Source organism: Pipistrellus hanaki (genome assembly GCF_964339955.1).
Source record: "Pipistrellus hanaki genome assembly, chromosome: 14".
Classification (NCBI taxonomy): domain Eukaryota; kingdom Metazoa; phylum Chordata; class Mammalia; order Chiroptera; family Vespertilionidae; genus Pipistrellus; species Pipistrellus hanaki.
Genome location: NC_140516.1, coordinates 13473083 through 13754956, shown reverse-complemented (window position 1 = coordinate 13754956; position 281874 = coordinate 13473083). Strand labels below are relative to the sequence as shown.

At 44.0% G+C, this 281874-nt stretch overlaps 3 protein-coding genes across 14 annotated transcripts in view; 1 reads left to right on the top strand and 2 right to left on the bottom strand.

Moving 5' to 3' along the window:
• The first annotated feature begins 38602 nt into the window (after positions 1-38602).
• On the top strand, positions 38603-214948 carry KAT6B (lysine acetyltransferase 6B). Of its 7 annotated transcripts, none has more exons than XM_084904835.1 (18): positions 38603-38881; positions 50149-50220; positions 53628-54506; positions 148772-148880; positions 157689-157804; positions 158039-158120; positions 160492-160624; positions 163440-164371; positions 165354-165475; positions 167014-167129; positions 169083-169224; positions 172383-172544; positions 175751-175844; positions 203743-203974; positions 204530-204689; positions 205283-205615; positions 207683-207974; positions 210746-214948. In XM_084904835.1, exons 3-18 carry the CDS (start codon positions 53886-53888, stop codon positions 213304-213306), a joined length of 6207 nt encoding a protein of 2068 aa, XP_084760961.1. In that variant the 5' UTR covers positions 38603-38881; positions 50149-50220; positions 53628-53885; the 3' UTR covers positions 213307-214948. The 7 variants fall into 7 exon arrangements, with proteins under 7 accessions (XP_084760961.1, XP_084760960.1, XP_084760963.1 ...); XM_084904834.1 differs by lacking the exon at positions 38603-38881 and adding an exon at positions 39041-39219; XM_084904833.1 differs by lacking the exon at positions 38603-38881 and adding an exon at positions 40088-40382.
• Positions 214949-218300: 3352 nt separating this feature from the next.
• DUSP29 (dual specificity phosphatase 29) lies at positions 218301-258017 on the bottom strand. The gene is made up of 4 exons (XM_084904896.1): positions 257771-258017; positions 242140-242368; positions 229489-229709; positions 218301-220024 (listed from the first exon to the last, which is right to left on the bottom strand). The coding sequence occupies exons 2-4, from the start codon at positions 242334-242336 to the stop codon at positions 219777-219779; spliced, it is 666 nt and encodes a 221-aa protein (XP_084761022.1). The 5' UTR covers positions 242337-242368; positions 257771-258017; the 3' UTR covers positions 218301-219776.
• Positions 258018-274085: 16068 nt separating this feature from the next.
• The window catches only part of LOC311632556 (dual specificity protein phosphatase 13B), a 14883-nt gene continuing 7094 nt past the window's right edge, over positions 274086-281874 (bottom strand). For 2 of the 6 annotated variants that reach the window (XM_084904210.1, XM_084904212.1), the window contains exons 4-7: positions 281859-281874; positions 277946-278119; positions 275605-275825; positions 274086-274533 (exon numbers count right to left, since the gene is read on the bottom strand). The exon at positions 281859-281874 is cut by the window's right edge and continues 85 nt beyond it. In XM_084904210.1, coding sequence (XP_084760336.1) covers positions 274331-274533; positions 275605-275825; positions 277946-278119; positions 281859-281874 — 614 coding nt within the window. In that variant the 3' untranslated portion in view covers positions 274086-274330. Of the gene's footprint in view, positions 274534-275604; positions 275826-277945; positions 278120-278880; positions 279715-281854 lie in introns of those variants that run through there. The other 4 variants (XM_084904213.1, XM_084904214.1, XR_014796803.1 and 1 more) reach the window with 4 other exon arrangements.

Here is a 281874-nt window from a genome sequence, read left to right as displayed (position 1 = left end):
TTTGTTCTACAAATGAAGTTGGATGAATAGAACAAGATGGTATATCCAGAAACCAGTGAAGGATGAAGCTAAGGGTTCAAATGGGGGAAATATAGACAATAAGGAAGCAAAGGTAGATTCCATTTGCTTTTTTTCAATAAATAATGTGCTCGACCCTGCTGGGGAGTTTGGGTGGGGAGGGGGAGGGAAAGATACAGATCGTCAAATGTCAAAGGTCCTGTTTTCAAGACGCGCCAGGCCACAGGCCACACCTACCCCTCACATCACAGAGCGAGGAAGGTTCTAGAAGAAATGCACAAGTGCTGTGGGAGCTTGAAGCAGGGAGACACGGACAAGCCGCCTGGACGGGATGACATGGTGAGACTGGCTGTCCAGGTAGCAGGAGAAGCAGTGACAAAAGCGCGGCCTCTCCAGCACAGCACGTGGGCAGCTGAGGTGAGACGGGAATCACTGGTGCATTAGCAAGCCAGAGCGGCTTCTTCGTGGAAATCGCTCTGTGCGGACTCGGAAATGAGCGCACGGGGGGTGACTCAGACCGAGAGCAGAGCCTCGGTGTCCTCTGTGTGGTCGCCGAGCTGCCGTCGCCGGGGAACAGAGATACTCAGGACAAACTGAAACAGGAGGTGTCGAGAGGCACCTTCCCCGTCACACCCACCGAGGGGACCCACCCAGGGCGGCAGAAACCACCTCGTCCTGGACTGCTCTGCAGCCTGGAAAGAAAAGCTCTTTTGGCTGATGTTCTTCCCGAGTCTGGATGGGATTTGCAGACTTTCTATTTCAACATGTGTGACTATGACTTCTGGGCCACGGTCACTCGTCAGTGTAAGACAATGGCAACATAACCAGCCGCACAGATGAGCCAGAGGACCTGTCCCTTCCATCAGGACCTTTACAGTTCTTCTACCCGAAGTGCAGGGGGCGAGGACCAAGGATGCTGACACTCAGGGCTACTTCGTGCCAGCGCTGAGCTGTGGTGCCCACAGCCCGGGAGCAGGGCCGAGCCAGGCAGGAGCTTGGGGGCCTCAGAGAGCACAGGACAGTGGGCGCCCAGCTCTGTCACCTGCTGTTCTCAGCGTCCCAGGAGAGCGGCCTCCAGTTCCAGCAATTCTCCCCTCCCCATGTGAACGAAGGCAAACGCTCCAGTCTCTTCTTGTAAAACAGCTTTCTGTAGCTGTGCGAAGTGGCAGGACCAAAAAGCGTCTGTACCCTCTCCAAAAGCAGACCGAAATCCCTCCTCGATCTAAATAAAGTGCTTTAGCAAGTTTTCACTTAATTTAGAGAGCGGATTTGCATCCAATTCAACCAGCTACCTGCCAAAAAGGCGCTTTATGGAACTAAAGCAGAGTTAGGAAACCTCTCGGCAAACTTGTTTATGATGGCAATCGCAAATCAGCAGCCATGAGACAATTATGAAGGATATTTTCTAAGGAAGAAAATCCTCCTAGCATGTTTAGAGGCACTTTACGTTCCATCACATAAAACACAAGTCCTGGGCTAACGGAAGACAACAGCATGGTGTGGAATAATGAATAAAGACATGCGTCTTTTTCCTGGTGGGTCTAAGTACCCGCCTGGACCTTCTCCTGTTCTCTCTGGATAACCAGATTAACAAATCATAAAACTCCAATGCCTGTGCTCAGGGGCAGTCATGCAGGCCTCCCCCAAGGTGGGCACCAAAGGAAGGCAAGAAAACAAGAACACGCAAGGACCACGCCCATGGGCAGCAGAGTCACACCTGGCATCAAAGCCTGATGGGCCCTGCCGGAGCATCCCTCGTTAATCCTGAGTAAATTCAAAGTAAGTGAAACCAGAGAAACCATTGCTTCCTCAATTGCCTTCCAGAGGATCTCCGCTGTGTCCTCTGGAAGGGAAGGGACAGGGGGAAATTAGAAATTCCCATACGTCAAGTAAATGACCAGGATATTATGTGGGGAAAGTGCTGAATGAAAAGTAGTTTCCTACCCGGCTGGTGTGCTCAGTGGTTAGACTATCAGCCTGACCACCAAAGGGTTGTGGGTCTGATTCCTGGTCAGGGCGCGTACCTGGGTTGCAGGTTTGATCCGCAGCACCAATCTGGGTGTGTGCAGGAAGAAACCAAGCGATGTGTTTCTCTCACATAGATGTTTCTCTCTCTCTCTCTCTCCCTCTCTCTCTCTCTCTTTTCTTTCTCTCTCCCACCCTTCTTCCCTCTCTCCCTTCTATTCTCTCTAAAAATAAATAGCCTCAGATAAGGATTAACAAAACAATAAAGCAGTTTCCCAAAGTATGGTACCCAAGATCACTTAAGGGAATATGCAAAGGAATCTTTTTTAAATTTGGGACATTAATATGTATATGTTAATGATATAATGATATAATAATAAATAACCAGTATCATTTTCCTATTTATGATATTGATATAAAATCGCCCTTTGACTATGCTTCAGTAAAACAGCAAGTTCATGTAAATAAAACTTTTAATAAATAATAGCACAGTCTGCCCTCAGGTAATGGTAAACATGATCCTGATACCTCATTGTGTGGTTAGGGAAACACTGAGTGGAGAAGGTGTCCCAGGCCTGTTGGACACTTCTTTCTGCCCCACAATGGGACATTCCTTCCTTCCTTTGACCTTCAGCAAATGCCCAAGGCCCTGGTATCCCACGGTGAATGAGACATGGCATTGACCTTGAGGAGCTACACATTATCAGGGAAACAGACCACTAAAGAGACAGGGACTGTATGCCACGGTAAGTAAATCTTAAACGTTCTGTTCACAAGAAAAAATAATTCTGTACCAATGGATGGTAATGTATGTTAACTAGACTTACTGTGGTGGTTATTTTGTTACTAATGGAAATATCAAATCAGATTGCATACCTGAAACTAATATGACTCAATTTTTAAAAAAATTTTCATCTTGAAAAAAAGAAATGAGAAAAAGAGCAAACTCAAGCAGAAGAAAATAAAAATTAGAGCAGAAATAAATAAAATAAAGAATAGAAAAATAATAGAGAAAGTTAACAACCCAATAGTTGGTTTTTTTAAAAATAAATCAACAAAGTTGACTAATATTTAGCTAGACCAATCTAGAAAAAAAGAAATTATCTCAAATTATTAAAACCAGAAATGAAAGATAGGATATCATTATTAATTGTACAAAAAAGAGTGTTCTGTGAACAGCTGCATACCAACAAATCAGGCAACCTAGATGAACTCAACAAATTGCTAGGAAGAATAAATTACTGAATCTGATTCAAGAAGAAATAGAAAATCTGAATAGTCATAACAAATAAAGAGATGTAATCAGTCATCAAAAACCTTCTAACAAAGAAAAGCCCAAGACCAAATGATTTCACGGGTGAAATCTACCAGTCCTTCCCGAGCTCTTCCAAAAAACCGAAGAGGAGGGATTACTTCCCAACTCATTCCATGAGATTTACCCTCTACCAAAACCAGACATAAAAGCAACTACAGATCAAAATATCCCTTAAAAACAAATGCAAAAATCCTCCACAAAATATTAGTGAATCAAATTTAGTGGCATATCCAAAGGATTATACTCCACAACTAAGCAGAGTTTTTCGAGGAATCTAATGTTGGTTTTAGACATATTTATGGATTAAAGGACAAAAAACAAGTGATAATCTCAATAGATGCAGAAAAAGCATTTGACAATATCTGCCATCCTTCATGATACAAATACTCACCGAACTAGGAACTTTCTCAACCTGACAAAGAGCACCTACCTCTGACAGTGGTCGGCAAACTCATTAGTCAACAGAGCCAAATATCAATAGTACATCAATTGAAATTTCTTTTGAGACCCAAATTTTTTAAACTTAAACTTCTTTTAACGCCACTTCATCAAAATAGACTTGCCCAGATCGTGGTATTTTGTGGAAGAGCCACACTCAAGGGGCCAAAGAGCCGCATGTGGCTTGCAAGCCACAGTTTGCCAACCACGAACCTATGAGGATGTCAGAGCTAACATCATGCTTGGTAGTAAAAGACTGAAAGCTTTCCCTTTTACATCAGGAATAAGACAAAGATGTACGCTCTTGCCACTTGCATGCAATACTGTACTGGAGGACAATTAAGCAATAAAAGAAATAGGAGGCATCCAGATTTGGAAAGGAAGAAGTAAAACTACTTTTCACAGATGACATGATCTTATATATTGAAAATCCTATGAAATTTTTCAAAACACAATTAGAACTAATAAACCAGTTCAATATAAAGTTTCAGGATACTAAAATCAATGGTATTTCTAGAGCTGGCATTGACTGATCCAAAAGTGAACTTCAGGAAACAACTAAATTTACCACTTACAATTTTATTCAATACATTAAAAACTACAAAATACTGTTGACTTAGTGAAAATATAAATAACCTAATTAAAAATGAGCAAAGTAGCCCTGGCTGGTTTTGCTCAATGGGTAGGGTCCTGGGTTCAATTCCAATCAAAGGCACATGCCCAGGTTGTGGACTCGATCCCCAGTAGGGAGTATGAAGGAAGCAGCCAATCCATGATTCTCTCTTATCATTGATGTTTCTATATCTCTCCCTTCCTCTTTGAAACCAATAAAATATATATATATATTTTTTTAAGTAAAAAAAAAAAAAAAAAAAAAAAAAAGAGCAAAGTATCTAAATAGACATTTCTCCAAAGAAGATATATAAATATCAAATAAGCACATTTAGCACATTAGCCATCGTGGAAATGTGAATCAAAACCAGAGTGAGGTACCCCTTTATACTTACTAGATGGCTATAATTAAAAAAAAAAAAAAAAAAAAAAAGGCAGATAATAACAAACATTAATAACAAATGTTGGCAGAATGTGGAGCCGGCCGGCTAGCTCAGTTGGTTGAGTGTAGTCCCGTCCTCCAAAAAGGTCGTGGATTCAATCCCCGGTCCGGGAGCATACCGGAAGCGACCAATCAATGTTTCTTTTTTTTTCTCTCTCTCAAATCAATAAACATATCCCCAGGTGAAGATTTTTTTTAAAGAAGAAGAATGTGGAGGTATTGGAACGCTTCAACATGGTTGATGGAAATGGAAATGACACGGACACTTTAGAAAACCGTTACCATATAACACAGCCACTCGTGGCAGATATCGAGAAAATAAGAACATACATTCACGTAAAAAACTTGCATATGAACTTATAACAGCATTCTTCATTATAGCCTACAGCCAGTTAATGTATTCAGTGTACAAAACAGTGTCCTTTCGGTGAGTGTTTCATTAGCACTGCCTATAGACTAAGTCCGTAAGCCCATAAATGCTGGTACCATGTCCAATTTTGCTCATTATTTTGCGTCCTACACGAAGCAGAGGGCTCGACATAGGGGAGATAGTCAATAAATAATTGTTGGATTAATGAATGAATAATATGCAAAGAAAATAATGCCCAAATAATATGGCTGTCTCTTAAGAAACTTAATCCTATTTGGAGAGTTGATTGGTGGAATAGGAACAAGGGGAGTTAGTTATATGAGTCAGATATATAATACTACTGAAAATTTTTAAAGTGACATATGACGTATATACAGGATTCCCCTTGACAGAGTGTAAACTAAAGTTGGAATAAGACAGAGATTAGCATCCTCCCTGTTAAACTCATGGGACATACATACCGGGTACCAGAACATATAAATGTAAAATGTATCTCGATGGATTGTCACAAAGCGAACATAACCTTGGAATCCAACACCCCTGCTTCCAAGAAGCTCCCCACCACGACCCCTCCCAACGACTCCCTCTCCACCCAACCAAACCCTTTCATGGCTTCTAACACAGATTTAGTGTGCTGGGTTTTAAATGCATTTAAATGAAGTCATGCAGTAATTTTTTTTAGTGTCTGGCTTTTTTGGTTCAGCATTTATCTGTGATGTTGAGTGGAGCTGTTAATTTCTTTTCATTGCCACATAGCACTCCAACATGAATGCACTGCAGTGTATGTATCTGTTCTTCTCTCGATGGACATTGGGGTTATTTCCAGTTTGGAGCTATTATGAATAATGCTGCTATGAACATTCTTGTCCATGGCGTTTGAGGATTTTCATATGCGTTTCTGTTAGTTCTGTCCCTGAGCGTGGAACTGCTGCATTGCAGGAGACGTTGTGTTCAGGTTGAATAATACTGACAGCCAGTTTCTCAGCCTGGATGGGAATGCCAATTTTTTAGTAGCTGATGTCTCCCTTTCAGAAAAAGAGGGTCTTACCTACAGGAATGGCAATGGTTTCCTGCTGGGACAGCTCCTCTCCAGCACTCATCTCTGTATAGCTCAGCATAGTCAACCTAACTTTTTTGGGTTCATTTCTTTCTTTCTTCTGATTTCCAAGACTACACAAAGAACAGAAAATAATAGAATTGATGCCATATCTCACCTCTTACATTTGTCAAGTCTCAAGATTTTGTCATTTGTTTCAGATCAATTTTTAAAAACAAAACATTACAAAACAATTGCAATCATCCCTTCACCCCCAAACCAGATGTAATTACTGTCCTAAATTTATCTTTTAGTTGTTATAATTTTACTATATATGTATGTATATATAAACAATATATATTGATAGTATTGTTTTCCATGTCTTAAAACTTTATAGATGTGGTTAGAGCATCAGCCCATACACCAAAATGTCATACTTTAATTCCTGGTCAAGGGCACATTCCTGGGTTGTTGGGTGCATGTGGGAGGTGACCAGTCCATGTGACTTTCTCACATCAATGTTTCTCTCTCTCTCCTCCCCTCCCTTTCTCCCTTCTACTCTCCCTGAAAAGGAATGGAAAAATATCCTCAGATAAGGATTAAGAAAAAAACTTTATAGATGATATCATCCCATAAATGTCCTTCTGCATCATGATGTTATTAGTTAATGTGATTTTGAGATTTGGCCATGTTTACTCATTCTTGGTGTTTGGGATATATTAGTAAACAACGCTTACAAAATCTCTGCTCTCATGAGACTTATATTCTAGCAGGGACATAAGTCTCATGACAGTAAACATGAAATATATGTGAATTATATCGTATGTTTGAAGGGAGATCATGCTAGAGAGAAAAGCAGAGCAGGGCAGCTGGGCTCAGGAGCATCAAGGGGAGAAGCACTTATGGTTGTAATTTGTAAACTGATTGCTTGAGGAAGGCCTTGTATTGAAGGTGATACCTGAGCCTAGACTTTTATTATTATTACTAGGGGCCCAGTGCACGAATCTGTGCACCTTGAAGGGAACTGTAGGCCGTGAGGCTGCAGTGGACACAGGGATGGGTCTCGGCCCATCCTCTGTGCCCCTGCCTGGTCCCTCCTGCTGCTGCCCCTGGTCCCCTGTCTGCCAGCAGCCCTGCTCCTGCCATCACCTCTCCCACACGCTGATGGTGCCAGCCCCACTCGCACCCGCTGATGGCACAGAGCAATTGGCACAGTAACAGGTGTGAGTGGGAGGACGAGGAGGAGGAGGAGGAGGAGGAGGAGGAGGAGGAGGAGGAGGAGGAGGAGGAGGAGAGAGAAAGAGAAACATCAATTGGTTGCCTCCTGCAAGGGGCTGGGAAACTTGCAACTGACTTATGTGCCCTTGTTGGGGAATTGAACTCTCCACCCTTTGGTCCACAGGCCAACACTCTCATCACTGAGAAAAAAGTGGCTAGGGCTAAGCCTAGACTTAATGAAGGCAAAGGAGAGAGCCACAGAGAGCACTCCAGGTAATGTCAGAAAAATAACAGGTGTCATGGAGGAAGCCAATAATGGATGAACTTAGAGTCCATCGTAAGGACTTTGTCTTCATTGGAATGAAATGGGAGCCATTAAAGATTTGCTTAATTTTTAAATGTTGCTACATGTACTCTGCTTCATTTTTAGACTTTGGCATAGTGTTCTATTGTATGATCACACATTTATTTATTTACTCTCCTACTAGTAGACATTTAAGTGGTCTTCATTTTTATTATATGCAATGCTGCAGTGGACATTCTTGTATTTGTCCCTTGGAGCACATGTGGGAGAGTTTTTCTAGGAGGAGAATTACTGGATTGTGAGGCATTTTCCTCTTAAATGTTATTAGCTATGGCCAAATTACTCTGCAAAGAGTATGTTCCATTTATACTGAGAAGTTTCATTTGCTGCACAGCCTCACCAGTCCTTGAAATATCTCTTTGTGGTTTTAAATCTTTAAATTAATTTTAGAGAGAGAGGGCAGTGGAGGGGAGAGAAAGATAAAGCATCGATTTTTGTTGTCCCACCTATTCATGCATTCATTGGTTGACTCTTGTATGCACCCTGACCAGGGATGGAGCCAACTGTTTGTGCTACCTGGCCAGGGCTCTCTTTGTGGTTTTAATGAGCATTTCCCTGTTCCTGGGAAGGTTGAACACCTTTTCATATGTTTATTTGCGGTTTGGGTTTTTCTTCTAATTGCTTATTCATGCCCTTTGATCATTATCCAATGGAGACAGTTCTTATTTTAAATTAATTCTAGATACTGATCTAGATTCTGATCTAGATACTTTGTTCTAGATACTGATCTGTTGTTTGTTTATATTATATAATGCAAATATCTTCTGTGGCTTGTCTTCACTTTTAAAAAAGGGCATCTTTTGTTATACAGAAGTTTTAAATTTTTATATAGTTGAATATTGGAATCCTTTTAAGGCTTGTGCTTTTTGCATCTTATTTAAAAAATGCTCCTCCATGTCAAGGTCATAATATTTTCTTCTATTCATTCTTCTTTTATATTTGCTAATACAATCAGTTTGGTTAGTGTTAAGAGGAAAGGGGAAAACGGATCTGTCCCTTTAATGGTGGCATATCTTGTCTGTATTCTTTAATATTTTTAAATTCTTTAATGCTGATTTCATGGTTTAACTCCCGTAGGCATGTGTATTTTCCTTATTTCCAGGTTCCAGAGAAAGCTTTACTAAAACTTCCAAATCCTAAGCAGATAGTCATTTAATGGGACTAATGGGACCGGGGTGGCCAGGAATCTGCATTTTGATACGAAACTCAGGTGATTTTGATGCAAGAAGTCGCCTTCTAGACTACTAGGTAGTGTTTAATTCCCCTTCCAGGTGCCTGCCCGCTTGCGAATAAACCCACGTTTGCTAGGTGATGACTTAGTTCAGTGGTCGGCAAACTCATTAGTCAGCAGAGCCAAATATCAACAGTACAACCATTGAAATTTCTTTTGAGAGCCGAGAACCGACTTCTGCGCGTGGGCCACAAAGTTTCAATTGCACTGTACGTGCGTGTCTGCACGTGGTATTTTGTGGAAGAGCCACACTCAAGGGGCCAAAGAGCCGCATGTGGCTCTGCCAACCACTGATTTAGTTGCAATCTGCCTCTGGTTGCTCTTTGATGGAAGTCCCTCCTGGAAGAGTCCTCCCCCCCCCCCCCCCCCAGCAGTGGTGAGGTCCATGGTGAGTCCCCAGTATAAAGGCTTTGCCCAGGCCTGCCATGTGGTAGGACTCTGAATGGAGGATGTTCATTAACTCCGAAGCTCTCAGCTCTGGCTGAGCCGGCCAGCCTCCCTCCTGGACTCATTTCCTGCCATGTCCCCCTCCTTAGAAAGTCATTAATTCCTCAGCGCCTTGATTTCATCCTCTGTAAACTGTATTAATACTCTCTGCTTTACAAGGTGGTTGTAAGGATTGGAAATGGCGTACGGCTCAGGACAGTGCCGGCATGAGGTCCTGTGGCAGGGTATGTGCGAGCTGAGCAGCTACGTTTTTCATTCTGGGGGAGCTGAAACTTGAACTTCAGAGTCCGTTCTCACTGGGGAGCACCGAGGTTAGTCTCCTTGTTCTCTCCCAGTGAGAACAACCCTGGACCAACAGGCTTTCGGGGAAGGTTTGATAAATTAATGTTTCTTCCAGTGTAATACACAATTCTTACATTTCATGATCATCTCAACAAAGCCACAAAACTGGAAGACATTTTATTATTATTTCTCTTAACAGGGTCTTATACAGAGCTTACAATATGTTCTGAGTGCTGCATAGTAATGAACTCATTTAATCTTCTAACAGCCCTATGAGGTAGATACTATTATTAGTCTCATTTTATAGATGGGGAACTGACCTAAGGAGCAGCCCTGTACAGAGTGAGCAGAGCCCTCTGAGTGTGCTGCATTCAGTATCCAGGGACTAGATACATAAAAAAAGTAACTCAACTCTGTCTTTCCTGAAGTGTCTGCCTCCGATTGCAGTGGTTTAGTATGGGGCAAAGAGCCCTTTAAATTGAAAATCATGTATCCTTGAGCAATATTAATTGTATATACATTTTATATTTTAAAACCCGTCCTACCACTTCACATCCTTTAAGATGGCTACTATAAAAACAAAACAACAAACAACAAAGTGTTGTCAAGGATGTGGAGAAATTGGAACCACTGTGATATGCTGTTGGTGAAAGTAAAATAGTGCAGTCAGTATGAAAAGCAGTATGGCAGCCCTGACTGGTTTGGCTCAGTGGATAGGGCATTGGCCTACAGACTCAAGGGTCCCAGGTTCGATTCCGCTCAAGGGCATGCACCTTGGTTGCGGGGACATCCCCAGTAGGCAGTGTGCAGGAGGTGGCTGATCAATGTTTCTTTCTCATTGATGTTTCTAACTCTCTATCCCTCTCCCTTCCTCTCTGTAAAAAGATCAATAAAATATATATTTTTAAAAAACCAAAACTTTATACATGTTAAAGAAGAAGAAGAAGAAGAAGAAGAAGAAGAAGAAGAAGAAGAAGAAGAAGAAGAAGAAGAAGAAGAAGAAGAAGGAAAAGAAGAAAAAGAAGAAGAAGGAGAAGGAGGAGGAGGAGGAGGAGGAGGAGGAGGAGGAGGAGGAGGAGGAGGAGAAGAAGAAGAAAGAAAAACAGTGTGGTGGTTCCTCAAAATATTAAAAATAGAATTACCTTATGATCCAGCAACCCCGTTTCTGGGTATGTACCCAAAGATTTGAAAGCAGGGATTCAAAGAATATTTGTACACCCCTGTTCATAGCAGCATTACTACAAGAGCCAAAAGATAGAAGCAACCCAAGAAAATATGGTACATACAGTTGATCCTTGAACTACACTGCCCCCGACACACACAGGCACAGTTGAAAATCTGCATATAACTTTTAATTCCCTAAAACTTTACTAATAGCCGACTATTGACTGGAAGCCTTATTGATAACATAAATGATTTTGTTATTCGCAATATGTACTATATACTTACAATAAAGTAAGCTAGAGAAAAAAAAAATGTTATTAAGAAAACCATGCCCTGGCCGGGGTGGCTCAGTTGGTTGGGCATCAACCCATGTACCAAAAGGTTGGTGGTTCCATTCCTGGTCAGGGCACATGCCTGAGTTGTGAACTCAATCCCTGGTTTAGGGCATGCAGGAGGCAGCCAATCCATGTTTAGCTCCCACATCAATATTTCTCTCACTCTCCCTTCTCAAAATCAATTTTAAAAATCTTTGAAAAGAAAGTCATAAGGAAGAGAAAATACATCTACAGTACTGTATGTATTTATTGAAAAAATCCACATATCAGTGGGCCCATTCAGTTCAAACCTGTGTTGCTCAAGGGTCAACTATACATACAATGGAATATTAGCTCTGCCTTAAAGAGGAAGGAAATTCTGACACATGTCACAACATGGATGAATCTTGAGGACAATATGCTAAGTGAAATGAGCCAGGCACAAAAAGACAAATACTGTGTGACTCCACTTACATTAGATATCGAGGGTAATCAAATTTAAAGACAGAATGAATAGTGGTTGCCAGGGGCTGGGAAAGGGGTAGAACAGGAAGGTACTATTTCATAGGTACAGTTTCAGTCTCACAAGATGCAAATGTGATCATTTCCACAAAACTGTACACTTAAAAATGGTTAGGAGGATAAATTTTGTTCTATGTATTCTGCCACAATGAAAATATATGTTTAAAGGAGGAAACAAAAAACAGACAAACACATAGTTATTTATATGATGGTGGAAGAATGAACTATAGATAGGCTTTAGGAAACCAGTCATCTGTCTATTCTATTAATTACTGTGTGTACTCAAACAATGCCCGGGCTTGTTGTTGGCACTTGAAGATATTGGATGAGTAAGCGAACATACGGGTAAGTTAAAAATCCTCCTGCTAACTCCTGTGGCCAAATAGAGATTCCTACAAGAAATGGGAAATGGTGTTGGGAGGAAGAGAGAAAAAGAGGTGGAAGTCATTGTCCAAGCCCACTTGGCTAGGCAAAAGCCAGCGAAAAGGAAGTCTGAGGGGGAAGCCATTGGAAGGTGGCGCAGCTCAGAAATCTTGATCTCTGCTCAGGAATCCTCATCTGTCTGGGCTGTGAGCAGCTACACCAGCCGCCCTGGTCCTCTGAAGAAGGACCAGATGTTATCTGGGACTCCTCTCTCACCTCCCGACTCCCCAACTGTTGCCACGACTTGCATGAGACTTCCATCCCACCTCTCACTGACCCCTGCTCCCTACCTAACTGCTATTGACCTTCGGAGGAGGGTTTCCAGTCAGTCTCACCTCTGGTAATAAACCCAAAAGGCACTGGAGCAAGGATCAGTTTGCAAACCAAGCAGACATAAGCTTGGACAGAAGCCTAAAGTGTATTTGGCCAAGACAAAGACAAGGTCACCTTTTAGAGTTCCCATTTTGGCTGGTTTCATATGAATGAGGTTTCTAAATTGGTCTAAATCGTGCAGTTCTGATTGGTCAGTATAGATGCAAACAAGGATATAATTTGCGTAGTTCTGATTAGACAGTCCATGTCTCAGTCCATTAGTCAAAAGACAAAACCAGGACTTCCCTATAGTGGTTGACTCAGACAGCATCAACCAGCAGGACACAGTGCAGGAAGCAGAGTTCAGTCTGAGCTCCTTCCTGGTATACAGAGTACGGGAGGGGCCCCTTCCCGCAAATGGCCATGAGGCTCTTATGCATAAAATTTGGTGAGTCCTCCTCAGCAGATAAATTCCTGCTCGAGGTTCACATCAAATGAATCTTCTTGGGATCCACATTCTACTTCTCTCTTCCAACCCAAATTATACAAAGTAATCTTTCTAAAAATCTGTTTTTAGATTTATCTTTCTAAAAATCTGTTTTTACTTGTAAAAAGTCAATAGTAAGCCTCATTATCTACCTACTACAACCTATACTTAGATGTTTAAAGAACTCCAAAGAGTTCTATCCTCTCACAATTGACATACAGACTGTGCTTGCTCTTCCCCTACATGTCCTAGGTTTATTATACTTTGTATTTTTGTTTTTACATATTATTATGAAATAATATATACAAAGGTAGAAAATACAAGGAATGTACACTTTCCATAGCTGAGAGAGAGAGAAACATCGATGTTAGAGAGAGACACACTGATTTGTTGCCTCCTGGCACACGCCCTGACCAGAGTCAGGTATAAACCTGCAACCTAGGTATGTGCCCTTGACCGGGAATTGAACCATGACCCTTTGGTGCACATGCTGATGCTCTAACCACTTAAAAACACTGGCCAGGATAACATATGGTTGATTTTTAAAAAATATATTTTTGCCCTGGCCACAAACTACTAGTAAAAGGTCCCAGGTCCTATTCAGGTCAGTGACACATCCCCATGTTGTCGGTTCGATCCCCAGTGGAGGATTTGGAAGAGGCAGCTGATCAATTATTTTCTCTCATCATGGATGTTTCTATCTCTCTCCCTCTCCCTTCCTCTCTGAAATCAATAAAAAGAAAATCAACAAAATATATATATTTAAATATTTTTATTGATAATATAGAAATATCCATAATGAGAGAGAATCATTAATCAGCTGCCTCCCTCAAGTCTCCCACTGGGGATCGAGCCCACAACTCGGGCATGTGACCTTCACCGGAATAGAACCTGGGGCCTTTTAGTTTGCAGTCTGATGCTCTATCCATTGAGCTAAACCAGCTAGGGCTCATATGGTCGATCTTGATGCACCTGGACACCCACAAACTCCCTGATCCCACACATACTATTTTTTAAATTATGTTAGCCACTAGATCCATTCATTGAGTCAGCCACTGTTTCCTGAAGGTTTCCTGAGGATTACCAGGGAGTGTTGCAAGAAACAGAGATACTGCCGAAACCAGTTTGGCTCAATGGATAGAGTGTTGGCTTGGGAACTGAAGGGTCCCAGGTTTGATTCCCGTCAGGGTCATGTACCTTGGTTGTGGGTATATCCCCAGTAGGGGGTGTGCAAGAGGCAGCTGATCGATGACTCTCTCTCATCGATGTTTCTAACTCTCTATCGCTCTCCCTTCCTCTCTGTACAAAATCAATAAAATATATTTTTTAAAAAAAAAAAGAAAAAAAAAAGAAACAGAGATACAGAGGTGAACAAGAGAGACTTGGTCTGGGGAAAAACACATTTTTATTTCAAAATAAACTGTTAATATCCAAATATTATTAACAGAATCAAAAGAACAGACCTGGACTAGCGACGGAGTCTCCCTGATTTGTGTTCAAAAGAATAAACACTAAATGCAAAAAAATTATTTTACCATGTTTAAAAATTACCAAAGACGATAGTATTAGAAAGTAGCTGCAAAAGAATGTGAACTAATGAAAAAAATCTGTTTCAAAATGTGACTCATTTGATCATTTAATTATAATACACAAGAATCCTGAGCAATTCAAAGTACTTTTAACAAAAATGCATAATCTGAATCTAATCATGAGGAAACATCAGACAAACCCAAACTGAAGAAATTCTACAAAACAACCGGCCTGTAATCTTTAAAAACATCAAGTCACAAAGGCCAGAATGAGAGAGGGCCCAGAGCCGGATCCCAGACCTCCACCTTTCCCTTCCCTTTCTCTTCCCCGACTCTCTCCTCTCAGGAGCCTTATCATGAGCTTCCTCATTCTCAAGCTCCAAGGGCCCTTCTTTACCTCTCTAGTTTGTTTCCTAAGCCCATTTCTTCTATGAATTTCAGTTTGGGTCTTGGCTCTGAATTCTTTTCTACTCAGAACTCAAGTACTGAAGTTGCTGAATCCAGGTCCAGACTGACCCCTCGGTTCTAACACCCATTGCAATGCCTCGACTCAGATTGTTTCATCACTGGCTACTAACCCTACTCGCACTCATCCATACCATCTCTAGACACCATTGCCACCTCCTTCTTTGCCTGGGCCTCAACAGCCCTCAGGCAGAGAGCAAGGATCTCTTCTTGACCCTAAAGAAAAACATCACCCCTCTTTAGTAGGAAACAGCTACAGAAGAGACCTGTACCCCATTTCTCTGCAAAAATTCAGAGCCAAGATCCTTGAGGGGGGATGTGCTAGGCAGTTAGACATGAGCAGAGCAAAGTTGATGGGCCAGGTACAGAAGGTCACCAGGGTGGAAAGCCTCAGGAGCCTAGCAACGGACAACTATAGGATGGGACCTCGCCCCAGGGAGACCTATCCTCCCCTACCAATGTCACTGGTGATGCAGTTTGGGCCTCCTGACCTTTCCTACCTAGAGATAATATCTAGGCCTCAGATGTATTTCCGCTCCAAGCCCAGAAAAGCAAAAAAAAAACAAAAACCAGACCAGTGAGGCTTGTCCTCTGGACCAGCTGCATTGAATAATGACCCTCTTCCCTGGCGCTGATCAATCTATCAGTGGAGACCAAGACCCTGAAAGGGCACACCTAGAAAACTGCGGAATCTTCCCCTGGGACCTCCCCTAAAATCTCCCCCCTTAAAACTTAGGACAGAGGACCCAGAGCACTCTTCCTCCCAGAAGCACCCCAGACTCTCTCTTTCCCTCCCTCACCCCCCTGCCCCTAGGTGGGTTACGTTTAGCTTCTTCACTCCCAAGCTCCAGGGGCCCTTCCTTTACCTAGAACTTGTTTCCTAAGCCCATTTCTTCTAGGAATTGTTTATTCTAACCCTGCGATTTACCAAATGTTCTCTTACAAAAAAAAAAAAAAAAAAAAAAAAAAAAGATTGAGAAACTCTATCAGATGAAAGGAAATTAAAAAGACAAAACACTTAATGGTTAGATCCTGGTCGGGGAAAGAAAGTTTATAAAGGGATTTATTGAGGTAATTAGTGAGATTTGCTTTTGAACTATAAATTAGATAACAATCATTTAATAATATTAAATTTTCTGAATTTTATCATTTTTTTATTATATTTTAAGAGGATGTCTTTAATGTTAGCAGCAAAAATGGGAAATATTTGGGGGTAAAAGTCTACAATTTGATCTCAAATAGTTCATTAAAAAGGTAATAGGCGAGCATACAATGGAATCAAGATGTCTCTTCAATAAAAGGTGTTGAGAAAATTGGACAGATATATGCAAAAAAATTAAACTAGACCACCAACTTACACCATACACAAAAATAAACTTAAATGGATAAAAGACTTAAACATAAGATGGGAAACCATAAAAATATTAGAAGAATCCATAGGCAGCAAAATATCAGACATAGCAATATCTTTTTTTTTCTTTTCTTGACTATCCAGACTTTTTCCCCCCTTTATTTTATTATTTTTTTTAAATTTAATAAATCTTTATTGTTCAGATTATTACAATTGTTCCTTTTTTCCCTCCATAGCTTCCCTCCACCAGGTTCTTACCCCACCCTCTGCCCTTTCCCCACCCCCCCCCCCACTGTCCTCATCCATAGGTGTACGATTTTTGTTTAGTCTCTTCCTGCAACCCCCACTGCCCTTTTTCCTAAGAATCATCAATCCACTCCCTTTCTATACCCCTGATTCTATTATATTCACCAGTTAATACTGTTTATCAGATTTTTTATTCCCTTGGTTTTTAGATTCACTTGTTGATAGTTATGTATTTGTTGTTCATAAATTTTATCTATCTTCTTCTTCCTCTTCTTAAAGAATACCTTTCAGCATTTCATATAATTCTGGTTTGGCGTTGATGAACTCCTTTAGTTTTTTGTTGTTGTTGTTGTTGTTGTTGTTTTGTTTGTTTGTTTGTTTGTTTTTTGTGAAGCTTTTTACCTGGCCTTTAATTCTGAATGATAGCTTTGCTGGGTAGAGTAATCTTGGTTGTAGGTTCTTGCGATTTATCACTTTGAATATTTCTTGCCATTCCTGCCTAGCCTGCATAGTTTCTGTTGAGAAATCAGCTGAGAATCGTATGGATGCTCCCTTATAGGTAACTAACTGCTTTTCTCTTGCTGCTTTTAATATTCTCTCTTTGTCTTTCGCTCTTGGAATTTTAATTATGATGTGTCTTGGTGTGGTCCTCTTTGGATTCCTTTTGTTTGGAGTTCTGTGTGCTTCCTGGACTTGTAAGTCTATTTCTTTCACCAGGTGGGGGAAGTTTTCTGTCACTATTTCTTCAAATAGGTTTTCAGTATCTTGCACTCTCTCTTCTTCTGGGATCCCCATAATTCTGATGTTGGTATGCTTGAAGTTGTCCCAGAGGCTTCTTACACTATTTTCAACTTTTTGTATTCTATTTGCTTTTTGCTGTTCTGATGGAGTGCTTTTTGCTTCTTGGTATTCCAAATCTTTTACTTGATTCTTGCGATCTTCTAGTCTGCTTTTAGGTCTCTGTATAACATTTTTTATTTCAGTCAGTGTATGTTTAATTTCTAGTTGATCATATCCTCAAGGGTCTTGTTTAATTTATCAGCCTTTTCTAGAAAATTCTTGAAAAACCTTATAACTGTGGTTTTGAACTCTATATCCAGTCTTTTGCTTTCCTCCATTTCCTTCAATTGAGGCCTGCCTCTTTGTCTCCACATTTTAGCTGCTTCCCTGAGTTGATAGAGTTGCTTTGTGTGCTAGGTGGCCTAGCAGGGCCCAGTAGCTCAGCCTCCCCAGTTACCTGAGGTGGACACTCTTGGTGCAGCCCTTTGTGGGCTGTATGTGCAGTCTTGTAGTTAAGCCTTGCTTGTTGTTGGTATCACTTGGGAGAGTTGATCACCAAGCCAATTGGCTGTGAGGATCAGCAGTATCTCAGCTAGGAAGGTTTCTGTGCTCAGCATGGATGGGATGGAGTCTCAGGGTAGTGCAGACAAGTTTTGGTTTCCCGTCAGACCCTCCCTAAGAGGGTCCTGTTTGTCGAGTCCCACTGGGATGGCTGCTGGCCACATGCACCTCTGAAAGAAGGCTGCTCTCGAGTTTTGTCCGCTTCCTGACAATCCAATTTCTACCTGACCAGAGCTGGCTATCAGTGCAATAGGGAGGTTTTGTTTTCCTCTCCAATAAGAAAGCTAGCCGTGCGTTAGCTGCCCGCCCTCTCCGCATGCTCCGCGAGTAAGCCAGCAGAGTATTCAGCTGCCTGCTCTTTCCGTGCTCACGGATCTCCGCACCTCCACCGCTCCTGAGGCTCAGCGTCCTTTCTCTTTTTTTCTAGTTGGTAGAGCTTCCACTCAGCCAGCTTTCTGGGGTTCTGGATGATGTCCGCTCTGTTTTCCAGTTGTAATTTTAAAATTGTTGTGCTAGGCTACATTTAGGTGTTTACCTTATGCCCCCATCTTGGTTTCCTCATAGCAATATCTTTACCGATACAGCTCCTCGGGCAATGGAAACTGAGGAGAAGATGAATGAATGTGATTACATCTAAATAAAAAGCTTCTGTACAGCACAAGAAACCATCAACAAAACAACCAGAGAGCCCACTGCATGGGAGAACATATTTGCCAATGTTACATCCAGCAAGGGTTTAATCTCCAAAACTTACAGGGAACTCATACGAAAGGAAGATGAATAATCCAATAAAAAATGGCCAAAGGACCTAAATAGACACTTTCCAAAAGCCAATATACAAAAGGCCAAGAGACATATGAAAAAATGCTCAAAGTCACTAATCAATCGAGAGATGCAAATCAAAATGACAATGAGGTACCATCTCACACCTGTCAGAATGGCTATCATCAACCAATCAACAAATGACAAATGCTGGAGAGGATGTGGAGAAAAAGGAACCCTCAAACACTGCTGGTGGGAATGCAGACCGGTGCAGCTACTGTGGAAAACAGTATGGAGTTTCCTTAAAAAATTAAAAATGGAACTCCCATTTGACCCAAGTAATTCCATTTGTAGAAATATATCACAAAAAATCAGAAACACCAATCAGAAAGTATGTATACACCCCTATGTTCCTAGCAGCCTAATTTACAATATACTGGAAACAGCCAAAGTGCCCATCAGCAGATAAGTGGATTAAAAAAACTGTGGTGCATCTACACAATGGAATACTACACTATTGAGAAAAATAAATAACACTTACCATTTGTAACAGCATAGATGGACCTGGAGAGCATTATACTAAGCAAAATAAGCCAGTCAGAGAAAGATAAATATCACATGACCTCGCTCATTTATGGAATATAATGACAAACATAAACTGATGAACAAAAATACAATAGATCAGAGACACAGAAACATCCAAGAGACCTTCAAACCTCAGAGGGAAGGCAGGGAAGGGTGGGAGGATAGTTAAGAGATCAACCAAAGGAGCATGGCCAATGGACACAGACAGTAGGAGGGTAAGGGAATGTGCTGGAGGGTAGGGGCAGGAGGGGAGAGGTCAATGGTGTGTGTGTGTGTGGGGGGGAGAGACTTATGTAATACTTTCAACAATAAAGAATTAAAAAAAAAAAAAAAAAAAGGTAATAGACCTGGCCAGTGTAGCTTAGTTTGTTGGAGTGTCATCCAGTGAACCAAAAGGTCATGGGTTCAATTACGGTCAGTACACATACCCAGGTTATGAGTTCGATCACAGAAGGTGACTGGTCAAAGTTTATCTCTCTTTCTCTCTCTCTCTCAAATCAATTTTTAAAAAACACACAAAAAATATCCTCAGGTGAGGATTTTTTAAAAAAAGGATATTAGCAGCAGGGAGGGTAGGGAGATCTGCGGGAGATAATAGATCAACTGAAGGACTTGTATACATGCATATAAGTACAACCAATAGACACAAAACTCTGGGGAGGGAGGGCATGTATGGGAGCGGGGGAAATGTTAAAATATGTACACAGATAATAATTTAATAATAAATAAATAAATAAATAAATAAAAGATATTAGTATATATTGTATACTGTATTAAACCAAATATAGCAAAACAACAACAAGAACCACACACACACACACACACACACACACAGGACATTCTGACCTAACTGGGAGTTGTATGCCCCAGGGCCCTGGGAGTCAACCTCAGACCTGGGAGTCAACCTTGGAATGTCTTCCATTCTCCTGGAAAAATTAGCACCCTTGTCCAAACAATGGAGTCCTACAATAGCCTCCAGCCTCCTACTTCCAGCGCCTATAATCCAATTTCCTGTGTAATCTTTGTCCTGCCCTATATAAGCAGTGGCTTATGGGGGGGGAGCGACGGCAGAGCAGATTTTGTGGATGACCTGCTGCTCTCCCTTACTGCCGGCAATATTGGAATCAACAGTCCTTTTCTGAACCTCCCAGGTGCGTATGGTTTCTCGCCTCCCTCTGACCTTATTTCTGCTATAACACCACAAGTAAATTGTTTTGTTTTGTTTTTTGCCATTTTCTGTAAATTTGATGTTTTTCAACATGAACAGTTAGAAATAAAAATTAAAAAAAGCCTTGAAGATATGTAAAAATATAGGCTGTCGACCAAAGAACACCCAGCCTAGGAAAAACCTAATGAGTTTATTTGAACCAAACTGACAATTGTGAGAAGCAAAATCTCAACAGATGGAGAAAACGCTCTGGAGAATGGCAGTTTTGCAATTTATCTTATACGGTATAATCAGAGGAGAGGAACGTAAGAGGGGTGGGGGGATGGGCGTTACATGAACTTCACTGGCAGTAGACTAGGAAGGTGGGATAAAGCGAAGTGGGGGGAAATGGCTGAGATTGGGTAAAAATGAAAACAGAGACACACACTTCCTTTACATAGATGGCTATAAGATAGTTAACATTTACAGAAAAAAAGAGATTACACTGTATGTGGGCAACAAGTCACCAGTACAGTCTCCTGAAGATGGTGGTGGTGCCTTTGGCAGGTGACCAGACTTCCCGCGTTTGGCGGGACAGTCCCGATTTTTAACTATTTGTCCCGCCATCCCGCAGCGTTTTTAAAACAGTCCCGAGTTTTGGCAAGAAAAAATTTTCTTTTGGAAAGAAAAGTCGGGACTGTTTTAAAACGCCGAGGGACAAATTGTTAAAAATAGGGACTGTCCCCCAAAAGCGGGACGTCTGGTCATCTTACTTTAAGAGGTCTGGAAAAGAAAGTTACTCTGATTTCAAAGGCATGCTATCTTATTATATGCATAAAGACAATAGACAATTTCAAAGGTAAAGGTTTGCCTTTGTCAAGGAAGGCCCGGGTCAAGGGCGTGACTTTCACCATGACCCGCTTTTAGTTAGGGATTTTTCCTTTCAGACCACCCTTTGTGGTTATTTTGGTCTGTATGGACCACTGAGCTTGTCAGGGTTACTATGTGGCCCCTTCTTCATCCACACTATCTCTGCTGTCTGGTGTGGCTGGAGTCGTTGTCCCGAGTGGCTCTATCACGCTTTCTGGGAAAGTAGAGCAGTACTGGATGCTGAATACAGCCCTCCTAATGTCATGGCACGTGGCTATTAGGAAAGATTTACCAAGCTCCAAAATGAAATCAGCTCTAGGGACAAGGTTTAACTTTGTATTACCACCCAATTTTGGCCCTGAACAGCAAGCAACATGTGAGATCCTGATAACAATAGCTATACTGGCCCATCTCGCTAAAGGATGGAAGTTGTTCTGTACGCTCCTTTTTTTTTTCCCCCTTTTTTAAATTTGAATTTTCTTGCCTCTTCCTGGTGAGCTAGGAATGCTCTGAAGTTGCCATCCATTAGAGTTGATCATTTGCATGACACAATCTGGGCCACCCTAAACCTTGCTGTTAGAAATAAACTTTTCATTTCCTTTCAGGCCCCTGAGAAGTCAAGGTTCCCTCACCCTGTGGATGAGAGTTTGCCCGTCGGCCTGCTGAACGGGGAGCCAGAGAACAGTGAGTTTATGAGGGGCCGAGAGGGTGTGTCAGACGTGGGGCTGGATGGGGGCTAGGCGGGTGGGAAGCTGGATGGAGGTGGTTTTCTTGACCCTGACATGCCCTTGAATATTGAGACTACTGACTTCTGAGGCTTGGATAATCCCTTGAAATTCACTACATTTTTGTCACAGTTGAACGTGACTGTTTTGTGGCAGAAGTTGACAGAACTCAAAAATGTTTTTTCCTTGTTTACTATGCACATTTACCTGCTAGGCCACAGGTTTTGGGCACTCACTCTCAGGGTGGAGCTACAGTCACTGGACTATTGAGTCCTGGGGGTTCAAGTAGGGAACTAGATAGTCAAGGTCCCTGCCCTCAAGGATCTGAGAGCAATATAACTAGTGTGTCTCAACACTCTAAGAGCAGTTGCCTAAAACCTAGACAATAGGTTTGTTTTGTTTTTTAAGTTGAATGGCAAAACCACCAAAAAAGTTAAAAGATGAGTGGTAAATTGGAGGGGGAAAATTTTGCATGTGTATCAACGGAAAGGCTAAATCAATGCAAACAAGACAAAACAAAACAAAAAACCCTACCACACAATAGAAACAGAGGCCAGAGGGACTTGAGCAGACAATTCAGTGTAAAGGAAACACAAATGGCTCTTAAGCATATGAAAAGGTGCTCACCTCCCTCACAATACGAGAAATGCAAAATGAAATTTCAATGGGTACCACTTCAATTTGGCCGAGAACAAGAGGTTGATAGCACTGTTATGGAGAGCTGGGGAAACAGACTCTCCTGCATTAGAATGATGTCCCTGTGGGATAAGTTGGCCTTAGCTGTAAATATTTAAAATGCATATCCTGTGACCCCACAATCCCAATGCTGGGCACTGATCCTGCAGACACACTTAACACTTGCAAAATGGCATCCTGTTAAGTGAAAAGAGCAAGGCACAGAACAGTGCATACTGTAGGCTATCAATTGGGCTTAAATACTATAAAATATGTGGCAGTACAATAATTTTCTTAACTTTCCCTCTGATGGCTTTGTTGTTTCCCTGTTTTTAAGATTAGAAGTAATGTTAGATAGACATCTTTTGTGCATGAATCTTTGTCCATAAATCAGATGATTTCCTTGTGACAGTCCAGATTGCTAGGTCAAGAGACTATGGTAGCAATCACTGCAGCAACTCTCACCATTTGTTAAGCAGACTACTACCGTGTTTCCCCGAAAATAATATATCCTCCGAAAATAAGACCCCCCTAGGCTAAACATGAGAGATTTGGTCCACTGATTCTGAAAGAAATGGAGTCACAAGAAATTCACCAGGAAATTCAGGAATTGGATTGTTATGATGATGTTCCAGAAGATGATGACATGATTGTCATTGAATAGATGAGTAAATTCTTGATACTGTAGGATTCACAGTTTGTCTGGTTTGTGTTGAAAACTACCGTACTACCGTACCGTATACAGGTAATAAATTTCCTTTATTTTCACTTAACAATAAATGTGTACCGTATTCTTCTTCGTGGAAAAATAAGACATCCCCTGAAAATAAGACCTAGCGCATCTTTGGGAGCAAAAAGTAATATAAGACACTGTCTTATTTTCGGGGAAACAGGGTGGTATTTTTTTCTCTTCATCCTCACAACAGCTCTGTGAGGTGGAAGGAAGGCCCCCACTCTCCTCGTACTTGGAGTGGGGCACACAGCTGGGTGGTGGGGGTCAGAACTCACATCTGCTTGGCTCCGGAGCCCCTGTTTTAGAGCCCACTCATCTGCATGGGGCATTTTTAAGGCTCTTGTCAAATTACTTTTGTGTATGAAAAAAAGGCGGTCTGTGGAGAGTAACCTCACAGGGTGATCTGATCATAAATTCCTAACTGGGCAGGTCATGGTGGGCAGTCATGCCCAAGCATATACCTTTTTTTTTTTTTTTTTTTTTTTTTTTGAGAGAGAGAGAGAGAGAGAGAGAGAGAGAGAGAGAAAGGGAGGGAGAGAGCTGAGAGCTGAGAGAGGCAGAGACAGAGAAACATCGATCAGTTGCCTCCACAGGCACCCTGACAGGGATTGAACCTGCAACCCCCGTATGTGCCCTGAATGGGAACCAAACCCCTCAGCTCTAGCTGCATGGAGCGACGTTCCAACCAACTGAGCCACAGGAGCCAGGGCAAGCATATAACTTTTTAGTAAAAGGTTTATCTTTGCTCTAAGCAAGCCCTGTACGTTGTTTCTGTACATCCTCCTGCACACCCCCTACTGGGGATGTGCCCGCAACCTTTGGAAAATGTCCCCTTTTATTTTTTTTAAATTTTAAAAAATATATTTTATTGATTTTTTTACAGAGAGGAAGGGAGAGAGATAGAGAGCTAGAAACGTCCATGAGAGAGAAACATTGACCAGTTGCCTCTTGCACACCCCCTACCGGGGATGTGCCCACAACCAAGGTACGTGCCCTTGACCAGAATCGAATCCTGGACCCTTCAGTCCACAAGCTGACGCTCTATCCACTGAGCCAAACCGGTTTCGGCAAAATGTCCCCTTTTAGACTCCTCCTTTTTCACCTGATCACCCTTTCAGCCGTCTCCTTCCAAAAAGCCTGAATCTACTGTTCTGTGACCCAATCGTTGCCTTGCTTTCCCTACCTTCATGTTATCTTCCTCACAGTCCCTCCTTAATCTCAAATGCAGGAAAGAAACTGCATAACTGTTATTTGCTGGAGCATTTACGATCTTTTTTAAAAATATATATATTTTATTGATTTTTTATAGAGAGGAAGGGAGAGAGATAGAGAGCTAGAAACGTCGATGAGAGAGAAACATCGACCAGCTACCTCTTGCACACCCCCTACTGGGGATGTGCCCGCAACCAATGTACATGCCCCTGACCGGAATCAAACCTGGGACCTTTCAGTCCGCAGACCTATGCTCTACCACTGAGCCAAACCGGTTTTGGCGCATTTATGATCTTGCTCCCCAAAATATGTCATCAGTTTGGCTCAAATAAACCTATAAGACTTCTCTACAGTTTTAGACATTTCTTACATCGACCCTTTCCAGACCCTCCCCCACAAAAGTGCCAAACATGACCCCTCTGGGGGAATTCCATATTTTCATCTTCCTTATTTGGAAGGGAAAATATAGCAACTTACGACCTGCCCATAACTAGTGAATCTGAACATTTTTCATATGTTTATCAGCTGTTCTGTACTTTTCTTCTTTTGCTAAGTGTTTATCATGGGCTGTATATATATTTAAATATAGAACACTTTCTTTTAAAGAAAACAAACAAATATACAAATTTAAAAAACTTCCTTAAAAATGTATCACGTCACCCTGGCTGGTGGCTCAGCTGGTTGGAGCGTGGACCCACACACCGAAAGGCTGCGATTTCGATCCCCCGTCAGGGCACATGGTTCCAGTCTGGGGCACTTAGAGAGGAAACCAATTGATATATGTCTCTCCCATCCATGTCTTCCTCTTTCCCTTACTCCCTCTCTGGAATCAAACATTTTTATTTATTTATTTTTTTAATGTCAATTCTTACCTAGTTTCAGTGAAGCCACTGGCTCATGTGGACAAAAGCAGCAGCCCAGGCAACCGGAGGCGGGAGACCCCGGCCAGGTCCAGCCAGCTGGGGCAGGAGCTGCTGGAAATGCAGAAATTCAGGCCACACCCTGACTTCCCGAGCCAGAGCACAGATCCCCAGGTGAGGGTATGCCTACACACAACGCACAGGAAGGTGTATTGCTCTGTGCTAGAGAACACACGTCCGGGCCCTCCTCACTGGAGCGGCCCCTTCCTTCTGCGGGGCTGGTGACCTCGGGCTGCTGGCTGGGGCATCTCCAGTGCCCGCCAGGCTCCTGGGAGCGGGCCTGTCATTTCCAGGTTCTTCTGCCTGGTTCTGGCTTCCTTCCTCTGGGGCCGAGGGTGTGGAGCCCGGACAAGAGGAGCGAGGCTGGCAGCAGAGCGCCGAGGCCGCAAGGGCCCGCTGGCTGGCAGCTGGAGCAGCCGGGGGCCAGGGTTCTGGGGGGCAGGCCCGGGAGAACCTGGCGGGGAGGGTGAGCAGGAGGCCGCTGTCAGTTCTGGGCTCCGGCGGCAGCCCTTCAGCAAGGTGAATGGTATCAGAAAGGGTCGCATTCACATGCTGCCAAGAGTCCACGACCTAGTCTTGAATTCACAAAAATTAAGAGCGGAACAGCAGCCCGGCTAATTTAGCTGCTTGCGGGATGCAGCTGGTGCTCCTTTGCGAGCAGAACCGCCGGGCCCTCCGCCCCCGCCCCCGCCCAGGCCCCGGCCTGCCAGGTCTCCTCGGAGTCATTCCGTACCCTGCAGCTCCAGGCCTGATGGTGACAGCTGAGTGACTTAGCTGGCACCGGGGGATGTGGGATGACAAAGGCGCGGAGCATAGCCGGGTGGCAGGGGATGGCGAGCGCTGGCGGGGGTGGGGGTAGGGGTTGGAGAGGGAAGGAGGGGGGACGCTGGGGTGCCAGGTTTGCCTGCTCCACAGCTGCCTGGGGGAGCTATTATGTCCCCCCTCCATCCCTCTCTATAAAATATTCTTGTAGCAATTAAGGGAGAGGCTTAGCAAGCCAAATAGTGGTTCTTCCCGTGTCCCCGCAGCCTCGGAGTGGTGGGGCCTCAGTGGTCTCCAAGCCTGTCACTTCCCCGGGGGTCGCTTTGCCCGCCCTAGGCTGCCTTCCTGGTTTCCAGTCCTGGGTGGCGGCACCTCCTCTGGGGCCAGGGTGCTGGGTGGGGTCCTGGGCGCTTTGGGGTTGCTTCTGGCCTGCAGACACCATCTGGGCAAGGGTGAGGATGGCAGGACTGGACTCCTAAACAGCCCAGGGGCCACCGTCAAGGAGCAGTGGCCTTAGGCCTGGGCATCGAGTTCAGATCTCACTGAGGGGCAGATAAAGGGTGATGATGAAGTTGGGTGGAAATTCTGACCTGTGGCCAATGGCCCAACACTTCAGGGCCCCAGTTTCCTTGTCAGGAAAATGGGGGATAATAACAGCCTTTACTAGTAGAAGGATTTTTGTGAGAATCAAATGAGCCAATTAAGGGAAATCACTTGGCATTGTAAGTACTACATAAGTGGAAGCTATTATTAATAATGCTGCTACACCAGCACTCCAAAGCCACGTTCGGCAAACATGCTCCCTCAGTCCACTTCAACATCCTGACTTCCCACACTATTTATTCTTAGAGGTTCTGAGTGGAGCCACAGAATTACACAACACACACAACATGAGTCCCCTAGTCCTTTGATTGACAAGAATAAAACACTTCTCCTAGCCACCTTGCAGATCAGCGCCTAGGTCATTTGTCATTTCTTAGAGCTCCATGACGAGGCTGAGGAGCTGCTAAGAGGACACTTGAATGCCTGGAGCAGAATTCCTTAATTCCTTCCTTCCTTCCTTCCTTCCTTCCTTCCTTCCTTCCTTCCTTCCTTCCTTCCTTCCTCCCTCCCTCCCTCCCTCCCTCCCTCCCTCTCTTCCTCCCTCCCTCCCTCCCTCCCTCCCTCCCTCCCTCCCTCCCTCCCTCCTTCCTTCCTTTTTAAACATATACTTATTGATTTTAAGTGAGGAAGGAGAGAGAGACAGAAACACCAATGATGAGAATCATTGATCGGCTGCATCCTGAACATTTCACACTGGGGATCGAGCCCAAAACCCGGGTATGTACCCTGACCAGAATGGAACGGTGACCTCCTGGTTCATAGGTAAATGCTCAACCACTGAGCCACGCCGGCTGGGCCAGAATATCTTTCTTTTAAGAAGCAGTCATATTTTCAAGAATCACCCATTAATTCCAAAATATAATATCTTTTTTAAAAATATATATTTTTATTGATTTTCTTACAGAGAGGAAAGGAGAGGGATAGAGAGCTAGAAACATCAATGAAAGAGAATCATCGACCAGCTGCCTCTTGCACACCCCCAATGGGGATGTGCCCGCAACCAAAGTACATGCCCTTGACTAGAATCGAAAATGGGACCTTTCAGTCCGTAGGCTGATCCTCTACCACTGAGCCAAACCAGTTTCGGCCAAAATATAATATTCTTGTAGCAATTACAAGAGAGGGAGAAAGTTAATGATTTGGAAGCCAACAAAGTCATGATGAAGTACTACAGTGATTCTGACTTGTTTTTCTCCCCCTTCAGGGCAAAGGACAGTAGATTCTAGGTTGGGAGTGACACTGTTGCCCCAGGCTTTCACAACTTTTCTTCACTTGGAGAAACTGATTCACTTTTCATCCTCTCCATCCCACCAGCAGCTTTACTAAGGTTCTACAGGGCAAGTTCCAACACAGCATGCTATGCTGATAGATCCATGGCAGCCGTGACCAACTGGGTGGTCAGCCAGGCAGCTTGGAGAAAAGGGTTAGTGGGGAGGGAAGTGCTTCCACCTCAATGACAGCCACTGAGATTTTAAAAAGTATTTAGGAAATATATTAATTTAGGTTATGTAGCACTACTATCTACTGTGGTAGATAAATTTCAACATCTCTTGGGCTTAACACGACATAAGTTAGTTCTCCTATTATATGTCAAAGCAAGTGGCAGGTGGGAGGAGTCTGCTCCATTCAGTCGCTCAGGGGTCCAGTCTGGTAGTGGCTCTGCCACTGTAGTTCCTCATCTGGAACACATGGCTTCTGAGAAGCTTTGGAAAAGCAAGGGATGGAGAATGATCACCTTATTTTTTTACTTCCTTAAATCAGAAGTATGACATACTTTTTCTGATCATTGTCTGTTGGCTGAAACTAGCCACATGGTTCTATTGAGAGGAAGGCTATGAAATGTAGGGGAGGTGAACACTAATCTTCCTGCCACACCAGGCCCGGAGCAGCAGCTGCCTGGCTGGGAGCAGCCAGGCCCGGAGCAGCTGGGTCTGGTGTGGCCAGGCCCGGAGCAGCCGGGTCTGGTGCGGCCAGGCCCGGAGCAGCGACTGCCAGGCTGGGAGCGGCCAGGCCCGGAGCAGCCGGGTCTGGTGCGGCCAGGCCCGGAGCAGCGGCTGCCAGGCTGGGAGCGGCCAGGCCCGGAGCAGCGGCTGCCAGGCTGGGAGCGGCCAGGCCCGGAGCAGCCGGGTCTGGTGCGGCCAGGCCAGGAGCAGCGGCTGCCAGGCTGGGAGCAGCCAGGCCCGGAGCAGCAGCTGCCAGGCTGGGAGCGTCCAGGCCCGGAGCAGTCGGGTCTGGTGCGGCCAGGCCTGGAGCAGTGGCTGCCAGGCTGGGAGCGGCCAGGCCCGGAGCAGCAGCTGCCGGGCTGGGAGCGGCCAGGCCTGGAGCAGCCGGGTTGGGTGCGGCCAGGCCTGGAGCAGCGGCTGCCAGGCTAGGAGCGGCCAGGCCTGGAGCAGCGGCTGCCAGGCTGGGAGCGGCCAGGCCCGGAGCAGCCGGGTCTGGTGCGGCCAGGCCCGGAGCAGCGGCTGACAGGCTGGGAGCGGCCAGGCCCGGAGCAGCGGCTGCCAGGCTGGGAGCGGCCAGGCCCGGAGCAGCGGCTGCCAGGCTGGGAGCGGCCAGGCCCGGAGCAGCCGGGTCTGGTGCGGCCAGGCCAGGAGCAGCGGCTGCCAGGCTGGGAGCAGCCAGGCCCGGAGCAGCAGCTGCCAGGCTGGGAGCGTCCAGGCCCGGAGCAGTCGGGTCTGGTGCGGCCAGGCCTGGAGCAGTGGCTGCCAGGCTGGGAGCGGCCAGGCCCGGAGCAGCAGCTGCCGGGCTGGGAGCGGCCAGGCCTGGAGCAGCCGGGTTGGGTGCGGCCAGGCCTGGAGCAGCGGCTGCCAGGCTAGGAGCGGCCAGGCCTGGAGCAGCGGCTGCCAGGCTGGGAGCGGCCAGGCCCGGAGCAGCCGGGTCTGGTGCGGCCAGGCCCGGAGCAGCGGCTGACAGGCTGGGAGCGGCCAGGCCCGGAGCGGCCAGGACCGGAGCAACCGGGCCCAGAGCAGCCGGGTCGGGTGCGGCCAGGCCTGTAGCAGCAACAGCCAAGTCCAGAGCAACTAGGTCGGGAGCGGCAGTGACCAGACCCGGAGCAGCTGGTTGTGGAACGAACCAGAGCAACAGAGGCCAGGCCCGGAGCAGCCAGGCCCGAAACAGCTCGCTCCTCGCCTGTCCCTGCCCACGGCTGCCTCTCAGACATGGCTGGAAACTTTTGCGGGAACTTGAGGGTCTGCTGAATCAAGTGATGAAGGCTTAGATCTGGATGTGTTGAGTTAGTATAGCGCTGGGGTGTTGATCTGTGAGTGCCTTGGGTGGGGCCTGGATGAGGCTGGTTGACCTATTTGGAAATGTCTTTTGTGTGAAGTGTATCATTGGGCATGTGGAGGTATTATTGATATGAGAAAATGCTAAGTAACAGATTTTCTATCTGAAAAGGGATTTACTATCGGGGAAAGGGAGGGAGGAAGAGACTGAACATAAACTGTGCACCTATGGATGAGGACAATGAGGGATGGGGAGGGGGCAGAGGGTGGGGTGGGAACCTGGTGGAGGGGGGAAGAAATGAGGAACCTTTGTAATAATATGAACAATAAAGATTGATTTAAAAAAAAAAAAAATCTTCCTGCCACAGACTGAGATACTACGATAAACCGAACTTGGAGCTGTTATTTTAGTTTATCAATTACGGTTCAGGAAACAAAGTCTAGGAGCCATTATAGAGTTAAAAAAAAAATTATTGATTCATTGATTTGAGAGAGACAGAGAGAGAGAGAAACATCAATTTGTTGTTCTATTTACTTATGCATTTATTGGTTGATTCTTGTATGTGCCCTGACTGGGCTTTGAACTATAACCTTGGTGTATGGGACAATGGTCTAACCAATTGAGTTAGCCAGCCAGGGCTATACACTATTTACTAAAGGTTATCACTTGATGTGTAGCATTGCAATAGAAAGAAAACAGCCTTGGCTGGAGTGGCTCAGTTGGTTGGAGCATTGTCCCGTGCACTGAAAGGGCACAGGTTCAATCCCTGGTCAGGGCAGCACATGCCTAGGTTGTGGGTTTGATTCTTGGTAGAGGTAAGGGCTTGAAGCAATGGATCGACCTTTCTCTCTCACATTGATATTTCTCTCACCTTCTCCCTCTCTTTCTAAAATCAATAAAATCATATATAATAAATAATGATATAAAAAAAAGAAAGAAAACAGAACACCTCAGTACCAGCTAGAATATATGCCAAGTCATATCAGCCACTGAAGTGCGGCACATGGAGCAAATTAATAGGCCACAAACTCCAAAGGGGCAGCTAAAGCAGTTGTGGGAGGAGAGAGGAGCTCCTCAAAGAAGTCTGGTACTCTTGATCTTTCATAGAAAAACAGACGGGAGTGGTTCCAAGTGTATCTATATACATATATACACAGTAGGAAAAAAATAACAAATGAATATAATAAATAAAAGACCCCCTTTGGGCAAATGCTAAAATGTTAAATGTTTTAAAGACACTCCCCAACAAACATACATAGTTTAGAAAAGTGATTTTAGAATGGATAACAGGAAGTACCATGTTATAGTGGTTAGGAAATGTATTTATCATGTTTTCATCATATTTCATGAATGCCTCTGATATATAAGACACTATATAAGAAATGTTTAAGCTATGAGGTTTACAGTCTCATTTATGAATTTTAAAAGATAGGCTTTAGATAAGTAGATAGTTAATCTTTTATTTTACTCAATGGCATTTATTGCTACCACGTTCAAGGCAATTTGCAGAACATAAAAATGAACCAAACCTAATTCCAACCCTAAGGAGATTTTGGACAAGGCTGTTATGATCAAGCTCAACCTTGTTGTCCCACCAGCCACCTTTACTTACTAAAACCAGGAAAGCTATCAAGCTGGTAAAATGGCTCACCAGGCTGGTCCTTTGGCCTTATTTGGGTTGTTTATTTAGACTTGCTAATTTGAATGATGGGTTGTTGATGGCATTGAGCATCTCATAGCTGGAAAGATGAATTGAGGCCCTCTTTCTGCAATTCTGTTGAAAAATTGAAATATTTTCAGAAATGGAATAATTATGATACACGCAAACTTTCTAAGTTGTAGTGTTATTTTTTTAGATTCTAGCTTCCTTAGCTAAAAGTTTTATCTCAACCTTCAGTCGCAATAGACATATTGAGTGATGTTAAAAAACAAAGTTGATGAAGATTAAAAAAAAACACCAAAAAACAAAGTTGATTGAAGAATACAGTATGTGCCAAAGTATTACCTACTTTTCAGTGTCAGGACCTACAGCTAATTTTTCTCCTCCCCACCCTTTTTCTTTATTACCCACACTACCTATGACAAATATAATTAAAGAATGCATTAGGGAAAAATAAGTTTATTCAGAAGTTTCTCTTTTTCATCAATTTTTAAACTACTATTTATAGGCAAGAATAATGATGTTTTTGGGTGAACCACAGAGAGATTTGTAGTTTACTATTTAAATAAACTGTAGGATTTGGAGATTGGCTAAGACTTTATGGATGATGTAAAATAACTCCCTGGATTTATTTAATCTATTCATTGATTTAACAAATATTGACTGAGCATCTACTACCCTGTTTCCCCAAAAATAAGACAGTGTCTTATATTAATTTTTGCTCCCAAAGATGCGCTAGGTCTTATTTTCAGGGGATGTCTTATTTTTCCATGAAGAAGAATACGGTACACATTTATTGTTAAATGAAAATAAAGGAGAATTATTACCAATATACGGTACGGTAGTACGGTAGTTGTCAACACAAACCAGACAAACTGTGAATCCTATAGTATCAAGAATTTATTCAATGACAATCATGTCATCATCTTCTGGAACATCATCATAACAATCCAATTCCTGAATTTCCTGGTGAATTTCTTGTGACTCCATTTCTTTCAGAATCAGTGGACCAAATCTCTCATGTTTAGCAACAGCATTCTGAGACAGAGCCTAGGGGGAGCCTTATTTTCGGGGGGATGCCTTATATTTCACTCAGAAGGAAACCTGTAAGTAGGTCTTATTTTCGGAGGATGTCTTATATTTGGGGAAACACGGTATGTATCAGGCTCTTTGGACCTAGCTGCCTATGTGGGCTTACTGTCTCATAGAAAATCCAAGTTTTGAGACATGCCAGTCTGTGACTTGCCCAGGGATACACGTTAGTTGGTAGCAAAGATGTATGAAAATCTGATGTCCTACTTTTTTTTTTTTTTTTAAGGCATCACCATGTGAGAGGTTTTTGTTTTGTTTTCTGAATGTTTTCTTTTAATATGTTTTTATTGATTTCAGAGAGGAAGAGAGGGATAGAAGCATCAATGATGAGAGAGACTCATTGATCAGCTGCCTCCTGCACACCCCCTACTGGGTATCGAGCCTGCAACCTGGGCATGTGCCCTGACCGGGAATCAAACCACTTAGTCACACAGGCCAGACTGGTGTCCTACTTTTAATTTGGGCTCTCTTCAATATTTATTTGCCACTGACCTTCTTAGCTATATATTACCTTTCTGTAGTGAAGATAAAATAAGAGAAAGCCATCTTTGATTAGTTGAGCACCTGAGGGAATATTGGAGAAATTTTTAGTGGTTAGATGGAATATAATCTATATTTCCTTAATCCTGGAAAAATATAAAATAGTTCAGTGGTTCCTAAATGTACACTCATCAGGTAGCCAGACTTAAAGTTTCACTGTCTGCATTAAAATTTAAAAAAAGAGCCGGCACCGGTTTGGCTCAGTGGATAGAGCGTTGGCCTGAGGACTGAAAGGTCCCGGGTTCGATTCCAGTCAAGGGCATGTACCTTGGTGGTGGGCATATCCCCAGTAGGGGGTGTGCAAGAGGCAGCTGGTTGATGACTCTCTCTCATCGATGTTTCTAACTCTGATCCCTCTCTCTTCCTCTCTGTGAAAAATCAATAAAATATATTTTAAAAATTAAAAAAAGAGGGATAATGTACAAGTTAATGTAAAGTCTCCCACTTTCCTTTTGTGGGAGGGGCCATCTTTATGCAGAGAGTATATTCTTACTATTATGGGTGTTAAAATGTCCTTTCTTCTTGAAATAATTCAGATAGTGGGTGACAGTTAGTTCTTTTTTAAAATGTCCTTATCATAAAAATTTGAAGTTGACATCTCTGTCAGTTTCTCCCAAATTTGAAAATCCAAATGACTGTGAATCACTAAATTAACTATTGGGGTAGTTCACATTTTCTTTGGGATAGCCTGCTGCTAAACACTGACGCTTAATATTCAATGACAATTAGTGAAAGGCCACCGCACCTTTGAGTCTCAAAACAAAAACAAAAAGATCTCTAAGAACTCTGATCTCTCAGCAACATTTTTGCTAGTTTTATGATCTTTTACTACCTTCCTTTGTTCAGGATTTTTCACTTGATGCTAGGCATCCTCTTGATTTATATAAATCAATGGCTTCTCTATCCTGCACAGGGTACTTTAAAAAGTACTGATGAGTGGGCCCTGCTCCCAGATATTCTTATTTAAGTGGCTTCAGGTGGGAATTAAGCACTAGGATGGTTCAAAAGTTCCTTTGGTGATTTTATTTAGTATTTAAAAAAATGTTTTTGTTGATTTCAGAGAGGAAGGGTGAGGAAGAGAGAGATAGAAACATCAATGATGAGAATCATTGATCAGCCACCTCCTGCATGACCCCTAACTGGAGATCGAGACCACAACCCGGGCATGTGCCCTTGACCGGAATCCAACCTGGAACCCTTCAGTCTGCAGTCCGACGCTCTATCCACTGAGCCAAACCAGCTAGGGCTCCTTTGGTGATTTTAAGTGTGGCCTGGTAGGGATGGTGTTCCTTTATTAAATAGCTTCTATGTGTCAGGCACTGGGACAGTTACACAGATGAACACGCAGGTCTATGCAGTAGAAAAGCTAATTAGGAAAACAGACAGGCAAAATGTGACAACGCAGTATGGTGAGTGCTTTCATTTATTCTGTAATTCAACAAATATTAACCAATGCCATGGTGGAGTAAAGGTGTGCCCAAATCCTGTGGGCTCGCTGCAAAGACCAAGGGAACTTCACCGAGAAGGCAGCAGACAGGCAAGGATTTGGAGGAATCCTTCTTCCAAGCCTTCATCAGGTAAGGTACAAAGGGCGGGCAGGGCTGCTGTGGGAACAGTGTGTGCCAGGCATGGAGGAGTGGTGGGCTGGCAGAAGCTAGAGATGAGATACTGGTTGGGTACCGATGTGCACAGCCTTATAGGTAGACTGAGGAGTTTGCATTGAAAAATACATTAAAGGTTTTTCAGCGGGAAAGCACATGTAGGTGCAGAATACCTGCACTTAAGATAATACTGGCTGTCCACACACAAAGCGAACGCTTGGATTTGCTACTCTGTTTAAAATGAATGGTTTGGCCGAAGCCGGTTTGGCTCAGTGGATAGAGAGCCTGCAGACTGAAGGTTCCCAAGTTCAATTCCAGTCAAGGGCATATGCTGGGGGGGGGGGGGGGTCCCCCAGGAGGGGGCATGCAGGAAGCTTGGTCCCCAGGAAGGGGCGGGCAGGAAGCAGCTGGTCAATGATTCTCTCTCATCATTAATGTTTCTATTTCTCTCTCCCTCTTCCTCTCTGAAGTTAAAAATATATATATTAAAAAAATATAATAAAACAAATAGTTTGGCTGATAATCTCCACCTCCTCTGCCATTGACTGATGCACCACACACTGTAACCTTGTGAGGATAATTTCCAGTCAACGAAGAGAGAGGATTCCATGTGGCAGTTGGAAAGGGGGGAGGGTAGGAAGGAGAGGGAGGTGTAGACGGATGTTTCTTAAGTGACTCATTGTACATAACATAACTTACCGAGGACTGGGGCCTGAACAAATCACGTCAGGGCTCCTATTTGCTGCCTCCCTACTGAAATTGTTCTTCAGAAGGACTTGTTAGCAAATCTGTGGACGTGATACCCCTTATCAGGCTGTTCTTGATTTGCTTCAGAGCAAGTGAAAAAACCCCAAAAGATCAAACCCTCCAGGTTCCTTCAGCTCCTAAGGCTACTCTGGTTCACAGGTCAACCACTGAGCCACGCCCGACGGGCTGCATTCTTTTTTTTCCTCACTCAGAACTGAGGACTAATAGGTCAGCCCATGGAATCATCCCAGTGCCAGAGACGAAAACCTTCTGGCTAAAACACTCACAGAAGAAACATTCCTTTCCCCTTGTGGAAGAAGAGGATTCAGCCCAGCCCAGCGCTTCTCAAATTCAGTGACAGTAAGTTCCAAGTAAAATCATGGACTAAAAAATATGTAGATCTGGGAGCCCCAGTCCAGACCTACTGAATCAGAATCTCTAGGGGTTAGGCCGAAGGAACGGTTTTAAGCAGGCATTCCCAGATCGTTCTGATGCCAGGAATCTGTGAACCACCCCGAGCAGTGTAACTGCTGTTGTCAGTAGTTCTGGCCAGTGGTGGACATTGGCACATGTTTTTTTGGGGGGGAGGGAGCGGGACTGGTCAGATGAGTCCCTGGACTCATAATCCTTCAGCACAGACAGCTTTGCAAATTATGCATGATGCTTGGTTTTTCAATTCAAGTTATTTCTAGGTTAACTTCTTAATTGAGCTGTTTGGCTCAGCGGAGGACTTTCGATACCTCAGATAAGAGCGGGGTTTAGGAGTAAGCATTAAGTATCTCTGGCTGTGTCTCTGTTATCTTTTCCAGTCCCACTTATCTGAAGAGCCGGGATTTCTCAAAGGACCAGCAACCTTAGAGGGGAGTCTCTATGGGAAAGCAGCACTCTGCCTTTCCTTGCCATGCCCGTTAGGGAACTTTATTTATTAAGAAAAGAATCTCAGAAAAACACTTCCAGATATTAGATAAAGATATCTCTGTCTTCTGGGTTGGCTAGGTCCCGAGGTCACGGGGAGCACAAGTTCAGGCAGATGAGCCCCATTTCTCTCCAAGGTGTCTCTTCACTTCATGCGCTGGAAATCCATGTGGCTAACTCATTAGTGATAACGAGTATTAGATGCTCATAAATCTCCCACAATTCATTGGCTGAAGACATCTTAAATGTGGACTTTTTCGTTTTTATTGTCTCTGGTTGCTTCTTTAGCATGCTTTCGTTGTAGTGTCCAGATTGGAGGTTTTGAAACTTGTTTTTAATTAAGACATGGCTTATTTTCATTGCTTGAGATAAAATGCAGTCTGGGGGACTCAAACCTGAGTTACAAAATGAAGAGCATCTGGGCAGACCTCGGGAGCAGGGGAGGGACGAACATAAAGGCTAAATAAAGTGTCTGCCAGGATTCTTATGTTTACTTAGTAACTTCTTGGAAAATAAAAATTCCAGCACCTGCATTATAAAAAAAGCACACCTTATAAATGTCCTTCTCTTTGAAACATCTAAATGAACTAGAATGAGTTATGAACTAATGGCTTGTAAAAATTCACCTTGAGCCAGCTACCGAAGACACTACATAAAAGAGGTAGTGGAGAGAGAGAGAGAGACTGAGGAAACCCAACCTGCTGTTTGTTTGTTTTATCAGTAATGTAACTCAAAAGTAGCCAAGCCCACTCGGGAGGGGGAATCTTTCCCCGTGTTTTGTTTCCCTGCACCGAGCCTGTGAATGCCAAGATCTAATCTGAAGAGGTTTGTGTTTTAAAAACTAACAACCAAGTAATAAAACACCTATAAAGGGGTTTATAATGGGACCAGGGACAGCGTTCAGTGTACTATTACCCCTCTAGCCTTCCATCCAACTCCCTGCCCTTTGTCTTGGCTCCTTTCTCACCTTGCTGCCAAGAAGCGAAGGAGTAGGGCAGCTCCAGCCTCAGAGGCGCAGACCATCTTTAAAAAGTGATGTGTGTGATTGTGGGCTGCATCCGCGCACAGGACCCGGCTGTGCAGCTGGTTTTGTGTGTCTGAGGTAACTAGTCCTGACAAAGTACCCACCTGGTTTGCACAGTGGTTCCTGATGGAGAACCTTAGATGCCAGGGCTGCAGGGGCAGTGGCATCAGGATTCAAGATGCCAACCAGGGCAGGAAGCCAGGGGCCCCCTCTCCCTGGCACCGGGCATCGCCCTGCCAAGGCTCAGGATGTCCTTGAACTCCGGGCACGGACTTGGGTCAACAGGTGGTTTTCCACCCAGGCAGGCCACCATGCCTGCAACTTGGTGCTTTTTTATAAAGCCACCCTTCTCCTCCTCCTCTCAAAGAAATGGCGCCTGGGAAGGGAAACTTCGTCCTCAAAACTCTAAGGGCCATGTCTTGAGTCTACTTTGCCTGTTTTCTTGAAGTCCCCCCTGCCAGCATCCCTACCCATCTCTGGGCAGGAAGTCCTCGGAGTTTGCAGGGCGCCGGGAGGCATGTGGGCAGCCGGAGTGGCCCTGCCTGGGCGGCCAGGGGCGCCCCAGCCCCCCTCCTGCGGGCCTCAGGAACTCGGGGGGGCCCAGGGGAAGTCTGGAAAACCCAACTTCGCCATCAGCCTTCCTCCCAGCGCTGGCTGCAGGAGCGGGGGGAGGGGGGAGGGCCCCCCGCGGTACCCTCCCTGCCCCCTCCCCCCAGCACCCCTGCCATCCCTCCGGCGCACACCGCCCTGGAGAGCACTCGGAGCGCAGCCCAGCGCTCCTGCTCCCCGCAGGCCGGGAGGGAGCATCCCGGGGGGCAGTGTCCCCCCCAGCCCGCCGCTGACATCCCCGCTCCCGCCCGGGGATGCCGCCGCCGTGCCCTGTCCGCGGCCGCTGAATGTCACTGCTCCCTCTGCCTCCCGATCCGGGCAGACACGGCTCCCGAAGCATCCCCCGCCCCAAAACTGCCGCGACCGCCCGAGGGTGCGAGGCCTAGGCGGGAGGACCAAGTTTGGGGCCCACGGCCGCGGGAGGGGGGCGGACTGGCGAGGACCGCACCTCTCCGTCTGTCCCGGTCCGGCCGCGCACACTCCCCGCCCCAAACGGGCCGGGCGTCCCCATCCTCCCGCGGACACCGACATCCCTGCCCTCCCCCCGAGGGCGGCGAGCGGAGCCCCCCAGGGCGGAGGCAGGTACCCCCGGGGCGGGGACTGGGGCCGGGGCGGGCGGGGTCCGGGCTGCGCCCCCGGCCGGGCCGGGCGGGCGGGCGGGCGAGCTGGCTGGCGGCGCGGGGGGAGCGGGGCTGGGCGGCGCTGCTGCCTCGGGCTCTGTGCGCTGCAGCCCGGAGCCGAGGAGGAGGAGGCGGAGGAGGAGAAGGAGGCGGCGGCGGCGGCGGGTCCCGGGCGGGGGGAGCGCGGCGCTGCGGACCCGGGCGGCTGGCAAAGGACGAGGCGGAGGCTGAGCAAGGCAGCGGGGAGACCCGGGCTGCAGCAACAAAGAGCAGCGAGCGACCGGCCGGGCTGCGGGCGAGGTTAGTGGGGGACCCGGGCGGCTGGAGGCAGCGGCGAACGGTACACGTGCTTGCAGACACGGGCGAGTGTGCAGCCGGGGGGTGGGTGCACGCCCGGCGGGGTAGGTGCTTGCCTGCTCCCCCTCGGCATGGGATGGGATGGGATGGGAAGGAGGCTTGCAGTGACATCGTTCCGCCTGCACTCGGCCTGGGACTCGCAGGTGAGGGGGTGTGTGGGGGGTAAGGATGCGAGCCAGGGGGCGGGCGAGGAGTCGCCCGGGACGGGACGGGACGGGGTAGGGGTGGAGGAGGGGGGCGGGATGGAACGCTCCGGGCGGCGCGCCCGCCCGTCCGCGCGCCCCGCCGCGGGGGTTGGCGACGGAGAACCTCGAATTTTAACTTCGCGTGCCCGCCCGCGCGCGCCCGCCCGCGCCCACCCCGAAATCCTGCGGCCGCCGCCAGCGATCAGCTCTCACACAAACTTTAGCTGCGGGGCTAGGGGGTTTGTGGGGCTGGGTGGGGGAGGGGAGAGGGAAAAAGGCCCCTCTGATTGGCGTCGCTTGCAGCCAATAAGGCCGAGCGCCCGGCCAACGAGGGGACCCAATCCATTTCCAGAGGCGGAGGGGGCGGGGAGGGGGAAGTAGAGGTGGCGCGGCGTCTGGGGGAGAGAGGAAAGGGCTGGACCAATAGGTGCTCGGAAGAGGCGGGCCCAGAGGTCTGTCGATTGGTACTGGCAGTGAACCCTCCCCCGGGGTGGCGCCGGAGTGTGTGTGGTGGGGGGGGATGCTGGGTCGAGGGGTGTGTTTATGCGGAGCCGAGATGACCGGCAGGAACCTGCCCCAATGGGCTGCCGCGTGGTTAGTGTGTGGGTGACGGACAGGTCTGTGGGCCAACGAGGGGCCCTAGGCGTCCGCGGCCCTGTCCAATGGGGCAGCGCCGGGGCGGGGCCGCGGCTCGGGTTTAATGAGACTTCATTGGGCTGTAATCAGTGTCATGTCGGATTCATGTCAACGACAACAACAGGGGGACACAAAATGGCGGCGGCTTAGCTCCTACCCCTGGCGGCGGCGGCAGCGGTGGCGGCGGCGGCGGCACCTCCTCCAGGCGGCGGCCGCGGCTTCTTTCTCGGGCAGCGCCGGCGCCCAAAGGCAGGCGCTGTGGCGGCGGCGGTGGCGCGCGGCCAGGTCTGTCACCCACCCCGCGCGCTCCCAGGGGGTGGAGACTGGGCGGGAGGGGGGCGGAAGGGGGACGGGGGCTTGTTAGGCCCCTCCCACAGGCCTCTGCGCGAGGGTCACCGCGGGGCCGCTTGGGGTCGGGCTGCCCCTGAGCGTGACGGTAGGGGGCGGGGAAACGGGAGGAAGGACAGTCCCCGCCCCTCAGCGGGGCCTCCAGGGTAAGGGGCGGGACTAGGGGGCGCAGGGGCGGGGCCACGCGGGAGTGGGCGGGGCTCGGGCTTTCGGGAGGCGGGGGCTCGGAGGGGTTTTCAGGGTGGGCGGGACTTGGCGGGACTGGAGTGGTGGGGGGCGCTGGTGTCCGTGGAGGACTGGTGAGGACTGGCGAGGGCGTGGATGGGAGGGAGAATGAGGTGTGCACACCGGTGCAGGAGAGAGAGAAGGAAGAGATGCAATAATGGGAGATGGGAAGGGGGACGGAGAGGGATGCGAGGGCAGGTGAAATGCTGCAGATGGGTGACATGCTGCAGGGGGGTGAGGTTGCAGTTATCCGGGGCAGAGTGGGTTTGGGTTTGGGTGTGGTGGATGTGGGGTAGAGTCGAGAAAGCCGTGCAGAGTAGATGTTGGATTGGGGGAGGGGGGGAGTACTAGGGGAATGTGAAGAGCAGGCACAGTTGTGGGAATGGAAGTATGGGAATGACTAGGAAGGTTTGTTATAAGTTAGGGAGTCTATGAAGCATTAAACATGGAAGGATGGTATGGCTATGCTTGGGAGAGCCTCAGAAAGATGGTAAGATGGTGACATAAATGTGAAGGGAGGATACTTAGAACTTGTAAAATAGACCTATGGCAGAAAAATCTCATGGGGGGTTCAGGAGGGTGGACAGACAGGTGTGGGTGGGCTGGGCACTAGGGCTGGGGGTATGTGATTGAGTGGACCGCCTGAGGAGTTAGGATGGGGCAAAGAAAGGCGTTGGCTTGGGAGACAGGCCAGGCTGGATTTGAATGTGGGGTAGGAGAAGGAACAAGGTGTCTATCTAAGGAAGACGGCTATGGGCAGAGTTCAAGGAGTTGTGGCAGACTAGGGACAAGGCAGAAGAGCGACTACAAATCTTCTATGAAGGCGTTTGAACCCTGCAGTTGGGAGAGGGTGTTGGGACATGCTAAAGAAGCCAGTGAACCAAGTATGTTTGGGGTGGAGGTACCAGAAAATTCAAGGTAAAAAGTATATGAACACTCTTTCATATGGACAGGAGATCGAAGTATAGCATATGGGAATTAGTTATGGTGTGATAGAGTTCTGTGGTTCTAAAAAAAAAAAAAAATGGTGTGTGTGTGGTTTGTTTGTTTTTGATATGACTATGAGTAAAGTACATTCTACCAGTTTTACTTGTGTACCCTAGATTTTCTGGGATAGCCCTGAAATAAAACTCTATTATTTTGATATTCATAAATTCTTCACACATGTATCAAAGTGGATTGGGACAATCCTTTTATGTTTTTGAAAAGGCGAGATTGCATGTTTCCGTAAAGGATAAGATTCTTACCTGAGATCTGTCTTACTTAGGGTTGGAAGTTGAGGAGGCAAAATGATGGTTTAAAAAAAAAAAGAAAAAAATAGAAGCAGAAGGAGGTTTTAACGTTAAAAGCGGAACTTAGGGGAATGACTGGCTGGTAGTAATGACAAATTTTGCCTACTAGCCATACCCAGGCCTCTGAGTAGCATGGGTGTTGTGTCATTGCCATTATACCAAATGTTTCTCTCATGCACTACTTGTGAAGATAAGGTGGGAACTGTCGGATAGAATGCATAACATGAAGGAAAGCAAAATAGGGTGAGGTAGTTGAGGAAGTTTGATCATTTTAATGTACTTCAGAAACTTTCATATACCAGTTAGAAGATTTAATTTAACTAACTGATCTAGTTTTGTTAAATGCCAGGATTCCTAACAGGCAACTTTTTAGTCTCTTAGTTCCCTGCAAAATACCTTCAGTTTTTCTATACGTAGGTGCCTGTATTTGCACAAAGTGAGAGAAAAGGAAATTGTCTTATGAAAGTAGGGATGTGTGAGCTGTAGCGATCATTTCTTTGCTTGCAGAAAAAGAAATGATACATGGATGGGAGAAGTATGAGTAAGGGCTATTTCTTCCCTATAATGCTTTTTAAAAAATTTTTATTTTATTTTTTAATCCTCACCTGAGGATATTTTCCCATTTATTTTTAGAGAGAGTAGAAGAGAGAGGGAAAGACAGAGAGAAATATCAATGTGAGAGATACACATCGATTGATTGCCTCCTGTACGAGCCCTGACCAGGGCCCAGGCCGAGGAGGAACCTGCAACTGAGATATGTGCCCTTGACCAGAATCCAACCTGGGACCCTTTGGTTTCCAGGCTGACGCTCTATCCACTGAGCCAAACTGTCTAGAGTGCTTTCCTATAATGTTTTAATTCTCATTTCCAAAGTACCTTTAAGGACCTTTATGTATAGGACTCCCACAGTCCTCCACAACTTTTGTATTATCCTTTCCACCTTGCAAGATGTTTCTGGTCTGGGGAAATTGTGAACAAAGCTTTACCTACCCATCATCTGGTGCACATGTGTCCATGTTTCTCTAAGGTGTACACCTAGGAATGGAATTGCTTGTTCATAGGTGACCATTTATCATGCCATATGCCTGTTGTCCCACTGTAATCAGTAAAACACTCTTATTTCTCAGAAATGTCTGGATTTGGAAGATGAGTTGTACAGTCTTCCTAGTCATGGGGTTATGCTTGTCTTCAGCTTGACTAGGTGCCAGTCAAACTTTCCCAAAGTGTTATATCAGGTTACACTCCTTCCACAGATATATGAGAGTTCCCATTCCTCTCCAGCTCTGTCTTGTTAGCTTTTCAAGTTAGCCAATCTGGTAAACTTTGCCTTTACCTGCTATTAATCAGGTTGAACAGCTTTTTGTTGGCTAGGTGGATTTCTTCATGTATAAGGTTCCTGTTCAAGTCTGTTCCCTATTTTTTTTTTTTTTTTTTTTTTTTTAATATTTACTCTGGAATCAAAGTCTTTTCATGTGTATGTTGCAAAATGCTTTCTTCCATTCTGTGGTTTGCCTTTTCACTCTCTTTATGGTGTCTTTAAATGAACCAAAGTTCTTAATTTTAATGGAGTCAAATTTATTGGTCTTTTCTTTATGATTAGTGCTTTTTGTGTCTTGTTTTAAGACTCTTTTTCCTACCCTTAGGTCAAGTAGATATTCTATTTAGTATTATCTTCTAACAGCTTTGTTGACCTTAAAAGATGTGTGATTATAAGTAAAATACAATCTTCTTGATCCTATCCTCACCTTTATAAATCTGTTTTTTATTTTTCCTCTTTTTCTTCTGTTTTCTGTCTTGACTTTTTACTTTTCTGCAACTATAACTAAGATCCAGGTGCTGACTTCTCCTGTCTCTTAGGAGAAAGTGGTCATATAGACAAGTTCAGCCAGATTCGATTTTACAGGTCTCCAGCTGACTGTATTGCCCTTTTTTCCTTTTATGAGCTAGCATTTTAGTGTGTTCCTGCTATATGTCTGTCACTATCCTTGGTTCTTTCATATTTGTCATCTCAAGTATTCCTCTTTACAGTTCTACAAAAAAGAGACGAGAAAACTTGAGACTTACACTGATTAAATAACATGTCCAGTATCCCATAGCGTAGGTAGCTAGCAAAGTGAGGACTTGATTCCTGAGCTCTCTAGATACATCCCATGATAGCACACCTTACTGAACAAGATTCCAGAAGCCTATTTGGTAATATCTCAAAATGATGAGAATAACATTACTTTTAACATCATCATCCTAACTAAAGCATCCAGTTATTATGAAACTGGATAAAATTATTGACTTCTGTGTATAAAAAATAAAATTTAGAATAGGTAAAGTCAGAGTAGACAGTGGACCTTAGGGGTCCTTCGATGGGCAGTAGAGGTCTGAAAGCCCTTGAAATTGTATGCAAATGTCTGTATGTACAAGTATTCATTTAAAAAAAAAATTTTAATTTTTCTTGAGATTCTCAGAGGGGAACCCTATTTATTTCCAGGCTATACTGGATATCCTGTTTGAAGACATCAAGTGATAAAGTTAAGTGGTCTGTGTTTTCAAGATAATCTTTTACAAATTTAGATGTCAGATTTTTTTTTTTTCCTTGTCATTAAAATACGATGAAGCTAATTTGTAATCAGGAAGAAATCTAGAGTTGAATAGAAAAATTTTAAAGTCCAAGAAAAAGACACCTTAAATTTAGTTGATTATTTCTTAAGTGAAAGCGCTTAGTAATGTACATCATTACTAATCAGTGTATTTTGGCTCTGAAGGCCCGATGACTTCTAGTGACTTTGCATCTTGTCTTTAAAATCCTGTTTTACAAGGGATCAGATTTCCTGCGAGGTTCTTTGCAGTGTGATTAAAGTTTAGAGACTGAAACTATTGAGCACTTAAATGCAGGGGTGACTGTGCAAACCTAATTCCTGGCTTCACCAGGAGATTTGGGACATGTCTCTACTAATTGATGGTGACGATGTTGAAACTAATCTTTGTGAGGGATTATGGAAGCCATAATAATTTATTGATGGTTCAGTTATTGTTTGTTGAAGCAGATTTACACAATTATAGTTTAATGACATAACAAGGATATTGTCAACTAGGAGAGCATGGCATGAAAAATTAAACTTCTAATTAATTTAATATTAGTTGAAAAGATAATTTTCATGGTGATTTAGCCTCTTAGAGATCCTTGGAAAACATTATTAGCTTAAGAATTAAAATCTCTCTATGTTAATGAGTAGTGAGAAAGAATTTAGGAGTATTCTAAAAAGATGGGGAATTAAATATTCAATTAATCTAGCATGTATTGAGTACACTCTGGGCTTGCTGCTTAGTTAGATATATAAATATAAGTTGAACCAGATTGACATCTGGAGAAATGAAATACTGGTTGCTTTTGTTTGTCCCTTCAATCATCCTTCTCTCCAACCTGTACTGGATGGATACTATTCCCAGAGTGACACAAACATTTAACAGTGTGTGTGTGCATGTGTGATCTTTTAGAGAGAGAGTGGAGAAGAGAGGGAAAGACAGAGAGAAATATCGATGTGAGAGAAACATATCAATCAGTTGCCTTCTGAATGCACCCCAACCAGGGTCCAGGCTGGGGAGGAGCCTGCAACCAAAGTATGTGCCCTTGACCTGAATCGAACTTGGGACCCTTTGGTCCTCAGGCTGACGCTCTATCCACTGAGCCAAACTGGCTAGGGCTCCACTGTCTCTTATAGGGTCACTATTCCTGCAGTGGCTTCCTATTACTTCATCTGTCATGTTCACATGCCTCAGCCTTGCTTTTGTCACAGCCAACTTTATTTCTTATTCCTCTTTAACATGTACCCTCTCCAGCCATGCACATGGCCTCGGTGTTGCTTTGTCCTGACAGCTCATTCTCAGCTTCTATGCTTTCTAGATTACCTTCATTCATACACTGATGCATTCATTCATTCAACAAATAGGAATTGAACCCCTCTTATGTACAAGCTGTGGTCTTGGGAAATCCATGAATCCCGTTATTGTGTTGTTAATCCTCACCAAAGGATATTTTTCCCATTGATTTTTAGAGTGAGTGGAGGGAAAGATGGGAGAGAGAGAAACAGCAGTGTCAGAGAGTCACACTGATTGGTTGTCTCCTGCACGTGCCCCAGTCAGGGCTGGGAAGAACCTGCAATCCAGGTATGCACCCTTGATGGATTTCAAACCTGAGACCCGTTGGTGTGCAAGCCAACACTTTAACCATTTGAGCACACCAGCCAGGCAGAATCCTCTTCTTCTTCTTTTTAAAATCTCTTTGATTGGTTTCAGAGGGAGGGTTAGAAAAGTCAGTGATAAGAGAGAAAATCATTGATCAGCTGCCTCCTGCATGCTCCCCCAACCCCCCCAATAGGGATTGAGCCTGTAACTCAGGTATGGGCTCTGACCGGGAATTGAACCTTAGGCTCCTGGTTCATGGCTTGCGAAGCTCAACCACTGAGCCACCCCAGCCCAACTGAATCCTGTTCTTATGAGTGTTATAATCTAGTAAGGGAGAAGAGGTCAGCACACAAATAAGTGTAATGCAAAATAGAAAATGAATGCCAAAATAGTAAGAAAGCAAAAAGTTTCCTGCTAGACAGAGAAGAGTATGGCTTCTAAGGATTTCTTCAAGGTCCAGTTAAGGCCATCCACCCAAGGGTTGTTCTACCTGTCCTCCCTGTGCAAGGTATAGTCACAGTTTTTTCCAGACTTATTTTCTTCTGCATTCAGGGGAAATCTTTCCTTTAAGTGAATCTTATATATGGAGCAGTTAAGGTGGAGGTGCGTTTTTTGGTGCAAGGGGTGGTGGCCCTGGTGTTTAACCCGCCAGGGGCAGGTGATATTCAAGGCGCTTTCCCACAAGAGATCCAAAGAGCCCCGTTTGAAAACCAGTGGAGGGAGGGGAAACGTTTTGGTTTTAGCATCTGAATTAAAATCCTTGATTTAGTGGTCTGAGGTCTTGACCAGATCAGGTCTCAGTTTTTCTTTTGCTACCGTTCAGGGTTGTTTTAAGGTTTACAGATAATCTGTGTAACGTGCTTAGCCCATGGTGCTTGTCAAAAAATGGTTGGTATTATTATAGTTTAGTGCTTTGTTTCTTTCAAAAACATAATTTATTGAGGCAAAATTCATATAACATAAAACTAACCAGTTTAAAGTGAACATTTCAGTGACATTTAGTATATTCAGTGTTATGGGACCACCACCTCTAGTTGCGAAACATTTTCATCAATCCAAAATACCCCGCCCTGCTACAGGCCCCAGAATCCATGTTCTGTCTACGGATTTAGTTATTCCGGAGGTGTCATATATTAGAGAGAGAGGAAGCAGGGGGGCAGACATCAAGGTGATTGAGAAACATCAACTGCTTGCCTCCTGCACCCGCTCCAACCAGGATCGAACCCTCAACCTGGGTGTGTGTCCTGACCAGGAATGGAACTGGCAACCTTTTGATGCATGGGACAACACTTAACCAGCCAAGTTATACTGACCAGGGCCACAAGATGTTTTTGAGATTCATCCACCTTGTGCACTGTAGCATGCATTAGTACCTCATTCCTTTTTTTTTTTTTTTTTTTTTTTTTTGACCACAGAGAGGAGGGAGTGGGCGGAAAGAGAGGAAGAGAAACATGGGTTGGTTGCCTCTCCCATGCGCCCCGACTGGGGATCAAACCCACCACGTGGGTAAGTGTCCTGACCAGGAACAGAACCTGCCACCTTCTGCTATGTGGGATGACGCTCCAACCAACGGAGCCACACCAGCCGTTCGTTCCTTTTTATGACTGACTAATATTCCAGTGTAGGGATAGATAGGACATTTTGTTGATCCATTTTTTGGTTGGTGGGCATGGAGCTGTTTCGGATTTTTGGCTATTGTGACTAGTGCTGTCAGGAATTTGTAGATGCTTTTTATTTGAGAACCTATTTTGCTTTCTTTGGGGAATATACCTAGAAATGTAATTGTGGGGCCAGATGGTAATTTCATGTTTAACTTTTTGAGGCACCACCAAAGAGGGCTTGATTGCTTCTTGCCCCATAGCACCTACCGTAGGAGAACACCACCTCCTTTAAGCATTTGGTGGTGGTTCTCTGATTAGTATTTATAATCTGACCTCCCAATTCCTACGTTTTGGGCCTCAGGAAGTAACTTTAGGGAACATAGATGCCTCCAGGACTTGGAAGTTAACTAATATCACCATATGGCTGATGTTGGATGTTGTCAGACAGCAGATATTTGTTAACCGAGGACACTATTTTGAACAGCTCTGCCAAAAGTCTATTCTGGATGGTTATAGAAGAAAAGAAGTGAATGTCCCTTTCCTTAAACAGTGTTATGTTCCGTTTCAGAAGATACTGCTAAGATTTGTGGGTCCTTGTTCAGTTACATAATTGGCCATGAAAAATTCCAGGAGCATATAAAAATGAGAGCTAAAAATAACCTAGCAAGTAAAACTTGAGATGACAAAAGAGTAAACTCTATTATAAATCTTTATTTTTTTCTACCACTGTTTTTGGCTCATCTATAATCTCATGACTCCAGTGTTATGACGTTGATTTTTGAAACAAAACACACAGCTTTAGTAAAAGCTTGGAGGAAGCTTCACATAATATTTATGATCCAGGGTATTTTGACTCCTCTTATGCTGACATGAATATTTCTGAACAGTGCTGATATTTATATGATGCTAATGAAGCCAAAAACTCAGTGTTGGACTAAGCATTTCTCTAGATCTGTTTACAATAGTTTGTAATGAGTGATGTGAAGTGTTTTATTATGATTGTATGATACAACCGTATAATTTACTGATATTATTTTGTAGTTAAAAATAAAGAGATTCAAAACCTCAGAAAGGAGAATAATTTAATTTGATGTAGCACGAGTCTCCAAAATTAATTTGAAATGACTCAGTCCCTTTTTGATAGCCTACTATCAAAAGTCCAACTTTCAAGTTTTTATAGAAAAAAAATGAAAAGAGAATAATGATTTTTAGGGTTGCACTGATAGTGCCTATAAAACAAATCCTAGTGCTCTGAAAAAGAGAAGTGGTATGGGTAATTCCAGATCAGGAGGACAAAAAGCATTTCTATTTGGCTTTTGAATGAATTATGCATTTTCTTTGCTATGGATTTGTCTTTCTAGTTAGATACTGCTTAGACTTAAATTAAATTGATTTTCAATCTGTTCTCTTAGGGTACACCAATTTACAGTGGGGCCAGTAGAATCAAACAAACCAGCCTAAAATTAAAAAAATTTCTAGTGTATAATATTCAAAGTGGATAATATTCATGTGTTTAGTCAAGAATTGGCTACAGATAAGAGACTTCTGATTTTGCTCCTCTCCTAGCTATGTGTGTGTTAAAAAACACACACCGATTCTGCTTGTAGCAAAGAGCTGCTGAGTTACATCTGCTTCTGCCTAATTAACTGTTGGTTGGTGTCAGATGAGAGCTAATTTTGAGATTAAATTGAGGAGCCGGGTGTGTGTCTGTGGCTGGGGGAGGGGTGAGCGGGACCTAAGGTTGCTTGGCTGTTTGTATAAGATGCACTTAGGGTACTCACAGTGTTGTACCCTATGTTAAACTTATTTTTTTACCTTTGAAGTAAAAATGATCAATACTGTCCTAAAATATGACCTGTGTAAACACATCCTCACCACCATGGAAACTTGTACGTCCCTCTTAGGCACGGTTAATAGGCCTGATCTTGATACCAATCAGTACCAAGATGCCAGGGGGCCTTTGGGACAAATAGTGAAAATTGCCTGGGAAAGTTAACATTGACTATTAAACAATGTTTGATTCTTTTTATTTTTTTCCCCAGAGGGAAAAATATGTTATACCTGCCTGGCTGTTCGAATAATGGAATTTTTTCCCCCTTCCTTGATGAGATCATTCTCTATCATATACCTGATTTTTAACAATTTGGAGAACCGGTGTGACTTTAAAGAAGAGCAACATTTACCTTTTTAGTCACTTGCTTTGGGACTTCTTCCCTGTCCCGAATCCTCTCTTCTTAAATACCCTTTAGTGATGTGAAAGGGTTATTACATCACCAAAGGTGGTGTACTAATTAGCAGACTCACTGCAGCTGTGTGTATTGACTAGCGAAGGGAGTCTTAGCTGGTTGCTGAATCTAAGGGCTGTCCTCGTGCCCAAATTAACATTTACTTTTTTTTTCTTTTTGGCAGATTTGCCTGAAGATCTGGACAATCTTCTTTTTTTTGTCATGGACTATTAAAACCTTTGGAGTTCCAATTCTGGTATTTTCCCTTATTATATTTTTAAGATATACGATGTCAGTCTTACTGAAATGTGTTGGTATTAGATATGAATGATGTTTTTGATTGTGGGGTAAGGATTGTGGCAACAGCTTGTCACGAAGGTATATGGAGGCTATTTGTTAGCTATGAAATACGTTTTGTTTTTAAAAATGTATGTTCATCTGCTTGTGCAGTTACCATGCCTGAAAGCAGCTTTGCAGTATTGGATGCTTCTCTGTGGTCTCTCTTCCTGCTTCCTGCATTTGTATTTTGTAGAATCAAATTAGATTCGTTGATTCATCTTGAATAAACGATGAAAGATGAAATAATTACTTGGACCCAGTAAACTGTCTCCTAATGAAATTTTGCCCCAAACCATTTTACTTTGGAAAGGTCAGCTTCCTGTTCTAGACTTTCTAACCCAGAATGATCCTTGTGTTCTGTCGTGAAAATGGTTGCACTATGATTTCATTCTTACACACACCATGTTACAACTCTTAACATTTTTGTCAGTGATTTATGTAATGACACAGAGGGACATGCTTATTAGGGTTGCAGATGACATGGATGACAGAATCAAGCAAAGCAGTCTTTAATAGGTTGGAAGATAGCCTCAAACCAACAAAATTAACTTGAACTGTAGTAAAATATAAATCTCAGCATTTAATTTTGCACAAAAAAGGGAATGGAGATTCAGCTTGACAGCATTTTTGGAAGGAGATTTGGGGTTTTTAGTGGGACTGTATGCTTAGCATAGCCAGTGAGTGGCAGGGCTGCTAAGAAAGTTCACGTAACCTTGGATTGCATGTATAATTGGACAGTGCCCAGACTGCCAGTGAAGAAGGAAGTTTTGGAAACCATGTGATATGTGGAGGTGGTCAGGCACTGGGATATGAGTGGCCTAACGTGGGGCTGGAGGTAGAATGGGGTTTGATTGTAGTGGTTTTTTTCAATGTTCAAATATCGGAAGGCCTCTCTTATTAAAGAATTAATAAGAATTTCTTGAGATTGTTTCAGGGAAACTAGGACTACTTGGTAGAAATTATGGGGAGGCAGATTTTGGCTCCTTTGAATAAGAAATATATTACAATTAGATCTGTTCAGTGGAGTGAGCTGCCTCAAAAAGTGACAAGTTCTCAGCCTAGATGGTTTGGCTCAGTGGATAGAGCGTCGGCCTGTGGACTGAAGGGTCACAGGTTTGATTCCAGCCAAGGGCACATGCCTGGGTTGCAGGCTCGATCCCTAGTAGGGGGCGTGCAGGAAGCAGCCGATCAGTGATTCTCTCACATCATTGATGTTTGTATCTTTCGCTCCTTCTCCCTTCCTCTCTGAAATCAATTAAAAAAAAATTTTTTTTTTTAAAAGTGACAAATCTCAATTACTGGAAGTATTTTGAGACTTATGGCCCATGTGTTGAGATATTAAATAAGGGACCTTTTACTGGATAACTAGAAGTTGTAATAGATGGCCTTTAAGGTTCCTTTCAGCTACAAGTTTCTGAATCTGAGGGGGGGAAATGGAGTGAACATACAGTTCATGGATTGCAAAGAGGACAGTTCTTTTTTTTTTTTTTTTTTTAAACTCTTCACCTGAAGATATTTTTTTCCTACTGATTTTAGAGTGAGTGGAAGGGAGGAAGGAATGGGAGGAGAGAGAAACATTGATGTGAGAGAAACACTTGATGGATTGCTTCTCATGTGGCCCAACAGGGCAGGAGATTGAACCTGCATCCTAGGTACATGCCCTGGACCAGGAATCGAACCTGCAACCCTTAGATTCTTGGGCCAATGCTCCAACCACTTGGCCAAACTGGCCAGGGTGAGGACAGTCTTTTTTCAAGTATCTCTTTCAAGCTGACTAATTATAGATCAATGGCACAACTGTTGTTAGCAACAGAATCTTTGAGAGCAAATGTTGTATTTTCTGGGATATCTGGCTAAAGTTTTGAGGAAATCATTAATTTCCTTTTTTTAAGTACGTACACTAAATCTTTTTAATTTTGTATTTTATGAGACATTTTTTCAGTGTGTAGACATCACATTTGGTGGAAGTGATGGCTGTGTTTTGAATATTAAGTAATGTATTCACTTAATTTTCTCAATAATTCTGTGAGGGATATATTATTATTGTCTTAAAGATAAAGTACTACAACTTAAGTCATTTTCCCAGGGTTTCTCTGCTAGACATTGGTGTAGCTGGCACTTATACCATTGGCCTAATTGCAGAGGCAGAACTAGCTAGAGCAGGCAGTTACGGCTCAGGTGAAGGTAGTGCTGGACTTAGATATTAGAATATGGCATTTGAGCCTGGAGTCTACCATGGACTATTACCTTGAGTGAGCTCCATTTTCCCCTGAACCTCAGTTTACCCAAAGTTATCCTGGAGATTAAATGAAGTTATATGTGAGCACAGTCTTAAACTTTAAACTATAAAAAGAGTTAAGATGTGGATATTATCAGTGCAGAAGTAAGACAGAGCCCAGATTTGACCCAACTCCTAGGCCAGGAGATCTTTGCAGGGGTACTTAATACCAGATTAGAGGTCCAGAATGATTTTTGTACACCAAGAGGATCTCAGAGAGCAATACATACTACTGTCTCCCTGCAGTCAGATTTGTATGATCCTTTCATTGAACAGTTTCATGAGTTAACTGGGTAGTAAGATACATAGAATGCTACATTATTTAAAAGATAAAGGGTTTGCTATTGTGTTTATTATGTTTTTTTATAAATTTAATTTAGAAAGAGGAAGGGAGAGAGGGATAGTGAGCTAGAAACGTCAATGATGGGAGAGAATCATTGATTGGCTGCCTCCTATACGTTCCCTACTGGGGACGGAACCTGCAATCCAGGCATATGCCCTGTCCAGGAATTGAACTGTGACCTCCTGGTTTATGGGCTGCCATTCCACTACTGAGCTACACCAGCTGGGCGAAATTTTCTTATGTGTGAGGCTTGAGAAATATAATATCTAGCTGAAATAGAAGAATCAGGATTATTGCTTTTTTTAAGTTTAAGATTTCTTAAAGTAAGTTTAATGCACTTCCATCAGATTTTTTTTTTTTTGTATCATAGACTTATTCTTTGATGTTGAATACTTTCATGTGTTTTTATTACTTTCAGTAAAGGTTATCCATTAAATATATAACTTAGATGTGATCTCTTAAATGCCCCATAAGTGACCTAATTAAATAATAAGTGAAAAATCCTTAAAAAAATATTTCTCAGACTGAGACCCAGTTTCTGGTTAGAAAATATAGTCACTGAGACTTTGTTAGATAATGCTTTCCTGTTATTAATTTTGGGATCACTTTGCATTGGAAAAAAGTAATACTAAAGAGTCTTTTAACTTATTTTTAGAAGTTCTTTATTAAGAGCCTTCCCCCCCACCCCCTTTTCTCCTTTAAGGTCTTGAGTTCCTACTTAAAGATGTTCTTCGCCCGAACGCAGTCTTTCCTGTTGGTTAAATAAGACATCTGCCGGCACTGCCTGTTGGTCCTCTCTTTAACCTCTTAAGGATGGATGTTTGTAAGATGTTGCTTCCTATGTTCTGGAGTACTCTGCCCAGTTGTTGAATTGTAAATGACTTTTAAACGTGCAAGTTCAGTTACATACAAGGAGGACCTCTATGGGTAACTTTTGTGTTGAAGAAGTCATTTGTCAACCATGGTAAAACTTGCAAACCCACTTTATACAGAGTGGATTCTTGAAGCTATACAGAAAATAAAAAAGCAGAAGCAAAGGCCCTCCGAAGAGAGAATCTGCCATGCGGTCAGTACTTCCCACGGGCTGGATAAGAAGACGGTCTCCGAGCAGCTGGAGCTCAGCGTTCAGGATGGCTCCGTCCTCAAAGTCACCAACAAAGGCCTTGCCTCCTACAAGGACCCAGACAACCCTGGGCGCTTCTCCGCGGTCAAATCGGGCACCTTTCCCAAGTCAACCAAGGGGTCTAGAGGAACGTGTAGCGATCTTCGCAACGTGGATTGGAACAGACTTCTAAGGAGAGCAATCGAAGGACTGGAGGAGCCCAGCGGCTCCTCCCTGAAGAACATAGAGAAGTATCTCAGAAATCAGAGCGATCTCACAGGCACCACCACCAACCCGGCCTTCCAGCAGCGGCTGCGGCTGGGGGCCAAGCGCGCGGTGAACAACGGGAGGTTACTGAAAGACGGGCCGCAGTACAGGGTCAATTATGGGAGCTCCGATGGCAAAGGGGCCCCCAAGTTCCCCAGCGCTTTCCCATCCTCGCTCCCACCTGTCAGCCTTCTGCCGCATGAGAAAGACCAGGTAAGTGAAGAGAGAATGTTCATGCATTCTCAGTATTGCCCATTCACCTTGTATGGTTTCAGCTAAGTTTTATAAGGACCGAAGTTCCGAGTCAAGTTTGACTGTCTTACAATATAAAGTGTTCTGTATTGTTTTACAGTAGATTGAGGGTTTCTTTGTTGGTTGATTAAGAATTTAATGTGGTTTTAGTGATTTGTGGTTTTTTAAAAAAATGTTTTTATTTATTTCAGAGAGGAAGGGAGAGGGAGAAAGATATAGAAACATCAGTGATGAGATTCATTGATTTGCTGCCTCTTGCACGCCCTCTACTGGGGATCAAGCATGCAACTTGGACATGTGCCCTGCAGGGAGTCGAACCTGGGACCTCTTGGTCCACGGGATGTTGCTCAACCCACGGAGCCACCACAGCCAGGCTGTGATTTGTTTTTTTAAACTCTAATTATTAACCTGCTAACCGATGAGCTCTTGAAGAGATCAGGATAGATAACTTTAATCCTCCTTCCTCAAGGCAGGATCATATATATTTTTAAAAATCTAAGGAAGGCCACTGTATATTTTTCTCTTTTTATTATTTATTATTTATCTTTAGTTTTGGTTTTATTGAGGCATAATTGACACTTTCCTCTTCTTATATTGAGAGAAGAATCTATAGGCCAATTATTTTAATACTGATAATCTATGCATTCCTAGAATTGTTTTAATATGTGACCTAAGTTCTGCCTATTTCAACTTGAAGTCATTTATTATTGCCAACTTCTTAGAGATTGAAAGTGGATATTTTGTCTCATAACATTTCTTATACTCTTTGGTTTCTCTGGGCCTTATGTTATTTCTGTAGTATTTGTACATATAAAGCAGATTTCTCCTTAATTACTGCTATACTCCTGCTCTTTGATTGAGTGGGATTTTTCTTTGTTTTGTTTCAAAGCTACTGAAATCACTGCCCAAAATAAACAAAAATAGAGCAGTAGCAAATTGTCTATAATAATCCAAGCCCTCCAGTTTTCAAGCTTGTTGTCTGCCCTTTGTGCAGGTGGATGCATTTATATCAGTTAACTTTACGTCTTGTACAACTTTCCCCATTGGATGGCAGGGTGGCTGTAAATGTTAACTACATTTTTAGAAGTGATGGAAATAGAACTGTTAGGAAACAGTGTGCTCCTGGTGGGTATTTTTTCTCTTTGGATACTGCCAGCCTTCACGATTGACCTTGCTTCCCCCAGGGCTTTGAGCTGATAGGGACCCAGCCCTAGAAACTGGGCAGGACCAGGTGGTTTGCCTTTCCATGGACCACTATGAAACCTAGAGTTTATAGCTTAACTATATTTTCATTTTATTCGTTTTCCTCAACATTTATTTTACCCTTTGGTGGTATTTGTGTTTGTGTCAAGGACCAATTCTCAGTTCTTTGTGAGAGAATGTGGACATAAAGGAAGAAGTCAACCTATGAAATTTTCTTTTAAATAAACTTGTTTTAAAAAAATTACAGCAAATGACTCAAATCCTAATTCCTGTGTCTGACAGAGCCACACTAAGCACTTCTGTTCCTCATTTAATATTTTTATAAAAGCGTATCCCTTGAGGAGATTCCTCAAGGGAATATAGAGCCATTTCTTGATGGATTAGAATATCTTTGGTTTTAAAATATATACATTCATTACCCTAAGGTATATTAAGGTTTTATGATGATCAGGTATGTGGACTAATTCAGGCAGCTTTCGGCAATTTAATAATGTTTCAAAAATTTTGTGATCCAGGGGATATTTTTACTTGTGATAGAGGAATGACTTCAAATTTTCCACAATCCCTTTCCTTCTCTTTCACCTTGCCACCATTTCTTGCTAACCTTATCATTTTTTTTTTTTTCCACAGCATCTGTACTGAAGTATTTTTAGTCTAGGAAAATTCATGTCTGAAAGTGTCTAGGATTGAGAGCAGAGTAATTTATTGCTTAGCATGCAATTGTTACTGCTTTTTTTGTGATGCTGATCTTTAAATTGTCCAGTTGGCACCATCATATCATAAGGAAAGCTGAGAAAATGTGTCCTAGAATTTTTGCTTGATGAGATTTGGAGATCAGTTGTATTCAGTAATTATAATCTAGTTCTTAAAAAAAAAACAACAAAAACACCCAAATAAGTGAAAATCAGGTCAAGTAATTTTGGCCACAATGTATTATTGTATGTGCCATATATTACAGTAGCATTTTTTCTTTTAAAAAATGTAGTAAAAACTACATCACAATTGTCTTTTGAGATTGCTAGTAGTAAATAGTTTAAAGCCATGTAAACTTGCTAAGTAGGTGTAATAGAAATTCTTAATCTGGGCCCATGAATGAGTATGGGGAATGTATACCAATTATCCCCTGAAATAGAACAGTTATGTGCATCCATATGTTTTTCTAGGGTCGGGGCCTATAGTTGTTTGTTTTTTTAAAATATATTTTTATTTTATTTATTCTTATTTTTAATATATATATATATATATATATGTATATATATATATATATATATATATATTATTGATTATAGAGAGGAAGGGAGAGAGAGAGAAACATCAGTGATGAGAATCATCGATCGGCTGCCTCCTGCAAGCCCCCACTGGGGATTGAGTCCACAACCCAGGCATGTGCCCTTGACTAGAATCGAACTTGGAACCCTTCAGTTTGCAGGCCAGCGCTCTATCCACTGAGCCAAACCAGCCAGGGCAGGGTCTATAGTTTTTATCAGATTCTCAGAGGGATTCAAGATATCAAAAAGCCAATGTGAACAGTTTTGGAATGTAGAAAATATTTTGAGTTTCTTGTCTAAAAGAAACTAATGCTAGTTTTCTTGCTTCTGCTGCTGAACTTGGATCTGTATTGGTTGTACTGTAGTTTTTGTAGATGGAACTTTTAAAAATATATTTGAAAGACAGATTCTCACTGTTCTTGTGCTAGAAGCCTGTAGCGTTTGCATTGTGGGAGGACATTTCTGATATAAATAGCAACTGTTTGTACAGAGAGAAAGTAATCTCAATTACAGTTTAGTCAACTGATGTCTTTCAAAGAAGCTGTTATTCTAGTTGCTTTTGCTGAGCAGTTTCACTTAACTGTGAAAAAAAATTTTTTTTTAAGTAGTAAAAATAATAACTAAAATTTCTTAAGGGTTAAATGCTGGTACTATTCCAGGTGCTGTATATTTATTATCTTCTTATCATAATAACTGTAAGGGCTATATGATATAGGTTTTTTATCCTTACTGGACAGATGAAAAACTGAGGCTCGAAACCTAAGTAATTTGTCCAAGGTCACTCACTCATAGAGCTGGTGAGAGGTGAAGCCAAGATTCTAACAGCCAGTCTGACTCCAGACCTTTTTATTGCTGGGCCGGCTATTGGCCCGCAGTAGTGACCTTTCATTAACAGTAAAAGTATCTCTTCCAAGTTCTGCAGCTGCTTAGAAGCCATTTCCCCCCAACAAATACCTTTCTGGCATTTTAAATTTGGTAGTTTTTAAAGCACATACTGTTTATAATATTAGCAATATGGGAAAGCAGTAGGGAAAACAGTAAATCTGTGTCTAATTAGATTTAACATCATCATTCCTATGCATGTCTGCTAGGAAGAGTACAATGCAAGTTAAAATAGGAGGGCTCCTTTCCTTTCTGAAATGTAATTGCACATCTTCTGATAGTCTGGAATTCAAATTGGATATTACCACACTGGCTCCCTAGCATGACTTCTTTGTATTTGTTTAAGAAAGCTCTCTTTGGTGAGGTGGTACGGAAATGAATTAAACCACTGCAGATAACACTTTATCTTTGGCTTGGTGAGGGAGCTCCTAAAGGATAGTATTAGTGTTTCTCATTAAAAGTGGTAAAGCTCAATTAGGTCAGATTATGAGGACTTTGGAAAGTCAAATATTCTCAGAGAGACTCCGGTTATCACCACAGACTTTGTAGCATTAAGATTCCTTTTAACGTTGGGCTTTAGCATTTTTATAAAATCAGCTTAGTTCCATTTTAAACAGAGTCCTTGGTATTTCACTTTATTGGGAATAACTTCCTACACTTATTAAGGATCAAATCTTGGTATGTTTGTAGTATAGCAGGTAATATATGGGACCCCTCATTCTGGCTACATGGTTGGAAAGGGAGATTTACTAATATCAGGCCGGGCTTTGATTTAAAAAAAAACACACACACATATATTTCTTTATTGATTTCAGAGAGGAAGGGAGAGGGAGAGAGAGATAGAAACATCAATGAGAGAGAATCACTGATCGGCCGCCTCCTGCAAGCCCCCTTACTGGGCCTGTGCCCTTGGTCGGAATGGAACCCGGGATCCTTCAGTCCACAGGCCAACGCTCTATCCACTGAGCAAAACCAGCTAGTGCTGATTTTTTTTTTAAGCAATGAAATGGCTATTAGAATCTTATAAAAATAGTCAAACATAATTACAAAACAATAATGCGTCAGTGAGAGAAGGAGTTTTAAAAGGAGCACACATGATCGGAAGCATGGCCTTGGCTTGTTCCGTTTACTCTAGTTGTCCCCCACGCCCCTTTTAGGGAGATATTTGGTTAGGGTTTTTGGCAGTGATATTAGTATGAAATATTTACATAAGCAGAAGATTAATGTACATCATACTTAAGTTTCTTGGGTTGTATAAATGTCATAAGTTAAAGGGCTTTATTTTTAGATTTCCTTCACTTTTCTCCATTCTACCCTCTAATCTCCTGGCCCATTATCTTTGCCCCAGAAGACGGACCCTCCTCATCTCTCTGGACTTTACCTATCGCCTGTCCTTTGTGAGGCACCATTCACTTGTCCACATTGTTCCAGCTGAGGCAGGCTTCCAGAAGTCTCTCAGCCCTCTGGGAATCGTTCATAGTCTCAGACAAGTCTGCCTCTTTTTTGGCAGAAGTGTGTGTATTTTTTATCTGCTAATTATGTAGAGTCCAAATGTCCTCCTCTCTGTTGTCCTTCTTAGTTTCCCTTTGAATTTGTCTCCTTTGTATTGCAGATGTCACATTTCTCAAAAAATGCTTAGCTAAGCGTGTTCAACCGAGAGTTGGATAAAGCTCTGAATATTGCAAAATATGCTCTTCCGCATAACCTGAATTTCGGAATCGGTATGGATGAAAGTCAGCTGTAGAATGACGGGAGTCAGACAGAAACCTTTTCTAACGTGAAAGAACAGATGAATCAAAACTTGCTGTTCAGGGTCAGGGCAGGAAAAAGTCTGTAGTTCATATTGTTAATTAATCTTCTGAAGTTCTACAAAATTAGAGATCTGAGGGCAACTTGTGCGAGCAGTTAGTACTAGTTGTCCAGGTATTGTTGAGAGAGCACTTGAATTGTCTCAAACTAGTTAGTTGGGGTAAGTGAAAGGTAAATGAGGAGTGAATGGGCCTTTCTATTGCACTCCGGGGCATGGCAGCCTGTTCCACTTTAGAGCTTTTATCAAGATGGGACTTGTCTGGAGTTCTAATGAAGTAGGCTTCAGGTAAAGGGAAAACAATATCAGAGACTTTTTTACTCTTAAAATGAGTGTTAAACATTCTTTTCTATTCTTTAGATCTCAGCTGTATTTGACACTTACAGCTGCCTTCTCTGCAAGGCATGACCCTGACATGAATGATACAGATCAGTATTTTCTGATTTCCTAATGGTATTTGCTTCCAGGCATTGAGGATGTGAAGGATATGGTTTCCTGGTTAATTTTGGATATTTTCAGGAATTGACTCTCGTATTCCGTATGTCTGATTACTACAGCTGTATTTGTTATCCTTTCAGTGCTAAGAACATCTATACTGTATAGCTTCAACGTTATGTAACAGTTAAGTGCTATTTGCTGGTTTATTCTGATTGTATTTTGGGTGGCAAAGATGTGTAATTTATCCTTTACAGATTTATTTAATAAATAGTACATTTAATGCTGCTTAGAATGAAAGGGTGTTCTTTTTTATGTGTTTTAACTTTGCACGTAATAATGTACGAGGGATACATGAGAAAATGGGATTGTTTTCTCATTGCAATAGCAAACTTAGGTTGTAGTAACATCTGTGACTTTTGTTTTGTTTATAAACTTGATTTTCTCGCCTGTACATTAAAACTACTGTAGATTTGATGGAAACTGTTCTTCTCTCGTTACACCGGTATTTAAAATGTGAATCTGCATCTTCTCAGGTACTTTGATCTCTGCAATCTATTGATGTCTTCCTGTACATAAACATCAATTAGCTCACTAGATTAAAGTTAACAAATGAGCCAGCCATGTAATTTGTGACATTTTGAGTTAGAAAGGCCATGAGGGATATGTTTTTATTTGTGTGTGGGTGCTCTTAGCTCATTGTCTTCAGGTGATGACATTTTACATTAAGACAAGGAGGTATGGCAGTGTGAATTGCAAAATGCTAATCACTGTGATTGTGCTGCTGCTTTTGGAACTGGACTTCTTTCTTAAAGAAGTCTCCAGGAGTTGCAAAATGTACACTGTTGTTTTTCCTTTCAAGCGAACCTTTTAATTAGCAGGATGTTAATGTCAACTATGACTTTTTGGATTTGTTTTATGAAAGGTACTATTTTGAAAATTCTGCAAAATGAACCATAGTGACAAAAAGTTCTGGAGTGAGTGAAATGAGATTTCAACTGTGAGGCTGGGCTCTCCAAGGCTATAAAATAAATACCAATCAATGGTCTGAGTAAAATCCAGGAAGGATTTGTGTTAATTTGACAAATGGGTTTAGAATTCTTGAGCCATTATTTTTTAGAAACCAGCTTTGTTCATACATCCTTTCTCTAATTTGCTTCACTTTTGATCTTTGATAAAACCAGCTGCAATTTTGTTTCATTAACAAACTTAACTGGTTAACAGATGTTTGTTTTGGCTTGATTGTGTCCTTTCTATTAGAAACAGCATAAGCATACATAGAAACCATGCTGGGCCCTTTCCTGTCTGCAGGAACACTGGTGTTTCAGAAGAGCAACTTAATTTTATTTACAGGTTCAATTTTTGCTCCTCTATAGCGTAGATATATTGTCGGTGTATATACACAAACATTTTAGCTCTGTTTCCCCTGCCCGGGAGGTCTTTTGTTCCTAATCCTCCATCTGTTAGTTTAGTCTACCCCGCCCCCTCTTTTTCTAGCATTGCAGCATCTTAGGATGCAGGGACCAGGTATTGCAGAAGGGGTAATTGAGGTATCAGTGACTCTTCCACAGTTCTTTGGGCCCAGCCTGGTGAATTTAGGTAATTTCTTCCATCTTCTTTGATGTCGGCACACCACCATATGGAAAGCAAAGAGGCCTCCAGGAAGAAGGTGAGCCTTGGTCTGGGCTGCCTGTGATACTCGGAGTGATGTGGGCTGGGAGCCAGAGGCAGCACTTGAGTGTTTCCGTAATGGTCTCTGATGCGGCTGGTCCTGCTTTTTGTCCACGGTTTACTGCCACGCTTCGTGGTCCTCTCAGATCATGAATGGGAATGATGAAGATAAAAAAAAAACAGAGGAAACATTAGATGGGGTAAAGAGAAACAATAGTAAGAGAAGCAAAGAGTGCCCAAGTTAAAATTCAGCATTAAGGACATCAAATGATGATTCCTGTTTGATATTTGACCCACCTGTTCCCCAAATTGGTATTTTGATACCATGGAGGAGCTCCTACCTATATCAAAACCCAATCCTGGCTGTTGAGCTTTGAGATGTGAGTAAAGCAGCCCAAACAGTATCTGCTAGTGGAAGAGTGTGGGCTATTTGAGGAGCATAAGCTATTTCATCTAATTAGGCTGCTGGCAGGATGTGAGGAGACCGGAAAGGCAGGCAGTGGAAGGAGCCAGTAAGATACTCCCCCCCCCCCCCCCCCCCGCCCCCAACTTAGTAATTTACAAGTTTGTAATATTTCCCAAAGTTGAAAGAGTAGTATAATTAGTGCTGTATTTCTTTCTCCTAGATTCACCAATTGTTAACATTTCTTTTCTCCCCTGGATATATGTGTATATGTGTATATATTTACACACATGCATGCAAATACTCAATTTGTGGCTGAACTATTTGAAAATATATAGCAAAAAATGATATTAAGATATAATATTAAATTGTAATAATAATTATATATCAAGGATTATTCTCCTATACAACCACAATACTATTATCTCATGTAAGGAATTCAACAGTGAAACTAGAAAGTTACCTAATAGTCCATATTTTCCCAAAGGCCCCAAAATGTCACTTTAAACTTTTGTTTGATCGAGGGTCCAGTGAAGGGTGACACATTGCATTTGGTTGTCTATCTCCTTTAATATAAAACAGTTTCCTTCTTTATTTTGCTTTTCTCATCAGTCATATTTTTGAAGCATTTAGGCCAACTGTCCTATAGGATGTTCTACAATTAGTGTTTGTCTGGTTGTGTCCTCATGAGTGGTTCAGGGTAAACATTTTGGCAAGAACACTGCACGGGTGATGTTGTCGTATAGGATACATCTTTTCAGGTTATGTTATTATTGGTGGTGCTTTTTCATCAGCTGGATAAGGTGGTGCTTTTTTTTATCAGATCTCTTACTAAAGGCACCTTTTTCCTTTTTGTAGTTAGCAATCTATATAGTAAGCATGTCAAACTCACAGCCCACGGGCCGTATGCGGCCCACAATGAATAATTTTGTGGTCCCGCTAATAAAATGGTGTGAGCAGTTTTCTGAAAGGAAATAAGTCTCCTGTCAGATCCAGAATTACTGACATTCACCGTGGGCCAGTTTTGAAAGTAATCACTGCGAACAAGATTTCCCCCGAAGTAGGAAAGATAGCAGCAGAGAAGAGATGCCACATGTCAGGAAGAAATCATTAATTTTATCGTTGCTCTTATTCTTTTTTTTTTTTTTAATACTATTAGAAATAAACCCATGTTTCTATGAAAACTGAATTGAAGCTTTTTTTTTTTTTTTTTTGTGGCCCACATAAACTTAAACTTTGTTTATTTGGCCTGTGTTAGCCTTTGAGTTTGACATGCTTGCTCTACAGCAGGGGTCTTCAAACTATGGCCCGCGGGCCACATGCGGCCCGCAGAGGAGTCTGATCCTGCCCGCCAGGTTTTTTGGGCAGTGAGCGCAGCCGAGGTGTTACAGTAGGAATTAGTAGTTCATATAGTCCGGCCCTCCAGCTCTCTGAGGGACCGTGATCTGGCCCCCACTTTAAAAAGTTTGAGGACCCCTGCTCTACAGTGATAGTTGAGGTGTATGTTTCCTATTACTGTTGTAACAGATTACCATAAACAAGTGGCTAAAGCAATGCACATTTATTGCCGTACAGTTCTGTGGTCTGAAGCCCAGCATGGGCTCATTGGGTCTAAATCAGTGTCAGCAGGGCAGCATCCCTCTGGAGGCTCCAGGAGAGAATCTGCCTCCTCACCTGTTCCAGCTTCTACAGGCTGCCTGCATTCTTTGGTTCATGGCCCCTTTCCTCCATCTTCACAGACAGCAACATTGCATCTGTCTAGTTTTCCACAGTCACATGTTTCTCTGACCATGGCCTGGACAGCTTTTCAGTGATTCATGTGATTAGGTGGCGCCTGCTTACATAATCCAAGATAATCTCCCCATCACAGAGTCCTTCATCACAGCTGTACGGTGACAGATTCACGGGTTCTTGGCATTAGGAAGTGGACATTTGTATGTGTGTGGGGGGGGGGGAGGGGGGGGAAAGAGGTGATATTTTGCCTGCCACACAGTGGTTTCAGTATCCTCACCTAAATCATTTTTTTTTTCCCCCCGTTGGAGGTTTCAGATCTTCGAAGCTTTGGTGTTCACCAAGTCTGCTTAGAAAGGATGACTCAGTTGGTGGGAGTAATGCTAGTTGAGGGCTGGGAGTCTAGAGAACCGAGTTCTGGCTCTGATGGGGCATCCTGATCATTTCCGCAGGGGCCGAGGCAGGACTGCCTTCTGCTTCCGGTTCGTGTTTATTCACTCACCAGTCAAAGAACTGAAAAACGGATTTGGCAATCATTGCTTGAGAGTTTTTTACATTTGGAAATTGGATATCCAAATGTTTTCTGAGAAGTGTAGAGAAGGGTCTTTCATTTAAAATGCCCATAGATGCATGAAAATAAAGAAGTCAAATTATGTATATAGGCTCTTTGGAGACATTTTAAAGATTAAGGAACATTTGGAGAATTTTGTTTTGTTTTGTTAATCCTCATCTGAGGATTTTTCCATTAATTTTTTTAGAGAAGAGTTAGAGAGACACATCAGTTGGTTGCTTCTCTCACTTGCCCTGTCTAGTGGCAGGGATCAAGCCTGCAATTGAGGTACGTGCCCTTGATTGGAATCACACCGAGCAAAACTGCCTAGGGCAACATTTAGAGAATTTTATGTCTATCATTTAAATGTGAATCTCCATTAGAGAACTTTAGATAGGCTGAAAAATAGTTATTTTAAAAACAACAATATCATATGTCAATTATCCTATATAATAAAAGCCTAATATGCTAAGTGTACGACTGTTCAATTGACTGTTTGACCAGTTGCTATGATGTGCACTGACCGCCAGGGGGCAAACACTCTGATCCGTATAGGTTAACTTGCTGCTGGGGTCAGGCTGATCAGGACTGGGTGAGATAGGCCAGACACGCCCTGGAGCCCTCCCGTGGTCCCTCCCTGGCTGACCCACCTCCCTGGCTTCTAAAATATTTCTTCTAATTAATTCCTTTCAATGGGCACGGATCTGTTCTAGTATCTTAATAAAATTGGGCAAAAACATGCAGGTGGATGTATATTCTTTCAGGTCTTAGTAAACACTCAGAAAACAAATATCAAATCAAGATTCACAAAGGTAGTTAACCTTAGGAATCCTCCATTTCCTTTCATTTCACAGTATTTTAGTAGAATCTTTTGCAGTAGCTGCAGTTGGTTGGAATGCTTTGGAAATACTGATGGTTGCAATTGTTAAAGAATAACTGTTTAGTTATCAGCCTATAAATGTGCTTTCTAGAGCCGATAAAAAAGATGATCTCATCTGATGAGCTCTGACCCTCTGTAAACCTTCCAACTTATCTCATTTTCCACCAGCTACTGAAATATAATAAGATGCCAACAATTACATCCTCACAAAGCATTTATACCAACTTATAAAATCACCTCTTTATTGGAAAATTGTGTAACATCTTGATTTCAATTTAACGTGACATGTTGGTTCGCAATAAATCTTGTTTGGGTATGAACACAAGCCTGGAGGCAATTTGCAGAACATTGATCAGGTGCAAATTGTATGTATTTTTCTAGCTTCTAAAGATTTCAGAGCAAAACGAAACAAATTGTTATCATCGAGACCACCACTTTTTAGGTCGTTTTTAAATCTGACATAGAGGATCACCATGTATCTTATGAGAAGTGCCTTGACTCTCCTGAAATCTATGATTTGTGTTTTGACCATTTAAGTTCCTCATTTCCTCTTTCATCAGATCAGGTGAAATGATATACAACAAAAGCAAAAGAACATGGTTAAAAATATGTACTTATGCCTTGTAAATATGCATAATAAACAGCTCTACATGAAACATGCAAGAAGAGAAGTTAGTATCTTCTTAACTTCGTGCTTCCTGTATATCAAGTAATGTTCTAAGTATTTTATTTTTTTATTTTATATTTTTATTGATTTTTCACAGAGAGGAAGGGAGAGGGCAGAGAGCCAGAAACATCCTTGAGAGAGACACACTGACCAGCTGCCTCCTGCACACCCCCCACCGGGGATGTGCCTGTAACCAAGGCACATGCCCTTGACCGGAATCAAACCCGGGACCCCTCAGTCCGCAGACCAACGCTCTATCCACTGAGCCAAACCGGTTTTGGCAGTTCTAAGTATTTTATATATACAAAATAATTTTACATGAACCCCGAAAGGTAGTACTGTTATCAGTGGAATTTTACAGGTGGAGAGTCAGGCCAGCTGAGGTACCTGGCCCAGGAGTACACGGCCCAGGAGCTGGTGTTTCACTCCTGGCACACGGGCTGGAGTCCAGCCACCTCACCCCCACCTAGGCGTCTCCTTTATTTGGATGACACCAGCACGGATCTACTGAGTCCTTGTAGCATAGAAAGCGCTGTACTGAGCACTCTAGAAGTTACAAAATATAAACCATATTCAAGCGATAATTAAAATTACCAGTTGAAAAATGCCAAGACGTACAGCTATGTGATTCCTCCCCCAGCGAGCGCTTTTTCAGAGTGATTGAAATGTCCTTTTCTTCAGCAATGAATAGGAACAGCCAGCATTTACATACTGCTTACTGTGAGTCAGGCACCACTGAAAGTGCTCTGAATATGATAACTTGCCTGGGAGGAAGTTCTGCTTTTCACTGCTGGTTTGCAAAGAGGGGCTCAGAGGCACACGAGGCAAAAGGACTTGTCCAAAGTGACAGAGCTATTGTGCGGGAGAGCCAGGATTCAAACCCGGGCATCTTGGTCCCATAGTCTGTACACTTCACCATTATACTACGTGGCCTCTTACTTTCCTCATGAAGAAAAAGGCATTTTGTTAAGTAAAAGGCATTAAAAAGAGTTACACACAGGTTCTTATAAACCCGGACCTCTAAGTGACTAAACAGTGTTTATAAAAGGAGTCACTGAAAAAACTTGTTAAAATTCATTTAAGGTGGTTTTTCCTAACCCATGCTCTGAGGTAGAAGGAAGTACAGTATTCTTTAAGATGTTAATGGTGCCAGTAATGTTCTGACAATTAAAGTCCCTGAGAAGTTCTGAGATTTAACTTGCTTAACCCTCAGTTTCCTAAGATGATTCAATGATGGCCCTCTTCTCCTCACCCTCTCTCACACAGCCATTCACTTGTCTGGACATGTTTGCATTTGGTAACATGGCTGGGATGGTGCTGATGTAAGTAAGGTTACACTGCTAATCCCTTTCCTCCACATACACATCCCGAAGAAAACCAGTGAAGAACTGAACTTGGAGTTTGTGCTTCAGAATAGGAAACCAAAAGTCATCAAATTCATTCCTTGTCTCTCATGAATTAATTTATTTTACTTTTCTAAAAAAATATTTTTTATTGATTTCAGAGAGGAAGGGAGATGGAGAGAGAGAGAAACGTCAATGATGAGAGAGAATCATTGAACAGCTGTCTCCTGCACGACCCTCACTGGGGATGGAGCCTGCAACCCCGGCATACGCCTTGACCAGGAATCGAACGGTGATCTCCTGCTTCATAGGTTGATGCTCAACCACTGAGCCATGCTGGCCAGGCATGAATTAATTTAGTCAAACTTGTGTGATAGTTTTTTAACTGTAGAATAACATTTTAGAGTTGCAGGCAATTGTTGAGATCACTCCGTTCAGGGATTTTAAATTGAGGTCCAAGGACTCCTTTCAGGGGGGTTGTGAACCCCTTCAATTGTATGCAAAATTCTGGGCTTACATATGAGTATTTTTCTAGAGCCTACCACCTCTCCCCTTCTTCAACAGGTCGGTTGACTACTCAGGCCAGTGGTTCCCAGACTTGGCTGCACATTTGGATCACCTGAGGAGCTTTTAGAAGTTCCGATTTCCAGATGACCCCTCACACCTATTAAATCAGAGTGCTGGGGGTGGGGGCGAGTATGAGAGGTTTTTGAAGATCTCTGGTAATGCCACTGGGCAGCAGAAGTTTGGGAATCGCTGCCTGGGGCTAACTTCCTTCTTTTATAGTTGAGCAAACAGGGGCTGCCTATGTGGTCCAGGAAACAGTGCAGATGTGTTAATTGGGCAGGGCCTAGTTCTTAACTAAAAGAGATCTTAGAGGTCCTTGTAAAGGAGTCTTATGAGGAATTGGGTCAGGAGCCGGAATTCTTAGCTTGAAATCCTGACTTTTCCACTGGGCAAGTCTAGTCTCTCTCTCGGGTTGCTCAGCTGACAGACGCATGGAGATAACAATGGCACAGACCGCACAGGGAGAGTTTGCCACAACCACACGGCCCTGAGATGGAGAGCAGTGGGCTTCCCCTGGGCCCTGACAGGAAGGGCAGCTGAGCAGAGGCCAGGGCACGGGGAGGGGCAGTAGCCCCTTGCTCTTGAGGGAAAAGTGTCAGTTGATGTCCTTATCACCTTCTAGTGAAGACCTCTTCTCCGATTGGAGACTTGCTCTGGTCAGAGGCCGCGAATGGCTAAAATCCACATTTCTGTGCTTTCTGTTTTCTCCATTATTTAAATGGTCAGTCAAAGAATCTGTTTTCAGAGTAACACATGCTCGTTCTATAGACTTTCACAGCTACGGAAAGGTTCAGAGATGATACACTATGACTGCAGATTTCACTCTAAAGAGAGATACTGTTAGAAGTTTGTATTTTTTCCCAGGCTTTCCCCCTACAGGTGTATACCTGTATTTGTTATATTTAAGTAAGAAGAGGAATATCACAGCTATATAATTTTGCTTTCTACATATGTATTTTGCTCTCTACATTTAACATCTGTTGTAAGCCTCCCCCCCCCATATTCTTTTTAAAAAAAATACATTTTTATTGATTTTTTCACAGAGAGGAAGTGAGAGGGATAGATAGTTAGAAATATTGATGAGAGAGAATCATTGACCAGCTGCCTCCTGCACACCCCCTATTGGGGATGTGCCCGCAACCAATGTACATGCCCTTGACCGGAATCGAACCTGGGGCCTTTCACTCTGTGGGCCGACGCTCTATCCACTGAGCCAAACTAGTTTCGGCACCCCACATATTCTTGATTATTCTTTGAAGTGTGATATTAAATGACTGATGGTTATTTCTCATGTTTTTGTTTCACATTTAGGATATTTCTACTTCTTTTATTAAGCTATTACAAATAATCCTGCTACTAAAAATTTGTGTACATGGGTAACTATTTATTCTAGAATAGATTATTAGAGGAGTTGTACTGGAGCATGACTATGAGTTTTTTTTCTAAGACTTTGGAACATATCTATTGTCAAAAGGTGGTCTAAAAGGTAGTACCAATTTATACTCTTGGGCAGAGTATGAGAGTCTTGGTCATCTACTTGCTTCCTAGCCCTTACCTTTTTTTTTTTTTTTTTTTACATTAAAAATCATTCAGCTTTATTAATAAAAATAATAGACTAAAGAAAACATTGAAAGCCAACTGTATGGTTCATGGACAAAATACAGATTATAAGCAGTTAAGAAGCATTCTGATTCTTTTGAGATAATGATCTTAGAGCTCTGGTTTATGAGATTTAAGACTGAGGTGAATGTAGAGTTATTTATTTGTTTGTTTATTGTTAAGCCTCACCCAAGGATATTTTCCCCATTGATTTTTGGAGAGAGTGGAAGGGAGGAAGGCAAGACGCAAGTGACCTGAACGGTACCGCACCCCTATTCCCAGGGATTTATGGAATGCATAGATCACTTGAAATCATTTGCCCCTAAATTCTATGGGTCTCTAGACAGTCTTCTAGGTCAGCCTGTGTTTCACTAAGTTCTTATCATTTTGTGAACCTGAGGGTTCAGAAAAGGGTTTATTTTAGCTGATTAGCCTTTGGCTTGAATGACATAAAAGTGCATTTGTCAGCGAGCCCTGCTGTATTAAATCTGACACAGCTGGAGGAGCGTGGGCTACCTTTTGGGCATGCCGTAAGCTGCTGCCCGTCAGACTTTGGCTCCTGCTCTGTGATCTGACCTCTCCAGCCACCTCGTTCTCATCAGAACCTATTGCCCAAAGGTTTACGCTGGGCATGAATTTCCTAAATTTACTTAATTTCCCTCCATTGTGGCCAGAGACAAAGTTTGTACGATTTCATTCTTTTTACATTTATCGAGGCTTGCTTTATGGCCTAACATATGGTCTATCCTGAAAAGTGTTCGATGTTTATTCGGTTGTTGTTGGGTGGAGATATCTATAGATGTTTGTTAGGTCAGTAGATTTGTAATGCCATTCAAAATTTCTGCTTTCTTCCTTTTTAAAAAAAAAAAAAAATACTTTTTTAATGATCTCAGAGAGGAAGGGAGGAAAGAGAGATAGAAACATCAATGATGAGAGAGAATCATTGAAAAACATCAACGATGAGAATCATTGATCGGCTGCCTCCTGCACACCCCACACTGGGGTTGAGCCCACAACCCAGGCATGTTCCCTGATTGGGAGTCAACCATGACCTCCTGGTTCATAGGTCGACACTCAACCACTGAACCATGATGGCTGGGCTATGGAACGCCCTAACTGCTTTCAGCAGTGGCTGAACCATTGTATATTCCTATCAGCAATGTACTAGGGTCCTAACTTCTCCATGTTGTTATCAACATTTGTCTCCCCCCATCCCCTTTTTAGTAGACTAATGCTCCCTTGTTTTCTTTTTTTAGAATCTTTTTGGCTAATTGTGCTTGCTTGTCTTTCCACATAGATGTTAGAGTCAGCTGATTAGTAATCAAAAGATCTTATGATTTGATTGGAGTTTTCAGTGTATAGAATGGTATTCTTATAATAGTGAGTCATATATTGGAGAACAGGTATATATTTCCACTTTTTAATCTATTCTTTTACTTACATTTTTAAAAATATATATATTTTATTGATTTTTTTTTTATAGAGAAGAAGGGAGAGGGGGAGAGAGTTAGAAACATCGATGAGAGAGAAACATCAGTCAGCTGCCTCCTGCACACCCTGTACTGGTGATGTGCCCGCAACCAAGGTATATTCCCTTGAATGGAATCGAACCTGGGACCCTTGAGTCTGCAGGCCGATGTTCTATCCACTAAGCCTTATCGGTTAGGGTTACTTACATTTCTTTATTGTGGAACATTTTAAGCATATGGAAAAATCAAGAGCAATGCTCACCTTTACCAGCTATGGCAATAATTACCGTGTGACCAGTCAGTCTCCTTCCTACCTACTCCCCCAGCCCCTGCCACTACTAAATTATTTTGAAGCAAATCCCAGACATTATCTCATTTTACCTATAAATATTTCTATAATATAACTATTATCATCCATTAAAGTCTTTTGTATGTGAGTACAGGTGTGTATAGAGTGTGGGTAATGTGTACTGAAGGATTTTAACCCTGTTAAGTTAATTCCTAGGTATGTTTTTTTTGGATTGCTCTTGTAAATGTAATCTTCCATTACACTTTTTAATTGGCTCTTTTTTTTTTTAAGACAGGAAAGTTACTGATTTTTATATATTAATTTTGTACTTAGCCACCTTAATGAATTCTCTCTCTCTCTTTCTTTTTTAATATAATACATTTTAGTTTATTATCTTGGGTTTTCCAGGTACATAATGCTGTGATCTGCAAGTAATGATCATTTAAATTTTACTTTCTTCTTATTTATATATCTTAAATCTTTCTCTTGTCAGAATTTTATCAGTTCTAATACCTCCTCAATGATGTTAAAGAATACTGGTGGTAGTGGATATATTTTGGGGGAGTTCCTTAATACAGTGCCTATTTATTCAAAGAGATGGGTTGGTTATTTTAAACACTGACTCATGCTTTGGCATGTATCTATATGGCCTGACAGTGACCTTTGACTTAATCCATCCTCTTTCAAGGCACTATGAAAATTAGGTCTTAAGCCGAGACCGGTTTGGCTCAATGGATAGACTGGGGAGTCCCAGGTTCAATTCCAGTCAAGGGCATGTATCTTGGTTTCGGGCACATCCCCAGAGGTGGGTGTGCGGGAGGCAGCTAATTGATGGTTCTCTCTCATCCATGTTTCTAACTCTCTCTCTCTCTCCTTCCTTCTCTGTAAAAAAAAAAAAATAAATAAAATATATTTAAAACAAAAATTAGGTCTTAAATGTTTTCCTTCATATTTTGTGCTATAAATATGAGTTTACTAGCAGACTTTTTTTTTTCTTTGTCAATTATTTAGATTCTCCCCGCCCCCCTCCCGGCCCCCCCCCCCCCTTCAACCTTTGGTTAGTTTGGCCTTTTTCAAACAAAAGTGTGCCTCCCTCACAATTTTTATCAGTTTCACATAATGTCTGAATATTTTAAAAAGGCATAACAACCAAATGTCATGCGTGGACCTTGGTTGGATTCTGTACCAGAAATTGGGATAATTAGGTACATTTGAATTTGGACCAGATCTTAGGTGAAATTAAAGCATTAATGTTAATGTTCTTTGTATGATGATGGAATTTTGGTTACCTATGAATATGTTCTTGTGAATTAGGAAATGCCTTCGGAAGTATTGAATGGTGAAGGGTCATGCTGCTGCCGCTTGCTTTTCAATGGTTCTACAACAAGCATGACCAAAGTGTGTGTGTGAACAGTTACAGATCGATACAGGTGTGACGATAGGAGGCAAAAGTGTGAACAATTGGTAAAGCTAAAAATTCCTATAGACTTGAAATTTTTCAAAATGTAAATTTGGAAAAATACACTTCATTAAACTACTCATTAAACATTAAATTTCCTCACTTTTTAAAAAAAAATATTTTTATTGATTTCAGAGGGAGGAAGGAAGAGGCAGAGAGAAATAGAAACATCAGTGATGAGAGAGAATCATTGACCGATTGCCTCCTGCATGTCCCCCACTGGGGATCGAGCCTGCAACCTGGGCATGTGCCCTTGACCAGAATTGAACCTGGGACCTTTCAGTCCGCAGGCCAACGCTCTATCCACTGAGCCAAACCGACCAAGGCTGCCTCACTTTCTTTAATAGATCTAGCGAAAGGAAACTATATCATTACCATAAGTGGGAAACAAGTATTCCTTGTCATAAATAGAAGGTATCTGTAAAGGTTATTTTTAAAAAGCTGTATTAAAATGTGGTTGGACACTGTTATCTGCCAAGGCTTTGAGCTCGAGGCTTGCTCTCTCAAAGGAAGATTAACAAACATTAGAGGGGTGTTAAAGACATGTCAGTACCAAACTGAGTCTCTCCTTGACTAACGGGAGGGGAAGTGAACAGGTTTCTTACTCTCTTAGGTCACCTCAAATATCTCACGTCTCACATCAAAGCTTGAATCTCACACTTGGGGAAGTTGCTGCATCTGTTGATTTAAATGTAGTGTGTTAGAAAGAAAATAAAATTCTATGGTGCATTTTTTTTTATCGTGCCCATTATGTTTTTTTTTTTTTTTTTTTAAACCTTCTATGTTGAATTATCATGATCATTATTATCATTTGGTAGTTTTGATCAGTGCAGATGCATTTGAATGGTATCCTGGCCTAAGGCAGAGGCCAGATTTTGCCATTTAAATGGTTACTCCTTTCTTGCTTGCTCTGAAGTTGCTCTTCTAGTTGGGTTTTTGCTGTTGCTTTCCCCCCCTTTCTCATTTCTTTCCTGCTGCATTGTTCCTGCTGTTATTTGGAAGCCACTGGGTCGCCCTGCCTCTTGAACAATGAAAGGACCCAGATCGTGTCTGTCTCACATTTTGTTATCCCAGAACAAGACTCAATTGAATAAAACATATAACCCATCTGGCCTGGAAATCTCAGTGGCACTAAAAATAACTTACTAGCAAGTTGTCGGATCATGATATCTTAAGATTTTTTTTTGTGTGAAAGTTCAGCGTCTTTTTAGCCGTTGCTAAGAGAGACATGTCATTGACACGAGGGACTTTTCATTGACATGAGGGACACGAGGACACGTCTGTGTGCTGCCAGTTTTATAGGCCTCTGGCTCTGCCGCCTTGCAGATGGTTAGGCTCTGGGTGGTGGGTGAGTGCGGGCTGATTATCTTATTGAATTAAGGTAACCCTTTGTCGTTTGGTGAATTCTGCGGGCCAGTTGGTCAGTGAGCAGCTGCTGCAAGTGGCTTCGTTTGGGGTTTGAGGCACACAAAGACGGTCTTGAGGGGTGGTCAGTCTAATCCAGGTATTCAACAAAGCACAGGGACAGCCTCCTTCCTCCTTTGACACCGTTTTCTGTTCCGATGGAACTGGCTTAACAAAAACATTCTTACTTTCTGCCCACTCAACTAAATGATTTATTGAGTGTGGACGAATTTTATTTTATTTTACCTAATGTTTTAAGTTGAAGAAAATACCCTATCATAATATTGGATGTTAGAGGCATTCCCATGTTAAAGCAGAGTCTGTGTTTGAAGCTGAAAGATAGACGAATGGAGCTGTTGTTTTCTTAGTTTATTTTTTTTTAATACATATTCTGGAAACTAAAAAGCATGCCTTGGTGATAATGACCTCTTGGCAAATTTCAGCTGTGTAATTTTTGTTGGTAGGGCTGTTTTGTGTTGAATCTGTCATATTTTCATATGGATTCTGTCTTAATTTCTGGAAACTGTTGCAGGAGGCTTTCTTTTTAATAAAGGGATTCTTAATTGTTTTCAGCCAATTGCCAAAATGGTGTGGCTCAGCCCTCCGCTAGCTGAGCTGTTCTTGGACTGGTCTTTTTGGTTTTACTCTTGGTACAGCGTAGGTGGCCTCCGAGAGAAGGACTGTGGCCACCAGTTGATTTGCTTATTGTGAAGGAATCATTTCACAGTGATTGATGAGGAGCCATCTGATTTCTCTGGTTTGGTCATCTGTTTGTTTCAGAGGAGACTTTTGATTCAAAGCCCATTTCTTCATCCGGATTTATAAGCTGGCAATGATCAAATGTTTACTTAAATTTATTAAGCACATATTCTGTGCTGGCAACTGGGTTTGGCCCTTCTCATATGCTCTTTCATTTTATCCTCACAACCGCTTTACGAGGCAAGTCTTATTAGCTGCGTCTCGGAGATGATAAAACTGCCTCCCCAGCCGGGAAGTAACTTGTCCAATATCACACGGCTAATTAGTGCCTGGGCTGCATGGGAGCCCAGGGCTCTCCTCTCCAAAGCTCATGCTCCACTTTGCCATGCTGTTATGTTAATGAAGATCAGCCTTGTTACTAAGCCACAGTTCTTTAGTCAAGCCTGAGAGTAAACTGAAAGTGGAGGGGGTTCAGATTCTATGTCTGTGCTTGTCTGAATTGGAGTAAAAGTAACTTAATAGATAGTTGGCTTCCTTGTACACCTCATTTACTTTAGATCTTCCTGATAATCAATATCTATATCTCACGGAGTTATGTATGATACACACTCTCTTCATCAAATTCTAGCCCAAGACATCAGATTCTATGTCTATGCTTATCTTAACTATGGTAAAATACCAGAACAACGTTAAAGAAAAAATCTGGTGTGAACAACACTGTTCCTAATTTTACCACCTGAACAGCGGTTTTGTTTTTGTTTTTCACTTCCAGATTTGTCTATGTGCATGTCCTTTACGTTAGTATAGTCTATAAAGCATACAGATTAAACCATAAAATATATAACTGAAAGCATCTCTGTAGCTGTACATTCTGCTTTTTAGAAAGCACACTATTTCCTTTTAAAAAAAAATATATATATTTTATTGATTTTTTACAGAGAGGAAGGGAGAGAGAGAGAGCTAGAAACGTCGATGAGTGAGAGACATCGACCAGCTGCCTCTTGCACACCCCCCTACCGGGGATGTGCCTGCAACCAATGTACATGCCCTTGACCAGAATCGAACCTGGGACCTTTTAGTCCACAGACAGACGCTCTACCACTGAGCCAAACTGGTTTCAGCCACTATTTCCTTTTTAAGAAAATATATCTTTATTGATTTCAGAGAGGAAGGGACAGGGGAGTGGGGTGGGAGAGGAATAGAAACATCAATGATGAGAAAATCATTGATTGGCTGCCTCCTGCATGACTCAGGGGCTCGAGCCCACAATCCAGGCATGTGCCTCAACCAGGAATCCAGCCATGACTTCCTGGTTCATAGGTCCACCATGCTCAACCACTGAATCACACCTGCTGGGCAAAAGCACACTATCCTATATAATAAAGGTGTAGTATGCTAATTGTCCCCTCACCTGGGAGTTGTCTGGGAGTTCAACCAGGGGGTGGGACCGGCTGGGAGAAGGGAGGGAGTACCCGCCACTAGGGACCCTACCAGTGCACTAATTTCGTGCTCTGGGCCTCTAGTAATTTCATAAATATTCAATATTTTCCATTTTAAGTGCGATTCTTCAAAAAGGCTTTTCCTAATCTCCTTGAACCTTCCAATCTAAATGATGTCCCTTTAGTAATTCCACAAAATACTCTTACCTTTTCTTATTAGCACTTATTATAGCCTATAATTATATATTTATTATCTGGTTATCTTTTAACTTTATTTGTCTCTTCTAGCTGGAAAAGTCCCACAAAGACAGAGATCTTTTTTTTTTTTAATATATTTTATTGATTTTTTACAGAGAGGAAGGGAGAGAGATAGAGAGCTAGAAACGTCGATGAGAGAGAAACATCGACCAGTTGCCTCTTGCACCCCCCCTACCGGGGATGTGCCTGCAACCAAGGTACATGCCCTTCACTGGAATCGAACCCGGGACCTTTCAGTCCACAGACCGACGCTCTACCACTGAGCCAAACCAGTTTCGGCAAGGCAGAGATCTTATCTCTTTGCTCACATCTGTTGAATTAGTGCAAGTAGTTATATTATTTATTAGCTAAAATTAAGTTTCCATTTGTCACTCCATCACAGAAACACACACCCTGTCCATAAACCATTGGACAGATTTTCACCAAACTTGGAGAATTTTTGGATGATCGTATGTTTTCTGATCCTGTGTCAGAGGTAGTGTACAGAGACTTTAAGCATGAGACTGAAGTTGACTGGCCTAAGGACAGGTTATTGAAATTTAGACTTTGGCTTGCATTTTGGATCTGCGTAGACCTTGGCCTGCTCCATATCTGGATCTAGGATGAATGGCAACAGGATCTACTTAATGATGACTGGTGAATCTCCCACTGGTTATCAGCTGACTTCAAATAGACCCACTTGATCTTTTCATTTTGCTTGTTTAAACATAAATTATCTACTGAAACATCATTTTAATTGTTCTTTCTCTTCTGTGAAACACTTTTGTGAGCTAATTAAACAAATTAAACAATGCAAATGTTTGTAGTATGAGAGACATGCTATATCAATGTTAGGCTAGAATTTGGTTAAAAGGAGAGACAGCTGTGGTACATATAGTGATTATTAGGATTATATGTTATTTTTATACAAATCAGATACTTTAGGTATATAAGAAAGCCAACTGCCTGGTATTATAAAAATCTTACTAAGATATTCTGCAGACATCTGCAATGGAAAAAGGTAAAAAGAGTCAAATAAAGCCCAATTTGTTTTTAATCTATGACATTTTTAATTTATGACATTTTTTTACAGAGAAGAAGGGAGAAGGATAGAGAGTTAGAAACATCCATCAGCTGCCTCCTGCACACCCCCTACTGGGGATGTGCCCACAACCAAGGTACATGCCCTTGACCGGAATCAAACCTGGGACCCTTAAATCCACAGGCTGACACTCTATCCACTGAGCCAAACCAGTCAGGGCAAATCTATGACATTTTAAAAACTAGTTTTGCACTTAGGGTTAGGTGATTTGCCTTTGAATCCTAGGAGAGCAAATGGAAACTGGAGTTAGTCCCCCAGTCATCCCCTTATTAATTCCGCAGCCTTTGGCCGCCTGCACGCTGCTCCTGGAGCCTGCCTGTCCTGTTGGCTACCCCTCTCCTCCGGCTCTCAGCAGGGATTCTCCCTCAGGCCTCTCCGGTTTCTCTGCACTGCCCCACGTTACCTTGCTCTGTGTAGCAACATTTTGCCAAGTAGCCACCTGCTTTTGGAGCCTGTGGTGGCTGTTAAAGCAGTAATTAGATGGGCCTCCTGTCCTGGAAATGTCAGCTCATGGCTGTGTGTGTCATGAGAAAAGTACCACCAACGCTAATTAGCAGAGGACACCCTCTCCAAGCGGCCATGTTATGTGGCCTTCACGTCCTGGCGGACTTTTCACCTCTTCCACAGTCTCCCGGCCTCTAGTGATCTCTACCCCCTGAACCGCTACAGCGTTATAATCCTTATTTGGTACTACCTGCAATTCTTCAGTTCTGTGGGCCTTGACATTCTAGGCTGGTTTTGAATTTCTGTGTCATAAACTTATATCATCTACATTGTCCACGACAGGGACAAAGTTAATTCAGTTAAAAAACTATAGATGTCAAAGGTGAAAGAGACATCATGGGTCACGAAGCTGAGCCCGAGCGTGGTGCGGCCTCTCCCTCCGCCGCTGCCAGCTGGGCGCCTGCGTGCCCAGAAGCAGCGTGTCTTTGGGTTCTGGTGGCAGCTACTTGCCTGTTGTGAGCTGCTCCCTGCCCTGGATCCACACGGGGCTGGCGGAGTGAGAAGGGAGCCGCCTGGCATTGTGCTTAGGCTATGGTGAGAAAAGACGGATGGGCTGGTGCTCCGTTGGACCCCGTCATTTATCTCCTCCTCACTTCTGTTAGGGTCCTGTGTTTCCTTCTTTTTTAAAGGGCCTGTCACCGCTCTTGCCTGCAGCCCTTTCCCTCTTAGATGTGAAGGGGTTAAGGAGTAGGCATTATCCTTACAGAACAGATGAGGAATTGAGGCCCAGGGGAGTTAGGGCCATCCAGGTGGGAGTCCGTCCTTTATTGCACTGTGGCCCTCCCCTTTTGAGCTGAGGGTGCGTGTCTTTGAGGCACTCGAACCCACCTGCTTGGCATGCTAACCCTCTTGTTCTTGCTTGTTTGCTGTAGCCTTCCCAGTGCTCACTTCGGGGTGAGTGTTCACGTTTGACTGCCCCGGTTGTGACTGTCCTGTGGCGGCGGCAGGTCTTACTGACTGGTACCTGTCGCTCTGCGGCCTTGTACAGTGATGTCATTGACACGGCCACTTTCTGTCTTTCCCAGTTTATTTATTTACAAATTCTTTCATTTATTCATTCATAAATATTTGTGGAGTACCTGCTCTGAGCCAAGCACTATTCTGAGAGATATCCCTGCTTGCATGGAATTTATATTCCACTGGGAGAGGAAATGATAAACAAATAAGCCAGCAAGGTAATTACAGACTGTGTTAAGTGACATGAAGGAAATCCGCAGTAAAGTAAGAGAGGGAAACACCAAGAAGGACTACAGACACTGTGCTCTGGGAAATTCCTGAGGAGAGATAAAAGGAGAAGGGGTCAGCTGTGGCAAGATCTGAGGACTCGGAGAGGAAGGGCTACAGCGGAGAGAGCCAGGGAAGAGCAGCAGAGAGCTTACAGCTGGGAACAACACAGTCTGACTTGTGTTTTTTTATTTTATTTTTTTTGTTTTTTATTTATTTATTTTTAAACTTTTACAAGTGGTTTATTGGCCTGTGATAAACCTTCATTTAATTGGTCCTAATTTACTTTTCTCTCTCCCTCTTTTATTTATTTATTTTTTAAATCCTCACCCGAGGATATTTTCCCTTTGACTTTAGAGAGAGGGAAAGACGGAGAGAAACTTCGATGTGAGAGAAACACATCAATTGGTTGCCTCTTGCACGAACCCTGACCAGGGCCCCGGGCCAGGATGGAGCCTGCAACTGAAGTACATGTCCTTGACTTGGAATCAAACTCGGGACCCTTTGGTCTGCAGGCTGATGCTCTATCCACTGAGCCAAACCACCTAAGGTGATTTGTGTTTTTTAAATCACAGACATTACAGTTAAAGGAAATGTCTGATCCTGTATTGGGAAAATAAAAAAAAGTTGCTATAAAGAACAATATTAGGATAGATGGCAGAATTTGCATGTGGACCAAATATTACATAATAGTATTGTATCAGTGTTAAATTTCCTGAGTTGATAGTCCCTTGTGGTTATGGAAAGAATGCTCTTTTGCCCTGACCGGTTTGGCTCAGTGGATAGAGCGTCAGCCTGTGGACTCAAGGGTTCCGGGTTCGATTCTGGTCAAGGACATGTACCTTGGTTGCAGGCACATCCCCTGTAGGGGGTGTGCAGGAGGCAGCTGATTGATGTTTCTCTCTCATTGATGTTTCTAACTATCCCCCTCCCTTCTTCTCTGTAAAAAAAACAAACACACACACACACACACACACACACACACACACACACACACATATATATATATATATATATATATATATATATATATATATATATATAGAATGCCGTTTTTCTTAAGAGGACTGAAGGGTCAAGATTTTTGCAGCTTCTCAAGTGGTGCAGAAAAGAGAGAGAATAGAACTTAGAAAATTGTTTTGGATATTTGAGTGTTAATTGTAAAATTCTTGCAACTTTTCTGTAGGTTTGAGATTTTTTTCAGAATAAAATGTTCAAGGTCACTGAAGCTGCTGAGTGGGAGGGGCTGCAGGGCCTTTGTCCCAACTGTGGCTTCTGCTCGGGACACTCTTCCCCGAAGCAGAGCTGCATCTTCAGTTTTGCTCAGGTCTGAACTCTGACCTCACTGTTCCAGAGAGAACTTCCCAGGCCAGCCCTACAGAATCGTCAGAGCGCCTATCCCTTCATGAACTGAAGGAATCCTATGGTTTCACTTGGTAACATGTTTCAGTGTAAGCTGTGTGAGGGTCATGTCTGTCCTACTCGCTGCTGTTGCCTCAAACAATGCCTGGCACGCAGGAGGCATTCAGTATCTTGTTGACTGGACGTAGAGGATGACTGAAGTCAACTAAAAACCTTGACTTGTAGCCCATCAATCATTAAAGAAAGAAGTAACACAGGACAGCCAACAGTAGCCACCCAAGTGAGTTTAACTTTTGCTTTCTTATTCCCAGGGGGACTGAAAGACCTCTGTTTATAATGATCCTGTGCATGCAAGCTTTCCCAACTTTTGATGGTAATTCAAAATAAATAATACATTTTATTTTATTATTGTTATTATCTTTAATCCTCACCGGAGGATGTTTTTTCCATTGATTTTTAGAGAGAGAGTAGAAGAGAGGGGGGAAAGACAGAAATATGGATGTGAGAGAAACACATCAATGGTTGCCTCCTGCACAGCCCTGAGCAGGGCCCCGGCCAGGGAGGAGCCTGCAGCCGAGGTATATGCCCTTGACTGGAATCAAACCTGGGACCTTTGGTCTGCAGGCTGATGCTCTGTTCACAGAGCCAGCCCATCTAGGGCTAAATAATACATTTTACACCATGACCTAGAATATACATATGTACATATTTAGCTAAAACAGACATTTCATGTAGGGTTGACTCTCTACTTTTGAGTCCTGAACCTACCAGTAGTTAGTGAAGTTACTTATCTTGAGAAGTTACTTCTCTGTGTGTGCTTTAAATTTTTTTATTTGATAAATTGGGGATATTAGTACTCATTAGTACTCATTGTTTGGTACATTAAATTAGTCAATACACTAGAGTGTTTTGAATAGTCCCTAGCACATAAGAACTCAACCACTGTTAGGTGTTTGTGGTAGTGGTAGTTATTATAAGAAATCAATTCAGGCTTAGGGTATAGATCCCAGATTAGTATAGAAGTAAACCGTAGCAGTGGCTGTTCCTCTGTATGTGCTATGTGGTGAATGTGGTGATCAGTTTTAACTGATATTAAAACAATAAGGGGAACTTGTTACTAGTTTACCATTATGGTGATACCAAGTGACCCTAAAATCAGAGTAATAAGAAATTGCCTTCCTTTTTCTCAAACATTTAATTTGCTGTTTCTTCATCCTATATCATCCTTCCTTTCACAGTCAGGGGGTGGTATTAACTTTTACTATACTGCTACATCTTCTCACAAATTATCATCTGAAGGAGCTTCTTAAATTTGATAAGTGAAATCTCTTTTCCTTCCCAGTAGGAACTTGTTAAGCCAATAAATTCAAAATTCTAATTCCCATTCTTTTCTAGAATGCACCATTTTATTAATCTTGAATGAACATACAACCTCAAACATTCTACAAGGCAAATAGACTCATTTTTAATCAGTGGCTATCCATACAGAATTTTATCACCATGAAACTTATAAACCAAAAAGGGAACAAATATTTGCACTTGCAAGTTTATGTCAACATTGCCCACTGTTTGAAGAGCTCTGTAAATGTATATCACATTTTTTTATGATGGCAGGAGAAAAATAGGCTTCAACTTCTTAGGATCACGTCTGTTCTGTTATGTAAGGAATGTGGAAGATAAGTGTTCTTTCTTTGTGACATGACTTTTTCACGAAAAGACTTGTTTTTGAAAAACTAGCCTTCATTTTTTTTGTGTGTGCTTTTTGTGGTGCCATTTCTTAGGCACCTCCCAAGTACTCAGGCCAAGTTTTATTTTGAGGAGTTACTGCTTTGGTAGTTATCATACAGAATTAATTCTCAATTTATGTAGACCTTTTATTCCAAGGCGAAATCTAGCCAACCACAAGGGTGTCTGGGAGCAGAATAATGTAAAGTTCAAGTTTTGTGTGTCCATGTGGGCAATCTATAATGCTTTACAAAAAGAAGATTTTTAAGATGCTTAAATATGTGATGGTTTAAAGATCCCAATAGAAATAAAAAGCTCGCTAAACTGCATTGAAATAATTTAGATGAGGAGGAGGATTTGGCCAAGAGTGGGCGATACATACATTTTTTTCAAGGCTTTCCTGCTGTTTTGGTGCTGCCAAAAGTGGCTTTCTCTAATTTCAGCAACTAGAGAAGGTTGTCCTGTGCCTGCATCCAAAAATGCTTTCAGGTCACTTAGGTCATTAGAATATACTTAATATAATACTCCTTTTCCCCCAAGCAACAATAACAATTAAGATGAAAGCACAAATAAACTCTATGTCTGGAATGAATATTTAGTTCTAAACATCATAAAAGCCAAGGAGACAAAGAGAAAGTTTGTTTTATAAGATTCTCATTGTTAGAAACATAGATGTTTGAGGAGAGAGAATTTTTTTTTTTTTAAAGAAAAAGCAAAAGAATTTGTTGATTCAAAACAGAGGATCTCCAAGAAAGCTACATGAGATTTAAGAGACCGTTTTAATGTTGTGGACTGACAGTCGCACCTACTCCCCATTATGGAAAACAAACCGTTAACCTTTCAGCAACACCCGTCCTATATCTGACCCAAGCTTTCCTCCATCCTTGAGCTTCTATTTTTTTTTTTTTTTGTAAAATACATATACCTGCTATAAAAAAGTACTTTAAAAAATGAGAACAATTTACTCTCTTTCAGTTGTTTCCCGTGACTGCCTTTAAGCCTGGTGTGGCCTGCTTACCCTTTCTTTTTTTAAAATTTTTTTTATTAAATTATTATCTTTGTACATATACCATTGCCCACCCCCTCCCATACATGCCCTCCCTCCCCAGAGTTTTGTGTCCATTGGTTTTACTTAGATGCATGTATACAAGTCCTTCGGTTGATCTATTATCTCCCCCAGATCTCCCTACCCTCCCCGCTGCAATTTGACAGTCTGCTTGTTGCTTTACTGTCCTATATCTATCTTTTGGTTCTTCAGTTTATAATGTCCTTTATCATCCATAAATAAGTGAGGTCATGTGGTGTTTTCTCTTTCATTGACTGGCTTGTTTCACTCAGCATGATGTTCTCCAATTCCATCCAGGTTGCTGCAAATGATGAGAATTTCTTCTTTTTTATGGCAGCATAATATTCCATTGTGTGGATGTACCATAGTTTTTGGATCCAATCATCTGCTGATGGGCACCTAGGCTGTTTCCAAATCCTAGCTATTGTAAATTGTGCTACTATGAACATAGGGGTGCATATATCCTTTCTGATTGGTGTTTCTAGTTTCTTGGGATATATTCCTAGGAGTGAGATTACTGGGTCAAATGGGAGTTCCATTTTCAGTTTTTTGAGGAAACTCCACATTGTTCTCCACAGTGGTTGCACCAGTCTGCATTCCCACCAGCAATGCACGAGGGTTCCTTTTTCTCCGCAACCTCGCCAACACTTGTCGTTTGTTGATTTGTTGATGTTGGCCATTCTGACAGGTGTGAGGTGATACCGCATTGTTGTTTTGATTTGCATCTCTGCTGGCCCTTTCTTAAGATGTTTCACAGATACTACAAATGAGGTGGCTACGTTCTGATAATAGAGAGCTTCAGTGGCGCCGGGACAGAGGGTTCCGTGTCTCTGGCAGCAGTCCGGGGTAGGCTCTCCAGGGCTGGCATGGCCAGCTGCCCATGATGCCACAGTGCCATCAGTACTCAGGGTCTCTGCATCTCTTTGCTTCACCATCCTTCGCATCAAAGCCTTCATCATGCTCTTGTCATTCTCACCAAATTGCTTCTTCTTTTTTTTTTTTTTTTAATATATTTTATTGATTTTATATAGAGAGGAAGAGAGAGGGATAGAGAGTTAGAAACATCGATGAGAGAGAATCATCGATCAGCTGCCTTTTGCACATCCTTCACTGGAGATGTGCCCCGCAACCAAGGTACATGCCCTTGACCGGAATCGAACCCGGGGCCTTTCAGTCTGCAGGCCGATGCTCTATCCACTGAGCCAAACCAGTTTCGGCACCAAATCGCTTCTTCACGCGTAAGCATCATGTCTTTTTTCCAGCAGGGAAAAGAGGGAACTGTCTCGGGTGGGCAAAAGCCTTATTCCGGTGAAGCCTTTTCTTTTCTTTTTTCATTTTTAAATGTGTTTTTTGCTGCTGACAGGATTACAGATACCCCCGCTCCCCTCCTACCCCTCCTCACAACCCCTATCCAGCCCCCAGCTCTTCACTACCCTATTGCCTATGTCCAGGACTATGCATATAAGTCTGTAAGTTCTTTGGCTCATCTTTTTTTTCAGGAAATGAGGCAGCTCCATTCTCCCAGGGGCTTCTGTCTGCTTGTACGTATTCCATTGCCTTGAGCTGGGTCACATGGCCTCGCTGGCTGCCATGAGGCCCAGGATTTAGTTTTCCAGTCTCTCCGGTTAGGAGGAAAGGAGAATGTGGTGGGAATGGGTTTGTATCAGTCAGTGCTACGCTTGTTCAGGCACCATCTTGGTGCAGTTACCAACTTCGTGGTCTGATCTCGGATGACCAGCTGTCTCCACTGTGAGCCCTCCTGATGCAGCCCTCCTTTAGTGCTCTTAGCTGGATAGTCTCTCCTTTCAAAACAAAAACCTGGCAGCATCCATTGCTTCTTTTGATTAATTGACTGATTATACTAAAACAATGGTATGTTATCTCAGACTCTACATGTTGAACCCTGCGTTGCTAGCATGACGAGGGGCACACGGGGGGTGGAGTTTTGCAGAGTCTCCCTGCTGTCACCGCAGGCTTCCTGCTGAGGAAGCAGTCTTGACCTTGAAAGCAGTCTTGATGCAGATGCTTGACATGGGATGGCATGGAATGGGAGAACAGGGTCAGAAAGAGCCTTCTCTCCCCTCCCCCTCCCTCGCCTGAAGCTGAGACCTGAACGGGAGGCATCTGCCAGGGCCGTGGGAATCAGGACCCCCCTCTGCACTTCTCTTAGAGCCGGAGGCCTGCCCCTTCTTCCAGATTGCCTCTTCTGACCCCCCTTCCCTTTCTGAACAGAGATTCCTCTCATGTCTCCTCTTCCTGTTAAATTAACCTGGCTCACTGCCTCTGTTCCTTAACCTCATCCTGAAGCTGTCTGATGCATATTTTATATTTTCTTGCATGTTTGACTTCCAGTTACTATTTAACAGTAATTGCATTCTGCAGCTATCCTCTTATCCGATACCCTGCAACTCATCCCTCTGCCTCTCAATTCTAGCCTCTGATCATTAAGTTTTGTAAAAAAAAAAAAAAAAAAAAAAAAAAGTGTGATATTTGGACATATTTTCTTGTTAGTAAAGGTATTTCAGAATATGAAACTAATGCTGTGCATCTATTACAAGTTGTTCCACTTTGTGAATACTAATGTAATTTAGAAAGAAACCTTTCTTTGTTAAAGATTTTTTTTTCCCACCTGGGCCACATGTTTCCAGACCTATTTCATAGTGATTTGTGGTTTTTTAGGTATGTCAATAGAGATGCTTTAGCCAGTATGCCTGGATTCTGTTAGATAAACATTTTGTAAGTTTGCTTACTTTAAAAAATTGTCTTTGTTTAAAATGTTTATTTCTTTTAAATATCCTGGTAAAGAATTTGTTAGTAAAACTGATACATTCTAGTGAAAACAGTTTGTTTTTAAAGTTTTAAATCTTTTAACCTCTTTTCTGAGGATTGATATATTAATGCTTTTTTTTGGTTCACATACTTTCTTCTGAATTTTAAGAAATCTGTACCAGAATCTATAACATGCTTAAAGTACCCTTTGATGATCATATGGGTTTTCTTTATTGAAAACAGCTCAATGAAAATCTCAGTGAATTACAGTGTGCATGTGGAAATGCATTCCTCATCATTTAAATGCTTTTGAGAACGACTCAGGCCCTGTTTTCTTTGGAGTTCCCTAGAGTTTATTGAAAAACAACAACAAACAATTGGCAATGGAATTGACATAATGAATGTGTAAAATGGGAGGGAACAGTTTTCTTATTGGTTCCTCTTATCTTGATGGAAGTTTTACCCCTTAACATTCTCTAGTAAAGTCAGAGTCGGTATGTGAGGCCCATATGATTCTGTCTACTATGCTCTTAGGGTTTCCTGTCTTAGCACAAAACATGTGTGTTCCAGAAGGAGAAAATACAGTTTGGTTTCATGATGATAAACAGCTCTTCAAGGATACTGGAGTCAGGTATAAAACGATGCTCATTGTGTTAGGACTGTGAGATAGGGTGGAGGGGAAAAGGATGACATCTCTGAGCTCCTAATTGTTGGCCCTCCTAATATCCCAGCGCCCTCCTGGCGGTCTGTAAGGATGTATTTCCTTTGACCTTTCGTTAGTGGGAAGTCTGAGGCTTTAGGATCCAGCAGGAAACTGAACCTAAACCAAAGAGAGTTGTGTGTGACCCACTAGAATGTCTACCTGACAGAGGTAGAGCACATCTCAGTAAGAACTGGTGAATGACTGCAGGTAATTAAAACAACTTACTAGAAGGGTGGTGGTTGGCCAATTAGAAAGAACATCACAAATACCAAAAATGTGTAAAATTCAGATCTTCATGCACTATTTTATACCTTGACACTCCTGAATAAGCTATTATTATCTTTTACTGCCAGGCTTTTCCTCTGTTCATCACTACCTGGGTCATTTATGTATTTACTTATTTTTTATTGTGCACTTATTGTCCCTCTCATTGCCTCACTGTTGGGGCGGGGGAGACTTTTCTATTGCAGTGTTGGGATTTTCTATGGGGCACTTTCTTTTTTTAAAATACATTTTTATTGATTTTAGAGAGAGAAAGGAAGGGAGAGGGAGAGAAAAACATTGATGGGAGAGAAAAACATCAGTTGGCTGCCTCCTGCACTCACGCCTACTGGGTATCAAACCCGAAACTTGGGCACGTGCCCTGACTGGCAAATTGAACCGGCAACCTTTTGGTGCATGGGATCGTGTTCCAAAAACTGAGCCACACCATCCAAGGCCTGCCTGGGACTTATACCTTGAAGTCTCACTGTTCCTAGAAGTCTATGATAGAATAGAAAAATCCCTTTTCTCTAACTCCTATGTGTGTGTTTTATCTGAAAAGGAAAGTTGGCATTTATTGAGGAGGAAGGGGATGTCCCACATAGAGGTTTCCTTGTTCTCCTTTACATACTTAATATATTCATTGCAACCCTTCTCCTAGCTTCAAATTCTGAACTCTTAGAAGACTTAGCTGTTTTGGTTTTGTGTGCATACATTTTGAAATCCCTGGGTTGAAAAGTTTCTAGATGATTACACACGCAATTTAAGGGTTGTATAAAAATTAGTTACCTAAATGACAGTTAGCCAGAAATGCTATTCGTCCAGAAAGAAGATCCATGCAGCTACAAGTATGCATTGGCTTCTGCAAAGAATATTAATTTTAGTGACCAGAGATAGCCCAGAGAATGATGCTGCGTTTACATTTTTCATTGTGGTGAGACAAACCTATAAAAGCTCTACTCATCTGTGACCGTGTTTCCTTTGTTGTTTTAAGTAAAGGAGTAGTGCATTTTTAAATTTAATTATGGACTTGGGTGAACTGATATTTACTGGCTGCAAGGTAAGAATTTTGGGGGTTTTGAAGATTTATAATTCACCTCAAGCACTTCTGATCAAAAGAATGATGGAAATGTTCCATATCTACACTGCCCAATATGGCAGCCACATGTGGCTGTTGAGTACTTACATGTGGCTAGTGAGAGCGGGGAATTAGATTTTAGATTTTCTTTAAAATAAACATTTAAATAGCTACATGTGGTTAATGGTTACTATATTGGATAGCACAGACCTATAGCATGTAGAAAATCTCCACATACTGTAATGGCATCCTGGGCTCTCAAGGTTTCTGGTTTTGGGCAGGGAACTTGAGGCTGGTTAAATTTGAAGTAGATAGCAGATTGTATTGCTGTTAGCCATAGGGAGAAACTTCTTAAACAAAGATGTAAGTTTATCAGACTGAAACATATTAGAAATGAACTTCTTTGAGAAAGCAACTATTCATTCCAAAAATAATTCCGGTGTAATTTGTTGAACAAATATTTAGAAAACGTTTCCTATGTGTAAAGAACTGTACTAAATGTGGAGGCCAGTGGTGAATGGAGCTTAGGTTGTCCCTCAAGGAGTTTTCTATTTGCTTCTTCCTTGGGGTGCTTTGATGGTCCATGGGGCGAGCTCTGTTCCAGGGGGTACCTTCTAGAACACAGAATGCTGAGTGGGGAATTATCATTGGGCTGTTTTGGGGTTGTTTTATTTCGGGGGCGGTGAGGGTACCTCAGCCTGGCCTGCATCCTCTCACAGTCCAGGAGCACTCGGGGGATGTCCACCTGCCAACTTAGGCCTGCTCCCCAGGGGACCGGTCTAAGTTGGCAGTCAGACATCCCTCTGGCAGCCCAGGAGCCCTCAGGGGATGTCCACCTGCTGGCTTAGGCAGCTAGCCAGCTTAAGCCATTAGTCGGACATCCTTGGCGCTGCCACGGATGCTCCCTTAGTGCTCCTTAGATGCTCCCTCCACCACCACTGCGCTTGCAGCCGTTAGCCCAGCTTGTGGCTGAGCGGAGCTCCCCCTGTGGGGGCACACTGACCACCAGGGGGCAGCTCCTGCATTGAGCATCTGCCCCCTGGTGGTCAGTGCACGTCATAGTGACCGTCGTTCCAGGTCGTTCCGCCATTAGGGTCAATTTGTATATATATTACCCTTTTATTATATAGGGTGTTTTTATTGATTTTAGAGAGAGAGAGGAAGGGAGAGGGATAGAAACATCATTGATTGGTTGCCTCCTGCACACTCCCTACTAGGGATTAAGCCCACAACCAGAGCATGTCCCCTGTCCAGGAATCGAACTGGTCACCTCTTGGTTTATGGGTTGACACTCAACCACTCATCCACACTGCGTAGGCCTGGGGTTTGGTTTTTCTAGGTTGGAGATGCAGTTCAAAAGGCAGTGTATTACATCCAAGACTGAGAAAGGCAGGGGGATTATTGGCAATTTTCACACAAGGTGTCCAGATCCCTGTGGCTCAGGATCTCAGCCGAGGCATGCATACCTCTCAGTGTGCCTGGTCCTCGGTCTCTGGTCTTGGGCCACGATGTCATGCTGACCAGGATGGTTGTTATATTTAGCTTGGAATGGATTAGGCTTCTGCCCAAGACAATAAAGAAGGAACTGGCTAGACTTTTTTTTAACCACAAATGTGAATTTTTTGAAAAATTTTCCCATCAGAAAGGTATCTGAGGGGAAAAGGTATCTGGAAAAGTTTCCCATATGAGTTGCATAAAAGTCTGCCACTCTCTCAGGTACTGTACAATATTCCATATGCTGACTGTACCACTGTGCATTTAGTTATGCCGATTTACCATTACTAACAATGTAGGAATAAGTGTTTGTTAGTAATTATATTCACTCATGTAATGAAAATTTATCTATCTGTCTATCTCCCTATCTCACTATCTATCTCTGAGGAGAGAGTTGCCCTGACATCTGTGACATCTGAGCTATTTCTCTCCCTCTGCTATTATATTTGACTAGAGGCCCAGTGCATAGACTTGTGCACATAGAAAGGAAATTAATTAGAATATTTTAATATTGCTATTCTTCCTTTCTCTATAATCGAAGTGTTAACCACATTCAGATCAACAATGACAGATGGAAACACATGCATGCAATTGGCACCAATGAGAGCTTTATATGTATTGTGCATGCTTGAGTCAACTTAGCCTTTTATAGATATAGAATGAACTTGCTTAATTAGACCTGCTTTCTGACGTAGCTAAACTTTTTCCAGCCCAGTAAAGCACCCCAACTTCTCTTTCAGGTAATAGTCTGTGACAAAGCAGTAAATATCAAAACAAAGCAGATTATTATTGTATAATAGATCACGCAGGGAGAACAAAGGATAAAATATTTAACTGCAGCAGTGTTTGACTATATTCTGTGCAGTGAGAAAACCTGAAGTCATTTTCAAGGTCCACCATTTCTTATTCCTTTTCAGTCGGGTCAAGTTTCTAAACTTTAAAAATCTCCATTTTCCAGCCAATGAAAAGAAAGTAGGATTCCACTGAGTCTCCTATTTACCTACTCCAGGACTTCCGTGAGGATCAAATGAGATGAGACATTTGCTTCACAGACATTTGGTTAAAGTGTAAAATGTTTGCACTTGGCTATAAAGCAAGTTGTGCTCCTGGGCTGAAGAAGCTCCAAGCAGGCTAGTCGCTAGGGAGAGGAAGCCAGGTGTTGCTAAGTGATGTCATTACCAGGTGCCCACAGCGACCATTTTCGGAATGGGCTGGGCTGTGGGCTGCATTTTGCACCATGGGGTCTTCATACGTTGGCTGCGATTTGGTGGGCTGTTGCTCCAGGATGGTGGCAGGGCCGGTGTCCCACTTGGGAGAAGTTGAGTGTTGCTTTGTTGGTGCCAGGTCTGGGGTGCCATTTCTTTGTAAATGGCCAGTGCACATCATAGAAGCTCCTGCATTGAGTGTCTGCCCCCCTGGTGGTCAGTGCGCATCATAGCTACCGGTCGAACGGTCGCTTTGGCTTTTATGTATGTAGACAGATATTCAAATCTTTTGTAAGTATATAAAGCACAAGGTGGTTGTTTTTTAAAAAAATTTTTATTTTGGCATATAAATGTTGAATTTCAAAATTACACTTGTGCTACAAACTTTGTTTTTACTATCTGCCTGCCAGCATTTGCAAATAACTACTTCTCTTTCAGAGGAGATCAGTAGGAGGTCCTAGTACTTATCCCCATTCAATAAACTTAAAGAACAGAGCCCGGTATGAAGAGGTGAAATTGAACATGAAGGATTTCCTGAGTAAGATTAGCGGGAGGTGAGATGGGTGAATTGTTTGGGGAGAGCTGTGATCCCTTTCCGTTTTACAGTAGACTCGGAACAGCTTTTCTTGCCTGGCGACTCCTCACAGCCTTGCTTTTAAACCGGCCACCTCTCCCTGCCAGCTCAGCCTCAGTGTGGGCTGGGCCTGCGTGCTGCCTTTGGCCGGGAGCCTCCGGGCAGCTTCTGGGTTCTGGTTTGGCTCCCCAGGTGCCTTGCTGAGCTGAGCTGACCTTCGGAGTTTAAAATGTGGAGGGTCAGTTTGGGATAGGGAAGTGTTGTGGCAATTCTTGCCTCTCCTGTCATGATGTAACTTAGCAAATTCTCTTGTTTCCTCCTAAATGGTATGAGGGATTCCACTGAAATGGTTATGCAACTGTGTCTGTGATGCTTTAAGATATAAAAATTTCACTAATATGTCACAACAAGTATTATTTACTTTTTAGTAAGTGTATTTTTAAACAAGTAATTTACAAATTTAAGCATGACAAGCATGACAATGAACATGATTTGGCATAAAGAAACTAAATAATCTCCTGGCGCCTTTGTCATCAGCATTGCATTAATGATTTTAGCCCTTCCGGGAGCTTTCATTTTCTTTCGTTGATGGCAGATTAGGGTAGTGAAACGCCTTTATAAATTATTTTTTAGTTGGGATGATATTGACAGGTAATGTGGACTGGCAGAAATAACATTGTTTCTCATTGTCAGTATATTCTGAGTTCTCTAAGGAAGATGGTAGAGAATGTCTACAAATGGACGTTTGCTGCTCACTGCGGGCTGCCCACTGGTGGGCCGCGGTGGAGTCTGCCTTCCGCTGGGGAGTTGGTATAAGTCACGTGGGCACTTCCTGCTCCTGCCTCCCAGGTTCGGGCTCACTGCTTAGCTCAGCTGGCTGGCTGCTCTCACTCTGGAATCTGAATCTGGAGAGGATTTTAAATGCAGGAATAGTTAGTAGTGGCAGTAGAGTTACTAAAATGACCATGATTTCTTTCTTGGTAGTCCTAGTTACACACCCAGTATTAACAGAGGTGTGCTTAACCTTTATTTTTGTGCATTTAATTTTACACTGATACCACTAAGCCTCTCTTGTGTACATAATCAGAACTTTAAGCATTGAGTGACAGACACTTTAAGCTAGTTTATGGTGATGCTGCCTGCCAACCACAGTTTGGGTTCAGCCGTGTTGACACTTTTTCCGTGTAACAGGGCTTATGTGTGCAGTTATTTAAATACTAGAGGCCCGATGTAGTAGGCCTTCCTTCCCTCTGGCACCTGGCACCCAGGACCCGGGCTTCCCTTGCAGCCCGGCTTTGTCTGGAAGGACGGACTTCTGGTCTAATTAGCATGTTGCACTTTTATTATTATAGATTAAATGGAATTTTTGAATTTCAAATGAGCCTCTGAGGAGTTTTAGACTTTGTGGAGGTAGCTTGGGCACCTGATAACAGTTTGATACAGTCCTTATTACTAGACAAATATGTACAATAGGTTCAATGGGAGTTTTCCTGTTTCTGAAAGTTTGACCAATGTCCCAAAGCTCAGGACAGTAGGTGGTAAGTAGCCACTCAGTCTAAAGAGGGGTTCTAGAAGCATCTATTACAGGGCTTGTCAAGAGGAAGCCACATGGGGGAGAGGGGGTCTAACAACCATTACACCTTCCACCCTATAATCAATCTGTGTCAGAACTAGAAATGGATTCCATGCGAGGAACCCCTAGTGTAGAGCGAGCTCTTCCCTTAGGGAAGTGAGAGTCCCCTCCCTCCCTCCCGCTGGAAGAAAGGCTTCCAGAGAATGACTCAGATCGGGATTGATGGCAGGAGAGGAGAATGACACCTTGTTGAACCGCAGTCCCCAGCCAGGTGCTGCTATGGCGGGATTAGAATGGAATCCTGAGAACGAGTCCTTGGGAGCGTAGCGTGTCACTTCGGGAGCTTGCCGATGTCTGTGCCCTCAGAGACTGGTGTCTTTCTCGCACCTAAAAGCCGTTGTGTGGGAGAGTTGGGAGGGGAGGCGGGGGGGACAAAATAGTGTGGAGGGGAACAGCAAATGTGTGACATTTCCTGCTGGCCAGCAGGTCTGCCCGGCAGCAGCAGCTGTGGATCATGGAGGCAGACTGTGCCTGACCCTGAGGCTGGAGGCAGGGGTAAGCCTCCAGCAGGAGGCTGGGGAGAGGCAGGAGCTGAGCGGAGGCTGTGAGGCCAGCCAGCAGGCCCGCTGCAGGCAGAGTGCAGGGCCCAGTGAAGGGCCCTCACCAGAGAGCCAGCTGTTGGCACCTGCCATGGCAGGTGTTTACAGGCCCGAGGGCCAGCAAGTGCATAGGCTTTTCTGTCTCCTCTGCCTCACATTTGCCTCTTTTTATCCTCTGGCCCCTCACCCTTTCTTCAGTTTTGGTCTCATGGGGGAAGTGTCACATTGTACGACATTAGTTTTGATATGGGTTTAACAAAATTTAATTTAATTTTTATTTTATTTTATTGAGAGGGAGGAAAGGAAGAGGGAAGGACAGCAGCAGGGAGGGAGGGAGGGAGGGAGGGAGGGAGAGAGGGGGAGAAAGAAAGAAAGAAACATTGGTTGGTTTCCTCCCGAACATGCCCTGAACAGAGATTAACCCACAACCTCGGTATGTGCCCTGACTGGGAATCGAACCCACCACTTTTTGGTGTATGGGACAATGCTCCAACTAACTGAGCCACACCGGCCAGGGCATTCATATGGACATCTTTAATAACCTGAAAGTTTGGCTTTATTTATTTAAGTTAAGTTTGTTTTTTTTTTAATGTCTAGCTACTTATCAGTAGTTCTAAATTACTGAGCCCTGAAAAATCCATGATCAGCAATCTCAGCACCGGTAGGCTAGAGCTGCGTTTTATAATTACGTGCAGTTTCACTTATTTTGTATCCTGCAGATTTCAAGTGTACAACTTGCCAGCAATTACTGTGTCACAGAGAGCCGAAATTTCACTCTAAACCGAACACTGTAAATTTGCTAACTCTGTGTACAGCTAATACACAGGTCATGAATTCATATTGGCATTAGGGGCCTCTTATGAATTAGTCTGAAACCTTGCAACCTTTAATTGTAATTTTTTGGTTCTGTTGTTAGTGGTTTGTCTGTTTGTTTATTTTGAAAACAATTTTCTGTCTTAATCTTTGTTGAAGTGGGCAATACATGGCATAGCACATGTACAGTGTAAGGTGCAGGAGTGTTAGCTGTGCATTGTTGTCTCTCTATGCCTTCTGCCCATCCCTCATTCTACTCTCCTTTTCTAAGAGTTTGATTACTTTAGATCTCTCATATTAAGTGGAATTATGCAATATTTGTTATTTGTGTGTGATTGGCAGGTTTCAGTTAGCATAATATTCTCAAGTTTATCCATATGGTAGCACGTGACATGCTTCCTTCTTTTCTCAAGGCTGAGTAACATTTCATTGTATGTATATGTCACATTTTCTTTGCTCATTTTTACCTATTAATGGGCATTTGGGTTGCTTCTACCTCTTGTAAATAATGCTGCCACGAAGAGGGCAAATATCTGTTTGAGATTCTGCTTTTAGTTCTTTTAGATGTATTCCCAGGAGTAGAATTGCTGGATCGTGTGATAATTCTATCTTTAATTTTCCACAGTGGCTGTACCATTTTCCATTCCCACTAACAGTGTACAAGGATTCTGATTTCTCCACATCCTCACCAACATTATTTTCTGTTCTGTTCGATAGTGGCCATCCTGTTGGGGGGTTTCTCATTGTAGTTTTGATTTGCATTCCTCGTAGGATTAGTGATGTTGATCTTATTTTCACATGCTTGTTGACCATTTGTATATCCTCTTTGAAAAAAATATCTATTAAAGTCCTTTGCTCATTTTTCAATCAGATTTTTTTGTTGTTTAGCTGTAGCAGTTCTTTATATATTCTGGTTAACCCTTACCAAATACATGGTTTGAAAAATATTTTCTCTCATTCATAGGTTGCCTTTTCATTCTGTCTTTTAATGTATTTTTTAAAATAAATCTTTATTGTTCATATTATTACAAATGTTCCTCCCTCCCCCTCCATTGCTCTCCTCCACCAGGTTCCCACCCCACCCTCTGCCCTTTCCCCAACCCCCATTGTCCTCATCCATAGGTGTACAGTTTATGTTCAGTCTCTTCCCATATCCCCATCTCCCCTTTTCCCCAAGAATCGTCAGTTCACTCCCCTTCCATACCTCTGATTCTATTATATTCAACAGTTAATATTGTTCATCAGTTTGTTTTTTTAATTTCCTTGGTTTTTAGATTCACTTGTTGATAGTTACGTATTTGTTGTTCATAATTTTTATCTTTATTTACTTTCTCTTCCGAAAGAACCCCCTTCAGCAATTCATATAATTCTGGTTTGGTGGTGATGAACTCCTTTAGCTTTTTTTTATTAGTGAAGCTCTTTATTTGGCCTTCGATTCTGAGTGATAGCTTTGCTGGTAGATTATTTTTGGCTGTAGGTTCTTACTATTCATCACCTTGAATATTTCTTGCCATTCCCGTCTGGCCTGCATGGTTTCTGTTGAGAAATTAGCTGACAATCGTATAGGTGCTCCTTTATAGGTAACTACCTGCTTTTCTCTTGCTGCTTTTAATATTCTCTCTTTGTCTTTTGTTCTTGGCATTTTAATTATGATTTGTCTTGGTGTGGTCCTCTTTGGATTCCTTTTGTTTGGAGTTCTGTGAGCTTCCTGGACTTGTAAGTCTACTTCTTTCACCAGGTGGGGCAAGTTTTCTGTCACTATTTCTTTCAGTATGTTTTCGATATCTTGCTCTCTCTCATCTTCTGGGACCCCCATAATTCTGATGTTGGTTCGCTTGAAGTTGTCCCAGAGGTTTCTTACATTATCTTCAATTTTCTGGATTCTCTTTTCTTCTTGCTTCTGCGGAGGAGTGTCTTCTGGCTCTTCATGTTCCAAATCTTTGACTTGATTGTTGCGATCTTCCATTCTGTTTTTAGGACTCTGTATAATATTTTTTATTTCAGTCAGTGTATTCTTTGTTTCTTGTTGATCCCTTCTTATTTCTTGTTGATCCCTTATTATATCCTCATAGGTCTCATTTATTTTATCGGCCTTTTCTAGGATATTCTTGAACAACCTTATAAGCGTGGTTTTGAACTCTATATCCAGTCGCTTTTTGTCCTCCATTTCTTTCATTTGTGATCTATTTTGTTGTCTCGGCATTGTTGTCTTCCCTGATGGGGCGGAGTTTCAGGGTGGAGCCTACAGGCTTGACTTCCGTCAGCCATGCCCTATGCGGCTCCTGAGTCTCAGTATTCCTCAGGGTCCTTCAGTACTTGCTGCAAGCACCTCTGAGAGAAAGGTGCCCTCGATTTTCGCCTGCTACCAAACAGTCTAGGCTCTCCCCCAATGAGCTTGGAACTGGGGTTCAGTTCAATTGGAAGTGGGGTTGGAGGTGACGTTCAGAGCAGTCTGGAGCTTTTGTCTCCTTCCCGCCAGGGCAATCCTGCAGCACAACCAACGTCCCTTCTCTGCGCGCAATGTACGCACCTCCAGGACCTCCTTTCACTGCTCCCCTGGGGTTCCGCCTTGCAGCCCAGCTCCCTCTGTTTGAGCCTGGGTCCCCGGGGTTTGGCCTAGAACTGGGGTTCAGAGCAGTCGGGACTGGGGCCCAGCACAGTCCGGAGCCTTTGTCTCCTTCTTGCCAGGGCAATCTGGCAGCAGAGTCAACAGTCTGTCCTCCGGGCGCAATGTGCGCGCCTCCGGGGGCTCTGCCTTTCCCCGCTCCCCTGGGGTTCCACCTCACAGCCCCGGCTCCCTCTGTTTGAGCCTGGGTCCCCAGGTTCTGGCTTAGAACTGGGGTTCAGTGCTGTCGGGTCTGGGGTTCAGCACAGTCAGAGCTTTTATCTCCTTCCCGCTAGGGAACGCCAGCCAGGCACTCAGCCTCCCCTCCTCTCCGGCTCCGTCCTCTCCGCGCACCGCGTGTCTCTGTACCTTAGGCTTTTACAGCTCCTCCGCTCTTCCTTCTGGTTTTTTCCTTGCTTCTCATTGTAGAATTTCCAGTCAGTCAACTTTCCTGTAGTTCTGGGTAATGTCCATTTTATATTTTAGTTGTATTTTATTGAAATTGTTGTGCGCGGCTGCAGCTAGGTGTTTACCTGTGCAGCCATCTTGGATTCTCCCCCCTTTCTCTAATGTATTTTTTTTAATGTTAAAACATGAATTGTAATGGTCAAATACTTTGGAATACGGAAAAGTCTAGGAAATAATATGACAGGTTTTGATCAGGTTTACAATATCTTCCTAGTATGCTCTATTGTATAAGGCATAAAGCTTAAATTAATTCCATAGTGTGACTGAAATGTTATTCCACAATCTTATTCCCATAAACCTTTCTAGCTTTATGTACCCCATCATCATTCCCCCTTGTCCTCCCCTGCCCCTCCTCTGCATAAAGACTCCCTATTTTGTTTCATTCCCTTGTTCTCTTTCACACACTGTTGATGTCTTTATTTGTATATTTGTTTGCTTGTTGATCCTCAGCCCAGGATATTTTTCCCATTGATTTTTTTTTTTTTTTTTTTTTTTTTTAGAGAGTGGAAGGAAGAGGGAGGGAGAGAGGGAGAGAAACATCAATGTGAGAGAGACACATCAATTGGTTGCCTCCTGAACTCACCCCAACTGGGGCCAGGGATCCAAGAATGTGTCCTGGACTGGGAATCGAAACCTTTACCCTCTGTGGGATATGGAATGTCTTACTTTCCCTCTGGCTTTCCCTTGTTTTTCAGGCTCACTCTCCTTATTTAAGACTCAGCTCAGGTGTGAAGATTTTGCCAGTCAGCCTGCAGCTTCTTTCTCCCATAGCTTCTTACTCCCAGTCAGGTTAGACCTGGCGAATGGAGGAATTGTGAGGACTTTTGTAACCCCCTTCCCCTCCCCCCCAGCACTAAGCTTCTGGTGCGCCCAGCTTGGTCTTCCCTTTTTATTCCTTCATTTCTGTGGAGCTGCCGCATATCTGTCTCATAGTTTTTGTCTACTTTACATGATTATGGGTAGAAAGGAAGAGCGCAAGTGCCTTTTTAGAATTACAGAACTTTTTTTTTTTTTTTTTTTTTTTACCAGTTGTGCTCCTAAATATCCTTTCTCTCCTAATTTTATCGGCTGAGATTTTGGCAGCTAATTGTAGATTTTATGAACTTACATTGCGTTGCCTTTGTCTTCTGTTATAAAAGCAATAATTAGAGGAAATGATCCTTTTGAGAGGTTGCTTAATGAATTCTGCTTCTTTTAAATGTGCCGCTTTAAATCTTATTTCAAGTAAACTGTACGAATGCCCAAATTATTTCATTGTAGATCAGTATTGAACCAAAGTATTACGATGATTAATTTTCTCCTATTAAATTCCTTACAGTCTTTTCTTCGGTTGTTCTGGTGGGCGGGGGGCTCCACAATCAAAAAAGAATGTATTGACTTTACATTTAGTATGATTTACTCCACTTAATTATATTGTTCAAACGTGAATTTGTATGGAGTAGAAGATTGTGCAGTATTGGCATTCTTTTCTGTTAAACAAATTGCTTTGGGTTTTATTAACTACTGGTGTTTAAATTTAATGGTCTAGGATTTCAAGAGCCTTTTTCCCCAAGTATAGAAATGCTTTTATTATAATCCCGCAGCCTAACCTTCTGGTTTTACTGCATCTTTCTCCACCCCTGAAACAAGCCCAGGCACGGACATACGCTCTGGCACGCACCCCGCGAGCCTCTCCTTCCTCCCCACTTCTCCTCACCCAGGTGCCTGGGATTTCTGTCCCAGAACCAATCTGATGTGTGCCTGGCTCATCGCACCTGCAGTGGTGGCCCAAGCCTGTTCGCTGTGTGTTCAGCCGCCCTCCGCACTGTGGTGGCCCACAGGCACACCTTACCCTTTAGTCCCACTGGGTTGGTAGTTACTTTTACTTACATTAATCCTGTGGGCAGGGGAGGTCCAGTAAGTCATGACTCCCTAGAGACTTTTTTGTCTCATTACCTCCTAATAAGGCATATGCTTGTCTCCCACAGAATATAAACGATGGGGCTGCCTGGCCGGTGTGGCTCAGGGGTTGAGTGTCAACTTACGAACCAGGAGTTCACAGTTTGATTGAGTGCCCTCATCAGCAATCCCCAGTGGGGGGTGTGCAGGATTCAGCCATCAGTGATTCTCTCTCATCATTGATGTTTCTCTCTCTCCCTCCCTCTCTCTTCCTCTCGGAAATCAATAATAAAAAAAATATATTTAAAAATAGATGGAACTAGCATCTATTTTGTGTCTGGTAATCTTCATCCAAGATGGAATTTATTTTTAAGTGATTTCAGTTTACATCATAATCTAAATCACAAGGCAGGAAGTTTCAGCTTTTCTATTAAAAAAAGAAAAACTTATTTAGAATTTAAATGTGCCCTGGCCAGTGTGGTTCAGTGGTTGGGTGTCATCCTGTTCACCATAAAGTTGCTGGTTCGATTTCTGGTCAGGGCACATGCGCAGGTTTTGAGCTCAAATCCTGGTTGGGGTGCGTGCAGGAGGCAGCTGATCAATGTTCTGTTCTCACATTGATATTTCTCTTTCTCCTTCTCCCTTCCTCTTCTTTAAAAATCAATAAAATATTTTTTAAATGTTTTAAATGTAAACATCACAGTTTACATTCAGTAAATGAACACTATGAATCTATAAGCAGGGATCTATGTTGCTATTTTGATACTAAAGATTGAAAATTTGGGGGCTGTTTTGTTTCTTAGAACTTGAAAATACCCTAGGAGTGCACTATAATTCAATTGCAAATATTTTTGCCATGTTACATTAGGATTTTAAAGAGGTAGACAGACACTAAAATTATTTGCTCAACAAAACACAATAACTCTTTATGTATATTTGCTGGACTTTTTCTTTATCAATAACAAATCTGTATGTTTGCGTAGTCAAAAAAGAACAATATAAAGTGTTTATTATAGAACTTTTATCTTTTTAACAAATGTAAAATGCATTTGTAAAAAAGGCAAAGTCACTTAGAGTTTGTATCCTCATGAGTCGGTGTGTAGCTCCTTGTCCTTCAGTCACTGGAGTCAAGGTTGTGATGGAAGATTGCGGTATGGACTGATCTGCTTCCTGTGCCTGCTCTGTGACTTTGTGCATTAGATTTAACCCGTTTGAGCTTTGTTTTCTCATTTATAAAGCTGGAAGATAAAGAACATGCTTGTACACAGTGCTTGATATTAACTATTTTATTTTCTCTAGACAGCAACACGTGTGCATTGCTTTATAATGATGCAAATTTTTAAAAACTCATCCCATTGGGTCTTTACTACCCACTTACATGGTGAATAAGGGAGGCATTGCTCTCATTGTGCAGCTAAGAAAACAGGTTCAAGCCCTAAGCCGGTTTGGCTCAGTGGATAGAGCGTTGGCCTATGGTCCCAAGGGTCCCGGGTTCCATTCTGGTCCTATGCATGTACCTTGGTTGCAGGCTCCTCCCCAGCCCGGGCCCTGGTCAGGGCTCCTGCAGGAGGCAGCCATTCCATGTGTTTCTCTCACATCAATGTTTCTCTCTGTTTTTTCCTCTCTCTCCCACTTGTGTGAGGATTAACAACAAAAAAAGAAAACAGGTTCAAGAGACGTTTTCTGCCTTGTCCGTTTTGTCTCCACATGGCCCGTCACTGACAGAGCAAGAACTCCAGCGCACAGGGTGGCCCTAGCCCCGTGTCCCAGGCATTCTCACGCAAGTGCTGTTTAATATTGCACTGTGGCAGGAAAAAGAAGCATAAAGCAGTTTTCTGCTTATAATCACCTTCATTTTCCAATGCAATTGTATCTTTGGGGGGAAAAAATGAGCCTTTGATTTTTCACCTCTGAAATTATTCCTTTATTTGTAGTCAATTTAATCCAAACAAAATGTTTTAATATATTAATGGAAGCAACTGCTATTTCTATGAAAAGGTAGATAACATATTGCCATTCTAAGTGGGTTTTAATAACTCCATAATCCAACAAATGGCTCTGGGGTAATTTTTCCTCGGCTAGAAGTATATAAGTTTGATCATGAAGGTTTTATCGCTTGGGTCTGTGCTCTGTAATCACACTTCTTTGGGTGTGAAATTGACCTCTACTCATTTCTTTTCTAGAACATAAACCTGATTATATGAATTATGGCAATATTGCAATGAAATAGACTCCACAAGCATTGATATTTGTGATCAAATACTGCATAGCTAGAATCTACCCTCCTTATTCTGGTGTACATTGAACTAATTAAAAATATCTTAGATTTAAGCTGCCTTTATATTGTCTTTAATATATAGCAACATGAGATTTAAATCTTTAACTCAGTTATACATATGAAATAGTAAGAAACCTATGGAAGACAAAAATAGGTAATGTAGGAGTTGAAGTTCTGTAGAACTTTAGAAACGAGACATCAGTTGGATCCTTAGAGGAAATATGAGTTTAGTTGCACCTTCTTTTATCTTACTGCTGATATCTAACCACAGAGAAGTCTGACATTAACGAATGTTAATATTGTGTAGCGATACATAAAGTTCAGAACCGAAAGTAGAGGTGGATTAGGCTCAATTGGCTGCACTTGCTCGGAGGCTGTGGTCAGGGCCCTTTTTCTGCACCGTGAGCTCTGCCCTCTGGATAAGAGGTTGTTTGAGACATCGGCTTGCTCCTTGACAATGGGAAAATGGCTGCCCCTGCATCCTGCTAGGTGAGCAATGCCAGCCCCCAAAGAATTTTTCTCTCCCAACCAGCGTAGAGAAACAGCCTGCCGGAGGCATCTGCTCACTCCCTAGACCAGCCCCTGCCACCAGAGGCCTGTGGTTTGGAGGATGTGGCCATCCGTCTGGCCAGGGAACAAGGCACTGTCATTGACATTTCTGCAGGACCAGAAGAAGGGGGTGATGTACCAAAGGGGAGAGTTGAAATGTGTACAACGGCCTCCAAGAATAGCTGTCACAGCCTGTGACATAGATGGTATTGCAAAACAGTTTTTAACTTGTCCACTGGTTTCAGGTACGGGGGCATCAAACACAGAGCAATACTCTTAAATAATGCTAGAATGTTTGTCCTGGTATCATTCCCTGTGATAGGAGTTTTCAAAGCACCACACTTTTAACTACTCTTTTACCCAATATACCATGAAATCATATATTCCGAGTGTCCCAAGTGCTCGGGCTTTGAAATACTCCTATGTAACTTCTATAGTTGTGCTTGTGTAAGTAAAAAAAGAAAATGCAATCGCCGCGGCCACCTATTTGGATGTGACAACCCTCCATTTTATAAAATAATTACTGTTGAATCAAAATCTTTGCTCAACGTGTGATATCAGGTTACCTATCAAAGCCAGCTGAATGAATGATTAAAAGGTTTCAGATCAAAAGCAACTGGCTCAACTTCATGAAGGTTTTCATCCTTTAATTTAAAATGTGTCTGCGTCTAACTGATTATCTCTCACATTTTATAAAGAAATATTGACGTCCTGTAAAGCGTGCGGTGACCTCACTTCTGGCTGTGTGGGCAGGTTTCACTGCAGGCCTCCGGAGCATTGATATTCTTGTAACCTTTGAGGCAAGATGTGTGTACAGTGTATTAATGAGCTGGTTGGAGTGATGTACAGTAATTTCGTCCGTGGGTAAAAACAGATGTGAAAGATTCTGTTTTAATATTTAATCAGCCTCCAAGCCTCTGTTGGCTTGTTTAAGTTGACCTGACAGCATTATACCTGGAAACACTTTGAATTAGACTCTTAAGTGCTTGACCGTGTTCAAACAGCTGTTATTTAATAAGGCTGCTGTCTTGGTGGAGATAGCGTGGCTAATAGGCAAATCCTTTCTGCCTAGGATTGTTCTGTTTGTGAATGCTAGGGGTGGGAAGATGTCCAGATTCTCACCAGCTCTGGGGAGGAACTAAATCTGAGGAAGTAAAACGAAAAATCCAAGTTAAGAAAATCATCTTTTTAGGAGACCTTTAAAAACCCGTCTTTCATTTTAATTTTTAGCCTTATGAAAGTAATGTTTTTAATGTCATTTTAGTTGAGCCCACTTTGATTGAAAGGAATGAAAAATGATTTATTAAAAATGGGGGCTGGAAAATCCTCAGAAATCAGAGGAGCCCTAGGAGATGCTAGCTCTGTCTGTTTGTTCCTCCATTCACTCTTCTGCCTGCGGACCACCCAGCCCACCTGCCCATCTACTCACCCTCTCTCCTCTTAGCCCTTCTGGACTCTCTGTCTTTGCTTCCTCAGCTCTCGGTGCTCATGTGTGGCTTCCTCACTCTCCATGTCTCCTCCTCGCCCCCATGGCTGCTGTAAACTAATAAATTCTGTCCTCTCCTGCCATCAGTTTGTCGTGGCCCTTATTAGTTTCATCTTTCTTGTTTCTGCTGTTATCAGTGTGTTTCCTTGTTCAGATTCCGGACAGCAGGGTCTTTACTAATCATTTTTTGTGCCATGTCAACATTGCCTGTGTTTCTCTCAGCAAGGGGCTGTTTGTGCACAGAACAGGTTTTGGTTTGAACGGAAGGTTAGTTGGACCCCGTACCATGACTTGCCTAATATAAATGCATATACATCTATATAATTATTTTTCTGGTACTACATGTTTATTGGGAAATATGAGAAATTTTTGGAGTTGATAAGAATGCAATTAAAGTCTCCTGTAATTCCACTAGTCAAATAGCTAACCACTTAGGTATATTTTGTCTTATATTGGGTCGGCAACTAAGTAATTGCGGGTTTCACACATATGGCTTCAGTTGAATTTTTAGGTTTGCAGACGTAGTACAAATGTAAAACACATTTTGTATTTGATAGTTGGCTATTCAGCTGTTAATCAGTAAAAAAAGTTTTTTGATCTGTTTTGTAGTTTTTGTTTGGCGTTCGTTGAAAAATGGAAAATCAAAAGGAACATTTTCGTCATATTTTGCTTTTTTATTTCCGCAAGGGAAAAACGCATCACAAGCTCATAAAAAGTTATGTGCTGTTTATGGTGACGAAGCCTTAAAAGAACGGCAGTGTCAAAATTGGTTTGCCAAATTTCGTTCTGGTGATTTTTCACTCAAAGATGAAAGACGCTCTGGTCGTCCAGTTGAAGTTGATGACGCCCTAATCAAAGCAATAATCAATTCGGACTGTCACAGTACAACACGTGAGATTGCAGAGAAGCTTCATGTATCACATACATGCATTGAAAATCACTTAAAACAACTTGGCTATGTTCAAAAACTCGATACATGGGTTCCTCACGAACTGAAAGAATCACAGTTAACGCAACGCATTAGCAGCTGCGATTTGCTAAAGAAACGTAATGAAAATGATCCATTTTTAAAACGACTGATAACTGGCGATGAAAAATGGGTTGTTTACAACAATATCAAGCGGAAAAGATCGTGGAGCAGGCCAGGTGAACCAACTCAAACAACATCAAAAGCTGAGATTCATCAAAAGAAGGTTTTGTTATCAGTTTGGTGGGATTACAAAGGAATTGTCTACTTTGAACTCTTACCACCCAACCGAACGATCAATTCTGATGTCTACATTGAACAACTAACAAAATTAAACAATGCAGTTGAAGAAAAGTGGCCCGAATTGACAAATAGAAAAGGTGTTGTATTCCATCATGACAATGCAAGGCCACACACATCTTTGGTCACTCGGCAAAAATTAATGGAGCTTGGTTGGGATGTTTTGCCACATCCACCATATAGTCCTGACCTTGCACCATCTGATTACTTTTTGTTTCGATCTTTACAAAACTCCTTGAATGGTAAAAATTTCAATAATGATGATGATGTCAAATCGTACCTGATTCAGTTTTTTGCTAATAAAAACCAGAAGTTTTTTGAACGTGGGATTATGATGCTGCCTGAAAGATGGCAAAAGGTCATTGATCAAAATGGGCAATACATTAAAGAATAAAGTTATTTAGTTCCATGAAAAAATTGTCTTTGATTTTCTTTAAAAAATCCGCAATTACTTAGCTGCCGACCCAATATTTTTTTTCATATTTACACATAAAAATATACATGCATTAAACACCTCCAAAGTTTAAAATCATATTGGTAATATTTTCATATCTACTTTGGCTTTGAGACTTGAATTAAAAGCTGTGCCATTTGGGTGAATATTTTATTAATTCTTGGCCTTCTGACTAATATTAAGTATGGTATCATTACTCATTTTGTATTATCTTCTCTTTGACTTGCATTATTTATCAATCCTTTTGAGAGGAGTTGACTTGTATATATTTCCATCTTTCACAGTGCTTAATAGTCAGTGCCTCATACTAAGTAGATGTCCAGTAAATATTTGGACATAAAAAATATGCTTTTTAAAAAAATTAAATCTTTAATGTTGAAAGTATTACATATGTCCCCTTTTCCCCTTATTAAGCCTTTCTAGCCCACCCCCACCCCCACCCCCCACCCCAGGCCTTCATCACCCTATTGTCTGTGTCTTTGTGGGATATGCTTTTTTGCGCTCAGAATACATTGATATGGTTCAGATCAAAAGCAACTGGCTCAACTTCATGAAGGAGATATAAAAAGTAGCAACATGTAGCTTAAGGATATGGAAAGAAATAGGGACATATCCTAATTGCTTTAAAACGAAGGTGAATTTTGACAGGCTATGTGGTATATGAGCTGGCTGGTTCTTCTCTTTCAGGATCCCTCCGGGGGTAGCACTCATTATCTCTTTGTGTATGCCATGGCCGTGTGGTGGGCAGAGTTCTGAGAAGGACCTCCCGTGGATCCTTGTGCCTTGTACCGGCATGTAACCTCCCTCCCCTTGAGTATGTGTGGAACCTGCGAATGTGTTGAGACAGTGCTCTCTCTCAGGATGGTATTACCTTGTATGGCAAAAGGGGGTGTCCAGGTGGACTAATCGAACCACGCAAGCCCATTAAAAACAGATCTTTTGGCTGCCTAGAGAGAGAGAGTCAAAGGATGACTCTCAAGAGAGGGTCAAAGGATGCGTCAGATTCGACTCAGTGTATTATTGCTAGCTTTGAAGATGGAGGGGGGACCATGGTCCAAGGAGTGTGGGTAGTTTCTAGAACTGAGTGTGGCCCCCAGCTGACCACCATCCGAGAAATGGGGACCTCAGCACTACAACCACTAGGTACTGAATTCTGCCAATGACCTAAATGAGCTTGGAAGCAGATTTTCCCCAAGAACCTCCATATAAGAGCCCAGCCTGGCCAACACTTTCATTTTGGCTTTTCAAGACTTTAAACAGAGGACGCAGTCAAGCCTGCCTGGACTGCTGACCTGCAGAACTGTGAGCTAATAAATGGGTGTTTTTTTAGCCACTGTGTGTGGCAACAGAAAACTGATACAGTCCAGGATCTGGCTGATTCTTAGCTTGATCAAATTTTACCCTGGTTTTCTCTGGATTTCAAGGGCAGAGCTCCCTCAAACGGACTGCTTAGCTAAAGAAACTTGATGTATGAAGTCAGGGGACCAATGTATTTATTTGTTTTTGTTTTTTTTTGCCTGAGAAGTAATTATCCCAGGGATTGAGATCATCAGTTTGAATGGTCAGTGTAACATCTCCCTGAAGGCAGACCATGGTAGAAAGCCAAGTTTATATTAGTAAGGCTGGCATCTTAATAAAGTAAGTTAGGTGGTTACAAGTTTTTCTGCCTATGAACAGGAATGGCCTTCCTTCCTTATGTCCTGGACAGTGTTTAGACTGAGTCTCCAGATACACTGTATTAGTCTTCAATTGTGGTGTTAACAAATTACCATAATTTAACAGCTTAAAACAGCACATTTATTATCTCACAGTTACAGTGGGTCAGCAGGTTAATCTGGGACTGCTGGATTAGTGAGTCCCCTGCTCACGATGTCACCAGGCTGAAATCAAGATGTCAGCTGGGGCTGTGCTCTCATCTCGAGGGTTGGGGTCCTCTTCCAAGCTCACTGGCTGTGGACGGAGTACAGATCCTGGTGGTTGGAGGACGGAGGCCTTCTGACCTGAGAGAGGGTCAAAGGATGCGTCAGACCTGCCACTTGACCACGATATAGCACAATATAGCCTTTTGCTTCTTGAGAATCTCATACATTTTCCATCTTTCCAATCTCTGATCCTTTTAAAAGCCTTCATCTGATTAAGTCAGACCTACCCTGGATGATCTCCCGATTGATGGGTTTCAAAATCAATGGATTTGGGAACTTCAGTAAAATTGTAACTTTGTCAGATAACCTAATCTTGGGAATAAAACCCCATATTCTAGGTCCTGCCACATTCTAGGGGAGAGAATTATACAGGAATTATATACTAGGGGTCATCTTAGAATTCTGCCTACTGTGCTCACCTTGGTCCCTGCAGCCATCACTGACCTTGCTCTCTGACCCCCTTCGTTGGCATTTGGAAGTCCAGGCTTGGAAGCTATTTTGCATCTCTATAATGACTATAGTTGTATCCACATTTTAAGTATGTGATGATTTTTAAAGTTTCACTTTTGAAGGCAATTCTATTTTTCTCATCTTTCCCCCTTTAGTAGTTGGGGGATGGGAATGTCTTCACAGTGGCCTCTGTTTATAGTTTTAGGGTCTAAAGATTTTAGATTATGAGAGGAGTCCCACCCTTACCGAACTTTTGAAGATTGTAACAACGTTCTACTTAATAAGTTGGAGAAAGTGAGGAGAGGAAATGAGTTGTTTGCAGTTGAATTACTAACCGTAGAAGAAATGCACTTGTTTCTTATTTATTTATATCCCTCATTCTCTCACTATGACTTTCAGTAAAAAGCATAGCCTAAAATTAAAGCAATTAAGAAAAAAATCTTCTGTTACGGGGATTTTGACAGTACATAGGCATGCATGTCCTTGCTCATTAAAATGAACGCAAAGGAGTCCAGGCTGTTTTCGTAAGGTAGGTTTTGCCTTTGCCCATCTCTTGTGAGAGATTGTTGCCTCAGGCCACCGTGGCCAAGGATGTGGCAGAGTTAACCTGCCCGGCTCTCCAGGGAAACTGTCAGGAAGGAGGCAATGAATTAATAAGTAAAAAGTGTTCTCGGAGCTATAGGCAGTCAGCTGTTGATTGACTGATGGAAGCGGTAGGAGGTAGGCTAATGGAGGATGACATTCAAACTCAGCTGTTGACTCTCTCCGTTGAGCTGAACTGGGGGCTTCGGCTGCCTTTTGCTCATTTTCCGTGAGCGGCAGTAGCTTGTAGATGAAGCATGCACACCTGGGAACCGGGCTGCCTGGGGTAAATCCTCCTTCTCCCATTTACTTTCGTCTCCCGAGCCTCTCTCTTCCTTTCCTGTCTGCAAAAGGAGGGCTAAAAGAGAGTCTCTATAAAACACTTACTGTGGTGCCGAGCGCTAGTCCTGTGGTGGACCAAGGAGAGGTGGCCGTGACGGGGCCATCAGCCTCAGCAGGGAGGAGCTGGAATTGTTTAGAATTGCCAGTGCATAGGGGTAACAAAAAGCAGACTTGACTTTTAGTCGGTTTATTACTGTTTTTAAATTCTCTGCAAACAAGGTACCCCCTTATTGCCCGCACCCTGGGTGGACCGCTCCTTCCATCCCTTGAAATGCCACTGCCTTGCATGTAAGGGCTCAGAAACGTATGCTGTTTTTGCTCACATCTGAGCCTAGGTGTATGTTTTCATTGGAGAGGAAATGCTGGGTGAACCTGGCCTAATAACATTTGTGATAAAGTGTGTAGAAAAATTGGTATAATAAAAATAAAATTTTTAGCATGGTTTGTAAAATGGAGCAAAATCTGACCTGAAAAATAGAAAAATAAGGCAACAACTGATTAGATTAAAAGTGTTTCTGGCTTTTTTCTTTGTCTGGATCCTAAACATGATATTTCAAACATGTACATGAATACGTATGTGAACTATCCCCTTCTCTTATTATACTTCAGCCTTCTATTTTTTCTATGCCTACACTGGAAAGACAGTGAACAAACCTACAGTGCAAACCTGAGCTGGATAATCAAGATGACTCCCAGCCTTGGCCTCAGCCCACTTTCCCTGACTCATCATCCAGAACCTTCTGTTCTGGCAAAATTGATTGTCTCCAGCTCCTGCTGGGCTTCCTCCCTAGAGTGCTCTCCACTCTGCCTGCTCCAGACTGCCCACACAGACCTACCTGGTCCAGGTTTTGCAATTTAAGTCCCTCTCGCTCACTGAAACCTTCATTCTAGACCTCTTGAGTGCATTTAGTAGTGCTAAATCCTTTCTTTAAATGTACAGCCCATACTGCACCGTGTCTGCAGATGCTGGTTGAGATTTCACTGTGATCAAGACGGGGTGATCTCTAGATTCTGCAGAGAGAGGGTGGGCTGAAAGTGGCGGAAATGGTCTTTTTTTTTCCTTTTTCTTTTTTCTTTTTTTTTTTTGCCTTCCTGAATTTCTCTTGTCCCACTCTCTTTTCAAAATACATTTATTTCATATCTACTCGTCTTACTTACGGACAGAATCAAACTCACCAACATTTGCGTAGGCTAAGTGGGCAAGAACTTTCAGATTATTTTAGACGGAATCTTAGAGACCACTCACTGCAGAACTCTTTTGAGAGGGGGTTACCCTGTTTGGTTTGCACACCCCCAGTTCCCATTTTGGCTGCCCTGTTTTTCAGAGGTGCATCCTTTGTATTGAGCCTAAAACTTCTCTTCCTTCTGGTGTTCTCAGTTCAGTAACACCGAGTAAGTCAGTCTTTTCCAGTGCAAACCACTACTAGTTATTCATTTGAACCTTATAAAACTGCTACATTCGACAGTTTTTGACCTATGAAAATGGCAAGTTTGCGTGGGCCAACCTAATATATTCCTCTTGATTTTTCTCTGCTTTTCTAGTTTACATATTCTTTTATTTTCAATAACCTCATTACATAAATCATTAATAAAAGTTGTTAGTTCCTTTTTTCTTTTTATATACATTTTTTATTATGCTATGCTTATCTTTACCCTGGTAGGCCCAAGGGACTTGGCCCACTGCAGCTCAAACTCTGCTGTGCCTCCGTTTCCCCAGATCAGCTGTGAATTCTTCCCCAACTTCTCTCCTGTTTGGACTCCGACCCACGGTTTCTTAATCACCATACGGACAAGAATATGCACAATGAGGTCGTGTGTTGGGGGAAGGGGGAAATTGGGGAGTAAATGATGGAGATATGAGAAATCTGTAAGTAGCAGAAGATGGTTGTCTTGCACTTTTTAATGTAAATGTTTTCTGAAATCAGTTTTAGAGTTTATCCTATTGATCATGCACAAGGATTGTTTTCTGTCCACCTTTTTATTGGCTGGGTACCTGGCTGAAGTACTCAGATTTGGGTTATCCTCACACCAGAACTTCATTCCCATGTGTCTCCGGGATAATCCTGTCTCATTCTCTCATGTGTGATTGTGTGCTTCTTCTTTTTCTTGAAACATAAATGATGAGAGGGAATTATTGATTGGCTGCCTCCTGCACGCCCCACACTGGGGATACAGCCTACATCCCGGGCATGTGCCCTGACCGGAATCAAACCGTGACCTCCTGGTTCATATTCGCTGAACTACTGAGCCACGCCATCTGGGCAAGTGTGTTCCCCTTTAGCTGTCTTGGTTTCTGTATGGATACTGGCCTTCTGGGTGAGAATGGGGTCCTATGGCTGGGGATGCTTTTTGACTTAAGTTTAGACCTCAATTTCTTTGCATATTTCATGGAGTGCTCCATTCTCTTTACCTGTTCTCTTTTTATAGGAAAATTTGTGGGAGCAGTTGTAGTATTTATAGGATGAGCAGAATGCCCAGTTTTTAAGCCTCATCCCTAACTACTTTATCCCAAACTACTTTAAAAGAGGAGATTATTACTCTTTTCTTTCCTATTGTTCTCAGTATTTTACTCTTCTGCTTTATTGAGGTCATGTTTCTGTTGGTTAGAGTGGGACAGGAGAAAGACATTCCATTATTATTGCTCTATTAATTCCTCTACTCTGGTTAACTGTAGTTTTTAATCAATTAGTGAATTCACCTGTCTTTAAACTAATTTTTCTCTCTTCTCCATAATTATAGCATGAGAGGAATTTGCTACCTGCAAATTTTTGTCTATGGCATTTTCTGTGCCTAAGTGTCCAACAACCTTATCAAGAAGAGAATGAGCTTAGTTTTTGAGGTGTAGTGCTTGGTGACTCCATCTTAGCTCCTAAAAACAATTCACTTGTGGGTACTCAGAAATAATCTTTAATTTTTTTTTTCCTAAAGTTTTTGTGGAGGGTGTAAGTGCCGTATTGCCTTGTCTATTATTTTCTGAATTTTCTTTCTTTACTTTTTTGTGTGTGTGGCATTCAGACTTCTCAGCCACTCTCCCTGACTTTTCAAACTTAATGATCTGCAACCTCCCTGGAAAGTCTTATTGGGTTTAAGAGGAAGTTTGTGTAGCCTGGAAACTTGAACTTGTGAAAGACAGATATCACCACTTACCTTTTATAGACAAGGTCAGGGAGTAAATAGATATAAGTAGACACAGAAGAAATGTCCTCTCTTACCATTTCTTCTCGATCTTGGGTTGTTTATATTGTCTAGCCTACCCATTGCCATTTGCAGGATCCCTTTTTCTTTGACTCCTGTTGGAGGATCTTGTGTATTTTTCTTCATACTTGAAATATATTTTTAAAAATAGATTTTGAAATTGGGTACTTTATTTATCTTTCCTCTAAAATCTTTAAAGTGACTTTATTTTCCTTTGCTTTTTATGGGTAGTCTAGTAGAGTATTATATATATATATAATTTGATAAACATTGCATTCTTCTGGGATTCTCTTGTGAGAGAATATATATATGTATATGTGACTGTGTATTCATGTGAACATATTCTTAAATTGATTGAACATAATTTTTAACTGTATTCACTTATTTAGACTCTAGTCCACCTGCTGTTCCATGCCTTTTTTATAAAACCATATCATTGGCTTCTCTTGATACTATTCCTGTCTTCTCATTAGCTTTCCTTTAAAAAGATTATGATACGTTTTCTACAATGACTGTGAATTATGTCCATAATCTGGGGAAAAACACACTGTTTTTAAAGCAGATTTTGTTTTCCAAAATTATATTTCCTTTTATATTACAGTGTTTCTAGACTGGTTTCTTTCTAAGCATATGTTCAGTAGCTATTGAGTTCGGCCTACAAATATCCTAATTTCTAGGCTGTTTGGGTGTGTTACTCAACTATATTGTTTACATGTGTGATAGTTAAAGGTTGAAGGGTTAGGGCTGGAGGAGGAGTTCCCAAATCCCAGTTGATTTTCTATTAAGTAGTCATACAGATATATAACTCCTACACTGTGGATCTCTTTATGCAAAAAGTTCAGCCACGTGTCTTGTATTTAGCTCTCTGTCTGTATTGAAAGGTTATTATGTGAGCATTTTGCTTTCTCCTTTTCCTCTTGAACAGCAGTTATAATAGCAGGGAATGCAGTTTATAATATAGCCAGCCATATCCAATTGTTAGACTTTCAAAATTCCAAGTACAAAGGAAGCTATGATATATTGTTCTGTATTTATATATCCACACATCGGAACACTGTCCTTCATTTCTTATTCTGTGGTAGTGCCTAATTACAGTCAAGTTCATTAATGACCCATGTAACTTAGTGTTCTACCTGATATCCGTGTCTCTGTGATGGAGCAGAGTGATCTTGTCACATTGGGCCAGCCTGGCAGGGCTCTACTGTGGTTCCCCAAACTCAGCCCCAGGGAAGCCAGCAGCTGGGGCAGCTGTCTGCTTATGACGCCGAGTGTCCTTGTCGCTATTGATTGGGTTGTTCAGTCAAGTGGGAAAATATGGGTCTAACCACAAATGGTAGTTGTATGATAATCCTGGAGATAAATAAGTGTCATGTGAAGTATTACTTGAATTTGGGGTGAAGAGAGGGAGATGGGCAAGTAGTCAGAGGGAGAGGCTTAGATGAATGAGCTGCTCAGTGCAGTTAGTTTGTATGTGAGGGAACGCTGCAGATATTTTCTGTTAGGGAAATCTGAAGTTAAGCATCTCCCTGGTAAACTTTGAAATAGGCTTTTAAATATTCTCATAAATGTCAATTGCTTCTAGAATTCACAGGGATCGAGTTACACTTGGATCTTGCTAAAGAAGCACATTACCTGACATTAGTCAAGCAACAGCTTGTATTTTAGAAATTAGCCCTTGGAGAGAGGGTGCGCAAAGCTGAAAGAAGGACGTGTAGGCCCAAGGCCCGCTAATAGATCTGCCTCCGCAGACAAGAAGCAGCCTGAGCTGCAGGAGTCACCCAGCGCTCCCAGCAGAGAGCTGCCCCGGCGCCTGGACCTCCTGCTCAGCCAGGTCTCTTGGCGGAGCAAGCTCAGGCGGCCCGCCCTCCAGCCAAGCAAGAGCTTTAAGTGGTATTTACTTAGCAAGTCTGTAGCATTTTATTCACATAGTGGATATCACTGTGCTTCCTCAAAGTATGATTAGTTAATCCAGAAATTAAGTCTTGTGACAGAAAACAGATGCCGTTCTCAACAACAAAAAAAGAGAAATAAAATTCAATCAGATTTATTATTTGAATGGATTCTTTTTAAATTGAAGAATTATTATGTGGGGTAGCTTTCAACATAATTTTCTCAGTATTGAACACTTAGGACTAATTTGAATTTAGTTAATTTCATATTTATGATGTTTAGTTCTTGTTTACTGCAAAGGATAAAGTAATTTATTTCTTCTGGAAATTTTTAGGATCATCTGAGTAAGGGACTTAAGCCAGCTGCTTGAAAAAGTTGCCAATTTTGGCTAAAGAAACTTTTTTTTTTTTTTTTTTTTTTTTTTTTTTTTTTTTTTTTTTTTAATAAGGAACTGTCTTTAAATTCAACACTTTAAAAGGTCTGCATAGTTAGTTAGGTTATGATTCCAGTGTACACACAGTGCAAATTGACTTTTTTTTTTTCTGTTGACACATTCTGTTTTGTTTTCATAGTCTAGTTTATACAGTTTCCTTAAAAGTAAGAAAAACTGCCTTTAATAATACAGTTTTTCATTAAAATAATAGTAGTCACAATGGCAAACTATTGTTATGTGTGATCTAAGGAAATAATTGTTTAAAGCATCCATGTAAGTCTCTATATGTCTTAAGAATCATGCTACAGGCTGATAAATGCATACTGTAGTCTAGAATTCTGAATTTTCCTCACTTCCTTGATTATGCCACGATCCATGTACTTTCAGATCTTCCATCAACTCCTAGGTTCCAACTTTGCACCTCCTCCCTTTTTCTAGCTTACTGTCTCCCTCATCATTTAGAAGTCTGAATGGAAGGAGAACTTGGGAGGCCTTCCCTGACTGGGCTCTGCGCTTGCATTTCCTCCTGTTCTCACTCACATAACATCAGCACATTTACTGGTATTGTCTCAGTGTAAAACCCCAGTGAGGTGTCTTTCTGTGGGCATGACCCAAGTGCCTGACAGACACATTAAGCTGCAGTGAGTATCTGTAGAATGAGTGTTTCCTCATACTCTTTCTCATAAAGCATTATCTAGTTATCTTTATCTTAAATTGAAACAATTCAATGTGCTGATGATTCCATTTAAGTCCTCCCTTCCAGTGTGGCTGTGCATTGTCACTATTATTGATGTTCCAAAGATGATTTAAAGTTCACTTATATTGCTTGTAATGGTGGAATTTAAAATCTATATAATTTTTTCTACAGGTGTTGCTAATTGTAGTGATTGCAAGACGTAATGGCCAATGGTAACTTGTTTTGCAGATCACTTTTACACTTTTCCCTTATATCTATAGTTTTGAATTTTTCATTTTATTATTTATTTTATATGGTTTTATTGATTTCAGAGAGAGGAAGGGAGAGGGAAAGATAGAAACATCAATGATGAGATAGTCATTGCTCGGCTGCCACCTGCACGCCCCCTACTGGGGGTTGAGTCTGAAACCCTGTGACCTCCACGTTCCTGGGTTAGCATTCAACCTCCGAGCCATACCGGCTGAGCTGTAGTTCTAAATGCTTTATTGAATGGTGCTTTCTTTAAAAATTCATATTTTTTCTAAGTTACACTGACCTCACACATTTGTATTTTTACAATCTCATCAGTTTTATCAGGGACATATTTTTCTATTCTGTTCTCTAACATGTCACCGTGCTTTATATAGAGCTTGATTTCATGTGCAGTGATGTGTCAGAATGAAATACCTGCCCACTAGCATATTTGATTTCATGTATTAGGATTTACACATTCTTGTGTGTACCACCAAATTTCATATTATCCAGAGAATACGTACAATGGTGGCTCAGAGCCATGTGTCTTTATTGACTACCTTGGCCATAGGTACATTTGCAGGTATATTACATTTGCTTTGTACTCTTCACATAATTTATTTTATTGACTTTGTTTTTTTAATTATACTTGATACATATGTACATGAATTCATTCTTGGTAAAATTCAGATTCCTTTGTCTCATTATTTATTTCATTGTGTATCTGAGCACTTTATATAACACTAAACATTTCTTTGCGATGTTTCTACAATTTGATAAAATAATTCAATCCAAGTACGTTTTAAAAAATTTTAAAGTAGTAACATTATATACTTTTTACTTAGCTTCTGCTAACATTAACCACTTAGATAACCATAGTACAGTAATTAGAAATTAGAAATTCATTGGTATCATTATTTATTAAACTATAGGCCTTACTTGAATTTTACCAGTTTTTCACCCACTGTATTTTTTTCTTTCCCAGGATTCAATCCATGGTCCCACATTGCCTTTAGTTGTTTATTTTTTATTTCCTCCAGTCTGTTATACTTCCTCATTCTTTCTTTGTCTTTCGTCATTTTAGCAAACAGGTTTGGATATTTACTATGTTCCAAACATCACTAAGATTGGTGCTTGAGGGTAGGGAGATGAAGGAGTGGAAGACATGGCCCTTAACTTCTAGCTCTAATGAGGTAGAGAACACATATATTAAGGAATGTTAACACAACGGTGATACGTCCTTCTAATATCTGAGTAGAGAGGAGCGTGTGCTAACTCACTGGGTGACAGTGTTGAGGCGAGAAGAAATGACATTTTATTTGGCTCTTAAAGCATGAAAGATTTAGTTTTTTGAGAACTGGGGTGGAAGAGCAAGACATTCAACAGAAACACCGATACTTGGCATGAATTCATGAAAAACCGGTGACATTGTAGAGTGGCCAACCACTTAATAGGAATGGAGAGCATATGCTGTGAGAAATGAAGCTAGAAATGTAATTAGAAGTCACATTTTCTCATTGCTTTTTATAAATCCTAAGTTTGTGAGCATTTAATTTGTCATAAGTGTTTCTAATTTTAGAATGTACAACATTAAGATTTTATTGTCTTTTTGGAGAAACAAAGGGAATAATTATGTTCAACTGTTACAGTAGCATCTAATGGCTTTTTAATTCTGTTGCTAATAATAAGAATATGAATTTATTTTGTACTGTCTATTGAGTACTTGTTATATGACAGACACTAAAAGTTGAGGCACAAAGCAGCAAAGAAAACAGAAAAATTCCTACTCTTATTTTAATACATTCTAGTTGTAAATATATAGGGTGTCCACCCCCCTCCAAAAAAAAAAAACCCCATAAAAAACATATACACACATTTTGAGTAATTATTAAGGCAGTGTTTATTAAAATACATTCAGAGGGAAGGTGAGGGTGCGTGGGTAGGAGGGGTTCGACCAAAGAATTTGTATGCTTATATGCATCACCCATGGACACAGACGTGTGATGAAACTGGAGCCGGGGCAGGAGAGGGCTAGACAGGGTTAATGGGGGGGAAAGGGGACACATGCAATACTTCCAACAATACAGATTTTAAAAAAAATAAATTAAATGCATTTTATTTTCAAAGTTGAGCTATCAGCTGATCAAGTGTGAATACATTTTTGGGAAGACACCTTGTATTTGTGCTAATATGGCAATTCAGTTCAGTAAGCATTGTTATCTAGGTGCTCAGGAGATTAAAAAAAAATGAGTAAATATATGACTGGGTCTTGAAGGAGGAAAAGAATTTCATTGAGTACAAGTTTGCTTGCTGAAACTTATCTTTATTTCATATTCATGTTTGAGGATTACTTTTGCTAGATATAGAATTCTGGGTGGTTATTTTCTCTGAACACATTGAAGATATTTCATTGTCTTCTGATTTCGTTTATCAATCTAAGGCAACTGCCTCTGGCTGCTTTTTAAATTATTTTCTTTGGTTTTTATTTTTGAAGTTTGCTATGTTATGTTTGAATATGGATTGTCTTTTTATTTTTTCTGTGAGGGAACTGAGAATTGGTATCTTTCATTAGTTTAGGAAAATCCTGAGCCCTTCTTTCTTCACCTGTTGTTTCTGCTTATCCTCTTCTCTCCTTTTGGGTTTCCACTTAAACATATGTTACAATTTCTCACTGTTTGTCCTATGCCTCTTACCCTCTCTTCTGTATTTTTTATCTTTCTCTCTCTCTGAACTGTACTCAAAATAATTTCTTCTCAGTTGTATTTTATTAATTTTCTCTTCAGCTATATCTAATCTGCCATTAAATTCATTCACTGAATTCCTAATTCCAGTTATTGAATTTTTATTTAGGCACTTTTCAAATTTGTCACATGTTAGTTGACAGTGTCTTGCCAGATCTGTAAGCTTATTTTTTTTTAAACCTCTGAATATAGTAGACATAATTTTTAGAAAATCTGTACCTATATTTTCTTTTTGTTGTTTGTTAATCCTCACCCAAGGATATTTCCTACTAATTTTTAGAGAGAGTGGAAAGGAGGGGGAGAGATAGAAACATTAATGTGAGAGAGACCATCAGTTGTTGTCTCCTGCACACACACCGACCAGGGGAGCCAGCCTGCAACTGAGGTACATGCCCTTAACCTGAAATGAACCCGGCATTCTTCAGTCAGCGGGCTGACTCTCTATCCACTGAGCCAAACGGGCTAGGTTATCTTTGCCTATATTTTCAATATCTGAAATGTCTGTTTGATGCTGTTGCTTATTGTTTCTGCAACTTTTGACTCAATGTCTTTTCATGTGACTAATTACATGCTTTGGAAAAAAATGTTTATAGAAATAATTTAAGGTCTAGAATTTCCATGTGCTTCTGTCTTCTGCTTAGTTGAGTAGCATAAAACCTCTCCAAGCTGGTTCATAATTCGGGTGTTGTGAGTTGGGCTGCAAGTCCATGTTACTTCCTAGTTTGTGTGAGGGCCAGTTTACAGTAGGAACTGCCTTAAAGGGCCCAATTTATTAGCTCTCAGAGGCCACCAAAATTTCAGCTCATCTTCTCTTCCTGGGCTATTAAATAACCTCAGGACAGATGTGGCTGTGAGTGTTGGACTTACCTCTCGGGCCTCTGTCTTCACCAGTCTACAACAGACAGCTGAACCCTATGGCATTGGCTCTTTGGTGCTTGTATGAAGATAGGTTCATCGGTTGCCAACTGGTGGTCCGTGAGGTCCGGAAGGTTGGTGACCACTGGTTAATATTGTCCAGCCTTTTACCTTGTTCCACCCCAAGGTGGGAGAACCCCATTCTAACTATCCACTAAGCCCTAACCGGTTTGGCTCAGTGGATAGAGCATTGGCCTGGGGACTGAAGGGTCCCAGGTTCAATTCCAGTCAAGGGCATGTACCTTGGTTGTGGGCACATCCCTAGTGGGGAGTGTGCAGGAGGCAGCTGATTGATGTTTCTCTCTCATAGATGTTTCCAACTCTCTATTCCTCTCCCTTCCTCTCTGTAAACAAAAAATCAATAAAATATATTTAAAACAACAACAACTAGCTATCCACTAAAACCCTGGCATAAAGGGGTACCCAGGGAACTTGCCTTAATATTAATGTGGGTGTATTCTAAAAGGAAAGATTATTTGGATGTTTTAGAAATCCAAAATTTGGATAATGAAAATATTTATATAGTGATTTATTTTGAGCTTGATTTGCTGTGTATTTTTTTTCCATTCGGCCTTAAGATTTAAATGGCTTTCTAATGTAAATGGATTATTGTTATCTAAGTATTTTTATAGTGTAACTTTTTAAAGCTTTTAAAAAGCAGTTTTTAAAAGGAATTCCCAAGCACAGACTGCCACTTGGTCTTTTCTGTGCATCTATCAAGTATGTTCTCATCACTGAATACGAAAGGTATCTGTCACCTAGGAAGATGTAAATGTGCTTTTCTTCTTTTATCTTTCCTTAATGCACTGCCTGCCTGATATATTAAAAATGGACTTGCTTATTATATTCTTGCTTTGCAGGGGTTGGGGGTAGAGATCCTCCAAAGGACTGCAGGATTCTTATAATCCTCCGCACTATTGGCTCTTTATTTTTGGCAATTCTCTAGTGGCTGCTTGAACTACTAGTTGTCAGACTGACCTGATTTGTTTCACTCGTAAACAAAATGGCCTAAGCCACTGTTGATTTTTGTGGCGGCTCAGTTGCTTGGAGCAAGGTGCTAATGAGACACGGGTCATAGGTCCAGGCTCTGAGTGGGTTGGTAAGCTTTGCTCTGGCCCATGGCCCCAGACCCTGACTCCCCCTTGCCAGCTGTCACGCACATTTATGCCGTGGCTCTTTGTGGGGGGACAGAGCAGGGGGTGTAGATAAGACAAGGCAAATCTATCATCTCTGCCAGAGAAGACAGTTCCCACTGATAGGTCAGCAACCTTTGCGTTGGAAGAACAGCACATTAGTATTAGCTTGTGTCCATCTGAGTCTTTAAGAACAATAAACTAACAACCCCCTACAGTTAGTTTAGAATACTGCTCACATTTTAAGAAATGTTTGACTATAAGGATGGCCTTTTAGTTTGTAAAAGATCTTAGAGAATCTCAAATCATTCTCTAAAATAGGAAATTAAGCTTTTAGAGGTCAGGTTTGATAAATAGAAATAAACTGCAAAATTGCCATTATGAAGAAATCTATCATGTCTATCTATCATGTCTAGGAAATGTTTCCCAGGCCCCTTCACCCCAGCCAACCCCCTCTTAAATGAAAGGAAAGAATAAAAGGAAGGGAAGGTGGAAAGAAGATAGATATAGATATAGATATAGATATAGATATAGATATAGATATAGATATAGATATAGATATAGATATAGATACAGATGGAATGGTGCTCCAGAAAAGAACTTTTCTAGAACACATGTTTACTTTTTACTGTAGCATTTTATCTGATAATGTCTTACAAAAGAACCCAAAGAGAATTAAACAGGTTTTTCCTTTAAAAGCTTAATTTTGGTGGTCTGATGGGAAATATCTGAAGTACTATCAACAATAAAAAATATATTAAAAAATTAATCTGATCAAGAATTTAGACATCTCTTAGCAAACATTTTGAGTTCATAGGGGATCTGATTCAACTGTGACTTGAATTCCTAACGTAGATGGTGTAAAGCAGAGAGAGAGAGAGAGAGAGAGAGAGAGAGAGAGAGAGAGTGTGTGTGTGTGTGTGTGTGTGTGTATGTGTGTGTTACTTTGCAGGCCCTATGGTAAACTTTTTGGCTTATATCAATCGGTGAATCCTTGGAGAGGGTATTATATCACTGGTGCTGGATTATACACACACATTTCATTTCTATAGTCATGCTTGTGTTTTAATACTTATTAGGGGGGAAATGACCGCTTCTAACCTTTCATTTCATGGCTATTAATGCTTAAGATGAATTTTTTAAAAGAACAAATGTGAGCCAAGTTAAAGATTACTTAAGAAATAATAGCACAGATGAAGCAAAATTACTGAGGATGGTCTGAGAATGATGGAGAATTGGGAAACTCTGTCTTAATTGTACGCTGTGGCAGGAGAAACTGCAGGCCTTTGGAAACAGGCAGAGATTATTGGAGAGATGTAGCTAGAAGTTAAGCTGGCTTCGAAGTTCCTGTTTATGAGTGCGGGCTCAGGTAGGATAATAAGAGTTATGTTTAAAACAGATCTTTGAAATATAAACTCAAAACAATTTTACTGATGGGTCATGGGCAAATAATTCTATTGTTAGCAATAGTATGGAGAAAGAGAGGAAGATGTGAAAAGGAGAAGTATGGCATTCATTCATTCATTCATTCATTCAGTATTTCCTGAGCACCTGCTGTATGTCAGGCACTGTTGTAGGCATGGGAGATACAGTAGGGAACAAAACAGACAAGTCTCTGCTCTTAAGAAATCAATTTACATTTTATTGGGAGGAGACAGATAATAGTGAATATATAGCAAGTCTGCTGGTGATAAAATCTGGAAGGTAAAGCAAAGTGAGGGAGTGACAGGGCTGGGGAAGCAAGATTGCGCCAGGAAAGGCCTCCTTGAGAAAGTGACATTTGATCCTGAAGGAAGTGAGGGAACCCGCCAGGCATGGGGAAGGCGTGTTCTACGAAGACCAGATGGAGGAGAGTGTGCTTGGACACGGTTGAGAAGCAGGAGGCCGGTGTGGCTGGAGTGGAGTGAGAGGGGAGAGGGTAAGAGGCGAGGGCAGAGACAGGAAGGAGGGGCCACAGGAGCCAGCGTAAGGTCTGGCTTTGCTGGGAATAAGACGAAGTCTTAGGAAGGTTTTGAGCAGACGAGGGACATGCGCTGACTGACTTATGTTTCAACAGATGTTCTGGCTGCCCTGTTGCAAATAAACTGTAGGGCGGCACCAAGGAGGCTAACAAGGAGGGTGTTGCTATAAATCAAAAGATGTGATGACTTAGTGCGACAAGTGGACAGAGTCTGGATGCATTTTGAGGTAGAGCCAACAGAACATGGAGATACGACTTTGATGTGCAGTGTTAGAAGAAGAAAAAGACTTTTAAGGTTATTGGCCTGAGTAACTGGAAGGATGAAATTATCCTTTCCTGAGATGAACAGAGACAGTAATAGGAGAGTAAGGAGGAAGATGGCTTGGTAGGAGGTGAACTGAAGCTTATATTTCAAATAGCCCAGTCCCCTGCTCCAGTGCACACAAAGGAGCTGTGCTTGCTTTGATTCTGAATTTGTTACTGTAGATTTCCTGGAGTACTTTAAAAAAAAAAACAAAAAACTGTAAATAAAGTAGTCATAATATAGCCCATTTTGCTTAGGTTTTTCTTTTTTCAACTTCCTTTATAAGCTTGGCTTCCAAATAGCTGTGTATTCTGCCAGTTTGGTGACTAATTTGGATTATGGGTTAATAATAAGACATTCTTATAAATATCAATAGGAGCAGCGAAAGCTTGTATTAGGCAAAGAGTCAAAGAATGGGAATGACTAAAAAGCATATGCTAAGCCAAGGGAATATTAAGAGTTTTGATTTTGAAAGCAAAGGACATTACCCTTGGAAATAACTTTCTTAATTGGATATTTCCTACATAAATCTCATGATTGGTTTTTAAAAATGAAAAGGTATCATTACCTTCAAAATATTGCTTCTTAACCATGAAATTGACTTTTAAAAATTAGAAATTCTATGTCTGGCTTCCTACTGTGTTGATTCATTCCTCCTTTTGCCAAAGAAATAGAAAGTTGGATTTTGTGCCTCCCAGCCAGAGGAACCCTCTTGTATTTCTTCATCAGCCGATTAAGTGTTTCCAACTGCTCCGTGATGAAATCAGATGATGGAATCTGCCAGTTTGCTGTATTAAATTATTATTTTTTCAACTTGTTTTACTTGAGCCTTTGGGGCAACAACTATTTCTAAACATCTGAAAGTTAAAGGTCTAATGTTGGAATTTGTGGGATGCTAGAGGAGATCTTGTAGCATCTGTATCCCAATCAAAATGTAAAATCTCTTCGTTATTGTGGGAGAATCATCCCACACTTCCTTTCTCCCCTAGCATCCCCTCTCTCCCCAACCATGAAACTTTCAATGAAGAGGATTTCCTAAGAAGGTCCAGGATTAGTCTTATCCTAGTCTTCCTTTATAATAATTCTAGAAGCCTGATGCACAAATTTGTGCACTGGTGGGGTCCCTCAGCCTGGCCTGCAGGGAGCAGGCCAAAACTAGTTCTCTGACTTCCCCTGAGGGGCCGCAGATTGTGAGAGGGCACAGGCCAGGCCGAGGGACCCCACTGGTGCACGATCGGTGCTAGGGAAGGACCACAGGAAGGCTCTAGGGAATGTCTAGCCCATCTCGCCCAGTCCCGATCAGCCAGACCCCAGCAGCAAGCTAACCTACCAGTTGGAGTGTCTGCTCCCTGGTGGTCAATGTATGTTGTAGCAACTGGTCAAACGGTCGAATGGTTGGACACTTAGCATATTAGGCTTTTATTATATAGGATTATATAGGATTTCTTTCTTTTCTTTTTTTGTAATCCTTACAAAGTCACTAGTAATCACAGTGATTGGCAAAGAATAAAGCTAAAAAAAAAAAAAAAGGAATAAAGCTAAAACATTTTGTGAAACCTTATTTTGATATTGAGTCAGTTTTATTGCTTAAATTTCCTTCGCAGAATAACAGGTTCTGTTGGATGAGTGTTTGTTATAAAAACAATTAGTAAGGGATAGAAACTGACTATATAACAAGATGTGTAAGAATATATCTGAACTGGATTATTTGCTTCTTTGTACTTTCATAGCTCTTTAACAGTAACTCTTACAACACTCATTATGAGGTATTATTATATTTTAGGTGTCATTTTATTGTGTAGAGTGGGAATTTTTTTGTAACATAGTGCCTGATATAATACATTCATGTAGTCATTGAAAGAATGTTTTGAATGTTCATTATTGCTGGACACAGACACAATGTGTGCTCAGGAGATAGAATGGTAAGCAGAATGGTAAACAAAACGATGCAGAACATGGTCCTTATAGCTCAAGGCACGGTGAAGGGTAACCATGCAATTCAGTTACTCACTGTGTCCATGGGTACAGGACACAGTGAGTAACTATCTAATGTGCATATTAATATGTATTTTGTGAACACTCAATCATTAATTATTAAATTTTATTTTGAAATTGGATATGCATGTGATGTTTTAGACTAGTCAAACATGAAATGCATTTTTATAAATTATTGTATCAATATTGCCAATAGAGATCATATTGACTATTTGTTTTATGTATATGTTTTTAATAACCTGGCCCAGGTCCTTTCTTGGGTCTATGTCTCCATACATGTTGCACTTTTTCTAGTTCTCCACCTAGCAATAGCCACTCACTCTTCAAGACCCAGCTTCAGTGCCACCTGGTTCCTTCCATGTCATCTCACAGAGCTTGGTCCACCACTTCTCATGGAAGCATCAGGCAGAAGTTTGTTTAGGGAACGAATGAATGTGTCTGTGTGTGACCTTCCTCAGTGCACTCTGGAGAGATCTCTGGTGGCTTTCCTAGGAAGGAGTGACCTTGTCAAGTCAGTTCTATGTCTCATTCCTTCATTTTGGGATATTTATTTTTCCTCTTCTCATATAAGATTGTAAGGAGCAGATGTTAAACTGAAGTAAGAGTTAAGCATATGTAAGGCAGCAGAGTCATCGTAATTATCATGACGCTACTATTGTTCCTTGGAATACACAGTCCAGAAGTACAATCACAAAATCTGACTGGAGGATGCTACTGTTCCTAGATTTGAGCTAGATGTTGATGTAATGAGCAATTCCCTACCAATTAGTGTGATGGCCCAGTATAGGTGCTTGACAAGGCCCCTTCCAGGCTTCTGTGTGTCACTTCTCCCCCACACTCCACAGGTCCAGACTGCTAATGATTAATAGTCGCATCTGTCTACCGCAAGGGACTGCCTGGAGCAGATCCCTAGAAGTGAGACCTCACTGTTCCGGGGGATCTAAGGAAAACCTCTTAGGAGAGCCCGAATGATTCAGGAAATCTAACTGGGGAGCCAGGGGCTCAGCAGGAGGCACCTCTCCTTGGCTGACTGCAGCCTGCTGCAGTAAAAACTATTTGGGAGGCCTCTGATAGGCTTGTCGGGGAAATTGAAAACCTCCTTTGTATGAAACAGATCAATTAAAGGTCTGATTCAGAATCTCTGATAGGACTGGGGAAGGGGGAAATCTCAGGGAGCTCTGGATTTACTCAGGAGCCCAGCTCACTAGCCTCAAATCTCTCTCGCCCTTCCTCAGGTGTCTTTCTCATGACTTGGAGTGGGTGCTGTTTTCCTACCCACTTGCCTTTGTGGATGTCCTTTGCCGTTTATAAGCATCCATCACCATTGCAGTGCTGTCACACAACTGTCAGCTTCCACAGTGATCTTTGCCCTTGGGCACTATGCTGTCCAGCCTAGCAAGATTGCAGATCGCATGCTGCTTTCCTTGCTGGCAGCTAGAGGAGACCCTCCGAGCTGTCCTAAACTTGGGAGAGGATGCAACAGGCTTATGTGCGCTAACTCAAGTCATGAGACACCTGAACGTACCAACTAAGAGTGCTCTAGGAAAAAGGAATGGTCTACCCGGCATTTTATTATTTGGAAATTTCTTTTAATTGGCAGTTCTCTTTTTCATCAAGTGTAAGGATGTACGGTGCAAAATTCAAAGAAAAGCAAATTGTTTTTTGTATAGCTGTAGTATCAGATTTTTTACTCTGCTCCCAATTTGTGAAATTGTTAATCCTGTCCTATGAACAAGGATATTTGAATAAAGCAAGTATTGGTTATGCCAGATGCAAGGGTTTATTTTCTTTCTCTGGTTAAATGATCACTTTACTTGATAGGTAAGTAATTTTTGAAGGTCTCTCAAAGCCCATTGGTACATCAGACCCTAAAGAGGATATAGAAAGGTATAATAACTTCTCTCAAGAAACAAGTTGTGTGATTGAATGGTTAAGACTTATGCACGTGAAACAGAATGCTAGATATTTTGAGTAGTAAACAAGTATAATAATAGGATTTCAGTTCTAAGTGCTATGCCTGTAGGGAGGTAGATAGGTGAAAATAAATGTTACTTAGTAAAATGTGCTATTACAGAAGAAATGTGTCTGCAATATTTTCTCTTCTGTCAAGAGGCACAACTTGAATCACTGATTTAATCGCTGGGGGAGAGCCTGTATTTACCTTATATTTTAAAATTCTTAGTTCATTTATGTCTCCTTTTTGGAGAAGGCAAACATAGTTGTTAAATTTTTAAAGGTTTCATAGCTCTTCTCTTGAAAAATTAAGACATCAAGTCAACAAGTATTTATGGAGCACACTGACCTGGGGCCAGTGCATGCACATTTTTTCGTTTTTAGACAACAGTAAAGTAACCCTGGAATAATGCCTCTTAAGATGACTTTGATAAGTACAAGATGGTGAGCTGAGCTTTTAGCCAAAACCCTTCCCCCCCACCCCCCGCCCCCTTGCTGAATATTTTTCTCCTTTGTTGTGTAGAGTTTCCAGTTAGAAATGTTCAGACGGTCCAAGCTGCCATTTCATCACTGTCAGGATTTGTTTAGTGATTTGTAATTAATTGTATAAAAATTTGCAGAGCTTTCGGGGCTATATAACGGGTGATTCTCCATAGGGTGAGGCAGTGGTTGTTTGGGCCTCGTCTCTTACATCTGATTTGTCTTTCACGATTTTATTCCTGTATCTCTGTCACGCAGAGATTCTCTCCTCTTAATGGAATTTGAAAGTCATCATTTATCTTGAATGAAATTGGTTTCTTCTACCTATTGCTGGGGAATTTAGTTTTCTAACCAGAATGTCGGATCTATTTTATGTGCCTGCCAAAAAAAATCCCCAAATGCTGGCCGCCTGAGTTCTGGCTAATGTTCCCAGGCGCTCTGTTTTGAAAACATTCCGTTTCCACCCTGCGTTACAGATGCTCTTGCATACAATGAAACCCTGTGATAAATATTTTTCAGTGAACATAAAGTATGTGAAAAATAAACGAATGGCGGTGTTATCATTAGTCATACATTGACTGAGCGCCACCAGTATATTCATCATGTACGGGATGTAGTCCAACACACAGTCCCTATTTAGTGGTTTTATAGCCTAATTATTTGTGAAATGGTCATGTAAAAAAAAAAAAAAAAAAAACCAAGGAGATATCAGTTGGGTAAATTGTTTGCAAGTATGATTAATATCCTGCTCTGGGTAATTAATGCGAAGATACAGGTGGCTTCTACTGGACTGCTAGTTTCAGATATTTAAACAGGAAGTGTGTTTTCAAAATAGTTCACTGTAAATAAAATAATTCTTATTAATGCATCCTAGGTTCCGTTTTAACCCAGGTGAGAAAAAAGTGAGCATAAATCAGTTGTATTTACCATTTTTTATACCATTATTTATGTCTTAAAATTGGTCAGTAATGATTTGTTTAGAAAATGATTGAAGTTTTGTGGGCAAAGTAACAAATTTTATGTTTACCTTTTATTTTGACTCATAGACTTAGCTAAAATGAAACATACTAAATGTAGATATTAAAATTTATGTATTTGAACATGGATTTTTCCATCTGTATACTGATGTAGTTTTTGTTCAAGAATGATTAAGTCCACATGACTTTATTATAGTAGAAGCTTTTTTATTTGATGTGATAAGAATTGATTACTTTTAAAAAGTTGGTTAAAAGTAAAGAATAAAAATGACATAAATTTTTAAAAAATATTTTAACTTATAAGTTATATAACATGTATATTCATGCCAGTTGTTTGTTGCAAGCTCTATGATTTTTTTCTTTTTATCGTGGATTGGAGTTTCTCATCACTTTTCTTAACAATTTTCAGTCTCAGTTTCTTAAAGGTATTTGTGAAACATGTGTAATGCAGGATTTTTCTAGGTAGTAATTTCTCCAAATCTTGTATAGTTTTTTTGATTTTTTTTTTTTTTTTTTACTATTATTCAAGTCTGTCTAAAAGCATCCGACTAAGTGTCCATAGAGACTACAACTCTTTTTGTTCACATTTTATTGGATGTTGGATAACAGTACAGTATTTAATTAAGGTACTTAATTATAGTAGCAGGCATAACTGACATAAACAGATTTGAAAACAAACACAATTAAGCACCAAACTCAACAGGTGGAAGCAGGAGTTCCCTGGGCGTCCTAGGCAATAGCTTATTAGCTACTAGTGGTGAGCATTGTGTAGGGAAATAAAGAGCTCTGGAGAGTGAGGGTGTTTGTTAAATGCTGGTCAGCTAGGAGAGCCTTGTTCTTTTTTTAATTTGAGGCTCTTGCCAAGTTGGCTCTCCATCTAAAGGACCTTCTTTCTTTTCCTGTTCCTGCAGGGATCCTTGCTTGAGTCCATATATTTTAATGGTCATAGCCACCACTCCACCCCTTCCCCCTCGCATGCCTATTGCCCTTAACCTCTGTTGTTTGTTTCTAATTGAACGCTCATCTTTCATTTTGAAAGTTGCATCAAAATTTACTTTATTATGGCAGCCATATCGATTGACTACCCAACTTTTATACTTCAAGTCATACTTTATGTTCTAATTATACAGCTTCAAGGAAATAAAACTTCAGAAACCCAAATTTTAGTATCTAATATAGCATCCCTGCATATAAGTGCTCAAATATTTTTTAGCCATATGAAATCATAAAAGAAAATAAGACAGTTCTTGTCTTCCCATTTTTATTGAGATATAATTGACATTTGACAATTCTTAAGATGTTTAATTTCAAGAACTGTTCACCATACCCTTCTTTTAAAAGGGGTAGAGGAACTGATATTTTAGAAGGTGAGTTGCCAACTTTTCACAGAATATAGTGTTGAAGAAAGCAAGAAACACAAGTGCTTATGGGATTCATTATGTTGTCTGAAAATATATTCTTGAATTGTAAGTTTATGCTCTCTCCTCATGTAATTTGTAAACTCTTAAAGGCATGGATCATATGATCTCATTCTTTGAGTCTTCCATGACATAGTGGATAGTGAGTCTGTACTCTTTACAGTTGAAATAAGTAGTAGGTGCTCAAAGAAATGTTGACTGGCCAAAATATCTACATCAAATATAACAATAACTCAGAGCAACAAACCTCTTATTAAAAAAAAAAAGAAAAAAGAAAATATTTTATTGATTTCAGAGAGGAAGAGAGAGAGAAAGAGATAGAAACATCGATAATTAAAGAGAATCATTGATCAGCTGCCTCCTGCACGCCCCACACTGGGGATGAGTCTGCAACGCGGGCATATGCTCTGACCTGGAATTGAATCGTGATCTCCTAGTTCATGGGTCATCGCTCAACCACTGAGCCATGCCAGTTGGCTGCTAACTTCTTTTAGCTATTACTACATGTTATATATATTGTCTCAAGCATTTTAGATATGTGATCTCATGTAATTTACACAACTATCATTATTCCAATTCTACAGCTATAGAAACTAAGCGTGACTAAGGCTACACAACTAGAAAAGGGTAAAGCTAGGAACCAGACCCAGGAAGTCAGATTCCGGATTCTGTCCCTTAATTTCTTTATTTCTGCAGTTGGGTCAACAATCTTTTGGCAGCTTTCTGTAACAAGTTCTGGAAACTTAGATAAAATATGAACTTTCTCTTCACCAAACTAAAAGGAAAACTAAAAAATAATCCTTAGGCTAAGTAGATTTATGCTAAATAGGAAGCCTTAGGAAGGCCTCATTCGAAAATAGAGAGAGAGAGAGAGAGAGAGAGAGAGAGAGAGAGAGAGAGAGAGAGAGAGAGAGAAAGAAAGAGAGGGACCTGGAGACCAGCATGGTATTGTCTGATACTCAATGAGAAGAATACCTCCTTACGCTGTGAACCCTGCACTTTGTGCAGCAACACCTGAATGCGATGGTACCTTTATCAGGCTCTCACATCGCATTGCTGGGCGACATCAGGGAGCTCGTTTTTTCCGGATGGCTGTCCATCTGTTCTCCACGAACTCCTGGATCTGTGCCACTGCCACTTGGCTGCTGGCTTCGAGAGAGCCCAAATCATGAGCTGCTCACACCAGGGAGAACAAACAGGCTCTTCTCCTTAAAAGTGTCTGTAATTATATGACCGTGATTAGAAATAAAACCTTCTTTATATAACTTGCCGCTCACGAGGAAAGACTTTCTGCTTACACACCATTTTCCCCACTATTGTTTCACGCGTTGATCGGAAACCGCTTACTTGGGAGTAACAATGGACCATTGAATCCAGTGGAGAGACCCAGAGGCCCACACCCCCTAGTTTTGCTTTTGGGCCTTGGACTTAACCCCTGCCCGTTCTCAGCTTTTGGGTCATGTATGATACGGCTAAAACAACAATATAGGAAGTGTTGTATGTGACAGCCTTAATTCCTGCTGTTAGTACTTTGGGGGAAAAGAGAGATAACCTAGATAGAAATAACTTGTGAACAGAGGCACTGGTTTTGGTGCTTGTGGTTTAGGGTTTGAGTTTGTTGTCCTCGTGAAAGATAACCTCGTTTGGGTGGTTGTACAGTGTCCAAAGAGCTGTAGGTCACTGTTGGTTTTTGCCTGATGGTTTGAGATTGAGTAGATGTTGATTAATTCATGATCCCCAACTGCAAGGTAGATGTTCATTATTGACTAGACACATTCCCCTGGTGGTACACTGTTAAAAAGGACTCCGTTGTGAAATGCTCCTAAAGCTAAATCAATAAAGAAGCTCCTCAAGTTGTTTTCCCCCCATAAATGTTTGTTTTTTCCCCTTTAACTAAATGAGAAGGACTGTTAACAATTTCTGTGATCTGGATTGTTAAGGAAACTAGCTGTATCTTTGGAACAGTATGCTCATATGTTAACCATTCCAGGTGAGTATACAGTATTCATTGTACCCGTTAGCTGATTCATGTGTACATGTTGGCTTAATGGAGGAGAGTAAGTTTTCTTTCGAAAAGTATCATCTTTATTTTGGTGATGTGGGTAGAGAACTTTGCTTAGAAGATGCCCAAATGCTGATAAAAATTGCACGGGTTTTGAGATATAGTTCCATATAATATAAGAGTTTTAAAAATGGCTACAATTTCTGTTATGATCATGGCCAGTAATTGCTAAGCAATTAGCTGTACTGGCAAGAGTCACTAGGAAGTTTTCTGCCTTGGCAATTTTCTTCTGAAGATTTTTATTGAATTTAGAGCAATTTCTGGCTTTTTTCCCCTCACCATACAGACTTGTCCAGAATAACATTAGCCTTTATGAAATCCACTAAACTCAGTAGCTTCTGGGGCTGTTATTTTCCTCTCCTTGCCTGCTCTTCCAAGGTCCGAATGGGCTGTGGCCTCCTGCTGTGTGGACTTCCTGACCATGCCACCCCCTTCCGTAAATCTTTACAGTGCTTTCTCATTTCCTTTTGCATCTACTCTAGCTGTTCACCCCATACATCAAAGCCAGTCACCAGCAGGCTCTGGATTATCTCATTTCCCTCATCTGCTACTTATGTTCGTGTTCTCTCCCTCCCTCCCTCCCTCCCTCCCTCCCTCCTCTCTCTCTCTCTCTCTCTCTCTCTCTCTCTCTCTCTCTCTCTCTCCCTCCCTCCCTCCCTCCCTCTCTCTCTCTCTCTCTCTCTCTCTCTCTCTCTCTCTCTCTCCCTCCCTCCCTTCCTCCCTCCCCTTGTTTTAGGTTCCTCTAAGTAGCACCTTCCTTTTGAGCCATGGCCCAAGCACTATCATTTTTCTTTTTGTTCTGTTTTTTTCCTTCTGTTCCATATCCCTTCTGAAAGCCCATCTTCTGTGAAAGTCATTTGGAATTAAGCAGAGCTTGCTGATGGTCTTCTTTTCGTATAATAGACCTCCCATGGCTTCTCCCTCTAATATCCTTCCCTGCTATAAACTCACCACTTCCCACTTCCAAAATGACCCTTGCCCTCAACTCATGTGTAATAAGAGTATTCCCCATTCCTGTTCTGGTTACCGCCCCTAATTTAGAGACCCACCCGGGGGTAAAGAAAGCAGGTTCTGAGGTCAGTCTTTCAACTTGGAATCCGAGTTCTGCCACTTGCAGCTATGTTCCCATGGGCCCATTATGTAACCAGTGTCACAGTTTCCTCTCTCATGAGACTTGGACAATAATAACACCTACCTGAGGTTGTCAAAATAATTCAAGCGCTTCATACAGTACCTGGCACATAGTAAGCATGCAGTAAATATTAGCTGTTGTCATGAGGAGAGAGAATGAAATTCAAACTCATATTTTTATACACACACACACATATATAGATATATAGCACATGAGCACTCACATCTGTATACACATAGTTTGGAAAAACATTCATAATTGTGATATAATTTCTTTTTTATAAAATGAAAAAGATGTATATTATTAAATGCAAAACTGTAAAGTTGAACAAAATCCTGGCTATTGAAGCTAGGGTTTAAACAAAGCTGGGAAGCAGTGTACCAGTTGTTTGTACTTACTGACTAAAGATCTGGCACTAGTGGCTTGGTGTTTTTTTAAAAGCACCAAAGCCCCATATGTAGGTACAGCTACTAGCATGCTTTGGGATGATAGTGATTAGGGCAACCAATTTTTCTTAGGAAAGTTTCAAAAACAAGCAGTAGTCCATCTAATTTTAAGTAAATGAAAGAGAAATTTTTTCAAAAGGGTAGTGTGAAGAATGACTGTAGAAGGGAGACTACCCAGAGAAATCTGTCATGAGTGTCTGCATACCCCCTTTCAGGTCTGATCTATCTTCAGTACAGCATGAGGATGATTCATTGCTTTTGTTTTTCTAGGTGTTTGTTTTGTTTTGTTTTTTGTTTTTTTGCTTGCAAATATTTTGCTTGTTAAGGAATTTTATAAACATGCTGAAGGTAATCCTGGGCTGATGGGTTTATTTTATAAATAGAATACTTACCAGGCTTATGTTGATTATTTATATTTTTAAATGTTGACTGTAGATATCGGTGGATTTTTTCCAATTAGTCACTTATTCCTGATTTCCCAGGGATGTGTCAGAGAAACATTTATTTACAAAATAGGAATAATTTTAGGCAAGAACATGAAATCATTTACAAATAATAATAAGCGACTTAATATACCAATGGTTTTTGTGTATGTGATATTGGAGGACCCAGAAGTATGCAGTGTGCATGTGACTTTATTACTTACTAGAGGCCCGGTGTATGAAATTCATGCACTCGGGCTGGGGTGTCCCTCAGCCCGGCCTGCGCCCTCTCACAGTCCGGGAGGCCTTGGGGGATGTCCACCTGACGACTTCTCCCCGCTCTGGGGAGTGGGCCTGAGTCATCAGCTGGACATCCTTAGCGCTGCTGCAGAGGTAGGAGAGGCTTTTGCCACTGCCGCTGAGCTCACCAGCTTCTGTGGGAGTTCACTGGCCACAAGGGGGCAGCTCCTGCGTCGAGCATCTGCCCCCTGGTGGTCAATGTGCATCACAGCAACTGGCCATTCTGCTGTTTAGCCTATTTGCATATTAGCCTTTTATTATATAGGAGGTTATTTTTAGTGCCATTAGTCATATCTTAGAGGTTGCAACTCTTGTAAATGTAAAAAGTACTTGGATTTTTCCTCTATCCCCCATTTATTTATGTAATTTAACAGCTTATATCATTTTGGGTTGTTTTACTAATGCCGGTTTTGTAAAATAAAATTATTAGAAATTATAAGGGAGGGTGGAATGAAATAGGTGACTGGCATTATACTGTTTTATGTTTGTAATTTCATTTCTTTTCGAGTGTAGATTTATTCCTAGTGATATAAATTGCTGTTTTCTTTGGCAGGCATTAGAAGCAAGTCTATGTAAAATTATGTAATGTCTGAAAAGTTATATTCATGATTAATTGGCCTATCCTAGAATGGTATTTGTATGTGTGGAATAAGGCGATCATGCTTTTTATTTGGCAGAGAGTTAAAGTGCCCCTGCTTGGATCAAGTTACTCTACAGGGCTTTTTGACTGAGAACTGTATATTTAGCTTGATCTCTAAAAAGCATAAAATGTAGCCTCGAAGCCAAATACATAGGAATTAATATTGTAACCAAACTTAGCCTTCAGATAACTTCAAAAGCAGGCTATTCTACTAACACACCTTAGTAACAAATAAAGCCAAGAGATTTATAACAACGTTTCTGTGGCCTCTGAACACACACAGGACCTGATTAGCTAAGCGTAGGTTGTTTGTAGTGTCAAATATTATTAAATTCTGCCTGACCTTGACCCAGACTGATCAGTTACAGCGATCTGTCTATTTATCTAAGCTGGATTTTTACAGGAGCTAGAAAATAAGGCTTCTAAACAATTGCCCCTCCTATGTGTCCTTGAAAAATTATGACATCAATTAGTACAAACAATACAGTGATAGTGAACTTGATGACCAGAGAAAGAAAGAGTGCAGCAGTGGTCCTGGGGCCTAATGTTTTTAGAAAGTTAACTTCAGTTTTCTCATCTGTAATGTGGAGATAATAGTAACTTCCTTCTGGCATTTTAATGGTTAATTAAGTTCTTACTTGAATATCATATTGATATTCAAGTAAGTGCTCTTAACAAATGTTTGCTGTTACTACAACTACTAACTATTAGAACTGTTACCATACTACTCCTAGTCTGATAGCAGCTCTTCCTGCAGAGTATTGACTCCAGAGTTTTTTGCTCTTTGGTAAACCATCATATTAACATTGTAAAGCATATCCCAAGTTGAATATGGGTAATTTGGGAATTACTTTTTTTTTTTTTTTTTAAGAGGATACAGTTTTTGTTTTTTTTGTTTTTTAAATATGTTTTTATTAATTTCAGAGAGAGGAAGGGAGAGGGAGATAAATAGAAACATCAATGATGAGAGGAAATCATTCATTAACTGCCTCCTGCACATCCCCCCACCCCTAGAGATCATGCCCCCAACTCAGGCATGTGCTCTGACCAGGAATTGAATTGGTGACCTTTTTTGTGCATGAGGTGGCACTCAACCTACTGAGCCAGGGCCATTTGTACTTTTTTGTAGAAGCAAAAGAGTGGCAGTAACCTCAGTATCTTTAGAATGAAAGCAGTTTAGTGTACCTCAACTTTTTTTTTTTTTTTTTTTTAAAGGTGTTGTATGTTTATGTGTGCCAGGTCTATCAATGAAAATTTCTCAACGGACCTTTGGGAAGAGGATTTGAGTGTCCAGGAATTATACATAGAAGGGAGACTTATTTTCCATTTGGTGTATCTTTGTACTATTTGAATTTTTTTTAAAAAAAGCATGTATATGTTATTACTTTAAAATCAACAAAATAGCCCTTTCATTGAAGAGATTTAAGTCATGTCTTTTGTACTCAAGTTGTTTTTTACTTCTTTTCACTTTAAAATACATTTTAATTTCAAATTTGAGCTATCAGCTGTTAAAAATGTGGATACATGTTGGGTGGACACCCTGTATATAAGCTCATTTGTGTCTCTGGAGCCCTCAGGCCCATGGTTACTAAGAGTAAGCACCACGTTCTTTAAAATGCTCACTGCCCTGTATTTACTCTCCTACTTCTTAGACTCTCCTAAGCATAAACTGCCTGATGTCCTAATAACTCAGAGCTATGGTTCTCAACATGGGGTACCAACAGAATTTCCTTGAGGCTTTAGAAACATTAAGATGCCTAAGCCAATTCCAGATCTATTGAATCACATCTGTGGGTGTGACTTAGGCATGTGCATTTAAAAATAGGTGATTCTGATGTTTATACCTGATTAAGAACCACTGTGTAGAGAGCAATCCTCGGTAGGCATCTTCTACTAAAATATCAGCCACTATCCCTGCTCTACCTCCAGGCCCCGGGAGTGATGTACATATGGCACCAGAGTAGATTTTGGACCCTCTAGCCCACATCCAAGGAACAGTGTCACTCTGAATAGCCACATGGCTGTTGTGTTAGAAAAATAGTAATAATGATAGTGATGATGGTAACAAATCAGGTTTCTGCATCAGAATGAACATTTTCTGCAAATAAAGAACATTGAAAGTACATAGGGGAGATCAAGAGCCAGTTCTTGGAAAACATCAATACAATTCAGGAATCTTTAGCTAGCCTGATTTAAAAAGGGGGAAACCAAGATTACTACAATACCAGGAATTGGAGAAGAAATAGCATTGAACACATAAAAAGAATAATAACGAAATATTATGGCAATTTTATGCCAATAAAGGGGGTAATTAAGATGAAATGGAAAAATTCCTTGAATGCTCAAGTTATCACAGCTGACACCCACAAGATAATCTGAATAGCTCTGTATCTTCTAAAGAAACTGAATTCATAATTTAAAACTGTGCTGAAAGAAAACTCCAGGCTCCAGTAGCGAACAACTTTAATGATGAAATCTATCAAAAACTCTCTAATACAAATGTTAGATACATTGTTTGAGGAAGAAGAGGAAACATCCCAATTCCAAAATTAACCAAAGATATTGTAAAAAGAGGGAAACTATAGAGTAATATTTCTCCTGAATATAAGCCTAAGAATCTTTAAAATATTAGGAAGTCAAATCCAGAAGTAGTATAAAAAATAATATATTGCAAGTTTATCCAGAGAGGGATTTATCTAGATGCAAGCAATATTTATTGGTTTAATTTTGTTGTTGATAATCCTCACCTGAGTATGTTTTTCCATTGATTATTTTAGAGTGGAGTGGAGGGGGAGAGTTAGAGAGAGAAACACCAATGTGAGAGAGACACATCAGTTGATTGCCTCCTGCACTTCCCCCCACCAGGGCCAGGGATGCTAGGGATCAAGCCTGCAGCCTATACATACAATCCCTTGACCGATTGAACCTGGGACCATTCAGTCCACAGTCCGGAGCCCTATCCATTGAGCCAAACTGGGTAAGACAAATTAAAAAAAAAAATGGATTTCATAGAGAGAGACATTAATTTATTGTTCCACTTATTTGTGCATTCATTGGTATCTCTAGGGACCGAACCAGCAACCTTAGCATAGTGGGACAATGCTCTAACCAATGGAGCTATCCAACCAGGGCAGCATTTTAATATTTTTTTACTTAATATTTTTTAATTTACCTAGCTTGAGGTTTCTAATAAAGTTAAACCTCTATCTCCCTTATGACCCAGCAGTTCCACTCCCAGGTAATTTACTCAAAAGAGATGGAAACACATATCCAAAAAAAAACTTCTACAAGAATGTTCAAAACAATTTTATGCATTTTAGCCCTAAACCGAAAACAGCTTAAACGCTGATCAACTATAGAGGGAATAAACAAACATTGCATATTTTACAATCAAATGCTGTTCTAATTGAAAGAAATGCATTCTTGATATATGTGACAATATGAATGAATATGACATGATGAGTGAAAGAAGCCCCACACAAAAGAATTCAGTGTTTGGTTCCATTGATGAAATTTGAGAAGAGATAAACCCAAGTACTAATATGATGGCAGAAATGAGAGTAGTTACGTGGGAAGAGAGTGAGCTCTCTTGACTGGGAAAGGGCAGGAGAGAACTTTCTGGTTATGGAATGTTCTTGGTAGAGATGTGGGTTACGTGAGTATATGCATTTATTCAAAACTCTTTAAAATATACTTTAACTTAGTGTATAACAGGGTGAATGTATTTAGTTCCGCTGAACTTTACACTTAAAAATGATTAAAATGCTGGTACAGTTTATGTTATATATATATTTTATAATTTAAGAAATGTAAGTAGGATCTAAATGGGCAAACATTTAAAGTGTTTATTTCCCTCTTAACCATATGGTGTCCTATTATTATCTTTTTATTTGCCATTTATATACTTAGAATGTAATTTAGAAAATGAGAAAGTACCAAGTATGAGAAATAATGTTACAGTTATATAGTCAACAAATATTTTTCAAACATTTAAGTTCTTTATTATGTGTGGTAAAGATGAACCAAACAAGTATCTCCTTCAAAGAGCTCACAGTGTACTAAGCTTTGATTAAAAATATGCCCCCAAAAATTGATTTCACAAAAATAAAGAGCTTTTTCTTTCACCTTCTATATATGCGTTAGTAGGCTTCTGTAGACTCTTAAAGCTCTGGGAAATTGAGCTTAAAAATCCTTGCCGTGGGGGGAAAGCCTGTCGCATCTGGTGTTTCTCTTCCGGGCTCTGCTGTGGCTGGCATTGCATTAGTCGGGGAGGGGCTGATGTGTGCAGGCCCCGAACTGCCTGCAGTGATGCCGGAGCACCGAGAGCAGTGTCACCAGCGAGGTGCATTTAAGAGCTGGGATGGTGCCTGGCCTAAAGCGTTCATAGACCTAGAATTGCCCCCTCAAAGAAGTTTAGGGCAGAGTCCAAAAAGCAAGGTCAGAGCTCCTGACATTGTGGTGGTAATTACCCAAGCAAATCCTCTTTTCCTAATGCTTATGACTATTTTAATTGAAAGGGTCAAAGGTACGCTGAAAGGGAGGAACACAGCAGCAGACATCTGAAGGGCATGGAGATTCTGTCCATAAGATAGTTCATGTGTCCACAGGGCAATTGCGAATTGCGAGTGGTAATGGAATCACATACTTTGGTTGGTTCTGGGAGGGCAGGCACTCCTCCCAGAGGATTATATTCTACTTAGTAAATATTAGTGACTTATCTGATAGTGCGGAGCATTTCAACTGCCATTAGATCCCGGTGAATGCAGAAGCCTGTCAGGGAGGTGGTAGTGATGTTATTGAGAAAGTGACTGATATATGACTTTTCTAGCTTGTTAATATCCACGTCCCTATATCTCAACTCTTTATGTTCTACTTCTATGTTTGGATCTAATTGCAATCAATTCAGTTGCCTGTGTCTTCTCTGGACAGTTAACGCAGGTTCCTCTTGGTGGACTTGGTAATGAGAATGTCTAGGTTGTAGGCATCACATCTAGATCAAAACAAATGCCTCGGGCAACCAAGGAAGCCAGCTGTTTGATTACAGCTATGTGACATTTTGGAAAAGGCAAAACCTACGGATACAGTAAAAAAAAGATCAGTGGTAGCCAGGGCTTAGAAGGGGAGGGAGAGATGATTAGAGAGAGCACTGGGATTTTTTTTTTTTTTTTTTAGATTAGTGAAAAATGTGTCCATCATAAGATTGTCCAAATCCATAGACTGTACAATGTCAAGAGAGAACCCTAATGTGAACTGTGGACTTTGGGTGTCAGGGTGGGTTCCTCATTTCACACATGTACCACTGGTGAGAGATGTGTGGCAGTGGAGGTGGTATATGGGAAATTTCTGTACTTTCAGTTGCTGTGAACCTAAAACTACTCTAAACATAAAAGAAAGAAAAAACAAACTATTACCGATCTGTGACACTTGAATATGAATTGTTTTACAATTTTTTATTTTTCAAAACCTAGAGTAAGGTTTATATTATTTGCTAATATTGTGACATGCTTGCCAAAGAGAATAGTTTGTGAATCCTAAGCAGACTTACTGTAACCATGTGTTGAATTTCCAGCTGTGTTGAATCAGACTTTGATCCCTCTTAAGAAGATAAATTCGGTATCTGCAATTTTCAAATAGGAGGGGTGGAGGAGAGATTTTTCAAATGAAATCTTAAAAAGCCACGTCCCTGTCCAGATAAGAAATTAAAGACCCTGGGAAGGTAGTTTTGTCTCATTATCTGTTCTCCCTCCTCCCTCCTCAGCAAAAAAGACAAATGAGACGCTATTGTTCAACGCAGGGAACAGGCTTAGATTCGTTTCCTTCCAAAAGCCGGAGCGCTTTCCTTCATCAGCACTCACAAATGGCACACCTGCCTAATTAGAACAAGTTCTAGACCACAGGATGCCGTCTGAGCATTTCAATTAGCCCCACACAATTGATATCCGTGTGGCTCACGTTCTCAGAAAGTCTTCCTCCTCCTCCGAGTTCTTTGTGGCTAAGCTTTTATCGTTTTGTACTTTGATGGTGGGACTTTCCCAGTAGGTGGTCATTGACACTGTTTTTGCTTCCCAGTTATTTTTTAAATGAAAAAAAGATTATGGAGCTGGATAGGGATGCTTTTAGATATCTTTATTTTATTATATTTAATCTACTTGTTGTCGCTTTTAAGAAACAGGGAGCCCTCTTCGCTGTGACAGGTGGTAAAATACAGCAGTCACACTCCAGATCTCCATCCATCAGCGACAGTAAATCCTTTTCGTCCAGAGCCATACAGAGACTCAGTCCCGAGCCAGTGCTCCCTCACAGAACCCATTACCCACAGAGAAGTATAATGAGCAGCAGAGGTGATACAATAAAGACCTATATGGCGAGAGTAAAATTAGCGTGACATTGTTGCTTGTGAAAAGCCTTATGATAAGTATACATCTCCGGTTATCTTCTGGGAAAAATTATTTTGGCATCTATTTAGGTCAGAATTCATGACGGGCTTGTGAGACTAGCCTTGGGATGAAATGAAAGGTACGTGGGTGCAGAGAAAATGGCGACAGGCGTGCGGTGAACATTCTGTGCCCTGGAGGGCCCGCTGGGCCAGGGTACCAGGCCTTCCTGGGAGGCGCGGCTGCACTGACCGCGGTCACAGCTCACACCGATGGGACCAAGATAATGCTTTTGAAAAACAAGACCGTGCAGATCGTCACAGGAAGTCTCTACTTTGAGAGTGAGTGTGTTTCCAAAGACCACATCTGAGCAGATTGCTATAAAGGAAAAGCCTGAGTGTGAACTGTGTCCTCATTAGCAGCCTGCTTGATCTGCTCAGACTGACAGCAGTTGAATAAGTGGGTTAAGTGGCAAGAAATGAAGTCTAGTTCTTATTAGATAAGTGTCAAGTAGAGTGCTGAAGTGGCAAAGAAAAAAACCCACACAGAGTACGTGACCCTCAAACAACACGGACAGTCTGCAGCCTCTGTTGTCCCACTGGTATCAGTTGTGCAGTTTGTGGAAAATATTTGTTGCTAATAAAGCACCAAAGTTCATAAGATATTTTAAAAATAGATTTAGCAGATTCACGCTCTTGTTATCATTTTGTTACTCTCACTACAGTGTATTTACCTTCCCTGACTTCTTTTATTTTTTTACTTGTAGAATTCTTTCTTGAAAGGGAAGGGGGGGGCGGGGGGGGGGGGGCGGGCGGGAACTGGGCGTGGCCCCAAATCTGCCTTACCTGCAGCCTATTGTGACTCTTACTGAGTGAGCCTTCACAGTTAATACTTGTGGTGAGATCATTTTCCTCCCAGCTGATTTAAAGTTTTTCGTTCTGTCTTGTCAGATTATACACAGGGAAGGACAATTATTTTCAGACATAAGTGTCAATCATTAGAAAGAGCCAGAATAGAACAAAGACCTTCAGACTAGACGGCGATGGAACCCACTGTGCCATCCATGGTTGCTTCGCATGTCTTGTAGTCATCAAGGATATATATTAAAGTAAAGAAACTAGTCACTATTTTGGGACCTGTTGAACCAGAGGAACCAGTTGCTGACCTGAAAGCAGTCAGACTGTCCATGTGTTCATTCATTTATTCAACAAGTGTACTTAGAGGCTGCAGCTACTGCAACGATCAAAGTCTCTGCCCTCCTAATGGAGATTCTGTAGTTTAATTAAATGAAATGAAATAAGACAAATAAATGATACATAATATGGTAGATAGCGATGACTGTTATGCAGAAAAAATAAAGCAAGGCTCGGAGGATCCAGAGTGACACTGGTGCCATTTCAGAGCGAGTGGCCTGGGATAGCGTCTCTGATAATGTGGTATCTGAATCCAGCTCCAAACAAAATGAGAAACCAACCATGGTGTGTGTGTGTGTGTGTGTGTGTGTGAGAAAGAGTAGAGGGCTAGCAGTCAGCAGGCTTAATAGCCGTGTGATCCTATGGAGGCATTGCACTTACCTGTAAAACGGAGACAGACAGAGCCCCCAGCCTTGGCTCCCGGGGTTTGTGTTTGGCACAAGTGAGACACTTGAGAAAAGCGTTTCAGTAAATGGCAAAGCATTACTTTAACTTCAGATTTAAATACAGAATGGTAAAGGGGTGCAAATTAAAGAGAGACATAAAAAAGAGTCTTAAAACAGCTCTTTCATACAACTTGTTTTGGAGTCATTGAGTGAGCTGTTGGAGCTAGAGGTAGGGAACACTCTCCAAAGATGAACTGTTTGGTTCTCAGATTTGTGAATCCTTTGTTCATTTTGTGGTATTGCTCATTTACAATTTCACATTTGTTTGTGCTTTTCTTCCTTTGACACCTTTTCCTTTCCTTTTACATTGAGCTTTCCTTTTATTAAATCAGTTACAGGCCTCTTGGTTCTCATGGAGACACTTTATACCCTGTTCCTGTACTCCCTGATTAACCCATTAGAAAGAAAAAGCCCTCTAAAATTAATATTTATCATGGGATCTCCCAGAATCAAAGTCTTTTATGGAGTAATTCCAAACTCCAGAACAATTCATTTGTGCTGATCTTTACTTATTATGGACTTGACGTTGTTTGTGCTTTTTGTTTTAATAGCTAAAGTGAATTTTGCAATCATCATAACAATATTTGACTAGAATTTTATAGTTTACACAGCACTTCACACACACTCACCTTTGAACTTGAGCAGCCCTGGAGCTAAACAACATGGACACTAACTATTGTGGCCTTTTACAAACGTGAAGACCTGAGGCGAGGACAGAACTTAAATCTAGGTCTTTCCACGATACAAGTATGAATAGATGAATGAAAAATGCTGAATTATTTCTAACACTTGCAATGACTAAAATGTATGTTTTATGAGTGGATTCAAGAAAGTTGTAGATGACGTGAGGAGATGAATCTGTGGGAAGGACTATGGAAAAAAGGGGCGATATCCCTGATCATTGTGAATAGAGACCAAACCTCTGTTTTGTGCGATTGTTAGAAAGAGAACGTGAGCCTGGAGACCCCTGGCTCTGATTGAGTGCAGGAGTTCATTTATTTTTGTCCAATTACTTAGATTAACAAGACTAACAAGCATGTTTCCTTCATGGCAGAAACAGAAGTAACCATAAGCAAATATAAAACTTCTTCAAAAGTGCCTTGTCTTAAAAGGCTATTTAATTTTGTGGTCAAGGGTCCTCAAGACTCTTAAAATGTCTTTTAAGTATAATAGGATCAATAAAAAATTACAGCTGAGCTGGGAGAGGCCTTAGAGATTATCCAGCCATGAAACCATTGAAGTGTTTAATCTGGACAGGACCTTTGAAGGGCCCCAGATCCCCAGTGTGTGTGAGGCTCCTTGGCTGGGGCATCCTCCCTGTCCTGAAGGAGCCAGTCAGCCTCTTCTTGGTCTTCTGATTCCTGGGCCCTCCAGCTGCCTCAGGATGATCCATTCCACAAAGACTGTGTGCTTTCCCTTAAATGAGGTACCCAAAGGAATCAAACTCAGAGACAGAAAATGGAAGGGTGGTTGCCTGGGACTTGAGAGAAGGGGGAATGGGGAGTTAGTGTTTAATGGGGACAAGGTGTTAGTTTGGGAAGACGAAAAATTACTGGAGATGGGTGGTGATGATTGTTGTACAATAAGGCGAATGTGCATAATGCCACTGAACCGTGTACTTAACAGTGGTTAAGGGGGTAAATTTTATGTTATGTATATTTTAGCTGCAATTTAAAAAATGAAATAAACACACACACACACACATATATATATATGTATGTGTGTGTATATATATGTATGTATATATACATACATACATATACATATACATACATATATATATATATATATATATATATATATATATATATATATATATGGTCTGTAACGTCCAAAACGACCGAAAAGATGACTAAATACTGGAAGTCAGTCCTGCAGTCCGACTTTCCTTCCAGACAAAGCCATAGTGGTGGGAGCCGAGGCAGAGGCAGTTAGGGGCAATCAGGTCAACAGGCAGGGCTGTTAGAGGTGATCAGGCCTGCAGAGGGGGGCAGTTAGGGAGAGATCAAGCTGGCAGAGGGATTAGGGGCAATCAGGCAGGCAGTCAGGTGAGCATTTAGGAGCCAACGGTCCCATATTGTGAGAAGAATGTCCAATTGGAGAGGGTGCAGGCTGGGCTGAGGAAACCACTCCCCCCCCCCCCCCCCCCGCACAAATTTTATGCACTGAGCCACTAGTACATTAATAAAGGCAACAAAAGAAAAAGCCACACAATTCTTTCTGTTGCTGGCCAACTCTGTTGAAAATTTAACCCTTTGTAATCACCCCTGTTCATCCAAATTTTGTGCCCATAGGAAACAAAGCAGAGCCTTCCCCCTGCAGAAAGACATACAGCTGCCCCCTCCCAATAGGTTCTTCAAGGCTAACTAGCCCCAGGTCTCCCAGTAGGTGATGCACTTTTGTTTAGTTTCATAATTTAATTTGTAAAAAGTCATGGTCAAGATAAGGAACGTGCATTGTGATTGGCTGAAAAGCCTTGCTTACTCACTGTCTCCCTTTTTATTTCTTCGTTGATGAAACTGAGTTGTTTGCCCTGGAGAGTTTGGGTACTGCATCCCTCTGCTGTATACTACATCCACACCTTCCTCTGTCCTCTGTATTTTCTGTGAATTGGTAATGCATTAGATTGATTTATTTTATAGATGCATGTAGTCCAACCATATAATCATTTATTCTAGGATCGATTTATTTATTTATTTATTTATTTTAATAATGGAGGGGCATTCTTTTCCCCTCAACTTATTGTTTGGAAAATTGCAAGCATGCAGAAAAGTGGCAAGAATACTATAATGAAGATACCGAAGTACCCTTTATAGATTCACCAACTGTTGACATTGAGCCATGTTTGCTTTCTCTCTCCCTCTCTACACGCACTCGCACGCTCACACACATACACACACAGGTGTTTCCCCTGTGTCATTTGAACTGAAATTGTAGATATTATGGCACTTTAAAATATTTTAGCATGCAGCTCCTATAAGAATGCTATAGGATGTTCTCCTATATAATCCCAATTATGTTGACTCAACATTGTTATATCTAGCTTATATACTGTCATTTAGTGCATATTTCCATCATTATCCAAATTATGTTCTTTATAGCTATGGGTATTTTTAAAAATCAGAACCCAAGCAGGGATCATGAGTTGTATTTGGTTTTCATGCCACTTTAGTTGCCTACATGACGTTGACATTTTTTGGAAAATCCTGGCCAGTTGCTTTACAGAAGGTCCCCAAGTTTGGAATCGCCTGATTGTTTCCTAATGATTAGATGCAGGGCGAATGTTTCCAGGGAGAAGACCGCACAGGCAGTGCTGTATCCTTCAGTGTAATGCTCGGGGGCGCATGGCATCTGTTTGTCCCACATTGGTGGTGGGTGCAGCCACTGGGTGAAGGCGATGTCTGTCAGATTTGACCATTGTAATGGTACCTTTCTCCATTGTAATCAATAATCTACCACATGTTAATGGTTTTTTGTTTTTTTTTTAAACAGTTTCAAGACCCTATGCCATTGATAATAGAAATTAACAGGAAAAGACTTTTAGCAAATATACGTAAAGAGTTATTGCCACTGATAGAAAGATAGTATCAGTTTTCCTGAGAGGAGAAAAGGGGGGTGATGGGTAGTAGAGGTGAGGAATGGCTGTTAGAGAAGACAGACCGTGTTTAAATCCCAGCTCCACAGTTGAGTCTGTGCAACTTTAGGAAAGTTACCTAACATCTCAGATCCTCAATTTCCTGCCTAAAATGAGTGTGCAATAATATAATTCACGGCAGGGCTGTTAAGGTGACTAAATGAGATGGTGTGTGAGCAGCCTCTACCCCAGCCGCTCCCCCACGACCATTCCATGAGAGATGTGGAGGAGGTGCTTCGAAGCCCTCTGCAGAGGGTAAGCCTGTTCATGGGTGTTAATTCTCCAGTTTAGCTTGAACTATTCAGGCATGAAGATAAGAAAATGTGATCAACAGGTTGGGCAACATTGTGACATTTCCAAGAAAGGAATTAGGAATTGGGAGACATTTCCAGGCTTCTTAAATAAGATTTGTCTGTAGCGAACTTGCAGAGAATCGAGTTGCCTTGTATTCAGACCTCTTTCTGATTGCAATCCATTTGAATCTATTACCGGGGATTATTTTTGAAACAGTTTATATGTAGTCTGATTGAGAATAGTGAATCATAATAATTCCGTGACCCATTTACATGTATTACTGTAAAAGTTTCATTCCATACAAGTGACAATTTTTTAAAGTTAATTAGACTTGGCTGTACTGAGGTTAGCAAAAAGTGCTTTGAATTATCAATAATTCAGCAGGGCAGACATTTCTGTATAATGCAGTGGTTTTATAGAGTATTGTGAGATAGTTATCCCTAAAATAAATGGCAGTGGGCATTCATCAGCGTGGTGGGGCTCACACTTGAATGTAGCGTGAAGTGATAGCATCTATGCTTTCTATTATTGGGCAGAGTGTGGGACATCAGTCTTTCTGGCCATGAACTACTAGCAACCTTTGTCCTTTGTGTTACCTTTAGTTAAAAACGAAAAATGAGCATGAATGCTGGCTGATGGCCATGTCTTTCTTGCAGCTAAAAATTCATCGGGGAAAGAAAAATGGGATTGCAGGTTTGGATTTGTTTCATTGCATGAATGATATGTGACATTTTGTAAATTATTTATCACGGCAAGGATGGCAGCAATGGCTTGAGCATTGTTATATCAAATGAAAGCAGGAATCCCATTAGTACAAGGACCGGGTTTCAGCTAGAATCTATCAGGGGAATGTTGTCATTTTAAAACCAGATTGTTCTTTTAATTGCTATTTAAAGGAACAAAAGTGTTCCCAAGGTACTGCAGTTGAGCAGTTGCAAGTAATAACTATGGATCCATAATTATGCCGTGCTGATTATCTGGCATTTAAAAATTTGTGGCTGGAGTCAGTGACCAATTTATTGTAGCTTGTCTTTTTTGTTGTTTTTCGAATTCAAACTGTATTATACTTTTTTTAAACCAACGCCTCAAAAGCACATTTGCATAGCTACCTCAGAAAGTAAAGCCTGGGCATATTGAAAGAACACCTTACACTGAAAATAAGGGCAAAACGATGAACACTTATATTGTAAGATAAAATTAACAGTCCTATTTAACAATTTTGTAAATGCTTGGTTACAAGACAGATTCTGGTGTTTGAGGACATGTTGTCACGGTGAACCAGGACATTTGTTGGAATCATTGTAAGCATTTGAAATATTTTCTTTGAGATGAGTGTTGTTTTTTTTTGTTAAACTAGCATATGTTTCTTTCATTTATGCCATTAGCAAATATTTTTTGTGTGCCTACTGTGCATCAGGCAATGTATTAAGGCATTTGGGATAGAGTAAACTGAACAAATGATGTTTATTCTATGCTGATGTATATTTAGAAAGACCTAGCAAAATCTTGTTTTAAATTTACATTAAAAATTTTGTGCTTATACTAAGTTTTCTTGCCCCGAATCTTTGATTCAAAAGATTTAAATATAAATACATTATAGTTGCATTCAGATGGCTGGCAGACATGTGTGAAGGCTTGGAATATGCAAAAAAATTTAGTTTTCATACAGTTTTGGTTGTTCAAAATAAATGTGACCAGATCTGTAGGCACAGTCAACTATTCATATGGATGGGAATACTAGTATTGCTGGGAGTCATAAATAACAGTGGAGACACAAAATGTATGCAGATTTATACATTGTTCAAAGCATTTTCCTTAGTGAGAATTAAAGGGTCCTAGGGGGTTAGACAAATGTTTTGTTATTTCTTTTATTAAAGTGGGAATGTCATAGACTGAGAATTTATTTCCTTTATGTGGCATGATATGGTTTACTTTTTAAAAATTGATTGAGTTGAGAGAGAGAGAGAGAGAGAATGAATAACACTAACCTGCACTAAAACATTTGATAAAATTCAGCTAAACAGTCAGACCTAAGTACATGATAATTTGTAATCTCGAATACTGAATACATAGATGAATCAACTTATTATAGGCATATAGGTTATGGAAATGATACAAGATTTCAAATGAATCCTTAATGTTCATTAATGGAAAGTTATATGATATACTAGAGACCCAGTGCACAAATTCGTGCACAGGTGGGGTCCCTTGGAGGGAGGGACCGCAGGAGGTTGGCTGGCCCAGGAGGTTGGCTGTGGGAGCACATTGACCACCAGGGGGCAGCTTCTGCATTGAGCATCTGCCCCCTGGTGGTCAGTGCATGTCATAGTGACTGGTTGTTTGGTTGTAATAGTCACTTAGGCTTTTATATATATATATGTAATTTCATTGGTTTAATAAAAATTACTTCTAAATCTTACGTATTACACTTAAAAACCTTTAGGCAATAAATTCTTTAGTATCAGATAACTGTAAAGATTTATTTTATCACCAGAAAAATGCTGATTTGGACACCTTATTGAGAAGTTTTTATTTGTTAAAGAAATATGTAAGCAGCTTTTGACTTTAATGTTTTGCTCTTAATTTTGGAAGACTAACAATATTTTTTTCATTTTAATTGTTATAGCCCCGTGCTGATCCCATTCCAATATGTAGCTTCTGTTTGGGGACTAAAGAATCAAATCGCGAAAAGAAACCAGAAGAACTCCTTTCTTGTGCAGACTGTGGCAGTAGTGGTAAGTTGGTGTGGTTTTTTTTTTTTTTTATATGTGTACAATGACTCCCTATTATAGCTACATGCTATTTATCTCTTTCAAAACTGTATTTATTTCTTAAAGACTTTTTTTTTTTTTTAATTCCAAAGAGGGAGGGAGAGGGAGAGGGAGAGAGAGAGATAGAAATGTCAATGATGAGAATCTTTGATCAGCTGCCTCTTGCATGCCCCCAACTGGGGATTGAGCCCCACAATGCCCTGACCTGGAATTGAACCATGAACTCCTGGTTCATAGGCTGATGCTCAACCACTGAGACACTGACCAGGCAAAACTGTATTTGTTACTTGAAGAAATTATTTGGTAATAGCATATATTTTAAGTTTTTATAAGTAATTACAGATAGAGGGGGAAAAAGTGTGAATATATTAGCATTGGCATAAAGTTATATATGTTTATATAACTTATATTAATATTTATAATTAAGCTTTCATTTCATACTAGCATTGGTAATTCAATGTAGAGTATTCTACTTTGCAGGCAGATTCAAGGAGGAGAATTCTAAGTTTTCAAGCTGGAATCATGTGTTTTCTATAACCTGAAGTCTCAATTAAGAGATATTTGAGCTAGGATAGCTAGTGTTTCAGTTCATGACACCTACTGGTGAAATATAGTATTACATCACAACTCTATGACTGAAAGGGACAGTATTCTGGAAATTGCAATGATAGAATCAAGAAATCAGACATGAAAGGAATTAAAATTGCCTAGAATTAGGTAGGAAAAGAATGGTCTTTGTAGAAGGTGATGTTGAAATCAAGGCATGCTGGGCAGGGACACTGGACCGCTGGCAAATGGCAGGATCCCCATATGCTTTCAAGGTGACTCTCACTTCTGCCTTTTTCTCAACATTTGAAGACCACATCTCTAGTTTTATAATAAAAACTAAAAGTCTAACTTTTTACATTAAAATAATTTGTTTTACATTAAGAGCCAGTCTTCCTTCTTCAGCTGGTGACAGTTATCTAACGGAGATGTGTATATGGTTATATGTTTTGTATTCACACATACACATACTTAAACACAGGTACATACATATCAACAGGTTGAGTGGCATTTATTGGATTTTTAAAATTAATCCTTGTGTTAGTCTTTAAATTTTCTTCCAGCTTACTGAAACTCCCCCCCCAAAGTGATATTTTAAAATTCATAACCAACTACTATTTCTGTAGTTATAGTTATCTTTAAAAAAAAACAAACCTGCCAAACACCATAACATATTTTCTTTTAGGAAGTCAGTGTCATATAGTGGTTAAGAGCAAACTGGAGAGCCAGAAATAGCCTAGCTCCTCTTCACTGAGGTAATTCCTCAACCATTCTGAGCCTCCTTTTCCTCATTAGAAAATCTGGCAACATTACCACCTGCCTCTTGGGTTTTGTGGGAATTAAAGGAGAGGACACAAGTAAACAGCCTAGCAGAGGGCCTACAACAACTCTGGCCAGTGTGCTATATATAAATGCCAGCCATTGTTATAATTCGGCATATTTGATATTGCCCTTAATTGCTGCAAGTAATTTAAAATCTCATCACCGCTTTTGGCAGCTGCTCGATGCTTGGATGGAGGAAATGCTTCACACTGAGGCATGACAGTGCTGTGTAATGATGCTTCTTCCCCTTAGGAAGGTTGAACTTGATGGGCTCCATGTGATTCAGCAGCTTCAGGATCTCACTTGGAGGGGGAGCCTTGGAAATAAGACATTTCAAACTCTGCTTGAAAAATGCATTCTGACAGTCTTTTTGATGGGCCCTGCCGATTCATTAAATCCTCTTACCTGCCCATGTTATCACGGAGAGTGACAAAGGGCAGGGAAACATTATCTGTGTGTTCGGTTTAATAAATTTCAGCCCTGCAATCTCTCTGTTTTAGCCTGGTGAGGTAGTGCCTCACTCATCGGTTCTGACTCTTTAGTTATCTTTTGGGTTTCTCATGAGGCTCACTTTGAGTGAATTATTCTTTTGTTTCGCTGCCTGATCAGTTCAGAGGTGTTCACTTGTCTAGGGTGTACCCTTTGCGATTTTTAAGGTGGTGCTTGAACAGCACCCTTCACTATTTTATTTCATGAGTATGTATTTGTCTGGGCACCTAGACAGATTAAAGACGCACGTAAGTGTGGGAAGAAAAGTTCCCTTTATACATTTCCTTACCCCTGGTGATACACTTACTTGAGTTGATAAGGAATTCGAGATCATTATCTTCTAGATCATAACTTCAAGGCCTCCTTCACAGGGTATAAAGGTGTAATTCTAAACAGGCAGATCTTAGATGTTCTGATGTAATCAATCTCCCTTCGTCTCTCCCAGATTGAAGGCCTGCCAAAGGAGAGTTTTGATCTCCTTTATACTTTGAGGTCACTGAAATTGTTTTCCCTCCAAAGCTTCTTACTTTTCCAGGGTGTGTAGGTATAGTGTTATGTTTTCTTTTTTCAAAAATACTCTCTTGTTTTCTCTTTTAAACACACGGAGAAGAATGGATGGAGGATACTGTCGAGAAGGCTTATGAAGCTAGAGTCATTTTGTGCTCCAGTCTTTCCCCCTCCCTTCAGGTAGACAGAGCCAGAGGCTTTGGGGTGGAGGTATGGGTCATGGCAGAAATTCAAGCCCTGGGGTCATCATGTTCCTTTGTTTAGGACAGAGGATGGCTCAGAGTGCTTCTCTGGACTCTGCAATGGGATCCGGCTCTACTGTTGAGGTTCACTTAATCTTCCCTTGAGTATTGTGCCAGTCTGGAGACAGCTATGTTGGTCAAAAGAACCATTGTTTCTAATTCGGGGAGATGTACTGTAGGCATTTACTTCAGCTGGTAGATCAGATGAGTGGACTTTGTTATTTGTTAGTCTTCGAATAGAAGGCTCAGAATAAAATATGGCTCTTCTTAGAGAGCTCAGGAGGACGGGATCTTGTGGTTATAATGCCCAGTTGGACCTCTTGATTATTATTGGGGGGAAAGGAACAAAGCCGCCTGGCATGGCTCCACAGTGCCCTGTGATAATGGCGCGAGTTCCCCCATCACAGTCCCGCTTCTTGAGCGGGAATTCAGGTTGGTTGTACGCCTCGTTGGTCTCATGGAAATGGCCACTGTTTCACTCTCAGTGGAGTCCATTGGTTCTAGGATTGAATGGAGACCATTTGTAGTGTTCAAAGGAATCACTAATGTAAGATGTTTATGTGGAAAAAAAAATACCCAGAGCAGTTTAAAACCAGGAAAAGGAAATGTAAATGGCAGCCCATATGCAGGATCGTTCTGAAATGTGTTTCCCACATGTGCCTGTCGGTTCTTAGCCGCCTCTACCTGAAGTACCATTTGTATGATGTCACATTGAAACTCCGCTTAGATTTCGTAGACATGAGTAATAAATGTTTCCTTCTGCTTACATCATCAAGACAATTAGAAATATTTCTATATTTAATATGACGCAGTATCACAAATGGCCAGTATTCTCTTCACCTGTGTTTTTTTCTGCTGCAAGTTCTTTTGGAAAAATGGTTTGGGTTTGCAGGAAGTAAAAACACTAGGCGGCCCAGCCAGAGTAGCTCAGTAGTTGAGTGTCAACCTATGAATCAGGAGGTCACAGTTTGATTCCCAGTCAGGGAATATTCCTGGATTGTGGGCTCGATCCCCAGTTTGTAGTGTGCAGGAGGCAGCCACTCATTGAAGTTTCTATCTCTCTCTCTCCTTCTCCCTTCCTCTCTGAAATCAATAAAAATATGAAAAACAAAAAAGACACGAGGTGACGTATATAGTGCAAGGAGCCCCAAATGTGGTGTTTCAGTTCTCTTCTGCTCACCAGCTGTGCGACTGCAGTTTTCCATATCTGTAAAATGCAGAAGGTGACATCTGTACCCTGTATCCACAGGGCTGTTGTAAGGATTTAGTGAGAGAATGATACGAACATTATCAGTGACTATAAAACATTCCACAAATGTTGAAGGATCATTCTAAGACTGATATGAATGTGGGAATCATCAGATAGTCTTCACGTCTATGGAAGTGTTGGGACTGGAAAGTGATTTCACTTGACTTTCATGGATCAGCCTACTTTGAAATGAACACTGTTATATTCTCTTTGCCTCATTAAGACCAAATTATCTTTAATTAGCTTCACATAAGTATTAGATATTATACCAAATGAAATTTTGTGTCTGCTGCTCAGATTGCTGGGTGCTTAAATCTTACTTACAGATGAGTTGTGTGCATGTGTGTTTTCAAATTAGCAAATCGAAGATAAGTGTACAGTTCAAAATTACAGCATCAATCTAAGTGGAAGCTCATTGAAACTAGACACCGAGAAAGGCTGCTGTGATGTGGCTGGGAGAGTAAGAAAACCACCTCATACAGTAAGGGGTTCGAATACCAGCCCCCCTCTCAGGAGACCTGGAATCCCTCCTGGGTTTGTTGCCTCCCTGCAGTGAAAATCTAAAGGTCACTTCTCAGGCTCTGTCAAAATCTAACGGACATGTTTCCGACCATGCTGAATACTCCTCTCGGCCATGTTCGACCTGTTGAGAGCCTTTTTCCTTGAAGTGTTTTCTTTCTTTGGCTTCTGTGATATATTCTCTGAAATCTCTCTCTGCCACTTCCTTTCACGTCTTTTGTTAGCTCCTTGGCCTCTCTCCATCCTCTAAATGTTTCTCCAGACTTCTGACTTTGGCCCCGTGTTTCCCCCTTTGCTTCCTAGTGTCTCCTCAGCTCCAGACCCTTAGATATAAATGCTTCCAGAACTTTTCCATTTGTAGGCCCCACAGGCTTCTCAAAGTTTATGTCCAAAACAGCTTATCAGCTTTGCCCTGCTCCCTCCGCCCAGAAACAACACACACAACACCACCAACAAATGTCAGCAAACGTGCAACATCTTGATTCTCTCAGGGACCTACCAGGGTAGCCAATGGCGTGCCTCCGGCTGGCTGCTCCTTCAGTTCCACAGCCTGAATTTGGAGTCCTGCAGTTCTCTCACACCAACGAATCCAAAATTCTATTGATTCTGTGTCTTAATATATAGCCTACATCCTCAATGTGTCCACACACCCACCAAACCAACTCAGATCTGCTATTATAATAATTACATCTAATCTGGACCTTCTGTCCCCTCCTCCATTTTTTATACTGCAGTCTAAGTTACTTTTTAAAATTGTAAATCTAATCATAGAATTTTTCAGTAACTACCAATGACCAGTAAAAAAAAAAAAAAATCCAAAAATTTAAAAATAGCCCAAAAATCTCTCCTGGATTGGGCTCTTAACTATATTCTAACATCACTGTCACTTTCATGTTATGTGTACCTCCTCCTTCCCTTGAATGTATCATGTTCTCCTCTCCTTCTGCCATGCTAGCTTCTCCCACCTGCCCCTCCCGTGGTCCCATCTAATCTCACTCATCCTTTGGGTCTCTTCTTTAGGAAGGCCTTTGTCTAACCTCTTGCTCAATTCTTTCATGTCTCTGAGCCACCTCATTGTCACGTGTTAACCCTAATTCTTGTTTAATGCTTGTCTATCTTTCCTGCTAGACTGTATGATCAGAAATATCTGTTCTTTTCCTCACTGCCTCAAATCGCCAGTCCAAGGGACCCAGCATCTGAGTTTATATTAGTTTTCTATTTCTGCTATATCAAATTCCCACAGAGTTGTTGACAAGATTCAGTTCCTTGTGTTTGTAGGACTGAGATCATCCCTAATTCCCTCCCCTTCACATCCCCCCCCTTTTTTTTCTAGTAGATAAATGGCATTCCCTGCTTCTAAAGGCCACCTATATTTTTTGTCTTGTGCCCCCACCCTCCTTCCATCTTCAAAGCTGTCAGAGTTTGGTGGAGTCCTTCTCGCACTTTGAACCTCTCCTCCTCCTTCTTTCATCTCATCTTATTAACCCAGCTGGAAAAGATCCTCTGCTGTTAAGTATTCATGATTAGATTTTTGCCTTCCCAGATAATCCAGGATAATCTCCCTATCTCTAGTCCTGGACCCATAGTCTCGTGTGAGAGTCCCTTTTGCCAGGCCATGTAGACACAAGTTGCAGGGATTATGGTGTGGACATCATTGGAGGCCATTATTCTGTCGACTACAGAGACCATGTGTTTTTCTGCCACAGTACTTCCTCCAAAAGTCATTTCTACTGGTTTGTGGTCTCTTTGGTACTTATTCCTTTGGTTTTGCTAGATAAAACTATTATAAGCTACCAGTGCTTAATATGTGTTTGTAATAAGAATGTTGAGTGAATGAATGTATATTACGATCTCAAACCTGATAAATTGCAAGCCACAGAAGCAAATCAAATTCCAGAAAGACAAACCACCATGAGTTGTGTCAGCAGAGAGAGCCTGAATTTTAGAGGAAATGGTTGAGAGGAATGGCTATATGGGAGGTAGGGAATTACGTTGCTGTCTTTTATCTAATTACTATAGATTGTGTATTAGTGTACCAGGACTCAATTACAGTTTTTTGTGTTATTTTAAAGTTGGCCACGAGAAAATAAAGTGGAAATATTTCTTTGTCCCTTAGCATTCTTTTCCAGAATCATAGAAATTTAGAGCCGGCAGGGATCTATGGCCAGTTCTCTTGAGCTAAATAAAAGTTAGATTGCTGCCTAAGGGAGAGATAGGCTGAAGATTTTAGAATTTGAGTAGTTTAAATGGTAGTAGTTGAGAAATATTGCTTCAAGTGAGTGAAAGTAATAAAAGGAAGGATATTCTGTACTCTTGATTGAAAGTAGCTGAAATCCATTAATTTTCAAAATATATAATTATTAAAAAACATTTTTCATAGGTTATCTGTGAGAATAGTAAGCTGTAAAATGATGTGAATTACCTTAGTGGCTGAATATTAAGCTACAAAGAACAAAAGCGGATTTTAATGTAGAAAAAAATTTTGTGCATGAAATTGAGGTCATATGTGCTAGTGATGTATGACTTACAGGAAGTAATAAAAAAGTTGGGGGGGGGGGAGAAGAGAAGTAAAGGTATACTTTTAAACTGATGGGACCCATTTTAAGGGTGGAATTTAAATTGCCGTTCTTTAAAACCTGAGTTTTTACCCCCACTCTATAAGGGGGCAGGGGAACCTTGATCAAAGTAGACCTCTCCCTCCCCCTTCAGAATATCCTTCTTAAAGTCGACAAGCAAGCTGTCTTTGTTTGCTGTTCCTACAGAAAGTGGTGATGGATACCATTTTTATATATTTAAACTTTCCCCCGCGTTTATTTGAATGAGAGAAGCCCTTGTAAAAGAATGGTGTCAGAGGTTAAATGCATCTGCCCGGGTGTTTCTCCTGCCTGAGGTCATTCTCCTATGACAACATTTTATTTGCTCAACATCTTAAATACAGATGTTTAGATTAAAAAAAAAATGCTCAGGAATAGTGTGCTTTTATTAACAGTATTGATGATTGATTTTGAATGTTTTTACTTCAAAAAGCCAAATCTCCTGGTGGGTGGAATTTTACGAAGCACCTGTTAAGCTTTAGGGAGGAGGACCTTTTTGGCCGCGACCCAAAATACATATTTAAACAATGAGCCTGCCAAAGTCAGGAAATTATAAAACAGTTTGGAAATTGCAGAATCTGCTTTTTTTTTTTTTTTTTTTTATTACCCCTCAGGTTTCTCTTGCAGCTTGGTTATAAATTCTTTCACATGGGACTTACTAATGTTCTTACTATTTTAAGACCAGATTTAGAAAAATTAAGTCAAGCTTGGAGATCTCAGGTTTGTATGCATAAAGACCATCAGATTGTAAATGGAATTGCCTCCTCCAGAATGTGGGCGCCCACTCCCCAAAGCTTGTGGAGGAATCCAGTATGCATTGTTGAGCATTGTTGAGCGCAGCCCGGCTGGCTTCCTTGAGCCCTGTGGCCCCTCGGGGTCTCGGGTTTTCCGGTGAAGCCAGAGCTGCCAGATAGAAAGTGTGCCCCAAACAGTGTGGAAAAAAGCTGAACACTTAGGAAAATGGGGAAACCTGCTGAGGGTATGCTTCTTGGTGAATTCCATTTGACCTTGATGGTCCAACATTCTAACTCTCAAATTTACTATTTCTCTTCCTACTTCTAGAATTTAAATTCAGAGACTCGGTGTCAAGATGGCCAGTTATCTTTTTTATATTCCAGCAATGAGATATTCTTTGTATACTAATGTATTTTTTTGGGGGGTGGGGGGGGAGGCATTTATGGTTGTATTAGTTAAGTAGCCCCAGTTTTTTGTTTAGCTAATTGTTGCTTTATGTTTTATGATTTCATGACACACATAGAGCGGGAATTGTGTGAACTTTGGCACTGCACTCACAGTTGGGCAAACCAGAGAACGCTAGGTAAATGATGGTTTATGATGATGGTTTATGAGGACAGGAGGTTCACCAGAAGGCACAGGAATCATCTAAGCATCTATCATCTTCAAGTTCTCCAAGACTAATGATTATGATTATGAGAGACACATTAGTTGGTTGCCTCCACTTAATATTAAATAAAAAATATTAAAATGCTGCCCTGGTTGGATAGCTCAGTTGGTTAGAGCATTGTCCCACTATGCTAAGGTTGCAGGTTTGATCCCGAGGCAGATACAAGAATTGGTATAAAATATCCAGTTTCTCTTAGGGAAAATGTTTGTATTGTCACACGGTTACATACAGGGGTAAAAGGCAGAAAAACAAAGTATAATTTGGATTCTTTGACATTTTTGTATTTTCAGGTTCTTGAGCTTTGGTTGGCATTATCACTATATTAAATATCAGGGAATGGGAGTTTAAAAACATCTCAGGCACCATTCCCATAAAGCAATTTACTTTTTATTCTTATAGGACACCCATCCTGTTTGAAATTTTGTCCCGAACTAACAACAAATGTAAAGGCCTTAAGGTGGCAGTGCATCGAATGCAAGACGTGCAGTGCGTGTAGAATCCAAGGCAAAAATGCAGTAAGTACTGCGCTCCATGCTCCGTCTCCAGGAAACATGTCAGTTTTCAGTGTTTAGGTTCTTATTTTCTGTAGACGGTTGCTATATTCCTTTAAATAAACAGATGTCAGGCTTCAGCATTGATCACGAAGCTCCTTTATTATATTTTATGACTGTTAATTGGATAACATAAGAATTTGTGGCCTTTTACAGTTGTTTTCAGTCTCAATTAGTCTCTAATATGTCACATTGCAGGATAATATGCTTTTTTGTGACTCCTGTGATAGAGGGTTCCATATGGAGTGCTGTGACCCCCCACTTTCCAGAATGCCAAAAGGTGAGTTTTTAAACCATATTTAAGATGTGTTTTATTACATGCTCATTAGCCTTGTCCTGCTGTCTGACAGCTCAGAGGTTTACAGGTTCCTTAAGCATTTTTTCATCTCCCATCTTCCTGTACTTAGGGGTTTGGCACAGATTACGACCAGAGGAGCATAACAGCATTTGGTTTGAGGCTAATGTGTATAATAAAGACTCTAATTCAGATACAGGGATAAAAAGACTACTCCTCTCCTGAAGCTCTTCCTTTACTAGAATAAGTTTAGATTAGGTAGGTCACAAGTTTCCAACACTCTCCCTATTATTCAGTACAATATTCAGAGGCAAGAAATTACCTATTTTTGAGATGATGGTGATAATGATGACTCAAAGATCCTGCAACAGGAGCCATCACCATTTTCTTGGCCATTAGTTGATAATTTTGAACAGGAGCATCTGAACTTTTATATGGGGTTAAGGTTTTCCATCTCTATTTATTGTATAAGTAAAGCCCAGCTTAGTATCTTTTTTCTCATTTTTATATGTTAAACGTTAAAATAACTTTGCCTTCTTATTGCAAAATTTGTACATTTTCATTGTGAAAGATTTAGAAAACACAGGTTGATAAAAAGATATCAAATTAGAAATTCCTTCTTGCCCCACATACCTTTTAAAAAGAAATGGAACATTCTATATATGATTTGTAACTTTGTGTTTTCCCACCTTAACAATAGATCCTAGCATTCCCACGTCATTAAACGTTCTCCTAACATAGTTTTTAACAAGTCTGTAGAACTCCATAATATTGAGCTGAGGCTACAGACCTGGTGATTGTGGGCCACAGATACGTTTTGTTGGCTATATATAAATCTGTATAAATATTTACAACTTCTCTAAATGCATTACAGAAGAGCTGCTACAATATTTTTTTAAAAAAATTTTTAATTTGAGTTCTTTAGGTAGAGTATGCACGCTCCAATTTACCCCAGTCTGACTATTCCCTGTGTTACATTCCATCTTGCTTTAGTCACATATATTATACCTGGGTGGTTCCCGAACATACTTGATTTTGCAACCCCTTGTATAAGAAAACCCATAACTTATTTAATCAGTCCCCTATGGAGGACATTACAAATGTTTCCAATTTTTTCCATCCACAATTATTGCCTTAAGATAAATTCCTAGGGGAGGAATTGCTGGATCAAAGGCTATATACATGAAAGGTTGTATCGGTTTTCAGACCAACCACCAAAGTCTGAGAATACCTGCTTCCCTGTATGATGACCAGCACTCACCATTGCTTTATGACATTGAATCTGAGGCACACTTTAAAAAACAAACAAACATTTTAACGTCTTTGAAATCAGATGCATCTTTTAGCCAGCCAATGAAATGCAATGTCCTTATTTTAAATTTTTACCAATTTGATAAAAGAAAAAAAGATGTCTGATAATTTTCTTTAAGTAGTTAGATCAGACATTTTTTGTATGCTCGATTATTGGCTGTTTGTATATAATCTTTGTAAAGTGCCTGTTTTGTCCATTAATCAGTTTCTATTGGGGTTTTTACCTTTTTTTTTCTTCCTGATTTGCAGAAGCTCATATTTTTATGCAGTTAAATCCATGAGTCTTTTATGGCTTCAGTCTTAAATTTCAGTAATGCTTAGATTATACAAATATCCACAGATTTTTCCTGGTGCTTGTAATATTTCATTTTGTCATATTGTAATATTTACCTGCCTAGAATATATTTTTGTAAAGGATTGGGAATAATTTTTTTCCTACCTAGATAGATAGCTGTTTGTTCCATTACCAGGTATTGAGTCCTTTTATCTGATAATTTGCCACTGATTTGAAATAAAACGTGTTGGATATGCTAAACTTTTCTCTAGCTTTCAGTATTATGGCTTTTCAATTCTTATCCTTGACCTAGTTCCCTATGCCAGGTGAATAGTTTTAATAATTGTAGCTCCATAATGCTTAAACATTTTAAGTTTTAATTTAAAAATTATATTTTATACTGCTAGTTTTTTTAGTGTGGAAAATTTCCAGAAAGAAATGATAAAATAAATAATTTTGTCCAGATGTTCCAAAAACTGATTGTCTTGAAAATGTCTTCCTCAAATCAAAAGACATATAGTATCTGACAGGCTCAGGTTGTCTCGTGTGTTTATGTGGATGAGGGAGGCATGGTGACATGTTGGAAAGCCTTCTGGAAAGGCTCTGAGACGGGGCTGCCCTCTGCTCTCACCACCTTGACGGGGAAATTGACCTTTAACAATGGCTTCTGGGAGAGACTGACGAAAGGAATGAGCCACAGTGCAGTTTATCTTTGATGTCTCTCCTAAAATGAAACATTAAAATATTTTTCTCATATATGTATTAATTCAGGGATGTGGATTTGCCAAGTCTGCAGACCAAAGAAAAAGGGAAGAAAACTACTTCATGAGAAAGCTGCACAAATAAAACGTCGATATGCAAAACCCATTGGACGACCGAAAAATAAATTAAAGCAACGATTGTTGTAGGTTGAGATCTTATCAAACAAGAAATCTTTTATGTTGTGCTTTAAAATATAGGTGATTATAACCCCCATAGGTTCCATTAACTTTTTTGCCATCATTTTTACAAACTCAAGGGATGGGGACTATTTCTCCTTTTATATAAGCTGTGGAAATTTTTTGAAAATAACGTTTTTAATTACAGTTGGCATTTTGGGGTCTTCTGTTGGCAGGATCTGTGATGCTAAGTGACATTTTTCAAGCAGCAGGATGGAAGCAGAATGTCAGCACAGGAAACAGTCATTCGGCCTACTTTGTTACTGGCTGAGCATTAGAAGAGCTTAATTATACAATAGTTATGTGGGAATTTTAAAACGAGAGGGATTTGTCTCTAGTGAATCTATTTTGTCGCTCCAGATAACATTTTAGAAAAATACTTATTTTTTTCTGGTGCTAATTTAGTATTGTAACATTTCAAGATCCCCTTTATGAAATATGGCCACCTGAGAAACCTGCAAGTGACTATCTTCATGTTTGCCTCCAAAGAGTTAGACAGGACTATTTAGTATGTGCATGTGTGTGCAGGCCCATAGTACATACAGAGTAACAATTCGCTGTGGCCTCCAGCTCTACTATGATAAACCCATTTCTGCTACCTTTGCCACAAGGTTGCATTAAAGCTCAGTAGAACATTTGCAGGAGTTACTTGGAAAAGTAGAGAAAAGATAAGAAGTGAAATGCATGTAGTTTTTAAAACCTGTATAGAGTAGGGATTTGACTATGAGTATTAAGTAAGGTATTTAGAAATGAAATCAGCAGACTTGCATTAATAGAACTGCATATCTGAAGCAGTTCTATTAATAAGACCATTGTCCAGTTCCTGAAAGGGTCACTGTGATATAAAAAATGAGTAAATGCTCTCTCCACACACCCTGAACAAACACCAAGTGTCTGACTTGGTTGCTCTTTTTGCCTAGTTTTATCTGAAGCACTTCACTAGATTGCCTGCTTTCAGAAAAAGTGTCCTTCTGCACCTGTGTCCATCCCTCAAAGGAGAACTAGGATGTGTGTGATCTTTTCTAGAGTTTTCTGTGACTCTTTATGAAAACCCTTTAACTGGTTGACATTTTTAAATGGAATTTTTGTTAATTTCTGGAGGCAAACATAAAATAAAAATAAAATCTTTCATATTAGCATCAGTTGAAGTAGAAATTATATGTTTTTGCATTCATCCTGTGTAAGCATTGTTCTTGAAACGGGACTGTATCCTCAGGGTCCAATTAAAAAAAAACCAAATGAGGATATAAACTTTCTAAACAAAGGACGCAGCTGAAAATTGCATCTGGCACCAATCCTAACTTTTTGTTTGTCCAAAATTGTCCTTTGAGCTTAGGAATTTTTAAGACAGTCTAGGGAGTTTTCCTTTGTACATGCTTTATAAGCATATTATCCTTTCTGGGCAATCGATTCCAGATACAGTCCAAATGCACGTTCTAATGCGAAGCGTTGAGCCTGGATGAGTTGTTTATTGGTAGCCCTCACCGTGACACTGGAGATCTCCAGCCTTAATCCGATTTGGCCGAATAGGTGGCGCCAGGCACAAGCCGGTGTGGGTGAGCCGCCCTCGGGGAGCTCGCGGCTGCCCCGTTGGTCTGCACCAGCTCCCCTCCTGCTGACTGCTGAAATGGTTCATCATTTCTCCATGTACAAAATGACCCCCAAATGTGGTCTTCTACTTGTGATTACTTAAACTATTTTTGTAATTCTATATCATACCATTTTCAGGCTTCCATTTCTTCATTATTATCCTTCAGCTAAATTGATAATTTTTAAAGTGCATTCTTGGGCCCCAGCGCAGCCATAATTCACATGCAAATGTTTCCATTGTACGAGATTCTGCTGTGAAATGGGTAGCTTTCCAAGCCCTGACCTGAGGTGAAGGCAGGCAGCTGCCCTTCCTGTGCGCAGCTGTGTGACGGAGTGACCTCCAGTCTCTGTTGACCACACATCTGTGCAGGCAAAACCACCAAATGAACCGCCTTAGCAGTCAGAACCGTGTACAGAGATTCTGACACCACGTGTCTGATAATGACCATGGTAAATGTGCTGCTGCTTCACCAGACTTTCCATGTCATGTCTGACCCGCTGTAGCTTTTCTTTAATCATTTCTTCGGTTTTTTGCTACTGTTGTCATTTTTTCAGCAATATTTTATGCTGTAATTAATTGTCTCCTTTACTTAGAGAGTATTATTGGTTATCTTGTCATCCTAAGCATAAACGGCTGAGAGGACGAGGGTATCTCTGAGTGTTTGCTTTAAAAAACAAACAAAAAATCAAACATAAAAACCTACTAATTTATAGACATAACCCAAATTCTATTTATATAAATTTTCCATTTGAGTTAAAATTGCTTCTAACTAGAAATTAGATAAGCTTATTTTTTTGCTTCTCGATACTATGACTTATTTCCTTTAATATTTTTGAAAAGACATATCAGGAAATCATAATTACTTGGTGGCAACACAAGGGTAACATTTTAATTTAATTATAATGAAAGCATTGGGTTTTCTTCTATTGATTGCCCTTGGGTGCACGTGGATTCTTCCAGCACCTGTTGGATGGGCCCTCAGAGAATCGTGACACACAGGTGTGGTTGCTGCTGACTTTCAACAGAGAGACATCTAGGTGGAGGCACACACATCCAAACAGTCCTTAGGGTTGCAATTCAGCTTCTGAAGTTTAAGCACATGGAGTGCAACTAGTTGCTATAAATTTGTTTTAGATACCTTTATCATTCTATTATTAAATGCTGATACTATTCTCTAAATTTTTGCCTAGGTCTGTAACCAGTGATGAAGGATCCATGAATGCATTCACAGGAAGGGGGTCACCTGGTAGGGGTCAAAAGACTAAAGTCTGTACCACACCTTCATCTGGTCATGCTGCATCTGGGAAGGACTCAAGCAGCAGATTGGCTGTCACAGACCCCACTCGGCCTGGTGCCACCACCAAAATCACCACCACCTCCACCTACATTTCTGCCTCTACACTTAAAGTTAACAAGAAAACCAAAGGGCTCATTGATGGCCTTACTAAGTTTTTTACACCATCACCTGATGGTCGCAGATCACGAGGTGAAATAATAGACTTTTCAAAGCACTATCGTCCAAGGAAAAAGGTCTCTCAGAAACAGTCATGCACTTCTCATGTGTTGGCTACAGGTACCACACAAAAGCTAAAACCTCCACCTTCTTCACTTCCACCCCGAGCCCCCATCTCTGGTCAGAGCCCCAGTTCACAAAAGTCCAGCACGTCCACCTCTTCTACCTCTCCCCAGAGCTCTTCCAGCCAGTCCAGTGTGCCCTCCCTGAGCAGTCTCACTAGTAACAGCCAGCTGAAGGCACTCTTTGATGGACTCTCTCATATCTATACCACTCAGGGACAGTCTCGAAAGAAGGGACACCCAAGTTATGCACCACCCCAGCGCATGCGTCGTAAAACTGAATTCTCTTCCGCAGCAAAGTCTAAAGCCCATTTCTTTGGAAAAAGAGATATTAGAAGTAGGTTTATGGCTCACTCCTCCTCCTCTAGCTGGGGGATGGCTAGAGGACGTATTTTTAAAGCAATTGCTCACTTCAAGCGAACAACTTTCCTTAAAAAGCACAGGATGCTAGGCAGGTTAAAATATAAAGTGACCCCTCAGATGGGGACCCCCTCACCAGGGAAGGGGAGCTTGACAGACGGAAGGATTAAACCTGATCAGGATGATGGTAAGCAAAAGGTCAAAGCTCCAACCAAACCTGCGTCCCGTCCCTTTCTCCCCCCAACCCCCCAAAAATCAACCAATCAACTCCTATTTGTCACATAGGTCTCAGCTATTTTCTCTTGTTCTCACTTCACTTTCATACAGAAACAGTGAAACTCTGACCTTTTTTTCTAATGCTGACTAAACCTCCAAAATGTTGTTTTTTTCCAACTAATACTCTCCCACCTTTTATTATTTATTTCCATTCGTAGTGACACTAGGACCCCCCAGATGCCTTCATAGCGTTGCTTATGGCTTTGTAGTCCCGCATGAGTAGCCACTGTCACGCTTCCGCCATGTCCTTTCCCGCGCGGCCTTTGCAGCCACAGTGCTGTTCGGCCGCACGCTGTCAGCGCCTCCAATGGGGTTTTCAGCTCCCCGCCCCCCTCCGCTCCATTGCTTTCTCATGACCAAGTTCATCCTGCTTCCTTCTCAACAAACTGACCTGTGGTTCTGTGAGCTGTGCTTTTGGGTGTGAGTGTGTCTGTGTGTGTATTCACCTTAGGGAGAAAACCGATTTCAGAATTTCATTGGACAAATTTGGCCCGTTCCATGTGCTACCCTTTATAAAACAAAAAGCCAAAAAAAAAAAAAAAAATGTGTCATTTGGACAAAGTGGTAGATTTTGCTATCTCAAAAGTGGTAATGGGACTTCTCGAACTAGACTTCTAATCTTGGTTGGAAAATGTGATTTTGTTTTGTGTTGCTCTGACTTTCCCTCATTTATGTATTGAAGCTATGACAGTGATTATTCAAGTAAAAATTGGGGTACAGCAGGGAAAGGGTACTGCCGGATCTTGGAGCAGTGCTTAGCTGTAAACGTTTATAAAGCTTTACCGAAAATCCCTATTTGCCCACTCTGCTAATTTGGTACTGTTTTGGTAATGTACGGTGGTCACTAGTGATTCCAGTCGGTGAAGACACTTTCTGCTGGTTTTAAATGACAGATACTGAAATCAAAATAAGCATCAAACAAGAAAGTACAGATATAAATGTGATTGGAAACAAGGAAACTGTCACCGAAGAGGACTTGGATGTGTTTAAGCAGGCCCAGGAGCTCTCTTGGGAGGTAAGGCCCGGCTGCCGCTATCACCACAAGGGTGATGTGTGACTTCTTCCTTTATGATTGTTATGAGATGCAGCTTTGATTTTATAGAATCTTCTCCTCAAAATCCTCTGTGGTTCTTTTAACTGTGACCATGATTGTTTTTGTTGCCTGTCCATTCAGAAACAATGACGTTGTGGAGGTTATCTCCACTCTTAAAGGTTAGCAATGCTCAGCTGGTCTCACAGAATAGACCAGAGTAGCAGTGGCTGAGTCCTATTTTGAAAACACCTAGCTGTGAAGGAATAGAATTCTATTTTTTTCTCTCCTCAAATATAGAAGATAGCAATTTTAAATCATTAACAAAAAAGGAAGAACATTGCTTTTAAGTTTACCAATGCTGCTGCCAACACAGATGGCCAGCCATATGAAAAATGTCTCCCACCTTAACTCTTTGGCATGGATAAAGGCAATATTGAGTTGTATGATCAGTCATAGTCACTTTTCTTTTTATTGGAATTTTTTTTATATGATTCCACTTAAAATGTTAACTCTACTTAGCTTATTGTCACCAAAACATTGGAAGGTAAGGCTATTGGGCTTCTCAAAGACAAATTCTGTCTGGATTGTGACTTTTTTATGTCAGTAGACCACATTCCATTGGCACAATACTCACGGATAAGCTCCCTGCCCCACCTCACTTCCTTTTTAAGGGGAAGGAGGCCATGTATAGGCTCTTAAACTTTATTTTCAGTAGCAGTCATTTGGGCTAAATACTTTGGTGGTTTCTACTTCAGGGGCTATTGGATATTTCCATTCATCATTCTGCCCCAGCAGTATACTTTGTGCTGTTTTTCCTTTGGCTAAGATAAATGTCAAAATTTCCCCCAATCTTTGAAATTTCTAGTCCTTAAATATTACAATTTCTTTAGCCTATTTCTGGCATTCGTAGATAAATGGGTTGAAAGCAGACATTGTCCAAAAGATACTGTTAAGTCTAAAGACCTTTCTATCCAACGTGCTAACACTGGCTTTTTCTTTTAAGAAGATTTCATGTCTGTGCCAGGCACTGTGCTGGACACTGAGAATGTCACAGTGAATCCGGCAGACGATGCTCTTCACCTTGTGTAGTCTACTGCACAGGAGTAAGGGGAGTAGGAGGAGACTTCACCATTGATTACTTAATTATAATTGGGATAAATATTACCTTGTGGAAGAATGGGGACTGAAGAGTCTATATAATAGCCTCATCATCTTTTAATTTCTTCAGTTTCAATACATTGCAACAGATCATTGAATTCAGTTCAATAGACATTTGTATTTACATCATGTGTATCCTATCTTGGTGGTACTTTTTTTAAAGTATTAGTTTGTTTATATATAAACCTTATACTAAGTTGATTATTATTTCAAGGCCTATAATGTTTTTTTCAACAACATGAAAATTCACAATTAAGATTAGGGTTCTGGTCTTGATAGGTTTTCATATCCACCAGTGAAAGAGCCAAGATGTAAGTGAAGAAATCCCTTTCTTATACTAATCTTTTCTTTCTCTCTGACAGAAAATAGAGTGTGAGAGTGGAGTGGAAGACTGTGGCCGGTACCCTTCTGTAATAGAATTTGGGAAATATGAAATCCAGACCTGGTACTCCTCACCTTACCCACAGGAATATGCAAGGTAATGGAATAAGCCTGCAGGTATATAACTTTAATGTCATATATGTGAGGGAGAAAAAAATCTTGATTCTAAAGCAGGAATATATTATTTTCAGGACATACATTTTGATGGTAGATTTTAAGTGCTTCCAAAACTATTCCTTTGGCCAGTATTTTTTTATAGTACTTAATGTCCTATTTAAGCCCCTAACACTCCTTAGTTACACAGGCATCATAAATTTTGCCTTTTAGCTTCTAGATCATGCTTTTTCTCTTTGGTTAATTGTGACTAACTTGTTAAAAGTGAAGAGAAAATAATAGTACTAGAGATTTCATTTGTCTTGAATTAAAATTAACTGAGATTGTCTTGAACTAATACATTTTAAAATGGGTATCTTGTGGGCAGATATCTTCCTTCAGGTATATCAGGGTACGCTTTATTAGTATCTTCTCAACCTTTTTAGCCTGCAAAGTGTCTGGTTAATCACACACTGGCTTATCGTCTACAGTAAGCATTGTCCTTTTCTCTACCATGTGGGTGTCTGGCCAGTCATCTAATTGGAGAGGATGGGGAGGGTTCTAGAAGTTGAGTAGCAAACTGTCAGGAGTCTTGGTTTCTCTTCCCAGGTTATATCACGTTGGCTCTTTGTTCTTAAACAATTTTTTTAAAACACCAATGAGCTTTAATTTGTATAGTAATCATAAGTCATGTGTTCTGAGAACTTTGAATAAAATTTGCATATAAGTCCAAGATTTGAAATTACTATTATCTGAGTGTGTATCTAACTCTCCTCAAAATATTTCTCACCTTTCTTTTTTTTATTAATTTATTTTTTTAATGAATGAATGAATTTGGGTGTGTTGTTGTTGTTGTTTTTTGTTTGTTTGTTTTTGTGTGTGTGTGTGTGTGTGTGTGTGTTTGTGTGTTTATTTTATTTAATTTCAGGGAGAAAAGGAGAGAGAGAGAGAGAGAGAGAGAGAGACAGAGAGAGAGAGTGAGAGAGAGAGAGAGAGAGAGAGGATGATGAGAGAGAATCATTGACTAACTGCCTCCTGTACGCCCCCCACTGGGGATCCAGCTCACAACGCGGGCATGTGCCCCAAACCATGACCTCTTGGTTCTTAGTTTGACAACACTGAGCCTTTTTATTGTTGACAGTATTACAGATGTCCCCCACTGCTCCCCCCCACCTTAGCCCCTTCCACCAACCCTGCCCTACCCTAATCTCCCCAATTCTTATACCCCAAAGACCTTGAAAATGCTGTGAGCATTTGTTGTGTAAATGCTAGCAGCACCCATTTAAGTGTGATAGAGCACAATAAAATAAGGTGGAGAAAAAGGCAGCAGGGAAGAGAAAGCTATTTGTCTAGCGTTACTCAAAAGTGGAATTAGTAGAAACAAACCAGATCTTTTGACTTTCTTACATTTAGTGCTTTAGACTATATGTAACCATGATACTAACTTTTAAGTCATCTGACCCCTAAGTACAAGAGGAAACAATTATATTCTCAGGCTCTTCTGCCATATAAGTATGCAGATTATTTTTTAAAATAATGAATTCACTTCTGAGTAAATGGTTCTTATAATTATACCACTGATCACATATACTATTGGAACTATGACATTAAATGAAATTTGAAAAATATAAATGGTTACATGACAGGATGCTATTCTATAGTTGGTTTTTAGAACAGTGGTTCCTGTTCTGAAAACCTTTCTTTAGGGCATTTCTAAGAAAAGACATGATTTATTCATAGAATAAGGCAACAAATATTATGTTGAAAAATAATGTAAGGTTTGTCAGCTCTCTCTACTATTGGCTTGTTTTTTTTTTTTTTGCTTTTTTTAAACTACTTTTTTGAAATGCTATTATACAATCTTGATATGATTTAGAGACCATTGAACAGTATTTAATATTTCCCCCTAAATAGTATAATCAATCTGAAAGATTCTTTGATTTTAAAATTTTAACAGGTTACCAAAGCTTTACCTGTGTGAGTTCTGTCTTAAATATATGAAAAGTAAAAACATTTTGTTAAGACACTCCAAGAAATGTGGATGGTTTCATCCTCCGGCAAATGAAATTTACCGAAGAAAAGACCTTTCAGTATTCGAGGTAAGCGCGTGTAAATAAAACACTCAGTTTTTGAAACTTAGTATTTCCAGCCCTCCACTATGTGTTGAATTGTTTGTTGACGGTGTAAAGTCTACTCAATCTTGGCATTGAAATTCAGACTGCTCTTCAAAATAGCTCCATGTTTTGGAATGTTTATCAGACCATATTAAGCAACCATTTAGATTGATAATGAATTCCTACTTCATCATATTAACTTTTTGTCTTGCCCCAAGTCCCTGTCCGCACCAGAAATGTTCACCAGTGAATTTATGATCTCCTCGGCTCTTTGTAAATGCTCCTTCCTCTGGCAGGAGACATGAGCTTTGTTCGGCAGCTCCAGCCAGTGTCTGGCAGGTGCTCCCCCTTCCAGGGAATTGAGCAGCTGTCCATATCTCCTCGGCGCACAGCCACCTGTGTTTCCATCCGTTTCTTGGCAGAGCTGATAATCCTCTTGGTGAGCCCCCGGCAGATGTTGGGGCGCCCCCCCATCTGGGAGGATGACCACCCCTGGAGAACTCTGCAGTTCACAGGAACCCCTTGTGGCTCTGTCTGTCATTGTGGATTCTCGCAGATATTTTGTGTTTTCCGAATTGATTTAGTAGCAAAGGGCCTTTGCCTCTATATCATTTCATTGTTCATTCATGTTTCTACCGTCAGTTTCAGGGATCCGGTTTAGCTGAGGCAGCTGTACCTTGAGGAAACCATGCCTTCTTTTTTCGTGTTACTGCCTTTTCACAGGGTTTCTTTCTGTCCTTTATTCTCCCCTTCCACTGCCCTGCCTTATTTTCTTCTCTGTTACCCACCTTGGTGCATTATTTTTCGTTCCTGGGTACTCAGTAGACGTGATATTTTCTCTCTGAAATACAGTTTTACTTTGGATTCTTTTTTTCTGAATTGTTCAGAGTGGAATGTATTGTTCCGCCCCACATTTCTCTTGAGCTCTGGTCTGTAATGTCTCCCGTTGTATCTGACACAGGGAGGGTCATACGTAGGTTTCTGGCAGGGGTCAGTCGTCCCCTCTCAGACTAGTGGGGCCCACTGCTTTTTCCCAGGGCTGATCAGAGAACACCGGTGACTGCAGCTGTGTCTCAGGAATTTTTAAAGCCCCTCTCCCTGGGTGTATCAGGCTCTCTCTTGGCAAGCTTGACGGAAGAAGGGTCATGTTGCTGGGAAGATTGGATGTTAGTTCTTACTAAGGGCAGGCACAGGGTTTCTCTACCTGGGCACCGTTCACATTTCGAGCTGGATATTCTTTGTTGCAAGAGACTGTCCTGTGCATTGTAGGACGTTTAGCAGTAGGATGTTGGCCTCTACCAACTAAACTCCAGTCAGACCACCATCCCGCCTGTTGTAACAACCAAAAATGCCTCCGGGTGTAACCCATGTTCTGGGGGGGGAGGGGGTAAAGTCACACCCAGAGAGAGAGCTGAATGCAAGTTCTTGTCCTTCCTGCTGTTAGTCTTGGGATGTGACCCAGCAGGCCCCAGCCAGATTCAGGCAGCAGAGCTGTCCGCACTTGAGGCTTAGCGAATGTCACAAGTTCAACTTTCCTTTTGGCTCCTTCCTCGGTGCCTTGTTCCTTTCTTTTAACCAAAATAAAGTGAAATCACCGTCTCACTGCTTCCAGAAGGACAGAACACGTTGTGGCTTTTAAGTAATTGTTAAATAAATCAGCATGAATCCGCCTGTGGGGCTGAAGCTTTCGTAAATCCAGGGGTTTCCTTAAGGATGAGAGAGAGTCAGTGTTTCCAGTTGCTAGGCCGGTAAGAGCGGTCTGCTCTTTCAGGGCAGATGCTTTGGGACCGCACAGAGATGAGAGGGGGGAAGTCAGAAGCAGATTTTTAAAATTTATTCATAAAAGTAATTGAAAAAATTGGATTGGATAAGACCAAGGTCCCTATTCTAGAATCTAAGTTAATACTTAGAGTACAGCATGTTGGAAATTTCTCTGAGCAGTTTCCTAAGTATCTTGAAAATCAATAAAGAATAATCACAGATTACCACTTGCCTGTCTTCTTTACCACTCTTGAGAGCAGGCCACGCCAGACCTTTCACATCTGGTAAGATTTGGCTTCGGCATTGTCATCTCTGTTTTTCTGGTTCACAGCTACATCTTTGTCCTTTTTGTAATGTACTACCATTTCCAACAGGACTACATTCCCAAATACATAAAAACTTACTTTAATTAAAGAGAGAATTGTAGCCTCTGTACCCGTTGCCCATATTTGATTATGTTGCTATGTGTGGGACCTAGGTTTCATCCAAGGGAAATAGTTATATGAAGTCTAAAAATAATTTGTGCAATATGAGAACCTGTATGGTCCACAGGAGACTCAAGAACAGTGAAGTTCATTGTTAAAGAGCTCTGGTTAGCAAATATCCATCTCCCCTAAGAGAAGTGCTGGGGAAATTTTTCTTGAATCTGCTGTGATTTCTGTTTTCAACAAGTAACTACATTTGATCAAAGAAATTGGCATCTGTGCTTAGCCTCCTGTCTATAGCCATCAGTATCACAGCTTGATTCTTTTATTTTGAAGGGAAATAGACTGTAATCATTGTACTTATTGTAGGTTGAAATTCATCTCACTTTCTCTGTAAGTATTCCCAACATAGAAATTTTATCTTTTCCAATTATATTTAAAATGATGCTTGGGATACAACCAAAATGGAAGCCTCTTTTGCTAATCCTCACTTCTGAAGAATCAGAGTAATATAGCTCATTTATTTTATTTTTATGTGAAGCCCTTTTGTAAACAACATAAAGTGTAACTTACTTGAACAGTATTTTGATCTGTTTACATTTCTTCAGTTCAGGTTTACATGGTTCAAACAGAGAGGACATGCCTGATCATTTTTTACTCGTAATAAGTTGCAAATAAAAAGTACTCCTTTGTTAGTAGTTTGGCCTTTCTTCAGGTAGCTTAAAGAGAAATTGAAGCTATCTTATGCCCCAATTTCAGAGAAAAGGTGGAATTCTGTTTTGCCAAGGGACACTTATTTTCTGTTTAACTTTATGCTTGTTTAATGGAGTGTTTTAATCTCTCCGTTTGGGGATTTGGAAATAAAACAATGTACTTTCCAAACACCATATAAAAGGAACAATTTTATATTGAGTGGTATTTTTATGATAAATAATGTTGTCTGTTTCTCTTTGCTAGGTTGATGGGAATATGAGCAAAATTTATTGCCAAAACCTTTGCTTGTTAGCCAAGCTCTTCCTGGACCACAAAACGTTGTATTATGATGTCGAGCCATTCCTTTTTTATGTCCTTACAAAAAATGATGAAAAGGGCTGTCATCTGGTTGGATACTTCTCTAAGGTAAAACAAGAGCCAGTGTGACCTTCATTTTCCTTTTCTGAATATTTTTGGTAGAGCCCAGTTCTTTGAACAGGGCTTTTTTATCACTATAATTTGAATAAGTGACACATGTTTCTGAAAAGCTCAGGTTCTTGTTCACAGCTCATTTAAAAAACAACAAAAACAATCACCACCATGCCTAGGACGTGTGTAAAGGACCTCAGCCCTGCTTGCTGTCTTGATTTTCAGCATCCACGTAACGTCATAATTGCAGCTGCAGACCACCTCGCATCTTTGATTTTCTGAATGTTAAGCTTATTTTCTTTTTCCCTCTAAGTGGTGTCAACATGAAGATTTCAGTGTAATTAATGCAGCATTTAAGAGATAATTCCCATCCCTTTTCATTGCATTCCCTCTGTGGTTATCAGTATCTCTGAATGGGAACATTGGCATTTGGACAGCCAAGCTGATGCAATGACTGGTGGCACTCTTTCATCTCTTGTTCTCTGTGCTATTGTCTTAAGATCTAAAACACTGTCGCCTTTAAAAGGCCTGAGTATCTCCAGTTGTTAACATAGGGAAGCCTTGCTGTATTGAGCGGATGTCATTTGTCTTTTTCACTCATTCAGAATGATTTTCTCACATCCTTCGGCTCAAAGGCTTCTGAGAAACAGCTCATATACAATGAAGGAAAAGTGAGTTTGGGGATACTTACCAGGCACTGGCCTGAACTATCCTTAGGCACCTCTAAAATAATTTAATGTGCCAGGATGGTAATATGAGGCTTCCAGGCAGAAGGCATAAATGATCAAGACCTTGTGTGGTTGTTTGTTTTTCTTCTTCTTTATGATATATTTTTTTCATATTAGGTGATAAGTGAACTTACATAATATGAGTGGAATGCTTTATAGAAATGTTATTTTCAAGGAAGATCAAAAGATAGAATATATATATAAAGGTCCTTTACAAACTGTAGTTTTTCTAAATTTAAGAATCAGTATAAAGACCATAAACAGAAATGCTAGTAAATGACAGCACTCATGGGACACTGCCTCGATGTCTTAATCCACATGTTTAGTAAAGCTCTCAAATGAGAAAGAAGGAAGTTTATTTGTGCATTACAGATTCAAAAGATGACAGAATCAGCACAGAACTTTAAATAGGAAATCTATTTATATAATTTCTAAAACATCCTATCTTTTTCTCTGAAAATTTAAAAAGAATAAAGGAGAGGATTGTCCTTCCTATAGAACACGGTGCACTTTCAGTGTATCTGTTTAAACGTAGATGCTTAATGTTGCCTGTAGCCCCTGCCCTGCCTCTGGGTCCACGGTTGGTGGTGACTCTTATTGTTTGAGTCTCTGCCTCTTCCTCCAAGGCCCCACGCTTTGCTCAGAACAAACTAAACTTTTCTCATTTTGTCACAGTTTCTGTTATAGCATAGCAGCAACTACTGTCATTTCTTACTATCTTCAGAATACTGGTATTTTTGGCAGTGTAGTGAAACAGAAATTCATCTAAAATAATCATGTTGCCTGGCCAGTGTGGCTCAATGGTTGAGCATCGGTCCAGGAGGTCACGGTTGGATTCCTGGTCAGGGCACATGCCCTGATTGCAGGCTTGATCCCCAGTAGGAGGCATACAGGAGGCAGCCGATCAATGATTCTCTCTAATCATTGATGTTTCTATCTCTCCCTCCCTCTCTCTGAAACTTAAAAGACTAGCTACAAATCAAATCATACTCTAGTGTGTCAACTGGAATGTGAAGGACTATGGCCCTTTGGAGTTATACTTAAACCAAATGCCAGAGGGTATAGCCATAGAATGGCCAAGATGACCTAGCAAAGTTCAGTGTAAATTATTACATGCATGTGACTATCCAAGCACATAATAGATTGCTCTAAACAGGAGAGAACGGATGTGCAGTTATATTATCTAAAGGTTAGGATTTAGGTGTACTAACATGTTTTGGGGTGTGGGATTATCCTTGAGTTGGATTTCAAGAAGTCTGCCAGGAATAGGAAGGAATCTTCAGCATAAAGAGAAGAATGACATCAAGGGTGAATTCTTTTAAGCCAGTGTACATCTCTTTTTAGGTGGAGTGACCCATTTGTCTAACTTTGCAAAATAGACTAATTATTTGAACCTTTGCCATTGATGTTCACATTCAGAGATGGACAATCCCGCTTCCAAGGAAAACTGACACATATTATTTCTTCCTCCTCATTTCTTAGGCTCCACAGACAGCTCCGAATGTGCAAAAGTTGGGAGCACATCTCTTTCACAAAGAAAACTTTAATTCTGCCCTGTAGGGGTTTTTCCACAACCATTTCCTGTGATCTTTCAAACAGGTTCATTAAAGATCTGGGTGTTCTGAGGCAATTCTTTGATGTGGTTGGTACCATTTGTGGTCAATCTTATTTGCGGCTTATATTTGGCCAGAACATTCACAACCTCAAAAGCCTTTTCCAGATCTTCTCTGTGTAGGTTTCTGGCGGCTTCTGTGTACTCTGCATAAAATGCTGCCACTCTGATGCCACTTCCCACGAAGCTGCAAAGTCTCCCTCAGCTGTAAGAACATGCTCTCCCAGCCTTGCTCCTGGTTTCGGGCTGCTGGTAACACGCTGGCCTCATTTTGTTTGGAGGCTTTGAGGTTCCTTTTTGCCGCTGCCGCTTTTGTTTTGTATTTCTGGCTTGAAATGCAGATTAATTATTTCTCCAACTTTTTCCTTTGACTTTTTATTCAAAGGAGAAATGTATTGGTGCAAACCTACCCACACACATACTATTTTAGTTTCCCTGGGGCATTTGCTCAGAGGCATAAGACATATTGCTGTTGTGGCGCGGAACATTATTTAGCAAGGTGGCTGGCTGAGTCCTCACTGACAGCGCCGCGTGACTCTTCCAAGTTGTGTTGAGCAAGGAAAGCATTTCTTCCATACTGTCTGTGTTGTTTCATTTGGCTCACGTTTCCTTGGATTCTTTATTCGTATGTTATGGTACTGGCTTCCAAGAATAAAGACATGATTGAGACACACGCCCGGAGTCGATGGTTTGTCGTTAGCTGGTGGTTTGATTGATTAGCAGTAGGATCACTCTGCTGGAGCCCCACCTGACACTCTGGCTCACCTCCGCGGACTGGGGTACAAAGCCAGCGGCAGGTGCAGGGAATGGCCCACTTCAGCGCAGTCTGACATCCTCGATCTGTTCCTCCCTCCCTCCCGCAGGAGAAGCTTTGCCAGCAGAAGTATAATGTCTCCTGCATAATGATCATGCCCCAGCACCAGAGGCAAGGATTTGGACGGTTTCTCATCGATTTCAGTAAGTGGAGTGCTTCCTTTGCTTTCGTGACCCAGCGAGCCGCTCGCAGCGAAAGGGAGAGTAACATAAAACTTTGTTTAACCTGCGTTGTGTTTGTCAATAGGTAATGGTTTTTCTATTTATATTTGCATAGGTTAGAAAATCTTCCTCAAGTGAAAAATTTACTGCTGCTCACTTATTGTACTCCAGGAAATTGAGACTAGATCTCTCAGCAGTGCCGCCCGCTCACAAAGCCATTACCCCGAATGAACCGGCAGAATTGCATTCCATTCCATGGTGTTCATGCTCATTAGCACCAAGAGAGGCAATTATTTGCGATTAAAGCTGAAGAAAGTGTTATTTAAAAGGATATTCGGCTTTCTAAAATTTTGCCTATAATCTTGTACGGTACAGAGCAGGGGAGGGATAGTTCTCGTTAGAAAAACAATTCTGTAGGTAGCCTGTTCTTTGAGCTTCCCTAGTAGAAATAACGATCTTGTTTTGTTCACTTCTCTTTTCTGTTAGGGAAATGATTATAGTGTTTGTATCTAGAAGTTGCCCAAGAAATATTTTTTACACACCTTCGTATCTTTTGAGTCCCCTCAATTAAGACTACAAAAATATATAAAATTGTACACATGATAATGTAGGGAAAATGTAGTGTTTTTCTCTTTTATATTATGTCGGTTGTGTAACTGTAGTGTTAAGGCTGTACTTGGAGAATTGATTAAAAATAGCCAGATAACATGAAGGCCCTGGGTGCCGTGATAATAGCTATTTTTGACAATGTAAAAATCTGTCACTGGGAACTGTGCGCTGCTTACTAAAATCAGATTGTAGTTTGTCTGATTTTGAACTTAAAGAAGAAAATTTCAGGAAATTGTATAATCTTCATAAAGTACATCAAATGCAAAACCCACAGTGTGAATGTGCGCAATGAAAATCAGGGAGAGCTAGGTTAAACATATATCTACATTATTAGATATTGAAATATTAAAGTTTGGGTGTAAAATAATGGTAGATCAATTTTGAACTGATGATGTGATGTATTAACATTGAAGGATATTTTTTGGAGTGTTTTTTTATTGATTATCTTTGTACTTTGGGGTAACATTTCTAGTTATTAATTCATTACCCTCATCTATTCTTTCCTGACCTAGTCTTCCCAAGGAGGCCATCTTACCGGAGTTCACGTTTTCATTTCAGAGAGTAAACCCAATGGTCTTGTTCTGGAGTTTTGGGGCCAGCATTCATAAGTTGTTCATAAATATTAGAATTTCTGGTATGCATAGCAGCCATTCAAGACTTAAACTGTTGATAGTTTGTTTGTGTGACTAGCGAATAAGTCCAGTGTTCAAGGTCTTCCAGCTTCTGGTTGCAGCCTGTGGCTTTTCCGTCTACTACCTTCCCCTCGAGTGTTCTGACTCCCCTTCTTGGTCTCTGCAGTCCCCTCCCTGGGATGCGCATGGCCGGCCAGAGAGCCTCTTCCTTTTGACCCACCTCCTCCTTTCATCTCATCTCCTCCTGGCTCCTGGCTCCCTTAGACGCAGCACGCCCTTTGGTCCTAATCGTGGATGTGTTATATCTCCAGTTCACTGTAAACTCCCTGAATACCTTCCTCTTTGTCTCCGGTAGGACAGTGCACGCAATAATCTGCATTAGTTCTGTATGCTTGTTGATTGGAATTGGGTCTTCAAAGTGATAGGGTCACTGCCCACAATAATTTCCTACCTAAAATTGAAAAGGGGTTGGGACTTGCCAGGTAAAAATGCACGTCTCCAGATACAGAAGCTTCTTATTTGTACTACATGGTCTCATATTGAGGCCTTCGACATAAGGAAACCACCCCGGGGAAAAAACGTTACCGGCAACTACTACACCCCTGTGTCAGCCATTTCTGTGAAAGCTCTGTAGAGCCTACACTGTATTTTTAAACGTGAGCTGTGAGACACAATAGGACCTTTCTGGATGGCTCAGGGCCAGCATGATGAATGCCCTCCGTTAGGGCGTGTCCAAGCAGTGCAGCGCTGAGGGTGTAATTTTAGATTTTCTCTTTCCTATGCCGTTGGCATCGCCCCTACACTGGAGTGGATTAAGGAGGTGAATGATTTGAATAACGTTGAGAGGGGATTGGGGTTATTCCTTCAGAGAAGAGGAGATCAGGGGGAGAATTTTATAACATTCAAAGAAAATTGGAAGTAGTGTAAAGCCAATAGAAATCTAATTTAAAACAAAACAAAGTGCCTTGCCTACTAAGGTTTTAAAAAAGATAGAGTAGGCTGCTGGGGAAAAAAAAAATGGATAGCATTGTATGCTTTGGAGTTTCTTAAAATAATAGTAGATAAATATCTCCCTGGAACAATTTAGGTCCAGTCTTTTGCAGAAGAAGGAGTTAAACCCCATGACCTCCCAAAATCCTTGTCAGCCTCATAATTCGGAAAGCAGGGCGAAACAGATTAACCAGGATTATGGGTTTTCTGAAATCTGCTGTTAAAGGGACCTTTTAATGATTATATTTATTTTATTCCTACTTTGTATGTAAGCCTGAGGGTCTGTGGTCAGGGGATGTGTTTTCAGTAATTCAATAAAAGTTGTAAGGCAGGAAAAACCTTATTTGTCTATAGCAGCTGCTAGTTCAGGAAGCTGAAACTACTTGCCCACTTGCACCCGGGCTCATGGGCATCGGTGAAATACACTGTGTCTCCGTAAAGAGCTGTGAATCCATGGCTTTGAACACTTCCCCAGGCCAGTCAGAGAGGGGAGTGGTCATCCACCAGGCCAGAGGCTGCCCTTGGGACAAGTGTTCTCTCTTCCTAGGACAGCTTGTCTGGGATTTGCAGAGTTTGGCCAGAGTGACTAGAGGATACCACCTCAGCCTGCTCAAACTACCTCATGGGATATGTGACTCTGCCCAAAACTTAAGTGGGTTGAGGAAGGTGTGACTGTCATAGGTCAAAGCTGATATCACATGTCTTTCTCCTGAATCCTGAGATTCCCTCTGTTTCAGTCAGAAATTTTTAAGGATCTCCCCATCTCTGTCTTTACACGCACGCACATGCCATGCATGTATGTACACATACATATACCCTACCTTTCACCCCAGCAGAGAAGCCTCCTTCCCACGAAACCTGTGGTTCCTGCTTCGAAGCCTCCCAAAGCAAGTAGCTGCCCTTCTCCAGGTACTGCTGGGTCCCGGGATGCCCGAGTGTCCCTGCCGAGCTGCCCGGCAATGCCCTCTCCCGCTCACTAATTTTCCCTTTAATTTTGAAATAGTTTAATACAGACAAAAGCTACTAAAACAGTATTAAGAATTCCCAAATATTCTCCATCCAGATTTCTCAGATGTTACTATTTTATCATATCTGCTTTCTGCTTTATTATTCTCAACTTCCCTCCCTCTTGTTCCCAATCTGCTACATCACTTAACACACACACACACATACACACACACGCAAATTCTTTATCTGAATCATTTGAGAGTAATTGGCAGACCTGTTGCACCTTTAGGCCTAAATGTTTTAGTGTTTTTCTAAAAACAGAGATACTGTCATTCAAAACCACAAATTATCAAAATCAAGACATTAATGTTAATTCAGCACTATTACATAATCTTCAAATTTCAAATGGGCCAGTTTTCATGAACGCCCTTTCAAGGAAAGAAAATATTTCCGCATCTAGGATCACATGTTGAATTTCATTATCAGTTGTTAAAGCCTCTTGAGTACTCTGGAATAGCAAGTTATTTTTTGGCAGATTTTTGTGGTAGTAGGTGTTGTTTTTTAACCTTGACATTGTTAGCTTGACTTATTTTCTACAACGTCCCTCAATTTGGTCGTCTGATACTTCCATGATTAGATTCAATTACACATTTTGGGGCAGGAATGCCACAGAAATGATGCCGTGTACTCAGTGTGCCTTAGCAAGATCACATAATTTAGTTGTCCCATTACTGCCTTAAGGTGGTGCCTGCTTGAGCTCCTCACTATAAAATGACCCCTTTCTCTTTATAACCAGTAAAATGGCTGGTAAGAAGACACATTTGAATTTACTGTGGTAGTTACCAAATGGTGACTTTCCAATTCCATTGTTCCTTCTACTTATTAGTTGACATTTACTGTAAGGAAGAGCTTTCTTTATTAAATTTTAATACAATAACTACTTTATCTAATTACTCATTTCTTTATATAATTCTGGACTCATTGATTTTTTATTTTATTCTGAGGTTTATAACTTGTTGCTGCCATTATTTGTTTTGATATTCAAATTGTCGCAGATTTATTCAGTGGGAACTGCTTCAAACTGCCTCCTGTGTCCTTCTGACCTTTGGGTACTTCCTTACTTTGCAGTACAACATGATGTTCCGAATCATCTTGTTCCTTTCCTGACCTCGCCATGCAATCACCCATTTCTGCTAAAGGCCTTGGTTTCTTATCATGGAAAACAACATAGAAACCAAGATCTGGGCATTTAGATGTGCTTATTGCTATTGGCCCGTCACTGTGTGTAGGCTTTCTTAGGGGATAAAAGTAGGAAATTGGGGGGGGGGGGGGGGCTTTATGTACACACATGTGTACTTACACATGTACATATACACACTCACACTTATCCTAAGTTAATACTGTAATGCTGTATTTCAGACTAATGCCACCACTTCCCATTTCCATATTTGTAACTCTGATAGTGAGAAACCCAGCTTCCGTTATCCACAGTCTATTTATATACATGCTCAACCCTAGAATACAACATTAAGTTGTTCCAGGATTGGTAACTCACACCGCCGTGAAAAACAAACCTCCTAACTCACTACTGGTCAGCATTTCTATACAGATGGTCTCCGACATAGTGATGGTTCCAACGTACAGTCTCTTGATTTGACAGTAGTGGGAAAGCAGTATGCATTCAGAAGAAAACATGCTTTGAATTTAGATCTTTTCCAAGGCTAGCAATATGCTGCTGTGTGATACTCACGATGCTGGGCAGCAGCAGCGAGCCCCAGCTCCCCGTCAGCCACGCAGCCACGGGGGCATACAGTCAGTATTCCACAGTGACTGTGTTGTGAGCATCTTTTTTTTTTTTTAGATATTACGTTCTAAGCACATGTAAGGTAGGGCTAAACTATGATGTTCGGCAGGTTAGGTATATTAAATGCACTTTCAATTTATTATATTTTTAATTTATGATGGGATTTATTGGGACATAGTCCCATTGTAAATACAGGAGCATCTATAAGTTCTCCTTGACTTTACCCTGATTGTATTTAGTAACGATAACTGTGTTCAAATGTTACTTGGATTAGTCCTTTTTATTTTCAATATAACCACTTTTCAGTGTGATTAGTATTCATTTGAAATACAATTAGGCTTATTTGTTTGTGATCCACTTCAGTTTTTTTGTTGTTGCTTTTTTTTAGAGTATAGAACATTAACATGATTTTCCAAAGTTACAACTATATTAAAGACTATCCTTAGAGAAGTGTCATCTCCTCCTCCATTTCCCCACCCAGGCCATTTCCCACTGCTTCCTGCCGGCCACCAGACACAGGCTGCGTTTGTGTGCAGATGTGTGTTTTCTGTGGTTTTAAAAAAAAATACATTTTATTGAATTTTTTTACTGAGAGGAAGGGAGAGGGAGAGAGAGTTAGAAACATCAATGAGAGCGAAACATCCATCAGCTGCCTCCTGTACACCCCCCACTGGGGATGTGCCTGCAACCAAGGCACGTGCCCTTGACCGGAATCGAACCTGGGACCCTTCAGTCCGCAGGCGGACACTCTATCCACTGAGCCAAACCGGTCAGGGCTAGATGTGTATTTTCTAAATTCTCTTTCTGTCCTGCACAAAAGGGTAGCATACTGTAGTGTTTTACATTTTGCTTTTTCCACTTAATATATCCTAGAAATCACTCCATAGGACTTTATAGAGATCTTCTTTTTCTTCTACAGCTGCATAATACTCCATTGTGTGATGCTCATAATTTATTCACTTACTCTCCCAAGTATAGGCATATGGTTTGTTTCCAATATTTCACACTTTTAGAAGTGCTGTAGTGAGTAGTCTTGGGCATATGTTGGCTGATACAGACTTAGGTAGCAGTTACAGTCTGCTTTGGCTGGGCAGTGGGTGAGCAGATAATGACTTGTGTTTTACAAAAGCCTGCAAAGCCAGGAAGGTGCCCGGAGAGGAGGGTGCAAAACCCATCCTCCATGGCTGATCAGGGGACACCCAGGAAAGGCAGCTGATTGAGCAATAGGCCACAGAACACTGTGCCAGTTCGTGGTTAAGAGGCTGGCATCATCACTTGCTTTGTCTGATTCTAACGAAGATAATGCAGGAATATGAGAAAAGTTACTTCATTCTTTTTTTTACCTCTTCAACATTTGTTGATTGGAGCACCCTCATCTACACTCTGCGAAATACCAGTGACAAAAATGAAGGAGACACAGCTCTTGCTGGGTGGTCAAGTTCACTGGCAAGTCAACACTTACCGGAAAAGATTTTATACAGATGGAGTCACAGGAAGGTGAAGCAAAGACATTCCAGAGTGAGGGAACCGGTGTGACTATGTGAGGAAAAATGTCAGACGCATAGTAGAAAATCACTGCAAAAGTAACTCCGGGTAATTTAAATGCTTAGATGTTACCCAAAAATAAACACATAAGACATTTAAAAAATAGAAGATAAGATCTATTATTATTTATCTGATCTTTGGATGGCCAAGAACATCCTAAGCATTTAAAGCAATGAAAGAAATCACAAGAGAATATGCAGAAGGACTTGACTACATACAAATATAAAACTTCTATGTAGTATAAAGTACCAGTACGTAAAAGCAAATATAATGGGAAAGATGTTAGCACACATATGCCAGGCAAAGGTTTGATATCTGCAATATTTAAACAAATATAAAAGGAAAGATCTGATAGTGTTAAAACAAACCCTACCTAACAGAAAACTGAGTACAGGGCGCAAGCGCAGGACAGAAAACCATGGACGCAGCACCGTTGCTGGCGTTTCCTGCGCGCCTGCCTGTGCCAGCCACTCCGCTGAGAGTAGTGCCGGCTCCCGCCCTCCTCCCAGCGGCGGTGGGGAGTGCGCTCACGCAATGGGTGCAGAAACTGAGCCACAGTTACCCAGATGACAAGTAGCTTGGCTGCAACCGAATCCCGAGCACTGGACTCCTAGCTACAACACCACAGTCTCTCAGCTACAAATGGCTAATTAAAATGTAAAAACGTGTTTGGTGATTTTAAAAACGCAGATTCACATAACTGCAGGATTACAATTTTTTGCCTACCAAAGACTTTAAAATTTCCCCAGGTCTAACCAAGATGGCGTAGGTGGGTGCTGCTATATTTATACGAGAGGAAGTGTAAATTGGTAAAACTTCATCTGTATCAAAAGTGCTTAACACTTATTTTTGAAAGGAATTTATTCTAAGGAAGTCAGCATACTTTAATCAACCATCATACTTAATATAACAGCACTGTTTTGCATATTTATTTTTTTAATTAGTGGACTTTCCTTCCTTCTTCCTCCCCTCTCCCAATCATAGCAATATAAGCTCATAGTAGAAAGTTAGATAAACATAGCTATTACACCAAGAGAAAATGAAATCCCCCAAGTGCTGCCACTCAAAGAGTTAATGCTTTGTTCTTCGGTATCATTATTTACAATTTAAGAAAAAATTGAGACAGCCTCAGTGTTCAAAGGTAAGAGAGAACCACTCCCCTGAGAAAATTATGGTATCTCTATATAATGTAACATTATTAGCCATTAAGAATTATATTCTGAAGGTTTTTTAATAAAATTGGAAAATGCTTATGATAAATAAGTGGCCCACAAAATTGTATATGTAATATGTTCTCGATTATGTAAAAAGTACATGCAAAGAAAGGAAGGGAATACATTTCCAGGTTATCTGTAGAAGTAGAATTACAGGCAATTTTTCTTTTCTTCTTATTCATACTTTTTGCTGTAACTTGAGAGAAATTGAATTTAAGAAGCAAGAGTCTATGAAGGCCTGAGCCAGGGCGGAGACGGTAGAATGCATGGAAATAAGAGGGTGTTTCCTGTTGTTCTGCAGCAGGGAGAGCTCTGCCTGGTGCTCAGTGAGCCTGGTTGAATGAATGAATGGACTGAGCCAGGAAAGGGGGTGAGTGCGGCCTTGGTCACATTGCCTTCACTGACTTTAGACACCCCCAAGCAGCTTTCAGCAGAGGTCAGAGCTCAGCCAGGGTCTGGATTACAAGGAGCTACTGGGCGTCATGGGCATGCAGTGGGGCTTGAAACCACAGGTGGATGAGGACAGCCCAAGATGAGTGTGGGGAAACAGCGCTGAGGATGGAGAGCTTGGAATTTCAATGTTTAAAGGGGTGACAGAGGATGAGGAAGTCACCAAGCAAACTGGAAAGTCACCAAGGAAGGAGGAAGAGAATCGGAGGGAATTGTGTCAGGGAAGCAGTTGTGTCAGGGAAGCTAAAAGGTCATCATTTCGGTCATAGTCATAATCATAGCAAACATTTCTGCAGCACTTGCTGTGCATCAGGCACTGGTCACCTGAATTGTACACATCAACTCACTTCATTGTCTCAAAGACCTTGGAAGTAGATTATTGTTAAGCATCTGGAGTGGAGGGGCTCAGAGACATTAAGAGACTTGTCTGTTGCATGTGGAAATATGTCTGCTCCTCATTCCTTTGGGAGCAGGAATACCTCCATAACATGCTACATGAAAGGAGTTCACAGGGCTGCCAACCTTACAGTAGAGGTTGAGTAGTAGTATATTTCTCCTACATAGAAGAGAGAGAGAGAAAAAAGAGAGGCTTGTCTAAGATTACCTACCCCCACCCTTCCACCCCCAGCCAGTGTTTAGGGCCTTGGAGAAGAAGGTTGAGATAAGATGTGAGGAACTATAGTTTAAGTAGAATTTAAAGAATTGAGTTCAAAAAACTCCACCAACCAGGTATGATTGTTTTTGTTGTTAAGATAGAGAAACGAACATTGGTGGAAAGAAGAGAGGGAAATAGTGATAAGAGAAAACAAAAAGTGATATCCTACATTGGCTGTTTATTACAAATTCAGAAGAGGCATTTGATGAAATTCCTCATCTTTTCTAATGTAAAACAATCAAATATACCATCCAGATTTATAAGAATTCTGAATCTTATATTAGCTTTTCCTTCTTTGTTTCAGCCTTGGATTAATCTTGGGTAGATGACATTTGGGTCCAAAAGTCTTCAAACTCACAACTCTAGTTTTTTGTGACTAGCATGCAAGCGACAAGCTTATCAATTACATAAAACATCCAGTTAATTGTACATTCAGGCATTTTTTTAAATTAGTGCCTATTTATTTGTAAACAAATCATAAAACTTTGCAAGCAGCTTTTTAAATTCAGTATTAAAATGTTGCGCAGTGTCCCGGGCTGTCCTTGGAGAGCTCCCTGGAGGAAGTAGGAGTAACTGCATGGATTAGGCACTCCTTCAGGCGTTTCCTTTGTAGACGTTCCCTGTGATCTCATATTGAGGGGTTTCGCCTTGGCTTTCATGACGTCTGTTACTGCTTCAAACTCGAGTTTGTACCTAGTGTGTGCTGCTGGGTGGGTGCACATGGCCCAGTGTTGTGCCTACAAGTTATGAACTTGGTCATGTCCTCGGTGTGGTTAGCAGGGTCCTTCCATTTGTTCTCTTTTCTTAAAAATGGCTCATGCACGCACAACTGGATTTAAGAAAAGTAGGATATACAATAAGCTTTTAAAGGAAGATGCTTCTGGGTACAATTTAACATCACAGTTCCTTTCTCAACGAGAAGTAGTAACTGGTCTAATTTCCGGCACCTTCATTCTCTCCCCCTTCTGATTCTAATGACTAATTTAATGTCTTTCCTTAGCCTCTTCATAGCTCTTGGTGATTTCCTGAGGAAGCGCCACTTAGGAGGAGAAAGCATCTTCTCTCTGGTGCCTGTCCCCTTCTTCTCTGCCTTCGTAGGTCCATCAGGCAGAATTAGAGAGAAAGCCAATGTGTCATCTCTGTCCAGAAGGATGTGATGTTGGGAGGCTCTGTGTCCATTCTCTCAAAGAGAAGATTTCTTCCTCCCGTCTTACATGCTGGGCACTGGGGTCGTGATGGTGTCTGTGCTGTCTGCATACAGGGGTACACTTCGCTCAGGTGGCTCGCTAGCAACTTCCAGTTTTAACAGTCTGCCTTCAGTAAGCCACCTTAAAAGAGCTTCCACCTACAAACTTTTCAAAACATAATTTAAGTAAAACTTAAGAATACTTATCAGATGCATGAATGGGTAAACAAAATGTGACATATACATAAATGTACTATTATTCAGCCTTAAAAACGGGAGAAATTCTGACACATGCTACAGTATGGATGAATCTTGAAGATACTATGCTAAGGAAAGTAAGCCAGACACAAAAGGACAAGTATTATATGATTCTGATTATTTGAGGTATCTAGAATAGTCAAATTCATAAAGACAGAAAGTAGAGTAATGGTTGCCAGGGGCTGGAGAGGGGACAATGGGAAATTATTGTTTAATGAATATAGAATTTCCATTCTAGCTGATGAAAAGTTCCTAGTAATGGATGGTGGGTAGTTATAGTTGCAAACAATGTGAATGTACTTAATGCCACGGAACTGTACACTTAAAAATAGAATAGTAAGCTTTCTTATATACAGTTTAGTACACATACACACAAAGAACATGTCATTATATAAGGAAGCCAGTATTGCTCGATAACTGTTTCCTGACATTTAAAAAATTAGTGACTGCCCTAACCGGTTTGGCTCAGTGATAGAGCATCAGCCTGTGGACTGAAAGGCCCCAGGTTCGATTCTGGTCAAGGGCATGTACCTTGGTTGCGGGCACATCCCCAGAAGGAGGTATGCAGGAGGCAGCTGATCGATGTTTCTCTCTCATCGATGTTTCTACCTCTCTCTCCCTCTCTCTTCCTCTCTGTAAAAAAAATCAATAAAATATATATTATAAAATAAATTAATTAATTAATTTAAAAAATATTTGATACTGACTGGCCTGACTGCTGTAGAAAGAAGGAGTTTTAATGTAGGAATTGGGTTGGTCAGGTCCAGCAAGCCATGTTTTTCCTGTTGGTAAACCAAGGCTACAGGGGTCACTGGCTTCTCGCAGAGGGAAGTTGGTTATAAATATAATCTGGGTAAGCAGATTCTTCTCAGGAGGCTGGTCCCCGCCTGACAGGCCCTGGGGAGACACCCCATTTCTCTGGCCGGGCTTTCTGGGCATCTCTGCACTGCTGTGGTTGACTTAGGGCTGCACTTCCAATGGGTGACTCAAGAGTAGGTACAGGCGGGCCTAGATTATGCCACTTCAGCCCCAGGGGGGCCAGAACTCTGTGCCTGTCACCCTGAGCAGCCTGATCCTTTTACCCAGCAGGGGATGGAATTCTGCCTTAGTCCCTGATGGAGTGGATGCAGGATGGCCTCACGTGGGGCATAAACTCCCTCTTGGGTGAGCTGCAGGATGCATGTTCCCCCACTCTTGAGCCCCATAAGCCAAGCATCAAAGGTGGGTTTTGAGGACATGACACATAACTGAAACACTCTGACTCCCTGTGAGGAGTTAAACAAATGGAATGAAGCTATAAATTTGATGTGTGGTATTCACCTCCTGGTGCAATTTTTATTTAATAGTTTTGTCTCTTTTCAGTGGCACTGATTATTAAAAAATGCTCTGGACTGAGGAAGTGCTAAGTCATTTGGAAAATGGCACATATCCTTCATCTATGTATTGTTCCCTGACCCACCTCCATCACCAAAAAAGAGCTTCTGGGGTAGAGACTTTGTTCTCTGCTTCAGACTCACTTCCCGGAAGAGCTTGGACTTAATAGGTTCTTATTATTTGTGGAACAAATATTAAATGACTTACCATGGGAAGAGCTTTCTTAATGTACTCTCTCTTCTCACATGTGCTTCTTAGGAAAAAGAATTTTATTTTCTTAGAACAAAACCAATGAGCTGGGGTTTGCGCCTGCCTTCTTTAAAGGTCTGGCATTTTTGCTCAAGTGCAGCCTCTGTCCCAGGATCATTTAAGTCGCAATCAGGAGGAAGGTTGTCATTATCCACACACCTCGGGCAGAGAAAGAGCTGTGACAGGATTCACATTTACACACTTGGTTGAAGAGACACTTACCTTTTCCTAGTCTTATCAGATAATTCATTTCCTCGTGCATTTATTTGGGAAGGAAAATTCTAACTTCGGTCTTGAGGAACTGTCAAGAAGGCTGCTCTCTGCGTAGCTTTCCCAGCAGCTATTCTCTCTGGGTGAGCGCAGCCGAGGCAATCATTAAAGAATAATGAGTTCCGCTTTTGAAATGGGGCTGGAGTCCTTCACAGCTTTTTCTGCACTAGGAGCCCCTCCCCCATCACCACCATGACACTTGTTGGGAGATGGACTGGCAGCGATACCCTCAGACTTTCGCTGGGTACTGGAAGACATGTTTTGACCTGTGTAATCATGTGTAATGATGACATGTATTTTAATAGAATTCTAGTCTAACACAATAAGGAAAACGGCTATTTTTCCTTATTTTTCTCATTATAATATGTTGTACTAAAAGCCTTGTCATTGCTGTTTTATTACATTGGACTGAAGAACAATATATTTTAATATGATAAAGATAAATATCAGGTTGAAAGTTGAGTGTTCAGTGATTTATTCAGAGGTTGACTGTTACTGAATGCATTGAAATGAGTTATATGAGGCAGTGCGGCTAACTGTGTGTCTTCTTCTTTAACTAAGCTTGTCATAAATAAGAGCAAATAAGAGCTCTTACAGTATAGTTTGTATTCATTGCTTCAAAGAAAACGTCGTAACTCTGAAATGTACAGTCTGCTACCACCGTTCTGCCTTGCATAGCTCAGAATTTTTTCACATTTTGGTATTCAAGTGTACCACATCACACACACACACATACACATACACACACAAACACACAAACTTTTTGTCTGCTTGGATTTCTAACACCGACCAGAATTTGCAATGAGCCATTTTTAAACCTACTAGGCACATTTCATTCATGCAATTAATCTGAAAAAAAAACTAATCTTCAACATTAAATGGAGCCTTAGCAATGCCATCATGAGGGCTAAGTGTTCACTGCTGAACTCCAAGTCCTGAGCGTGGTGCCAGGCATGTAGTGGGTGTGCCCAAATCTAGTCAGTCCTCTTGTCTGTATCACTGACAACACCTACCAGGTTCATCCCAACCAGCTTGTGGCAAATTGGTGCCAGCTGCCAGATCTCATCTGTCTTCATTTTTTCACTTATTTATCCCTTTGCCCCTTCCTTCAGTAAACACAGACTGTGCCAGGGTCAGCATAGGGGATGAGACCATAAGGATAAACGGTCCAGTCCTTGCCCACAGCGTAGTGGACAGTCAGACACGAAGGATCCTCGCAGCCGGACGAGGCTGCATGAGCAGGACACACGGGGCTCTGCCAGTGCCGAGGAGGGAGTGCTCCCGCCTCTCCCATCTCCCTGGGTAGGGAAGCATCTTTTCATTATCAGAACAGGAACAAGGAAGGTTTGCTCTGATTGGTGGAATTAGTGCAATACCTGGTTTAGGAACTATTCCCCTTCAACCCATTACCAACTTATTGTAGACATATTATGTTTGAAGTAGGATATTCTAAGACACATGTGTCAAACACAAGGCCCGCGGGCCAAATCCAGCCTTCCAGGCCTTGCAATGTGGCCCGCACCGCGCTGTCATCACTGCACTCCGCTGTCAGTTTATGACATTGTCAGTTTATGACTGTTCAGTAAACCATTCGGCCCGCGATTTAGGCTGGATTTTAGATTTTGGCCCCTTCTCTGATTGAGTTCGACACCCCTATTCTAAGATAAAAACTTCCTCTCATGATGGCATTTCTGAACACATTTAAATTTCAGCCAGTTGTAAGGTTTTTAAAAATATTTTGTTTGGGTAAAGCAAAAGATTTTCTTCCGTTTGTTTAGAATTATGTCAGGAAAATACTAGTTAGGAATCTGACTCTTTTCCTTCCCACATCTTTATGGTTAACATACTTTTTTCCTCTACTATTAGTGCTACACTTTCATGTTTACCAACATAGAAACCTCTGTTTGGTAATTGTTTATATTGAGTGTTGCTCTGGATCAACATCATACAGGAGCTCCTTTTTCAATAAAATTGTTTTAAATTAATGTTTATAAAGTACTTAAAACAGTTGAGCGGATTAAAGGCAATTCAGTTATGCATGTAACCCATTTGTTCATATTGGAAAAAAAATGCAGTGTGATTATACAGTAGAGAGTATTTTGGGGGGTGGAGGGTGGAAAATAATAGCAGGTCAATTTTTATTGTGCGCTTACCAAGTGCCACGTACTATTCTAAAGTGATTTATATGGAGTAATTCACTTAACTCTCATAATAAGCATTGGAGGCATAGAAACTTGAGACACAAGGAGATTATGCAGTTTGTATCCCAGCGGACTGGGGAATTCAGGCCCCAGAGCGTCACATTTATGGGGACATTTATGTAGAGGGGATGTAAGACTGGAGCTAGAAAACCAATTGTAATGCTATTGCAGTATTCAGGCAAGATGCGGTGGTGGTCTGAACCGGGACTGGGTCCTAGGGCAGGGAGGCAGGGCAGTGATCACTTCATTCTGCTCTTAATTAATACAGTAGTTGTGTACAGTAGAAAGTAGTAGAAAAAGTGTAGCTGAAATCCTGAGAAAATGAATACAGGTAGACCTCAATCTTTACACAATATATTTGCATATGCCCTTTGGGGGGCGGGAATTGAATTATCATTTAAAACGAAGATGCAAATTTGTTCAGTAAAAAAGTACGTTTCTTTTCATACTGGGCAGCAAAGAGGCAAAAATGATTAGGGTCTTGTCAAAAGGATGCAGGATTCCACTGGAAGAGGCTCCCACTGGACAATAAACATAATAATTAGATAAGAATTACAATTGATTGAAACATCAAAGGTTTAAACTCACATATTCATAATGATATTTAAAGACAAATTTATGGGATGATGGGAACCAATTCATTACCCTGGAAACTGGTAAATGAACCAGTATGGACTGTACCACGATATCAGATAATCAGATAATCAATGAGGGGGGCTTTTTAAAATAAATGTATCCCGACTAACAAATGAAATCAAAATGATAGAATTAAAACAGCACCGTCTTGTAATTCTGCCAATGAGTTAATGGATCTAGACATTAAGCATCAATAGTAGCAAACATTGCAAAATGGGGACAGCCCAGAGTTACGTGCTTCCTGGTGAAGGAACATACTTACACCTGTAGTCTTGCCAAAGGATCAACCTGAGTCTGGTCAAGCCTTTGGATCCAGCAGCTGTTTTGCAGGGAAAGGGAACAAATTGCACTGCATTGTGAGTATGCAATCAGCACACTCCAGACTGTGGAAATGCTATAGGTCAAATGGCCCTAGCTCATCAACAGAGAAATTATAAGGAAGAGAAAGGAATGGAGGGGAGCCCATAGATGAAAAGAGACTCAAAAGATATATACTGAAGTGCCTGAGGATATTTTGTTGAGAAAAGTCAGCATAGTGGTTACTTATGAGGGAGAAAGGAGGGGTGATTGGGATGGGAGAAATGGAAGGTGTTCTGGCAGACTTCTATGTCTTGATCCTGGTGGTGATTACAGGGTAGTTGCTTTATAATAATTCATTAAGCTATATGTATGTTTAGTGTAGTTTTCTGCATATGTGTTTTATTTTTTAACAAAATGATGGTCTTAAAATGGGAGGTCACACCCTATGATATCTGACATAGAACTTAGATTTTTGTAACTCTTACAACTGGAAAACTTTGTTGATTTATTGGTGGTATTATATCATATCATATCACATCATATATTATATTATGTTTGTGCACTCAGGGGAGAGGTGTCTCTCAGCCCAGCTGCACCCTCTCACAGTCTGGGAGCCCTCAGGGGATGTCCTACTGACGGCTTAGGCCTGCTCCCCATAGCCACAGTCTGGCCTCCCTCTGCAGGAGGCCACTGGGTGGACGGTGCCAGCCCCGCCCCCCATTGCTGTCCCCTCCCTCTGTCCGCTGGCACATGCCTTGGCTGGCCTGGCGCTGCCTGCTTGCTGCTCCTCCCTCCCTCCACCAATTGGGTTTCTACCATTCAGTCGATTGGCATAATACACTTTTTTTTTATATAGGATTATATTATATTATATTATATTATATTACTTATTTAAACTCTTACAGTCTGCACACCAGAATTCTAAAACAGATCAGCAGGGCTGGTTCCTTCTGGAGGCTCTAGGGGAGAATCTATGTCCTTGCCTTTTTCAGCTCCTAGAGGCTGCCAGCATCCCTTGGCTCACGGCCCCTTCCTCTATCACTCCATCTTCTTGCTTCTATGGTCACATCTACTACTACTGACTCTGACCCTCCTGTCCCCTCTTGGGAGGACGCTTGTGATTGCTTTGGGCCCACCTGGGTCTTCCAGGATAACCTCCCCATCACAGAGTCCCTAACCACATCTGCAAAGTCTCTTTTCCTACAGAAGGTAATGTATGTATGGGTTCTGGAGATAAGGAATCTTTCTCTGAAAGCATGCAGGTAAAGAAAGGACTGTTTTGTTGTTTAAAATTATTTTTATTGATTCAGAGAGGAAGGGAGAGCCTAGAGAGAGAGAAACATCAATGATGAGAGAGAATCACTGATTGACTGCCTTCTGCACACACCCTACTGGGGATCGAGCCCAAAACCCCAGCATGTATCTTGCCTGGGAATCAAGCCATGATTTCCTGGTTCCTGGGTCGATGCTCAACTACTGAGCCATACAGCCAGCAGAAAAGGAATGTAAATTCTCCCTATACCCTTTCACCAGAAATGGGGGAAAGTTAGGGATCTTTTTCATACACAAAAGATGGCTTTTTCCTCTGCCCCTTCCCCCAAATATCTACATGCTGACCTCACATCTGGGCTGGAAGATCCCACCTCAGTGCCATCAGGACAGGGATGGGAGGGAGAGGAGCTATATAAACCTATTGGCTGTTGTTGGGGATGAACAGAGCAACCACAGAGGGCTTCGCGGTGACCCCAGTTCCACCTGAGTGCTTTGGTCTCCACACCCCTCTCAGAACTCTTTAAAGAGCTCTTGTCTTTGTGGTTTACAAACACACCCTAACACCTTCAGACACCTGCTTTAAGATCAAATGTGAGTAAAGGGATATTTGATATACTGGCACCAACTCCAGGTCAGACTTTGCAGAACCAATTCTATGTGAAGGAAATGTACTGAAACTTAATAGAATCATGTCCTTTCAAGTGTGGAGTCTACTCCATTAGAAGATAGCATTCCTGCAGATTCTGTGTCCACTCCTAAACCTAGAGGAACATATTGGAAGGGTTATATGTTGACAGAATGGCAGTAAAATAGAGAATTCAGACAAGGATTGTTCATGCAGAATGGAGGTGGACTGAAGAGGAAATATGGGACAGAAGCCAAAGAGATAAAGACAAAATGCTGCAATATTGGCACTTTTCTTATTTTTCTCTTTCCTCCCTTCCTTCCTTCCTTCCTTCTTTCCTTCCTTCCTTCCTTCCTTCCTTCCTTCCTTCCTTCCTTCCTTCCTTCCTTCCTTCCTTCCTTCCTTCCTTCCTTTTTTCCTGAGAGAAAGCAAAACTGGCAGATACTGTAAGGGTAGGAAATTGCCCTTCCTTCTTCCTAGAATGGTGAATATTCAGTTCTAATATTTGAAATAGATCATTAGGCACTAAAAACAATACTTACAGAAAAGATGTTAGAAGTTAGATTTTAAGAAAGGGAAAGAAAAAGTGTAGTGTCTTGGAATATGCTGAACTGAGATTCTGCTGGTTGTTTATTGCAAAATAGGCTTCCTTCTGCTTAAGGTGATCCTCTGTTCTTAGATTAGAAGTCCTACCCTGTGGTTTGCCCAGTGCTGGAGCTTTTCCCCATGAATTTAAAGAACTTAATGAGATTTTCCCCCTACCAAAGCCGAAGATGCATTGGAAGCCTCTGACAGCTTCTGCCCCCACAGCTTTTCCATTGCATCCAGTTAAAAACTTGCAGGCCATAATGAATGTTTCTAGAGAGGAAATAAAGTGAATGACGCCTGCGAATTTGTTTTAAATGTTGTTTATTTTACCAAATAATTTAGGTAAATCATTCTTGACAAATAAGAAGACTCATCAGTTTTTGTTAATACTTCGGAGCTTTTCAGAGGATTACTTTGAAATAGCCACCTGCCAACTTTTCATAAATTAGGCATCACCTTTCTTTGACCTCATCACACATAATTAAATAGTTGTTGAAGGTTTAGGACCAACTCAAAGGCGATTCTGTATCTCATCCTCCATTCTCTTGCAAAATTACACAGGAAGTTTCTTTTGGTTCTCAAGCAGGGTAATTACAAGAGACAGTTACATAATTTACAGTTTCAATCTGCTCATCCATAATCACACACTTCCACCGAGTGGTATGTGCCCCCATGAGTATCTGCGTTGTACTTTGATTTGTAAATGATGATTGCAGTGTGATTGATTGCTTGCATGGAGCATATTGAATTGATTCTTAAAAAATGAACTTTAGCTGTTAACATGTCTATTTGAGTTCCTGTTATTTACGTAGTTTGTGGTTCTTGTGTTTAGCAGTTGCATACTAGTTAACAAATTAAACTCCCGGAGCTTTTTTTCTTATTAAATTTGGAAAATAGAGCGTATATTTATACAACCTAACTAGAAAAGTGCCTACAACAGGGTAGGCACTCAGCTGTGGAACACGTTACTAAACCATTGCAATCCTTTGAAAGTTGAATGCAGATTCTTTGACTAACAGCGACCACACAGTAAGAAGGCTCACGGGGATGTTAGTCTGTGGTGACAAAAGCTGTACCAGTATTAATATTTCATTACTGAAGTCTCCACTCCAAATACTGCCAGTCGTGGGGATCCTATCCAAACAGCGGACTTCGAGAAAGGTACAGCATCACCTACTAACGGAAAGGGAGGTCATTGGTATCTCCTGATACTGCTAGTGGCAATCCTTTGTGTGATTTGCTTTTCCCAACAGCTAACATCTAACTGCAGCCAATTTGGACCTTAAGGTTCCTGCAGGATTAAAGGCTACGTGCTTACACCTAGGTAGCTAGTCACTACTCCGAACGCCTCATTTCACCCAGCCTGGCGCGTGCTGCCGTCTGTCAAAGTGGGCTCGCCGGCAGCCCTGCGGGGACAGCACCGTTTACTGCCAGAGGCTTTTTGCCTCAAATCCTGCTTGGAAGCTTATGGGAGGTAAATAAAAAATAAGTGAGAAGAGAAGTTTTCTATTTCTGCGGATAAGTGGAATAGGCCTCTTTGTCTAGATGACCCGAGGACAACTAGAGGTAGTTTCTTTTCTTTCTTTCTTTTTTTAATATATATGTTATTGATTTTTTTTCAGAGAGGAAGAGAGAGGGATAGAGAGTTAGAAACATCGATGAGAGAGAAACATCAATCAGCTGCCTCTTGCACACTCCCTAATGGGGATGTGCCCGCAACCAAGGAACATGCCCTTGACCGGAATCGAACCCGGGACCTTTCAGTCCGCAGGCCGATGCTCTACCCACTGATCCAAACCAGTTTTGGCTAGAGGTAGTTTCTCTACCTTCTATTTTCAACATTAGTTGATCAATCAGATTGGGTGATGGGACTGTTCTTTGATTTTAGAATGTTATGTCAAACACTGACAAATTTCCTTTTAAAATGTACTTTGAAAACAAAGAAAAATCTTAGATTTCTATTTCTCCCTTTTTCTGTCTTCAGCCTTGCCACATGAAAGCTCATCACCCAGAATTGGAATTACAGCGTACTTTGTCCTGTTTATGAAAGTGATAGCTGGTGTACACACACACACACACACACACACACACACACACTCACACTCACTCACATACACACACACACACACACACACACACACACTCTCACACACACACACACTCTCACACACACATTCTCACACACACACACACACATACACACACACACACGGGATTTGGGAGGGGGTGTGGGAGAGGAAACATCCAGTCCCCCTAAGTTTGGTTCTGAGGTCTGAGGCAGTGTCCACGCTGACGGCCCACTCCCGCTCTGCGGGGTGGGGTCAGACCCAATGAGTAGGTGTAGCATGGACTGTCTCAGTTGCCCCCACAGAACCTCAGACCTATAAAAGTGAGCGAGAGAAACTCCAGTGTTTGCTTTTAGTAGTTCATTTAAGGAAAAGGTTGGTTGCAATGTTTCAACAATAGAATAGCTTTCCTTCCAGGTGAAGCGTTGTAAGAGCAAACAGTTAATTGCTTGGAGCAGATGCTTTATTTGAAGTGTGTATGTGTTTAATGCAGTGTTTGAACTCTTGTAACTTTTTAATGGTAAATTCTTATTACCAGGATTCTGTAACTTAAATATGAAATTTTATCCAGGTTTCCACTTGGGAAAATTAAATTAGTTTCTGAAATAGTGTTTCAGACGGAATCTTCAATATTTGTAAGAGAGAGAATAATTGTAAAATGCCATAATACTTCATCTTAAAAAATTTTTTGGTACATTTTATTTTTCCTAAAGCTTTCCAGAATTTAAAAGTGGCTTGAATTGTGGAAAATCAGAAAAAAGTAAAAGCAGAGGGCATTGTTTTGACATGCTTTTCTAGCTTCTATCACTTCCAAGGCCTTGGTGGTGATGTTTTACCACCCCTTACCCAATTAGGAGCCCCTCTGAGTGACTCAGAGCTTGGCTTAGGTTTGTACGAGGCCATGGGCTTCATGAAGAATTGCGGTTACTTCGCAAGAATATGTAAGGAAGTACTTTTAAAATTCTTGCCTTCCCCAAATGATTTTAGTTTGGGGATAAGTGCTATTGACAAAGTATAACATTTCTCATCCCACAATCCTTTTATCCTTGTCAGAGATGCCTCATTCTTCTAACAAGAAAACTGAGAGACCAAACCCATTTTATACGTAGTCATCGCCACAGAAAGAAAAAAGCTATTCCTCTAGTACACCAGACCAGGACTTGGCTGGTGTGGTGACACGCCACACATGAACAAATATTCCCTCACTAAATGTTTAAATAAACCTGTGCGATGTCTATTATAGAGATGTTTTCTGAGTGACCACCTCCTCCCCAGCTTCAGCTCTTAGACATCTCCATGTCCCCCCGGGACTCGCCTTCTGCCTGCATCTCTCATGAGCATCCCTGCTACTCCCACAGCCCTTTGGGGTGGCAGAAATGGAGAAGTGGGATTGGGGTTGCACCGCCACTTAACATTCTGGCCAAGGTATAGTCCCCAAGACCCTTTGCTTGATATAACCCATAATACATCTGGGCCCAAACTGGCCTGAGATAGGCAAGAGTTGAGAGTGGGTGGGATACAGACATCCACAGTTTTTAAAGGCCCCTAACTGATGTGAATGTGCAGCCAGGGCTTGAGTAGAGGATAGAAAAAAAAAAGAGAGATAAAGAGGCATTCTCCTCAGTCCATTATAATTATAAAAATGCCATTGATTCACCTTTGGCCTATGGTATCTCACAGGGGTCTGTCTCTGGCCCAGGTCACTGCCAGCTCAGGAGGAGGTCATATACAGATGTTCGCTCTCCTCAGCACAAGTTTGCCACCGAGCGGGGGAGCTCTTCACTGCAACTGGAGGCCCTGTTTGTGAATTCATTGTTATGAGTTCATACGAGCACCTACCTTTTCTGTGGGTGACTGACACACAGCATGACCATCCCCTTCAGGGGAGTCCATACTCATTCACAGAATCATGAATTTATCTGGTAATTGCCGTGTGGTCCGTAGGCCTGTGTGTGTGACAGTATAAGGGGAGTCGTGCCCTGCTATTCGTCCTGTGGGAGGTAAAAGAATACTGTCCCTCTGCAGAGAGGACTTAGGGGTGAGGGTGGGGGATGGAGGAGTGGAAATTCAGTCAGAAAGACCAGTGGCCCCTGCACATAATTGAGGAAGAGCTCAACCCTGGAGCCAGGAGCCCATGGGATCTTTGGGAAGGGAGATCTGGAGAGTGAAAAGGGAGGCTTAGAGAAACAGACAGTATGTGATCCAGGCAGCCAGCCTTCCTCCCCGAAGACCGCTGTCTCCACTCTCTGGTTTGACTGGCGCGGGCCTTATACATTTGGGTCTTCTAGAACATTTGGGTCTTTGTTTCCTCTGTCCTGGGACTGTCTCTGGTTCTGCCGAAGCCCTCAAGCAGGCATTGTTATTGTGGTTTGTCGGGCTTGCCGTTTCCCCGAGGAGAGTCCTTGAAGTTAAGGACTTAAGGACCAAAGGGATTTTGTGGGGCACAGAACTGAGCTTGCTGGGAACTTTGTCGCCAGTTTGTTGAGATCGTTCCTGAGGCACTATATACGTATAAATGTTTTTCATGGCTTCTTTCTTTAATTAAATTTATACTTGGGTGGTTAGCTGGGGGCTGGGGGATGAAGAGAACTGTCTGAGGCAGTGGAGTGAGTGGAGTGGTTTTCAGGTGCCTCAGGCAAAAGTAAGAAAAGCAAGGTAGCTCTTTTCAACCCAGCTCTGCAGAGTGTCTGCCTCTTTTCTTCTGTCCAAGTTTTATTTCTTCCCCATACATAAAAGATACCTAGTCACCCAAATGATCACCTTGAGATTTCATTATTCAATACCTATCTCTTAGGGTTGTTGTATTAAATAAATCAAGACAGAGCTTGAACAATGCTTTGCATATTATAGAAACTCTATATATACACTTATACAAAGCACTGTTCACGCTCTGTATTGACTCATTCACTACAACAACCCTAAGAGATAGGTGCGCTTATTCTCCATATGTTATGGATGAGGGATCTAAAGCAGAGAGATTGAAGAACTTGCCCACGGTCATACATATGGCCCATGGTGGACCCTAGATTCCATTCCAAGCAGTCCAGCTCTGGAACCCTGCTCTTAGCCAACTTACAACGCCTCCGATCTGCCATACTCGATTCAGTAAAAGCCATATTGTTTTGAATACCCTTGGCCTTGTTATCCAACTTTTAAAAATTATCCTCATGTTTTATTTAATGCAGATAATCTCAAAGTATGGTCCAGGGGGCCCATGGGGATCCCCAGGACCCTTTCAGGGAGTCTGCAAAGTCACAACTATTTTCAAAGTGATACTGGGACACTTACTCTTTGTCCTTTCCATTCTCATCCTCTCATGAGTGTGCAGTGGAGTTTTCAGGAAATTTCATGACCTGTGATAGCACAACAGACTGAGTACCAAAGCAGATGTGAGAATGTTTTCTGTTAAGCCAGATATTAAAGAAATTCCTGGTCAGGCCCGATGCCTGGTAGGGGGTGTGCAGAAGGCAGCCCATTGATGTTTCTCTCTCTCCCTCATCCTCCCCTTCTAAAATCAGTAAAACTTTTTTTTTTTTTTTTTTTTTTTAAAAGAAGACAAACAATGGAAAAGCTAAGGTTCAGCTTCCTTTTTAAACCAATTGTAAAACCACCACGAAACTTCAGCAAGGAGACGTAAATTGCCCGTGGAGTTCATTTATCACTATTTACACTGATGACATGCCATTTATCCACTTGGTCACAGAGCCAGATACTAGTAACAGATGAGTGCAGGCCAGTGAATTTCCATCCCCAATCACGAGATACATGGTTAGAGCTATTGGATTTCCTCTGGTCAAGAGCTGCCATAAATCCCTGGCTTGGTGTCAGTTCCCAGGCTTGCAAATCCAGTGCTGTCTACTGATACGAACCTTTCAGCGGGGTTTGCTGAGCTAAACAGGTGTCTGATGAAAGGTGTGTAATCCTTGAAGATTATCTTCCTCCTAAAAACAGCTAGTTAGCCCAAACACACAATTCAGACAGATGGGAGTTGGGAGTCGCTTGCCAAAGTTTACACTTTTGTATTTGAGGAGGTTCATCTGGTCTGTTCCAGATGGTAGGAGATAAGGTGCCCGAGGCTGCGGGGGTGCTGCCTTTGTGGGGGTGAATCCGCGTCCGCATCCGCACCTTGCCTGCGAACATTATTCACTGCTGGTCCAGTCCACGTTCTTGAAATATGACTCGTTTAAAACGAAGGAATGTTTCATATTTTAGGAGGGTTAACCTTGCAGTTAATATGCTGGGAGGTCAATTAATTTGGGAATTTAAGTCTGCAAAAAACTAATCTTGACCTTGTCTGGATAGTTTCTCCTTATCTTAATGGATCTGTCTATGGGAAGGCACCACTCTACTACTGTTTCTCTCTCTCTCTCTCTCTCTCTCTCTCTCTCTCTCTCTCTCTCTCTCTCCCTCTCCCCCTCTCCCCCTCTCCCCCTCTCTCCCTCTCTCCCTCTCTCCCTCTCTCCCTCTCTCCCTCTCTCCCTCTCTCCCTCTCTCCCTCTCTCCCTCTCTCTCTCTCTCAGTTAACCATTTCAAACACAAGGAGTCAGAACTAGTTACATGATAATTGATTCTTACTCCAAGTGTGTCAGCCTTCACAGAGGCGAGGTGAGTTTGGGTCCCCTGTGGTAAAGCTGAGAAATGCTTGCCTTTTGCAGACACCCCATTGTTCTTACCTGTCCTTTATGTGCAAACACCTTGATCACCTTTTGAATTCAGCGTGTGGTCCAGCACGGAGACTGACCTCCCCTTCCCCAGGAACAAAAGGGGAGGCCAGCTTTCACCGGTATCCAGAGAGCTGCTCCGGGCCAGTCCGCTTTCAATGACAGGTCTCCCGGTTGCAGAGTAAGTGCTGCTCACCGGCACCTCTGGCTCACAGACAATTTAAAGGGAATAATTTCGCCAGCGATTAATTATCCTGCAGCTACCGGGGTTTATCCTTCAGACGTCACTTTGCTTTCAGTCTGAACAGCCAGGCTCCCTCAGGGAGAGCCCAGGTTTTCGGGTTGAACTGCCCTGAGTGAAGGAGAGGGGTGAGAGCATCATGGGAGTCCGTTCACCAGGGTGGATCGTACTGGTTTCAGATCCTTCAGGATAACATGCCCGCTTCCAAGAGAAGTGCTTTTTATCCCCCTGCCTCTTAGATCAATCTTTTGGAATATTTTTGGTAAGTTAAACGTAAGGGCTGTAACAAACCACCGCATGTCTGTAATTCCTTAGTAAATAAACATGCTTACCAAAAATTATTCTGTCCCTGCGCTAGCTATGTAGTAATTGTGATTTGAGAAGCCAAGAAAAGTAGAAGGAAACAAAAGATGGCAAGGAATTCTTTAAAACATTCCGTGAAGGTCAAAGCGGTGGCATGCCACCACCAGCTACAGCTTTTTTGAGGAGAAGTGCCTGTCGTGGGTAAAATTTAAATTACCTATTACATCAGCGAGGGCACAGATGAAGTAGACATGACACAACTTTTTCTTCCCAGCTGTACAGCTCCGTGAATTACAAGTGGTTTCACACACCTCGTCAGAAATGTATCCTCGGTCTTTCTGGTTGTGGAGCTCTGTTCCATTTAAACCCAGAGTCTCTCCTTCCAGAGGAGACTTTGTGGGCTTACAAATGGCTCTTAGGATAGATTTCTTTCACTGTCGCAAGCCCCTGGAGAGTTCCATGAGGCCAGAGAGGAGAAGGAAAGGCTGTGTGACTATCAGCAACGCAGTGAGGTCGGACAGGGTGGTCTCACGGTGGTGCCTGTCGCCCCTGAACACCTGCCGGTGCTCTCGCTGGTGTGGATGGAGGTGTTCGCTCGGAGTCCTGTGCGCTTGGCGGGCTGCTGCCTCCTCGGCCCCCAAGGGCCAGGACCCTGCAGACTGACCGAGGGAGTGTCCCCAAGACAGCCACTGGACATGGTGGGAGCAGCACGCGCTGGCAGGTGTATGCCTGAAGGCTCTCCACAGACCAGTGTCAGCCCCTGCCCGGCACTGTGCACTGTGCTGCTCAGGGCGTAGGAGCATGAGCAGCTGAGTGAAATCTATTTCGGGGGGTTCTGGCTGCTTCCTCTTGTCCCAGAGTATAGATTGTGGGAAGAGAAGACAGAACAAAGAAACACATGTACTTCCGGGGTACTGTTGCTCCTTGTGTGGAATATACCGCCTTGTGACCATTTGCGTTACACAGAAATCTTTCTGCTGGCTTCGGGGGGGGGGGGGGGGGGCAGGCCCTGGAGGGGTGGTGCTTTCTCTCCTCAACTCCGGGGTTCAGCTAAGAATCAGTGAGGGGCTAGGGAATTTGGCAGTCACTGCAGGGGACTTTTAATTGTGGGATCTCATGGACAAAGGGGGGATAGTTCCATATCCATGGCTCTGTGGTTCTCTCCCTCCAGGGGTACAGAGTACCTCCAGCTGACTGAGTAAATTTCCCAGCGTGTTCCGAGCACTTAGGAGGCAGGTGACGGATGTGCCAATGATCTGTGTGCTGTGATTTGGGCCCCCTTTGTACTCTGGCAGCAGAGAGCTTTTCTCCGTACTGACAGGGCACGGACGGCGGGGGCGGGCCAGCCCGCACAGTGGCCGCTCTGTTAGCGTTCCCGCCGCCGCTCCCCGAGCCCGTGTGCAGGCGCAGGATGTGTGATCGGTGGTCTGACTGTGAAATTGTGCGGTGCTTGTTTGCATTCAATCAAATGCTTTGCACTTAAACATGTGTTAAAGAGACAAATAAGTCAAAATACTGGAGCCAAACCTAAAGTTAAATATATGCCTGTTCTTTATAACGGCATTCAGACGAAAACCATCAAAATGCAAAATGCTATATGCATGTTACACCCCTCCAGGCTCAGATTGGATTTCTTGTTCTGTAATTTCGGCATTACTTACCGTGATTTTTCAGAGTCAGGAAAAAATACACCAGAAGCTGATCTCATTGTAACAAAAAAAACAAAAAACAAAAAATCCCAAATCGAGAAAATTCTTGAGAACGCAGCCATTTTGGAAATGTAGATAAAGAAGAGAAATGCTGAAGATTTTGGGTGGCTCACAGACAGGCATGATTTTGTAATTGCTGCCACCTACTGTATGTGGTTGATGTTTGTTTAAATGGAGCGAGTTCATGAAGGTGAGGCTGTTGAAACAGATAATTAGAGCAAGGTAGACACCGTTAGGTTTTAGCATTTTCTCTCTCCTCCATAAGTGGCTCTTAATTACCGAGACAGCCGCCAGCTTTCATTCATTACCTTCAAGTGGATTTAAAGTTTTTCTCATTTGAAAGTTCCTTTGCCAGTGAGCCTTCGCAGGAACGCTGTGAAATGCACACTCAAAAGCTCACCCCGCTCGGGGATTTTCTGAGTGTACGTGAAGCCGTCTGCTTTAAGAGAGTTGTTTTGTTTTAATTCAAAGGAATAACGTTCTGGATTTGGATTATAAATTAATTTGCATGAAAGAGGTGAAACCGGAGCTAGCGAGGCTCCTGCGAGTTGTAGCAGTGGACTTAAAAGACATTCTTTCATTAGTCTTAAAACAAAGCCTCAGATCAGCCGGCTAGTTAAACATAACAGGCAATATAGAACCCGGGTCCAGGGAGGCCCTGCTCTTTTATTAAGACGCAGCTGTCAAAGGGTCATTAGGTCCTTCCTGCGGAAAACAACTTCCCCTTAATGTTTGGGGCCGTCCCTCGATGGGATTTCTGAGTAAGTGCCTGACATTTACTTTCCGAAAGACTCTAAAGCTGGTGTGAGAGTGGACTGCTGAGACTTCGCAGGAGCAATGACTTCAGCCTCGGTGTTGTTGAATGTGTGTATGTGGAATGCTCCCGCTTGCCGGAGGCGTTGACGTACAGTGTCAGTATAAAAGATCCAGAAGCATAACTTCATGGAGACCAAAGACTGACACTGGAAAGAGACTATGTGTATTCGCGCACTTCTCATGTTTGTACCTCATTGTTACTCATGTTATTTCCAGTGGCCCCTGTTTCAGGGTCTGAAAGCACCACCGTGAGGTTGACTTTGCCTTTTCTGCCCCAGGCTATTTGCTTTCTAGAAGAGAAGGCCAAGCAGGGTCCCCAGAGAAGCCGCTCTCTGACCTGGGCCGGCTCTCCTACCTGGCCTACTGGAAGAGCGTCATCTTAGAGTATCTCTTCCGCCACCACGAGAGGCACATCAGCATCAAGGCGATCAGCAGAGCCACAGGCATGTGCCCACACGACATTGCCACCACTCTGCAGCACCTCCGCATGATCGACAAGAGGGATGGCAGGTGAGTCCTGGCGCCTTGGGCGGCCCCCAGCGGCCCCTCAAGCATCTTACACCGGGAGGGACCCCTGGAGTCAGGCAGGTTCATTCCTGTTAAAGGTTCCCCAAAAGTATTATTTTTTTTTTAACCTTTTTCTTTATATATATATATTTTGTTGATTTTTCACAGAGAGGATAGAGAGATAGAAACATCGATGAGAGAGAATCATTGATCAGCTGCCTCTTGCACAACCCCTACTGGGGATGTGCCCGCAACCAAGGTACATGCCCTTGACCGGAATCGAACCCGGGACCTTTCAGTCCGCAGGCCGACGCTTCATCCACTGAGCCAAACCGGTTTTGGCTCCCCAACAGTATTATTAAAACCTTTCTTTTACAAAGAAAACCGGAAATGATACTTTTTTTGCTGGTCCAATTTCAATCTAGCGTACCTTTGCCTTGATGTGCTTTCTGATTTTTCCTCACCCCGGTAATATTAGTGCTAGCATATGTCATTACACGAAGGTGAAATGAAACTTCAGCTTTTGATTGCACTTTGTTCTGCCTCATCACATTACAGATTTGTTATCATTAGAAGAGAAAAGCTGATACTGGGCCACATGGAAAAGCTGAAAACCTGCTCCCGGTCCAATGAGCTTGATCCAGAGAGCCTGAGGTGGACCCCAATTTCAGTCTCTAACGCCGCGGTCTCTGAAGAAGAGCGAGAAGCTGAGAAAGAGGTAATGACTGGCTTCGTCAACCTGAGTTGTGCAATTTCAATCTTGGAGCATTCTTAAACTAAGAAAGTCATTAACATCATTGTCAAAAGCTTGGTTATGTAGAGAGAGCTCGTGAAATGATATGGCACTAATTTATCTAACGGAGGTTGCATGGTAAGACATGATAATTTTATTGGATTGAGTATAAAAAATGAAACATTTATCATTGATCACAAAGCAGCATTTTTCACTACTGACAGCATGTAATCAGATCAAATTTGGTGCTGAGCTCCGAGGCTGCAGTGTCAATCGATTCTTTGTGTTTATGAACTTGCTTAAAGTGCTCCGTGCCAGTGAGCATGTAATGTACTGATAAAGGACTCAAATCAATTCGCTGCATCATTAATACTGCTAAATATCCCATGAAACCCAATCTCCTTTGATTTGTTATCCTAACGGATGTCAGAGTCCTGAGATGATGCAGCTGGAATGCTGCCTGGCTGGCTGACTGTCCTGAGCAGAAATGACTTAGCTTCCTTCGCCTTTGATCCTTGGAGGCTCTGCCTGCCTAACTGCCCTCTCACCGGCCTGCCACTTCCCCCCTCCCCCCTCAGGCTGAGCGGCTAATGGAACAAGCTACCTGCTGGGAAAAGGAGGAGCAAGAGATCCTGTCGTCTAGAACTAACAGTAGGCAATCACCTGCAAAAGTACAATCGAAAAATAAATATTTGCATTCCCCGGAGAGCCGGCCGGTGGCAGGGGACCGAGGGCAGCTGATGGAGCTGTCCAGAGAGAGCAGTGAAGAAGAAGAGGAGGAAGAGGAAGAGGAGGAGGAAGAGGAGGAAGAGGAGGAGGAGGAGGAGGAGGAAGAAGAAGAGGAAGAAGAAAATATTCAAAGCTCTCCTCCAAGATTAACTAAGCCACAGTCAGTTGCCATAAAGAGAAAGGTATGTGTCTGTTTAGATTTTCAGTCTGTGAGTCAGCGTCAGTCAAATCGGGCATTGCAAACATTCTATTAGCATTTGTTTCATTCTCCATTCTTCAGATGTAGTGTGTTTGTATCCAGCCCCACTGATCATGTATCATCTTACGGTCATGATTGTGTTTACTTTTTGGGGTTTGTTAGTGCTGGGACAGGAAGCCAGGAGCAGCCCAGCTTCCTAGTCTGGTGGTGACTGCCACCTGCTGGTGTGTGGGGCTAGAGTGAGTGAGGCTGAGGGAACAGAAAAGGACCTTCGGCAAATGTTGATAAAAATGCCAAGGCTTGGGGAGGCCAGGAGATGTGTCCAGGGCCACACAGTTCATCAGAGATGGAGCCAGAACCAGGTGAGTGCTCGATTCCAGCCCAGCGCTCCCGGTGCCATTTCTTGTTCTAGTTCTTGGCACAGACTTTTTAGAAGCTGCTTTAGGCCGTTCATTTGGACGCCGGTATTTTGCATTCATGGCCAAGTACACATTACTGAAACTTCTCATATCTCAGTGGCCTGGTGGTTTTTCTCTACATGCACCTGGGCAGAAGGTCAAAAACTGATTTTGTCCTTAGACTCAACCCGGATCTGATATCTTTGTCTTCAATCTCCATCTGTGACATAGAGGGGGGCCAGATAATGTTAGTGTGGCCAAGACCAACAGAGATAACACAGTACAAGTTAAGACGCCACCCCAAGGCCAACCTGTGTGGCGTTTGTCAGAGAACCCGCTGTTCTAACTCCCAGCTCAAAACCGGCCATCGTCCCGTGGAAGGGCGGTGTGGGGAGGTGGTGGAGGGAGCATCCCTTAAAGTGGACTTACACAATGTTTTGGTTTCTTACAATGAAAATGTCCTCATGTGTTACGTATATAAACAAAGAAAATTGTTTTTAAAAAATGGCAAAATCCAGAATCATCCAGGGCACAATATGGACTGCCATTATATAAGATGACTCAAACAGAGAAAGCCAGCTCTTTCTACTGGCTCTCCTCATGATGGAACATTCTAGTGGATTAGGGAGGGCTGGTCACTTGGGAAATGAATAATCATAAATGTTAAATTACAGGATTTGATTATCAGACTTATATGTGCACTTTGGTGAACTTTCAAAGAGTTAAAAATGTAAGACACAATCATTCTTGGGTACTGGTTACCTAGAGTTTGAATTCTGACCACGCATATTAAACCATGCAATGTACTTTCAGTAATTTTTTTTGGACCCATTATTGACAGATTTACATTTTAGCAGCCAATTTTTTTTGTTATTCCTAGTTTGAAGTTTTGTATCATTAAATTCTTTTTACTTGAGAAAATATGTTTCATGATTGCAGTTACAGGGAGTCATCTGTGCCGATCTGTAGTGCAGTTAGAAAAAAAAAAGTTTGTGTCTTACATAAATAAGGCAGTTCTCATGTCTTTTTTTTTAGATTTTTCTGTATTAAAATATTTTATAAAGTTATCAGTCGCTGACATCCCTGCAGCCACCAATAAATGACTCTATCACCAGTCTAGTCCTCTCTTTAAGCACCCTTTTCGTTGTTCCTGAAGTTACGAAATGGGGACAGAGGCTAGTCTGTGAGCCATCGTATTTCCTAGGGTGCTTCGAGCGTAGTAGGTGGTCCCTGAGCAGTTGTCAAGTATTCACTGAGTGACCCCGTGACTAGTTCATTATTGCGACGTTTGTAGAAAATCGGTGTCTGTGACGCCTTCAGAGCTGTGATGTACAGGATGGTGCAGCCAGCAGGCGCCGTTGGAAGATATACGCTAGAAAAGCAAACTGGAGCTTTTAAAATCTACAGTTAAGCTTCTAGGATGTTCTATCCTCAAAGCATCTGCTTGAGTAAACAACTGTTTTATTTGGAAAACACTTGCCTGTGTAGTCGAGAGCCCGAGAGGGATGTTAAACATCAAATGGAAGGTTAACTACAAAGGCAGCACAGAAGCCTTTATGTGTGCGAGTCTCAGACTCGCGTGTTTGCTGCCTATCGACTCCACCGTTTAATTTCTCATGAGCTCTGTGTATTCTGTTTGGAATTCATTTCAGAGGCCTTTTGTGCTAAAGAAGAAAAGGGGTCGTAAACGCAGGAGGATCAACAGCAGTGTAACAACTGAGACCATTTCCGAGACGACGGAAGTGCTGAATGAGCCCTTTGACAACTCGGACGAGGAGAGACCGATGCCGCAGCTGGAGCCTACCTGCGAGGCGGACGCGGAGGAGGACGGCGGGAGGCCGGGCCTGCGGAAGGCCTTCCAGCATCCGTCCGGCAGGAAGAGGCAGGCAGAGGAAGGGGGCGGAAGAGACAATCATTGCTTTAAGAGTGCTGACCCTTTCAGAAGTAAGTGGAGGGATTATAAAAAGCTTGCCCTTGCCACCCTCTGTCCATTCCTGCCAAACAGCAGGCGCCCGGGGTCCTGCCCCAAGGCATCCCTGAGGGCGTGTGGACCCCCGGGAAGTACCTGCTCACCTGTCCTTTCTCCTTCATGAAAGGTTCCGGCTCTTCCTCCTGGAATCGGGTTTTATGTTAAACAACTTCTAAGGCCCAGCATTCCTGTAGACAGGTTCCTCTTACGTTCCGGAAATTGACTTGTCCCCAAAAGCGTTGAAGTATGTCAGTAAGAAACACTGCATTTCCTGATTCTAATATGTGCTTTCCCCCACATTTAATACTTCTGAAATCAGTGCATATATTATTATCAGTGTGAGCACTGAACTCAGTAGCTTTCTTTTTTCCTGGAAAAAATATTAGATTGATAATGCATCTTATAATCATTGGTGTCTTATATTATCAAGAATCAGCTAAACTTACACCGTCACTAGTAGCTTTGATAAGACAGGATAATGTCGAAATCAGGAAACTGTCTTTCCTTTTAAATTACTGTTTTACAATTGCTGCTGCCAGGGCCATTCCGCCCCATCCTCAAAAAAAAAAAAAAAAAAAAAAAAAGGCACCCCAAAAGCAATGTCCTGTTTAAAAGCAACCATCCCCCGCCTGTGGGTCCCAGCTGGGCAATGAGGGCCAGGCTCTCTACTGCTGAAATGTCTGTTTTCAAAAGCTCACTCCCATCCAGGGACCAGGCATCTCATGGCCCTGGCACCACAGGCTGTCACTCTAGCTTTTGAAAATATGACCAAGCATCATCTTGACTTTCTTAACTAACGGGATACAGTATTTTGCTGAGAGAATGGCATCGTACCCTGGGTATAGAGAAGCCAAGCCTTGTTCTTTCGTTTTTTAAACCAACAAGCATGTAAACAGCAGCAGCGGCAGCAGCACGCCACTGATCATTTCTGTGTGGAAGTTGAGCCTATTGCCAGTTGTCCGTTGTCTTCTCAAGAGCTGGTAGATGAATGGACACTGACTTCATTCTCCACCTGGTGTGATTTGCCTTAGACATGTTAAGTGGCCTTGTCACTTCCCTTCAGAAGCTTCTTTCCTAAAAAATAATTAGGAGAAAACTCATCTTCTGATGTAGAGAGGTCTTCCCATAAAAGCCGGTAGGTCCAGTATCACGTGGGATAAGAACGTAGAAACCAGGGCACTGGCGTGGCGCTCAGCTGCCCGTGTGGATAGAAGTGAAACCATTTGAACATCTTGAGACGTCCGTTAACTAGGTATTGTACTTTGAGCTTCCGAAGGGTCTGTCCACATCGCATATGTGTTCTCTTCGGCTAGCCAATTTGAATGTAGTGCTTGCAGGTAAGTTTATGTGTAACTTTTTTATTACCGTATTTTCCGGCGTATAAGACGACTTTTGAAACAAAAAAAAGTCAACCGAAAATTGGGGGCAAAAGACCAAAATTGCACAAAAATTACCTCCAGATCTTGACGGCAAAGTAAGTCTTTTCTTTGAAGTGGGGGGTAGTCTTAAACAGTGAATATAGGCCCAAACCTATGTTTTAACTGTAAAATTAGGGGGTCATCTTATACGCCGGAAAATACGATATGTAAATGATCTGAAAGTTCACCATGCTCTGCACTGATTGGATTAGAAGTCGTTCCCTTCGGGCAAAAGGGATCTCCGTTCCACGTTGGTTATTGGATCTTATTTTTGTTCCCGAAGATAAGTTCTCCCAAGTTTGTTCTCCTAATGACACGATTTCTCTTTGTAAAGTTTTTTCTTTTCATCCACCAGAAGATCAGCATGATCTGTAATTTCCTAAGACTTGGGTGTTTTATATCTATATTTATTCGTTTGTTATATTTTCTTGTTTGCTTATATCTATAAAACTATACTTACATATTTATATCCATGTGCATGCAGGTACAGTAAAAATAAAATGAGCTGAACTAAAATGAACTTGACAATTATGGTTTGTTTTTTATTTACTTTAGTATTCAAACCACACATTTGAGCAGCAGATTGATCCAAAATACAGTCTGGACAGAATTAGTGATAAAAGGAATACCTGTGCTTTAACTGCTCAATAATTTTATGCTAAATGCATGATAGTTTATGTCATGCAAAAAATGATGATCCTATAGTAGATTACAGATGTGTTTAGTTATTTATTCATTTGTTTCAGAGGTACACAGTTTATTTTTATGTCAGAGAGAACATTTAAGTCAAAGTAAATAATGTCATCTGAGAGCATTTAAATTCACTAATTGTCCACAAACCAAAGTTCACTTTCTGAGGGCAGATATGTGAGGAGGGAGACTTCTCTCTCATTGCTTTAGTGCAGCGAGGATGTGGACATGGGCTGGCATTAACCCCTTCCCCTGTATTTCCTAGTTTGTAAATGTCGCAGTGAATTTTGTACATTGTGCAATTCCGGGCATCAGAGAATATCTTGTTCGTTAACTCAAATAAGTTTATTATTGTTGCCTTTATCCATGTGCTTCCTATAAAAAGCACAGCTTTGTTGAGAGAGGGAATGTACGTGTCCGTGTTTGGCATATACAATTTTCCCAGACCTGGGTGATTTACTCAGTTTATGCCACAGTATTATTCTCTATTAGTCTTGATTATGTCTTTACCGTTAAGTCTTAAAATGCTAAATTGAAAGCAGTGCTTGCGAATTAATTTAGAGGAATGAATTCAAGTTGCTTGTGGTTACGCTTTCTAAGACTTTGTTTTTCTTCCTCCCCTTTGTCTCCTCGATAAGACAATATGGATGATGCAAATAACTTGAAAGAAGGCAGTAGAGACAATCCTGAACCTCTAAAGTGCAAACAAGTGTGGCCAAAAGGATCGAAGCGCGGCCTCTCTAAGTGGCGGCCAAGCAAAGAAAGGAAGACGGGATTCAAGCTGAACTTGTACACCCCTCCGGAGACGCCCATGGAGCCGGACGACCAGGTGACGGTGGAGGAGCAGAAGGAGGCGCTGGAGGACAAGAGCAGCCCCGGCCCCACCAGGATCGAGGAGGATGTCAAGGAGGCTGTGGAACCCCGGCTGCCCCGGGATGAAGACAGAAAGGAGGACACCTGTGCCCCTGTGAGTCCCAATAAGTCACCAGGCGAAGCTCTGGAGGACGATCCAATCAAACCGGAGGAGGATGAGGAGGAGGAGGAGGAGGAGGAGGAAGAGGAAGAGGAGGAGGAGGAGGAGGAAGAAGAAGGAAATGTAGAAAAAGACCCAAGTGGTACCAGAAGTCAGGAAAAAGAGGAACCAGAAGCCTGCCTGGACAAAGAGGACCCCGAGCGTCTGGATGATCCTGAGGAGGAGGAGGAAGAGGAGGAGCCGTCTCACAACGAGGGTCACGATGCTGACGATGAGGACGACAGCCACATGGAGTCTACGGAGGCGGAGAAGGAGGAGCGCCCCAGGGAAGCTTTCAAAGAAGTGCTGGAAAGCCAGGAGGCTTTTTTAGACCTGAGTGTCCAGGCCGGCCACGCAAACCCGGAGGTCCTAATGCACTGTGACGTGGACCTCGCCGCTGCGTGCGACAGCGAGCCCAAGGAGCTGGCCGCGGACCCCGAAACGGCGCCCGAGTCCGACGAGGAGCCCCCCGACGAGCAGGCGCAGAAACAGGACCAGAAGCACAGCGACGACGCCGATCCCGCGCTCAAAGAGGCCAGCGTGGCGGCCATGGAAATCGACTCCGAGACCGTGCAGGCCGTGCAGTCCCTGACCCAGGAGAGCGGCGAGCAGGAGGACACCTTCCAGGACTGTGCCGAGACCCAGGAGGCCTGCCGGAGCCTGCAGAGCTACGCCCGCCCCGACCAAAGCCCGCAGCTCGCTGCCGCGCTGGACGACTGCCAGCAGTCGGACCACAGCAGCCCCGTCTCCTCCGTCCATTCCCACCCCGGCCAGTCGGTGCGTTCCGTCAGCAGCCCCAGCGTCCCTGCCCTGGAGAACAGCTACGCCCAAATCAGCCCGGACCAGAGCGCCATCTCGGTGCCATCGCTGCAGAACATGGAAACCAGCCCCATGATGGACGTGCCGTCGGTGTCCGACCACTCGCAGCAGGTCGTGGACAGCGGGTTCAGCGACCTGGGCAGCATCGAGAGCACCACGGAGAACTACGAGAACCCGAGCAGCTACGACTCCACGATGGGCGGCAGCATCTGCGGCAACGGCTCTTCCCAGAACAGCTGCTCCTACAGCAGCCTGACCTCCAGCAACCTGACGCAGAGCAGCTGCGCCGTCACCCAGCAGATGTCCAGCATGAGCGGCAGCTGCAGCCTGCTGCAGCAGCCCGGCATCAGCTCGCCCCCCACCTGCAGCGTCAAGTCCCCGCAGGGCTGCGTGGTGGAGCGGCCCCCGAGCGGCAGCCAGCAGCTGGCCCCCTGCAGCATGGCCGCCAACTTCAGCCCGCCCATGCAGCTGGCCGACATCCCCGAGGCCGGCAACGCCAACCTCGGCCTGTACGAGCGGATGGGCCAGAGCGACTTCGGGGCCGGGCACTACCCGCAGCCGTCCGCCACCTTCAGCCTCGCCAAACTGCAGCAGTTAACCAACACCCTCATCGACCATTCATTGCCTTACAGCCACTCCGCTGCTGTGACTTCCTATGCAAACAGTGCCTCTCTGTCCGCTCCGCTCAGCAACACAGGGCTCGTCCAGCTCTCCCAGTCTCCGCACCCCGTCCCCGGGGGACCCCAAGCACAAGCCACCATGACCCCGCCCCCCAACCTGACCCCTCCTCCCATGAACCTGCCGCCGCCCCTCCTGCAGCGGAACATGGCTGCTGCGTCCAACATCGGCATCTCCCACAGCCAAAGACTGCAGACCCAGATCGCCAGCAAGGGCCACGTCTCCATGAGAACCAAATCGGCGTCCCTGTCCCCGGCCGCGGCCGCCGCCGCCGCGGCCACCCACCAGCCGCAGATCTACGGGCGCTCGCAGAGCGTGGCCATGCAGGGCCCCGCGCGGACCCTGGCCATGCAGCGCGGCATGAACATGAGCGTGAACCTGATGCCGGCCCCCGCCTACAACGTCAACTCCGTGAACATGAACATGAACACGCTCAACGCCATGAACGGGTACAGCATGTCCCAGCCGATGATGAACAGCGGCTACCACGGCAACCACGGCTACATGAACCAGACGCCCCAGTACCCGATGCAGATGCAGATGGGCATGATGGGGACCCAGCCATACGCCCAGCAGCCCATGCAGACCCCGCCCCACGGCAACATGATGTACACGGCGCCCGGGCACCACGGCTACATGAACACGGGCATGTCCAAGCAGTCTCTCAATGGGTCCTACATGAGAAGGTAGGCGACACAGGCAGCCACAGACACCCCCGCCCCCCCGGGCGTCACGATCGGACGGATCTGCACAAATACCTTCGAAGAGTACGATTTCAAAACCAGCAACATTGGTGTGAATGCAAAAATATTTGTTGGCACCATGTATTTAAAAAAAAAAAAAAAAGCTGTATGCAGCAGAAAGCCTTATACAAGTTGTTTTTCTTTTTTTTTCTTTTTTCCTTTTTCTTTTTCGGTACCTCTGTTTCCGTTCCTTTTATACGAAGTTCTCTGCAGAGGAAGGCCTCTCTCTGGACTGCGCCGGGGGCAGCCACGGGCCTGCCTCCGTCAAACCATGTGGATATCGAGCCCCGCACTCCCGACGTATCTGTTTTACCACAGAGCCTCGCGCTCCCTCCCCTTCCCTGTCCACTCCGTGTAAATGCCTTTAGCATTTCCGTTCTTGTATATTTTGTTCAAGGTGACACTTCCGCATGCCGCTACGGTCCTTGTCAGTGACAGTGCATTTTGTAGTACTGTACAAGTGTTGTGCTAACGGTAAGCCATTTCTTAAGTTTTTTGCCTTGATTAGGGTGCCCTAATTTGAGGGTTTTAAAAAAAACAAACAAACAAAAACTATATTTTTGTTAATTATAAAATTGTAAAGAGCTATAAAAGCTATTACCATTTGGTTAGTCCAAAAGGGGGTTTATTGCTAAATGTTTGGTGTAAAGTTGAGACCCTTTTCCATTTTGGTGACAGATTTCTTTGGGGGGGGGGGAAGAAGGCAGCTTTCTGTTTTATAAAATGCAGACTTCTGTTTATTGAATGAAGCATATCTCAGTGTTTATCTGTCAGGTTTTGAAACATTTCATATATGTCCAAATACTTGGCAGGATTTAAAAAAAAAAAAAAATAGTGAATTTGGTGTAAAGTTGCTATTTTATGGAAATGCCTCTAACTTTACATTTTCATTCCATCTGTAGATTTTTCTATCTTTATAAAATATTGGAGTTATTTTTTAAGGAAAAATAGAGAAGTAGCCTGTGAATAGCTCAAACTAAGCTTACAAACCGCATGTAAAAAAAAAAAAAGCAAAAAAGTTATTTGTGTCTGTTTATATCGCTTCCTTTTTTGTAGCCTTTGTACCTGTACAGGTGACTGTAAGGGCCAAGCAGGAGAGGCGCAACCCCTTGTATAAAATAGCAGCAGCGACACTCTTGGATTTATCTGTTCTCTTTTTAGTCAGTCACTTCAAACAAAAACAAAAAACCCACAAAAAATAAAAAAAGCTGTACATTTTAACATAAAATAAATTATGATGAGCCATTTTTAGCCTCTTGTGTCCTGTCATATTATGATGGATGGAGAATGACCAACGGAACTGTATCATGTGTCACATCTCAGAACACATACACATTTTGGGAAGATAAATTATTTAGTGTACATCGGAGCTAAGAGATTTTTTTTCTGATTTGTTTTGACTTTGGGGGAGGGGGTTGGCAATAAATAAGAGTAATATCTAATAAAAAACCATCACATATACCAAATACCTATTTAATAAGTTAATTTATAATGGATTTTAATGCTTTACATGAAAGTTTATTTTATGCTAGTGCATACCTTCTGTATGCCAATCATTGTCTTTAAAATAAAGTGAATTTGTTTTTTTCTTTTTGACTTTGATCTTCATTTGCCAAAGGGATCCTGCACAAATAACCAGTTGCCTCAGTGGTTCCGTCTGTGAGACTCCCCTCAGGGGTACAGTGGTGGCCAACTTCTTTCTCTAAAGAATAATACAAAACAAAACAAAAATACACAAAGCTCACCCAGTTTGGGAATGTATGTTTGAAGAACCATTTTCTTAAAAAAAAAAAGTGTGAAAGTTTTGCTCTGTGGTGAATGAGTGATTGGATGTTTCGTTTAATATCTGAGGTTCAGACCAAAAAAAAAAAAAAAAATCAATGTTTTCAAATATTATTTTATGGAATTCAGAGGAAGTTCTGTCTTTTGAAACAGTATTCAGTAAACAAGCCTGGAAAAGTACGGTGACGTGGCTCCCGTGTGGAACCGGCCCAGGAGGCTCTCCCAGTGTGTGAGCGGGTGCTCACAGGGGCTCAACCCACACAAAACCTGGCACTGTGCAGGTCAGACACAAACTTTCAAGTCAGAGCAGAACAAAACTCGGAAAAGGCAGGATGGCTCACACCCCTCCAGGGGATGGAGGATCGGCCCTCCAGAGGGAGGCGCCCGGCGGGGTTTGCGTGGACTCTCACCCGTGGGTCTTTCTCGCTCATGGTTACAGAACCTCTGCGCTGAGTGTCAGGAGTTTAAGTTTTGGTCCCTTCCACCCACACCGGCACAGTCAGTGGGGGAAAGTCTAGTAGCTGAGCGAGGGTTTCCAAAGCCACTCTGCAGGGGCTGTCATCACAAAGGAGAAGAGAACCTTCCAGAGGCTGGGCTGGTTGGTGGGAAGGAGTCCACCTGCAGAGTTGGGGGAGAGGGGACGTGGTGACTTGTTTGACTCAACTGCTGTGTCATTTCAGGAGCAGCTCAAGGGTCCGCCAGAGCCTGCCTGAGCCTAGGAGTGGGGCGGGGGGGCTGCTAACAACCTGATCGAAGCCACACAGAACTTCCCACAGGCCTCACCTTCAAACCGTCACTCACTGGGTGTCTGTCCTCTTGTGCTACGATGCTTTGGGGACTGAGATTTGCCATGTTCCCTTTGGCACTGCCTTGTTAATCACACCCTAGGTCTATGGATACTCAGGTTCCATCTCTCACACACACACACCCACACACACACACACACACACACCCTGCCTGCCTGCCTGCCTCACAGTCCACCAGGGAGCTTGTCCACAAGTCCCAGACCTGCCCGACCAGAATCTAAGAGCAGGCCTGGGGCTCCTTGTGCATCACAGGCCCCCTAGGGATGCAGCATAGCCAAGTGCGGGAGCCCCCGCCGCCCAAGCCCCTGGGCTCCTGGACAAACAGACGGGCTGGGCTCGGCGTAGGTGAACTGCTGATCCGAGGTGGTCCCAGGACCCCTGCACACGCCTCACTAGTCCGCTCTCACTAGAAGAACCAACTCAGACCTCAGGGTGGCCCCAGGGAGCCTGGAACACGGAAACTCGGGTTTATCAGGACTGAAACGTCCACAATCAAGTTGAGATTCATGAACAGGGCACAGCTTTTAAACCCAGTGATGTTCTTCCCTTCTAAGAGTTTTAACAAGTGGTTGCCGGTTCCCAGCCTTTGCTTTTTAATTAAGGAGTCCGGCGGTGCCTGCCCCTGTGGGAAGGCTTCGGACCTCCTCACCAGCATTCTGTTTCAGAAACAGGGACTCACGGCATTGTTCCAGAGCTTTCGCCACAGCCTCCCGCGTGCCCCACACACGCCCTGCGCAGGAAAGGGGGCCGGCAGGGGGCTCCTCGGTTTACAGATGAGGAGATGGAGGCTCAACAAACAGTTCTCTCAGAAACAGCTCTTCCTACAGTGCTTCACTCTGTGGAAAGACCATAACTTGTCCAATAAGCGCAACGCTTTAAAAACTGTTAGGTGATGTACAAATCAGTTTACTTTGTTATAACCAAGTGTTATAACACTCAGAGTACAAGTGCAGTTACAGCTATATTATGAAGCAGTGCCTTCTACGTCTTTGTGCCCGGGCTTCCACAAGTCCACACTCCAGCTTCCTTCTCCCTTCTCTCTCCCCTTTCCTGGGGTTCCTCTCTCGTCTCACTCAGTATGACTTCAAATTCCACCTCTATACAGATAACATCCACCATTTTTAAAATTTTTATTTTTTTATTGATTTCAGAGAGGAAGGGAGAGGGAGAGAGAGAAACATCAATGGTGACAGAGAATCATGGATCAGCTGCCTCCTGCATGCCCCCTTCTGGGGATTGAGCCCAAAACCCCGGGCATACGCCTTGACCCAGAATCACATCGTGACCTCCTGTTTCATGGGTCAATGCTCAACCACTGAACCACACCAACCTGGCAACATCCACAATTAGGTCTCCAGTCAGAGTGCTCTCTATAGATTCAAGGTCAAAGGACGCAGGACACCTTTTATTTGTCTTAACAGACATGTGATCTTCAGCGCCCTGGCCCCATTTCTACCCTGTCGACCTCATTTCAGTTTTAAGGCACTACCGAGAAACCGAATTAATACCTTCCATTTCTCCCTCAAAGTTCTGTGGATTCTCCAGGATAATTGCAAAATTATCCCGAGGACTAGTCCCCCTCATCCAGGTCACCTTCTTTCCCAGCAGCATTTCCAACAGCCTCCTCACTGGTCTTCCTGCTGCTTCCACAATCCAGTTTCCACGCTGTGGCCGCAGTGGTATTTCCCCAGAGTGACGTCCTGAAAACAGGTAAGGCCTTCCCCTGCTTAAAAGCCCTCAGCGTTTTCCTTTGCACTTGGAGTAAATTCCAGCCCTTCTACCTCTCTCCTGCCACTCCCCACCTCACCCACTGACTTTGGCTTCACGGATGGGCGGTCCCAACAAACACGTCCTTTGGGCGTGGTTTCCTTAAAAACACACCATCACCAGCTCAGAGCCCTCGCCTGTGCTGGTCCCTCCCATTGGGATGTGTGCTCCTTCAAGCTCGCCCCAGTCTCCACAGAGAGGCCGTCTTCACCACCCCCCTTCTGACGTGGGTTTCTCCCCCATCCTGCCCCTGGGCGGTCACCTCACTCCTGTTTCTCTCATGGCACCTGAGCACAGCATGCATTATTGGTTTTACTTGTGGCCTCTTAACCCCACTTTTTGGCAGGTGATAGGTTCTCAGTAAATACTTGTTGACTGCATAAATGTTTTACTTCTGTAGGCTTGAAGCACTTCTGCAAAAACTTCTGATCTTCCTTTCTAGCTCCCAGGAACCATCTTGACGAGACCAGACTCCAACGTTAAAGTTCTCTGTGCTGCTGTCCTCAGCAGGACTCGGCCCCCGAGAGGTGGGGCATGTAGGAAGGTGCAGAGACCCGAGAACACAGGCACTGGGACTCAGGGGTTCCATACTTTCTGCACATGGACTCATTGAAAAGTAAAATTTTATTAAAATGGAAATGCTGAATTCTCTCTGGATAAGAAATAGACCAGACCGAGGAGGTAAATGTGTTTCCAGGGAATTATGAGGCTCCTGCGATGGAAAAGTCTAGGAAGGGGCCACTATGACCATAGAGTCCTTCTTGGTGTCTCTTTTCCAAGAGCCTGTGTATAGCTCCCCTCACACCCAAAACTGAGTCATTATGAGGACCCGATTCCTCTGAGGCCAGCATCTCGCACCCAGAGCAGACCCTGGGCTGTTCCAGGAAGCCTAACTGGCCCACCAGCCTCTCCTCTGGCACAAAGCAGGGCAGCTCGCCAGAGAACTTCCTCTTTCATTCTGTTGAGAACCACAACCCGATTGGAGATCTGGGCCCCTTTTCACACATACATACATACATACACACACACACACACACACACACACACACACACGGCCTTGATCACACTCTGCTCTCTCGAGGCAGCTGGGCTTCCATCAGTATCTCTCTCGGGCTTCGTCTGCTTTCTGGTGGCTGGTTCCAGGCGCCATCTCTACCTGCTTGGTGCCTGCTGCTGTTTTCTCCAGAATGAAAATCTGAGCAGGATGGTGACTGGCTTAACCCTCCAGGAAGGAAACTCGCCACCTGCACCCCTTGCATGCCTGTGCTCACCTTCCAGAGCAAACACATGTGCAAATGCTTCCTGGTGTGTCTGAACAGAAGTCAAAGTGAAAGGGGCTTCCCTGAGTTCTTGTTCCTCCCTCTTTTCCAAAATTATAAAGTCAAACGCTTGTGCAAATTGACCACAACTTATTGCACTTTTCTGGGTGGTGGGGGCTCTGGCTACACATTTGAAGAGTCCTGGCTCCCCGAGGAAGGTGGGGAGGGCCTCTGTGTAGGGGCTCAGGAACCCCCCCCCCCAACTCTCACCGAGAGATGGCAGCCTCTCTAGGGGACCTGAGTCTGGGGGTCCCGTGGAAAAGAGGATGCGGGAGGCAGTAAGGAAATAAACTTCAGAAGGGGACTAACTCCCGGGCACATTCTGCGGTTAGAAAACATATTTCTATTTAAAAATTATTTTTTAAGAATGTGATTTTCAGGCCAAGTCAAACATTTAATCATAGCACAATGCCCATACGTTTTAAAATCCTTTTCTTCTCCCATCTTACAAAAAAATAAATAAATGAACGAATAAAAAAAATGCAGGCGCCTTTATGCAGAGCAGTGTGTCCATCTGTAACCAGTTCTGCTGGGAGGCCTGTCGGCCCCGTTCTGCTCGGAAGCCAAGTGCCGGGCTCGTCCGGGAGGCAGCCTGCATCCTCCCTGTCCATCAGCAGGCGCCCAGGAAGGTTCGGGGGGCTCGGGAGAAGTCAAGCTTCGGTTTCACTGTCCCTTCTCCAGGACAAACGAAGTCACGGGCCAGAGCCGGATCAGCCTTCTCTCTCCCTTCCCCAGCGGGGCGCCTACAGCTCCTTCTCACTGGCCTTCTCGCTGTCGCCGTTGCTGCGCTGGGCCTGCCGCCTCTGCTGCACCAGCTCCTTGTCCAGTTCCCGGAGCTGCTTCAGGAAGCCCCAGTTGGGGAGGACACAGCGGTTCTTGGCCACTTGTCGGATGGCGTCCACCAGGGTCATGTTCCTGTGGATCATCAGGAAGGCCAGCACCAAGGTCGCCGAGCGGCTGCGGCCCATGACGCAGTGAACAAGGATCTTATCTGGAATGGAGTGGGGACAAGAGGCAGCAAACGATGTTGGTCATCATGGCATTCTTCACCACCATGCCCTCTGGGGGGAGGTGGGGGATTGAGGGGTCACACGGGGGAGAGGGAGCTAGTTTCACTCAAGAATTTCCTTGATGGGCATTACAAATTAATTTATTAAATTTCAGCCCTTGGTTACACTTGTTAATATTCTGTGTGAAGAAATGGGGAAGACACATAAAGCACGTGGGCTGCATACGGAAGTGCGATGGTTATCTGGGGAGAAGCACCGGGGAGATTGAGTTGCAAGTTGAATTAGCCGCTGTTTCATAAGACACTGTTTGACTTAAAAGAATGGGTGGCAGGAAAAACCATGGTCATTTAAACTTGGGTATTTGGAGACTCGGGCTCGAAAGTGAACCAAGTCAGCCTGCCATATCAAAGAAAACAACTGATGGTCTTTATTGCCAGGGATACAATGCAAGCTTTTGAGCAAATATTAGGAGTTTTGGGAAACTTGTGTCTATCACTGTGAAGTTGACAGCTTCCCGATACTTTGAAGATTTTTGTTAGGATGAGGGATGAAGTTAACAAACGTGCTTTTTGATAACGTATAGTGAAAAGTGTCAACATTTGGAGGATCTGCATAACTGAGAAAACCAATATTTTCCAAATGATCAAATACAAGATATTACAGAATCATGCATAGGTATAAACATCCATTCGAAGGTGGATATTCATGTAACTGAGTATGAAGTTTATTGATGTGGCTTCAGATTCCACATCACAACTGGCCTTTAACAAGCTATCATTTGCCTGACCGGTGTGACTCAGGGGCTGAGCGTCAACTCATGAACCAAGAGGTCACCCGTGCGGTTCCCAGTCTGGGCACATGCCTGTGTTGTTGGCTTGATCCCTCGTAGGGGACGTGTAGAAGGCAGCCAGTCGATGCTTCTCTCTCATTGATGTTTCTATCTCTCTATCCCTCTCCCTTCCTCTTTCTCTAAAAAAATTGCACAAAATCATATGTAATTTTAAAAAAGAAGCTATCATTTGTCAAGTATGGGCGTGGTCTCGAAGAAGAATACCTACAATTACTTGGAAAAGCTTTCAGAGCATCCCTCCCCTCTCCAACCACATGGCTGCTGAGGGAGGCTGGGCTTCTTCCTCCACGCCAACCACAGCAGTGCACACAGCGGACTGAACGCAGGAGCTAACCCCATTCCAATGGATTCTAACAATCCTCACATTGAAGAGATAACAACACTGTAAATTCATACCCCTCTTCTCCCTAAGCTGTATTTGGAAAACATAATTTTTCATAAAAATGTGTTATGTTAATATCCAACTGTGTGTTTCATCCTTTTAAAGTGAGTATTGCCGAAACCGGTTTGGCTCAGTGGATAGAGCGTCGGCCTGGGGACTGAAAGGTCCCAGGTTCGATTCCAGTCGAGGGCATGTACCTTGGTTTCGGGCACATTCCCAGTGGGAGGTGTGCAGGAGCCTGCTGATCGATGTCTCTCTCACATCGATGTTTCTAACTATCTATCCTTCTCCCTTCCTCTCTGTAAAAAAATCAATTAAAAAAATATATTTTTTAATTAAAAATAAAGTGAGTATTAAATTCTTCAGTTTTTTTTCTTTTTTTCTTCTAATAGGGTAAGTGCAGATAGATACAACCCGAGTAAACAAAACTCCTTCGACCACTACCATGGCAGTGTCGGCCCCACTGCGAAGCCTTGATGTGAAGCTGCTGCCTCCAGAGCTCACCCAGTGAGCATCCACCATGCTACTCCATCCTTTACACAGCCTTCAAGGTGCCAGGGTCATCCTCCCTGCTTCACAGAGAAGGAAACGACTGGTCAGAGGTCACTTAGAAGCCTGGTGCCAGCACTGGAAATGGTTCAGGACAACATGTGATTGAGGCCCTACTGTGTGCTGGACGCTGGCCATCAGGCTCTTGGGACCGAGACAATGCTGAGATTGTCTGTGAGGCCAGTGGCCACCGGCCCTGGTTGTGCGATCGCTCTGCCGGCGTCGAGCTGGCGGAGTCAGCTGGAGCTGGGGGACCCCGGTGCTGTCCCTGTTCCTGAGTCTCAGGCCTGAGGCCTGGAACGATGACCAAGAAGACACGCGTGGACATCCCCGGGTGTCTGGGGCACCGGCAGGACATGAGAACAGCTTGGAAAGCACACTTCTGAGGGGACATGGCTCTCCTGTGTCCTCCCATCTTCCTCAGGGGACCATGTCCAGGACAGTGGAATGGCCAGCAGCCATCGCAGCATGAGGAGGACTCCAGGAGGGTTGAACCCCAGGCACCCGGGTCTCCCTCCCACCCCCCCAACCTGGTCAGTGAGGCCGGCACACCCTGCCTGGCAGTAAGGACTCTACTGATGGCCTCTCCACACTCAGAGAGTTGTTCTATGAAGAGCCATTCACTGTATCACCGTCCATTTCCAGGGATCCCCACAAGCTAACCCGGTGGCCGCGGGTCCCAGCCTTCGTGCTGCTGAGCTATGGGAGCCTGGCCTCCTGCCTCTGCCTGGTGCACCTGGGCGGGGAAGGAGGGCGAGAAGTGGGGCCACCCCTTCCTGCGCCGGGGTTTGGGGAGCAGGCCCCAGGGAGTGGCGGCTGGAGGGGCACGTCTCCCTCTGGCATCCTAATCCCCACAGCCCGTTCCAGAGGCCGCTGGCCCCCCGCCAGCCGGCTGATAGCTAAAGCGTTTCTTCCTCTCCTGGCAACAAGGGTAATTCTTTCTGTCGTGACTAAATGCTCCAAACAGACGAAAGCTGTAGTTCATTAAGCCTTTTGGGAGCCCGGAGTCTGCGGAGCGGGAGGAGGGGGAAGGGAGCCGGAGGGAGTGGGAGAAGAAGGAGAGGGGGTGCAGTGGGGATGGTGCTCAGCCCCAGCAGGAGCTCTGGAACTAGGTTTGTTTTTTTGACGGCAGCATTAACGCCACCAGCCACGTGAGCTTGGTAGGTCCCCCTCAGGGCCCTGCTCCCTCTTTGCTCTGGGGCTCTGCTAAGCACCACCCTTTGGGGCCCAGCCTGGGGTGGTGAGAAACTGCAGTCCAGGGGGAGAGAAGGCGTGGAAGGCTGCATCCGGCCTGCTGCCAGCAGGGCCCTGGCCAGGGAGAGCGGGGGCTCTCTGGCAGTTAGACACCAGCCAGGGTCAAGGCCCTGGGCGGAGGCAGCCTTGTAGGGGTTGGCACCGTCTGGGTCAGCAGCTTCCGGACTCTTCTGTGTGGCTCCCGGAAACACGGTATAGAATTCACCGCTAACTCGAGCATGGCCTCACCCCTCGCCACATCTTCCCAGTGTGTTATGTGTTTTTACCGCAGCCCATCCTCACCGCCTGACGAGGCTAATAAAAGAGCGTCCCTGTTTCCAGAGGAGGCGGCTGACGTGCCGAGAAGGGACTGGCCACGCGGCTCAGCAAGGTAGCGGCTGAGCTGTGCTTCACACCCAGGCCCCGCCGCCAGGGTGGAGCTCCTACACGCAGAGGGGGAATCGGAATCACAAGTGTGCGATCAGACAAACGTTTCCCAGAGGAATGCACACTTTTCCTACGCACAATGCCTGCAGCTATTTTCTATCTAATGTGGTCCGTTTTTTAAAAAAGAAATGCTGGTTGTACCCACACTATAGGTCACAATCTATGTTTGAAAAAAAAAAATGGTGATTTCAATGAAATAGTTCCCCGTAGGCCTTTACCAAAACTTGAATCCCCAAAAGTTGAATCTTAGGAAGAAAACCTAAATCCAGAATCTCTGCGGCTTCCCAACTGCATATGTTCCCTTCTGACCAGAAGGTAGGCCTCGGTCGCTCAAATCAGACATACAGGCCCAGCCCCCGACCCCGCACCCCCTCGCCTGCACCTCCCGTACCTCCAGCCGGTGTGCACTCCCTCGGCCACCTCCTTTCTGGGTTTGGCCTGTCTCTCACTCACACCTCAGAACTGGCCTCCTCAGCAGCGTGCAAAGCCAGAGCTCATACTTCTTCTCCAGCCGGCCAGGCGTACGAGGAAGCCCTCGGAAAAAAGGGAGCATGCATGCTAAAGCCAGTTTGGCTCAGTGGTAGAGCATCGGTCTGCGGACTGAAAGGTCCAGGTTCAATTCTGGTCAAGAGCATGTACCTTGGTTGTGGGCACATCCCCGGTAGGGGGTGTGCAAGAGGCAGCTAGTTGATGTTTCTCTCTCATTGACATTTCTGGCTTTCTATCTCTCTCTCTTCCTCTCTGTAAAAAATCAATTATATATATATATATATATATATATATATATATATATATATATATATTTTATTTTTTTATTTTTTTTTTTAAGGGAGCATGCAGGTTCTGGGCTGCGAGGGGCAGGCCCTGTGTGCACTGCAGAGTGCGAGAGACCCTCACATCCATCACCTGTCTGACCAGCCTCCTACTCAGAAGCAGCCCTCCTTACTGACTCACGCCCGCCTCCTCCATCATGGCCCCTAAGCGGGCTGTGCACCGTTCGTTAAAGAAAAAGAAAGATGTCAGGGAGACCGGTGACACTGAGATCCGATCCTGAGAGCCTCCTGGTTTCTGCCCTGGGAGTTTCCAGAAGATTTCCTTCGATTGAAACCACACCAGGTCGCTCCGAGGAGGCCGTGCCAGGAGAGATGAAGGCGGCCCGATTGGGGGTCCCCTGGCAGTCTCCTGTCAGCACTTGTTTTTCTGATGAGGAGTGACAAGCTCAGTTGTTTCAGACTCCATCACCAGCTGCCGTGCCTCACGTCCCATAATATCTGGTGACTTGTTACACCGCGAGGCCACCGGGTACTCAACGTAAGGGCCTGAGTGGCAGGCGTGCCCACCCCGGGCCTCCCATGCGCTCTGTGGCTCTCCGGCCTCTGGGTCCCCAGCTCCTGGGGCAGGGCACTGGGCTAGATTTCCCCTAAGATTTTCCCAGAGGGACTGAGACCGCCTGCGGGTGCTCTCAGAAAGAGCCATCAGGGGAGGGGAGGGTGGGAGTGGACGCCCTGGGCTGACTCACAGCGGCACCAGCAGAGCTTTTCAACAAGAGAGAGCAGGCGAGCTGTGGGGCAGCAGAGGGAAGAGGCGTACCCTTGGCAGCAACTAGCCACGGAGGAAGAGGAAAGACAAGCGGAAAGAGAGACGCCCTGCCTTTTGGCCAGACTGTCCATCCACACCTCTCACATCCAGAGTCTAATAAGAACCACGCGCGTGGGCCTGGCTCTGGCAGGCTGGAGCCCGGGCACAGGCGCCGCCCTGCTGGGAGGCCGTGGCAGTGCAGCTGGCCAGCCTTTCACTGTGTTACTTTCACTCCTGGGGGCACAGCTTACACACTGACAGCTGTGGGGTTTCTGTTGTTTGGCCTTCGCAGCATCTTAAGACAATGTGTTGCCAATTGCTTAAAAATCGAGCGATTTTTACATTAAATCTCCAGATTGGAGACATTTCCTACAAAGTCAGATCTACCACATTTGCGCTGGTTCTCACAAAACAAACGCTGGCTGGGACCAGGAACTAGCAACTGCCCCCTGGGAAGGGGCAGGAGCGTGGCACTTAGCCACCACACCCTCACGCCACCCCGCGGCTTACACACAACCTGCTTCTTTCACTCCTGCACGCTGCCTTGTCCTGAGGGGGTAGGACTTTGAGTCCTCAACTCAAGGAAGTCTTTAAATATGTAAGCTCACAGTCCTGGCTGGTGTGTCTCAGTGGTTAGAGCATTGGTCCGTACACCACGGGGTCACAGGTTCAATTACCAGTCAAGGGCACATACCTGGGTTGCAGGTTAGAACCCGGCCCCGGTCGTGGTGTGTGTGGGAGGCAATCAATTGATGTTTCTCTCTCTCTCTCTCTTTCTCTCTCTCTCTCTCTCTCTCTCTCTCTCTCTCTCTCTCTCTCTCTCTCCGTTCTCCCTTCCTCTCTCCCTCTCTTACACTCTCTCTCTAAAAAAAAACACACAAAATAGCCAAAACTGGTTTGGCTCAGTGGATAGAGCGTCGGCCTGTTGACTGAAAGGTCCCAGGTTTGATTCCGGTCAAGGCCATGTACCTTGGTTGCGGGCATATCCCCAGTAGGGGGTGTGCAAGAGGCAGCTGATCAATGTCTCTCTCTCATCAATGTTTCTAACTCTCTATCCCTCTCTCTTGCTCTCTGTAAAAAAATCAATAAAAAATATATTTAAAAAAACACACAAAATCAATGGAAACAACACACTTGGGTGAGGATTAACAACAACAAATGTAAGCCTCCCATCTGGCAAAGCGACCACGTCCTGGTCCCCAACCCCAGCCCACAGTCTGGTCCCCCACCCTGCATACTCTCTGGCCTTGATATATATTTTTACCTCTTTTATTCTATTTTATTTTTTTAGAGAGACTATTTTTTTTGTTTTTGTTTTTAATGATGTTTTATTGATTTCAGAGAGGAAGGAAGAGGGAGAGATAGAAACATTAATGATGAGAGAGAATCATCTATGTCTTGCCTCCTGCACGCCCCCACACTGAGGATGGAGCCCAAAACCCAGGCATGCGCCCTGACCGGGAACCGAACTGTAGCCTGGTTCATAGGTTGACACTCAACCACTGAGCCACGCCCGATGGGCATTTACTTTTCCCTCTGGACCCTTTCTCGGTGAGGGGCTTTCAACCATCTGGTCTACCCGTCACTATCCGCACCAGCCTGACATCGCCACGTCGAAGCTCTGTGATCTGCCCAGGCCTGCACAGGACTGGAGGGTCCCATTCCTTCCTGACTCCGCAGTGTGGGCAGACTCCGCACGCATGTGCCAGGAACCAAGCACAAGCTGTCGTGTGCGCATATCATGCTAGTTCAAAGTCGGAATGTCCTTTTTTCTTGGGGGATTGGAAACTTTATGATGATGATGATGTGCATGTGCTGGTGTGGTTGTGTGCTTCACGGTGCACGACCTCTCTTTATCAAACACATCTGAGAGCCTGCTGTGCACCAGGTTCTGTGCTAAGTGCTTTGTGTCGGTTCCTGCTGAGCCTCATTATAATCTTTCAAGGTAAATATTTTTATCGCCAGACGCAGAAACGAAGGCTCAGAGAAATCACATTGTTGCGAAGACGTGAACCTGAACCCAGCCCTGTCTTCTCCAAAGCCTGCCAGCCACCTGCCATGAAGGGGAAGGCCAAAGATAGAGTCACGGCAAGTGAAACTGAAGGATTGGGTGGTGGTACTGTAGGGGTGTGTGTGTGTGTGTGTGTGTGTGTGTGTGTGTGTGTGTTTCATGTCAAATATGTTTTCAGTTAACTTCAAATATTCCGAGGCGAATTTTACCTCGTGGTGATGCGTCAGAGTCCAATTGTTTTTTGATCCTGCTTGGAAACCCAGAAGGTGCACAGCACAGAAGAGGGCCCATAAATAGACCCATAAAAGAGCGACTTTGAAACGAAGCATCCCCGAATACCAGCACTTCAGCTCCAATGATTTCCGTTTCCATCGTGACGTTGCTTGTGAACCGACATAACGACGCATGGCTGGTGCCGGTGGCTGGCTGTGGGCCCAGGGCCACCTTGGGGACGGCCGTCCAGGTCTGGGAGGACAGCACGCCTGGCCCCGGCCCAGCCACAGGCTGCAAGGCCCTGAAGCAGGCCGTTTGGTCAGGCAGCGAGCCTTGTGATCCCAACCACTGTGCTAAGAAGGCGTTCAGTGCAGTGGTCCCCCCCTTCTCCGTGGAGGACGTGTTCCCACCCCCCAGGGGATGCCTGAAACCACAGGTAGTTACTGAACCTAAGCCACTTCTTCAACTCTGCCGGAAATGTGGCGGCAGCCGTCTCATTGGCAGAGGCAGCCTGTCCAGTCATGTTATCGTTTTCCAGTCCAACCCATTCCCCAGTCTGTGCATCCATCCCTTACTTGCGGTAAATGGCTGGGGGTCCCTCATTTCAGGGGAACCCTCGCTGAAATCGTTGTGACGGCTCAATGCTTTCTGGTGCAACAGGTTGCATCGACCGGAACACATTTTCTGTTCTGTCTTCCACCTATACATTTAGTGATTTTTCTATCTTAACGAACCTTGTCATGCACTGTGGCCTTAATTTTTGCAATTTAAGGCGAGGCAGCAAAACTACCAGTAGCACTAATTTCTTTTTCCTTCTTCACAATTTCACGGATAGCAGATTCCTTTACAGTAGGATCTTAGCAACCTCAGCATACAATTTTTTCCCCTCCCTTTCCTATTCATTCAAGAACGTTCACCTTTTCCCTTACAGTCTCTCTTTGGTGTATCTGAGTTACCAGCATCACTACTCTTGCACTTTGGGGCCATTAAGTAACATAGGGGTCCTTGAACTCAAGCACTGGGATACGGAGACAGTCGATCTGATCACGGAGCTGGCTACTAAGTGGCTAATGGGCAGGGAGCATGTACAGCGGGGGTATGCTGAACAAAGGGATGATTCACATCCCTGAGGAGATGGATCAGGACACTGCGAGATTTCATTACGCTACTCAGAATGGCGTGCAATTTAAAACTTATGAACAGTTTATTTCTGGAATGTTTCATTTAATGTTTTCAGACTGTGGTTGACTGAAGGTAACTGCAACTAGGGAAAGTGAAACTGCAGAAGAAAAGGGACTACTGTCACTGGATACCCTACAGTATGTGATGGCCCCATAAAGGGCTGTGGCGCATGGGGCTAAAGTCAGAACACAGATTGGGGAGGCACAGTCCCTCTGGCCTCTGTGGAATGCCATCCTGCAGCAGTAACTGCATATTGTCTTACCCGAGACGCATTCCGAAAGCGTGCCCTTCTCCCCAAAATAGCCTGGCAGCCTTTCCCTGGATTAGGGCAGCTAAAACTGCATTTTGAGTGCAAGGACTAGCACTCAAATTAACCCTGGGAAACTCGGACACCACAGGTGCAAAGCTCTGTCTCAGATACAGTTTGCCATTTATAAAGGCTAGGTGGTCATTAGAATGAGTGTTTCTGGACTTGGGGAGGGTCGGGTGGGTGAGGGGGTAGGGAGGCTGTGGTTGGTTGGCAGGAGAATTCGAAGTCTTGCCACAGATTTTCCACTCAAGTCAGCAGCCTGAGGGGTTTTCTGGCATCAAAACCTCTGACTATTAGTCGGGTTTGGGCGCGGGCACAATTGCATCCCAGCTTTGAGGGTTCCCAGAGGCCCCCTCCTCTGCAGGGTGGCTGCCATGCCTTAAGGCCAAAGACCTCCCCTCTGAGCCCTCCCGAAGCCAATGCTAATGCTGATGCCACCAAAGCCTGAACTCCACCAGCTGGCTTACAGCCTCCGGGGGCTCACACTTCTCCGGCTCATCCCCATGCAACCCCCGCAGGGTCTGCCTCGAGAGGGGAGCACACCAGAGAGCTTAGAACCCTCTTCCCGCGGGGCGGGGGCGGGGCCTCCGGCGGGGCAAAGCCGTTGGTGGGCGGGGCCTCCGGTAAGGGCGTGGCGTTGGTGGGCGTGGCCTTCTGTGGGGCGGGGCCATGGGTGGGCGGGGCTCTTACTGTGATCGGAGTGGAGCGCAGCGTCGATGAAGGCGGCCGCCGAGTGGAAGAAGACGCTGAGGTCGAAGGTGGGCACGTCGTCGGCCTCCACGCCGTGGTACTCGATGTCCATGCCGCGGTAGTAGTCGGGCCCCGTGTCCACGTTGCGGCGGCCGTGGGCAGCGTTCAGCACGTGCGTGAAGCCCGCCTTCTGCAGCGAGTAGCGGTCCAGCGCCGTGGCCCTGGGCGCGCAGAGAGAGGCGTGGGCTGGGGGTTCCCCAGCCTGGAACTGGGGCGGGGGACGGGAGGGGGCGGCTAGGAGGCAGCCCACTGGTCTCTGCAGGGGGTTCTGGCTTCCACAATGAGGCCTCGTCATTGAAATGAAGGACGTCCTTAGTCCAAAGCCTGCGCTCACAGGCCCCTCGGGCCCCTGTGCCATTTCTCGGTTCTGGCTAGGGTGCTTGGAGAAGAGAAGGGGTGAGAGGGGAGGGGAGGGGAATATTCATTTGTGCGTTCATCCTTCCACCACTCACCGAATACACAAGAGCTTGGTGTGGGCACTGGTGGTCGCAGGAGTGGACTGTCAGCAGCCAACTCCCCCCCTACGGGCCTCCAGACACCCCACCCCCCGCCCCCCTTCATCAAGCAGAGCTGTGTGGGCAGAGGCCACCTGGCACAGCCTGGGGAGACCCTTTAAAGTGGCCTCTTCTCTGAACCCTGGGCTGTTTATAGGCTTTGGAGGTTGGGGCTCGAAGGAATGGGTTAAGAGAGGTCTTTTAGTGCAGCGTGTGGTTGGAATGGGCAAAATTCTTGGTATTGACGCTCACGGGATGGGTGAACGCCATGCGAAGTCCTTGCTTTGATAAGGAACCGTTGCCTCGTTGGGCAAAGCAGTGTTCCGAGGAGAGCCATTGGAGCCGCCTGCTGTTTGAATTGGTCTGGGCACGTTCCTGAGGCCCACGCGAAGTTACTTTCTGGTTTACAGCTTTGTCTTTCTAGGCGCGACGTCCCAGGCACAGGGCAAAGTCACGCGGAAGCAGGTGGCCTTGGAACACGGGGCCTGGGACACAGGGGTTCCTTCCGCTGAGAGCGCTCAGGGCAGACCCTCTGGGAAAGCGGCTTCTGAGCCCGCCTTCCTTCCAATGGCGATCTCTGGCCACAGAGGGGCTGAGGGAGGCCCCGGGCAAGCCAGGCCGGGAAGACAGCACGGGGTAAGGAATGGCAGCTGCAGGTAATAAAGGCCTGTCAGGAAATGTTTATTATTTCTCGTATTCAATCATTTATCCCCAAATAGTGATTTAGATTCCATTATTGCTAGGCATTGTCCTGGGTACTGATGCTGCAGCCATGGACAGACAGATCAGTCAAGGTCCCGTTGAAAGCTTAGACTCCACTGGGGAGAACAAACTGACAACAAAGAAATAAACAAGATGATTTCAGAGAGCAGGAAGAGCAGCACAGAGCAACTGTGGTCCTGCTCCGGATAAGGTGGTCAGGGCCGACCTCTTCCAGCGAAGACCGAGGGGTGAGGAGGAGCCAGGTGGGGGGAGAGTTGGAGGAAAAGTATTCCATCCAGGTAGAGGGAACTGCAAGTGCTAAGAGCAGGCAGAAAGCCGGTGTGGCTGTGGTAATGAGGGAAGTCGTGGTGTAAGGAATTTGGCAAGGCAGGCTGGGTCATGGCAGCCCTGTAGGCCGCAGGAGGAAGAGTTTGGATTTAATGTTAAGTGTGATGGAATGACACACGCCACAGAGGATTTTAAAGACGGGGTGAGCATTGTTTATCTTTTTAAAGATCCCTTTGACTGACATGTGGAGAGGGACTGGAGAGGGACAAACCATTAGAAGCCGGACCTCTGTTGGAGGCTGTCACAGTTGTACAGCCAACAGGGGACGGTGGCTTGGACTAGGCCCATGGTCTGCAAACTGCGGCTCGCGAGCCACATGCGGCTCTTTGGCCCCTTGAGTGTGGCCCTTCCACAAAATACCACGGCCATTTGGGCGAGTCTATTTTGAAGAAGTGGCGTTAGAAGAAGTTTAAGTTTAAAAAATTTGGCTCTCAAAAGAAATTTCAATCTTCGTCCTGTTGATAATTGGCATTGTTGACTGATGAGTTTGCCGACCACTGGACTAGGCTGTTGTCACAGGAGACTTGCTGATGGGCTGGGAATGGGGACAGGGAGGAGGGGTCTGGTTCGGCCAGAGCATAGGATGTGAGGGGACTTTTGGAGAGGGAGTGTGGGATTGGGTCATGGAGGCGCTCGGCTGCCGGGGTCTGTATTTGGGGGTCAGGGGGAGCTTTTGATTGTGTTTGGGAAGGGGGCCCCCATACCGGCTTTAGGAGGACATCTCTCTCAGTAACACACAGACCGGTCCCACAGCTCAGGGAAGAGGTGACGAGGGTCTGGAACCATGAGAGTAAGAGGCCGAAAGTGGCCTTATGCTCCAGCTGGGGACTCCTCTGGAGGTCACTGGTACAAGGATGCGGACAGAAACGGCCATGATGGAGGCCAGCGTGGACCGGCACCCTGGGCTGCGGGGAGCCTGCAGGAGAAACACATGCCCGGGCCCCTCGCTGCGGCCCCTCCTCCGTCGCTGGTTTCCTGGGCGCCTTTGTTTGCCATGAGAGGAGCTGTGATGGCCTTCAGTGTTTGGGAAAGAGGGAGCTAAACACAGGCATTAGCTTTTAGGGACATTTGCCAAGAGCCCATTAGAACTGAGGAGCAGGGGGTGGGGGCTGCAACCGAGTCCCAACACACACACACACACACACACACACACACACACACACCCCGCCCCAGCTGGCCTTTGTGCTGCCATCCTGATTATGGAACACATTCTGCTTCCAATTTCTCCTCACAAAGGTCTGCTTTTCATTTTTCCTCTTGTCTCGAAGTATGTATACAGCAAACATTATGCGTTTGGGATATAGATCTGCGCTCAATTAAAGGCTCCGCTAATGCAGTCCATCTTGCTGAGTAGCAATCAGCCTCACTTTGAGGTTGAGCTCAGTGGAAAAATTAAAATTAACTGTCCTTGACAGGAAGTTTCTATCCACGGTAAAGACCCTTCTCCCCGGGTTCAGCAGCTGCATTTCGATATAATCAAATGGCAGTTGGAATAAATGGCTCTTTGCGCTTTGCTGCCTTGGGGGTCGAGGGTCTGGGTACAGATGCAGCAAGACTCGCTGCGTGACATCTCCACGTTCACCCCACCGACCTGGCTTTGCCCGCTGCCCAAGAGGGAGAAAAGGGGTTCGCGGGAGGGTGAGACCTGGTGGGTGTGCGAGGCCCACGGCAGGTTTTGGGGGGCTCTGCGGCTACCTGGGCTGGGAGGTGGTGTCCTCATACACTAGGGGTGTCGAACTCAATCAGAGAAGGGGCCAAAATCTAAAATCCAGCCTAAATCGCGGGCCGAATGGTTTACTGAACAGTCATAAACTGACAATGTCATAAACTGACAGCGGAGTGCAGTGATGACAGCGCGGTGCGGGCCACATTGCAAGGCCTGGCGGGCTGGATTTGGCCCGCGGGCCTTGTGTTTGACACATGTGTCATACACCCTCGGGATTTCCCGCTAGCTGGGTGCCCTTAGAGTCCGATCAAGGGTTCAGAAGGGTTCCAATGGCAGAATGGAGACCCACAAATCAGCAGAGGGAGTCAGTAGACAGCAGCTGTGATGGCGGCAGATCCCCAGTGGGCTAGGATGCCCCGCTCAGCAATTACTGGGAGTGGAGGTAGGGGGTGAGAGAGAGTGCTGTCTGCATTATATTGTGTTGTGTTTCGTTTTGTTTTGTGTTAAGGCCACCTGCTCAGATACGAGATGTGGGAAAGAGACTAAGAAACGTGCCTCTGTTGGAGGAGAAAAGCTCAGAAGAGAAACAGACCTAAGCATTTACTTCCAGAATCTAAACGGCGCCAGAGCCTTTGTTTCTGGTTGTTTAAGAAAACTCCTAGATGTAAGCAATCTGTTCCCTTAAAAAAATAATGTTATCTATTTACGAAAATAATACATGATGGATGCAGAATGTGGAGAACATACCCCCTCGTGCGTGTGCGCACACACAGATCACCTGTACTGCTAACCCCCAGAGATGGAGATTATTTGCTGTTTGATATACTATCCTCCGGTTGTTTTTCTATGCATAGATTTGTATCTTTTATATAGAGATTTGCCTAGGGGTATAAAACTATATACAGTTTACCCCCTTTGGCATGGTGATATATTGTAAGCATCTTGCTAAGTCAACTTATGAGCCTCAGTAGCTCTGTGCTGTTCCATTCTATCGGTAAATCCCAATTCCCGCTCACCAAGCCCCTATTTTGAACTTGGTCTTCCCTCTCCCTCTCCATCTCCCTTTCTCTCTCCCTCTTTTTCTCCCTCTCTACCACTATCCTGGAAGGGGTTTGGTGGGTAGTATAAGAAACACATTATGAATGAACAGCGTGGCTGTATTTCTTTGAGCACATCTTAACTAGATCCTTAGAAGAGATTTTTTAAAATAGCGTTGCTGGGTCAATGGGTATGAGCACTTTTGATACATGTAATACTCACTACTAAGTTATCCTCTAGAAAGATTGCGGAAATGATTCCCATTTTTATCCTTTGCTATTTGATAATTTCAAAAACAGGACAAAACACCACCAGCAAAATGGTGCCTCGTTTTCATTCATTTCTTTTGGCCCTGAGGTTGGACATTTCATTTCTTTTGGCCCTGAGGACTCAGGCAGTGCATTGGTGACGTTGTGTTTGACCCATTTCTCTGTAGCACCTTTCCCTCCCTGTCAACCTGGCCTCGCTCTGGATTCTGATACCAGATGAGAAGGGGCCAAGGAAGTGACTTCCTTCTTGCAAAGCCCAATTGCCTCAGTCAGAGACTTCCCTCCCTCCCTCCTTCCTTAGCCTGGCCCAGCCCCCTCCAGCTCCTCTGGAGATCCTCTGGGAAGCTTGCTTCAACCTCCCCCCCTTTAAGAGCACTTTACGTGGGGCCATCTCCTTGGGCAGCGCTCCTGTCATCCCACCTTTTCAGACCCCCGATTCCCAGCCTACATACCTCAGCACCTGCCTGAAAGCCCCTTTTCCCCAGGTGCTTGCTCTCGTGCAGAGAGCTGTTCACGCCCTCCCACAACTTCCTGGCAGGAGAAACCAGCTGGTCCCTTGTGGCCAGAATTCTGCTATGAGCATCGAAGAAAGCCCACAAATGATCGGGCGGTTCTCTCCACCCTCATGTCTGTGAAGGCCCACTGATTTCTTTTTTTCTTTTTTTAAACTACCTATATTGTTATTGATTTCAGAGAGGAAGGGAGAGGGAGAGAGAGATAGAAACATCAGTGATGAGAGAGAATCATTGATTGGATGCCTCCTGCGTGCCCTTTACTGGGGATCGAGCCCACAACACAAGCACATGCCCTTGACCGGAATCGAACCCGGGACCCTTCAGTTCACAGGCCGGTGCTCTATCCACTGAGCCAAACCAGCTAGAGCAGGCCCCCTGGTTTCTTGCACCTAATTATGGACTCCTGTGTACTTATGGCCTGTATCCTGCAATCTGGCACCTTACTTATTCTGATGCATGTGACGCTATTGTGGTCTCACATCATTTCATGGACGTGACCTTGTGGTGGCATTCTCCTTGTCCACACCTGTTCCTCGCGGATGGATTTTAATACACCAGGCCTATTTCTAGCTTTTTATCTCAGTCAGATATGAAGTGAGAGTCAATGGTTTTCTAGTTTCTTGGGTGCTCTTATTATCTGCTGATGATGAAGCTGTTCAGTTTTGAAGCCCCTTTTGAGGCCCCTCAGAGAGTACAGGCCTGGCCGGTGTTTGTAAGCTTAAACTGCCGCATGAACGGAAACAACCAAAGCTCTGTTTCCTCTTTGTGTTAAATAGAATGAATTATTGAATACACTGGCAGCACTCTCCTTAAGAGAGTGTTGTCAAGTCTAGGAAAGGTTAAAGATAAATTCAAGGGCGGAGAGCAATAGAAAATGTACAGCAAAACATGATCCGTGGTTGTCTCTGGGTAATGAGATTATGGGTAATGGAAACTTTAATTGCCTTCTTTTTTCTCTCTCTGTTTTGTAAACTTTCCGTGATGAAGATGTCATATATTCGCTTGACAATGTAAACATTTGCCATGATTTTTATTGATCTTATTTCCTTCGTTCTCAGGAGTGACGGGCTCTTACTAAGACTTCAGGTGGCCTTGGCATTCTTAGCTCTTGTTCGAAATCTCTCCCCACTCACTGTGCCAGAGGCTGGTGCCCAGTCGCACCTAAGTCACCTTCAGAATTTGGAGGTTCAGAGTCCAGGTTTCCTAGTTCTTCCGGGTAACATGCAGGAAATTAAGTGGCCAATCTAGGCTGTGTTTTGGCTGCACCCCATACTAACCATGGCCCACCCTGGATGCAAGTCAAATCTCAGCTCTGCTTGGTGTCTTGAGGCTGAATTAGTTCCTTCTTTGGGGGGAGGCTATGGCTGTCCTGGCATCCCAGTGAGAGGCCTGTCTCAGACTGAGGACTGTCTCAGCTGATGGATTTGCCTTCACTTCACTTCCTGACCTTCTCGGGGACAAACCAGCCCTGGAAACGCCTCTGTTTTTTGAGGGAGTTAGTCTGGTTGGGAGCAGAAATGCAAGAAGAGCAAGAGAGACACCAGGAAAGCAAGCTCAGGGGCAGCTGTAGATGTTGATAACCCTCAAAGCCAGACCTTGGCAGCAGCAATTGGAGTTTTAAGAAAAATGGGGAGCAACTTTTGGCCCCCACCATTCAAGCAGCAGAGCAGCCTAACAGCGCCCTGGTGCTGGTGAGAGGGAAGAGATTGCTCAATTATCCTGTTTCAGCCAGGCTTTGCTATCAGAGGCTGCTCTGCCTGAGAATTTGCAATCACTTTGACAGTAGCCAGGATATTTTCCCTCCTGCTGACTATGGGGAAAAAAAGAAAAAAGGTTTTGCTAAGCAAATGAAAGATGTCAATGAGATTAAAGTGAGAATATTTAAATTACAGAAATTTAGTGCTTTCAAGCATACTCAGGCACTGCGGAAGGCACCAACTTAGGGACTGCTGATTGATAAGAGGTGATGAATTATTCTTATCTCATCATTGACGCCGGTCCCTGCATCTCTGGAGGGCAGCACTTGGTTAACCTAATTTGAATCTAATTTAAATGGCTTAAAAGTAATAAAACAAGTATGTGCTTGAATCTAATAAAGCCTAATTTATTTAATAGGACATTTCTTAAAGAAGCTTATCTTAGAGCTGGGAGGGACCTTTGAAATCAGCCCTTTATTTTACAAATAAAGAAACTGAGTCCCAGAACAGTAAGATGTTTGAACTCTGGGCCCTGAATCCTGCTTGATGGCTTTAGCTCTGCTCCATGCTGACTTGCAGCTCTTACTTGTGGCAGATTCAGACTCCCGCCAAGTTTTAGGAAATGTGAGGGGAGAGGGGAGCTGTGGCTTGAGAAGATAGACTTCCCACACGAACACCCAGAAGGTGACTGGCTGGCTTGAACCCTTCCCCTCTCCTGACTGGCACAGTGAACTCCAACCATTTCCCCTCCTGTCTGAGGCCTCTCCTTACTGGGTTGTGGTGGTGGAGCTGGTGAGCAATGGGGACTTGGAGTCACCAGTCGCCCCACTTGCTGAATCCCCTTGGAATAAGCTGGGATTGAGAACCTGCTTTAGAAATTCTGAAACTCACAGGCCCAATGGGCTTTGATGGGGCAATGCCTCCTGGGCCTCAGGTCACCTGGGTCCCTGGGAGGCCAAGACAGTGTCTGTGGAGTGAGTTGGTGCACAGGCTGGAAAAGGCTCATTAGGAGGGACCTGCCTTCCGACCCGGCCTTGGATTCATGATAGCATCTCACGGGGAAAATTTCACCAGGGGGTGTTCTTAGCGCAGAGGGACTGTTAGGGGCAAAGCATAGTAACCGTTTACCTTCCTCTCACACTGTGACTCAAGTGACCAGAACGTACCTGACCTATAGTAGTTATTGGGTGTCTCAGGCATTGCCCTAAATGTCAAATGGATGAACTCATGGAATACACGTATTACAGGGGAAGAAATTGAAGCTCAGAAAGCTTGAGTGGCTTGCTCAAGGCCACGTGGAAACCAGTATTTGACCCAGATATGGTGGCTCCAGAGCAGATGCTCAGCCATCTGCCTCTCTCCAGAAAGAAGTCCTTGAGGAGAGAGGACGGGGAAAGAGTGAGCTGCTTTGTAGGAGTAAGTCTGATCGCCAGTGGCTTCCAGGCATCACTAGTCTAGGTTCCAGGAACAGCCGGATGCTCTGGCTGCCCTGGGATGTCCATCCTCCCTCCTGGTCCTGACCACCCTAACTTCCAGAGCTTGGCACTCAGCTTTCAAAAACCCTGGGTGCTTTAGGGAAAAGAGGAACTCAACCTACGTGCAAATATCAAACTGAAACTGAGGCTTTGTGCATGAGGAGCCAACTCTGAGCTTTTCCCTGGTTCAGACAACACCTATGAAGAGACCAAGGAGCACAGGCCGCGTGCCTGCCCTCAGCTGGGTTGTAACCTCCGTGTGGTAGCCTTGGCAGTGGAATCCATTGCTCTCTCACTAAGCATCTGGGAGTCTCATTAACCTTGTTAAGTGGGCATCTGGCAGGGGCCCTGGACAGAGACGGACAAGACCAGTCGTGCTGACATTGGCTCCTCCCCACGCTGTGCACACAGGTCACACACTGACCCTGGAACTTGCCCAGCCTGTGCATGCGCATTTGGGGCTCAGCTAGGCAGAGCTGGATTGAACTGAAAGGGCAGGGACATTTCCTTGGTGGAAGGAGGAAGCCTATCTTACTGCATCAAAGCCTCCTGTCTGGCACTAGACAGGAGGCTTTGACTAGAACACGTCAGTCCTGCTCAGACGCTCAGTTTAACTTCCTGCCTAAAGCGCCCCGGCTGGCATTCAGCCTTCCACAGGCTGGCCTGACCTATCTCCCCAGATTTCTTTCTCACTAAGGAACAGTAATAAAAATTTTTCCATCTGTCTAGTACTTCATAATTTATAAAATGCTTTCATAGTCCATATTTCTTAGACTCTTCTCAGTAACCATTTTTTAAAAATTGGTTAACCTGCCGAAACCGGTTTGGCTCAGTGGATAGAGTGTTGGCCTGCGGACTGAAAGGTCCCGGGTTCAATTCCGGTCAAGGGCATGTACCTTGGTTGTGGGCACATCCCCAGTGGGGGGTGTGCAGGAGGCAGCTGATCAATGTTTCTCTCTCATCGATGTTTCTAACTATCCCTCTCTCTTCCTCTCTGTAAAAAAAAAAAAATCAATAAAATAAAATAAAATAATTTTTTAAAGAATAAAAAAATTGGTTAACCTAACCCTGCACACCCCCTACTGGGGATCATGCCTACAAGCCGGGCATGTGTCCTGACCGGGAATCATGCCAGTGACTTCTTGATGCATGGTGGACACTCAACCACTGAGCCACACCACCAGGCTCAGTAACCATTTTTAGAGATGAGGACATAGGCCCACAAAGGCAAAGGGACCTGCCCAAAGCCACTCCCCCCGCAGTAGGCTGTGGCTGCGGTAGATGGTGTGCTATCATTTGGAATATTTGCTGCCCCTCCCTGGGGGAAGGTTATACTTTTCTGCCCTATCGGTGAGAGGCTTTGGCATGGATCTGCTTTGGCCGTGGAAATGTGGACTTCCGCCTGGGTCCTGAGTCCCAGGGTAAAGTGGACACGCAGCACGATTAGAACCTGCCCTCCATGGATGGGACAGCTGAGTGAGTCACAAGCCATCACTGTGGTGGGCCACTGAGATGTTGGGGTCACCTGTTATTGCAGCCCAGCTGTCCAAGCTGACGACACTATCGTAGAATTTGGCTTCATCCCAGGTCGTCTGAAAATGCCCTTTCTACCATATCCATCCCCCAAATTCCAGATAAATTACCTTATTTCTCTTTACCTCTATGACTCTTCTCATCCTGCCCCACCTGCCTAGAATTCTGTTAAAATGCTACCCAGCTTCCAAAGCCAAGCCTGGAACTGACCTCTTCTGTGATGCCTACTCAGATCCATCATGCAGGCACTTAGCGAGCATTTACTACGTGCCAGCTGCTACTCTAGCACCTCACTTGTTTTCATTCGTTTAATCTTCACCCTGTGAAAAAATGTTATGGGCTGTGAATTAAACCTTAATAAAGCTGCTATTTGAGAAAAGAAAACAGTCTGGCCAGTGTCGTGAAGTGGTTAGAGCATTGGCCCATGCACTGAAAGGTCATGGGTTTAATTCCCAGTCAAGAGCACATTTCTGGGTTGCTGGTTTGATCCCTGGCCCAGATGGGGTGCGTGTGGGAGGCAGCTAATCAATGTGTCTCTCTCATATTGATGTCTCTCTCTGTCTCTCCCTCCTCACCACCCTCCTTCCCTTGCACTCGCTTCTCTAAAAACCAATGGAAAAAGTATCATTGGGTAAAGATTAACAAACAAACTAACAACAACAAGAAAGCAGTATAGAGAGTCCCTACATACCTCTCACTTAGGTTCCCCTAATATTCACGACTGGGAAATGATTGGATAAATTGTGGTACAACTATACTATGGAATATTAAAATGCAAAATAGTGTTTATATAATATGATTCCTTTTTTATCCTAAAAAATGTTGAGAGAAACAAAAACCCTTTATATGTGTGTATATGTTTGCTTATGTTTGCAGTTGTATACATAAAGTAGTAGACATATGCAAGTAAATGTAATACTGATTACTCCATGGTAGAATTAAGAGAAACAAAGGGCGATTATGCAGTTTATTTTTATAACCCTCCATTTAATTTAATTTAGTACAGAAGGGCATGTCATTTTTTGGTAACTTTTTCAATTTAAAAATATTAGGAAAAAACTCAAGGGATTATATCCCTGGATTTCCCTTAATAGACGGTTATCTTTTTTAAGCAGCATGACGTGTGTGTGTGTGTGTGTGTGTGTGTGTGTAAATTGCACATGCAGAGGCCCTGCACTATCTGCTCTTTGGAGAGATGGAGCATGAGCCAGAATCCTGGGGGTTGAGGGAGGATTTAAGATGGAAGCTTCTGGATTGGGCAAAACTACATTCAAATCCCAGTTCTCTGTCGCCTGCAGGGCTGTCGACCTTGAGTGAGTTAATGAGCTGCTCTGAGCCTTAATTTCCTTATCTTTAAAATGGTATTAAGTAGATGACCTCTTTCATTGGGCTTTAGTGTAGTGAAAATAAAGTGAGATATTAAATGCAAGATGCTCAGCACAATGCCTGGCACAAAGTATTCAGTAAATCGTAGGCATCATGATTATTAATGCTAGTGGCCCAGTGCATGGATTCATGCACAGTGAAAGGAAATTAATTAGAAAGTGGCCAGCGGGGCGGGACCTGGGGCGGCGCCACGGCACAAAGAGCACCTGTGAAGTGAATGGGGGTCCTTCCAGCAGGTGGGGATTGGGCTGGAACTGGCTCTCTGACATCCCCCGAGGGGTCCCGGAGTGCAAGAGGGCACTCTGCAAATTTGCTGTCGTAGAGGGTGTGGAACACAAACACAAGTGTGCAGTAAACCAGATGCGGGGATGGCATTGCCCCAGCATCAACATAACCCACGGCCAAAGGTGGAATCACGTGGCCCCGTGACGAATCAGGCTCCCTTCTCTCTGCTTTCGGGGTGCGTCACCCGAGAACTGCCACTGCCAAGTCACTGCAGCTCAGCAGCTCCTGCGTTGAACATCTGCCCCCTGGTGGACAGTGTGCATCATACCTACTGGACGGTAGAATGGTCGGTATATATAGCCTTTTATATATACAGATTATATACAGTAGGAGCTTCCTAATTGTTTAAAAAAAAAATGGGGAATGGTGGCTATAAAAATCTAGAGAAAGGGACAGCAACATGAACTTGGCTAGGCTTACCTTTTGCTTCTCCACACGTTCTGCCTCTTATGGGTGTTATACCCAGCTAAAATAAGAGACTACATTTCCCAGCCTCTCTTGCAGCTAGGGGCAGGGGAGGTCTTGGGTGGGTGGGACTTCTGTTTGGAAAGACACCCTTTTGCTTGTACTTGCCCTCCACCTCCCTGCAGTCTGGATCCTACAGATGATGACTGGAGCCCCATCAGCAGTCTCAGCCCATGCAGCAACCTTGAAGAGGAAAGTCTCTCCCGCAGGATGGTGCAGCAGGAGCCCGAGTCCCAGTGACCCTGGACACCCATGCCAGTCGCAGCTTGCCTTCCTCTGTGAATCACTCATGTGAAAGCAAAATCAACCTCTATCTCACCTGGCCAGCCTGGCTCAGAAGTTGAGTATCGACCTATGAACCAGGGGGTCACGGTTTGATTCCCACTCAGGGCACATGCTCAGGTGGCGGGCTCAGTCCCCAGTGTGGGGCATACAGAAGGCAGCTGATTAATGATTCTCACTCATCATTGATGTTTCTCTCTCTCTATACCTCCCCTTTCCTCTCTGAAATCAATAAAAATATATATTTTAAAAATCTACCTCTATCTTGCTTAAGCCCCTTTTCTGAGTTTTCTGTAATAGGAAGAAAAACCCAGCCCTCACTCTTAGAGTCACAGAACAACCAAGCTAAAAAGCAAAATGCCATGGCCTGGAGGTGGCAAGAGGTGCGACCTGGGGAAGGGCCTGCTGCTTCTCCTCGGCTCGGCCAGGCACTTACTCGTCCCCGATGTAGAGCTTGGGCCAGACCTCGTTGACGTGGGTGTACTGGGGGCTGCCCTTCCAGAAGAGGCGCTCCAGTTCGAAGGCTCCGGGGGTACAGTAGTCCTCGGCCTCCACCTCCTCCGCGTTCGGCGGCAGACTCTTGGCAGATGAGTAGGCACTCTTGAGGCTCGCCCTTGGTTCTCGGGATGTCATTCTGGAGCCAACGGATGTTCTCCTTTCTGCAGCTGGGTCAGGAGAGAAGGTCAGGACCGGGGTTAGCAGGGGACAGAGGTAGGGAATGGGCTTTAGGGAAAGAGGTGGGAATAAGCTGATGCTGAGATTTGGCAGATATTTCCCGGGCCTGCTGTGCTTTTGCTTCCTCCTCCCAGGCCCCAAAGGTGAACAAGGCAGGCACGGTGGCAGTTAAACAACACATCACACATTCCAGTCTCTCCAGGGTAAGTGTGCTGGGAGCCTCCACCCCAGGCTGAGGTGGGTGCAACAGACCCAGGACAGCAATCCCTGCAGGTAGCCAGCCCCTGGCCTGCTTCCTTTTAGACATTACCCCTTCTTTTTCTTAATATATTTTATTGATTTTTTACAGAGAGGAAGGGAGAAGAATAGAGTGTCAGAAACATCGATGAGAGAGAAACATTGACCAGCTGCCTCCTGCATACCCCCTACCGGGGATGTGCCCGCAACCAATGTGCATGCCCTTGACCGGAATCGAACCTGGGACCTTTCAGTCTGCAGACCGACGCTCTACCACTGAGCCAAACCGGTTTCGGCAAGACGTTATCCCTTCTTTGGGGCCTCCTTTTTCCTTTATCTGACCAGAATCTGCTGACTTGGGCCATTTTGAACTCAAATAGGAAGTCCCAGAAGCTCCCTGGCACTCCAGGCTGTGGCGCTCAACATCAGCAGGGAGCCAGTGCCCGAGAATAGGGCACACCTGTCAATCCCGAGCCTGTGTCGCCTGGGCAGCCAAGCACATTCTCAGGGCTTCGGGAGCCTGGGGGTGGAAGGAACCTTGGCTGCGTGAGTGTTCATCGACTTGTTGGGACAGTTGAAGTCAATGTTTGCAGCCCCTACGCTGGGACGCTGGCAGGGTGTTAACTGACCCGGGCGTCAGGAGAGATGTTCCTGGCTGGAAAGCTGGGGGTGCAGGTTGCAACGTGTATTTAGAGAGCTTGTCAGGCTCTGCGAGTGGCATGCTGGAGGCGAGTTCCCATCCCCAAGGAAAGGCATTTCCTGTGGATCCCTGAGCTGAGTGACTGATGCGTCTACACTCTGCCTGGGGAGGGAACCTCAAGCTCTGAGGCTGGAGGGAAGGAGGAAAGGGCAGAGTGGCTGAGAGACACGGAGGTTATTTATTAACAAATTAGAGGCCCTGTGAATGAAATTCGTGCACGGGGGAACGGGGGTTCCCTCAGCCCTGCCTGCCCCTTCTCACAGTCTGGGAGCCTTTGGGGGATGTCCTACTGACAGCTTAGACCCACTCCCCATGGGGAACAGGCCTAAGCCGCAGTCTGGCCTCCCTCTGCGGGAGGCAACTGGGCTGATCAGAGGAAGGCGCCACCCCCATCACCCTGCTGCTGCTGCCACTGCTGGTCACCGCAGCCACCAAGGTGTTTCCATTAACAGACTCCAGCCCCTTCGCCACGAAAAAACGACAGCTTTCTTTAGGCATTTTCAAGATGTCTCTTTCAGAGGATATGACCTTTCTTTCTTTCTTTCTTTCTTTCTTTCTTTCTTTCTTTCTTTCTTTCTTCCTTCCTTCCTTCCTTCCTTCCTTCCTTCCTTCCTTCCTTCCTTCCTTTCTTTCTTTCTTTCTTTTTTTCATCCTCGCATCACATGAGGATATTTTCCCACTGATTTTTGTGAAAGAGAGAGGGAAAGACGGAGAGAAACATCAGTGTGAGAGGCACACTTAGATTGGTTGCCTCCTGCATGAGCCCTGACCTGGGCCCTGGACAGGGAGGAGCCTGCAGCCTAGGTACATGCCCTTGATCAGAATCAAACCCGGCCCCACTGTGGGTTTGTGTCTCAGCTCAGGACCCGGACCGCAGCTAGAAAGACACCCCTTTTGCTTGTACTTGCCCTCCACCTCCCTGCAGTCTAGATCCTACAGATGATGACTGGAGCCCTATCAGCAGTCTCAGCCCCACTGTGGATTGTTCTCTCCGGCTCCAAGGCAGGGTGCAGGCCACCCTGTCTGTTGTTCTCTCAGGCTCTGGGCCCATGCCAGGCCCCTCCTCCTGAGCTGCTCGTGACCTTTGCGGCATCCTGGCCTAATTTGCATTATATATGTGTGTGTGTATGTGTGTGTGTGTGTGTGTGTGTGTGTGTGTGTGTGGTGTGTGTATTTAGCATTTATTTTCTGTGAGGCACTATTCCAAGTGCTTTATGATTATTAAGTCATTTAATCTTAAGTCAATTAACAGCCCTATAAGGTAGGTGCTATTATTAACTCCATTTTACAGATGAGAAAAACTAAATTGAGGATGTGTATAACATATGATCTTAGTCTTCTGAGAAAAAAATAAATGCAGAATTCAGTGTGAGGAGGGCAGGTCAGGGGCTTGAAGAATGCAAAAAGAGTGTTGGTAGCTTCAAAGACCACTGGCTCTGTCAAAAGGACTCAGAACACAACCGGAAGAGGCTCTTACTTGTCAAAAATGGGACAATTTGAACATGAAAAAATAACTGCAGTGGATTGAAACACGTCGAACATTCATTTTTTTTAGTTTTTCTTTATTGTTGATAGCATTACAGATGTCCCCTTCCCCCCCTCCCCCATTAACCCTCTCTATCCCGCATGCTCCCACCCCAGGCCTTCACCATACTATCATCTGTGTCCATGGGCTATGCATATATGCATATAAATTCCCTGTTAATTTCTCCCCACCACCCATCCGCCCACCCTCCCCCACTGTCCCGCTGAGATTTGTCAGTCTGTTCCATGCTTCTATGTCTCTGGGTCTATTTTGTTCATCAGTTTATTTTCTTCATTAGATTCCACATCTGAGTGAGATCATGTGATACTTGTCTTTCTCTGACTGGCTTATTTAACTTAGCCTAATACTCTCCAGGTCCATCCATGCTGTGTCAAAGGGTAAGAGACTCTTCTTTTTTACTGCTGCATAAATATTTCATAGTGTAAATGTACCACCACTTTTTTATCCACTCACATAATGATGGGCACTTGGGCTGTTTCCAGATTTTAGCTATTATAAATTGTGCTGCTATGAACATAGGAGTGCATACATTCTTTCTGATCAGTGTTTCAGGTTTCTTAGGATTTATACCTAGAAGTAGGATCACTGGGTCAAATGGCAGTTCTGATTTTAATTTTTTGAGGAAACGCCATACTATTTTCCATAATGGCTGCACCAGTCTGCAATCCCACCACCAGTGTACGAGGGTTCCCTATTCTCCACATCCTCTCCAGCACTTGTCATTTGTTGATTTGTTGATGGTAGCCATTCTGATAGATGTAAGCTGATACCTCATTATTGTTTTAATTTGCATCTCTCTAATGATCAGTGACTTCAAGCATTTTTTTCATATGTCTGTTGGCCATCTGTATATGCACTTTGAAGAAGTGTCTATTTAGGTGCTTTGCCCATTTTTTAAATTGGGTTATCTTCCTTTTGTTAAGTTGTATGAGTTCCTTATTTTTCTTTAACCTTCACAGATGTATCATTGGCAATTATGTTCTCCCATCCAGTGGGCTTCCTTTTTATTTTGTTGATGGTTTATTTTGCTGTGCAGAAGCTTTTTAGTTTGATGTATTCCCATTTGTTCATTTTTTCTTTAGTTTCCTTTGCCCTAGAAGATGTATTGACAAACATTTTGCTATGAAAGATGTCTAGATTTTGCTGTCTATGTTTTCTTCTAAGATTTTTATAGTTTCACAACTTACATTTTTAAAAAATATATATTTTATTGATTTTTTTACAGAGAGGAGGAGAGAGGGATAGAGAGCTAGAAACGTCGATGAGAGAAACATCGACCAGCTGCCTCTTGCACACGCCCTACTGGTGATGTGCCCGCAACCAATGTACATGCCCTTGACCGGAATCGAACCTCCAACCTTTCAGTCCTCAGACCGACGCTCTATCACTGAGCCAAACCGGTTTCAGCCACAACTTACATTTATTTTATCCATTTTGGGTTTATTCTTGTGTAAGTTTGGTGTTTTAGTCCTTCCTTCCTTCCTTCCTTCCTTCCTTCCTTCCTTCCTTCCTTCCTTCCTTCCTTCCTTCCTTCCTCTCTTTGTATGTACTTGACCAGTTTTCCTAACACCATTTATTGAAAATACTGTCTTTACTCCACTGTATGCTCTTGCCTCCTTTGTCCAATATTAATTGAGCCCAATGGCTTGGGTCTGCATCAAACATTTGATACACAAAACAATTCTTCACTGTTGGAAGGTGCTAGGGAACAGCTCATTATTTTGAAGACAGAAAAGTAAAGGGAAAGAATCTAGCATTATTTATTGTATCTTTCTGATAAAAACTATACTACTGGGCCTCTTTTATAAAGTATTCCAGATGATAAAAAAAGACAGGAAGCACCATTTTACAACATCTGATGAGCTAACGGATGTTGGCAGTGACCAGTGACTGTCAGCAACATAAGGAGAGACGATCAGCCTTTATGGGCCTTCGGATGGAAGAATACGCCACCACCACGCAAGTGGTCTCACCAAAGGAAAACCTGAATTTTCCACCAGCGTCCTCAGAGTCTAGATCTAACACGCGTTTTGTAGGAGATTCAGAGGACAGTTAAATTGTACCACTGGGCCGTGTCTGAGAAGTACAAGTGAAATATTCACAGAAATAATATAACGTCTGAGATTTATTTCAAAAATAATGTAGTTGGAAAAATAGAATCATGTGCTGAGTGTGGGGTGGATGGAGGGTGTAGGTGGGGGTGTGATGAGGCGGGAATGGTGGTGGTTGGGTTGGATCATGGCTGCAAGGTAGTTAGTGTTTTCCTTTATGTGTGTTTGAACTTTCCATTCTAAAAAGTTTTAAAAATAAAAGGAAAGATCTGAAACCACTGCTCTGGGAAATTTGATTCACCCAAGTTTATAGCAGATGAATTTTAAGGATCGGGAGCTCGCAGTGTGTGTCTTTGGGGATGATGGGAGGCCAGGATCTGGGGCTTTCTCCTGCAAAATCCTGAGTGAGGGGATGGGGGCAATGGGCAGCAGAGGTGACCCTTCTTTGGAGTCTGTCAAAGTGTGGTCTAAAGGCCGTCCCCCAGAATCATCCACTTGCTAAAAATACAGATCCCTGGCATGCAACCTGACCAGAGGGAGGGGGCCTAGGAGGCTGCACTCTAACACACTCCCAAGTGTGTCTGATGCTCAGCGAAGTTTGATAATAATTGCCTAAGAGTGTGGCTCAAGGGTCAAAGAGCTGTTTCGTCAAGAGAAGGGTCGTAAGGATGCTCAGTGTGTTTTCCATCTTCTCACTGAAGTGGAGGCCAGGCCTCAGACCACAATGAGGGAGCAGGGCTGGGAGGAGTGAGGGCTGGATCTTACCCTGGGCTCCTTGGAGATGGCTCCTTCATGGTATTTATCTCAGGAGCCTCGGAGTCTGACATGGAGGAGGTGCTCGGGAAGTATCTGTTGCACGAGGACCTGGCTTAGTGAGTGAATGGAATGAGTGAGTGAGTGACTCGGGGTGAATGAATAAAGGCCCGTGAGGCCTGTGCTGGGGACCCAGCCAGAGCTGAGGAGGCAGGGCTGAGCCTCTGGGCTCATGTGGAGGAGGAGTGAAGGTGAGCAAAATGCAGACCCCACGATGGACAGACCCCATAGTGGCCGGCGGCTCAGGCCTGAACTCCACCTGGGGCTGGCCGGCTGGCATTCCCAGTCACCAGCGAGGGAGTTGTTCATGGGATGGCCAGACACTTCTGTGACCGAACCAGCAGACACCTCTGTCTCTAAGAGCGGGGTTACTGCTCTCTTTGCGTCAGGCCCACAGGCCCCTTACTTTTGGGATGTCTGTGGCACAGCCCATCCATGGCACTGACTCTTCTTAAGTCAAAGTGAATAGGAGAAGCTGGGTACCATATACCTAGGTTTGGAGGTGCAGGCTGTTTGGAACCCTGCTTGCCACTCCGGGAGGCTTCAGAGAGGTGATTTCGGGGAGACGTCCCGAAATCCCTGCTGCCTCCTTTGATCGCTGGAGCTGACCTCCCCCTCACAGAGGCTGCTCCTCCAGCCTCCAGCGTGCCGTGGACAGAGCCATCCCACCCCCATCCCATCCCCATCCCCATCCCATCCCCATCCCCATCCCATCCCCATCCCCATCCCCAACCCCATCCCATTCCCATCCCCATCCCATCCCCATCCCATCCCCATCCCCATCCCCATCCCCATCCCCATCCCCATCCCCATCCCCATTCCCATCCCCATCCCCATCCCCATCCCCATCCCATCCGCATCCCCATCTCCATCCCCATTCCCACCCCATCCCATCCCCATCCCATCCCCATCCCCATCCCCATCCCCATCCCCATCCCCATCCCCATCCCATCCCCACCCCCATCCCATCCGCATCCCCATCTCCATCCCCATCCCCACCCCATCCCCATCCCCATCCCCGTCCCCATCCCCGTCCCCATCCCATTCCCATCCCCATCCCCATCCCCATCCCATCCCCATCCCCACCCCATATCCATCCCCATCCCATCCCCATCCCCACCCCCATCCCCACCCCCATCCCCATCCCCATCCCATCCCCATCCCCACCCCCATCCCCACCCCCATCCCCATCCCCATCCCCATCCCCATCCCCATCCCATCCCATCCCCATCCCCATCTCCACCCCATCCCATCCCCATCCCCATCCCCATCTCCACCCCCACCTGCACCCCCATCCCCATCCCCATCCCCGTGCTGAAAGCCCCGGCTGGGTTTCCAGACAGAAGAGGAAGTGGTGCGGTCTACCCAGAGCAGCTTGGCACGCCGAGGAGCTCTGGGATCTATTATCCTCCCGCGCGCAGATTTGATGGGGGAAGAGAACAAAGCGCAGAGCCGGCCAGAAACCACAGACCTGTCATCTTTCCAAATCCTGAAGGCGGCCTGTGTGCATCCCTCTCCGCGTGGCCCCCAAATCTCCGACCCTCAGAGCGGCCAGGGGCGTCTGTTTCCCAGATCACAGCCCGAGTGGAAGGGGAAGACAAATCGGCTCTGTTTGGTTTCCATAGAATCGACCCGGAGATTAACTGCCGAGGTCTCAGTGACACACAATATCAATCACGGGCTAAATGTCATAACGAGAGCCGGGCAGGTTGTCAAGAGAGGCCTCCAGGTTGCTGTTACAGCTTCATATTTAAAGGTTTGGTCCCGGGAGACCGAGCGCCGAGTTGACGGCTACTTGGCTCATGTACATCAGCCCTTCTCTTCCCTCTCTCCCCCCACACCCTTTGGGGTACCAAACCCGGCGCCCCCCTGAGGGGCCGGCCAGCTTACGGAGAGGGGGGAAATGGGCTGTGTGTTCAGGACTACAGCCAACAAACAAGCATCTGACTGTGGGCCTCAGGTCAGTGATGACAGGGCGCAGTGGGGACTGTGGCATGCTGCAGAGCGAGAGCCCCCTCGTGCGTGCCCATGTGGTTTTCAAATGTAGGGGCTACAGCAGATGCTATCCTTGTCTTATCCCAGTCCTGGGCTCAGATCACCGCTATGTAAATGGACAGTACCCTTCCCCTCTCAAGCCACTGTATCCTCCTCCTCGAGGGTATTTTCTGGCATTTGCACTGGTCAGGCCTAACCTCGGGAGAGTTACTCCCAAAGGTCATTGGAATGAGGGGCAGGAGTTGGTGGATCAACACCCCAGCTTCTTCCATTCCAAGCGGGACCGTTGTGAAGTCTGCTGCGTGCCCCAACCCCTCTCCCCTCCCACACACACACACACACACTGCCCACAACCTGCTCGTTCATACATCCTTTGCTAGCTTCCTCCTCACCCAGTCTCACTGGTCCATTCCTTGCTGTGCTCTGGAGCACCTCTCAAACAGACACCTGCACCCAAACCCTCTTCTCAGGCTCTGCCTTCAAGAGAACCTAAATGAAGATACCGTTAATTCTAAAACAGTTGAAGATACTGTGGCAGCAGCGAATGCAAAGGCCCAGTATATTGGACCTCTAAGGCCTGGAGTGCCAGTTCCCCTGCCTTCGAGGCGCTATTTCCAGGGACCCCTCGTTAATTCGGACACCCTTTCAGAATTTTCGATGGTACAACTTGCATTTGGTTAACGGTTTCCCTCGCCCAAGGAGGAAAGGTTTTGATTTGAATTCAAAAATGATAATTTCAGAAGAGAAACCAAGATGGCGGCATAGGGTAGACACCTGAATGCAGCCTACCACCACAAATTTGAATTTAGAACTGGAAAAGAGGGGAGGCATTGCCCTGAAGTACCAGACAGCTAGCTGAGAGGAGGCTCTGCCATCTGGGAAGGAGAGAGAAGGCACGCTGAACCTCAGGAACTGTGAAGGTACGGAGAACTGTGGGCATGAAAAGGCGCTGGCTTTCTCCTGGCACATGGAGAGGGAGGGCCGGACCAAGATTGCTGCTGGCTGACTCCCGGTGCGCGGAGAGGGTGGGCCGGGCTGAGTTCGCTACTGGCTTACTCCCGGGGTGGAAACGGCAGACAGCTAATGCACGGCTGGCTTTCTTGTTTGAGAGGAAAACAGAATCACCCTATTGCTCTGATAGACGGCCCCAGTCAGGGAGAGGCCAGACTGTCAGGCAGCGGGCAGAGATCTCTCGGAGGTGTGTGAAGCAAGAGGCCATTATTGCGGGACTTGGAGAGGAGTCGAAGGGAAAACAAAGCTTGTCTGCACCAACCCGAGATGAGCACAGAAGCTCTCCTAGAGGCTGGCTTTCTCTAAGGAGGGACTGGCTGGAATCCAAAGCTTGTCTGTGCCTTTACCAAAGAGGTGCGTGCGCCTGCAACCAATCTTCCAAAACTCACCATGAACAGGACTTTTCTAAGGTGAGACTGACAGGGAACCAAAGATTGTCTGCGCCACTCCAAGACCCCTCCCCATCCAAGCGGAGTACAGAAGCCCTCCTAGCTGAGACACTGCTGATCCTCACAGCCAATTGGCCTGGAGATCAATGCTTCCCAGTGATACCAACAATAAGCAAGGCTTAACAACAAGACTGCACACGCTGCCCACAAAGGGCTACACCAAGACTGTCCACCACAGGTAACTGGGAAGGCTGTGCTACTGGGCTCTACCAGAACACCTAGCACACAAAACTATTCCATCAAATCAGGGAAACAACTAAAATGCGGATAAGAGGCAGGACACAAAGGAAGGAGATGGAGGAAAAGAAAAGATTGGACATTGAGTTCAAAACTACAGTTATAAAGTTATTTAAGAATATGCTAAAAAAAAAAAAAAAGGCCAATAAAATAAATGAGACCTATGAGGATATGAAAAGGAAGCAACTATAAATAATAAGAGATCAACTAGAAATGAGGAAAACATTGTCTGAAATAAAAAATATTACACAGAGACCTAAAAACAGACTGGAAGATCGCAAAAATCAAGACAAAGATTTAGAACACAAAGAGTAGCAAGAAGATAAGAGAATCCAGAAAGTTGAAGATAGTGTAAGAAACCTCCAGGACAATTTCAAGCGAACCAACATCAGAATTATGGGGACCCCAGAAGAAGAGAGACAGCAAGATACCGAAAGAATACTGGAAGAAATAGTGACAGAAAACTTCCCCTACCTGGGGAAAGAAATAGACTTACAAGTCCAGGAAGCCTGCAGAACCCCAAACAAAAGGAATCCAAGGAGGACAACACCAAGACACATCATAATTAAAATTCCAAGAGCAAAGGACCAAGAGAAAATATTAAAACCAGCAAGAGAAAAGCAGGTAGTTACCTATAAAGGAGCACCCATATGATTGTCAGCTGATTTCTCAACAGAAACCATGCAGGCCAGACGGGAATGGCAAGAAATATTCAAGGTGATGAATAGCAAGAACCTACAGCCAAAAATACTCTACCCAGCAAAGCTATCACTCAGAATCGAAGGCCAAATTAAGAGCTTCACAAATAAAAAAAAAAAAAGCTAAAAGAGTTCATCACTGCCAAACCAGAATTATATGAATTGCTGAAGGGGGTTATTTAGGAAGAGGAAGAATAAAGATAAAAATTATGAACAACAAATATGTAACTATCAACAAGTGAATCTAAAAACCAAGGGAATTAAAAAATCTGATGAACAATATTAACTGTTGAATATAATAGAATCAGAAGTATGGAAGGGGAGTGGACTGACGATTCTCAGGGAAAAGGGGAGAGGGGGATGTGGGAAGAGACTGAACAAAAACTGTGCACCTATGGATGAGGACAATGGGAGGTGGGGAAAGGGCAGAGGTGGGGTGGGAACCTGGTGGAGGGGGGCAATTGAGGGGGGGTAGAGGAACACATTTGTAATAATCTTAACAATAAAGATTTATTTTTAAAAAATGATAATTTCAACACCATGTCAAAACAAAACAAAAAAAAAAACGAAACACCTCATATAGTTTTTATTTTTTTAACTAGGCTTAACTAGGCTAGAAAAAAAAATCCATCCAAATGTCAATACTGTGAGCAAGTGTCAGGACTCACATTTTCCCCCTGTTTTCTATTTTGGGATTTTTAAAATAAATAATTATAATTTATAATGAGTAACCGGTGTCTTATTTTTTAACTGTGCAGGCCACACAGGACAGTCTGGGCAGGGAGCTGCTGTGACTTCCGGTGTGTGATTTCCTCTCTGTCTTCCTTGCTCCTGGGACCTGGGGCTTTCTTGGAGCTCCCTTCCTGCCTGCCCCTCTCTCCCCACATCCACCGTCTCCTGGTCCTTGTCTGCTCTCACAGCCCCAGCCGCCCCGAGGACTTTCCTGTCTTCACATCTCATCCTCCTCCAGCTTCCCTTTCTTTTTGATCACAGGGAGCTCCAACCCGAGGGATAAGGTGCTCGTCCAAACCCAGCCTGAACCTTTCGCTGGGCGCAGAGATGCACTGTTCACTTGAGTGGAACAGTGAAATCTCTAAGCGACCCCTGGAGCCTGCAGAGCCTGGCCAGGTAGCCACCCCCAGGAATGTGAGCCATGCGCAGGCCTCCTGCTTAGGAAAAAATGTCCTTTGAGGGTACTTTTGGTGAGGAAAAGATAAGTCCTGAAGCATGACTCAGAAAAGAGGAGTGAAACGCAGGGAGCTGAGCTTCTGTCTAAGGAAGCAAGGCGAGTTCTGAGTCTGCTAGACTCAGGGGTGTGAGGGGTCGGGCTGTAGGTGGGGGAGGGAGGCCTTGAGGCCAGAGACAGCCAGTGAGGAGAGTCCAGGGGACAGGGCCACAGACTGGGAGGCACAGGGATTCCCAATACTCAGCTTGGCAGTGCCCCAGAGCTATGTCATTCCTGTCACCCTGGACCAGGGTGAAACTGCTAAAAATGATAGGCCTGTTTATGGTGGCTTTGAGAAATCAAAGGGAAAGAAGCTTGTGCCAGTGGAGAGAAGAAGGAACCAGAAACAAACGAAGCAGCGTGTACAGAGTGCTTCTGGTCTTATACAGAAACCCATTTCGCCAAAATAATAACACTGCCTATACACGTATTTAAAGATGATGAAATTTTATGTGGTTTTTCTTCTTCTTTTTAAGGAACTCCCTTCTAAAATTTTGCGAACAGGTATTGAGTAGATGGAGCGGGAAACAAAGCTGCGGAAGTTCTACTTTAGGATTGTTCTGGGCCCGGTAGATGCTCACCCTCACCCTGTGGGCTGAGGCACAGGACGTGGCCTTCAGGACAAGGCCGGACCGGGAGGTCCTTTGGTCTTGAGAGGCACTGAGAGCTCTCCCGACGAGTGTGCGCGCCCCGAAGGCAGAGATGTGTCCTCCTTGAGGTCTCTGGTGGCAGCAGCCAGGCCCGAGACATATCAGAAAGTCCTGCTAGTCCCTCAGGACTCCCAGGAAACCAGAGGCATCAGGTTTTGTGGGGCCTGAAGCTTCCACCGTATCTCTAAGAGAAAGAAAACCAAGGAGCCACTTGGACGTGAAAACCCAGAAAGAGGCCAGCGCAGGCGCAGGGTCCAGAAACTTCAGGGTGAATCCATGTCTGAGGGCAACTCTGGTCCCCTCTGAGTCAGAGGAAGAGGGCGGGGCTCCTCCTGTCCCCTGTGGTGTTGGAGCCCGTGTCCATGTCCTCGACTTGCCTTAGCCTGGCCTTGGGCTACCTGAGCCAGCATTGTGGTGGGTCACGATGGGGTGTGATGGGCAGTGGCCTCGTTTCCTCTTCGACTTCACCTCAGAAGGTAGGTCCACCCCCAAGTTCTTCTCACACATCCCGCCGTTCAGAGCTGGAGATGGGCTAAACCTCCAGAAGTTTTTGGCCTAGTAGAGTCGTTTACAATCTAATCTTTTCCAGCATTCTCCTCTTTCTTGACGGTATTCCATATCTGTGCACATGTGTACACTGTATGTTTATGTCCACAGTGTACTGGGGTCACAGGGGACCGTCCGTCTGTGTGTAAGAGCATGCATATTGTGTTTCTTCCATGACAGCACCGCAGGTGGGCTTGCAACGTGCCTGGAACAGAGCGGAGCTAAGAATGTGATTGTGGTCGGGTCAATTACTCTATTAGGAGAGCGATGCCTACTGGCAGGGCCTGTGAGGGATGGAATTTGGCAGCAGTGTACATACAAAAAAAAGTACATATTTTTAATTTACTACAAGTCCATGCTTGTCTTTCACATCTTAAATCTGCAGAAATGATCCCAACCAGGAAATAAAAGTTGTGGAATTTTTAAAAATTAAAACTTGGACGTGAAAACCCAGGAATTTTTGTTGTTGTTGCTGCCTATAATTTAATTCTTAATGTATCAGACATAATCCAAGTTTCACAGATTCTTTTTCTTCTTCTTCTTCTTTCGGATTCTGGCAAGTATGTTAACAGGAGGCAATTATGTGAATTAATATAAACTTCTTTTATTGAAAAAACAAAAGCCCTCATTTAAAGAGGTAATTTAATATTCCTTCTACCATGGTGTTGATGTCATTAACTTGTTTGATTAACTCTTCAAATGGTTTCAAAGCGCTTCGGGGTGGTAATTTATGAAGTCCTAATTGATGTCCCCGATCTTGGTTTGGCAGGGCTGGGCCTCCCGGAAACCGGGAGGAGGTCGGAGGCCCACACTCGGCCTCCTTCTCAGACAAGGCCCGGCGGGCCGGCTGGGACGGGCTGTACCTCTGTGCCGGGCCGGGGGGAGTGTGGGGGGGCCTCTGGCACAGGAGCTGAGAGGCTATGACGTCCGAGCAGGCCACTTGTGGTTCCTGAGCCCCAGCCCCTGAGCCGTGGCTTCCTCTGAGGACGTGTGGGAGCGGCGGCGGTCCCACAGCATGTGAATGCGGGGCTGGACGGCCTTGGGTTCGGGTCTCTCAAGAACCATCTCCTGCTGTGCACCACCTCCGAGCATGGGTTCTGAGTGCAGAGGGAGATGGAGGCGGGGAGAGGACACAGTGCCCCTCACCATGGCCTCCAGGCCGCTATTCCTCACTAGGCCTGCCTCCTGGGGCTGCGCAGAGGCCGCTCTGGGCCTTGGGCCTTGGGCCTTGGGCCTTGGGCCTTGGGCAGGCTGGGGGCCAAGTGCCCACCTCTTAAAGCTGCCACAAAAGTTCACTGCAAATTCCAGGGCCTGGCAGGACTCAGAGAAACGACCATGTGGTTGGTTACTTTTCCCTTGTGCATGGCGATTGTCTACTCTCAAAACCTCTTGGGAGAGGACACCTGCCCCCACTTTCCAGGTGAGAAACCTGAGGGTCAGAGCGGTTGTGAGTAGCAGGACACCAGGCTGGAGAGTGGCGAGGCCAGCAGCCCAGCCCCGGCCCATGTCAGCGGACAGGTCGCTCTACTCTTAGCCACAGAGTGTGCGCTCCTGAGGGCAGGCCCGGGCTCTCGGTTTGCGTTTGCATCCGTCCCGATGTGAAGCACAGAAGGTGTGACATCTTGGAAAGGCTCCCTCTGCCTCACAGTCTCACTACCTGGGCTTTAGCTTCCTCATCCGTAAGTGGGTATGATGACCGCCTTTCCGATGTTGAGTTAAATGAGATGATGCAATCGCTTGGCACATGGACACGGGCTCAGAGAATGTGTCGTGAAGGGAAACCCGGAGGCAGGGGCAGGGGGCGGGGAATTCCCCCTGGCTGAGAGCTGGATTCTGAGTGGAGAGTGGGAAAGAGTGAGAAGAGCAGTGTGACTGGGGCGGAGGGTCTTTGGGGGGTGGGAGGGAGGTGGTGGGCGGAGTAGTTGTGGCAAACAGACAGGCGTGAATAAGCCTGAAGCGTCTCTGGTGACGGCTCAGTTGTCCTGTCTGATCATTCGGGCTTTGGGAGGAGGAGAAAGGACTCTCTCCGGGGTGTTAACATCCTCTGGCCGTGCCAGGCTGTAAGACTCCCCCCCCCCCCCGCCCCCCCTTAGTTACTGTGCAGTCGGTGGGCCTGGAACCATCAAGGTCACCAGAAGGGAACGTGCAATCACCATCTGCTCAGGGGTCAGGCTGCAGAGGGCAAGCGGAGCCATTTCCTGGCGCGGGGCTCACTGGCCTCCCCAGCTCCTCAGACCCCATCCCCCATCCCACCCCTCACCCCCTTGCCCAAGGCTCTTTCCTTGGACAGGACTTAGCAGCCCTTCAGTGTTGTTTATAAATGGCATCTGACGGGACCACAATGATTTTGCCTTGACGAGAACAAAGACGGGGCCACAGGGAAAAGTTGGGGCAAAGGGGAGGCGGCCTCTGAACATGCTCTCCTCACGCCCCTTCCTTCTCCTCTGAGAGCTTCCCTTGGAATGTTTTCAGCTTTCCTCAACAGTCGGGGCCGCCCACTCCCAGCATCTCTTGGGTCCCAGGCCCATGAGTGCCACTGGGGCCACAGGACAAGGCACCGGGGTTTGACGGGAGACCCCTGGTCTCAGACACAGGATACCATCCCACCCTCCTGCCCACAGGTGGGGCTGTCTTGGTCCAGTGGTTCTGTCCCTCCATAATTCAGTCTCCCCATATTTACCAGGGCGCCATCCCAACCTCACCCCCCTCCCTCTCTCCCCACCAGGAATGGGAAAAGCTTTAACAATAGCCCCTCTGTCCAGATGGTGCCAGTATTACTCCCAGGATGCAAGGAGAATTCTCCTCCGTGGGATCTGAGTCCTTCATTGTGATTTGTGTCGCTCTGCACATGATGTGGGTCATTCTGGTGTCTCCGGCTACCCCTCCCGCTGAGAGTTTTTCCCTCCACTGGCTAAACGGACAAATGCAGACTTGCTGGAATGTGATACAATGCCTCCAGGGCCACCGAGGGCCCCCCGCTGAGCTTGAACCCGCCTCATTCTCCTTTGGAAACAGTCATTGAACTGGAAGCACCGATTTGGAGCGGAGAGAATTCCATGGAGTCTCCAGACAAAGATGGGTAACAAGAAGCCTTTCACACTGAAAGGACATCAGCTGTTCTCCGTTTCTCCAGATACAGGTTGGAAAGGGGGCTTCTGATCCCTGCACCCAGGTTCCCTAGAGGACATTGGACGGGACCCAAGAGGTGCCAGTCCCGCCACCCAAGGGCCTTACCTGCGTGCTGGGGCCTGGCTGGCTCAGGAGGTGCTTGTCCGTGCGGTGTGCGGTGCCACACACCCGGCCACCCAGACTGGCATCCGAGAGCCTATTTTTAGGGTCAGATCTGCTGACGCCGACCTTGTGTGCCACGCAGTCTGAGAGGAAACCCGAGGCGTCTGCTTTGCCAGTGTGACCTGAAACCCCCGACCGACCGTGGGAGCCCTGTACCTGGAGCCCACACGCCTGTCCCTGGCTCCACCTCAGAGGCGGGTCACGTGGCTTTGGGGGTGGGGGTAGGCGCACAGGCTGGGCAAGTGCCCGGCTTTGTCTTCCTGGGATGGACGAGGCCAGGTGTCTGTGGAGCCCTCCCTGGCTCTGTCCTGGAACGGGGAGGAGGAAGGGGAGGTTTGCGCACTGGCCCAGGGCCTATGGGAGCCTCTGGAGGAGCTCTCCCTTCCACTCTTTCCTGGGAGTTTGTGGAGCTACCTCTGGGAAGTGGGGCAAATGGATGCTGCATTATGGGAGGCAATCAGTGAATTGCCCCCAAGGGGGGCTGTAGGCTTGGTCCGTGTTCAGTGTTGCTCCCTGGGAGACCTCCGGCAAGTGTCCGGCCCTTCTGGGCCTCCGTGGGGGCAATAATCACAGTGCCAGCCGCCGAGGTTGCCCTGTTGTGAGGGTTCAGTGACATAAAGAAGGAAAGCACATGGTGCCTGGCTCGTGCTGAACATTTTAACATGCTAGATGGTATTAGGATGCCAAAATTATCTCCAATCCAAGTCATTCCCAGGTCTCTCTGTTCTTGGCAGCTCCTTCCCTCCATCTCCCGCCTCTTTGGCTCCAGCTCTCTTTGCCTCAGGACTCCCCACCAACCCTCCTGCTGGGGCCCCCCTTGTCAGTGTGGTGTGCTGTAGACCTATCCAGGCTTCCCTGATTTTTTAGTAAAATCTTCCCAAGGCTCCCTACACTCCTTTCTAATGAGTGAGGAGGTTTTCTACCCTCCCCCATCCTCGTCACCCCCTTTTGGAACACACTGATGTGTGCAGGATTGGAGGGAGTGGGGATGGAATTGCCAGTCTCCCTTCATTCTTCATTTTACAGGGTCTTCTTGAGTCAGGTCATTATAGTGTCCTCGGCAATTTTGTTTTCAAAAAACCAAAGATCTCCCTCATAATTTGCTTGTTTAGCCTCTGCCAGTTTTATTTAGAGTGATTATTTCTACTAGTATTTTTCATTGTGAAACTGCTCAGAGCTTTAGCTTTTATTGATTTCTTGGCACAGAGAATATCCACAAGGCAGATTCTCAGGATCTGAGTGAACAAGGAGGTCAAAGTGTCAGGGCCACGTGTCCCTGCTGGAGTCAGAGCAGCAGGTCAATGCCCTTGTGCAGTTACCCCAAGTAAAGGAGTCTGAGCTGATGGAGCTGACAAAGCCCGAAAAGAGATTTCCTTCGTGGTGGGAACCCACCTCAAGGGTTAAGGAGGCAAGAGGGGCCTCTGAAGATGCTGGTTCAGCAGGGGCAAAAATCAAATATCTAAAGACATCTGAGACAGATAGATGGTTGACAAGAAAGGGAGATGACATTTCACCACACTGTCCAGGGGGATATTCCAGTGAAGGAAGCCAGTAAATGCCCGGGTGGGTTGCTGGATCATCACTTCTATTAGAGTAGACTCTCAACGTGGCTGACCAGAAGACTGGCGGGGCCTTACCGCCACCCAAGGGCGGGGCCTTACCGCCACCCAAGCGCCTCTCCATACCCTACATCCTCCAGTCCTTCACACAAGGATGGGGAAGACTGGAAAACCATGTCATCCATTATGAGGAATTATAGGAAGCCCTGGAAGACTTTATTAGAAAGTGTAGTGGTGGTGACAGGAGACTCTGGTCTCTTTTCTAGCAGCTGAGGGGCTAACCTGTGACAGAAATGATCATGTTCTCTGCATAACTCTAAGGGCAGAACTCAGGCTGTGGGCATCTGCTTCCTTGTGTGACCACAGCCAACGCTCCATTGTGCCGGGATGGGGGTGAACCAGGTAACCATGGGCTGTGCTCAGGGACATCTCCAACTATTTCAGACTCCAAGGACAGTCCACCAGGACTCTGTGCAACAGCACGCTGCACTCGTGCAGGTAAAGGATGATCTGCAAGGGAGATATGGGGGAGATAAGAGATCAACCGAAGGACTTGTATGCATGCATATAAGCATAACCAATGGACGCAAAACTCTGGGGAGGGAGGACATGTATGGGAGTAGAGGGGGGGGGGGCAATGGTAAGATATGTACACATATAATACCTTAATAAAAAAATGAAGGGAAAAAAGGGATGATCTGCAGAAACAGCTGCTATTTTCATCTTGGCTTTTTTGGCACTTACCTGTAGCAGCAGTCACAGTTTCCTCCCTCCCACTACCACTTCTCTGACCCATGTTATTTTCATGAGCAAAGTCCTCTCCCCCGGAATCTCCCTCTACTTTCCCCATTTTCAGATATAGATGGAGATTATGTGGGTGCTGAGTCCAGCTGGAGCTCAGGAGAGAGGGTGCCCTCCCAGATGGAGCCCAGAGGGCCGAGGCCACATCTCTGGCAGATGTGTGTAGTCTGATGGCTATACGTCCTCCTCACTCCTAGAGGGCTCTCTTTTCTTTCATATTAAAAAAAAAAAAAAAAAAAAAGCCAACGGAGACCCTTCTTCTGCAGGAAGCCCAGAGCCCCCTACCACATGTCGAAGGCCTGTTTGTGGGACGGGTATAGGCAGGGTGCCTCTCATTTCTCCCAAGTCTGTTCTGATACAGTCTTTATGCCTCTTCACCCTCGAGGAAACCCTTGGGCCTCTCACTACTTCAGCTTCACCCCAAGTTGGACACTACCCCTTCCTCCAAAGCTCACCCACCTAATGCCATAGCACAGAGCAGGAGACAGCTCCAAATTCAATGTCTCACGTCCCTAGTCTTAGAAAATTATTGCATGGACCTCATGCCTGGGGAATTTCTCCATCCAGAGACGTCTGTCTCTATACTTAACACATTCACAAAGCTCCTCTCTGTCTGTACAATCATCACAGCTTTCCTTTACCTACCTACATTCTTGGCCTTCCACCCTCTCCTTTAGAGCTGAGTCCTCAAGAGGCTCTGATTTCCTCTTCCCTTATGTTTATGTACCTCCCAAGCAGGCTAAATCTAGGGCCTCCCTTTATTATAAAAAAAAGCCCACCAAGGTCTATATCAAACTAATTAGTTTTTGCACAGCAAAGGAAATCATCAACAAAAAAGGACATCCTACTGAGTCGGAGAAGATGGTTACCAATGATACATCCCATAAGGGGTTAATATTCAAAATATATAAGGAATTCTTACAATTTAATACCAAGTACACACACACACACACACACACACACACACACACAACAACAACAACAACAATTCAATTTAAAAATGGGCAGAGGACCGAAATAGACATTTCTCCAAAGACTACATACAGATGGCCATTAGGCATATGCAAAGATGCTCAACATTACTAATTATCAGGGAAGTGCAAATTAAAAATACAATGAGGTATCACCTTACACATATCAAAAGGGCTGCCATTAATAAATCAACAAACAGCAAGTGCTGGTGAGGATCTGGAGGAAAGGAAACCTTCACGTTCTGTTGCTGGGATTGCAAATTGGTGCAGCACTATGGAGAACAGTATGGAGGTTCCTTTAAAAATTACAAACAGAATAGCCATATGGCCCAGCAATTCCACTTCAGGGTATTTATCCAAAGACATCCAAAACACTAATTTAAAAAGACGTTTGCACCCCTATGTTTCTTGTAGCATTATTTACAATAGCCAAGATATGGAAGCAACCTAAGTGCCCATTGATAGATAAATGAATAGGGAGGGAGGGTATGTATGGGAGGGGAGGGCAATGTTAAAATATGTACACAGATAATAATTTAATACTAAAAAAAATTTTAAAAAAGAAGATGTGGCATATATATATATATATATATTTCTCTGCCAAAACAAAAACAAAAAAGAATAAAATTTTGCCATTAGCAACAACATGGATGGACCTAGAGAATACCATGCTAAGTAAAATAAGTTAGGCAGAGAGAGACTAATACCATACGATTTCACTTACATGTGAAATCTCAAAATCCAAATAAACAAGCAAAACATAAAGGAAATTCATACAGAGAACATTTTAATGATTCCCAGAAGGGAGGGGGAGGGCAATAGGAGAAGGGAAGGCATTGAGATGTACATATTGCCAGTTATAAAAACAGTCATAATATTGTAACAACTATGTATAGTGTCAGATGGGTACTAGATTTATCCGGGTAATCACTTCATAAGGTATGTAAATATCTAATCACTATGGTGTACACCTGGAACTAAAATAATATTGTATATCAAGTGTAATTGAAAAATTGAAATTATTTTTTTAAAGCCTATGAGGACATTTTCTTGGATAAGTCGTCAATCCAAGGGGAGAATTTGTTGAGTCCCTGACAATATCACCCCTAGGCCCTAGAAACAGGGGCTCCTGCCCTGAGCTTCTTTTTTGGAGGTCTCCACATATCACAAACATACGTGCACATTTGGAGATACTGCTGAATACCACTTAGAGCGGCTAAAAACAAACAAAAACCCAGCAATACCAAACCCTGGTAAGAAGTTTGGGAGCTGGTGGAATTGTTCAGAATGTTGGTCATAGTGGTGGTCGCACAATTACACACATTTGTCAGTAAGACCAAGAAGAGTGAATTTTGCTGAGTGTAAACTTATTTTTTTAATATATACTTTTTATTGATTTTTTTTTATAGAGAAGAAGAGAGAGGGATAGAGAATTAGAAACACCAATGAGAGAGAAAGACCTATCATCTGCCTCTTGCACACCCCCTACTGGGGATGTGCCCGCAACCAAGGTGCATGCCCTTGATTGGAATCGAACCCGGGACCTTTCAGTCCGCAGGCCGAGGCTCTATCCACTGAGCCAAACTGCTTTTGGCAAGAGTGTAAATTTAAAAATAAAAAGGATGCATGGGTGCCTCGTTCCCATGGGATCTGGCTTTCCGCGCAGGCAGAGTGTGACCCATAGCTATCCCCTTTGGTGGCTAATGCCACTTAGGCCACAGAGAAGGCGTTTTCCCTCGTCTTGTTCTGTGCCCTCAGACAAAAGGTCACGCAGTCTGGATTCGTGAGCGTTGGTGGGCTGTGTTGCTGCTAACCTTGGAGCCCAGGGAGGATTTGAACTGTGGACGTGCTTAGGTGAGAGACAAGACAGCTTATTCAATTTATCCAGCCATCACTCAGACGGTCAGACGGTAGGAAAACCTGGTCCTGCTGGGTGCCCAACTCAGACCGCTCAGGTCTGGATTCCTGACAATGAGACAGCCAGTGTGGTGATGGGAATTGGGATGGGGGTTCCATTTGTTTTACTGCCCAGGCCTGACCTATCTCCTTCCCACTGCATGACCACAAACCTTCTCTCTCCCTCTGTCTTAAATACTGTGGATGGGTACCTTGGCCGTTTCTGCAGCCGCCTGGGAGTGTGTGTGCTGGCACTGGCCAGCCTAGCCTGTGGTGGAGTGACAGCCCAGCGACTGAGGCCATTGTGTTGGAGGAGAAGGCCCAATGGTCGGAGGATGTTTCTCTGAAATCGATACCTCTGTGTATCTCCCTGGCTGTCAAAACACCGGGAGCGCCTGCTGCCAACCTCCTGCTGGCTGCTCGGCAGCCCGCAGGACCCAGGCCGGGGCTGTGAGCAGGGGTCCCCCTCCATGTCCCCCTTCCCCAGGGGACTGAGTGCTGTCTGAGCCCCACTCCAGCCTGTCAGTGATCTCAGCAAGTGGATCAATTGTGTCTCTATTAGCACCTCCGCCTTCCTGCCAGGACTGTTTATTTTACAGATAGAAAGCTATTTCCTCTTCAGGGCCTCCTAGTGCATCAAAGTGACATTGATAAGGCTTGACAGGGTGATTAGTTGTGTGTGTGGGAGGCAGGAGAGCAGAGGAGTGAAGAGCGGGTGCTTTCAAAATATAAGGACTTGGGTTCAAATCCTGCCCTGCCACTTAGCTCTGAGTTGGTACACGACTCTTAACTTCTCTGAGCCTGCCCTCTCCTCTGTGCCTTGGGAGTAATACTGTAGAGTTTTTGTGAGGAGCAAACCAAACGCTGCATCTGCTCTTGGGAGACTCGTTAAGGGGACTGTTCTAGCTGTCCAGGCAAGAAATGCTGGTGGCTTGGCTGAGATGGCGGCAGAGGTGTGAGACGTGGGCCAGGTTTTGGATATGTTTGGATGGTAGCTTGTCAATTTGACTTTGAGGGGTTTGTACATTCAGGAATAAATGAAATGACATGAATTGCCACCGAAACCGGTTTGGCTCAGTGGATAGAGTGTTGGCCTGCAGACTGAAAGGTCCCAGGTTTGATTCTGGTCAAGGGCATGTACCTTGGTTGTGGGTACATTCCCAGTGGGAGGTGTGCAGGAAGCAGCTGATCGATGTTTCTAACTCTGTCCCTCTCCCTTCTCCCTTCCTCTCTGTAAAAAAAAAGAAAGAAAGAAAAGAAAAAGAAAGAAAGAAAGAAGTGACATGAATTGCTTAACATAGGCCCTCGCAGCTAACTGTTGTTGTTTTAATAAAGGCTTTCTGACCCTGATGACAGAACATTTACCCACACAAGATTCTGGTGGGTTGAGTTAGGAAAGCAACTCACTGAGTTGTTATTAAGCAGCTCACCACTTCGGTGCCTGTGCACATAGTCTCAGACTGCCAGGCCCTTATTGTTGCAGTCGGCCTGGCTTGGGATGGATGGAAAATTCACCATGCTGCCCGTCCCTGTGCAGCACCTACTACGTGTGAGGCCGTATTGTAGAAACTGGGGGGAGAGGGGGGAAAGCAACAACATATACTATATCACTGCCTGCCGGAAACCGAACATCGTATAGGTTGAGTCACTAGTGGTCAAATGTAAAAAGAGCTGGCCAACCTCGATGGCTCTGAATGGTCGGAGCTATTGACTCATGTCTAGTTGAGATAGTGGTAGTTGAGGCAACTTGAATTTGTTAATCATATGTAAATTTTTGTTGATTTTCTGTTGTTGGAATTTCCCACCTAAGAGATGTCTTTGTCTCAGAATCTCAATGAAAGGAATGGTAAATGGCCAGAGCAGGGGGCAGTCCTCCCCTAGAGGTAGATTCCCGCCTGGCCCCCATTTTCCCAGATTAACTCTTTTCCAGTGTCTCTCTCCATTTTAGTGTGCGGGCTTCTCCAGAAACCCGACTCTGAGTGGGCCCTGAACCACACGGGTCGTGTTAAGGGATCCCACAACTGCCCTCTTGTTGCTGCAATTCTTATCACTGGGAGGTACAAAAAAAAAGTGTCTTTCTTTTTCTTTAGCTTTTCTAAACTTCCCCTCTCTGCTGGGAATTGAGGACACATTTGCTAAATACAAATATCCTACTCTCTTCCCAATTAAAGGCTCAAGCTCAGACGAAACCAGTTTGGCTCAGTGGATGGAGCGTTGGTCTGAGGACTGGAGGGTCCCGGGTTCGATTCCAATCAAGGGCATGTACATTGGTTGCAGGCACATTCCTGGTGGGGGGTGTGCAGGAGGCAGCTGGTCAATGTTTCTCTCTCATCGATGCTTCTGACTTTCTGTCCCTTTCTCTTCCTCTCTGTAAGAAATCAATAAAATATATTTTAAAAAATAAAAAAATAAAAGCTCAAGCTCTCAGAATCCTCTTCTCTTGCCCAAGATGGGTTATTGCAAGAGCCATCTTGGGGAGGGGCCTTGATGCTGTGGGGCCCTGAAGCCTGGCTGTTGCTCATGTTGGACAGAATGATCTCCTTCCAGGGCCTAAATGTGTAAAGAGCACACACACACACACACACACACACACACACACACACACGAACATGCGCATACACATGCGTGCACTTTTTTATTTATCCCACATTATCTTAGAGAACAGAGGTCACCACCCTAGACCTCACGGCCAGCCGCCACAGTCCCCCTCTGTCCCCTCTTCTCCTTCCACCATCCACTTCCTTTCCCTTTATCACCAGACCGCCCTCTGGGCTCCTCCCACTGGATTTGGCCTCCTTTTCCCATCTCTGCGGCCATAATGGCAACATGACTTGCAGGTAGGATTGACAGGTTTACAAACACATTTTTAGTGTGTGTCCTCTGAAATATGTGGTACGTATTTATCTGCAACGTTTTTTGTCTCTTCGCTGAAATTCAGTGTCCTATGTTTTACCTGGCAGCCCTTCTTCTAAGGATCTTGGTTATGAGGGAAAGGAATGAAAAACACAGCCAATTTAGTATTTTCAAAATATTATGCCTGCTACACGGCTCAGCCCCTGCTGGCCTGTCGGCTGGGCAGACTTGGAGGGGCTTCGGAAAGAAGGAGGCTGCCTGCCCCCCCGCCCAGCCCCTCAGAGGAGCCCATCATGTGGGTTGTGTTAGGGGCAGAGGGGGTGGTGAGGACCCTCTCTGGCTTCCTGCCCTTCCTCCCGAACCACACCAGGCCGGCCTCCCTGGGATGTGGGCAGCCCCATCTTTCTGGCAAAGCGATTGCTTACCTAGAACTTTTATGAGGACATTTTTATTGAGCTGTAATTGAAAAGAAAAAAAAAACCAAAACTCCAAGACATTCCAGATTTTTCTCATAAGCCTGCTTCAGGCGTGTGTGTGTGTGTGTGTGTGTGTGTGTGTGTTCGTAGACTTTGGCCAGACCACACCAGAGTTTTCATTGAAAAAATGAAGAGGTTATTGTGTGTGAGAGAGAGACATTTAACTTTTCTCTCTTCGTCCTGAAATTAAGGACCGGAATAAAGATGAGCTGGGAGTCTGGAGAGCTTGTAAAACCTCTTTTCATTAAACAAATATTCCAGTGTGTGGAGTGGCAGGGTTTTATGTAAGAGGGCTGCGTTTGTCATTACAGCCTAATATCCTAATGTGAGTTTACAACCATATTTTAAAAACCTGTAATAGAATGCAGAGCCTCTTATGTATGTAAAACTGCTTGGCAAAAGTTTATAAATCGTACACATCCGTTTAAAAAGACGTGAAAGTAGATCCAGATGATGGCCTCTTAGCAACAGGCTGCTTGTGAATGCCCTCTTGTGCCCAGTTGCTGTTCTGAGAAGCTGTAGGAAAAGACCAAGTCTCTCCTGGGATCTGTGTGACCAGTCCCCCCTCCTCCCCCACCGCCCCAAGATCTTCCTTCCCAAGCCCCTGGTTGTCTCAGTAGAAAAGAAGGAAACTCGAGCTGTTGTGAAGCACCTACTATGTGCCAGGCACTAGGCTGTTTCTTTCCATTCCCACAACAGTCACAGGCAATGCTGTTATCCTTCCCATGTTTACACTCGAGAAACCTGAGGGTCAGAGGAGTTGACCATCTGCTCAGGCCCACACAGCTGTGTAAAGGAGGGAGTCCCAGTGGGAGCCGGGGTCCCTGTGTGTCCACGGCGCTGCTGCACTTGAGTGATGAACTTATAGGCAAGGGCTACTGAGGGGAAACTTGGGGGTGGGGTGAGAGGACCTTCTATTTCCTCTAAGACCATATCTCACACATGTGATATTCACTCTGTAGCATCTCTGCAAGCACCCCTTGTAGCACACACACATAATCCTGGGGAAATGAGCTGGTCCTCAGTTCTTTGCACGTGTGTGTGTGTGTGTGTGTGTGTGTGTGTGTATTTCCTCGTGTCAGTTAAACCAGCAACCCTCCTCCCCTGCCCGCTTCAAAAGTCAGGATGGCCCCCCTGGTCAACAGCACCACGTGGGAGCCCTGGGGAGGCTTGAAAGCTAGTCTGACTGGGTCCCGTTGTCAATCCCTTTGTAGGCCCAGAGGCTGCAGGAGGCCAGGCCAGAATACCTGTTCGGGGCTGCAGCCAGGGAGGGAGGGCTCGGTGGGCTGATGACGTTCTGAAGTAGCAGCTGGGGTGCAGGAATTCTCAGAGGAGGGGAAATTCTAGCAGCTCCCAAGGAGAGAAGACCAGACTGACCAGACATCAAAAGGCCCCGGAAGCTTGGATGAAAAGATTAAGGCACACACCTGGTGGAATAAACTGGGAAGAGCAAAGAATAATGGGAGCTGGCTCCTCCAGCAGGCTGGGAGGGCAGTTCCTGGGTAGGTAGTGGTGGGTGGGATATTTCCCTTTGAGTTTCCCTCAAACCAGGGTTCCCCAAGACCCCAGTGCCTATAGAGTCCATACCGCAGCGGCTCACCCCACTCCCCATGTGGAAGGAAGTGGAGGGGGCAGCTGTCAAGACCAGGCTGGGAGCTCGAGGCCAGCAGACCACAGGGGGCTCCTGGTGGCCGGGAGTCCATTGGCCTGGGAGGTAGGGGGGCTGCAGCTTAGGACGGAGCTTGGGAGGGAGGTGAGGAGTTGGGTGTTCCCTTTCTGGTAGCTTCTCTATCCTGCCACCTCAACACCGTTGCCTCCAATATTTCCCTTGGGCCCCTAGCCATCCTCCGATCTCCATACAGGCCGTGGCTCCTCTGTCATCTTTGTTCCTCTGTAGGTATAAAACCTTGTTGCCAGGCACTCAACCCGGATGGATGGATGCAGCTGCTCTGTTCTTTTCTCATTCACCCATCCCTCCCACGGCTCATTCGGTGGTGAAGACCAGGGCTTTTCATCAGGACTGCTCTGCCACTGTGCTGGCTATCTATTGCTATGTAACAAACTACCCCAACGTTTAGTGACTTAAAAACAAGTGTGTTTTCTTATATCCCACTAGAGGCCCAGTGCACGAAATCAGTGAACAGGTAGGGTTCCTAAGCTTAGCCGGTGGCGATCAGGTCTGATCTGTGGGATGACTGGCAGGGTGATCAGGGGGCCCCCACTGCCACTAACCTTGGCCAGCCTGGCACCACCCACTCGTTGGCCCCAGCCCCTGCAGGCTGGGGGCAGCTCCTGTGTTGCACGTCTGCTCCCTGGTGGTCAGTGCATGTCATAGCGACTGGTCGTCCGTCCAGTTATTCTGCCACGCAGTTGATTTGCATATTAGGCTTTTATTATGTAGGATGACTTTGTGGGTCCTTAATTCAGGCATCGATGGAAGGTTCTTCTACTCCATGTGGCGTTGACGGCGGGCACTCAGTGGGATTCAGCTGACAGATGTGCTCGTCTGGAGGATCCAGAGAAGGGTCACTCCAACGCCTTGTGCCTTGGCAGGGAGGCTGCAAGGCTGGGCTCAGCTGAGACTGCCAGCCAGCTCACCTACCCAAGGCCTCGCTAGCCTGGCTGCTCTGAGGATAGTCAGACTTCTTGCATAGTGGCTCGGGGCTCCAAAGAGAAACCCAGGCTGAAGCCACAGGGCATCTTAAGACCCAGCTTCAGAAGTTCCTGCCACTTTTGTCCAAAACCGAATGGTAAGCAAGTCACCAAGGTCAACCCAGAATGGAGGCTCAGGCAGTGTTTAAGAACAGACGCTTGCCTGGCCAGAGTTGAGCATCGACCTCCGTCACAGTTCAGTTCTCAGTCAGGGCACATACCTGGGTTGTGGGCTCGATCCCCAGTGCAGAAGGCAGCCGATAAAGGATTCACACTCTCTCTCTCTCTCTCTCTCTCTCTCTCTCTCTCTCTGTCTCTCCCTTCCTCTCTGAAATCAATAAAAATATATTTTTTTAAAAACACAACTCCAGCCAAACCGGTTTGGCTCAGTGGATAGAGCATCAGCCTGCAGACTGAAAGGTCCCAGGTTCGATTCCAGTCAAGGGCATGTACCTTGATTATGGGCACATCCCCAGTAGGGGGTGTTGCAGGAGATAGCTGATCGATGATTCTCTCTCATCGATGTTTCTAACTCTCTATCCCTCTCTCTAAAAAATCAATAAAATATATATATATTTAAAAACCAATTCTGTGAGCCTTGGTTTTCATTCATATCTGTAAGATGGAAATATTAATGGTAGTATTACCTCTTACGGCTTATGAGAATGAAATGATTATTTATGTCTCATGTCAACACGTGCTGTGAAAAGCCTGCGTATGCTCACCCATGTTTGCGGTTTCCTCTTCTCCCTGGGCACCCTGGTTACACTACATTTCCCAGCCTCCCCGTAGTTAGGTGTGACCATGGCCTGAGTCTAGGCCATGGAATTGCAAGAGAAGTGATCTATCTGGTCTCTTTTATCCCCTCATGTTCACTCCCCCCACATCCCATCAACCTGTGTTGTGAGGGAGAAATAGTTTTGTTTGTCAGAGCCGTTAACTACCCTGATATGCACTGGTACCTGCTAAACTCTCAGTTGAAGTTAACTGCTCTCTGGTCTAACCTCTCTGCACCACTGAGCCACACCGGCCAGGCAAGATGTTTCTAATTTAAAATTCAGTCAGTTTGTTTTTCTTTTTTAAATTAGAAAATAATTTTGAAATACACACAAAAAAGATAAAACACATAGTCCCACAACTCCGTGTGATCAAATCTTAACATTTTGCTGTATTTGATTTGTGTTTTTTCCTAAAGAAATAAAGCATTGTGGATGACACTGAAAAGAAAAGAAATATTGCAACTAAAGCATTTAGCATAATGCCTGGCATATGCAAAGCAGTCAGAAATGGTCAGTGATGCCTTTTAAAGTTTTATTTTTGAAATATGTTTACAGTTACAGAGAGTTTTAAAATCAGTGGGGACATTTCTTGTATACCCATCACCCAGCTCTCTCTAATGTTAACTTGTTGCTTAATCGTAGTATAGTTATCAAAGAAATTAAAACTGGTGTAATGCTGTTGGCTACACCACAGATTTATTTCAGATTTCACCAGTTTTTCCACTTATGTCTTTTTTTCTGTTCCAGAATCCAATCCAGAACACCATGCTGCATTTAGGTCAGCTAATTTTTAATCATCCATTCATTCCACTGCCAACGATTAGTCCAAGGCTGGTATGCTGCGTGGCAGACAATGCCAGGAGCCCCTGGACTATGAACCATGGCACTAATCACAGCTCTCGTTTTTGCCACATGTTGTACAAAGAACTTTCCATCTTCCCCACTTAATTCTTACGACAATCCTATAGGTTGGTTATTATCACTCCCATTTTGCAGATGGGGAAACAGAGGTGTGTGGAGAGATTAACTGAGGTCACACACCTGGCAGAGGGCAGAGGTAGGATTTGAATCCAGGTAATTTGTCCCAAGTCACGCTCCTGACAATACCCCATGCCTTCCATGGGGCTGCTCTAGAGAAGAGGGGAGGTCGACGCCTCAGCACAGACTTTCTGGGGCAAGTGCAGCAGGCAGGAAGGCTTCCTGGCGGAGACACCCGTCAGGAGTTCGACCTCTTGTTTCCGTTTGGCTCTCTCACCACCTGCTTTCTCGGGGCTTCCCTCCCTCTTTCCCCTGGAGCCCTAGACTAAGCCTAACCCTCAGAGCCCCGAGAAGGTGACCTGGAGACACTCAAGCCCCAGGGTGTGGCTCTGCCTCAGCCTCTGGACATCCCACCCCGGCCAGCAGAGGCAGGTGGCCCACGCTCATAGCCCCGGATGTTAATTTAGAGCTGCTATTTTGGTTCCCGCTGACAGTGCATGAGCAAGAAATAGCAACAAGGCTGAGCTGTCAGGCACCGGGGGGATCTAAGAGAATTGGGGTGGGCAGATTGGGCTGCCAAGCGGGGACTAGCTTTGTCTGCTCTGCGTAATTATGGGCCTCAACAACCTGAGAACGGACTGAGATTTATTTTCAATCCCTAGGTTGGAGAGGAACTCTGCCTGGTCAGGCACAGCGGCGGCAGCCCTTCTGCCATCTTCCAGCTTTGGAAAAGGCCCAGAGAGCACCGACAGCCAGCTGGGACTAGGGCCAACCAAATCCTGCAGGGAGGAGAGCAGAGGAGCTGGCTGGGCAGTACCCGCCCTTTGAGGCCAGAGCCCAGAGGGTCTAGATCCAGGACGCAGTATTTCAGTCCCATTTCATCTTCTTCTCCGAGCCTCCGTTTGTTCATCTGTAAAATGGGGATATCAATCCCTACATCCCAGATCAGGCAGCCGTGTTTGTACAGCTTATAAATTGCAGAAGGAATGAACGGGGAGCTGAAGCACAGCCTTGCGCCCAGTCCCTCGGTTGAGCATCTGGACTTGCAGCTCTGTCTGCTTAGAAGAGAGATCTTTTCCTTGACCAAGCCCAGGAGTGCTTCAGCCTGGTCTGGGCTGAGGGGCCACCTGATTTGTACAAAGAAAAAGCACTTGCTTCTGGAAAGAGACCAGATGGCAGAGAAGGGGAAAGCCCCGTAAGCCTCCGGAGAGCCTTGGTGAGGAGGAGGGAGGGGAGTCAGAGGGACAAGGAGAACTGGGAAGACAGTGTCAGGGTAACCAAGAGGTGAGATGCACAGGTGGAGCTTGGAGGAGAGCAGGTACCCTCTGGAGGAAAGCCCAGTCCAGAGCTGCTGGGATCGGCTCCTCCTGGTGGGTCTTCAAAGAATGCTGAGTGGCAGTGGCGCCATCCTGTGGCTGCCGGTCCACGGAAACACAGCTGCACCTAAGGCAGGGCCACAGCCAGAGAGGGGGAGCCCTGGGGAGGGGCCTGCAGCCCAGGGAAAGCCCAGCCCGAGACCGCAGTTGGAGGAGGAGGATAAGGCCCAGGCGATTATAATCCAGAGCCATAGGAGGTGTCCTAAGAGGTGGCAGGACACTGTGGTAGCCCGCGAACAGCACTTCTCTCAGGCCGGGGGTCTAGGAGAGCTTCCCAGGAGAGATGTCTAAGCTGAAGCTGCGAGGAGACCGCAGTGGAGAGTGGGGAGAGTGGTGCCTTCAGGGATGCAACTGGGGGCGGGTGCACGTTAGCAGAGGTCCAAGAGTGTGGTGCATTCTGGGAGCTGCAAGTAGGTTTACTGTTTCTTAATGATGTGGTATGTATGGGAACAGCATTGCAAGAGATATGGCTGGAGGTCTGAGAACTTCTCAGATAAGGAAGCATCTTTATACTTCGTCAAGGTCTTTGTACTTCAGGGTCTGTGAGCAGAGGAGTGACGTGGTCAGGTTTTATGTTGGTCAGATGTTGGCATGCCTCATGGAGACTGGGGGGCCCAGGCTGGAGGCAGAGGTTGTTGTAAGAATCCAGGGGAGAGATGAGCTTGGCTTGAACTAGAGTAGTCACAGCAAACAGGAAGTGAAGTGAGCAGATCCAAGTTGTATCTGGGAGGAGGCATCGATAGGCTGATTGGAAGAGAGGCAGGAGTCCAGGTGACACCCATCACTGACTTGAGTAACAGTGGCTGTCAGACTAAGAGGAGAAGTGGTCCAGGTGGAGAGGAAAGTTCGGCTGCATTTGAAGTTCAAGGGTAGTATTCACATGGAGGTGGCCGGTGGGATACAGAGGCTGGAGCTCAGAAGAGAGAACTGGGTCGGCCACTGGGATCTGGGAATCATCGGTCCAGAGATGTGAACTGAGGCTGTGGGAGCAAGAGGACCGCCCCCCCTGCCCAGGAGGGCAAGGACACTGAGCAGGGAGAAGAGGCCGAGGACAGAACCCTAAGAAACGGTGGCCTTTAGGAGTCAGCTGGAGAAGGCAAGGGCTAAACAGGGGCAACTAGAGAGGGAGAAGGAAACGCAGACCAATTATAACCCTCATAACACCTTGTTCCGCTTACAGGTGCGGACACTGCAGGCTTTAATGTGGTTTTCTTAGGGCCCAAGTACAGAGAACTCAGAGCTAAATGTCCTGCTCCGTCATCTATCCACCCTCACCTGGGAGTCCTCGGTACCTCCTCCTCAGCCCCTGTCCTCCTGTTTAGCCCTCCATTTTCTAGGTGGTGTGAGTTTGAGAGTAGACTGTAAATGAAAAGATGGACGGGATTCAAGAGGTGCTCTTTGCACACAGTGGGTCGTGGAGAGGGTATTTTGTTTGTTTTTATTTTTTATATTTAGAGAGAGAGGAAGAGAGAGAGAGAAACATCAAAGTAAGAGAGACACATTGTTCAGCTGCCCCCACCCATGCACCTGACTGGGGATCGAACCCAGGACCTTCCAGTGCACAGGACGATGTGCCAACAAACTGAACCACACTGGCCAGGGCCTCATAGTGAAGACAGTGATGCCTCGAACTTTGGTCTTTACTCCGGCAATCCAGCTCTTGGTGATGGCAGGAGGGGGACAACATGAAGAAGGTCAGCTAATTCTCTGTGCTGGTACTCCACTCCTTCCTCTTGCTCCCAAGGCCAGTATCACTAATGGATTCTCCCCTGGCCTCCTTCTCCATGAAGCCTTGACAGGGACTCAGACCCCGCCTCCAGGCCGCCATCACACTGCATCCGAGCCGCCGAGCCTTCTGGGATATCGTGGCCACCCCCTCTCCCCCCCCCTCCACAAACCACCAGAAGGTCTCTTGATTATGATGAACCTTTTATTATAGAGACAGACTGAACTCTTTTGCATAAAGAATCTCTGGATTAGGTCAGGGAAATCCACCTGCTACAAGGGAACCAGCCAGCTCTCCCTGCCTCTGCCTCAGCGAAGCCCCACGTGCTAAGTTCATCTCAAGGTCCCAGGAAACAGCAGAGGCTGCTGTCCCAGGGCCAGGCTGGTGGGAGGGGCCACGCGAACCAGAGGGCCAGGGCTCCTGGCTGTCCACCAGGTCAGTGCCGCCCCGTCTCCCGCCCCAGTCGGTTGTCCAGCACCTGGAGCTGCCGGAGGAAGCCCGAGTTGGGGCAGATGTCGCGGTGGGTCTGCACCGTCTGGATGGCCTTCACCAGCGTCATGTTCTCGTAGATCATGAGGAAGGCCAGGACCACAGTGGCCGAGCGGCTCACCCCCATGGCGCAGTGGACCAGCACACGGCCTGCAGGGAGACCCGGCCTCGCATCAGTTACCTGGCCAGCCTGCAGCCCACCTGCCACAGTACCCGAGAATGCTGACACTGTGCCCGGTGTCATATGGGGCAAAGGAGACCCAGAGAGGGAAAGCAACTGGCTCAAGGTCACACAGGAAGTTAGCGGAGGAGTAAGGTTAGTGGCTGGGATTCCCTTCTCCTGGTTCTTCCTGTGGCATCCTTGAAACCCTGGTGAGTAGGTGGGGAGTGGGGGAGGAGGGGACTGTTAGGGTCCTCTGGGTTTGTGTCTCTCTTTCCCCCCAGTTCTGCCCTCTCCCCTGTCCCTGCAGCCCGATGCCAAGGCTTCGCTGTAGAAGAGTCTGCTCAAAGCCTTTGGTAGGTCCCGGGCCTGCTACCCACTGCTGCTCTCGCACGGAGGGATAGGTTATACTGATGACCACACCGGTCCTTCGTTCTGTCTGTGATTGGTGGTTGCCAGGGAGTCTCTGAAAGGTATGCTCACTAAATGGTAGTAGCGCCCTAACCGGTTTGGCTCAGTGGATGCAGGGGTCCTCAAACTTTTTAAAGTGGGGGCCAGATCACGGTCCCTCAGAGAGCTGGAGAGCCGGACTATATGAACTACTAATTCCTACTGTAACACCTCGGCTGCGCTCACTGCCCAAAAAACCTGGCGGGCAGGATCAGACTCCTCTGCGGGCCGCATGTGGCCCGCAGGCCGTAGTTTGAAGACCCCTGGTAGAGCATCGGCCTGCAGACTGAAGGGTCCCAGGTTCGAGTCCGGTCAAGGGCATGTATCTTGGTTGCGGGTATATCCCCAGTTGGGGGTGTGCAAGAGGCAGCTGATTGATGTTTCTCTCTCATCGATGTTTCTGGCTCTCTATCCCTCTGCCTTCCTCTCTGTAAAAATCAATAAAATATATTTAGAATAAATAAATGGCAGAAGCTATTTGCACCATGGGTGGTGGGTGCTGGAGAGGTCTGTGGCTCAGGACACACTCCTATCAGCGCTGCTGGGAAATGGACAGCGCCGGCTCTCACCCACCACACCTCCTCCCCGCCTCCTCCTTCCCCGGAGCGCACCTTGGGGAACACTGAGGGCAGTTCGGATGTATCGGGCCACAGGCAGGAAGTAGACACTGAGGTCAAAGAAGGGGTTGTCGTCAGCCTCGATGCCATAGTACTCCAAGGGCATTCCGTGATAGAACTTGGCACCTGTGTCCACTTGAAACTTGCCCGCGGCAACATTCACAATATGGGTGATGCCCAGCTGGGCCAGCTTGCTCTTGTCCCGGGCTGCGTACCTGGAGGGAGGGCACAGGGGAGGCTGGGATTGGGAGGTGGGGCAGGTCTCCCTCCTCTGCCACTGCCATCAAGGGGAGAGGCGGGAACAGCGAACTGGTCCCGGGTGAAGGGTCTCCTCTAGTTAGAGTTCAGACTCCCTTCACTCGGGCCAACTTCTCTGGAGAGTATTTTTGCCTTAGGCATCAAAAGATGGTCAATGTGGCTCAGTGGCTCAGTGGTTGAGCATTGACCTATGAACCTGGAGGTCACGGTTCGATTCCTGGTCAGGGCACATGTCTGGGTTGTAGGCTCGGTCCCCAGTGTGGGGTGTGTAGGAGGCAGCCAGTCAATGATTCTCTCTCATCATTGACATTTCTATCTCTCTCTTCCTCTCCCTTCTTCTCTGAAATCAATAAAAAAATATGTATTTTTTAAATGTTCACATGCTTTGTCCAGCAAGTCTACTTCTAGGGACTTAATTAAAGAAAGAATCTGGGGGGGAAGCACTAAACATCCTCGAATAGGTGACTGAGTGTGTAAGGTAAACGACATACTATGCCACCACTGAAACAGGTGAACAAGGAGGGAGTTCATTAACCAATGCCACCCCAATAAATGTAATTAAAAAAAGAAAGTGTTCATGCTATATTGAGAACCTATGGAAAATGCACAATACAAAACAGAATGTAGTTTAAGAAGGTTTTAAAAATATGTAACATGATTTCATTAAAAAAGCTTTCTGTATAAAGCAGATGACAAAAAGGATTATAAAGTGATACTATTTTCTGTAAAAATAAAAAAGAAATGTGGAAAAGCATGTATGTATTAGAGTGTGGGTGTGTGTATGTGTGCATTTTTAAAAAGTCAACAAGGATTTTATTACTGGTTATCTGTAGGGAGGAAGCATAGTTGCCATACTGTGAACAATATCCCTATTCTCTAAATATTAAGAAAAATTTCTAAAATCTACATATATTGACCCATATGTTTAAATTTTAAGAAAAAAATGAGACGGAGTTCTACTCTCTCTGTGTACCCTACGTAACTCGTGTGTGTCACTGGAATGTTTCTAGGATCACTGTTCATAATGGCCAACAAGTGGGACAACTCAAGTGTTTGTATACAATAAAACGGATCAACTATGTGGTATTTGTACAATCAGATATTATTACAGCAATAAAAATAACATGGGCGAATATTACAATTTTGCACAAATTGTGTCACGCACAAAACACACACAATGTGATTCCATTCACCTAACTTTAAAAGATAGACTACGCTGTTTCCCCGAAAATAAGACATCCTCTGAAAATAAGACCTACTTACAGATTTCCTTCTGAGTGAAATATAAGGCATCCCCCCAAAATAAGCCCCCCCCCCAGGTTAAACATGAGAGTTTTGGTCCACTGATTCTGAAAGAAATGGAGTCACAAGAAATTCACCAGGAAATTCAGGAATTGGATTGTTATGATGATGTTCCAGAAGATGTTGTTGACATGATTGTCATTGAATAAATAACTAAATTCTTGATTCTGCAGGATTCTCAGTTTGTCTGGTTTGTGTTGACAACTACGGTACTACCGTACCGAATACAGGTAATAAATTTCCTTTATTTTCATTTAACAATAAATGTGTACCGTATTCTTCTTCATGGAAAAATAAGACATCCCCTGAAAATAAGACCTAGCACATCTTTGGGAGCAAAAATTAATTTAAGACACTGTCTTATTTTCGGGGAAACAGGGTAAACTAATTGTAGGGTTAGGTATATGTATGGTAAAAGCGTAAAGGAAAGCAAGGAAATACTTCAACACTTAGTGGTTGTCCACAGGGGAAGGGTTAGAGCGAGAAGGGTTTAAAAGGTATTTCTGAGGCACAAGTAATGAGTGTTCTACTTCCACCATTCAAAAAGCAATTTCTATAAAAGGGAAGAAACCTGTGGAAAGGGATGATGGGAGGCAACGGGTGCCACCTGTGCCCCTGGAGGGCTCTGGGAGAGGCTCCCCTTCTGCTCCCCCTCTCCCACGTGGGTGGGACTTACGCATCTCCCAGGAAGAGGTTGGGTGGGACTTACGCATCTCCCAGGAAGAGGTTGGGTGGGACTTACGCATCTCCCAGGAAGAGGTTGGGTGGGACTTACGCATCTCCCAGGAAGAGGTTGGGCCAGACCTCGTCGATGTGGCTCAGCGTGGTGGCCCGGCGGACCCACAGCAGGCGCTGCAGGGAGGACAGCGTGGGTGGCTGGCAGGGGGACACAGACACTGTTCCGTGGATCTTGGGTCTCCGGAGGTCCTGCTTTTGCAGGGAATCCATCCTGGAACAGGGTGGACACCGCGCTGGCTAGAGGCATGCCCCCAGAAGGTGGGTCCTGCTCACCCAGAGGCCCAGTGGCCCTGGGACGGTGCGGGAAGGGCTTCAGCGGGTTGGTGTGAGGTTATTAACCGACCCAGCTGGGCTGAGGCCTAGCCCCAGACCGTTTCCCAGGAGCAAGGGCATCACCTCTTGTTGCCCTCTCTCCCACCCTCCCCAGAGGCCCTGGAGGTCGGAAATGTTGGCCCTGTTTGTGGTGATGAGTCAGTTCAGATCCAACCCCTTATGTCGCGGGTCACTTGGGGCTTGGAGGGATGGAGGCCTCGGATGGCTAAGGCCCGCCGTGGCCTGGGCAGCTCATCTCAGCCCCTCCTCTGCTACCTCCTGGACTGACCTCCATGTCAGGAGCTTGGAGCACAGTCCATCCCTGGAGGGAGGGGCCTGGGCTATGCAGGACGTCTGTTGCATTTCCATCCTGAATGAGCTAATGCCCCTCAGGGGCCCGGGGCCTCTCAGGGGTAGGTCCCTATTTTACCTGGGAGAGAGCTGAAGGTCAGAGAGAAAATGTTAAGTGCCACCCACAGCCATGTGGCCGGTGTGTAGTGAGGCTGTGGTGTCAGTCCTGTTCTCTGACCCCGCAGCTCAGTCCCCAAGTCTTCCAGTTTCGACCTTTGGGGACTCCAGAGAGTGGTCACGAGCCCACTCAGCTCTGCGGGGAGCCGCTGGTACGCGTGTGCCTGTAAGTCCCGGGACTTTCCTCCTTACCCCGAAGGCTCGGGCCAGCGCTGCGGGTCAGGCCTCACCCAGGTGGGGTGAGCTGTCTCAGGAACCAGCTGGCTCTGGGAGTCCGGGCCCCTGCTGAGCTGAGCGGTCAGCGGCACCAGAACGTGAGTCTGGTGTCGTCCCGGGAAGGAGTGCCTCTCTTGGCTAACAGCCCCTAGCCCTCTCAACCAGTAACTAGGGAAGGTACAAACTGGAAAAAACATCTTTTCTCTCTGGCAGGCGGTGCCGGGACCAGAGAGAGAAACGGGCACCCAGGAGGCCACTGGCTTGGCCAAGCTCACCCAGCGGGCGGCCGGCGGGCAGGGTGGAAGTGAAGACCCCGCTTTCCCCCTCATCCCCCACGGTGACCTCTCAGGGCAGGCTGAGCGGCCTGCCACCTACCTAGGGCATGGTCTAGGGCCGGGAGTGGGGGAGTGAGGGCAAGGACAGGGCTAAGCACATGAGCGGAATGGGGCTGGGGCGGGTTCCGCCCAGAACACAAATGCTGTGAAGCGGCTAGAATTCCAGGGCTCCTCTTGGAGCCCGGGGGTGGGGTTGGGGGGTGGGGGGGAAGGGGGGCTGAGAGCAGACTTAGGCCCCTGTAGGGGGGAGTGCAGTCCCTCCAAACCCCAGCCTTCCCCATGCTGGGCCTCTCTTAGGCCTGGAACTGCCCATGGAGAGGGGGAGCTGCTGCCCGAAGTGGGGGGAGGAGAACCTGGGAGAGGCAGGGAGGAGAGTCTGGCCTCAAGCAAGTCTTTGCTTCGGTCTTGGCCACATTTCTCTTCCCACGTTAAATGCCCTGCTGCTGCCCGACCGAGGAGTCTGTAGGGGTCTGACCTGAGAAAGAGAGGAGTGGCTGGGTGTGCAGCAACCACAGGGTGGAGAGTGGGGTAGTGTGCTAGGATGGGGTACACCCCCGGGCAGCCAGAATTATCCAAAAGCCACACTGGTCTGAAGCTGCCAGCTGGTGCTTGAGCCCCAGGCAAGGCAGATGGGGCTCAGTCCTCTGAGCTTGGCGTGGAGTAAGGCTGCCCCCCAGTGGCCAGTGGGTGCCTCGCAGCCCAGCTGTGCCTGGGAGTAGGCAGCCAGGCTTTGATTCAGGGAGCTGGATTCTGCTCCTCCGGAGGCTGCTGGGCAGAGAGGAGACAGCAGAGGGATCCAGGATCTGGGGTTCCTCAGCCACAGCCCGCCCTCAACCTCCTAGGGGACCTAGGCCCAGGGACCTAGGCACCTTTCCCTTGGACTAAGGGGTACTTCTTGTCAGACCCCATCTAGCCCCTCCCTCCTGATGCCCATGGAAGGATCCCCACCTGTCTACCCCATCCCGCTTTGCCAGCGGAGGCAGGCCCAGCCCCTGTGGGAAGTGCCTTCCCTGTACCATCTCACAGAGCCCCATGGAGGACACTGGCTCAGAGACCTGCGCACAGGTGCAAGCACCAGGCCCAGGAGCTCGGCCCAGGTCTGCCCTCCTCCAAGGTCTGCACGCTGGGTACCAACCCGCCGGCAGCTCACCCTGGGCAGCCCCCTGCCCTGTGACACATTCTTCACTCTCCAGGCACAACCATGGACAGGGAGGGGGTGGCTGCAGCAGCTCCCCGGGTTTCTGCCACCCACAGACCTGGACTGCCCAACACTTCCTCCCACAGCTCCTCGGCCCCCTGAGGGTGACGCAGGGCCCAGCTGCTCTCCCCATGCACTCCGGTCTCCTTCCTGCATCTCCCCCTAACCCAGTGGCCGGCAAACCCATTAGTCCACAGAGCCTAATATCAACAGTACAATGATTGAAATTTCTTTTGAGAGCCACATGTTTTAAACTTAAACTTCTTCTAAATAGACTCCCCCAGGCCATGGTATTTTGTGGGAGAGCCACACTCAAGGGGTCAAAGAGCCACAGTTTGCTGACCACTGCCCCAACCAATGCCTCTGTAGGTACCAGCTCTGCCTGCTCTTGTGTCACTGCTGATTACAAGTTCACACATTCTGCCTTTGCGGCTCTCCTCCTTGGCCTCTCTCACCCTCCCCAGGAGCTGGGCTGCTCCACAGCCTCCCAGCAGCCCTGCCTGGCGGTGGCCTCGGGCCGGGCCAGGCTGTCTCAGGGCAGCAGCCGTTTGCCACCCACTCCTCACACAGCCCCGGGAGCTAGCCCCCTGCTCTTCCCTGCTGCTCACTCTCTCTGCCCTCCTCCTCGCAGGCAGACCAGGCGGGACGTGGCCGTGGGACAGGTCGGGCGGGACAGGTGGGGTGGGAGATCTCTCTCTGAGGAGTCTGGCGAAGGAAGCCTGAGAGAGGTGTTCGTGGGCTGCCAGGGGTGAGCTGCCGGCGGGCTGGTACCCAGCGAGCAGACCTTGGAGGAGGGCAGACCTGGGCCGAGCTCCCGGGCCCGGTGCCCGCACCTGCGCACACGTCTCTGAGCCAGTGTCCCCCACGGGGTAATAAATGGAAGGCACTTCCCACAGGCTCTGCCTCACGGGAGATGTCCAATACATGGGACACCTGACTGCCATTATCACCACTATTATTACTGTTACCTATTCAAGCCTGAGCCATGGCAGAGGACAGTGAGGCGTGGTCTTTACCTCTGTGTTTCCCAATGTCTCTTTCTGTCTGGTCATGATTATTGTTCTATTTGCCTCTCACTGAGGATGTACTGTGTACCAGCCAGAGCTAAGTGTGTGCATTTTCTCCTTGAATCCGCACAGGACCCGGATGAGGCAAGTGATATCATCATCCCCACGTTATAGGGGAGGAAACTGAGATTCAGCAATATACCCAAGGTCACACAGCCCATGGCATGGGAGCCAGGATTCAAGCTCAGGTCTTTCTGGCTCTGCTCTGCTTTGTCTGTGCCTTTATCTGACCAGTCCATCCCCCAATCTAACCCGGTCCCTCCTACCCCCACCACAATACAGGCAGGCCCGGGTGCCCTGGCCCTCACTCCCCAGCCAGCTCTGTGCCCCCCTGAAATAGGGGCACTCACCCACCTGCGGGGGGATGTGG

Bases quoted from the DNA above. Each gene is read 5' to 3' on its own strand.
- KAT6B (XM_084904835.1), top strand. From the start codon at position 53,886: ATGGTAAAACTTGCAAACCCACTTTATACAGAGTGGATTCTTGAAGCT. The intron at 54,507-148,771 runs GTAAGTGAAGAG...TAATTGTTATAG, and splicing joins TGCCGCATGAGAAAGACCAG to CCCCGTGCTGATCCCATTCC. The intron at 148,881-157,688 runs GTAAGTTGGTGT...TTATTCTTATAG, and splicing joins TGCAGACTGTGGCAGTAGTG to GACACCCATCCTGTTTGAAA.
- DUSP29 (XM_084904896.1), bottom strand. From the start codon at position 242,336: ATGACATCCCGAGAACCAAGGGCGAGCCTCAAGAGTGCCTACTCATCT. The intron at 229,710-242,139 runs GTAAGTGCCTGG...CTGCGCGCCCAG, and splicing joins AAGCTCTACATCGGGGACGA to GGCCACGGCGCTGGACCGCT. The intron at 220,025-229,488 runs GTAAGAGCCCCG...ACTCCATTCCAG, and splicing joins TGCGCTCCACTCCGATCACA to ATAAGATCCTTGTTCACTGC.